Genomic DNA, 288,358 nt, shown 5'->3' with positions numbered 1-288,358 from the left:
AAGAGCTTTGCCAGCCCAGAGGTCTCTGCTCCAGGGCACAGCCATCACAGGTAGTAGCCATTGGAGCACCAGGCTGAGGAAAGAGCCCAGTGGGCTGGGGGACAGAACAAGAGTGCCCTGCAGCCAGCTTTTCCGAGCACCAACGACCATTCTCTCTTTATAGTGGCAACTCCAGCTGACCTGGGAAAGGAGGAAGAAACTCAGCAGGGGCTGTTCCTGAAACAGAGCCCACCTCTGTAGGAAAAGAAGAGAAAAGAGAGAAAATAGCTCCTGAACCACATGGACTGGGCTTCATGTCTCTCAGCATCTCTTCTAAGAGTTCTTTTATTTATTTGTTTGTTTTCCAAAGCCTATGCTCATATTTTACTTATAGAAGAATTAGTGGTGTGATTAACTCTATTTGCAGGTACCATTATATTTATTGCTTGTTTTACATCAAACCCAAGTTCATTCAATCCTGGTTCTTATTTATTTGAAGGAAAGAGGGTTTGAAATGTTCACCCATCATTATATGAATATTTTTGTGTTCAACACATGCCAGTCACTGTAATAGAGGCTGGGAGATTCCAGCAAATAAATAATGAGATCATTGTCAGCATAGGGGCATATAAGTGCACAGCTGTTTTTGTTAGTGTTTAAAAGAATGTCAGCTATTACTTAAATGGGTTCACAGTATGTAGCAACACCTGTCCTGTTGAAGCCTAGGGAACGGCGATGTTCTTAATAACCTTTGGACATTTTATGTCTTCTTTGTAAGGCACAATGCCTTGTCTAAGTGTTAACTATGCAATGTGTCTCTGTCTTTGAACAGAGAGGTTGCATTATTTATTGATGTTTTTACAAAGAGCATTACAATAAAGTGATTAAAAATAAGCAGTGTTTGTTTTATTTTCTGATGAAAAGCAAGGATGTGTTTAATGAGTAATCTGCTGATTTACATCAGTGTTTCTCAACTTCTTTGCTTTCCTCTTCTGGGCATTCAGTTTGCTCTACAGATAAATCAAGCTATGAGTCACGCCCCATTTCATCTGGTAATAGCTCACAATACTTGGCTTCCTTCCTTTATTTATTTACTTGCTTGTTTGTATTTACAAAAAAAAAAAAAAAAAGCTTTTTCAAACTGTGCGTTGCCCTCTGACATGAGTCACTGACACATATTGTGGTTTTATATATATATATATTCCTGGATTGCAATCCAAGCATCCTATGTGTGTGGGCTATAATCACTGCTTCCCAAGTCTGCATCAACTGGGAGCTCGAGTCAGGAGCTGGAGCTGAGTATTGAATCCAGGTACTTTGATATGGGACACCCTGCCCCTTAATATAATGGTCTTTCGGATTTTTAAAATATTTTTAAATTTTTGACAGGCAGAGTTAGACATTGAGAGAGAGAGAGAGAGAGAGAGAGAGAGAGAGAGAAAGGTGAGAGAAAGGTCTTCCTTCCATTGGTCCACCCCCAAATGGTCGCTATGGCTGGCACTGCGCTGATCCAAAGCCAGGAAACAGGCGCCTCCTCCTGGTCTCCCATGTGGGTGCAGGGCCCAAGCACTTGGGCCATCCTCCACTGCCTTCCTGGGCCACAGCAGAGAGCTGGACTGGAAGAGGAGCAACCAGGACAGAATCCAGCGCCCCAACCGGGACTAGAACCTGGGGTGTCGGTGCTGCAGGTGGAGGATTAACCTAGTGAGCCGCTGTGGCGCTAGCCAGTTTTTCGGATTTAACTGCATTAGTTCTATTCTCTCTACTGAAGTTTTTATGAAAATTTAGACTGTTTTTCCTGGTAAAACCCTCTGGGCAACCCAGTATTCAGTGTTGCCTTGGGAATGACAATGAAGAAAATGTATAAAGTATACATAAATAAGTAAATGCAAATCATTCTAGAAGCACCATAGAGCCGAACACTCATCCCCTAACTCTAAGTTAGAGTAAAGGACCCTGGAAAATGTTTGCTTGTTAGGAGGCCCCCAGGGTTACCCGGGGCCAAGCTTCACACCTAAGGCCAATCTTTACCCTCAAACATTGTCTGGAGCTTGCTGCACTGGCTACTTAGCTGTGGTCAGTAAGGAACATAGGACACAGCAAAGACAAAGGGGATGTTTTCATTCATAGAGTGGTTAGACAGGTTTCAAAGCTCAGACTGGTATTGGAGTCAATTCCAGCACTGTCACTGTGATCTTGGGAGAGTTTTCTTGATCTCAATCAAACCTCATCTCACATCCTGTAGAATGACAACAATAGCAGAGTGCACTTTCTGAAGTGTTCAGGGATTTAATGTTATTCATGGCTCTGGAAATCTGGTTCTTACTATTGATCCTCAAGCTAACTCCATGGACATCAGCTTGGTCTCAGGCTTAGATCAAGAGGATCTGTAAGCTGTTGTTCTGACACCTTGCAAATGCAAGGCAATTTCCCACTGAGTGTCTTATAGCTGGAAGCGGGACATGGGGGTGTGTGAGTTGGTGGTCGTGGAGTGAAGGAAATAGGAAAAGGATATTGTGTGACACATCACAACTTCAAAAGCCCATTAGCCAGCAACAGTGTTGACAACAGAGACCGAGATTTCCTGAATAGTGTTGCCAAAGATACCAGAGAAGGAGAGGGGGAAACACAGTTGGGTCTATTTTGTTGTCGTGGGTCCTTCTTGGTGGGTTGTCCTGAGATACCCTGTCAAGACTTGCAGAAGTAATGAAGAGACATCGGAAGAGGGCAGACCCACAACAGCAGCGTGGGTGGATCCAGAAAAAGAGATGATCATGCTTCTCTTTTCCCTGACTCCCTGGCACACGCCGAGGAGAGGAGAAGGACGTGTTCTGCTCTCATTGTGGAGGCCCATGGCAGATCTCCGCCACCCACCCTTGAGTTCAGCATGTTGCAGTGGGCCTCAGCTTCTCAACATAAGCTCCTCTACTCCTCTGCTTCTCTTCCTAAGGCTTTCTCCATCCCAGGGAGAGAGAGGGTGCCTGCCAGGTGGAGAAACTCTAGAAGTTTCTCTCTTCCTTTCTATATGTATGTTTACACAACTGTACTTCAAAAAGTTAGTGGAAAATGGAGTGAAATATAAGCTCATTTTAATGCAAAAAGTTTAAATTTCAGGTGTAGTTTTTTTTTAAAGATTTATTTTATTTATTTGAAAGTCAGAGTTACAGAGCAAGGCAGAGACAGAGAGAGGTCTTTCAACTGCTGGTTCACTGCCCAGATGGCCACAATGGCCGGAGCTACACCGATCCGAAGCCAGGAGCCAGGAGCTTCTTCCAGGTCTCCCACTTGGGTGCAGGGGCCCAAAGACTTGGGCCATCTTCTACTGCTTTCCCAGGCCATAGCAGAGAGCTGGATTGGAAGTGGAGTAGCCGGGACTAGAACCAGCACCCATATGGAATGCTGGTGGTTCAGGCCAGGGCTTTAACCTGCTGCAACACAGCGCCGGCCCCTATAGTTTTTTAATAATATGTGTTTCCCATGGACTTTTGAAGATCTTTGATATGCATGGATTTCAAAAACTATTTGCAACAAAATTAACTTATATTTTATTTCCATTTCGATATAGCTTCTTGAAGTACTCAGATATATAAAATAAAATAAGTCAATTTGAAATCAAATAAAGATTTATTTTTAACAAATAAAATATGTAAAAATTTCTCTTTCATTATATTTTTAGTTTTAAATTCTTGAGTATATTTATAACAGCTATTTTAAAATCCTAATCTATGAATTCTATAATTCTGCATTTTTTTAAGATTTGTTTCTTTGAAAGGCAGATGGACAGAGAGAAATGGAGAGACAGAGAGACAAAGAGGTTTTTACATTTGCTAATTCACTCTCCAAATGGCCACAAAGCCAGAACTGGACCAGGCTGAAGCCGGGATCCTGGAGCTCCAAACCTATCTCCCGGTTGGTGGCAGGGGACCAAGTACTTGGACAGTATTCTATTACTTTCCCAGGCACACTAGCAAGGAGCTGGATCAGAAAGAGAGAAGCCAGGACTTAAACCGATACTCTGATGTGGGATGCTGGTCTCCTACATGATGGCTTAACCTACAGTGCCATGAGGCTCATTCTCCAATTTCTATGTATGTATGTATGTATGTATTTACTTACTTACTTACTTACTTATTATTTGAGAAAAAGAGAGAGGATGCTTTCATCTGTTGGTTCACTCCCTAAATGCCTGCAAAGGCCAGGTCTAGACCTGGATGAAGCTGGGTCTTCCACATTAGTGGCAAGGGCCCAAGTATTTGAGTCATTACCTGCTGCAACCTAGAGTGCTCATTAGTAGGAAGCTGGAGTTGGGAGCTGAGTCAGGACTCATATCCAAGCACTGCATTTGGGATGTGGGCATTCTCACTGGCATCTTAACCACTTGGCCAAATACCTGTCCTCATTCTGCCATTTCTGAATCTATTTTATTGACTATTTTTTCCTTGTTATGGCTCATGCTATTCTACTACTTGGCAGGTATAGTAATTTTTGATTGAAAGTAGTAAATTTAGATGTTTACCTTGCTGAATGCCAAGGGTTTTTTTTTTTCTTTCTTTAGAGTTTAGGTTTCTGCTCTAACTAGACTGTCACCTTGATCTTCCTGCAGCTTGTTTTGAGTTTGTCAGGGTGGTCCAGTGGGTGTTCTTTGTTCTGAGGCATGTGCAGCTAAACTGTAAGACATGTCCCTTCTGTTCTTCTACTGAATCCTGAGTGCTCACATGTTCTCTGCACCCTGACAGGCCAGACCTTAAACATCTGCCGGCTCCATGTGAGGTCTGAGAACTGTTCAGCTCAGAAACCACTGGTAACTCTCTGATGTAGAGTGTTTCACTCTATGAAGTGTGACTTAACCTTATTCAAAGAGACCTAAGTGAACTTCAATGCGGATTTATGGGGTTCTGTTTTCCTGCACAGATCTCCCCTTTCTGCAACGATTCTATAACTTCTTTCTACCCAGGTTTCCCCGGATTCAAATCTGTGTCTCCTCAACTCAGCAAGACCACCAAGGTCAGCCTGGGATTCCCCTCCTTGCATAGTGATCCAAACTGCTCCAGCAGAAAGTGCAGGGTGATCATGGGCCTAACTTTGTTTATTTCCTTTTCTCAGGAATCCTAGTCCTTTTGATGCCTGTTGGCCAATGTATTTGTCTTAAGGACAACTGTTTCACATTTTTGTTGGGTTTTCTGCTTGTTTATGGAAGGAAAGTTGGCTATTCTGTTTTACTGCAAGGTGGCTGGATATGGAAGCCTTAGAGGGACAATTCTGAGGGACGTTTTACCTTGCCAGAGGCTCTCTGGCAAGGTCAATCCTAGTGGCCTGCAATGACATCTCATCTATTGTGTCTTAAAAAAATATATATTTTCTCTATTGATTACTTACCCTGCTTTTCTCTACTCCCTCATTTTGTGCTTTTATGGTCATCTCCAAGATAAACTTGTGCACATCTTGGACTCTACTTGGAAGATGGCATTATAGAGTATAATACTAGAGATATCTGAAGTAAGGCAGGGAAAGAGTGAACACTGATGGGAGAACATAGAGTATTGCTGAGTAGAAGTGAGCACTGTACCTCCCAAGGTGCTATGGTGAGCTTTTTCCTTTTGATTCTGCAGAAAATAAGAACCAATTTCAAATTCCAAGAAATTAGAGCTACTGTATTTACATTAGTGTTCTAAATCACCCAGGGAGCCAGGCATCAAGCTGTGATTTCTCTTCCTTGGCTGGACTTAACTTAAAACCTAGGAGCTTGACGCATAGGCCTTAAGGTCAAGGAAAGAGTCTCTTAAACCACAATCAGGCCCGTCTCTTCCCGGGGAGCAGACTGGCGTGCTGTGGATGCCACGTCCTCCACATTAAAAGTGATAAAGATATTAAGTGAAGAGCAGTTGGATTTGTTCCCATTGTTTTCAACAATTCTCTGATAAAAGAAACCAGATAGACTGGACAGGAAAAAAACAAGTCAAATATTAAGATTAAGGACTGGGCTCTTGGCAGCCAGGCAGGAGTTCCATTCAAAACCCGAGAGATCACACACACACACGTACACCCACACACAAATCATTCCTCTCATTCTATCTATGGGGCCGTAGAGGCTCAGACACCACTCGATAGTTACCAAATGATAGAACTATTTTATTGCAACACTGGGCCAGAACTCTGATTTCTGCTATTTAGTTCAAGACCATTTACATTAAACCACATTCTCATGATTGCTAAAGAGAATTCTTCCCTCGAATCTTGGCTTTTTAAAATTTGAAGAACCAGTCTCAGGGTACAAATTACTAATAGCCATGCGCACCAGGAACACCTGCAGAATACACTGAGGGGAATATTGTAGCTAAGCAATTTGAAATAAGAAACCTGTTCAGCAGCTTTATGTGGCCTGCTAAGTTACTCTATCAGTGACTTATCGTTTCCCCAAAATGTAGCACCTTGAAACAATCAGCATTTTATTCTGGCTCTGGATCACCAGGTTGGGCTGGGTGACATGACAACCTGGACGGGGCTAAGCTGAGTCATTTTCTTGCTCTTTTGTTTGCAGTACTAAAAAGAGCCAACCCTGCCAGCTCCTGGAGTTTGGACTGCTGGCCTCCAAAATTGTAAGGCAAAAGTTCCTGTTGCTTCAACCAACTCAGTCTGCAGCACTTTGATAGGGTAACACTAGGGAACTCATACAAAGGCTTTGATTTATTAGTGCCAAAACAAGTGGTCAGTATGGGATAATCGAAGTCACTGTTTCAGGAAAAAAAACAAAAACTAAAGCTCAGAGTTCACTGTTACTTAGTACAGCTTCTGGCCCATGGAACTGGCCACCTTCAAACCATGAGTAAACTGTAGTTTGCTATTCTGGACATGACAAAAGTTTATCATCTGAACTCCAATTTTTGCTAGCTTGTTTTTGCTCTAAGTATAGTTTCAACCTGGCAAATTCTATTAAAACCTCAATGGGATTATGCGAAATAGGTACAAAAGCCAAAAGCAAATATTTGCTGAGGAAAAATAATCTTAAATCACTTGAATTCCCTCCTTTGTGCAAACATGGCCTTTATATAAATGCATAGATGCTCACATGACTCATGTCTCTGTTACCACTAACTGCAATTGGCACTGAACCCATCCCTTCACAGTTATGCAGTTTCACTCCCAGGAAATAATACATTGATTTCTTTATTCAACAAGCCATTTCATTCTGCCTCATGCCTGCCAGTTAAAACAGAGTTTGGAAACCAAGCCTAGCTTCCTTATTGGCTCGTAAGGGGCAAGCACGCCACTCTATCAACTGTACCTTTCATTCTTCAATCAGGAGTGCAAATGCAAGAAGAGCAACCAAAAACCCTCAAGGTTATAGAGAGCACGTAGCAGTGTGCTGTACTGCTGATTCCACCATCTACACCAGGGTCAAGATCAAGGTCAGATATGGCTTCAGGGAGTTCACCAGCACCCTTCCTGCTAGCTGCCCTTGTCCTGGGCATCTTTGGTAAGCCAGCTGTGGCTTTCATCTTTTCTTTCGGGGCACCAGAAAATTTTAGCACAGATCCCACATCTAACAAGTTTATGTATGGCAGTAAGGAGAATGCAAAAACTGTATAATTTAACCCTGAAATGAGATATCTTTAGATGGTACACAAAGAATTTCTTGGTGACTCAAATGAAAACATGTGTTTAAGTTTCTGCAAACATCTGGCTGTATGAATCTGTGCTTTTCTTATTAGAGATGCTAGCAAAAGCATGACTGCAAAGAGGTTGGGGGCTTATTTTGGTGGGGTAAGGCAGATGGAAACTGCTGTTTTCATTTGATAAAGTTCACATGTTATCTCTATGTTTACAACTTTTCAAAGAAGGGAATCAAGTTGATTTTACCATTAAATGTGTTATCTCATTGATCATGAATGGTTTTAAGCAATGAATTACTGGTCTATTGCACCTACAAGTAAGTGTTCATTGATCATAATAACAGCATATGATTAGGGCTGAATGATAGTCTCCCTAAGTGTTTCTGTCAGTACTGAATTTGTGAGTCCAGTTGAGTATCTTACTGCACTAATTTCAGATTTCTAGTAAAGATTAGTACAATGTGGCTGTCTTTGTCCTCACTGAGGATTTTTCTATCCTTTTCTCATGCAGCTGATTCCTGTGAGTCTCAAGAATTGCGATGTCAGTGTATTCAGATATATTCCAACTTTATTTCTCCAAAATTGATTAAAAATGTTCAAGCGATACCTGCAGGTCCTTACTGCACCACAAAAGAAGTCATGTAAGTAGTGAGGGGGTATTGAAGACACCAGCACTGGGCTTGTCAAAGGCAATATGTGCTTACAAAATGTGCAAGACAGACCAGGGCTCCAGGACTTCTTCTTGCACAATATGGGAAGGAGCTTGTCAGTTTGTGTGCTCTTATGTCAGAAAATTTCATACATCCTTTGCAAAAAGAAAAAAAAAATTGTGTTTCAAAGGGAGACATACTGCATGAGATATTCTGAGTGGACTTGACTTTGAAGTCAGTTGACATGGACAACGAGCCGTGATACACAGTCCTTAGAAAGGATGTGTGGATAATTAATTATCTTCAAATCTCTCTAGTACACATTTGAGTATATGAGAAATGCAATATGGGCCAATGGCACTAGTGATCACTTCAGGGACATCAGCCAAAAAAAAAAAAAAAAGAAAAGAAAAGAAAAGAAAAAAAAAAACACAGAGCTTAGAGATAGTAGGGATCACTTTTAATCACTTTTAATGACTTAAAATAATCCTATTGATTATCTTTCAATGCTGTGGGTCAGCAGCCTGGGTGGTTGGGCTGAGTTCTTTGCTTGGGGCTTCAAAAAGCAAATCAAGGTGTCAGTTGAGTTGATGTCTCATCCGGAGGCTCCAGGGAGGAATCCACTTCCAGCCAGGGATCGATAGAATTCAGTTATTGGCAGTTATATGACTCAAGTCCCCAGATTCTTGCTGGGGTCATTGTCAAAGTTTAGAGAGTTCTGTCAGGGCTTTCCACATGGATCCTTCTATGTAAGTGGTGAATGATATGCTGTGCACTCAACCAATCTCACCGTTCAACTCTTACTTCCTCCTGTACCACAGATAACCTAGGATCAGGCATTTAACCTAGTAGTTAAGATACTCATGTCACCTGTCAGAATGCCTGGGTTCGATTCTCAGCTCTCGCTCCCAATTCCAGCTTCCTATCAGTGCAGACCCTGGTAGGCAACAGGTGATGGCTTGAGTAGCTGATTGTCTGCTACCAACAGGGAGATTTGGATTTAGTTTCCAGCTCCCGACTTCAGTTTTGGCCCAGCTCTAGCTATTGTGGACATTTGGGAAGTGAACCAGCAGATGGGATCATAGGAGAGTTTCCCTAGGAATAATTTGCTATGCTTAGGTTTGGACATCTTCAGTTTTGCTAGGCAATGCCAAATTGTGTTCCAGAGTAGTTGTACCAATTGACACTTCTTCCTGCATACATACCAGCCAGTACCTGCTGCTGTGAATCTCACGGGTATGTAGTAGTATCACATTGTTCTTTGAGTTTTCATTCTTGTATTAATAAAGTTAGATATGTTTTCATATGTTTGTTAGCATTTGTGTTCCTTATTTTGTGAATTCATATTCATTTCTTTGGCTCCTTTTCCTATTTAGATAGTATTTTTCCCCCATGGACTCACAGGTGCTCATTATGTATTCTGGATATAAATTATATTAATCCCAAGTCAGTTTTATGGATAGAAATGCTCATATTTCAGTTTGCGGCTCAATTTTTTATATTGATATAGTGTCTTCTGTGAACTTAGTGAAGTATAGTGTCTTCTGTGAAATATAGTTTAGCTGTATTTTAGTCTAGAAGTATACTCTTTTCTAGTGAGCACTTTTTGTATCTTATTTCAAAAAATACTTCATTCATTGAATTCAGAAAAATATTCTTCTACTTATCTTCTAAAGTTTTTATAGTTTTTTCCTTTATGTTAAATACCTGAATCTGTTTGGAATTGAATTTTGTATAGAATGTGGAATTACCCATTTCCACTTTATTTTTTCATTTGAGCCATAAATTGTTCCAGTACTGTTTATTCAAATATCATCATTTTCCCATTGATCTACAATGTAACCTCTTTAGTTTTTTGAACAAAGTATTTTATTCATTTAAAAGAAAGAGACGGAAAGAGAAATCTTCCATTGACTGGTTCACTTCCCAAACATCCACAACCGCCAGGGCTGGGCCAAGCAGAAGCAGGGAGCCTAAAAACTCCACCCAGGTCGCCCATGTGTGTGGCAGAAACCCAAGTATTTGTGCTATCATTGTTGCCTCCCAGGGCATGTCTTATCAGGAATCTGGACCAGGAAGCAGAGCTTGGACTGGAACTCAGGCACTCCAATCTGGAACATGGACATCTCAAGCAGCGGCCTAACTTCTGTATCAAGTGCCAGCCACTGCAATGCCACTTCTGCCATAAATTGGATTCCCCTATAAGTGGAGGCATAGTTCTGTTCTGCCACATTGATGAATCTGTCTATACCTATAGTTAGCCTTCATAATTAACATTTTATAATCATTCTTAGCATCTGGAATGGCAAATCCCTGCACCTTCTTCAGGAGTGGCTTGTCTCTTCTTAGATGTCTACTCTTCCTGTTAATCATATAAGCTTCTTATAGATTTGTACTAGGATAAATGATAATTTTTGAATGAAATTTCTTTAAAATTATAGATTAACTTTGGAATTATTGACATCTTTATGGTGTTTAGCTTTCCATTTCAAAAATAGAAACTAGCTCCCAATTTATTGAGGCTTTCTTTAATGTTCTTAAAGTTTTATACTTTTCTCCATAAGAAAAGTTTTATACTTTGCTCCATACATATTTTTATTATTCAAAAATGCTCTATTTCTAGTTACTTGTACTACTTATGCCATTATAAAAGACTTCTTTATAAAATCCTTTATAAAGTAACATCCCAGTTGCTATTTTTTAGAAGAAATCTTGTATGTGTTTTGTAGCCACAAATATTTCACTCGGGCCACATTATCTGGGAGAAATGGCAGTTTAATTTCCTCTTTTGCAAAGCTTATGCCTCGCATTTATCTTTGTAAATTTTGTACAGATGACTATGGTGACAGTATACCTCCTTTTCTTGTTTTTAAATTTTCACCATTATGCATAATGTTTTATAGCTATCCTTCATTGGGAATATGCTAAGAATTTATAGCTGTATTATTTCTTTTCATAATTTGATACTAAATTATGTCATCTTCCTAAACTCTGCGATGCACTCCTCTCACTCAGATTATGGTAAGATGGCCAAGTCTTGGTGCAATGGATTTCAGAGTGTTCCTGAAAACAGTGGTGGAGTTTGTGATTCTGTGGAGCAGCGTTGAAAGCTACAGAGTTAATTTTGATAAGCAATTTAGGTTCTCTGTGCTCAATAATTAGTAAGGATTTAATGAGATCCTAAAAGGTAATAGAAGTAACAGAAATCTAACAATGAAGAACAGACAATAGATGACTGACAATCTTTAGCCTGGAAGGTATGCCTATATATATTTCCCAGAGTCTAACGTTATAGCATGTATCCCTGAAGTCCAACATGTTTGCTGATTAGTTGAGACTTCAAAAGGATCTAAACAATGATATTCTTTAATTTATCTAAAAAATTGGTTTTGCCCAATGATATGACTGAAATTCATATTCTAATAATATGATTAATGTAGCTTGAAAAAATCTAAGTATGTATTTTAAGCATATATTAACATATCATTTCTATGCATTGGAAATTCTAATGAGTATATTTAATGTTTTATTAAATTGAGCATATCTGTTATTTTACCAAAATGCTCTTTTCTTTTCAGAGTCACATTGAAAGATGGGAGATTAATTTGTTTGGATCCTGAGGCTGAATGGGTGATGACGCTTATCAAAAACATTGTGGACAGGTACAAGTAAAGCCAATATGATACTCATATTCCCTCTTTTACTTTTAATGAAAGATATATATTTAGAAACAAAATGTATACAGACTGTGATTGCTACAAATAGGAATGAAATTACAACAAGATTAGAATAAGTCTATTCCAGAGACTCCAAGAGTATTCCCCAGTCATTAGCATTAGCATTAGCATTAGCATTAGCACCTGCTGGGAACTTGCTAGAAACACAGGTTTGCAGGTTTCCCCTCAGATGTACTGAACCAGGGACTCTGGGGATGAGTTCAAACACCTGTGTGGTAGCCACCCCTCAAACTGATCGTCATGCTCTCTCAACTTGGAGAACGATTATTTCACATTTTTAAAGAATGTTTATTTATCTGTTTGAGAGGTAGACAGAGAGAGCCCCATTGGCTGGTTCACTCCTCAAATGCCCACAATGATGGGGACTGGTCCAGACCAAATCTGGGAGCTGGGGACTCAATTTAGGCATCATGAGGGTGGCAAGAACTGAATTACTTGAGCTATCAGCACTGCCTCTGAGGGACTACATTAACAGGAATCTGGAGTTAGGAGCCAGAACTTGAGTCGGTGGTCAAGCCCAGGCACTCCAATCTGGTACTGAGTACCTTAACCACTAAACCAAAACCCCACCCTACACTTCCTATTTGAAATACTATTCAAGTTCCCTTGTGTTAAAAATATCCCCATTGAACACAAAAGTGACATAAGATGGCTTGATTGCTAGCCTCTCACTTCCGCAGAGAAACATGGTAGGCAAGAGATCCATTTGCTAAAAGATATTTTAAGTAAAATAGTCTTCCACTTTGAAAATAAAAATATCCAGCCAGCACCGCAACTCAATAGGCTAATCCTCCGCCTGCAGCGCTGGCACACCGGGTCTAGTCCCGGTCGGGGCGCCGGATTCTGTCCCGGTTGCCCCTCTTCCAGGCCAGCTCTCTGCTGTGGCCCGGGAGTGCAGTGGAGGATGGCCCAAGTGCTGGGCCCTGCACCCACATGGGAGACCAAGAGAAGCACCTGGCTCCTGGCTTTGGATCAGCGTGGTGCGCTGGCCGCGGCGGCCATTGGAAGGTGAACCAATGGCAAAGGAAGACCTTTCTCTCTGTCTCTCTCACTGTCCACTCTGCCTGTCCAAAAAAAAAATCCATTTATTTTGGGTACAGCATTTCTAGAAATGAAGTTCCAAATGAGATTTGTGATTTTAGTAGATGAAGAAAGGATGATGAACACAAGGAACAGTAATAGGAGTAATAGGAGTGTATTTGATTTAATCCCTGGAAACATATGTCTTCTGGATTTTCAAGACATAACACTTAGTAAAACCAGAGAGGCAGCAAATCAGAAAAAAACGCACACTGGATTTTTTCCTAACTGAAAAATGAGAAGGAAAAATTAAGGAGATTTAGAGCTTATGTTTCACCCATAGGTCACCTTTGTGGGAGAGCAGTGTAATGGGATAAGTGCTTGCGTTTTTAAGTCTCATAGCTGTGGTTTATTGCTCCAGCTGTAAATCATGTCATTCTGTATAATTCACATGACATTTCAGATTTACAGCTTTCCTTTGTTCTTTGCCTATTTTGGGAGAAGTGGAGATAATACACATAAAGTGCTGAGTTATGACTATTATCAATTTTCAACTCACCAAAAATGGATTTATTCTTTTTTTAAGATTTTTTTTTTTATCTGAAAGTCAGAGTTACAGAGGAGAGGCAGAAAGAGATCTTTCTCTACTCATTCACTCTCCAAATGACCACAATGGCCAGGGCTGGGCAAGGCCAAAGCCAGGAGCCAAGAGCTTTTTCTAGGATTCCCATATGGGTGCAAGGGTCCAAGGACTTGGGCCATCCTCAACTGCTTCTCCAGATATATTAGCAGGGAGCTGGATTGGATATGGAGCATCCAGGAAATGAACTGTTGCCCATATGAGATGCTGGTGTCACAGAAAGCAACTTAACCTACTATGCCACAACACTTGGATTTAGTTTTGAGTTTAGTTTTTGTTTTTTAAAAAGGAATCTTGGCTGGTGCCGCCGCTCCATAGGCTAATCCTCCGCCTAGCAGCGCCGGCACACCAGGTTCTAGTCCTGGTCAGGGTGCTGGATTCTGTCCCAGTTGCCCCTCTTCCAGGCCAGCTCTCTGCTGTGGCCAGGGAGTGCAGTGGAGGATGGCCCAAGTGCTTGGGCCCTGCACCCGCATGGGAGACCAGGAGAAGCACCTGGCTCCTGCCTTCAGATCAGTGCAGCGCGCCGGCCACAATGCACTGGCCGTAGCGGCCACTTGCGGGGTGAATCAACGGAAAAAGGAAGACCTGTCTCTCTGTCTCTCTCTCTCTCTCTCACTGTCCACTCTGCCTGTAAAAAAAAAAAAAAAAAAGGAATCTTACAGGTCGTATTGGGGAATTGGGGAATAAATGAGCAAATAAAGATCTCTCTCTCCTTCCCTCTCTCTTTCTCCCTCTGTAACTCTGCCTTTCAAATATATATATACACACATATATGTGTATATATATATACATATACATATACATATATGTGTATATATATATATATATATATATAAAACCACACACACAGGAGTTATTTTTTACAAGGGGGCTCCCTGTGGGTGGGTCTTCCAGTGTGCAGGTATTTACATGTCACTTTGCTTGTGTTGCAGAGCACCCAACTGATGGCCACACAAAGGACATCACATCCAGTGGGTAACAAGCACCCTTTGATAGCATGGTGAACAGGGACATCCTCCAGAGTGTTCTCTGGATGTGGCACCACTTTTGTGCTAATTTAGAACTAGAGTGAACTGCTTTCTCTACTCCTTCTGTAAACCTATACACTGTTTTTAGGTAGAGGGTTGGCCACTTGTGAGAGGATTAGTGGAAAGTGAGGTGATGGGTCTTTCATCACTGAGGATAAACCCCACACCTCTTACTGAAGTTGACAGGTTTCACTGCAGGCTCAACTCAATATCTTGCTGGATCCCACCCCCTCACTGCTGTATCCATCATCCTTCCTCACGATTCCAGCATATGATCTATCCACCGCATACTTTCAGATCGCATTTAATGACATTATATGACTTTTAAAAGTTAATTTATGGGGGCCAGTGTGGTGGCATAGCAGACTAAACTTCTGCCTGCCATTCCACCATCCCATATGAGTGCTTTGGTTCAAGTCCTGGTGGTTCCACTTCCAATCCAGCTCTGTGCCAGTGTGCCTGGGAAACTAGCAGAGGATAGCCCAAGTGCTTGGGCACCTGCCACACATGTGGGAAACTCAGAAGAAGCTCTTGGCTCCTGGTTTTGGCCTGACCCAGCCCCGGCAATATGGCATTTTGGGGAGTGAACCAGCAGATGGGAGATATCTCTTTCTCTCTCTGCCCCATTATGTCTCTGTAACTCTCTTTCAAATAAATAAAATAAATCCTTAAAAACTCATTTATCACCAGCATGGTTTCTTGACTACTCAGCATTTTGAGTTCCAAAGGCCTTAACATCCACCCCATTTTAGGCACCCCACACCCTTAGATCTCAATATAAATCAGGATTGCTTTATTCCCAGTGTTCAAAATTTAAAAATTTCTGGGGGCAGGCATGGTGACATAGTGGATAAAGCTGCCACCTACAATGCTGGCATCTCATATGGGAATCGGTTCATGTCCTGGATGTTCCACTTTCAACCCAGCTCCCAGCTAATGGCCTGAAAAAAGCAATGGAAGATGGACTAAGTGTTTGGGCCTCTGCCACTCATGTGGGAGGCCCTGATGAAGTTCCTGGCTCCTGATTTTAGTCTGCTCCAGCCCTGGCCACTGTAGCCATCTAGGGAGCAAACCAATAGATGGAAGATCTCTCTGTTTCTCCCTCTCTCTCTCTGTAGCACTAACTTTCAAGTAAGTAAATAAATCTTTAAAAAATAATTGAAATATTTATTTTAGAGGAATTTTAAACATTGTATAATCTAAAATAAAACTGTATTTAAGGAATAACTGTCATAACTTTTAAGAATTTGGTTTTTAAGGAAAGCAAACCTGATAGATAACACCAATTGAGAGTGTGAGTGATCCTGTCGCAAAAAAATGACCTAAATGAAAGATCTCTGTGAATGAAATCCTGGTGGAAAGAAGGGGCCATCAAAGAAGGAGGTACCTTTCTCTGAAGAGAGGAGAGAACTTCCACTTTGAATATGGCCTTGTCTAAATAAGGTCAGAGTTTATGAACTCAAGAGGCTTCCATAGCCTTGGCAGCTCATGACAAGAGCCTCAGGTGATTACTGACGTCATAAATAAGAATGTCAATTGTTAAATCAACAACAGGAGTCATTGTGCACTTGCTACTCATGTAGGCCCTCTGTCCTTAATGTGTTGTACTATGAGAATTAACGGTAAAACTAGTCTTCAAACAGTACTTTATACTTTGTGTGTATCTTTGTGGGTGCAAACTGTTAAAATCTTTACTTAGTATAGAGTTGATCTTCTGAATATAAAGATAACTAAAAATGAATCCTAATGAAGAATGGGATGGCAGAGGGAGTGGAGTGGGAGATGGGATGGTTTCTGGGTGGGAGGGTGGCTATGGGGGAAAGAACCACTATAATCCAAAAGTAGTACTTTTGAAATTTATATTTTTTAAATAAAAGTTTTCTATTAAAAAAAGAGAGAGTATGTGGGTGATCAAGTGAAGAAGCTGTGGATTTATGTAGGAGAAGGCAGGGAGGATCATCAAGACCATCCAGACCCAGAGAGGAGCATGAGGATGTGTTCCAGAAAGACGATGAGGAAAACAATGAGCTAAGCTTTTTCTCAAACATCTAACTTCTTCCTGCTAGAATTTCTGCATATATAAACACCATCAAATATTAAGTGACAAATTTTTTTGCCATTTCTAGAGAAAAAAAATGTGTTAACATATGAACAATGTTCCTTTGGAGACAAAATAAGGATGCTGTTTTAGAAAGGAACTGTCACAGGACTGGACCCCTAAGGACTTTCCTCTGACCTTCTCTGTGGACTTTCCTCTTTCTTCCAACCTGAAGTTTCTCTTTTTCTCTCTGGTTCTCTGATCCTGATGGCAAAGCATCCATAACTTGTTTACTTGCTTTCCCTAAGGTTCAATTTCCAGTTCCCTGCATAGAAGATCTTGCTGAAGAGAAGATCATATTGATCCAGGTATCTACACAGGTCTAACCAATTGTAGCCAAAAGACTGTGGTTACAGGGTGTGAGCAGGTTTATATGAGGAAGGAAACCTTTTTCAGAAAGTGATAATTTTTTTCACTATGCAAAGGGACTCCAAATATCCTATCACTACATATGTGTGTTCACACACACCAGAGCAGAAATCCAAAGGCAGATACATGGGAAATACATTTCCTTAGAGGAAACTATTGGTCTTTAGAGAGGAGATATGCTAATATTTAAGGGGAGTAGGCAAAAAAGAACAGACATTTGGCCTCTATGATTCTGAGCACGTAGCTGAATTTTATACTCAGTTGTAAATTTGAAAACTAGGCAAAACAAAACAAAACAGCAACATCCCTTCCAGAATTATTGAGAGGAAATAGTAACTTTTTTAAAAGAGCAGTTTTCCAACAGCATTGCCTTCTTCCTTTGAGTCTCCCTAACAAAGTCCTGATCACTTAAAAGGAGATAATAAAACTGAAGTTGCTTTGAAAATAAGCATGTAAAACCACAAAGTGTTGTTATTCTTATTAAAATTGACAAGTCACTTAATTAGTTCTTTGAAACCCATTTTATGGTGCCTGTTCACATTTTCTTTCCCACTATTTTATTTAGAACACATCACTAAAGTGCTGAAAGCAGGTGGAAAGTTTTATTGCTATATCATGACACAAATAATAATCATATTATCCTAACAATTATCTTTGAAATTAAAGTCCCTGAAAGAACTATCTCAAGACTATAAATACAGGACCAACAGTATTTTAGCATATAAAATTCCAAATTTCAAGAGAGAGGCATCTAGTTGATGATATGTGAGAGATGCACCTGCTCATGTCTCCCATGAACAGAAGAGTAGGAATACGCGATAGAACATGGTGCTCAGAGGCCCTCAGGCTGATGCAGGCCACTCCCAGAGTAGAGACAAGACAGCTCAATGGGGCCTCCCACGAACCCAGAGAGAACATTTAAGTGAAGAGTTGAATGAGTGTGGGACTTCGCGTTCCAGGAGAGGTGGGTTTATTTACTTTGGTTAACCTATGAAATAACCTAACTTTCCACATACTGAAAATCACCTAGAAATTCTGGGTATGAAAAACCCTCTCGAATGAAGAGCCTAATTCTCTGAAAGTGGAGAAAAACCCAGGATTCTTTCCCAGTCCCCTCAAAAGAGATGAATCAGAAAATAGAAGAGACGCTTCACAGGTAAATTGCTGTAGATTATACAGACTGAGGTGTTAAGGTCATATCTCAACTGGTCACTGGGATGTTGACATTTTAATTTCACATTAGAACACATGACTGGGTTATGGATCTTTGTAAGACAGAGTTGTTAGAAAGATGCTTGTGTAAAATCAGAACCTTCCAGGGGAACAGACCCAGTAAAAGGCACAGCGTTAGGATAAGGAAGCCTGTTTGCCTCAACATGGACAAGGGATGGGATGCAGAACAATTTCTCCCTTGAGAAGCATCTAGAAAGGATACGTCCATTGACAGCTCTCACATTCCATTATAACACACGTGTGGGCTCGCCTGGTAGCAGAAAGGGATTTAGAAAAATGCTGGGCAGAAATGAAATTGAAGCTGCCTAATAAGGCATGCCTTCAACACAAGCCCCAAGAAGTCTCAAAGATAAAGCTGTGCTGAAGATGAACTCATAGTCCAAAATTATGGAATTCTTAGAGAGACATCCACCCGAAACAAGAGTCAAAATCCACAACAGACAACATCCTTAAAATTGAAGCACTAAAATAAAAAAAAAATTATAAATATGTTTCAAATCCTTAGATATCAGTGAAGGAGATTTGGAAAGAAGATTGATAATAGGAGAAACAACAAGTTTTGGGGGAAAAAAGCAAAAGGAATGCCTAGAAATGAAAACACAATTTCCAACATGAAATCTGATAGAATGGCTTAAATGGCAGATTTGATTAAGCTGGAGAGGGAATTCCTTTGGAGGATCTGAGGAAATTAGGATGTAGCAGAGAGGGAAAAATATAGAATTGATTAAAAGAAATCAAGAGACTTCCAGATAGTATAAGAGTATCTAATCTATTTCCAAAAGGAATTCCAGACTATGAGGAGAGGGAGAATGGGTGAGAAGTAATATTTGAAAAGATGAGTGAGATTTTTGAGGACAGATGAAGCTCTCATATTCAGGAACCTCAAAAGATTCTAAAAATACAGAAAAATAGCATAAAATTTACAGTTACTGTACTGAGCCTACACATGGAAAATACAAACAAAAAAAAGCAAAAAGAAAGAAACAAAAAATATGAAAAAAATCAGAATGGGAACTGGTGTTTGGACCAGTTGTTACAATACCACTTGGGAGGCTCACATGCTATACTGGTGTGCCTGGGTTGACTCCTGGCTTTGTTCCCAATTCCAGCTTCTTGCTGCTGTGCAACCTGCAAGGCAGCAGGTGATGGGCCAAGTAACTGGCTTCCTTCCATCCATGTGGGAGACTTGGATCATGTTTCTGGCTTTGTCCTATCCCAGTCTTGGCCATGAAGGAATTTGAGGCATGAACCAATGAATGGGAGTTTTCTCTCTCTTTCTCTCGCTCTTGCTCTTTCTCTCTCTGCCATTCAAATAAATAAACAGAAAGATAAATGGATAAATAAAAATTTAATATGCAAAAAGACCTTAGAATAAGTGAGTATAGCCTACCATATAGCAAGAACTCTAGAAGAAAGATTCAAGGACTGGCTAAAACTGTTCCAGGCCTCTGAAAACCTGGCTTTCTCTAAATCAGATAGCTCTGGAAGAACCAGTTGTAGTAGAATGAACATCAAATTGCTTTGACTTACTGTGCAAGTCTGAAATGAAGAATCAAAGTCACCAAACTTAGCTTAAGTTAGTTGCAGATAAATGTGAGACCCTTTCTAAAGAACACTACTGAGAAAAACACCAGGGTTAGGGGTGCATTCTCTATTGATCACTTTGGCTAGTGACATTTTGCTTCCTTGTAAGTGCAGCACAAATCCTCTTTACCTTATGACCCACAAGTTTTCAGTTTTCCCCTGTGATTCTTCTGTACAGTTTCAAAGAGCACTTTCAACATGTAACCTGCTGGGTCCACTGAGAAAAGTACACCTTTCTTACTGCTCCTGCACCCACCCATCTTAATGTGCTAATGTGGGGGAAGAGCTAATAGTCTATAGTGAAAATGGTTTGAAACAGACAGACCCTAGTTCTACCATTTCGAAGCTACGTGATTGTGGGCAGGTAGCTTCTGGAATGTAGACTGCTGCAAAATGTCAACAGTGATACTTTGCTTGAAGCCATTTGAGACGAAGGAAATGAATGCATTTTACCAATCTATGCCCAGAAGTTGTATCCAGTTACTTAGTCTTTCTGGCAGTACAGTTCCATTCCTGGACTTGGAGCTTTTGTTCATACTATTGCCTCTACTCAGATCAGTTCCTCGTGCCCTAACTCCTTATCCTTGACCTCACCTAACATTTTGAGATCTGAAGAATAATCTCTGTGTAACACCAACTCCAGGAAGCTTTCCTATGCCTCTCAAGCCTGGGGTTATCAGCTCCTCATCTACGTAAGCTCCCCAAATCCCAACTGCTGCACATTTAACCTCATTTCACAGAAGAAGCTGTTGAACCAACACAAATTTAAATGACTTGGCAAAGATTACAAATCCAGTTAGAGCCACAGTGGAGGCAGGAAGCCAAGAATCCTGAAATTCACCCCTAAGTCTCCCCTCCACATCTGCTTCAGTTAGCAGGAAAAGCCCCACCCTGGCCACACCCAGCCTCCATAGAATGCCCAGACATGAAGTCTCCAGAGACCCTCTGTGTGCTTCTGGGTGTGATGTGCCTCTTCCAGGATGTGCTAATCAACCAGACATCTCAGACCTCTGCCTGCTGCTGCCTGCCAGCTCCAGCAGCCTCTCTTCATTGGGTCATCGTGGGTGTGGTCTTGGCCTGGGCGTCTGCCTGGCTCCTTCATTTTCTTTATGTGATTTTAATTTAGCCAGTTCTTTCCTTCCAGAACTCCTGTTCATGCAGGGATTTTTTTCTTACCCTGAGTCATATCCACTGTGTGTCACTGATGGAAAGGCTCAGCCCCATCCCTCACCCACTTTCAGAACACATGTTTCTACTTCACGATGCCCAACCCCATGGGCCAGAGAGCTCAGGGACCAGTTATTTTCCCCTAACACGTTTCTCCTCTGCTTTACTATTTTATTATTTTACAATTCTTCCCTGTACAACTCAAATCGCCTGACTCATCTCCCAGCCCCCAGCCTGTCCCAATTTCACTCCATCTCACTGACTGCAAAGTGACTGCTCTAAAATGCTCAACTCCCCACGTCACTCACTCTCTGGCTTAAGAGTCTTCAGTGAATCCCTCAGCTATGAGACAGGATGCTGTGGTCAGAACAACTGTCGGCCTCCAAAGCACAAGTCAAACCTAGGCGCCCAGGCAGTGGCATTAGGAAGTGGGGCTGTGGGGCCTGATTGTGACATGAGGCCAGAGCCTCCAGGCTCTAGTGCCCATGCTAAAGAAGCCCCAGGCTGCCTTGTCCCTTCCACCTCTGTGGAACAGAAAGCAGGAGCTAAGCAGGCACTGAATTGGTCTGTGTCTTGATCTCAGACTCCCCAGCGTCTTGAGCTGGAGTTTCTGCCGCTTTTAAGGTACCGGATTTATAGTAGTTTTTGTTGCAGCAGCCTGAATGGACAAAAGTACAGGTCAATAATTAAGAAGGTATATTAATCAGATCATTTATGCAAATTTTCTCTTGTTCTCAAGATTTGCCTCAAAACACACTGGACAGACCCAACTCTGACCCAGTCCTCCTGGAGTCATTCAAATTATTATACTCCTGGGGCCATCTTGTCAATAAAGACCCTAGTTCTGTCTCATGATTTTGTTCAATTTGCTGTTTCTTACCGAACATACCCCAGCGAATAGATACATGTGTTACATTTATTGAGAAAAGACATGTTTGCAGCAAAAAGTTAAACAATGTAAGAGGTTATACAGTGGTTTTGTTTTGTTTTGTTTTTAAGATTTTCCTCTCATCCCCAAATCCTCAGTTGTCTGCTTTCTATCCCTAGGAATAATGACTTTCATGAATTTTGGTGAGTATATATTTGTGGAAATGGTCTCTGCATATACAATCCTATTTGATGACACAAACAGGAGCATCGTTCATTTCAGCTCACTTATTTGCTTGTTTATTGTCCCAGCATATGGAGTGAGGGCAGAATGTTTTATTAAAGATATGTGCCAGTGGCCAGCATTGCGGCTTACTAGGCTAATCCTCCGCCTGCAGCACCAGCACATGGGGTTCTAGTCCCACTTGGGGTGCCGGATTCTGTCCCGGTTGCTCCTCTTCCAGTCCAGCTCTCTGCTGTGGCCCAGGAAGGCAGTGGAGGATGGCCCAAGTGCTTGGGCCCTGCACCCGCATGGGAGACCAGGAGGAAGCACCTGGCTCCTGGCTTCGGATGGGCGCAGCGCGCTGGCCGTAGCATCCACTTGCAGGGTGAACCAACAGAAGAAAGACCTTTCTCTCCTCTCTCTATCTCTCTCTCTTTCACTGTCTAACTCTGCCTGTAAAAAATTAAAAAAAAAATGTGTCATTGTGTATCTAATCCAGTGTAGTGGAATTTAGATATTTACAGAGTTTTAAAAATGAAAATTAATGCATCAGAGAATTATTTGCAACAAATTCACAGAATAAGAATTTCTGAGTCGGAGAACAAGTGTATTTTACATTTTAATTAATATTACCATGGCGTTTCCACAGGATATGTATGATTATACTCCCCCCATGAGTCCATGAAAATACTCGATGTCCTTTATTTCAAGTGTGTGTATTTGTATTTGTGTGGATACAAATGTGCCTGCCTGACAGTTTACAACTTTTCGTAAATTTTATTTCTTGCTCGGCTTATTCTTAAAACTTTTTTGTTGTAATTGTAATGATGGCTGAAAAATGGTTTGTCCAAAGCAGGAGTTGCCTTAGAAAGAACAAAGTGCAGCAAATAATTGAAAAGTGATAAATCAGGACATACAATTTGAGTCAAATGTAAATGGAGTTGTTGAAGAAACAGCTGCCCATGGCAATGCTGACACAATACTTCTGCACAGCCTATAGCTTTCCCTGCACAGCCAGGGAAACCTCATGAAGACAAACTTGCAGCCATCATTGAAAAAAGTGGTTGTGACAGAGGTGATGATGTTCCAGAAGAAGCAACACCCGCAAAAACTTGTTAAACTATGTTAAAATAGCTTCCGAGGCCGGCACTGTGGCTTAACAGGCTAATCCTCGGCCTTGCGGCGCCGGCACACTGGGTTCTAGTCCTGGTTGGGGCGCTGGATTCTATCCCGGTTGCCCCTCTTCCAGGCCAGCTCTCTGCTATGGCCCGGGAAGGCAGTGGAGGATGGCCCAAGTCCTTGGGCCCTGCACCTGCATGGGAGACCAGGAGAAGCACCTGGCTCCTGGCTTCGGATCAGCGAGATGCGCCGGCCGCAGCGGCCATTGGAAGGTGAACCAACGGCAAAAAGGAAGACCTTCCTCTCTGTCTCTCTCTCTCACTATCCACTCTGCCTGTCAAAAAAAAAAAAAAAAATAGCTTCTGAGAGGAGCCAGCACTGTGGCAAAATGGGTAAAACCGCCTCCTGCAGTGTCAGCATCCCATGTGGGTGCTGGTTCGACACCCTGCTGCTCAGCTTCCTATTCAACTCTCTGCTACACCCTGGGAAAGCATAGAAGATGGCCCAAGTCTTTGCGATCCTGCACCTGTGTGGTAAACCTGGGAGAAGCTCCTGGATTCTGGCTTCAGATAGGCCCAGTTCTAGGTATTGCAGCCATTTGGGGAGTGAACCAGCTGATGGAAGATCTCTCTCTCTCTCTCTCTCTCTCTCTCTCTGCCTCTGCCTTGTCTCTGCCTCTCTGTAACTCTGTCTTTCAAATAAATAATAAATAAATCTTTTAAAAAAACAGCTTCAGTGGTAGGCACTGTGGCATAGAGGGTAAAGCCACCGCATGCAGTGCCTGCATCCCACATAGGCACCGGTTCAAGTCCCGGCTGCTCCACTTCCAATCCAGCTCTCTGCTATGGCCTGGGAAAGCAGTGGAAGATGGCCCAAGTCCTTGGGACCCTGCACCTGCATGGGATACATGGAGGAATCTCCTGGTTCCTGGCTTTGGATTGGCACAACTCCGGCCATTGCGGCTAATTAGGGAGTGAACCAGCAGATATAAGACCTCTCTCTCTCTCTCCGCTTCTCCTTCTCTCTCTGTGTAACTCTGACTGTCAAATAAATAAATAAATCTTTAAAAAATAGCTTCAGAGATACTGCATAACAGAAAATGCAAAGTACAAAACATTAAATACTGATGCACATTTAGAAAGGAATCTGACAACTATCCATGGCAGAGAAAAATCCTAAATCCATAGCATAAAATACACAGTGAGAAGAAGGCAAACATTATTCAAAGGTTTCTTCATAAATTTTTTCAAGGAAATGAAACATTTTCATATTCAATGCTTATACTGTTCAAAATTATAGTATATTGAAAAAATTTTATCATTTTTTCATTTCCCTATGCAATTAACAATATGAGATATTTTGGTATTTTGACAACAATTTTAAAGGTTATGTAAAACTCATAATTTTTCCCATAATTATTAAGATAATTTGTATGAGTTCAGCTTGCACAGTTATGTTTGTGATCTTGCACTTCCATGCAAAGTGAAGACAGAGCAGCCTACATTAAATAAACATTATGGTACCACTTAAAGATTACTACCATATGACAGGTACTGAAAGTGAAAGTAACCAATTACTGATTAAGAAAATTTGAGAACAGAAACTCTACATCAAAAGCAACCTGACAATAATATTGGTAACAGACAAGATTCACTGTATGGTAGTTGTCTCTTAAAGCACTTTTTACATAAATTATTTACTATCATAATGATATTATTAAATAGTATTAATATTATCCCTACAAGCAGTGACATAACAGAATGAAGAGATTTAATAGTTTTGTCAAATGCAGTGAACAAAAACTAGTTTTTAAATTTAAGTTTGACCAATTTCTAAGTACATAGTCTATAAAAATAGAAAGTAAAATGTCGTGGATCAGGCCAGTTTGCAGCCTACTAGTCAGCAAAAGCTCCATTCAGTGTAATAAAAGGGCCTGAGATATTTTCATTTTTTCATGTATTTAAAAATTCAACAAATACATATTGAATACCTACCATTTGCCTGGGGAAAAAATGTGCCCTCTAAGAAAAGTTGTATTTTAATTACAAGTGTTCAGAAGACACTGACGCATGTTGATTGTTTTTTGAAGGTGGAATTAACGAAGATCTGATCTTCTGGAGTGTGTATCTCGGTGCGAAAGGTAGTCAATAACAAAATGAGAGTAAGGAACACAAACAAGTGGTCAAAGGAAATCGATGAGACGTTCCAGAAAGATTTTTCTGATGAAGAGAAATTTAAGCAGAAACCTGAACAAAATGAGGGAGCTTGTCCTGTGCGTGTCTGGTGGACGAACATTCCATGCAGATGGAAGAGCAAAAGCCAAGGTGCTGAAAGGAGACCGTGAGCAAAAAAATTCTAGGAAGGGTAAGGAAGGAAAAACTAAGAGTACAAAAAATGAAAGGAAAGGCTTGGAAATGAAGCTGAGGAGGTATCCAGTGACTAGAGCCCTGGAAAGCATTTGGGACTTTATTCTTACTGTGGTGGTGCTGAGGGGGAACGGGGATGCCACTCAAGGATTCGGAGTAGGAGAGTGAAAGATTTGGTTCCATTTTAAATTTCACCATGACAACAGTGTAGAGAATAGTGTTGGGGAGCAACATTGGAAGACAAGTGACAACTTTGGTGGCTATTATGGTCATTGTTAGACAGTCATGGTGGTGTGGACTGAAGGTTAACAGTAGGGGCATGGGAAGTATTGATGTATTCTGCAGAGAGCCAACAGGGCTTGCTCATGGATTTGATGTGGAGTATAAAGAAAAAGTGAAGAATTAAGATCTGCTACAGTGCTGGTCTGAACAATGGAATGATTGGTGGTGCTATTTACTGATCAGAGACTAGGTAGGTTTGTTTAGAGGATAATCTAGAGTTCTTTTTTATATGTGTGGGAGAGATTTGAAGTGCCTGTTTGGCATCCAAATAGCAATGCTGAGCAATCGCATTTGTGAGTCTGATGCTCAGAGAAAAGTGAAATACAGTCATGAGATTAGGTAAATTAGCCAGGTCTTGCTTGTAGATAAAGCAGAGAAGATGTCACAGGATGGGTTTGAGCACATTCTAGCATTTAGAGGTCAAAAGGTGAAGATGATCCACCAATAGAGACTAAAATAAAGCCCATTCTTTGGATTTAAGAACATAATGATACTCTCCACTCTACATTCCTTCTCTCCCTCACTCCCACCTTTTTCCTCCTTCTTTTCTTATTTTTCTTTTAATTTTTGCATGAGATACTTTCAAATGACCTTATAATCGCAAGCTTAGCTCATCACTAAATAGAGAATTCAACAAGTAGAAAACACACTGCTCTCAGTATAGGCCAGAGCTGCTCTATTTCAAATGAATGATAACCCTGGCTAAACAATGAATAATAAAATCTTTTAAAAAAAGAAAAAGAACAGAAAACATTTTGTGGCAAGAAAGAAGTGTCATATGGATAAAATTTTAAAGTGGAAATTATTTACTTAAATATTTACCCAGAACATTAATTTGAGAAAATCATAATGTTCTCTAAGTTTACTTGTCATTAATGGAAGAGCTTTAAAAATAGAGATAACACCTACAAATAAATTGTCATTTTGTAGTGCTACCAACTTACATGCACACACACACACATTCTCATTTCATGCATAGACATGGCTTCATTCTTACTGGCAGCAGAAAAAGTACAAGTAAACTCAACTTGATGATAATAGCTATTCATATACCACTCACCGCATTTTTCCAAATTAATTTGTGTTTCAAACTCCTAACAGTTTAGGAACATGTTATGTCTTAAAGTTTCAGATTTAGTATTCCTGAACTTACAACTTAGCATGAAATATGTTTAATAACTGGTTTGCACCAAATTCTGCTTCCTGTCTATTCAGATTCCTGGGTTCTGAACTCCCTTAAAACAGACTTCTATTAGACTGGGTATCAGATATGACTGATTAAGGTAAAATTTTTAAATTTGAAAGAAAGAATCTTTCATGCCATTTGAACTCTTTTTGTTCCCTCAAATCTTGGTTTAGTTTCTTTTTACATTTGTAGCTATTTATCTCTCAAGGTTTTTTTAAATATTGTTTTATTTATTTTGAAAGAGTTACAGAAAGAGAGGGAGAGGTTACAGAAAGAGAGGGAGAGACGGGGGTTGAGGGGAAGAGAGAGAGATCTTCCATCTGCCTGTTCACTCTCCCGGTGGCCACATTGGCCAGGGCTGGGGCAGACCAAACACAGGAGTCAGGAGCTTCTTCCAGGTCTCCCACATGGGTGCATAGGCCCAAACCCTTGGATCATCTTCTGCTACTTTTCCCGGGCCATTAGCAGAGAGCAGTCAGGATCCCAACCGGTGCCCATATGTAATGCTGGCATCACAGGCAGTGGCTTTACCCACTACAACACCTGCCCCAAAAGATTTCCTAAAAAATATTTATCTAACATTTACAGTTTTGGGGGGATGCAACTCCAAATAACCTAGCCTGCCATTTTTGGAACTCAGAAGTATCAATTGCATCTCCCCATGAAAAAAAATTCTACCCATGCTTTCAAAGCTCTGCTCACGCCTATGATATTTTTTCTGATTGCCATATGCATACATGAATTATTCATTATTCAGGACTACATATCACCTCTCTGACCCTCACTAAATATCTCAGATATTATCATGAGTGCACTCAGTCATTCTCTGTTTATATCAAGTAAGAGTCTTAATGGCAGACATCAAATCATTTTCCTCATTGATACTTTGCACAAGCAGGCAATTCAAATGTATTGAGTTAAAAAAGATTTTTTAAAATATTGCATGAGATCCAACTACTAAGTCAAATATCACTCAGTTATTTCCCATATTTCTCAATTGCAACAAGAATAGTCTTGAGCAATAAGAAAGTTCCCAAGTCTTTTCCCCTCACATTCCACTTAAGTCGCGTTTACATAAAATAATGTGAATAGCCCTGGCTTGATCTCCTTCTAACAAGACCCAGCTGCTGGTACATTCAATCACCACTTGTTCAACTTGTGATTATAAACATCTTTCATCAGTCCACTCCATAGAACTTAAGCCTCAGCTCAGTAGATGAGAAGGAATTTGGCTCCCAAGGAGCATAATTCTATACAGATGGCATTATGCTAGATACAAAATCCCAAACTGTATACCAATACATGGAACAATTGGAGAAGGAAGAAAATTATTTACATTGAACATGAAGCTCATGTTGCTTTAATTGCTTGTGTAGTTCAGATAAGAATTAATGTTGACCAGAAAATAGTTTAAAGTTTATAATCACATAAATCAGGTGACAAATCCTAGTCTCATTATTCATTACTACTCATTGACTTTAAGATAGTATAAATTGTAAGGCACACTATTATTTTAATACCATATGAAAGGGAAAAATCTGCTAATCTGTGTTTACTACCAGCAGTAGTAATCCATATTACATGTCAGATATGTTAAACTGTGGTCAACAGTTTAACAGTATATGTCTCAACATCTTTGAAGCTCTAAGTCCAGGAAACACATATATGTCAAAGTACTTTCTTCATATATTTTAGTTTCTTTGCTATATTATTTTTGTCTAGGGGAGTCAAAAATCTATAGCAGCAGAATGAGTCCCACTAGGTCAAGAATGTGACACCAAGCCCACTCACTGGGATCAGACAACAAGATGATGGTATGGGCTGCTCTATGGGTTCCACTGCTCAGAGAAGTATGAGCTTCATCTGTAAATCTGCTTCCTTACCCTCATGATGTATCTATCTCTGAAGAAGGAGGTACATTGTAAAATAACTCATCAGGTCCCTCTTCTTCCAAAGGGAAGATTGACTTATTTAGACTAATGAGTTTGTAATAATCAACCAAATTCCATAAAACAGAATCTCCCTCCTTACCTTTCACACAGAACCACATGCCCAGCAAAAGCAAATGATCTTCTCTGCTCTCTGCCAAGAGTGAAATTAACTTACCTCACAGGAAATATCTGAGTTTTTCCAACCCAGCTTGTGATTGAGTAGGTGTGTGTGCCCAATTCTAGTTCAATATTAATACTTCACTTACCCACAGTTATAAATAGCCACTAATAACTCTATTATTAATAAGAATGATACTTTGCTCTCTTAACTATTATATTTTCTTACCTAAATATGATTGAGTTTCAGAAAGGAGTAAGCAGTACTATTTGCAGGCTCCCTAAAAGAAAGACTGGTACTTTGGCTATGATGAAATGGCTGGCCTATGCCCCAAAACAGAAAGGCTGATAGAGGTAATCTGCTCATGATTGCACTGAGACATTCAATTCATCACGAACTCATCCTTCTCTCACCCTGCATAACACTGTCATGGTCACAGCCCCAGTCTCCTTCAGAGTGTTATTTCTTATCTTTCAAGAAGGACCACTCCTTTCTCCTCACTCTTCTCTGGCTTTTCTTGGTTTTCCCCCATCAGAAATGCTGCCCAGAGCTTTATCTATAACCTGGAATGCACTTGGCTGCCCTCTTTTTGCCATCAGTCATCAGGGAAGCAATCCAAGTACTTGATCCAAATCAACCAGAGAGCAAGCAGCCACTCTCTATTGGAATGACAGAAAATTATCCTGGAGGCCTGCATGCCAACTCGTGAACTCTATCAAATTAGAATCAGGAAGGGAGAGCGGCAAGATGGCGGAATAGGAAGGGAGCACACTGATTGTCCGGGAAGAGACAGTTTAATAAAAGTGGAGATACTGCAGGTTCAAGGAAGAGTAGGAGAAGAAACAGCAAAGGAAACTCTTCCAGAACTAGTGATTCACAGTGGACCTGCGTGGAGAGCGTAGGAGCCCAAGTTCGGGACTCCAGCAGCAGACTCAACACACCAGCGCTGGAACGCGAGGTGAGCCGAACCTCAATAGCCCGAGATGACAGCGGGAAAGCAGAAAGAGGAGACTATAGGGAATGAGGCTTGAAACTCCATGGGGAGAAGTTCACCAGGCTAACTAGAAGAGAGAGAAAAAAAAAAGTGACCGATACGGACACGAGTTTCTCTCTCTCCGCTCACCTCTCCAAGGCAAGCAAGAGAAAGAGCAGGTGCCATTTTGGACATACGTCATAAGCAGGGCGACCTCAGGTCTGCACCGGCCCTGAGCCTAGCAGAAAAACCTGACTCTGGGTGGGGTGAAATAACAGGAGGTTAGGATCTAACTTGGCAACCCAGTGGGAGACTGCAAGAGAATTTGAGCCCACACTGAGGACAGCAGAGATTCCCTGTGTGGTCCTTGGGAAAGAGCTTCCGATCTCTGGCTCCTGTGGGTATATCATTCACCTGCTAACTACATCCAATTCCATTAAGCTGTGTGGAATTACTTCCCTTTTGAATCAAAAAAAAAAAGAAAGAAAGAAAGAGAGAGAGATTTACCATGCCTAACCTGGGAGTGTCACCTTTGGCACAACCTCAACCCTGAGGAACCAAACAGAGCTCTCAGGCCACACTCATCTCAAGCCTCTAAGGCTCCACTGAAAGCAGACAGTCCACTTAATATAGAGCCATAGTATAACAAGAAAAAACACCACAGTGAAGAAACCAAATATCTCCAACATGCCAAACAACAAACGCAAAAACCAAGCTAACAAGAACAAGGAAGACACTATGACACCCCCAAATGAAAAAGACACCCCAATTCAAGATTATGAAGATGATGAGATAGAAGAAATGCAAGAAGCAGATCTCAAAAAAATGATAAGAACATTAAGAAGTTCTCAAAAACAAATTCTTGAACTACAGAAATCCTTAATGGACAGGATAGAAAATCTCTCTCATGAAAATGAAATATTAAGGAGGAATCAAAATGAAATGAAAAAATTAGTAGAGCAAGAAACTGTGATAGTGATGAGAAATCATAATGAAATGAAGAACTCAATAGATCAAATGACAAACACATTAGAGAGCCTTAAAAACAGAATGGGTGAAGCAGAAGAGAGAATATCAGACTTAGAAGACAGAGAACAGGAAAGGAAACAGTCAAATCAAAGAAAAGAAGAAGAAATCAGAAATCTAAAAAATATTGTCAGGAATCTACAGGATACTATTAAAAAACCTAATATTCGGGTTCTAGGAGTTCCTGAAGGCATGGAGAGGGAGAACGGATTAGGAGGCCTTTTCAGTGAGATACTAGCAGAAAATTCCCCAGGTTTGGAGAAGGACAGAGGCATCTTAGTACAGGAAGCTTATAGAACCCCTAATAAACATGATCAAAAGAGATCCTCACCACGACATGTTGTAATCAAACTCACCACAGTGAAACATAAAGAAAAGAGTCTAAAAGGTGCAAGAGAGAAACGTCAGATTACTCTCAGAGGATCTCCAATTAGACTCACAGCAGACTTCTCATCAGAAACCCTACAAGCTAGAAGGGAATGGCGAGATATAGCCCAGGTACTAAGAGAGAAAAACTGCCAGCCCAGAATATTATATCCTGCAAAGCTCTCATTTGTGAATGAAGGTGAAATTAAGACTTTTCATAGCAAACAGAAACTGAAAGAATTTGTTGCCACTCATCCTGCCCTGCAAAAGATGCTTAAAGATGTGTTACACACAGAAACACAGAAACATGGTCACCAATATGAAAGAAGGTAAAGGAAGGAAACCTCACAGCAAAAGATCACAGGAAGCTCAATTTCTCTTTAACATAGAATTAAAATCGGATTCTCTGTTAAAGCAATGTGTTAAAGTAATCTATTATGTTCTCTTGATGTCTGTTAAATTCTAATTGTTCAAAAGCAGCAGAATTTTTATTAAGAGCTATGGGTTATTTAAATATGTGCTTATTTTCAAAGCTTTTATGTTTGAAGCTAGATCAGAGAAATCATTAAACTCAATTTGATTCAAACTATGACTAACATATTCCTGAGAAACATCAGGCTTTAATTCAGTCAGAAGCAGTGACTGAGAGATTCTTCACTTCCTCACTCCTCAAAGAAATTTGATTTTGGTAAAGGACTAAGATTATTCTTAATTTAACTTTGCTAAACATTTAAAATCTGAAATTTTTTTCAATGGACAAAATAAACATCATACGTATTTAGAAGAAAATGGAAAGAAGAGAGCTAGTTAGTGACAGAGTAGGGTCTTGATCAGTGTTTTACAAGCAGATCTGTATGGGTATAACCTGGCGGCACATGGTCCTACCCACCATTCCCTGCCTTTTGTTTTATGCCCCAGGAGCTTCTCTGATATGGGGGCATTTGGAAGTGAGAAGAGTTGACCCCTTTGGTGCCACTGATGAATATTGCAGGATGAAATCAATTCTCTCCTTTCAATCCTAGGGCACATAATTCTGAGGCAAATCTACATGGGACCTTATCACCTAGAGGAAGTTATAAGTCCCATCCCCAAAGATCAGAGGAAGCATGAACTTCCCCAAAAGGGCAGAATAATATTTAGGACTATTGAATTTGGATCCATGCAGAAGAAGATGGCTAAACCAGTTTGTACTACATCTTTGCAAGAAAAAAATTGCTAGCCACAAATTAGAAAAACACAAAGCAGTTAAGAACTGAAAGTGTGTCTGTTCTCACTGAATTTAAATTATAACTAAGCAAATGTTAACCTAAGTCTGAATCTCCTTGCACTGACTTTAAAATATAATTTTGCAGTTGTTTAGAAGACTTAACAGTACTTTTAGAATGGAATCCCTTACAACATGCTAGATAGGCATAATAATTTGTGGTGATACAATTGTTTAGTGCAAACAACTTGTCTTACAAAGCTTTCATTCTTTTCCAATCAAGATGGCCAAACTATCAAATGATGATAAACTATGTTCCCAGAAAAATAAGATAATACATTTGCAATTCATTCCCAAAACAATGTTGGTGGGAATAATGATGAGGTCCAGATCAAAAATGGACTAATCATGCCAAATTGTTGTTTTTCTCGGAGGCTGAACATGTAGTGAAGTAGTCAGTCTTCTATGAACCTCCAAAGATAACATGTGAAGAAGTCCTAATCACACCGCTACCTTCAGTCATCCTTGGCTTAAGCATTAGGCCGTGAAAGAGTTGAAAAGGAATATGGACCAGTCTAGCAGTCTGGCAGCCAGCATCACTCAGGAAAAATATTTGGCTAGCTTCAAAGGCCACTTATTTTTCAGGAGACATATTTGGTTCACCTAGAAAAAGTATTTGAAGGATTTTATAAGGACCAGTTAGTATCATCTAGGAAGAAAAGGAGGAAACAGGTCTTGGTTGCTCAGTGTGAAGAGACTGATTACTTGAGAGTGACTTCTGTTGCCAATGACTAGTAGTCCTCAGAAGAGGAGAGACAGCAAATTCCCACTGTGATGGGTTTTGCCAAGTGGGTTCTACCTCTTACCACTAAAGCACGAATTCTGCTCATTCATTTTTGTCTTTCAAATATCATGTACTTACCTAAGCAAGCATCCTAGCAAAGAGTAATATAAATCAGATACTAATACAATCTGTGAAATCTTTTTTGTGCTCCTTACAAAATTCATGTCAATATCAGAATGGACATTTACAAATTCTCAGAAAAGAGTCATTTCTTTTACTAAAGACAACATTGAAAATTCTGTATGGTTAAACTGTTCCAATGGACTCTATCTGCAACTCAATCCATTGCTTTCCTTTAGCAATAGTAAATTGTATTCCCTCTGAAAGTTCAACATGTGTTATTGCATTGTGGGATGTTTCATACTTTTTGGATCAAGTAGGAAGGACCTGTAACTACTTAGTGTAAAAGCAAACATTCTACAATAATTTTGATAGCGTTTAGGTTTGAAGCTAGATCAGAGAAATCATTAAACTCAATTTGATTCAAACTATGACTAACATATTCCTGAGAAACATCAGGCTTTAATTCAGTCAGAAGCAGCGACTGAGAGATTCTTCACTTCCTTGCCCCTCAAAAAAATTTGATTTTGGTAAAAGACTAAGATTATTTCTTAATTTAACTTTGCTAAACATTTAAAATCTGAAATTTTTTTCAATGGACAAAATAAACATTATACGTATTTAGAAGAAAATGGAAAGAAGAGAGCTAGTTAGTGACAGAGTAGGGTCTTGATCAGTGTTTTACAAGCATAATCTAGGGATCCCTAGAAAGCTTCAAGACCCTTTCAGTGCACCTGTGAGGATAAAACATCTTTAAAACACTAAGATAGGGGCTGGTTATAAAAAATAACACCTTGGCCTGAGTACTGGCATCCCATATGGGCGCCCATTCGCGTCCCGCCTGCTCCACTTCTGATCCAGCTCTCTGCTGTGGCCTGGGAAAGCAGTAGACGATGGCCCAAGTCCTTGGGCCCCTGCACCTAGATGGGAGACCCAGAGGAGGCTCCTGGCTCCTGGCTCCTGGCTTTGGATTGGCGCAGCTCTGGACGTTGTGCCTATCGAGGAGTGAACCATCGGATGGAGGACCTCTTTCTCTCTCTCTGCCTCTCCTCTCTCTGTGTAACTCTGACTTTCAAATAAATAAATACATCATTAAAAAATTAAAACACTAAGATATTATTTGCATTTTTTGCCCTGACTCACCAAAACTGGATAGTAGAGTTGTGCAGAGTTCTGTAATGAGGAGTGATGTTAGCACTCTGATGGCAAATGTAATGTGTTGGGATTTTAAATTTTGTTTCAGTGTCTAGTAAAGAAAATGTCAATGATTATACCGAATACTTTTATAAAAACCTCTTTATGGGCTCTAAATAATTTTTGAGAGCTTAAATGTGTCTTGAGAGAGAAAAGTTTAAAAAAAACATTATCTAGAATTCTGTCCAGTGGAATTTATTGCCAGGATGGAAATGTTCTATAAATCACACTATCTCACAAAATGGCCACTAAAGGCATGTGATTTTGAGCACCTAAAATGTGACCAGTGCAAGGAGAAACTGGGAGCTGGGAGAGTGTTGCTTTTATTTAATGTTTTTAAAGATTTATTTTTATTTTTATTTGAAAGACATAGTTACAGAGCGAGAAGGACAGACAGAGAGAAATAGAGAGATCTTCCATCCACTGGTTCACTCCCCAAATGACCACAATGGCCAGGGCTGGTCCAGACAGAAGCCAGGAGCCAGGACTTGTTCCAGGTCTCCTACGTGGGTACAGAGGACCAAGCACTTGGGGCATCTTCCACTGCCTTCTCAGGTACATTAACAGGGAACTGGATTGAAAGTGGAGCAGCCAGGATAGGACTCAGTACCCATATGGGATGCTGGCAACGCAGGTGGCAGCCCCACCGCCTATGCTACAATGCCAGCCCTTGTTTTTATTTAACTTAAATGTAAAGGTAAATTGCCACTTAGGTCATGTCCACCACCTTAACCAGTGCAGACCCAGACCTTCAGTGCTCTGACTTCTAGTTTACTTGTTTCCCAATGTTTTGCACAAGTTTGTTTACAGTTAGGAAGAGAATTTTCTTTTGTTAGCTATTACATTCTTGGCTGGGTTTGTGTGGGGTGTGAGGGAGGTGTTTCAACCACAAACATGCATCAAAAGAATTATCATGCATAGTTCTGAAGTATGAATAAGTTCCAGATCAAACCCTTAACTCAAAAAAATACCCTTGTAATTACCAATTTGAGAATTATAGGGTCCAGAAGAATGCTGATCATGCCTCATCCCGAATTAACTTCATTGACTTTGGACAATGATTTTTAAATTATAAACCATGTTACAGGCCTTTGTTTCTGTTGCAGATATGTAGAGAAAAAACTTAAGTGCTGCAATGATGTTGGGAGGTTGTGCCTGTTCAGACATGTTGTCACTCAGCTGGCCTGCCTTAGTGTTGTCATCATTTACTATAATCTAGATCTCAATTGATAGAACTCGTATATTTCTCAGTTAGTAGAACTATGTGGATATTATGCTCCTGACTTTTGTTAACTATACTCCCATGATATATAGAAGCACAGAGGAAAGTCCCAACTTCAAAATATAAACTTTGAAATGTGTGACCTAGGCTAAATTACAGAACCTCTCTAATTATATTTTCTTATTAGTGATTTTTCCATATATTCTTGAGAGTATTAAATAAAAAATGCTTGTAAGACAGTGCAGTACAATTCCTGAAGTATTTAGTTAACAGTAGTTATTGCTATTCTTCTTATTATTATTACTTGTATTATCAGCTATGTTTACTTAGCATGTACTTATTGTTCCAGATAGTGTGTTTATGAATGTGAACAAGCAAATATAATCCTTGTCCTTATGCACATAGGGTTTCTGATCTAGTATGGGAGAGAGACAGTCACAAATATAAACAAGAGTTATAGATAATGCTGAGCTTTATTCAACAGCTAATGTCTCTCTGAATAAAGAATATTTAAGCTGAAACTTACAATCCCATTAGGGCTTACTTCTTGTAGAAATGTGTTTGGGAGTGCATTGATTGGAGTATTGCTTAGTAAATAGACCTTTCATTTAAACAACTAGGCAACATAGGAGTTTATTTCTCCATTATTTTCTATCATTTAAAACTTCTGTGTAAGTAGGCGGCTTCTATAAAGATAGCCAGGGACCCAAAGTAGAAGGTGGCTCTACCACCCAGTTCTGTGGCTTCTACAATTATTCCATCATCATTTCCAGTCAGAAGGGAGGAAAGGAAGATAGACATTTAGAAAGAACATTTTCGAACAGTTGACTTGAAAGTTGTACTTCACAGTGGCTCAGCTGGGTGTTCAGACATGCCACCCTTGAACTGGCCTGTCTTGGTGTTGTCATCATTCACTATGATCTGAATTTCAGATCACTGCACTCTTGTCTGAAAAGTGCATGCAATACAGAAGTTATACATTCATATATATGAGTATAATTCATCTATACAATATATAATTTTTATTTATTCTGAGAGTTAATTTAACTCAACAGTTAGATCTATTCTCCTCTCAAAGCTAAAAACATACACAATATATAATCAATCACCCTTAAAATCCTTGGTGCAGCAATGCTCATTGAATGTCAATCGCCTGCATTAAATGTCAGACCATGAGTATGGTCATTGACTTCAAGAGATTCATGGTCTTCTCCGGGTGAGAAAGGAATAACCATCACAGTATAATGCAAAATACAGTGAAATAGGTGACATTATGTAGATATAAATAAATTCAGAAAATAAGGGCTGTTTTACACACAGAGAACAAGGAAAGCTTTGTGGTAAGAGAACCATATGAGACAACATGAACATTGACTTGGAGTATAAAAGACAAATAAAAGTCTTTCAGTCAAGAGAAATCACAAATAGCTAAGTGTGCTTGACTAGTTTAGAGCTGGCAAATTATCTTGAAGACATGGAATCAATAGGAGGAGAAATGAAAATAGAATATGAAAAGAAAGCCAAATTGTGAAGACCTTTGAATGTCATTCAACATATATTTTAACACATATTTGAGTTTGTTTCATGAATAATGGGAAATTATTGCAGGTGCTTGGGGGAGTGGACAGGACTCTGAGTTTCAGGAAGAGAGTTCTGGTGGCAGCATATATGGTAAAAGGCAGTTGAGCTCAGTGAGCTCAGATGCATAATCTCTAGAGTGATTCCCATCACCCCTCTTGACTCCCGTGTGATATTGATGACTCAGGATTTACCCACTCTGTGCTTTATTTTCCCTGTAAAATAGGGATGATAATTTTCTCTGTAAAATAGGGATGATAATGATAGCCAAATCATAGGTTTGTTGTGTGGATTATATTAAATCATCATGTCAAGGGTGTAGAACAGAACATGTCATTCAAAAAGCATACAGATATATTTTTATATGCAAGAGTACTTTAAAAGTTCATGGAAAGTGGCTTAAAACAAGTTTATCTTGGAACAAAAATAGTTTTTAAAGTATGCATTTTTATAATACACATTTTCCATGACTGTTTTGGAGACTGCTCAGACATAAACACACACACACACACACACACCTGCCTTGTAGAAAAATTAAAACAAAGGAAGAAAATCTATCACTTGTGCTAAGCCAATAAACAACACTTGAGGGATAGTAGTGAGAGATCTGATGATCCAATTCCAGGTAAATTTCTTTAATCTAAGTCTCTTTTTCCTCCTCTATAAATTAGAAATAATAGTGGTACATATTTTACAGAGTCGTAAGGGACACAATTAGATATTGCATGCCTAGTACTCACAAAGCAGGAGTTGTCAGTTTATAATTTTTCAATTCTGAATTAACTCCTTGACTTTGCCATACAACTGACAGTGTAAAGAGTGCAACCTTTGCTATCAAGTAAAACTGAAATGAATTCTAGTTCTGCCATTTAAGGAAGAGAGAATTTGGGCTGTTTTCTAAATTAGAACACAGACAGTTACAATACTTACTGCCTTTAGAGGTTGCTGTGAAGATTACAGGAAATAATTTATATAAGGTAACTAAACTGGCACGTAGCAAATACATAGAAGTCTAACCCTCCATAGTTTCCTCTAACTCCCTCTAACACCCATTTGAGAGATGAAAACTCAGTTGAGATTTGTCCAGCCTCTCCAAGATTGGAGGGAAGCCTAGTTCCTTTGGAAACAGAAGACTAAACGCTGTTTTGAGTCATGAGTTGTGGGTTCAGAAAGAGAAGGGCAAAAGTAGAGCCAATCTAATCCAACCCTTCACTTGCTAGGTCTCTTGCCAACTAATGGCTAATCAAAATTAGCCACAGACTGCTAACGGGTGAGTGAGCCATGGTGCAATGTTATCAACTGGTGAAAACATGGAAGAGTAAGGAGAGAGGAATGGTCCATGAAGAGGGCAGCTGAAAGTTTAAAATATAAGAGATGACAATAACAAGTCTGAGCAGGTGATAATACATGTATTAATTTGGAAAGGGGGTTTTCATTGTTTACATGAAAACATACAGAAAAGGACCATGTAAGTTAATAAGCTTTATTTATACTGGGAGTCTCAACGATACAATAGTTAAGAAAGCTGGTTTAGGAATAGTGGTTGTTGAGTTCTAACCACAACCTTATCACTTGTGAGCTGATAGCACTGGGTGAATTATTTACAATTTCTCAGCCACCATTTCCTCAATAGTTCCTAAGACATTACATTAATGCAATGATTGAATAGATTATAATCCATACAAAGCATATAAAAGAAATTCTTGGCATAGAGTTATAAAATGTTGGCTATTGTAATTGCACTGTGAACTTTTAGCTGTCAACACAACACAAAACAATGAAACTGGAGGTAATTACATATCTTTTCTATCTACAGCAGATTCCAAGGCAAGCCAGGCATCTCCTGGCAGCGTGAATTCCTTATGTTTATTTCTTAAAGAATTTACATTAAATGACTCTCTGACTAGATTCCAGTATCTTTTCCAAATTCTTTTTAATTATATTTACCTCCTCAGCTTATAATAAGTGACATTTGTGTGTTTCTTAAGAAACTATTCTGAACGATTTGTATCCGGTGACTTGTTTCTCAAGTATCCTCAGACTTGGTCATCACTCAGCTTTTCTCAAGTTATTATTCAGTGATTACCACTTGTCAACTCATGTGGGAATTGCTGCCTCTCCTCCTTACTCTAATATAGATGATAACCTGTGAACAAACAAGCCCCTTTCCACCTTCTAGCTTTGAGATAGAATTCTCTTTCCCTGAAAAGTGGCCTCCCACCCTCTGCTTAACATTCACTATGCCCTTACTTCTTGGGTAGAGCTGTGCTGTGCACACTGGGTATGGTTTTCCTTTTCAGCATTTTAACGTTTAACCAAATAATCAAGTCTCCTATTGACAAAGATTCTTTGCTTGACCAAATGTTAGTCAGGCTTCTGAACCTCCTCTTAGGCCCTTCCTTATAAAATTTGGGTTTAGTAAAGATCCTTGCTAGGCACTTCAGCAAGTGTCTCACTGACCTCTCTGATACTCTTGCTTTCTGATACCAACTTGCTCATCCTCTACCAACTCACAATAATGTTTGATCACCTTGCTCATCCTTCATCATCTCCCAGTGATGTCCTATCACTTTGGTCTGTCTTCACAAAGAACCAAGTAAGATCACCTTAACTAGAATCTCCATATCCCTGGGATTTCCTTTAAGTAATTGTCCATCCATTGGGCCCCTACCCTGCTCCTTGACAATAAATTTTCACTAGTCCATGGTGTTTAGAGTTTAGCCCAATCTCTTTCTCTTCCTATAAAATCCCATTGCCAAATGTCACTGAGCAATTTTTTTCTTTAACAACATGCATGAACCAATTAGGAATAGAGTCCTGACAATTAGAAGAACAAGGAAGATAGTATTGTAAACACAGTGCATGCGCCCATCAGAGGAGCTATGATAGACATATATTGCTTTCTGGGAAGCTGAAGCCACTATAGCTGGGAAAGGGAGGGGACATCAAAGAAATATTTCTGTTGACCAGATGGCTGTTGGGCCAGACTATGACTGGGTGAAATACAGTTCTTGATTTATTGAAGTTCCTGTTTGCTACACAATGCACTTCCCTGTCTGGAAAAATGATAAATGGCCCTTTGCCTCCCACATACTTTACAGAGAGTGACTTAATCCTCCAAATAGCTGAACTACTAAATGCTAGATTATGTTAATAATAAACATCTTTTCTGACACATAAAAGTGTAAAAGGACTTGAGTTTACATTGTCTTACTTAATGATCATAACCATTCTATTTTCAAATGAGTAAAATAAAATTAATGGAAATTAAGCAAATTTTCCAAAACCATTAATTTATACCCCAACCATTACTGGTGCATTATTTCCATGTTCTCTCACTAAAACTTGTACTATACTCTGTTACCTCACATTTGAGATTAGAAAGAATGCAGGGGTGTGTGTGTGTGTGTGTGTGTGTTTTGGGGCTGGGGTTATTCCATGGAATTATCCCACCATTCAGAACATTATTTGTATGGGAAAAGCATTCCAAATATGAACAAGCTAACTTGGATATACAGTTTTAGAATATAACAGATTTATAAGTTAGAAATGTATGCTATATATGCAAAACATGAACCTAAAGTTTAATATTTTATTAACTTATTTTTCTATCAAGGAAAAAGTTACAGATTTCCTTTTAAGTATAATTTTTGATGCCTTGATTCTACAAACTCCTAAAGATACAGTAAGGTAGATTTACATTTCTCTTTTCTAAAAAAATAACAAATCTTATGTTAGAAGTGAAAGAAACCTATCAACAATAATATACTTCTTTGTTAAGCTACATAATGCATTAATTGCCAAAGAAATTTCTAATATTTCATTTAAAATTTGTGCTTACAATATGCTTTTCTTAGTCTATTTGGCTTTAACATCAAATATTTAAATACTTTACTCCATTCTACATGCTAGTTTTTCTTAGGTAAAGTTAAGATTTTGAGTGTAGAAAACCAAGTAATATTTGTTTCAGTTAATTCTTTTTTTAAGATTATTTATTTATTTATTTGAAAAGCAGAGTTACAGACAGAGAGTGAGGGACAGAGAGATAGGTCTTCCATATGCAGGTTCACTCCCTAAAATTACTGCAACAACCCGGCCTAGTCGATTTGAAGCGAAGAACCAGGAACTTCTGGGTCACCCATATGGGTGCAAGGGCCCAAGTACTTGGGCCATCTTTCATTGCTTTCTCTGGCCAGTAGCAGAGAGCTGGATCAGAAGAGGAACAGCTGGGATTCAAACCAGTGCCTACATGGGATGTTGTCACTGCGTGCGGAGGCTTAACCCACTGTGCCACAGGGCTGGTCCATGTTTCAGTTAATTCTTTTGTCTTGATTCTCTGTACCTTAAATATCCTATCATGTCTATTGTGTTCCCTAACCACTTGTGCCACAGCTAGGAGATTTCATTTGCTAAGAAGTTTCACTAATAATTAAATATAAGGTTTTTTTAAGATTTATTTAATTATTTGAAAGACATAGTTACAGAGAGAAGAAGAGATAGAAGGATAGAGAGAGGGGGGAAGGAGAGAGAATGAGAGAGAGAGAGAGAAAGAGAGCTTCCAACTGCTGGTTCACTCCCCAAATGGCTACAATGGCCAGGGTTGGGCCAGGTCAAAACCAGGAGCCAGAAACTTCATCTGGGTCTCCCATGTGTGGCAGGGGCTCAAGCACTTTTCAGGGCACATTGTCAAGGAACTGGATTGGAAGTGGAGGAGCCATGATGAATTGGTGCCCGTATGGAATGCAGACATCACATGTGGTGACTTACGGTGCTATGCCACAATGCTGGCCCCTAGAGATAATTTTTAAAAGTGTTTTTGAAAAGATTCTGTATTCCTTTTTCCCTGGTTCCAAAAATCTGTCAACATGTACTTGACAGAGTTAATTTTCATTTTCTTTTTGTAGAAAGCAGATGATTTAAGAGAGCTCAATTCTGCTTCCCTGATTCCTGTTTCCAGTGGTGTCATCTAAACATGAAGTGATCATGGATAATACTGTTGGTCTTTAATGGGCTTCTGAAGCTCCCAAAATTGTCTTTGCAACTCACTGAGCATTCCTACTCTTTGTTAGAAAATCAAGATTTATTTGCCGGCCAACTAACTTCTCTCAAAGTTATCTTCTGTTTACAATGAAGATATAGTACCAAGAATGCAATTGGAAAGTGGAGCTCCCTTCTTCACAGTGAATTTAAATGTCGAATTATAATCAGTGGTTGGCTGAAAAGCATCTGAGTCCTATTTATATCCAGGATCTTTGGTTCTTCTCAAGTCAAGTCTTTGACATATTTTGTGACCTGGGCCTAGGCATATTGTGTTATTCAAAGATTCCAAGTAAAAGCTGATCTCAGAGCCTACCAACAAGAAGCAGAGCAGCCAGGGGATGTGAGACACTCAACTGGACTTAAATAGGTTTGGATGGGGGTGGGGGAGATGGCATGAAGGAAGGAAAGGAGGGATGGAGGGAGGTAAAGAAAGGAAAAATTGAAGGATGGGAGGAAGGGAGAGAAGGAGGATGGATGGAAGAAAGGTAGGTAGGAAGGGAAGATGGAAGGAAGGGAGGGAGGATAGAAAGAAGGCAGTTGGAACAAGGGAAGGAGCTTTCAGCACTTAGAGAAGTTTGGAAAGCAAAATGTTTAGCTTGAACCAGGTGGTAGAAGCCAGGATCCAATAATATTGTGACGTAGAAGGAATGCAAGCGCCTGGAGGAGAAAGACTGGAAGGAAGCAAGAGGAGCCAGACTCTGGCTGAGGTTAGTGGCAGCACAGACAAAACCCTGCTTTGAGAAAGCACTAAACACCACAAAGCCTGCACTCCTTGAATGCAGAATGTTTGACTTGGGAGAAAACACGGTGCAAAATTGAAAACATTACACTAGCCTGTTAAACTAATACCAGCTGACTGCTATTTGGAGACTAATTTGTCCTTTATGTAATTAGAAATTAGGAACCCTTCTGGGAGTAAAAGCCACTACAGAAGAGTAAATAACGGATCAATAGGCAGAAAGAACAGAGACAATGTCTCAGGGGATGCAAAGCAAGCTGGGGCTCTCACATAACTTGGCACAGGAATTATACTTCTAGGTGTATCTTAGAAGATGAATAATTGCGTAAAAGATTTTAAACACAAATATGTTAGTGCAGTCTTTCTGTGGTAAAACATATGAGAGCAACTGAAAGTCCTAAAAAGCTGGATACAAGTGCTATATACCATAAAAAGGAAATCCTAACATTCAAACAATTTAAAATATTTTAAGTTATGCATAATGTAGTGAGTGAAAATATGAGCACTTTGTGCTGGTATAATATTGTCTCTGTGTGGAATAGTTTGAAACTACAGACTATGGCCACCTCTTAACAATGCAATTATGGGTGATATATATTTCCTCAATCATTTTACAGATTTTCTAAAGAGTATGGAAAGTAGTATAATGTAGAGCTGAACCAAAAAACAAAAAGGTCTGTTTGGCTGTCTGGCTTTGCATTTTTACTTTCTTTATGATCTTGTATATTTTGCTAGCTTTATGATCCTGATCCTCCACATTTTATTCAAATTCTTTAGGATTTAGTTTATTTGTGTAAACAGGATATTAGGAATACGTATGTCACAGGACTGCTCTAAAGATTAAATGAAATAATGTAAAATGCTTAGAACTGTGCTGACTGTAGTTAACCATTTGAAACATTTTAGTCAATCATTACTTCCATAAAATGAAGTATATGTGGGGGCCAGTGCCGTGGCGTAGTGGGTAAAGCCGAGGTTCAAGTCCCTGCAGCTTCGCTTCCGGTCCAGCTCTCTGCTATGGCCTGGGAAAGCAGTAGAAGATGGCCCAAGCCCTTGGGCTCCTATACCCATGTGGAAGACCCAAAAGAAACTCCTGTCTCGGATCAGCTCAGCTCCAGCCGTTGCGGCCATTTGGGGAGTGAACCAGTGGGTGGAAGACCTCTCTCTCTCTCTCCCTCTGCTTCTCTGTAACTCTGCCTTTCAAATAAAATAAATCTTTTAAATACACAGATAGGGGTGTTGTTGGTGAAGAGATCACAGTCTGGAGAGACTAGACTAAAATAAACAGATTGAAAAAATAGAGACTGGCCGGCGCCGTAGCTCAATAGGCTAATCCTCCGCCTTGCGGCGCCGGCACACCAGGTTCTAGTCCTGGTCGGGGCACCGGATTCTGTCCCCGTTGCTCCTCTTCCAGTCCAGCTCTCTGCTGCGGCCCAGGAAGGCAGTGGAGGATGGTCCAAGTCCTTGGGCCCTGCACCTGCATGGGAGACCAGAAGCACCTGGCTCCTGCCTTCAGATCAGCGCGATCATTAGAGGGTGAACCAACGGCAAAAGGAAGACCTTTCTCTGTCTCTCTCTCTCACTATCTACTCTGCCTGTCACAAAAAAAAAAAAAAAAAAAAAAAAAGACTAAAATAAATCTTTTAAAAAATTAAAGTATATGTGTTTTAGGTGTTCACATAAATGTTTATATAATGTTTATATTCTAAAGCAACAGAAACAAATACAACTATGCATTTAATAAGCTGTTCAGCATTGATAGAAACCCAGTGTAATCACATCGGTTTACTTTGAGGCAGGTGTGGGGGAAGAAACTGATGAAGGGCATATTAGGCAAGGAGATGAGAATAAGCACAGTCCGTGAAAAGCAAGCCTCTTCACCACAGCTTCATGTTTCCTCTTTCTTTATGGGTCACACTTGTTTAATTCTCTCCAGGTTGCTTAGTACTTTGGCATGAATTTAGATTATTAATTATGAATAGTAAGTGTCATAGGACACACCCAGACATGTGGAGTTTTCTGTAAACTATTGAATTTGCGAAGCAAAGTGCTCAATTGTGTTTTTTCCATTCGTTAAGGCCCACAAATTCATCTCCTCTACAGGCTGGCTGGAGAAAAGGAGGTATGTTAGGAAAGTGCATTGAATTGACTGTGTATGTGTTTCTGGTTCTCTACAAGTTAAAGTAGGTCTTTATCTCAGTGTATTTGCCCTACGGGGTAAGTCGCAGGAGAATCCCACAGAGAATAGAACTGGAGAACTAAGTAGTTTAACCCAAGTTTCCATAGTGATCTAAACTCTTGGGACTATGTGATTTAGTCAAAAAGTGCAGCATGAATTTTAGCTCTGGATTTGCTAGAGCTAACATTGGACAAATCAGTGAATTTCTGAATGTTAAACTTGCCAACTAGAAATCAGTCCTCTAGAGAGTGGGAGGATTCAATGAAATATTACTTGGGATAAAAGAGTGATGTATAGTAGGCATCCAATAAGGGGTGGCTGCTACTGCCTAACAAGTAAAGAACAAAGGGAAGAGGGTAGTTTTCCCAGTAATGACAAAGGCTGATAACAGCCAACAGCTAGTGTGTCAAGCTCTATTTTGAGCAATTTGTGTATAATAATGCAGTTACTTTTCTCAATAACCTTCAGAATTGGGGCAGGTTTATTTCCACAACTTCAGAAAGAAGGAAACTACTAAATGTGAAATTTAATTTGGAGTCATTTTGGAGTTCCTTGAAACCCTATTAGTATCCATGTTATAAATTGCCTTTCTTTTCTCTCTCTATACTATGATCTCTTCACCAACAAAACCCCTATCTGTGTATTCTCAGGTTTGCCTAATTTATATGCAATAAATTCATTCTAAAGAGAAACCCTCTGTCTTAGTGGATGTAGAAATTAGGAGCACACTAAATGGATAAAATCATTTCATTTAAAACTTATGTGACTACAAAGGAATGTATTGATTATATCTTTATTCTTTACAATACTTATTCTCACAAAGAAAGAGCAGTTTAATAGCAAGTATCAGGACCATCCAGTAGTTTTGTGTTGAGTATTAATACAGATTTTACACTGAGTATTTTGGATTTTGTTGCCACTTTTGGATCTCAGCTGCTGATTTAGTGTTTTTATAGCTTCCACTATGTCCCTTATGACCACAGAATCAACAACATAGTCCATACCTTTCATTTGGTTTTGCTCAAGGCTTCTGTCCACATAATAAATCTAATCAAATTCATAGAAAACCACTAAATAATAGAAACAATCATGGGAGGGCCACAGTTTGAGGAGTGTGATTAACAACCCACAAGCATGTCTAGAATCAAACACAGAGCAGTCAGTGCATATGCATACTAGGAAAGGTCCTCACATTAAGTTATTTTCTGCATTAGAAAATAAAAAAAAAAAACAAGTGTTTAAGAGTGCTTAAGGTCATTGTAAGAAATCTGTTTTAATCACACTAAGGCTCCTTTAAATGGCATTTCTAAACACAATTGCCTTAAGAGGAAGAGTCAGGGATTAAGTGACTCTTGTGCAATGTATTTTCTAATTATGTGAATATTTTTAAAAATGTCACCTTGACATAACTCTAAGCCATTTATATGTAAGTGATTTGTGGATTAAGGCATTTAACTTCTTGAGCTATCATTTTCTAGGCTTATAAGAATGCTTTGTTCAGAAAAATATGCCGATACTCAAGACAAATATTGAGTAATCAGAAAAGCCTATAATTTTATTTATACTTTTACTTGTCAGTAATATAAGATGACCTTCATTTAATGGTGCAACTACCTATGCTAATGGTTGCCAATAAGCATCTCATTTGAAATAACTATCCAATCTTGTTTAGGGAACAATTTTTATAGCTATTTGTAGAAACTAGCAATGTTTAGTTCTCTTTATTTTTTGCAAGACTGCTTTAGGAATCTAATATAACTGAAATAAACAGAAGTCAACATTTGTTATATTAGATTTCTGTACCATACTAGAAAGATGAGGATTAAGGAGACAGAGACTCCATAACATTTGTTACACATTACATGGTAAGATGCTCCATAAATAATGCATCATCTTCCCAAGGATATCAAAAGAAGAGGCTACTCAAGTAGGAACATTATTGATTATAGAACATCAACTTCGTATTCTAAGTTGAATTAGAATTAGTAAAATTTAAACATCTTTCTTGACCAAGACAATAAGAAAAGATGACAAAGGGAAATCAAGGTACTCTACACACTGCATTTTTGTATGTGTGTATGTGTATGTGTGTGTGCAATGATTATGATTTGTAGAAGATAGCTAGAAGGAATTCAAGTTCACTAATAAGGATATAAGTACTTAAAAAGACAATGTCTTCTAGAATAGGATTACTAGTTTCCTGACAGTCTAATGATAAATATCCATCTGCTAATAAATAAGGAGGAAAATGCAAAAAGAAAAGAAAAAGCCCTGCTACTGAAAGGTTGCACAAAGATAGATTCAAAACCTACTTTGGGAGGGAGGAGTCAACCTCTATTCTTGGGAGAAAAAATCATGTAGGATCTTAGCCAGATAGAAGTTTAAAAATAGGGGATATACTCTGCAAAGGCTTCTTTTTAAAGAATATTCATTAAGAATTTGATTTTTTAGGAAATTGAGTTTTCTAAAATGGATAACCTGTGGCATTCTGGGATTTTCAAAATATGGTATCAATTATAGTCTAGCAATGAGCAGATCATTTGTCAGGACTTCTGGGAGAAGAGCATGATTTTGTAGACAGAATTCTCAGGCACCACGGGTAGAATAAATGATAATGTGAAGAGTCAAGGCAAAAAGAATTTCCTCACAGAAGGACTCCATATGACTTCCTAGTTGCTGGTAGCTGTGGACCCTCACTCCTTCTTACTTCCTGAGATATGAGCATCCCTGCAATAGAAAATAGTAAGAGTTGGGGTAGGTGTCATAGATAAAAATGTATAGGTCATGTTTGAATGAGTACAGAACATTTATTAGCATTGGTTTAATCTCCAGCTAAAATATCAATAACAAAATTGTGGTGAAATGGGTACAAATTTCAGCCAACACTACAGGTATACCCAAAATGTATCTATTTTTCTGTGGCTCAGATCAATTCGTATTCTAAATCCTTTTCTACCAAGATGTCACACACATAATCATATTTGAGATTTGGTTCTTTTTCTAAGAGTTGTTTTTAATGCACACAAAACTGAAATTGGACGGTTCCCCTCTGAGCATCACTGTCACTTGCTCACTTGACAGCCAGGGTCACTACCCATGGGTGTGTCCATGTTCCCTATATGCCTGAGCTTTTTAAGTACAATGACTCTCCCAAAAAGCCAACAACAGGATCAAGAAGAGAGGCGTTATATTTATTCCATGTCTCTGTTCGGATGAAGAAATATTCAAGAGACCATCTGAGACTCGTCTGCCCAGACTTCTCTAGCAAACTTTTTATAGCAGATCCCACAAATACCTCAAGTTCCATCACTCCTTCAGCCGCCTTCTGGGAGAGAGACCATGGGGTACCTCTTTGTGGGATCCACTGGTATCTGTAATGTCATGATTCTCTCTTTCAGTTCACATCATTCCCAAAACAACAAAAACATTTCTCATCTCACAATAGGTTTTCTTAACCTCAGCACTACTGACATTCTAGGTCAGATATTTCTTTGTTATAGGGGACTGTCCTACATATTGTAAGATATTTAGCACCATCCTGCCCTTTACCAATGGCATCCTCCACTCGAAGTTGTATCTATCAACAATGACTCTGGACTTTGTCAAATGTCCCTTGGGGGAGAAAAATCACCCCAATTGAGAACCACTATTCTATAAAAAGTCCTCTTTTCAAACCTCACTCCTTTCAAATGTTTTGTTTGAGCTTGATCTTATACTATGGGCTCATCCTATTACATTGGGTCCAGAGCATGAAATTAGGAGAAAATGATGTATTTTTTAAGCACCCTTCCATAATAGCACCTCTTCTTGACATGTCACAATTCCATCCTTCTAAGTAGATACTGCATGACAATTCCACATGCTCTATCATTGTTTTCCTAGTTCCCATTTACAAGTGGGTGTGGAGCTAATAAGATATCCTTAGTATTGACAGGTAATAATCACAAAAAATTTTATAATCTTTTCTTCTGGAATTGAGTAGTTTAAAAAGTAAACATCACAATATATTTCAGAAATTTAAAACATCATAAAAAGTCATGTAATACACATATTCATATCCATCATCTTTAAGAACCACGCCTGCATGGAAGCCTAGATGCACCCTTGTTGACTGCATTCCAGATGTAGCCTCTGTTTCCATTTTGGTGATGAGATGAGCACAGTCACATTGCAGCTCTCCCTGCTGGCTACCATAGTGACCTGCAGGACTACACTATTATTCAACACTCGGGATTTGGCTATTTGCAGTAGAAATGTTCAAACTCAAGAATAGTTAGAAAGATTTAGGATAGTGATCTATGAGGCATTAAAAGTGAAAAATTTGCTCATATTCTGATAAGAGAATAACAATTCAAAATACCATTCAGAATAGCTCAATGTTTCTCTGAGACACAATTCAATCTCAGTCCCAAAAGCCAGTTCTTGCTTATAAATTCCCTCCTCGTTATTCCACCTGTCCCAGAGGAGGAGGAAAACATTTGAGATCAAGAGTTTTATGTTCAGGGGAAGGCTCTGTGGTGCAACAGGTTAAGCTTCACTTGAGAAGTTGGCATTCCCTACTGGAGTACGTGGTTCAAGTCATGGCTCCTCTGCTTCTCATCCAGTTTCCTGAGAATGAGCATAGGGAGTAGAGAATGATGGTCCAAGTGCTTGGTTTCTTGCCATGGAGTTCCTGGCTCCTGGCTTCAGCCTGACCCAGCCCCAAATATCTCTCTCTCTCTCTCTCTCTCTCTCTCTTTTTCTGTCACTCTGTCCATCAAAGAATTAAGCAAATATATATTTTTATAAAACTGTTCCAGTCACATAGCTTTTAATTCTCTCTATACTTTTCTCCTTTGCCATTGATTTCACACTGTACCAGTCACTTTGTTTTTTGTGATAATAATGAAAATAATAATAATGCCACATTGTGGTTTTCACCCAAGCTCTTATTACTGAAGAGAAATGTTATATAGCAGAATAATCACTATTAACACTCAATACCATAAGTATTTTTAATGAGAAATACTGTCAAAGGATAATTATCCAAGGATGCTTTTATCTGCTATCAGCAAAGTGATACAATTTCTGGAGACTAAATACATGGCTTTGCAATAATGTCACCCATAAAGTATTGGCCATGCAAAGATCAAATTGTTAACCAATGACTGCTTGGAGAGGGTGTTGAACTATGATCCAGAGAAAGAATGTAACACCATGAAATGAGAACATTTCTCCAGCTTGGACTCCAAGTAGGAACTGACATGTCCTGCTAATATTGCTCACATCATCACACATTACAGATAATACAGAGGCAGAGCCCCTCTCTCTCAAAGAGAACAGAGGGCTAGAGCTAGAGAAATTAATAACTATAAAATAACACAATAGTTTCCATGGTAGTAAGTGTCATGTAATATTTTGTAGATCATATTGATAGGATGTAAAAATTCTAAGGCTATGAAATAATAAAGACTCAATAACTGAGGTTTGGTTTCTTAATAAGTGTATAACCATAGAAAGGAATTATCAGACATTAATAATAGGAGCTCTGAAGTGGAAAATAAACCTTCCTACAGAGAGAGTGTGGTGCAGTTAGTGCGGACCATTGAGAAGGGGTCAGAGCCATCATGGATGGGGCTTTCCTTAGAATTCCTGATGAAGGGAAAGCACCATGTCCTCAGAGCAGGGCAGAAATTGGAACTGCAGAGAATTCACTGTACCCATGAGAGCTTTTTAATGTCAATAGGTATGGCAAGAACAAGCATTTTGTGAGTAACTATTCTCCATGTTTCTTCCTTCCTGCTCCATCTATGGCTGGAGTGAGATCACAGGAATTTTTCATACCTGTTGGAAGAGGGAGTACAGAGAGGTTTTCAAAGAGCTAAGAGTGAGCTTACTTTTCATTAAAAATATAGGAAAATTGTTTTTATTAGTAATTATTTCCAAGAAAAGTCAATTGAAACTCAGAAGCTAAAGGAAGGAATCAGTGAAATAACAGTAAGAGTTTAGCAAGCCAGAGTTAAGGGATTTTTTGTAAAATCTTTGGCATTAATAGGAGAGATTTGGGGCACTGGAGCATTAGGAGGGTTTCAGGAAAAATAACTGAATGAGGTAGATTTCTAGAAGTTTTGCTCTGACCCAAACCATATCATTCTTCTTGATGACATTGTGAACAGACTTTGGGAAGTATGAACATCACTTTCCAGCTGAAAGGGATGACACTGAGGGTCTTTGCTCTGTCCTCTAGGATGTGGAATTATACATTCAAACTACAGCCACTGTATGTGCCTGAGTACACACATGGGTCTGGGAAATAAGGTGTACACTAATGCTATCCTCTCTAAACACCATGCACAGACTGACTTACAAGATAATGTGTTTCCAGAACTCACAGTGCTAAGTCTTGATAACTCAAAGATTGTGCTTCCAAAGGGGAGAACCTAGGTACCAGAGCACATGTAAAGTATCTCAGAACCTAAAGCCACACTGCCACCTGGTGACTTTGGGCTCCTCATGGTCATGGACCAGAAGAGAAAAAAGTTACTATGAAAAAGAAAATTTTTTAAAGAATCATTTTATTTTATTTGAAAGACAGAGTTACAGAGAGAGGTTTACTCCCCAGATGGCTGAAACAGGCAGAGCTGGGCTGGTCCAAAGCCAGGAGCTTCTTCCGGGTCTCCCACACAAGTGCAGGGTCCCAAGGACTTGGGCCATCCTCTACTGCTTCCCCAGGCCATAACAGAGAGCTGGAATGGAGGAGGAGCAGCCGGGACTAGAACTGGCACCCATATGGGATGCCGGCACTACAAGCCAGGGCTTTAACCCGCTGCACCACAGCGCTGGCCCCCTGAAAAAAAATTTTTTTTAAAGTTACTATAGTAGTTGATGTACTTTGCCCTGATTGTCATGAGGAATTAGGGCCACTAAAATTGATGGGGACTTGTGATATTTCTATTCCATTTGGATATGGTAATGACAAAGTTCAGCAATGTGACCAGATAAAGGAAAGATAAGCAAAAGCTCAAAGCCCTTGGGCATAGAAGTGTAGATTGTCACAGCAGGTAAGCAAATTATGGCAGTTCAGTATGTAACTGAAGACTATGAAAATCTAGAATGGAAGTGAAGAAGGGAGATGATGACTACTGGTGATGGTATGGGTTACTGTGGTGGAATGAAAAGGCCATGCCAAGGTGGATGCTGGCAAGCGAGCGTCAGAGCCTGCCTGGCAACAGGCTGTGATTGGATGGCTTTGGAAACTGCCTGGCAACAGGCTGTGATTGGTTGGGGCATAGACCGCTCCTTGACCGGATTGGCTGGTCTTGGCTATATAAGATGTTGTACCAACTGAAATAAACGAGTTTTCGGGCTGCTTGCCTCAAGCCCGCTTTCACCCGACTCCCGGGGTCTATGTGGTGACTCTGCGCCTCTTGCCCCCACCACACTCCTCTCAGAAACGAATCCACTGCAACATTGTTGAGAAATCAACTGCAACAGGTTACAGTAGTGGTAACTGCATCTTGTTTCACTAAGTCTAAGAGACCAAGAAAACTCAGGCTGGAGTTCCTGTGAAGCTGACTACCAGGGACACACTATGGTATCCATTTTTGTTCTGCACATTGCACATCCAAGCTTGCCTCTCATTTCAGTGCCAAATGTAGCAGCCTAGATTCCCATACAACCTTAGATTCACCTTGCGTTGGTAGCTGCTCACCTCAAGCAAGAGTTTCTTTCTGCCTCACAGCCTTCCACAAAGTAGTGGCAGTCTGCTAGACTAGTGTGCAGGAATGGGGACTAGAGGGAGGCGGCAGTCAATGGAGCTGGCGAGAATCATCAGCCCCTGGACAAGGGAAACTGGTGGCTATACACTCTAGTGTGCAGGCAATACACTCTAGTGTGCAGGCATCCAAGACAAATAATTCCAGGAGGTATCCAAGTGCTCTGTGGAAGTCCCAGGATAGTAGAGATCCTGTTGCCCAGAGCAGTGACTCACTGAGACACACACTCCTTTTTCAGCTTTCCAGGCCTTTCTGTTTGACTTCTTCCATCTTGTACTTTGAGGTCCTGGATTCTCTCACAAATCAGCTACAAGAACCAAAGTCCTTAGTTCAGGTTCTAATTTTAGAAAATCCAAAATCATGGCAATTCTTTTAAAAAAGCAAATATCTTCTGTCCACAGAAACACGTGTCTCTCTGGGTGTTCTTCTTCCCTTTTGTAAGTGCCCATATTAAAGTTCTGCTGTTTGCATTTCTTTGGTCATTGGTTGGCTTCTTCTCTCTAACTTAGCTAGTTTTTCACACCCATGGGTTTTCACTGAATCGCAGGATGGTGCTAGGAGACGGAGGTCCTCAGTGTTCTGCCCCCAACATTCCTTGTTTTATGTTGCAGTAAATGAAGTTAAGACATCTCCATAATTACGGAATATGTTTAACACTTGCTCAAGAGGTTAGAGTTTTTATATTTTTTCTCAACTGTCCTGATCCCTTCACAGCTGCTGTGGTTAGTTGTGTTTGAATGTATTTGGCTATGAACTTAAACAATAAAGTGTGGTCTGCCTTTAAAAAACACTAGACACTGAGTCAGAGGCACTTGATTACCTTCTATGATTTTTTTGTGTTGGGAAACCTCCTCCTGTCTTCCTTGAGTGTTTCTCAATCTGCAGTGAAGCCACTGAGCATTATTTGGTGTCTCAGGTTAGAAGAGCGAAGTGAATGGCACCCGGGTTCCTCTGATATACTTACTTAGGAATGGTCCTAATCCCATTAGGACCATTGTGCTCATCATTTGAAGTGCCTCCATGAGTTGTCATATTTTGAACTGTGAATAATCCTCTATATTTTCATTTAATAGTTAGATGCCAATACAGGGAGAATAATCTGTTTCTACATGAGGGAGTCAAAATCATTTCTCAAAATACTAAATGTCACATTAACCCATCTCTTTCTGACCTTCATCTGCTCAAGTCAATCATTATGTTGCTTTCCAATTTTACAAGGGTATATTACTTTCAATAGAACAAGGTCTGAATCCAAAGGACATTCCCAGGAAAAGGAGAATGGCATGCACTGGTACACTGTTAGTTCAAAAGAACAACCTCTCCAGCATTGGACAGAGTGGAAAAATAAAGTTGAGGGATGAGAGAAGAAAAATGGGAGAAAAGGATTTCACATGTGTGCGTCCTGGTTTGCATGTGTGCTCTAAGATGTTGTTAAGAAGTGACCTGCAATAAAAGAGTGACCCCACTTATCTTCCTAATAGAGATTATTTTCAGGAAGGCGAAGTGGAGGCTCTGGATGGCAGGGCGTGGTCTTCAAGAAAGCAGCAACAATACTCTGGGCCCCCAAAGTGCAGGGATGAAGTAGAGGCTGACACCGTGCTCAATAGGCTAATCCTCCACCTGCGGCACCAGCACACCAGGTTCTAGTCCCGGTCAGGGCGCCGGATTCTGTCCTGGTTGCCCCTCTTCCAGGCCAGCTCTCTACTGTGGCCTGGGAAGGCAGTGGAGGATGGCCCAAGTGCTTGGGCTCTGCACCCACATGGGAGAGGGAGACCAGGAGAAGCACCTGGCTCCTGTCTTCTGATCAGCGCGGTGCGCTGGCCACAGCGCGCCGGCCGCAGCAGCCATTTGGGGGTGAACCAACGGAAAAGGAAGACCTTTCTCTCTGTCTCTCTCTCTCTCTCTCTCTCTCACTGTCCACTCTGCCTGTCAAAAAAAAAAAAAGAAGTTTAAAAAGTGACAAAAAATTGTATAACAATTGTTTGCATTGTTGACTGGTATCAATTTATGAAAATACTGCTCAATATGATGATTAAAATACTCCTCCTTATCAATTCGTCCTACTTTTCCTAGTCAAGTCTGGTACCCAATATGCAAAAAGACAGAAAGGGGTGAATTACAAGAAACTAGCAAGAAAGGTCTGTATATTCCAATGCACACATACACGTGAACTCCCCCTTCCACACACCCAAGTTTGTTTGAGCTTATTTCTCTCCTCTATCATTTGAAATTAGCAACATTTTTATGTTTCCTAACATTTCTCCTTTATAATTACTATGCAATATATAAAGAAACTGATCATGGAGAATAACGGAAATGAGACTGCTCCTTCAAAACTAACCTGCAGGGGTGAATTAATTTTGAGAAGGCTTTAAAAAAAAAAAGACTTATTTATTTACTTGAAGGCAGAGTTACACAGAGAGGGAAAGAGAGAGAAAGTTTGAGAGAGGGAGAAAGATCCATCCACTTGTTCACTTTCCAAATGACCACAATGGCCAGGGCTGGGCCAATCTGAAGCCTGTAATTCCATCCAAGTCTCCCACATGCGTGGCAGGGGCCCAAATATTTGGACCATCCTCTGCTGCTTTCCCAGAGGGCATTGGCAGGAAGCTGGATTGGAAGTGAAGCAGTGGGGATACAAGCAAGCACACATAGTGGATGACGACATTGCAGGCTGCTGCCTAACCTGCTACACCTCAATGCCAGCCCCAAGGGAGCCTTATGAAATATAGGCAAAATGCTTTATAACGTATTCACTAAACTGATTAACACGTGCCCTTAAAGTTAAATAGGACATTTAACCACCAATTCTTATACATTTTATTCCTTGGTATTTTTTAATTTCAAGCTTCATTGTCTGTATCCACACATCTGTTGCCTGGAATATTATGAGCCAACTTAGAAGTCATCCTCAACTCCTTTCTCACACACTCCCCATCCAATCCAATAGGAAATCCTAGAGGCTCTATTTCCGCTTGCACTGCCCCTCCCAGTCTGTTCACCATCTTCAGTCACCTGAATGATTAGAAGAGCCTCCCAACTGCTCCCCTGAAGCTTACCTGCATTTACTCTTAACATTCTTGCCACTGGGACCCTTTCAAAATATGTCAGACTGGAACTCTGATCTGTTCAGAACATACCCTCAGCTCCCTTCTGTCTCTGAGTTAATGCTCAAGTCCTTAGGAATGAGTGAAGGCCTTACATGCTGGGGTCTCCTATGCCTCCCTGACAACATTTACAACAGTGTAGGTACACCTCCTTGCTCGCTCACTGTAGCAAGCCTGGGTTTCTTCTTCTTCTTTAATCTCACAGCAATCATGCTTTCATGTCGGGACTATTTATTCTGCCTGGAATTTCCTGTGCTAAGTTCTTCGGTTCCTGCAGGTCTTTGCTCACATCTCCCATTCTCCTTGAGGATTACTCCTTGGGGCTGGCTCCAGTGTCCTGACCTGCCCTTCTCACATTCTGAGCATATAACTTACTTCTCTGCAAAAGAAGCCATTCCAGGCTCATAGCAAACTTTCCCTGCAGTTGCTCTTAAGTCTTTGTCATAGTATTGGGTATCTTATTGCTCAACATGTGGTTATTGCTGGCCACAAGGGAATAACATGGGAAAGGGGAGCACTACTGCCCGCCATTCATGTCTCCACTGACACCTGCTCAAGGCAGTAACTTCTCGATACCAGGGTTCATACTCCCAGGCAAACAGAATACGTAAACTTTCTTAGGACTCCAAATCCAGGCTTCCAACTGTTTCAGTAAATAGTTTATAGAATGAATTAAAAAATTAATATCTTGTGGTTTCCTGATATCTTGGGTTATGTTTTTTTCATATTTGAGGCCCCAGAGTTGAGTGTAGTTTCCAGTGTTTAGTAGAAGCTCAGTCAATATTTGATGAGAGAAGGGTCCTCTCACAAATTTACTAAAAATGCAAATAAAAAATACTGAATAATATAACATGCAGAAGTTGCATGGTAAATAGCAGGCATATTGCATGAGAAACCAAAGGAAAAGCTGAAGAAATTTCTTGAAATCTATTGGCTAGAAGACAAAAAACTTTTTTCATTAACTGCATTTTTCAACTTGCCTATTGGCAACAAAGTGGTTTAAAAATGGGAAAGCATCATTATGTTACAATTATTTACTCTCAAATTCTGACCACTTTTTATAAATTTAGTTTGACTCCTTATTGAGTCAAAACAAAGTGATTATTATGAAATCATGATTAAGTATTAAATTAAAGCCACAACACCAGCTGCTCAATTCTGAGCCTAAAGTCTAAAATCCGGGAATGAGGCTGAATATATTTATATTAAATTGATAAGTCCCATTGCTGTAATTTTATAAAAACTGATAGAGCACTATAAATTGCTGAGCTGATTTTGGAAGAAGCTATATTTCTCATTCAAAGAATAAATCAAAACTTAGGATTACAATTCACTTTGAGTGGAAGCAGAGGGACAGAAGTGTGGTTAAATACATTAGATGCCATCATAATAGTAAAAGCCTAGCTCTCGTGTTCACAGTACACATGCATTGCTCTTTTCATGATTCTTTGTTCTTCTTTGATGTTTCTTTTGAATATTAATTATCAAATAAAACAGTAGGTAGTCAAACATTTAGGAACTACTGATCTAGCATATCAAGCTTTTGATTTCTTTATCTCTTTAATACAAGTGACAAAAGTACTTATATGATAAAACTGCTGCTTATATTAAATTAAATAAGATGTAAAAATATACCAGAGTGGGGTGGCAGCACTGTGGTGCAGCTGGTTAAAGCCCTGGCCTGAAGCGCTGGCATCTCATATGGGCTCCAGTTCTAGTCCCAGCAGCTCCACTTCTGATCCAGCTCTCTGATGTGGCCTGGGAAAGCAGTGTAAGATGGCCCAAGTTGTTGGACCCCTGTACCCACATGGGAGACCTGGAAGAAGCTCCTGGTTGGCCATTGCAGCCAACTGGAGAGTGAACCAGTGGATGGAAGACCTCTCTCTTTGTCTCTGCCTCTCTCTGTAACTCTTTCAAATAAATACAATAAATCTTTATAAAAATATACTGTAGAGTTCCTGGTATAACTGTATATCATTAACTATGTATGTATTAGGTAGGTAGATTTACAATTATCCATTTATACTGGGTTTTGATCCAATTTTAAGTCTTTAAAAATATAATTTACCTTTTGTACATGGTAAAAGATCAGGTATGAAAGCTGTATTTGAGAGTTAGATACAATAAGTAGGAGAGGGAGGGGGAAGAAAGAGAGAGAGAGGTGGAGAGAGAGAGAGAGATTCTCTCCATTGGTTATGAACCCCAAATACCTGCAATGGCTAGGGTCAAGCCAGGCCAAAGCCTAGAACCAGCAACTTAATTTGGGTCTCCCATTTGGGTGACAGGTACCCAACCATGTAAACCATCACTACTGCCTCCCTAAGGTCTGCATTAGCAGGAAGCTGGAGTCAGAAGCCAGAGCTGGATATAGAACCCAGTTCTTCTAATGTGGACTGCAAAAGCTTAATCAGTGTCATGACAGTTACGGTCCCAAGACTATCTTAACACCTTATCTTGAAAAATTAGTGTTAAGCAGCTTTTTCTAATATTCAGAGAGAGTGTTAAGCACATGTTCTCCATCTAGTGTTACAAAAGATATCTAGGGGGCCTGCGCCACGGCTCAATAGACTAATCCTCCACCTGCAGCGCTGGCACCACTGATTCTAGTCCCAGTTGGGGCGCCAGTTCTGTCCCAGTTGCTCCTCTTCCAGTCCAGCTCTCTGCTGTGGCCCGGGAAGGCAATGGAGGATGGCCCAAGTCCTTGGACCCTGCACCCACATGGCAGACCAGGAGGAAGTACCTGGCTCCTGGCTTTGGATTGGCACAGTGCGCTGGCCACAACACACCAGCCGTAGCGGCCACTTGGGGGGTGAACCAATGGAAAAAGGAAGACTTTTCTCTCTGTCTCTCTCTCTCTCTCTCACTGTCTAACTCTGGCTGTCAAAAAAAAAAAAAAAAATATATATATATATATATATATATATATATATATATATATATATATATATATAGGGCCTGCATCTTCATTGCTAGTCATAACAACCCTTGCCACAAATTAATAGGCAATCAAATTTTAACAATTCTTACTAAACAACAAGCTAGGAATTCTGAGCATAATGTGAGTCATGTTTGATTACAAATTGTGCTTCATATACACTACAGTTAGACTGTTTAATTTCCGCCTTCTCATTTGCCAGACACGCTGGAAGACTTCTACAGATTACTAAATTCAAAGGTTTTCTTTTATATCTGCTCCTTTTGTTTGAGACGAAAATAAAAATATCTTGTAGAGTATGTGCAATCAGATAAAACCTCTTTCAACTACTTTTAAAAGTCTACGGAGTCACTCCGAAGTACAGTCTTTGAGGGACAAGCATTGATGGGCAGCGGGTTAAACCGTCAGCTGGGACACCTATAACCCATATCAGAGTTTCTAGAACAGAGTAAAACTTCTGCCTCTGCTTCTGAATAAAGCTTCCTGTTAATGCACCTGGGAGGAAGAATATGATGGCTCAAGGTCTGAGTTCCTGCAATCCATGTGGGAGACCCAGATGGAGTTTCTGGCTCCTGGCTTCTACCTAGCCCAGCCCTGGTTGTTGGACATTTGTTCTTCCAGTGGATGGAAGATCTCTCTCTTTCTCTCTCTGTTTCTCTGCCTCTCAAATAAATAAAGATGAATAAGTAAACATTTTAAACCATATATATACGTATATAATTTTAAAATTTTTGACTAAAATATATATACTCAGACCATACCCCTAAATTTGAGGCTGTGCAGCTCCTGGTTACCTCCTTCACTTTGCAGAAGTACAAATAAATAAACAGACTTGGAAGATTAATACACCATTTAGAGCTGGTATCTAACCTTAATTCAGAATCAATTAAGAAATATCAGTATGTTTATGTTTTGACCTTTCCATTGAAGATTAAATTAATTAGTTCTATTATTCTTTTATATTGTAAGTGGATGTAGTGACAATAATAAAAAGTAACAATAAATACTTTCCTTCTGCCAGGCAGTTGTTCACAACTGTACATGTTTTCTCATTTAATTTTCTCATTTAATTTCTCATTTAATTTAAGAAAAATTCATGAAGCACGTGCGATTATCCTAAAGTGACTTTTCCAAGCTGCAGTTCTACTAAGTTAAACTAGAACATCAAGCTTCTATATGGATTCTTTCATTATCTGCTCAAAAATCATCTAGCGCTTGCAACCAATTACCACATATCTCCTCTAGCATTGTATCAACTAGCCTAGAGAATTTTTCACTATCTAGAAAGAAATGTTTGAAGTTCCATCTTAGGACTTGAAGGATACTGAGATAAGGGGAAGAAATAATGAATTAGTTATGTTCTTATAATACTTTTAATCTGAGGCTTTCCAGACAGGCTTTTCATGATTTATAATCTATGCTATTTCTTTGTATTTTAGGTATAAGAAGAAAAAGACGACAGGATTCTGAAGTACTCAGATAAAGTTAAAAAACTAAATGACTGTGAATATAAAAGAGGATAAAGGGGGACTGGCACTGTGGCACAGTGGGTTAAAGCCCTGGCCTGAAGTTCTGGCATCCCATATGGGCACTGGTTCAAGTCCCAGCTGCTCCTCTCCCAATCCAACTCTCTGCTGTGGCCTGGGAAAGCAGTGGAAGATGGCCCAAGTCCTTGGGCCCCTGCACCCATATGCAAGACCCAGAAGAAGCTCCTGGTTCTTGACTTCGGATCAGCTCAGCTCTGGCCATTGTGGCCATTTGGGGAGTAAACCAACGGAAGGAAGACCTCTCTCTCTCTATCTCTCTCTCTCTCTCTCCACCTCTCTCTGTAATTCTGTCTTTCAAGTAAATAAAAATAAATCTTAAGAAAAAAAAAAGAGAGAGATAAAGTAAAGATTACAAATTTTTCTCCGCTTGCTTGGCCTATTCTCAGGCCATGTACTAATTGAAACACTTGGCATCAATAGGAGAATTTATTTACCTCTTTTATTGGAGAAGCCCTGAAGAATTATGCCTAGGTATGGTCAACAGCTTTCCTGCCCATAAGGATTGTTTTTCTCTCTTTTTCCAGCCAATGGAAACATGATTGTTAAGTAGGCCACCTACACATTGGATTTTTGTTAACACAGATTTTTGTTTAATGACGTCTTCCTGCTTAATTCATTTTCCATGAACATGGAGCTGTGAAGAATATGGATTTGGGGCCACCTTGTGACGAACTTAGAAAAATCCTGAAACTGAACCCTGAGACTTGAATTTCAAATCAATGCACGTACCATTTGATACAAATTCAAAGTTTCAAATTACATCTTATTAGTTGGTCCTGGATTGGATATTCCGTTTTTATCAAAGCAGAAAATACCAGAAAACTATGAAAAGCCTAGAAGAAAATCCTAAGAACTGATGATTTCATGAATAAACTCAATAGACTAGAAATAAAAAAGTTATAAACTTAAAACATTTCTCCATATACTGGTACCCCTATTGTCTTTAATCTCTTATATGCTATTATAACAAAATATCAAGGACTGAGTAATTTATAATAAACACATTTATTGCTAACAGCTCTAGAGAACAGGAAGTCCAAGACAGAAGGCATGACACCTGGTAACGCCTTCTTGCTGTTTCATAATGCAGTGGAAGGTATTGCATGGGTGAAATAGAAGGGGAAGGAAAGCAAATTCATAGTTTATAAGGACCCCATTCTTGTTTTTTTTAATCCAAATCAATTTGCAAACACCATTTTTATTTGGATTAAAAAGCTTTAGATGAACAAACATATGATACATACATGTTATAAGACTAATTACCACTTAAACCTCAGATGATGATGATACAGAAATTAGAATAAACCAAGTTTTAACCAGGTCTGAAAACCTTCAAGCTGAAAAGTCATTAACACCAATTTGGGGATTTTATACAAATAAGTGTCCCCCCAGCCCCCACTTCAGTTCTTCCTCATAGGAAGGGAAGGGTGGGTGAAAAAAAACAAAAACAAAGGCCTTTTAAATCAGTTGGCTGACAAAACAGACTACTTTAAACCTATAGGTTTTCCCGCATATGAACAAAATTCTCCACAGGAACTTACATTTTGAAAACATTTAGGCCATTATACTTTCTAAGCCACATTACTACAGTGCCTAAAACTCATGCAAAAAAGATGTATAGTTTACTTGTACTTTCTTAAGTCAGAACATTTTTTTTTCTTTTTTATAGACGGTGGCTGATCTCAAATCTTATATCCTAAATGTTAACTGGTATTCTCCAGGTTAGTATACAGAAACACATGATTCTAAGATAAATACATAGGTTTTTTTTTTTTTTAAACATTAATTTAGGGCCTGCCTACTAGTGCCCTGGGCCGGCTCTGCACTGTCTTATGGAATGCCCTGGCTGGACCCATGGTTCCGATGCACCTTGAGACACTGGCAAGGAGCCCAGAGTGCTCTGCTTTCTAATGCCCCATGTGGCCCACAGTGAAGAGTTTGTAGAGGCTGCCCAAAAAAGTCTCATCCAGACCTTAAAGTAAATGAATATTTATTATTATTTAAATAAATAAATGAATAACCATAAATAATAAATAAATGAAATAAATGAATGAAACAAATAAATAATTTAACCAAAATTAGATTTCAGGATCTTTGGTGTAATTCAAGGAAATAATGTCTAGAAATAAAAGAATCTTAGTCCATGATGATTCAATGGCCCAAATAACCAGGAACTGAAGACTTCTTTATCTGATTCAGTTTAACAATAAGGTACTGACATAACTACTGCAATATATTTTTAAAAATTTAAAATTGTTTAAAATACGTGATGCAAACTGAGATCCAGTGGTTGACTAAATGCAATTAAGCTACAAGGGTCACTTGTATCTAAAGTATCATCTAGATACAAGAGACTTTTTCCATCTTACACTCTTTCACCCTCATGATTTAGTAAGTATGGTAATTACACATTTGCGTATTGATTCATAGCAGTTTAAAAGGAAAAAATTATCCTTTGAGAGTCACTCTCTCAACTGAGAAACAGCAGTGGAAGCTCCACCACCATGGCAACCACCGTGTCACAATAAAGCAGGTTTCAAAACCATACCACCAAGCTACATAATTCCATGTTTTTCACTGCCTCCAAATGTTTATTCTAGGGCCATATAAGAGGGACAGGGTCACCAAACCCAAGTGTTTGGGATCTGTTATGGTATTTTTAGTGAGCGTTTTCTTAAATTATGATTCCCTTCTCTGTAATTCAAAAGCAGAAACGAAACTTAAAAAAAAATTTTAGAAAGCATTAAACTCTGGTTGACAATCAGAACCCTGAAGCTTACAAGAAAAAAAGGCCACATCTCATAAAGAGGAAATAAAACATAAAACATAGCTGCATATGCAGGCAATCTACCTTTTCATGATTATCCTTCTGGTACACCTCAGATCCAATAACACACTCTCTTCCCTAGATCAGGTTAAGTGTTAATGTTTAAATCACCTGCATGCACACCTCAATGCTTTCTTGCAGATCAATGTTTTTCAATGTAACAAATTTAAAATTTAAAATCATCTAACATGTATAGGCATAAACTGTAAATTCATTATAAACAGATCAAAAGTACCCTTAAACTTACCTGCCAGGCTATACATAATTCAGGGTGTGCAATGTTCTGCAAAAATCACTGACAGCAGCGATGTCTACCTCAGCACAAGAAAAAGTACTCTCTTCTAGCTGCACTAGCGGCACACAGACTCAGAGTACAGACACCAGCTTTCTGCAGTGGGCCTCAGAGATCATGGAGCAATTGTGCTGAAGGACCCCATTCCTGTGATGACTAACCTCCACCATTGTAATATTAATCCATTCATGATGGCAGAATCCTCATGACTTACTCTAAAAAGTTACACCACTCAATTCTATTGCATGAGGGATTGTTTCCAAAATATGAAATTTGGGGGACAAATTCAAACCATAGCACATTTGATATTTTTTTAAAGATTCATTTTATTTATCTGAAAGTCAGAACTACAGAGAGGAAGAGGAAGATATATATATATATATATATATATATATATAGAGAGAGAGAGAGAGAGAGAGAGAATCTTCCATCTGCTTGTTCACCCTCCAAGTTGGCTACAACAGCTGGGGCTGGGCCAACCTGAAGTCAAGAACCAGAAGCCTCATCTGGGTCTCCCACATGGGTGCAGGAGCCCAACCACTTGAGCCATCTTCTGCTGCTTTCCCAGATGTATTAGTAGGGAACTGGATCAGCAGTGGAGAACCAGGATGTTTAACCTGCTGTACCACAGCACTGGCCCCAGCACCTATGATTTTATTCTTGATCTCCGTTGTGTTAAAAAAGGTTTTCTGTGTTTGTGTATGAAAACAAAGGAACAGATATTATCCAAGTAAATTGCATGTTAGAATCAACCTTGAATCACGGATCCTAGAGTATTCCTTCAGGGATCTCAGATATATTCATTAATAGAAGCATAACTTTTCCCCTGGGTTGTATGATGCATTTCCTATCTCCAGGAATAGAACCTTGAGGTAGGACATGGAATTATACTGTCCAGGTACCCTTTCAGGGAAAAACTTGCTGTTATAGCTCAAGAGATTGGTCTTGTCCAGGGCCATGCCTGTGCTGGGGCAGCCTGGATCAGCTACTAAGTGAGGACAGAAAGGCTGGTCATTTCAGCACTAGGTGGAGCAAAGAGATTTGCTGTGGGTTGTCACTATCAGGTTTGCATCCTAACTGGACTATTCTCTGCTCAATCATGTGTCCTCCCCCTGCCTTCAATATAAATATATTTAACTCCAAATTCACTTCAGAATCTATTTCTTGAGAAACTAACCTGTGACATGATTTTCATTTTAAAACTTTTATTTATTTATTTTCATTTTATTTGGGTAGAGAGATGGAGAGAGAGACAGAGCGAGAGAGTGGTATCTTCCATCCACTTGTTCACTCCTTAACTGCCTGCAAGATCAAGGGCTGGGCCAGACTGAATTTGGGAGCCTGAAACTCAACCCAGGTACTCACATGGATGGCGGGGACCATCAACTACTGCCTCCCAGTGTGCGCACTAGCAGTAAGCTGGATTCAGAAGCAGAGCTGGGAAATGAGCCCAGATACTCTAATGTGGTATACAGGTGTCCCAAGCAGCATCCTAATCACTGTGCCAAAGGGCCACCACACACTTTTTTCTATACTGATCCAAATCCTATTCCAATGCTTTCAAATTTGCTCTCCCTTCTTGACAATATCTTAAGTAGGCTTGTTATAAGAAATTGTGTTGATAAAAGAAGATAGAAAACACATAATGGCAGAATATTCACAATGATCAATCTTTCATGGGCTTGGTTAATGTTTTGCATACAACTTAAAGGTTTAGGTTTCAAGAGAACAACTTAGAGTAAAGGTTTCAAGAGAAATATTACATACTAAAAACGCATGGAAAAATGAAATTAAAGGTTTATTGTGCGCCGGTGCCGCGGCTCACTAGGCTAATCCTCTGCCTGCGGTGCCAGCACCCCAGGGTTCTAGTCCCGGTCAGGGCGCCGGATTCTATCCCAGTTGCTCGACTTCCAGTCCAGCTCTCTGCTGTGGCCCAGGAAGGCAGTGGAGAATGGCCCAGGTCCTTGGGCCCTGCACCCACATGAGAGACCAGGAGGAAGCACCTGGCTCCTGGCCAGGTAGTGGCCATTTGGGGGGTGACCCAATGGAAGGAAGACCTTTCTCTCTGTTTCTCTCACTGTCTAACTCTGCCTGTCAAAAAAAAAAAAAAAGTTTATTGTGGTACCAAATAAATTTTGAAATCCATGCCTATAAAGGGTCATCAAGAAAGTTCACAGAAATACATATTATGAAAAAAACTCCACGTGGATTTCAAAAATTTTTTGCAGCAAAGTAAATGCGTCTTTTAATTCCATTTTTCAATGCACATCTTGAAAGGCTGTCATCAATAGGAATTGGAAGAATTTCTTCTGAGAAGTTTTAAGCAGGCAGCTAATGGTTGTTTTTTGTTGGAGAGAGGCCAAAAGCAATAGCAGGTACTTAACAAATTTTTTGACTTAAACTTTTCCTGCAGTCCTGAACATAATATCTAGAATTTTAATTGTATTTGCTTAAATTTTGTGTCTCATCAAAAACTCCAAATCTTGCTATGCTTCTAAAAATGGGTGTATAGTGGTTTTCAGGTTGTGGTAGTTTACTTGTTGTAAGTTACATTTGACTGGCAATTCTTTGCTACTTCTTCCCTTGAGTGATGGAACCTCATTTTCCCCTTCTTGAATCTTAGCAGACATTAGCGACTTGTGCCACAAGCGAGGTGGTCTGCTGCTCCAGGGTCAGATAGACTTGCAGACTCTGTCTCCATGATCACTCTCCCTGGGAGTCTGAGCAGATCAGCATTTGCTGAGAGACCTGAGGGACTATGTGGGAGGGAGAGATTAAAATTGTCTGAAGGCCAGTGCCGTGGCTCAGTAGGCTAATCCTGCAGCGCCGGCACCCTGGGTTCTAGCCCTGTTTGGGGTGCTGGATTCTGTCCCGGTTGCTCCTCTTGCAGTCCAGCTCTCTACTGTGACCTGGGAAGGCAGTGGAGGATGGCCCAAGTCCTGGGGTCCTGCACCCACGTGGGAGACCAGGAGGAAGCACCTGGCACCTGGCTCCTGGCTTCGGATGGGTACAATGCTCTGGCCATAGCGGCAATATGGGGGGATGAACCAGTGAAAGGAAGACCTTTCTCTCCATCTCTCTCTCTCTCTCTCTCACTAGCTCTGCTTGTCAAAAAAAAAATATTTGAAGAAACTTTTGAGGATGGTAGATATTCATGATATTGATTCTGGTGATGGCTTCATGGTAATATATAACAAAGCCTAACAAATTGTATGTTTTAAGCATGTAAAGTATATTTTATGTCTCAATAAGGCTAGAGGCATAAAGTTCCAACTTTATCAAGACATAAAATAGAGAATTAGAGTAGTATGCTCAAAGTTAGACTTTAAAGAAGCTATGCTCTATAAAAGGAAAACTCAACTGAAATTTCACAGAACAAGGCAGAGAAGCTAACCCAGCTGCTGTCCCATTGGACAGTGACACCATTGCATCATTCATCCCCAGACTCTTGGGAAGTGATTGATTGATTGCTGTTATGAGAGTGATTGCTGCTGATGCCGCGCTGAAAAGGGCTGCAACTGCTGCATCTGCCCCCTCCCACTGCCAGATGTCCCCTAGCTGCCCTAGATGAGTTTCACCACAGACCATCTTCTCATTAGGTTGCAACTTGCTAGGACTTCTGAGATAAGTCCAGAAGCATCTACTGAAATTATTGAAAATCACATTGAGCAAACAATGGTGGCATTCTCTCTCTTTCTGATTCCTGGTATTGTTAGCTCACAATCAAACACTGACTTCACAGCAAGATGAGCAGTTCATCAGTCTTACTGGACAAAAAAAAGTACAGGAACTCAGTCAATCATATTTTTCCCAGGATTCTTTTGCACTATGACAATTTGTAAGACATTCTAATGATAAGAGTCCATAATAATCAGCTGACCAGTGTTCTTTAATAGATGCTCCTAGACCACTGATCTCTAACAAGACAATCTTCTCAGGTTTAACTGTTATGATTAACTCAATGTTACTGTCTCATTTCCCTTATGCATACCCAGCATCCTTTTCCTGTAGAGCATATACCTTGACTCCAGCACAAAGTTTCCCTTCCAGTTTGCCCTTTGATGTTGCAGGTCCCAGAGATCCCCTAAATAAAAGCTGTTTGTTTCCAACTTGTATGGTTTTCTAAAATGATACCCAAAAGAGAAAAGGAGTAGGCAATACTTCCTTTATTTCCACACCTATATCGCCTATTGAAGTAATTTTTACTAGCCAGCTATGGCATTAATATTCCAAGACTTTAAAAGAAAAAAAACTTGGTCAATGTCCCATTTCCCCACCATAACTGTTAGATTCAGTTGACCAAATTAGTCAGGTTTATCTATTTTTTTGAATCCATAATTACTCAAGAAATTTTATTTTCTGCATAATATATATTGAAACTTAAAACAGAGATGTTGTTCTCTTAACTGGTTCATTTGTTTATTCCTTTAAATAATCATGGAACACTGACTGCATTATATGCCAGGCACTAGGTGGTCCTCCCAGGACCTGACATGATACAAAAATGAGATGTTGATCATGAAAGAGCTTTATAGTTGTATTTCTCCATATCCCAATATGGCAGAACTTGACCTTCCTTCCAACTTGCCTACTACCTGTGACCATGGACCTATTAGTTAGAGAGTAAACTTCAACAGAGTTCTTAAAATGTAATGGGCCTGGGGCTGGCATTATAGCTTAGCAGATAAAGCTGTTGCCTGCAGTGCTGGCATCCCATATGGGTGCCTGGCTGATCCACTTCCAATCCAGCTCTCTGCTATGGCCTGGGAGAACAGTGGAAGATGGCCCAAGTGCTTGGGCCCCTGCACCCGCATGGGAGACCCGAAAGAAGCTCCTGGCTCCTGGCTTCAGAACCACGCAGCTCCAGCCATTGCAGCCAATTGGGGAGTGAACCAGCGGATGGAAGACCTCTCTCTCCCTCTGCCTCTCCTTCTGTGTAACTCCGACTTTCAAATAAATAAATAAATCTTTAAAAAAAAAACGTAATGATCCTTAGAGGTTCTATTAAAATAGAGCTGTTTGATTCAACTTCAGAAATTCTCATTCTGTAGGTCTAGGGAGGATCTTGAATTTTCCCCTCTAACAAGATCTCAGATGATGCTGATATGAATGATCTGCTAACCACATTAGGAAACACTGAACTGCAGCTGCCCTGAATCTAGTTTGTCACTATTCGGTCCCAAGTATCTCTACCATTTAAAATTCTATGGCTCTGTCTTGACTAGCACTGATGGAGACTTTTCTCAGTATAAAAGTATAAATATATAAAGTATAAAAGTATAAATACTTTTCTCAGTGTTTTCTCAGAGAATGGTTTCTATGCAGATTGAATGACTTCATTCATGGTGATAATAATTGACAAATATCTCATTGGGCCTTTGATCTTTGCAAGGGAGTAAGGGTAGCTCAGCTCATGTGAACTGATCTGATGCATACAATCCCAAGTCTACTACCTGCTCTTCATGGTCATTTCAGTTCCTTCCCCAAGGCCTGAGCTAGGTTGACTTCAGGGATGACTTTTCAGTCCAGTTCTTCTTGTTTGGTAAGCCTCTAATATTGCATCTTCTTCCTTCTCCCAAATGCATCTTGTTAATATGAGTAGAAGGTGGTCTTGTGATATTATCAATCCAATTCAGTTTCCATCAAACATTTAGTGTAGCTTCTGTCACTTTCTACTTACTGTAAGTGACTGTTATTTGCCAAATTCTCCCTTTTTTTAACCTTCACTGCCTGCAGCAAAAACTTTCTGGCATCAGCAAATAGAGTTATGTCCTGCTCTTTGATAGATTTCAACATTCACATAAACATTTGTGCTCTCTTCTCCATATTTCCAAACACCTTTTCAATTAGCCCTCAAAAGAAAACAACCACAGATTTTCATAAATGATCTTCTCTTTTCAGTTTAGTGACTGACAAGAACTGTTATACTGACACAGGATGATTCAGTCACATTTCACAAATTTCTTCCCTGATTTTTGAAGCCACAACTATTGTGCTTGGTGCTTGAAAGTCTATCATAAGCATTATCTACCATGCAGTTGCAGGTTCTAGCTTCTAGATGAAGAATAACATAATCCTTTTAAAACTGTTCTGAATTTAAGTATTCGTAAGTGCTGACTTACAGATTAATCCTCAATGATCATCCTTCCTGTCACCTTTGATGCTTTCCCCAAATCCTCAAATACCTCTTTTGCATATATGCAGATGCTCTGTTGCAGGTAGAAAGTAATTTGGAAAGCTACTTGCTTGACGTCCAAAGTGATAAAATACATTTACAATTCCCTTATTTTGTATTAATGTTGACATCTAAACTTATATTGAGCCACATTAACTTAGAAGAGAACACCAACAATTAAAGTAGGTGATTCTAATCAGATGTTAATGGATAGTGCCTTGGCTTTATTTCAGACAGAAGAGTTTTTTAAGGTTTCTCTGCTCTTACAGAAGCATTGCTCTTCAGTGTGTGTAAACTTGTTAATATCTTTATTATTCATTGTTTTCTCATCCTTAAAAACAAAACACCAGTAATTTAAGAAGATAATAAAGGAACTATTTTTATGATTTTTTGAGAAATTGATATTCATTGAAGTTCACTGTGTTGTTCTACATTTTCAGTTATCTAAAAAAAAAAAAAAGCAAAATTGCTGTTGATGCTATTTTTCCTGTCACTGAGAAAAAGTTAATGGGATTCCATCAAATAAAACCCTCGAGCTGAATTTCTGAACCTTATCATACAACCTATTGGTTGTATAATATATGAAGTATTTTAATTGGGAAAAATCTTCAAATCTGCACTGCCTTCATACCTATTTTTGCTGCAAGTCCAGGCAGAACTCTCTTTATCAATGTGCTTCAGACTAAAAATAAAAAAAAAAAAGATTGTTTTAGATCCCCTCTGCCATTAAAATCCTGGTCCTTTGGTTAAGGGGCAAACTAAGATAATCTCAACAGTATTTCTTCACAATTTTCTGGGAACCTACTGAAATTGCCAAAAACCATGAGATCCAGGCACCACCATGAGAGTAACTCCCAGGGCACCTGAGATCAGATTAATAGAGTCAGCTGACACAAACTTGGAATTGCTTCACTCATGATAAATCTCATCCAAGCATAATGTTTATTTTAGAAACTTTTCCTACTGTGTCAGACTCTCCAGCTCTCCAGATTCTTTTTATAATCTGCTCTATCAAGTAAGTGATCCCTTTGCCCTGGAACTCAGACAAGCAGGTTACACAGGTAAAACTAAATGCCATGTTGAATTTCCTAAAGACATTTTTTTCCTTGCTTTCTGTTCACCATAGTGCACTCAGCAGCCAGATATTCCACAAAATACGCAAAAACAAAACACTTGAGCACCTTTGAAAGCCTGGGTTGGGCCAGATCTTGACACTGACTGCCATTCTCTAAGTGACTCTCATTGGCTATTTTAAACAGCTTTCTTTAGAAAAACTAATATTTGTAGTCTTAAAATCAACATTGACTATATGTAAGGCATTTTTTCCCTTCTGCTTGATTGTGCAATACATTCTGAGATACTATAACTCTATAAGATCTCATCAACAGAGAAATCTCTTTTAGAAAGAATTCATGATACATTTCACTATTTTACAGAGATGTCTTATACTGTTTAAAAAAAAAAAAAAAACTTTGATGTTGGTGGGGGAAAAAAAGTACAGAAGCCATGCAGTAAACACACAGTATTTGTTGTAGAGCAGGATTCAGGATGGTCTGAGGTCAGATAGGAAACGATTAATATCTGAGCCTTTGTCAACAGAACACTCAGTAAAGCACAGGGTAATCTGCTTCAATGATAACAGGTAACCTCAGCCAACTGTGGCCTCCAGTGGAATACAATGTAAATTATAAATGGATATAACACTGTATAGTGATATATAGATTTATCGATTTAAATAACATTGAGGCATAAAATATGCTACAGATCATATTCTGAATTTTAGTAACTAAATGCCTATGTCAATTCAAATATATTACATTTTACTTATAGTATAGTATAGTAGAACCTAAATAACTCATAATTTAATGCAAAGTAGGGCTGATTGATGCATTAGCATAGTAGACATGGTGTCTATGGCCCACAGCAGTTTTAGGCTATTGTGAAAATGCTTGAATTTATTTCAGATTCTCAAAGGGAAAAAAAATGAAAGTTTAGAGTAAAAGGAAGTATTATTTTTTTCTCATGGCAGGAAAAAGGCAAAATTGTAAGACCCACAAAAATCTTCTAAAATTCTGCATATAACAGGGGGAAAAAAGTTGAAGTCTTTAAAGTCACATAAAAAACAACGCTTAATTTTGAAATTATAAGTTGGGACGATAAAAAGGTAAAAGTGTGTGAGGCCCACAAAAGTCATTTTCCGATCCTGCCAATATAAATGAACACAATTAGAAAATTTTTGTTCTTAATAAGTGTGCATTTTGGATATCCTTGCTTTCTGAGAATCATAGTAAAGCAAAAGGAAACTTGATCAGAAAGTTGTGCCTACCTTCACACACGCTTCAGAAAGCCTGCACCTGCCAAGAGACTCCCAGAGCAGGGCCAGCTTGGAATCCAGTTACAGTGGATCATTGCTTTCAAGGTTCCTACTGTCCCTACACACAAGGACACCTGCTTGTCCCTGAGGACTTGTGCTGACCAGAGTGCTCCTAAGGCTTTTTATACTATTGCAACACTAAACATATGTGGGCCTTCATCCTGGACCGTGTTACTGGAAGTTACACACAATCCAACATTCCTTCCTGCACTTTGAACCTACCCTGACAGAAACACACGCTTCCAGTTAACAAATTTTCATCCAGTTTAAATTTTAGGCTGATTTAGTATAATAACTAATTTTTAAGTATATATATTTCTCAATTTAAATTTTTAAATTTTATTCTATAATTCATAATCATTTCATTATATTTGAAAATACATTAAAGTTACAGAACATTGAAAAAATATAAAGACTTCCAGAATACTATCACCCATTATATCCTAGTAATTCTCAAGAACAAGAAAATTCTTGGGGGATCAGTTTTGTGATGTACTAGGCTAACCTCTACCTGTGGCAACAGCATCCAAATGGGCAGCATCCAAGCTGCTCCACTTCTGATCCAGCTCTCTGCTTATGGGCTGGGAAAGCAGTGGAAGATGGCCCAACTACTTGGGCCCTGGCATCAAATGGGAGACCTGGAAGAAGCTCCTGACTTTGATTGGCCCACCTCTAGCCTTTGTGTCCATTTGGGGAGTGAACCAGAAGATGGAAGACATCTCTCTGTGTCTGTAACTCCACCTCTCAAATAAATAAATAAAATTCTCTTACTGAACTAGAGTACAGCTCTTGAAACTATGAAATTAATAGGTGTACAATACTATTATTTGATCTATAGTCTTCATTCAAATAATTACAATTATATCAATTATATTTTTACATAGATGATTGATTGAATGGGTGGATGCATGGAGAGACAGAGAGGTAGAGACAGATATAGAGACAGATAGAGAAAAAACTATTCCAGGTTGAAATACAAGATCATGTATTACATATATTTGTCATATCTCTTTAATCTCCTCTATTCTCCAATAGTTTTTAATATAAATTTGTTTGATATTTATGAATAGATTAATTTTTACAGCAATTACACCAAGGTGGTGGTGGGAAGCTCTCAGTACATGATGCCATAAAACTCCCTTGCACTTACATTAAGAATAAAGTATCATTTCTCATGAAATGGGTCATCAAAATTTCAGTTTATGTTCTAGAAAGAATAATTTATGGAGTGTATTAGTTTGCTAGGACTGCCATAGCAAAAGACCACAGTCTGGGCTGCATAGATAATAGAAATATATTTCCTCACAGTTCTGGGCTGAAAGATAAATTTGGCTTCTTCCAAGGGCTCTCTCCTTGTCTTGTGGATGACTGCCTCCTTGCTGTGTGCCTACATGTTTTCTCTATGTGTGAGCATCCCTGGTACCCCCTCATCTTCTTACAAGCAAAACAGCTCTATTAGATTAGGGTCTACCCATATGATCACATTCAGCTGTAAGTACCTCCAAACACAGTCACGTTGTAAGTGTATCAGGGGTTGAGATGGCCATGGATGAGTGTGTGCCGGACATAATTTGGTCTGTTACCACAAGTGAAACACCTTTGCTCTCCATAACCATCCCTGTTCATCTTGTTTTGTAAGAATAGCTTCAGTTCTCAGTATAATGGACTCTGTTGCAACTACTCCTGCAGTGGTTATATTTAGTAAGTACTTTATTCTGATATTTCCTCTTTTCCTAGAGCTCAATGCAGTAATGAGCAAGTGCTTACCAACACCTGTGTATATCCATGTGGCGGAAGAGGAGATGAGAGAGGTTGGAAACCCTATGTGCTTACTGGAGAAGTGGAGTAAATATTTATAAGTATTTCAGTCCTAATGTTTTAACTGCTTAAATTTTTGACATAAGCATTTGTGCATGTACTTAATAACATCATTTAATAAGATCAATGCTGTTAGTAACTTGGGAAGTACTTCTTCAGTGTGTCACGTGCCAAGCACTGTGGTAGGTGCTGTAAGTACAACAGTGACTAAGATATCTGCTCCTTTGCAGATCTTGCAGTCTGGTGTGAATAGGGAGAGGTAAGTACAAGTAGTAAGTAGTGTGTATAATACAGATAAATATAGGATCACAAGAGCACATGACAAGGATTCTCATCTGCCTTAGGGACTTGAGTTGGAAACAGAGAGCTGGAGTTGAACATGGAGATCTTATGGTGAAGTGGCACAGGAGAGAGAGGGAGGTGGTCTTTCTATGGAGAAAGTGGCACTTATCTCCACATGCTCTCTCTTCAGGAACCCTGGGCCCGTGGCATAGGCAGCTCCAGCGAGGGAAATCACTGCATGGACTTGCAGACCACTTACTGACTCTTCTGGGAAAGTCCATTCCCAAGTATTTGAATCTTCTAACAAGTCAATCACTGGCAGATATGTGGTACTACCCAATTTTGTCATCATCATTATTATTAATGTAATTATGAATATTGTGGTCCGTTCTCAGGGGTTTAGGGAAAAAAGCACCTGCCGCAGCAGTGAATGGTTGGTTTACCACAATGTTTTGTTCCAACACATTTGACTTTTCAACATGTACAACCAACCAAGGCATCAAGCACTCGGAGTTAGGGAAGCAGAAAGCTGGACTGGATGGCGACTCGGCAGAGCTGAGTAACCAGGCATGGATGTGACTTCACTTGGGCTGCCTCTGTCCAACAAATCAGATTCAAAGACTGCTGCTCTCCCATCGTGATCACTCACCTCCTGGACCTATCAGTACCCATAGCTAAACCAAGGGACAATCAGGAGGATGCAATTTAACTACTCTCTTGCCTCAGTTCATGACTACTACTTTCACCTACTTGGCAAGAAGTCTTCCAAAAGTTTATGAAACGTGTATCCCTTGGAAATGAAAATAGTCATGGATTTAAAAAAATATGTCAATATAAGCATCTTTTAAATGCCATTTTCCACAAGTTTTTTGAAGTCTCCTCATATGAAGAGCCCGGTGCACAAAACCATGATGCTTGTTTTTAAGCTGTTTCTGTAGAAATCAGGACTCTATCTTGCTTCCCATATACCTTTGAGTATATTTTCTTAATAGCTCTCAAATCTGTCTCCTTTCTGCAATTCTTCCTTCCTCCCATGTTTCCTTCTTCTGTTTCTTCCATGCCTCTTTTCTTCCTAACATTATTTATAGTTTCTTATTACAAATAGGATCCAGTTTGGGTGCAGAGTAGTTTAAAATAGCACAAAAAGGGTCTGCCTTCTCAGCATCCACAGGCTGTGACTTTTAAGATTCTCTGCGTTTATCTTCAACTCCATGTGTTGCTTGTCTGCTACAAAATTGATTTTCTACTACATATGCAGCATCTTGTCCTGCCTATTTTATCTTCTATGATGTCATAATTTTTAAATTCAGTCAATACTTCTACTCTTGATTTTCCTGTCCATATTTCTACTTCCATTTGCGTCTCTGAAGTCTTGCAACTTGTAACTTTAGTCCTTTTTGTTGTTGTTGTTATTATTTACTTCTTAGTGGAGTTCTTCCCTCTTCTTAGCCCAGCTGTGCTAAGGTCTCTAGTCCAGATCACCACAGAAATCTCCCAACTGATTTAACCTCCAGCATTCACTCACCTCTGTAACATGAACTTTCTACATTGCAAACTTAGCCATGTCATTCCCTAGTTATAACTTCAGGATTTACCTCCACACCATGGTTTCCAAGATAGAGAGGGGTTTTTTTTTAAGATTTATTTATTTATTTGAGAGGCAGAGTTACAGAAAAAGGAGAGAGAAACAGAGAGAAAGGCCTTCTATTCGCTGGCTTACTCTCCAAATGGCCACAATGGCCAGAGCTGGGCCAATCTAAAGCCAGGAGTTTCTTCTGGGTCTCCTATGTAGGTACAAGGGCCCAAGTGCTTGGATCATCTTTCCACTGCTTTCCCAGGCCATAAGCAGAGATGGATCAGAAGAGGAGCAACTGGGACATGAACTGATGCCTATATGGGATGCTGGCACTGCAGTTGAAGGCTTAACCTACTACACCACAGCGCCGGCCCCAGAATATAATTTATGCTCCTTGTATCAATATAGATTTCCCTCTATTCAGCCTTTTCTGACCTCTACAGCCTCCTCCCTAGCTCCATCAGTTCGTCCTTTCTTCCTCAGCTTCAATCTGAAAGTCATCTATCTCCGAGTCTTTGCCCATATTCTTCGCCCAGGCTACAACATCCTTCCCTTCCTTTGCATGACAAAATCTGTACTTCCTTAAAACTCAATTCAAGCAGTGCCACATTTCCTGAAAGTTCATTCTTGCAGCCTTCCCTTATGGGATATGATCTAAAGAACAGCTCCCCCACAGCCTAGGAACCTCCCTGTAGCTCATTATATCATTTCCTAAGTGCTATGTTTGCTTTTCACCCTTAGCAAAAAAAAAAAAAAAAAAATCAATCTGAATCCCACACATCTCACATAAAGTGAACACTGAAGAAAAATCTGCTGAAGAGTTAGACTTCCACAATCATTCGGCCCAGCAGCCAAGAGTTCCTGTGTCCAAAACCAACTTCCCTCTCTTGACTCCACGCTAACCTCAGCATGCTTGATACATGACTCATCGACTCCTGGACAATGTTCCTTGTTGACACAGCTATGAGGTCCTGTCCATTTGTGGAATTTCCCTAGGATTTCAGAATCTCCCCTTAAAATCCCTTTGACCAAGCATTTTCATTACAGATGACTCCAGAGAAAAAAAGAGTAATAGGATATTGTCACTTTGCTTTTTTAATATTTATTTATTTATTTGAAAGTCAGAGTTACACAGAGAGAGAAGTAGAGGCAGAGAGAGAGAGAGAATGAGAGAGAGAGAGAGGTCTTCCATCCGCTGGTTCCCTCCCCAGATGGCTGCAACTGCCAGAGCTTTGCCAATCCAAAGCCAGGAGCCAAGATCTTCCTCCAAGTCTCCCACATGGATGCAGGGGCCTAAGGACCTGGGCCATCCTCTACTGCCTTCCCAGGCCATAGCAGAGAGCTGGATCAGAAGTGGAGCAGCCAGATGTCTAACCAGCGCCCATATGGGATACTGGTTCTGCAGGCGGCAACTTTACCTGCTATGTCACAGTGCCGACCCTGACATTTTCACTTTGAGGATAAATCAGTTATTGCAAATATTGCCTACATGTGCTTGGCTTTAAGGAACTACAAAAGAGATCATCATGTGAGAGTTAGCTTATAAATCTAATGGAATAAAATTTAGCATACAAATTTTAATGTAGCAGATAATAGAGTGGTTTTGGTGGACCTCCATAATGGCAGAAAGAAAGCTATGTTACTAGCTCAAAGGCCTCATCAAACACAATGACATAGGTCTGATTCACCATTTTTAGCTATCAACACTTGTCACTGTGGTTACTAATATAAATATAATGATGAGCACTTCTACATAATTTAAGCAACAACACCCATAAGATAGATCAGAACTTCACTGCAGTCATAGATGAAATTGATTAATGTTTAGCTAGTTCGAAATTTTTCAAGACCTTGAGACAGGCCCTAGAAGTATGGTGCGTGTTTCTGTGGTCATATTTTGTTTTTTGCTGAAGTTGTAATTTTAATCAAATTGATTAGGATTGCTCTTTTTTTCTCACTCTCACTTCATTTCTTTATGCTTTTTGTATTAATTGAGTGACATCGGAATAGCTATAAAAGTTTTTGGAATCTCGCTAAGAGGAACTTGAGCTTATATAGATTTAGTAATATGTATTTTATTGATTCCTATTCATGTTATGAATGGCTCTGTACTAGCCATCCTGGTCTGAGAATAGCTTCTAGAAATACCCTTTTACTTACCATGCACAATCATCCAACTTCTAGATACAGAAGCCAGGTGTACTGGGGTACATACATCAGAATGATCCAGGTGAGGATGAAAGACACAGAGCTGGAAGCTATTCAGGGGAAATTCCTGCGATCATCAGAACAAAAAACCAGAAGCAGAGGATTCAGTTCACATCAATCCTAGACAAAACAAACAACAACAAAACCCACCTTCCATTTTAAAGACATACTCAGAAATGTAATATCTTTTAGTACAGATGCTTTAGACTTTTTCTTCTCTACTTGTCTGGAATGATCATGTTTGATTAGAATGTAGTAATGTGACATCGAATCTGTCAGAATTCCTGCTTGTGTACATCAAACTGTAGTAGCAAGACAATGGCTAACAGTGATTAAATCAAAATGTGTAGTTGCATGGTTTATGCATCCAGCTATCATAATAGCATGCTCTCTCTCTCTCGCTCTCTCTCTCTCTGCCTTTCTCCTCTCTCTTTTTTCAATGATTAAATGTAGTTTGGGCCTGGCATTGCGCAGCAGGTTAAGCTACTACCTATGATACCAGCATCCATTTTGGAGCAGAGGTTCAAGTCCTGGCTGCTCTGCTTCTGATCGTGCTCCCTGCTAATGTGCCTGGGAAGGCAACACATGACGGCCCAAGTATTTGGCCACCCACATAGGAGATCAGGACAGAGTTCCTGGCTTCTGCCTAGCCCAGCCCCAGCTGCTGTAGACAGTTAGGGAGAGAACCAGCAGATGGAAGATCTCTTTCTCTGTCTCTCCCTCTCTCTGCCTTTCACATAGATAAAATAAATATTTTTAAAAGTAATTTAAGCCAGTGCAGTGGCTCAATAGGTTAATGCCTGCGGTGCTGACACCCAGGGTTCTAGTCCCGGTCGGGGCGCCGGATTCTGTCCCGGTTGCTCCTCTTCCAGACCAGCTCTCTGCTGTGGCCCAGGAGTGCAGTGGAGGATGGCCCAGGTCCTTGGGCCCTGCACCCGCATGGGAGGCCAGGAGAAGCACCTGGCTCCTGGCTTCAGATCAGTGCAGTGCACTGGCCGCAGCACACCAACCACAGCGGCCATTGTGGGGTGAACCAATGGAAAAGAAAGACCTTTCTCTCTGTCTCTCTCTCTCTCACTGTCCACTCTGCCTGTCAAAAAAAAAGTAATTTAATGTTACCTCATAGCTTTAAAATCAAATAGTATTTTTTCTTTTCTTTAAATGTTACTTATTTACTCATTTGAGAGAAAGAAAGGAAAAAAAGAGAGAAAAATCTGGTACCTGCTGCTTCATTCCCCAAATGCCCATAATAGGAGCCAGGAACTCAGTCCACATCACCCATGTGGTTGGCAGGAATCCAACTACTTGAGCCATCACCAGGGCTTCTGAGATTCTGCACTGGCAGAAAAGTGGAATCAGGAGCCAGATGGAAAATCAAACCCAGTCACTTCTTTGTGGAACATCGGCTTCTTAACCGGTGTCTTAACCACTAGGCTATGTACCCTTCCAGAATGAATATTTCTTTCATAACACAAGTTTACACACACTGAAGAGCAATGCTTCTGTAAGAGCAGAGAAACCTTAAAAAACTCTTCTGTCTGAAATAAAACCAAGGCACTATTCATTAACATCTGATTAGAATCACCTATTTTTGGCCGGTGCCATGGCTTAACAGGCTAATCCTCTGCCTTGCGGTGCCTGTACACCGGGTTCTAGTCCCGGTTGGGGCGCCCGATTCTATCCCGGTTGCCCCTCTTCCAGTCCAACTCCCTGCTGTGGCCCAGGAAGGCAGAAGAGGATGGCCCAAGTGCTTGGGCCCTGCACCTGCATGGGAGACCAGGAGAAGCACCTGGCTCCTGGCTTCGGATCAGCACGATGTGCCAGCCGCAGCGGCCATTGGAGGGTGAACCAACGGCAAAAAGGAAAACATTTCTCTCTATCTCTCTCTCCCTCACTATCCACTCTGCCTGTCAAAAAAAAAAAATCACCTACTTTAATTGTTGGTGTTCTCTTCCAAGTTAATGTGGCTCAATATAAGCTTAGATGTCAACATTAATACAAAACAAGGGAATTGAATGGCCTGCATGATTTATGAGGATCTCATAGTTTTAGTAACAATGGAAGATATAAGATAACTAAGATATTTATTCTTCTTTTTTTCATTTGACAGAGTTAGTGAGAGAGAGAGACAGAAAGAAAGGTCTTCCTTCCACTGGTTCACCCCCCAAATGGCCGCTACAGCCAGCACGCTGCGCTGATCTGAAGCCAAGAGCCAGGTGCTTCTCCTGATCTCCCATGCGGGTGCAGGCACCCAAGCACTTGGGCCATCCTCCACTGCTTTCCTGGGCCACAGCAGAGAGCTGGACTGGAAGAGGAGCAACCGGGACAGAACTGGTGCCCCAATGGGGACTAGAACCCAGAGTACCGGCGCTGCAGGCGGAGGATTAGCCTAGTGAGCCACCGCACTGGCCTTAATTCTTTTTTTTTAAATGATTTATTTATTTGTTTATTTGAAAGGCAGAGTTAGAGAGGCAGAGACAGAGAGAATGGGGGGAAAGAGAGAGAAAGAGAGAGAGAGAGAGAAAGAGAGAGAGAGAAAGTCTTCCATCCGCTGGTTCACTCCCCAGATGGCCAAAATGGCCAGAGCTGTGCCGATCCAAAGCCAGGAGCCAGGAGTTTCTCTCAGGTCTCCCATGTAGGTGCAGGGGCCTAAGCACTTGGGTCATCTTCTATTGCTTTTCCCAGGCCATAACAGAGAGCTGGATAGGAAGTAGAGCAGCCAGGACTCAAACTGGTGCCCATGTGGGATGCAGGCACTGCAGTTGGCAGCTTTACCCATTACGCTACAGTGCTAGCCCCAATCTTTAGCTTCTTGATGTGACAAACATGACACAGGCAGTTATTTAGTAAAAACATTATTTTTCTGGGTTTTGTGTTGATGATATTTTTTCAGCTTTACAAATCTGTGATTTATTATGATTTCTTATTTAACATAAAAATTATGTTTGCACCTAACTATACATTCTAACCTGTATTCTTTCTTTTAAAGAGGTTCTATAATGATATGAGCTTCAGGCCCTACAAAACTTGCATCTGCTGAATTTATGGCTTTATTAAGTTTTCAAGAAGACATTGCCCTGTTGCTGCCTTCGATACACTGATCTTTGTCCCCTCACTGGAAGTCAGAAAACAACCAGACTCATTCCAGTGTTCCAGAGTGGGGTCTACAAAAGGATGTGGATCCTACCTTTGTGAGATACCATGTGACCCAGCTGCTTTCTCTCTATCTCCACTTCCTTGTGTGAAACAAAGCTGATAGAAGAAACCTAGAAAAGAGGAATGTAGAATTAGGGTACAAGTTTGAAAGTCATTTAGTCCAGGGTCTACCAGAGGCTATATATATGTAATAAATGTTATTATTATTAAAGTGTAACAGAATTCAATTATACTTTAAGTGAAAAAAAAATCATAATTTTTAAGAGACTTAGATCTACTTAAAGTGGTAGCCTAACATCAATCTCAAATCCACTGAGATGTTTATTGCAGTCTATTGTTTTCAAAGATAATTGTAATAAATAGTGTTAGACCAGGTGAATATTTGAAGAGGAATACTTTCAAAATGTCTCCCCTGCTCCCCTTGACCCCAAAGAAAAAATGACATCATTTGTTTCAGCAAAATTTGTGTTTTTCAAGTGTATCAGTCCATTCTCTGGCATTTTAACAAAATACCTGGAGCTGGGTAATTTAAAAAAAGAGAGAGAGATTCATTTGGTTCACAGTTTTGGAGGCTGAAAGTCCAAAAAGCATGGTGCTGGCTTGGGTGAGGGCTTTCCTTAGCTGTACCACTGTGTGCCAGAGGTCATCATGGTGGGGCTGCATGAGAGAGGGGATGTCACATGGTGATACAGGAAGCCAGACAAACTGGGGTCTTGTGAGAGCTACATTTGCCCAATTACTTAAAAATTTCCTACGAGGACCCATCTCTTATACATATCTATCACTCTCAATACATACCAATGGGGACCAAGCTTCCAACACACGAACCCTTGAGGACCACAATTAAAGCATTCACAAATCACAGCACCAGATTTGTAGAACAACATACAGCCAGGCATTTCCAGGGCACAAAAGTCATAGTATGGAATGCAAAGTGAAGGTCACACACAACTATACCCAACTAGGCCATCCTAAATGCATTCTTCCTCATTCTTACATTCTTTCTCTGTAGAATGTGTAAACTCTCAATCTTCAGAAATATCAACTAAAAACTCTTCCAATCTGCTAGAGCTAAGTTTATTAGATTTATTCAACAAGGAAAACAACGCCTTCATAATCTTAGTGTTTCAGAAAGAGCATGAGAGAGTCTAGGCTCAAAAGGTTTAAAACCACTCTATCAAGGCAGGAGACTGACTGGAATTAGGCAGAGTTACTGATGTTAACAGTTTAGGCAGACATGAGACCATGATGATTTTGACAAGAAACTCAATAAGCAAAGTGTGATCTGGTGACTGAGCTGTTATCCCAGATGAGCAAACTGACAGCTAGTAAACTGATTCACAAGAATTTCCTTTAGCAAATGTAAAGTCTTTTATTGGGTGACAGATTTTTCTTCAAAAGTTTTTTAATTACTTTTTTTTGAGAGGCAGAGAGAGAACGAGAGAATGAGAGAACGAGAGAGACAGAGAGAGAGAGACAGAGAGAGAGAGAGACAGAGAGAGAGGAGAGAAAGAGATGGTGCAGGCTGGGTTTGGGTCTAAAACAGGAGTCCAGAACTCAGTCCAGGAATTTCAGATGGGTGACAGGAACCCAACTTCTTGAACCATCACCTGCTGCCTCTCAAGGTCTGGAGTCAGGAGCCAGAGCCAGGAATCGAACCCAGATACACTGATGTCTTCACCACTAAGCTAAATGCCTACTCTCAGTTTTATTTTTATGTAAGAACTTTCCTGTATCGAAGAGTTAAATCATATTGAGACATGTAGTCTTAGTTCTCAAAAGAAAGCTCTAAGAACTAAGGAATCTGTAGCTTCAATTCTTACTCTAGTGTCTACATTAATTATTTTAAACTCCACAATTAGATTCATGGACATCCTTCAATTATCTTGGTGCTAGAACATGAGTATTTCACTGGAAATGTACACAGATTACTGAGGCAATGTTGTCTTCTTCCCTTCAGTTCTAAAATACACTGTCATGGGGTAGGGGTTTGGCTTAGCAATAAAGATGTCATTTAAGACACTCACAACCTCTATCAGGATTCGACTCCAGATTCTTGTTAATGCAGACTCCAGGAGGCAACAGGCAATGGCTCAAGTAGTTGGGTTTCTGACACTCAAGTGGGAGAACTGGGTGGAATTCCTGGCCTATGTCTTCATCCTGGCCCAACACCAGCCATTCTGGGCATTTGGGGAGTAAATCAGCAGATATGAGCTCTTCCTCTCTTTCTGCCTCTCAAATCAATCAATAAAAAAAAGACATTGTTCTCACATTTAATAAACAAAACACACCTTACTACAAGGTCATACAGTCTTCAGCTGTTAACTAGTTAAAAAATAAATAACTAAATAAATAAAAGTGTGTCTAGCATTGGGGCTGATTAGGAGCCAGTCACTGAGAATACTCACTTGGTGTCTACCAATGTCAATTTAGGGAATCAGAGAAAGTTTCACCAGCCCCAGGATGAGGTGGCAGGGAATACTCAGATCTATAATCTGAGGGGATAAAATTCTTCCTCTTCTAGAACTTCATTTCTACAGCCTTTGCTTGTGAGGAAAAAAAAAATTCTCCTTTGCATAAGAGTTTCCTGGATGGTGAAGTCCAGGAAAAATCTATGAGTGAAAGAAAAAGAGAAAACCAGTTAGGGTGGGAAATGTTCAAGAGATCCCAGCAGAAGACAATAAGGGTAGAAGACAAAGGCTAGACGAAGGGAGAGGAAATAGGGGAGTATTTCCAAGCAGAGCTATAAGTAGTATTGTGTTTGGATTGCTGCTCTCAAAAAGTGGGAAAGTAGGCCAAAATAGCCCAGATGTGGAGTATTGGCTGATTTCCACCATGTAAGAACTCTCACCATGGCCAAATTCATGCTACCAACACTTAATGACTGTCAGACAGAATTCTTGACAATTCATCAGTGGGCTCTTTAAAGCTAAGGTGAGCTGGCCCAAGTGTCATGGTAACAGCTGGCAAGAATGAGAAGCCTTAACATACTGAGAATGAGCTCCTACAGGACCCTGGGGATGTTAAATCTCCAATTAATTTTCCTGAGACTTTCTTTTGTTTTATTGAGATTGTCTACATGTTTTACTTAAGGGATTTTGTATATTCATATCCTGTTAGTCAAGTGCCAAGGTGTAGATGACAGGTTCTCTCTGCAGTATTCCCCAGCATCTCTTCAAGAAAGGATTATAGGGACACCACTTTCAGTTCTTAGCCTGCCCTGTGTCTTCACTCACTCTCATTCTGCATCTCCAGCCTTGGCCCTTTCTGTGAAAGGCATGCTCCTTGGCCCTAGTTTGCAGGAAAATTGGAAGTCAGACTCTAAAATGAGCTAGTGTCACTCATTGGATAGGACCAAAAAAAAAAAAGAAAGAAAGAAAAACAGGAAAACAGGAAACACCACAAACATATTTGCATAAATTTGTCATAAGGCTGCCATTTCAACAGAGGGGAAAACAGCATGATCTTGAGTCTGTGGCATCCTGTTGCTCCTTGCAGCCAAGTTCAGGCTGTTTCTCCACCTGCATCATTTCTGCTCCTCTTAATGGATGATAGACTGGCTACAAAAGACTGAGGCTATGAAGGATCATGTTCAGCATTGTCTTGCCATCAGGGAGCAGCCAGAATTGTGCAACAAAGTTTGGTTTGGCTAACAGTTCAGTTTCTTGGGTCACAAGGCTGACAATAGCTATAGCCCATGAAGCAGCACTTCCTGAATCAGTGCAAGTGAAGCAGCAGCTGTGGCTTAAGGCTCAGCACGGAAGTCATGTGTGACACAAACTTCTGACTGTCTCTAAAGTCTTCTTCTTGGGTGGGGATTCCTCCCTATTCCATTCAATTGCATTGGTTTCCGTGAACTCTGTAAATCTCAGACACTCAGGGGGATGTCCCAAGACATATGATGAACAGTGCCTGATATCCAGCCTTCTCCCTCTGACTATGAATGTCTCGAGCAAGAAATCTCAGTGACTGTTAACGCTTGAGCAATTTTTTGCCTCTTGGTGAAAAAAGGCAAGTTGACAAATGAATTTCCTGTTTGAAACTCCAAGACCTTGGAGTACTTCAATAAACTGAAGCGGCTAATTTTAATAATGAGAGAAACTTGCTTAAAATCAGATCAAATTAACTGTCTCAGAATAAGTGAGTAGCACACATCAGGTTTTAAACTACTATAGGCCTGCCTCCCATCAACACAAGTTGTCAAGAGCACTTTGAGGAACCACTAATCACAAGACAATAATTCTTAGTTGTTCCCAATGATACAATATTGGATTATGATATCAAGAATCGATTAGGAAAAAAAGAATTGATTAGGTTAAAAATAGCATTTTGTTGATTGGCAAAGAAATTATACTTGAAAGAAAAACAACCATTTAATATAAATGTGGCTTTCCCATCTTAGTATTCAAATGTTTTATCTACACTCTCTTTCATCGTTATTCCTGTTTAATGACAGAGGAAGCAATCACAGAAACTTTAAGGAACTCACTCAAAGACATACAACATGTAAGAGGCAGAGAAAATCTGAGGAATTTCCAACACCTGAGTCCCCTTACCTTATCGTACTGATCATAGAAGCAAATGACAGCAAGCACTTTATAGAGGCAACCCGGGTCTAGGAGGAACAATGGAGATTCTCTCATGGTCAAGGGACAAACAGAAGTGGAAAGAGTGGAGGAAATGAGTGCAAACACCCTGTGGCCGAAATGGTTATTGCATGGTTAGAGAAGGGTTGGTTATTCTGTATACATGGGATAATGTGAGAAGTGGGGCCCAGATATACTGGAGAGAGTATGGATAATTATTTCTCAAGGAGTATTGCCTCTTTCTATATTTTATCTTCATTGTTATATTTTGCTAAAATACAAGAATAAATATAATGATGTCACTAACCTATGTATAAACATTCAAGGTTTCTCTTTTGCTCACAGTGCAAGGTCCATATTTCTTACTATGGTACATGGTATGGTTTCCTATTCTGAGAAATGAATATAATTCAAGTGCATATTTCTTGGGTTACTTTAAGAAAGGTTTTATTCACACATGTACATATAACACAATATTAGTTCTCTTTTAGATACAAAAATGTACAAAATAGTATAGTATATTTTATTAGCTGATAATGATTATTAATAATTATAATTGTTATGTAAGTATTAGTGCTATCTTTGTGCCATCATAAACAATCTTGTGGATTGAGTAAGACATTTAGCAAAGATATTTAGAGAAATATAAAAAATGCTGAAATTGAAATACAAGTACTTCAACTGATCTTTTTGAAGAATTAACAAACTAGTAAGTTGGGTGCCAATTGTAAGCTATTACGATTTTGCTCTTTCATTTCTTTCTTTCTTGTGCCAAACACAAACAACATTCATAGTTGGATATAATGAGGAGGTGTGGTCCAACTGACCAATGGATCAAAGCAAATTTTGCTAAATCAATCATGTTAACCTTTTCCCTCTGCTGAGAATACTCTTCAGCTGCCACCCTTATCAGGAAGTGCACGGAAGCTGGCCCTCCTGCCGGGAAAGCACAGGTTGTACAGCAATTTACTGTAGCTCCCTGTTGTGAAAACTTTCAGGGGAGTGATGAAATTAGAATGGAATGTGCTTCAAACTTTTTTTTTTCCTGACTGGAAACTCTTAGCAAATAAAATCTACAAACTAGGAATTTATTATAGAGTCACAGCCTTTATCAAAATAACAAAATCACTGAAGGGATTTTTTTTTTGTTCCTTAAAGTTCTTTTTCTGCATCTTGTGCATGAAGTTTTTAATGCTGTGTAGTTGTGCATGTGTATGAGATACAGAAATGTCACAAAATAATACCAACATTTCTTTGAAAATCCATTATTTTGTTATTCCATTATTTTTTCCCGAAGAAACCTTTTATTTAAGGAATACAAACTTTATGCATTTCATAAGTAAAACTTTAGGAACTTAGTGATTCTTCCCACCATATCCAGCCTCCCACCCACACTCCCACCCCTCTTCCTCCCTCTCCTATTACCAGTCCCATTCTCCACTAAATCTATTCATTTTTAATTAACTTTATACACATAAGATCAACTCTTTACAAAGTAAGGATTTCAATAATTTGCACACACACATAAAAACTGTTCAACAGTCGAGACAAGGGATGTTCATATCTTCCACTTAATACATTAAAATGAAATAAATCTTTGAGAACAAATTTTTTTAGTTAACTCTCATAACACAACTCTCTGAGGACAGAGGCAGAGGTCCTGCATGGGGAGTTAGTGCACAGTGACTCCTTTTGTTAATTTAGCAATTAACATTCTTATGTATGATGTCAGTGATCTCTTAACATGAGCTGCCTAGGTTATGGAAGGCTTTTGAATCCACAAACTCTGTCAGTTTTTAGACAAGGCCATAAGCAAAGTGGAAGTTCTCTCCTCCCTTCAGAGAAAAGTGCATCTTTCTTTGATAGCCACTTCTTTCCACTGGGGTCTCACCCACAGAGATCCTTCATGTAGGACATTTTTTGCCACAGTGTCTTGGCTTTCCATGTTCTCATGAACTTTTCAGCCAAACCAGAATGCTTTAGGGGCTGATTCTGAGTTAAGAGTGCTACTTAAAGTGATTGTCATTTTATGAGTCTGCTGTGCAGACTGCTTCCCATGTTGGAACATTCTCTCCTTTTTAATTCTACCTATTATTATTACCAGACACTTAATCCTATTTATATGATAATCCTATTTATATGATCACTTTAACACTTAATCCTATCCCTATGGTCACTTTAACACTTAAGAAGATATTTTTACCACCCAGCTTAAAGTGATTAGGGGTCCCATGGCAAGTTTTTAAACTGTACCCTTAGAAGTAAGTCCATAGGAATTTGTGCAGAACTATACAGCTTTACAGTTACAAACTTCATACACTTCATAATTACAACTTTAGGAACAATGTGATTCCATTATATCTTAATGCTATATTCTATTGTATTTTATTTTATTTCATTGTATTATAGTTCATTATATTGCATTTTATTTTTTCATGATTTTTAAAATACAACTCACAAAGTTGATTTTCTGATCCACAAGTGTATCATAAATTACAGTTTGAAATTATTACTCTAGTCCCTTGAACCAAATTTGACACCACATGATGGAGTCTACTTTCTCACTCGTGCCTCCAAGACATTTTGACAGCCAGTAGAGGTAACATACTTAGACCAATCAGATCTTTCACACTCCCTGTCCATCATTTGCCTTCAGTCTGAATATCAGATCCTGAACTAGTCAGGGCCTCTAAGAAATTTATACAGTAAAATGTTTGGCATTGAGGTGACACAATAAGCAGGAGGATGTCTTAGTCCATTTTTAATAACTATAACAATGCTACAGATTAAGTAAAATTTACCTGCTTGTTTCTCATTCTTCTAGAAGTTGGGAAGCAGAAGAGCAAGGTGCTGGCATCTGGCAAAGCCTTCTGGTTGTGTCACAACATGCCAGAAGACCAGACAAGCATGGGAAAACAGAAAAAACCAGAACACACTCTTCCTTCTATCAGAAGCCCACCCTTGGGAAAACTAACCAACTCCTGGAAGAACTGCATTGGTCCTTTCACTGGGGCATTCTTCCCACCTCTCAGCACTGTTAAGTGGCAATTAAGTCTCAACATGAGTGTCGGAAGGGACATTCAAACCATACCAAGGAGTACCTGGGATGCTGAGACTCTGGGTCTGCTAGTTGTCACTGCTACATTTCTGTGTGTTCCTAGTACAAACTGGACTGAAGACTTTTAAAAACGCATTGTTTTCTAGAAAATCTAAAACAAATCCTAAAATATACTCCATAGATTTAATTAAGATTCTTTTACCCAATCTCTTCTTCCCTTCTCATTTATTTCCTAATCTAACAGAATACTGGCTTTCAGGCAATGAGCCTCTTTCTTAATTTTAAAAAATACTTTAGATACATAGCACTCCCATCCACTGATTTACTTCCCAAATGGTTCCAAGGGGGCAGAGCTGGGCTGGAGACAAAGTAGGTGACAGGAATATAATCCAGATCTCCCACATAGGTGGCATGAACAGAACTACTGTTGCTCCTGTTCCCCAGGATCTGCATTAGCAGGAAGCTGGAGTCAGGAGCTGGAGCTAGAAATCAAACCCAGGTGAGTAATGCAGGCCTCTTAACAGCTGGACTAAATGCCTGCCTCAAAAGAATGGGCTTCTGGGTCACTCTCAGATTTGACTTTAACTCCACCTATAAGATCCTATACTCTAGTTCCCTTCTGTATAAAAACCTTGTAACATTCTTGAAAGAACTGAAATGACATGAAAAACTGAGACACTACATCTGATCCAAAATTGGAACCTAATAAATAAATATCATCTACCTTCCCTTAGTACTTTACGCCCAGACCACATATTTCAAGTAGCAGTTGACATTTCTGAGCTACCAAGCAACCCACCAAAGAATGACAAACAGGAAGAAATTTTCTTCAGCAGCACCGCAACCCAAGGCTAGGGTGCTACAACTAATAACAAAATTTTTATTTAAAAAATCAAATAAAAAGGTTGCAAAATTTGTGAAGCAGTAGTACATAACTCTCAAGTATTCGAAGTGTTAAGTATTCAAAGGCTATGTTAATTCTTTCTTTAATGGAAAAAAAGAAGAATAAATAAAGTAGGTAACCATGCGGATTATTTACTTCTTCACAGGTCCAGACACAGCAAAGGGGATTGCACAACACTCCAGTTTTCTGTGGGTGGCAGCAAAATGTGAAAGCAAAGGAGTCACTAAATTTGAATAGCTAGGTCCCTCAAGGGTTAATTCCGAACAGAATTGGCTCTTCTGTCTTCTATTCTGTAATTACAAAGCACCATGCCCAACCCCCATCAGATCTAACTCTGAAATCTGTTGTAATTATTTATCTTTCTAATCTGTTCCTCTAAAGGAGTAAACTTTATGCTGCTAGTGTATCTAGACTCTAAGTAAACGCCAACCCACGTAGATGCCAGAAAGTGTTTTCAAATGTTAACCGGAGGGAGGAAAGCCATGTGGTTAATGGGAAAGTTTTTGGTAAGAACAAATGAGAAAGTGTTTTCCATTGTGGAATGGGAAAAGTAATCCAATTAATTAAGAATTAATTAAAGGGTTAGTGTTTGACCTAGCATTTATGCACATATCCTCTATTGGAGAGCCTGAGAAACTCTAGTTCTTGACTCTAGCTTTCTACTAGTGTAGACCATGAGAGGTAGTGGTAATGGCTCAAGTGCTTGGATTCCTGTCACCTGCATGGGAGGCCTGGATTGTGTGCCCAGCTTCTGTGTAATTCTTCTTGAGAGTCCTACACATTCCCTTGAGTCACAGGGTAAGATGTCCCACCTCTATGCCCCCACATACCCATGGATTATTCTCTCATGGGACTTAACAGGCTGCCTCATAATTTTGATTTATACATCTGCCTCTCCAGTTAGACTGAAGGTTTGGTGGTAGTAGAATTCATCTTGCAACTTTTTATGTTCCTAGTACCTAACTCGATTCCAAACAAACAAGTGTTAATTTAATAATGAATACAGAAAGGAAGGAAAAGAAGGATTTAATGAAGAAATCAATCTTTGTTAAATAACATTAGCAACAACATGAAAAATGGAAGGTTCTAGTCATGACATTTTCACCATGAGGGATGGAAACACATGCTCCATTTGGCTTAATAAGATCATAGCTACTATAAAATAATGACAGCTAATGAGTCAGGTCATACAAAGGGCATGCACAAGCTCTAACAATGTCTCCAGTAATTCTTAGTCTCTGTACGCCAGGATGCTTTTTGCTGTGCAAGCTCTATTCTTAGAAAGGCTCTCACCAAGCATGTCAAACTTCCAGACTTGCATCTTGCCATTTTAACAATCCCAGCAAGAAGCAACAGCCTCCAATTCCCCTTACTCTGGCACAACTGCCATTGTCCCTGATTTGGTCACTCTGAATTTATTTGAATTAATCTAACTCATGTTGGTCTGACTGACAGCAAGGGCAGGAAGGAGGGCCCAACACTGCCTCGGATCACAAGCTTTCCCTCTAAAGCTTCCAAGCTGAGTCTTTTCACCTTAACACATGGACTGATATGGGCAGAGATGAAGATATCTAATGGAAATTGGGATTTTAAGAAGAAAGTGGGAGGAAAGCTTTAAGAAGAAAGTGCTAAACAGGTATGAATTAGAGATTGGATATGGGAGAAATTAAACATTGTCTTAGAAATTGTAAGGGGAGATTAATGCTGATATTCTGTTGGTGAGGAGGGTGGCAGATCTTGCAATCTAGTGACATATTCAGACATTTTCATTCTCCTGCTGGAAAGCACAGCCATGGTACAACAAATCACAGCTGTTAGGAAATGGGGTGGGAAGGGTACAAGTTATGTCAGTAAAGTCCTCTGAGTAGCTCATGGTAAAGCTTAGGCACACCTCTCTTTCTGGCTGCCTGGTTAGCAATATGAGCGCTCAGCAGAAACAGAAAGTCATACGACTTAGATAGCCAGGATGTGGTCAAAACATCACAGGATAGAATAGAATTCAGTACCCTGGGCTTCCATTTTACTGACAACTCCATTGGCTTGGTGATTGCATGAGTTTGCAACTTATTGAAGTAGCATTCAGTACATATCAAAACAAGAAGGAATTTGCTTATTGTAGTAGACTTTAGAGATTGGTGCTATTAAAAATTCCTAAAACTTAGTATGAGGCTGTGACGAATTAAATCATGATAAATGGCATATTTTTTAAAGATTTATTTATTTGAAAGGCAAAGTTACAGAGAGGTAGAGGCAGAGAGAGAGAGAGAGAGAGAGAGAGAGAGAGATGTCTTCCATCCTCTGGTTCACTCCTCAAATGGCTGCAATGGTTGGAGCTGGGCTGATCCAAACCCAGGGTCCAGGAGCTTCTTCCGGATCTCCCATGGGCCATCTTCTACTGCTTTCCCAGGCCACAGCAGAGAGCTGGATCAGAAGTGGAGCAGCTGAGACTCGAACTGGTGCCCATATGGGATGCTGGCACTGCAGGCAGTGGCTTTACCCACTGTGCTACAGCACCAGCCCCAACAAGTGGTGTATTGAGAAAGCAGAAGAGCCTTTCTATTTCATTAGTGCAAATGATTTTTATTAAACATGTTTCAGGAGTCACACAGATAATTCTACACATCATAGACGGATTCTTCACACGTCTCATCCCTTTGGCAGGCACTATGGATTAACTGAAATTATTCTGCTCTTCTGAAGTACTCATGTCACTGCTTTGGGCTGGGTCTGGAAAACACTTCAGCTAAAATTTCCTGCTGTTCTTTAGTTTCAAGCAATAGATGAAAAGTGAGTCAACCACAGCTCTTAATGACCAAAACAGAAACACAGTCATTTCTCAAATCTTCTCCAATAAACTGTTTGGAGAAAATGTATTCCTATTTCATATAAGGTATAAAAATGTAAAAGAAAAAATATTTGAAAATATAAGATTCTTCATGAATATGAGGCAATTTCAAGAAGTTCATGGAAAATGGATATAAACAATAAATTTATTTTGTTGCCAAAACTCTGAAACCCACACGTAATACAAATTTTGCATAAACTCTTAGAAGACACTTTGGGCTGGCACCATGGCTCACTTGGCTAATCCTCCGCCTGCAGCACCGGCACCCAGGGTTCTAGTCCCGGTTGCTCCTCTTCCAGTCCAACTCTCTGCTGTGGCCCTGGAAGGCAGAGGAGGATGGCCCAAGTGCTTAGGCCCTTGCACCCGCATGGGAAACCGGGAGGAAGTACCCGGCTCCTGGCTTCGGATCAGCGCAGCGCCGGCCGTAGCAGGCCATTAGGGGGGTGAACCAACGGAAGGAAGATCTTTCTCTCTGTCTCTCTCTCACTGTCTATAACTGTCTCTCTCTGTCTCTCTCTCTCTCACTGTCTAATTCTGCCTGGCAAAAAAATTTAAAAAAAAAAAAAAAGAAGACACTTTGTACAAGTGCACCCACCCCTCCTTTCAAATTTTGTGATGCTGAATGTTTAAATAATAAATTTATGTTTCTTTAAAAGTTTTTTTTGCTGCTTATAAAAGGACTCACCATTGAATATTTCTATGTGGGAAGTGTCTTCCAGTTTGCTATAACAAAATATGATAGACCAAAGCCTTAAGCAACATTTATTCCAGTGATTTAGAGGCCAAATCCAAGATCTAGTTGCTGGTAGATGTGTCAGCTCAGGGCAACCTTCCTAGTTTGCAAATGGCCACCTGCTGGCTGTATCCTCACATTGAACAGAGAGAGAGAGAGAGATTATGAATGAGTCTGAGCAGTCTCTGTGTCTTAGAAGGGCTCTAATCGCATTGTGAGTACCCCATCATCATGACCACATCTAAACCTGAGTAGTCATCTTCCAAAGACCCCACCTCCTAACACCATTACTTTGTGGGTTAGAGCTTCAAGGTAGGGATTTCAGGGAGGACGCAAATGTTCAGACCATAATGGGTAGCATGTAAAACACTATTTCCACTTTGTTTATTTCACTAATGTTTATATAATACTTAATATATACTGACGTTGTACAAATATTAACACACTGAATACCAGCAACTCTTTAAGGTAGACACAATTATTATTAATTTTCTTATTCAGATGAGAAATAGGAGCAGAGATTTCAGCCCCCACCACCAGGTCAGGCTATGTCTGCAGCTCCGCTTGCAGGCAACACCCTGTTGCCCAGGTAGACCTATTTCTACCTTCAACAGGTTAGTAGGTAAAAGAGCATAACCGGCTATCTTTTCTGTCCTCAGACAGGAAAGGTGATCCTCCTGAACCCAGAACCCTCATGGCCTCCCATACAACCAAAGGATGAGACTCCTGGAATTACCACTCTTTGCGAAGTCACAGAGCACTGCATTCTAAAATATACACTGAAAACCCGTGGCAGTGCCCTGTGACCCAACCTGGTCTTTGTCTCTGCAGCAGAGAAAGGACGCTCATCGTGATTATCTTTCACACCAGAAAATACCAGACAAAAGATAGTAGTTTTTACCTGTTGATGACTGCATTGACTTAAAGCGGGCATTGAAAAACTTCAGAGATGAGTGGAATTTGGAAGACTCTAGTTAAAGAGAGGAGGGAGGAGAGAGAGAGAGAGAGAGAAGAGAGGTTGTTGATCCCCGACTCCAATCACAACTCAAGTGTTTTTTGCAGAACAGTAACTCTGCTGCAACAACGCAAGGGCCCGAATCGCCGGCTCCCGCCTGCACAGAGGTCACTGGCGCAGGCCCGCTAGCTGCCCTGATTCCAGCGGCCGGTCAGTCACCCCCCGCAGGGATTGGAGGAAGACAACTTGGATCCTAGAGTCCCAGGGTCAGGGCCAATTACGCAGGAGGGCGGGGCCTGCGCTTTGGTACCGCGCCCGGGGATCCACCAGGAGCTCCGGGAATTCCCGGGGCCCGGGGGCTCCCGCTTTTCCCGCCCCGAACGGGCATAAAAGGGGTTCTCCGATCTCAGCAAGCCACAGAGCCCAGACGGCCACACCAGCCACAGCTGACTCGCTCCAGATCCCGCCGCCGCCACCACCTGCCACCGAGTCCCATGGCCCGCACCGCGCTCCCCGCCGCGCCCCGCGCTCCCCGGCTCCTGCGGACCGCGCTGCTGCTGCTGCTGCTGGTGGTGGCCGCCAGCCGGCGCGCAGCAGGTGAGTGTCGGGCCCTCCACCCCGGGCCGGGCGGGTTCTGGGCTGGGGCGCGCGTCCCGCACAGCCCCGCTCACCGCGTCTCCGCTCCCCGCAGGGGCGCCCGCGCTCACCGAGCTGCGCTGCCAGTGTCTGCAGACCGCGCAGGGCATTCACCTCAAGAGCATCCAGAGCGTGAAAGTGATGTCGCCAGGCCCGCACTGCGCCCAGACCGAAGTCATGTAAGTCCCACCCCGGCCCGCTGTGCGCCTCCGCGCCGCGCCGCCGCAGCCCGCACCTGCTCCGGCCTGACCCCAGGCTCACGCGGGTCCTCCCCTCTCTCTGCAGAGCCACGCTCAAGTCCGGGCAGGAAGCTTGTCTCAACCCCGCCGCCCCCATGGTGAAGAAACTCCTGCAGAAGATGCTCAGCAAGTGAGTGGGGGGCTCCGGGACCCGCGGCTGCAGGCCCTGCTCCCACCCCGGGCACCCCTGAAATTGCAATGCAATTTGCCATGGCTACCATGGGCCTGCTCCGGTGCCGGAAGTGAATTTTTAGTGCATGGCACCCTCCATTGGTGTGAGTGAGGGTCGGTTCCTCACAGATGAAGCAGATTTGGCCGTTGGTGCTAATATGCCTTCTTCCTAGTAAGGAAAGCCTCGTGGCCTCCCGGACTGAAAAGTGAAAGCTCTAGATTTTGGCCTACGTGTCTTAGCCTTGCGAAGCGCAGGGACTTTGCAGTGACAGCCCCCTGAGTCCAGGCTAGGATCCCTGTGGACATTATTTAATCGCTCTCCGTTTCAGAAAAATAAGGCAAATGATGATCCTTTATAGGGCAGCGTGCATGGCTGAAGTGAGGTCAGGCTTGTAAATCTGTAACTCCAAGTGGAGCTTTGTCCATTTCCAAACAGTCATGTACTTGAGGGCCCAGCCTGATTTTTTCCTTATAAAAGCACCCAGATGCTCAGGTTCTTGGCTATGCTGGGCAGTGAGCACAGCCAGACACAGCAGGCAAGAATCTGCAGGCAAAACCCGCTCAGTCTCAAGGGGCCACCGTGAAAGAGCAGCTTTGGCTTTCGTTAGCGCCTCTAACACTAACCTCTTTCTTCACAGGGGCAGCAGCAACTAACCCAGGCAGAAGGAAGAAGCTGATGGGTGGTAGCTGGTGCAGGGTGGTCCTCTCCCTTAACAGACCTGGAAATGAAAAGAGAGCAGCTGATTTTCTGAAGACACGTGGAAAAGGGCTTAGAGTGTTTGATTACTTTGTATGAGAGTTCTATTTATTTATTATGTATTTATTTATTTCCTAAAGTTTGTATTTTAATATTTCACACGTTGATATTTGAAGATATGAATGTGTTTCAGCAAACATAACTCTGTCCTAATTGTTGTTCACTTTGAAGTTGTTGGGTTTTGGATCTTAGGAAACTAATATATTTATGGGGAGGCGATTGAGTGTCAGCCACTGTGACGGGATGAGTGGAGTTGGGCATCGGAGCAATTAGTGAGATCATTGCTGGGAGAAGGGACTGTGTGTGTAGAGCTATTTTTGTACTTTTTGAAGAGAATGTCAGTTATTTATTGAAACTGTCTCATGTTATGTACTCAACATTTTTATGTTGATGCTTCCCTTGGACATTCTGTGTCTTACTTGTAGGGCATAATGCCTTGTTTAATGTTCATTGTACAATGAACAGAGGGGTCACAATTATTTTTACAAATGACATGAAAAATAAAAGTTTTACAAAAAATAATATGCTTACATTTTGTTTTGTTCTTCTTGCCCTTCAGTGTCTGTTGGGTGCCCACATGTTATCCAGAGAGACTGTTGGTTAGAGCTAACTGTGTGCTCGTGTTCCCTTATGTTTCTCTTACTCAAGGAAGAACAGTTGATGCTTTTTGAAAGCACACACTACCCTGATGACCACCTTGATAAATTTTTTGGTTTTGTATAAACTATCTTTTTTTCACACAAATTTACTATTCGAAATTAGTGATTTACAAATGCTTGAACTGTTATAAACATTTTAATAAGGAATTCTGTAAATGTTTTTGGTAAAGTAGTTTTTCAAATAATTAGGTACTTTCCCTTTTAAGGAACTACAGGGATAAATACATACTGTAAAGTAAGATATATGCAAAAGTAACACAGAGATAACAAAAAGATAAGGAGATAAGTGGATTGAGAATATAACATGTTCTTCAATTGCTAGAGGAAGTATTAAGTTAAAGACAATTGCAGTGTCACAAGAACATAATTTTTAGGGCAAGCACTAAAACAAAAATTCCAAAACTTTGGACTTAAAAACCTGAGGAGATAAAATGGAATAAAAGAGATACTTGAATAATATAAAAAGAGACAGAGATGAAGGAAGAAATTAATACAACAATAAATGGGACAGGAGGAGAGACAAAGATCTTGGCTCCTGGCTTCAATCTGGCCCAGCCCCTGCCATTGCAGCCATCTGGGGAGTGAACCAGCACATGGAAAATCTGTCTCTCTCTTTTTCTCTCTCTCTTCTCCCTCCCACCTTGTAATTCTTTCAAATAAATATAAATCTTCACAAAAAGAGAGACAAACTTTAAATATTAGCATCCAGATAGCTTGAAATTAAAATTAAAAGAATTGGAAGTGTAATATCATACAAAACAAAAGAGAAGAAACTTGACATAAATATATTAATTGCTTATTAATCACTATGATTGTGTTATTAATACACAGTATTAACATAAATTTAATGATTGCTTCAATAATTAAGGTCTAATTTATGTTAGGCATTAACAAAGGAAGTAGTTTAGAGTAAGATTGTTGATTCCAAATTAAAAAATAGAGCAATTCTAAACTAGACGAAACAATCTTAAGGTTTATGAACTTAATATATTATCAAAATATATAAACCAAAATGGAGTAACCAAAAATAAAGCAATCGACTGATCTGTAACCGTATTAAAGGTTCTAACAGATCCCTTCAATACTTAATAGGCAAAACAGTAAAAAATCAGTGATAGTAAAGAAGAATTAAATGACATAATCAACTAACGTGACCTCAATGATAGATAAGGATTTTTCAACAAGTAAGTGCAAAAATCACACTTGTTTATACTGCACACAGGAGATATTTTCTAAAAAGGGCCATAAAGAATTTATCGCCGGCGCCGTGGCTTAACAGGCTAATCCTCTGCCTTGCGGCGCCGGCACACCAGGTTCTAGTCCCGGTTGGGGCGCCGGATTCTATCCCGGTTGCTCCTCTTCCAGTCCAGCTCTCTGCTATGGCCCAGGAAGGCAGTGGAGGATGGCCCAAGTGCTTGGGCCCTGCACCTGCATGGGAGACCAGGAGAAGCAGCACCTGGCTCCTGGCTTCAGATCAGCGCGATGTGCCAGCCGCAGTGCGCCGGCCGCAGCGGCCATTAGAGGGTGAACCAACCGCAAAAAGGAAGACCTTTCTCTCTGTCTCTCTCTCTCTCTCTCACTATCCACTCTGTCTGTTTAAAAAAAAAAAAAGAATTTATCAGCACTTTTAAAAATGTTGCAATGTTATACAGAAGACTTTTCCTAATTATCATTTTTCTGGCTGAAATACAGATCCGTCACACCCTCCATGTGACATGTTTGCTGATCTTCAGCTTTCCTAAATTTCACTTCACATTATCACAGTTTGTCATGCTGTTTTAATGTCCATTATGACCTTCTGGTGTGATAAAAATATTTCCATTAGATGTTGCCTCACTTCCTACATTTTTTGAGAACTTCTTTCGTAACTTTGGCTTTCTTGTCTTTCTTGAATCACAATATATGAGGTGTCTACAAAATAGTCATTGAAAATTCACACTATCTTTTAACTGCATTTTTCAAGAACTTTTTGAAGACTCCCTTGAAGACTATAATATAATTTCATTACTCAATACTATTTCTGCAAAAGCTTTAGAAAATAATCTTAAAAAAATTAGGGGGGACGGTGCTGGAGGAGTAGGTTAAGCCTCAGCCTGTGCGACAGCAAACCAAAGGGGTATGGGGTTGAGTGTCAGCTGCTCCACTTGCAATCCAGCTCCCAACTAATGGCCTGGGAAGATGGTCCAAATCCTTAAGCCCCTGCAGCCATGTAGGAGAACTGGAAGAAGATCCTGGCTCCTGGCTTCAGGTCAGCCCAGCTCCAGCTGTTGCAGCCATTTGTGGAGTGAACTAGTGAATGGAAGACCTCTTTCCCTCTGTCTCTCCCTCTCTCTGTAGCTCTACCCCTCAATGAAAATTGACACATGATCCTTTAGGGGACAAATCACATACAGAGCATAGTCAGTATCAAAGCTTTTCAAGTTTGCAGTTTTGGTTTTATCCACTGTGCAGTTCACCTTTTGCAAAAATGGTCACAGCCCTTCTTTGTATGTTGTATGTGTCTAACACAGGTCTTTTAATTTAACAGCCACCATCCCATGATTTTCTGCATATACCATGAACCTGTAGGTTACCCCAGTCTTCCTCCCCTCTCCATGTTAATAAATAGTTAATAAAGGTCACAATGCACCTGCGCACAAGGTTCAGCGGAAACAACTGAGATGCATGTAGGACTTCCTAGCAGAAGTAGCATCCAAGCTGACTGACAAGCAGAATCCTACAGGTACATGGCCTCTAATGTTGGGGCTTTGCTGCCCTCTCCTACTTCAATCCTCCCCTTTCCCTGATCCCAAGGTGAACTCCAGGTACATGAAGTCACTTGAGGCTCCTAGCACTTCCACCTCTTTCTCTCTTTCTTTCTCTCTCTCTCTCTCTTCTCTCTCTCTGGAATGTTTTCCATCACTCAGTGTTGCCCCGTTTACTTGGAAAGCAAGCAAGTAAGTGATTGCCTCTTCCAGGAAAATTCTCTGACATCTCCAACAAATCCATGTCCTCCCCTCATTCCTAACACCTTGGTCAGAGTCTATCATGATGTTACCAAGCTTTCCTAAAGCTTCAATGTGCACCTTCATCTCTCCTGTTGCATTGAGAGTTGCGGGCGGCAGAGCCTGTTTTAATTCTGTCTTTTTTTTTTTTGACAGGCAGAGTGGACAGTGAGAGAGAGACAGAGAGAAAGGTCTTCCTTTTGCCGTTGGTTCACCCTCCAATGGCCGCCGCGGTAGGCGCGCTGCGGCCGGCGCACCGCGCTGATCCGATGGCAGGAGCCAGGTGCTTCTCCTGGTCTCCCATGGGGTGCAGGGCCCAAGGACTTGGGCCATCCTCCACTGCACTCCCTGGCCACTGCAGAGAGCTGGCCTGGAAGAGGTGCAACCGGGACAGGATCGGTGCCCCGACCGGGATTAGAACCCAGTGTGCTGGTGCCGCTAGGCGGAGGATTAGCCTAGTGAGCCGCGGCGCCGGCTAATTCTCTGTCTTAATCCTCTGTCACACATGCTGGGAAGATGATCAATGAAAATGCAGAAACAAATGAAGAAAGGAATTTAATTCAGTTTAAAATTCCCATCCAGTAGAAAGATAATTGCTGCAGTAATTGGAGCCACTAAGAAAAATTCAACTTGAATATGCTTAATGAAAAGGGAAAGATTTTATTGCCCTATAATAATACAGACTGAAGAATAGATGAGCTACAGCTGGACACTGGAGTTCACATTTTCTCCTCAGTGACATCACTAATGTCTCACTGCTTGTTTCTGAGCTGACTTCATTTCAGGCAGACTCTTCTCAAGCATCTGCAAACCGTGGCTTCTGTCCTACCAGGTATATAACCCCACTGGAAACAAAGGTTTGTTTTTCCAACCATTTCCTGACAAAAACAATTCCAGGGAATTTTCCTAATGGGCAGATTCAGGTCACTTGGCCTCCCCTGAGCCCATCAGGGTGGCTGTGGACCAGTCCCAGACTGGCCAATACCATTTTGGGTTGGCAGCTCAATCATGGAGCCTCAGAGGATGGTCAGTCTAGCTCAACCAATCACATGGAGGGAAGGAGACATGGATTCCAGATAAAAACCATGGATCTTTTTATCAAAAGAAGGGAAAAGAGACTCAATGCTGGCAGCAATAGCAAATGTGCTAGAGAATGGTCCACAGAGTGATACTATAGCCAATGAAATGCTGTGAAGAAGCAAATGGGTCCAGTGACCTAATGTCACATTCAAACTTCCCCTACCATTCTCCCTTCAGAGGTGGAGTCACTCTACTAGAGGCAGTGATTGACACACAATAGGCTTGGCAGTTGTGATGGTTTGATTCCTCAAGGCAAGCCTGGACCAACTTGTACTGTACTGTCTGCCTTCCTTGAGGCTCCAGTCATGCTTGGGAAGCAGCAGATTTTAAAGGCATATTAGAGTCAATAAAACCTTATGAGACAATTAGTATTTGTATGGTAGCTTAGAATGCAATTATGGTCTTGTTTTACTGATGACACTATTCCTTTCAGATTGGAGATTGCATGAATTTAAATTTGAGCATACAGGCCTGTCACTCAGCTTATAAGTTGAGTAATGAGCTGAGAATAGAGCTTATTATACCAAAATTGGGTTATTTTGATTTTATTTTTTTCTGAGAAGTAAATATGGATCTATTAGGAATTAAATCCTGATAATTGATGTAACTGAAAAGGAAGAAAACTTCAATATTTCATTTTGTAAACAACTGATTTTATTGTGTCATTATTAGGCAAATAGTTACAGATCATCCCACAAATACATGAGTACTTCAAAAAGTTCATGGAAAGTTGAATTAAAAAATAAATAATTGTGGTGGGGCAGGAGTTTGGTGCAGTGGCTACGGCACCCCTCGGGATACCTGCATCCATGTCAGAGTACTGGTTGGAGTCCCAGCTTCTCCATTTCCCATCTGGTATCCTAGTAAGGCATCTTGTGAAGCAGCAGATGATGGCTCAAGTGCTTGCATCCCTGCCACCCATGTGGGAGACCCTAGTGGGGTTCCTGTCTCCGTGGCTTCAACCTGGCCCAGCCCTAGCTGCTGAGAGTATTAGATGAACTGATGAAAGATCTCTCTGTGTCTGATTCTCTGCCTCTCTCTTTCCCTCAGTCTTCCTATATTTCAAATAAAATGGATATAAGTTAAATAAACTTTTTAAATGACAACTTCACAACATAAATTTTGTAAAGATTTACTTATTTATTTGAGAGGCAGAATTACAGACAGAGAGAGGGAGAGACAGAGAGAAGTTTTCCAACTGCTCATTCACTCCCCAGATTGCCACAATGACCGGAGCTGGGCTGATTAGAAGTCAGGAGTCAGGAACTTCTTCTAGGTCTCCCATGTTGATGCAGGGGCCCAAGCACTTGGGCATCTTCCACTGCTTTCCCAAGCCATTAGCAGGGAGCTGGACTGCAAGTGGAGAAGCTAGGAATGGATCAGGCACTCATATAGGATGCTGGTGTCACAGGCAGAGACTTAACCTAGTACACCACAGCACCAGTACTAAAAATAAATTTATTTTAGCACAAAAAAATGTTAAAGGCAGCATAATTTCTTTATTTTATGTATTTTGTATGAACTTTTTAAAAAAGATTTATTTATTTGAAAGTCAGAGTTACACAGAGAGAAGGAGAGACAGAGAGAGAGACGTCTTTCATCTACTAATTCACTCCCCAACTGATGGTAACGGCTAGAGCTGCACCGATCCAAAACCAGGAGCCAGGAGCTTCTTCTGGGTCTCTCACGCAGGTGCAGGGGCCAAAGCACTTAGGCTATCTTCTAATGCTTTCCAAGGCCACAGTAGAGAGATGGATCAGAAGTGGAGCAGCCAGAACTTGAACTGGCACCCATAAGGGATGCCGGCATTGCAGGCAGTGGCTTTACCTGCTATGCCACAGGGCTGGCCCCAAGATTAAAGTTTTGATCAAACAGTGTTTTCCTTTCTGGTCATCAGGACACCACACAGTAATCTCTGTATTGTTGAGAAGGAGTTTGAGTTCTAGCTTTCCTGAAACTCTGAAGCTGTGTTTAAGAATCGTCAGCTCCAGGTTGATATAGAACCATAGTGTTTCCCAAGGGGATTGTGACAAGGAGAGCGAAGACCTCCACAGAAGAAAGTGTGTCTCCCTGACCATAAGCTCTCAAGGCCAAGTCCACAAACACGTGCCCATAGCTTCCCCAGGCCAGTCCTGCAATCAGTTCACAGAGGGCTCTCTCCCTACGGTGCCTGGGAGTCTACTTGGGTGAGATCCCCAAGAGTCTGAGAAATGTTTTCTGAAAACAACTCCTTGGTATCCTTCCATTCTTCAAATCTTTCTCATGGCTTCCACATTTGCAGAGGGTGCTGAAGCATTAGTGGGAATCAAGGCAGTGACGTGGAACCGTCACGGTTGCTGGTGCATTCTTCATGGCCTCCTTTCTACATGCATCCTTTTTTAAAAGTATTTATTTATTTGAAAGAGTTACAGTGAGAGAGAGAAAAAGAGAGAGAGAGAGAGATGTCTTCCATTCGCTTGTCCACTCCCCAAATGGCCGCAAACGCTGGCAGAAGTCAGAAGCTTCTTTTGGGTCTCCCACATCAGTTCAGGGCCCCAAGCACTTGGGCCATCGGCTGTTGCTTTTCCCAGGCCATTAGCAGGGAGCTGGAGGGAAAGTGGAGTATCTGGGACATGAACCGGTGTCCACATGGGATGGCGGAGAGGCAGGCAGTGGCTTCACCCTCCACCCCACAGTGCCACCCCCTTGTATGAACTTTTTGAAGAACCCCCATGTGAGGCTCTTCTTAAAATGTTTCCTGCTTTTGTCTTTCACTGCTGTAAATGTACTGATGCTTGTTCATTCTGTTCACTTTGAGTTTTCTTAGGCCAATGCTTTGGAACAGATCCACCATTGCAGCAAATATTTTCTGTTCTCTTAAGTTGTAAGGAAAATAAAAGTCCAGAGTGCCTGTTACCGAAGGCAAAATATGTTAGTTATTAAAAGTTGATAAAGTACCAGGGTCAGCAGATAATTGTGATCCTTATCTCCACCAATGAGAGCCAAATAAAATGCCTTTCTCTCCTTCCAGGAAGCTGCCAGGCTGTGGTCATTTCTATTAATCCTATTTTGGAGGGGAAGTACATTGACGTGGAAAAGCAGATAGATAAATATACATTTTTATTAAATTAAGTGCATCATTGTCATGCCACAAGAGGAAATTGTTGCTATTAATGAAGTAAAACAAAGGAGACTTCTGAGTAGCCTGTTGCTTTTAAGCTTTGGGAAAAGTAAAGTTGAACCATAAAAATGACAAACATTAAAAACAAATAAACAACTCTCCTGACATTATCATCCACTTACTTCAGAAGAATTTTTTTGTTTAATGTATAGTGAATAAAGCTTCGTTGCTTGGAGCTCAAATTTTAAATTCCTTTTTTTTTTTTTCTTAATTTTTTTTTTTTACAGGAAGAGTGGATAGTGAGAGAGAGAGAGACAGAGAGAAAGGTCTTCCTTTTTGCCGTTGGTTCACCCTCCAATGGCCGCTGCAGCCAGCGCATCTGGCTGATCCGAAGCCAGGAGCCAGGTGCTTCTCCTGGTCTCCCATGGGGGTGCAGGGCCCAAGGACTTGGGCCATCCTCCACTGCCTTCCCGGGCCATAGCAGAGAGCTGGCCTGGAAGAGAGGCAACCGGGAAAGAATCCGGCGCCCCAACCGGGACTAGAACCCGGTGTGCCGGCGCCGCAAGGCGGAGGATTAGCCTGTTAAGCCACGGCGCCGGCCTCAAATTTTAAATTTCATTAAATTTCCTGACTTCAGGGTAAATGTAATGTGGAGAAAAAAACTAGTAATTACTTCATGAGCCAGATGAAAAAATTAAATGGGTTTTGTACACAAGAGTACTTCAGAAAGTTCATAGAAAGTAGAATTTAAAAAGATATTTTTTGCAAAAAAAAAATAGAAATTCAGGCATAGTTTCTTCATAATAGGCATTTTCTGCAAACTATTTTTAAGCAATTTAAAATTTTTTTGAGAGGCAGATATACAATCAACGAGAGCTCCCATTCACTGATTCACCCTCAAAATGCTCCTGGTAGTAGAGGTGGGTCAGCCCCAGAGCGAGAAGCCACGAACACATCTAGGTCTCCAACATCAGTGGCAGGAATCCAATTACTTCATCCATCACCACTGCATCTCAGGGTCACGTTGTCAGGAAGCTGGAGTTTGGAACTAGAGCTGAGAATGGAAACTGAACACTCCAATACATGACGCAGGTGGCCTAATCACTAGGCTAAACACTTGCTCCCTGCCACAGACTTTTGAAGTAATTTGGATATATGTAAGGACTTGGAACATAGCCTGTTATAACAAAGTGTTATTTGTAATAACGTTTTACATTTACTCAGCATCTTAACACATGCAGAATGTGCTGAATTATAGAGATGTTGAAAGAAAAAAAAATGCAAAGATCTGCTGAAGTTTGCTCCTTGGGCTAAAGATTAAAAAGCTTAATGGACAATCTCTTCATCTATTCTGCTCTTTTTAATTTTTCTACATTAGCAAGTATTCCTCTATAATCAGAAAAATCAAACTGCATTAACTTTTAAAGAATAGCTATTAAATTTCTTAACAATTGATGATTTTGAGAAAATGCGGTATTTCCCACTAAGAATCCCAGACAAAAATGGGGATGGCAAGAGTAATACTAACACTAATTTTCAATTAGTTATGAGTCATAGATTTATAACTGTAGATCATCTTTCATTTTCTACTCCTTTTAAGAAAATGAAATCTTATTTTTTAATTTAAAAATTTCAGGGCTGGCATTGTGGGGCTGTTGGCATCCCCTACCAAAGCACCAGTTCAAGTCCTAGCTGTTCCACTTCCAATCCACCTCCCTGCTAATGTGTCTGGGCAAGCAGCAGAAGAGCAGAAGATTGCCCAAGTACTTGGGCCCCTGCCAACCATGGGGAAGACCTGGATGGAGTTCTGGCTTCAGTCTGGCCTAGCCCTGGATGTTAGTCATTTGGAGAGTGAACTAGAAGTTGAGTTGGAGGATCTCCCCCCCACCCCCGCCTTTCAAATAAATAAAATGAATCTTTACATTTTTTTTTTTAATTTTATTTATGTGAGGGACAGGGTACAGGGTCCAAGCTGGTCCATGCCCAAAACGGAACTCAATCCTGGTCTCCCATGCAGGTGGCAAGAACCTGATCATTTGAGTCCTCATTGCTGCCTGCCAGGGTCCACGTTAGCAGGAACTGAAATCAGGAATCAGAGCCAGGGATGGAACTCGGGCAGTCTGATTGGAGATGGGGCACTTTAACACCAGGTTAAACTCACATTCCTAATCTTCCTTTAAATCTTCCACTTATTTTTGCAGGGATGTACTGATGATCACCAAAGAAAAATGTAATTCAGAAACTAATCATTTATAAATATTGTCCAATAAATGATATGGGATTTTTTTTAAAGATTTATTTATTTATTTACTTATTTGAAAGTCAGAGTTACACAGAGAGATGAGAAGCAAAGAGAGAGAGAGAGAGGTCTTCTAACTACTGGTTCTCTCCCCAACTGGCCACAATGGCCTGAGCTGTGCCAATTCAAAGCCAGGAGCCAGGAGACTCCTCCAGGTCTCACACATGGGTGCAGAGGCCCAAGGACTTGGGCCATCTTCTGTTGCTTTCCCAGGGCATAGCAGGGAGCTAGGTCAGAAGTAGAGCAGCTGGGAGTCGAACTGGTGCCCCTATGGGACGCTGGCACTGCAAGTGGCAGCTTTACCCACTCGTCACAGTGCCAGCCCAGGATATTTCTTTTTATTCACATTTAGTGGTTGAAATGACTACAACTAGACTAGGGAGGTAGCCCAAGAATTAAACTCTACAACAAAACTCATTCCAGGTTTCGCATTAAAAACAAAAATAGAAAAATTTTATATGGGAGGCTTATTTTTCCTGTTTATGGGAATTTTTATTCCCAGGCAAATTTTGGCTTAGGGGCCATAAAAAGAGAAAATTATATTTATTTAACATAATCACAGCGTTTGCTACATTGTAGTGCTCTGCAAATGTTAGCACATTCACCATAACAGCCATTTAGGGATGAAGCATAGCATTGTGTCTCCATTTCACAACCCAGACAGGGAAAATGTCATTTACAACTGGAAAGGAAGAGACCAGGGTCTGGGTCAGATCTCTGGCCTGGGGCAGAGACCTGCCCTGCACTTCTCTGACAGCAGTACGGGGCCAACCTCACGCGCCTTCGCACTGGTTTCCCCACGCCTCTGACAGATTCGCACCCAACCTCCCTCCCTGGAACCCAGAGAGGACAGTGACACTGACGGTGAAGGATGGGCTCCTGAAAGACAAGGGCGTGGTTTCACAATTTAACTGTCTGATTAGAAATCAGTAGAGACAAAATATGTCGACTGACGGTCTCTCCGGGGAGGCAGTCAAACCTCGGTAGGCAGAGAAGTCCTTACAACACGGACGAGAAATGAGATTTGTATCCACAAAACCAGCCAGCAGAGGAGATCCGTGAGCCCGCATTCGCCATGCAGAACGTGTTTCACAGCCACACGTCGTTGGCTGCCAGCGAGCAAGGGGTCAGCTCTCGCGTGCCGGGCCTGCCCTGGCTTGCACAAAACTAGGAGCTGCGGACCGGCGAGCCGCACGTGCCGCTCTGGTCTCGCAGTTCCAGGACGACCCCGTGCCTCCTTCGCCTGCTCATCAAAGCCTCCAGGCACCAAAAGTGCCCTCCCCCGCTCCCCGTAGCCCGGATTTCCTCGAGTTTTGGAAGTTCCAGAGTTTCGCAGAGGAAGGAAGCAGTGTAGGGTTAGAACATTCTGTCCTAAATTCAACGCAGGAGGAAACATTTGACACTGGTCCTCCCCTGCCGCCTGTGGAGAAATGTGACACCTAGGGTGATGATTAGCCGTGCGTGTTATGTACCGGGAACAAAGCAAGCTTTCTTTTGTGCATTCTGAGATGACGGAGCACTTAACAGTGTGTGGACGCAGACATAAATCAATTCTTCCAGCACTGGAGAGTTATGCTTTTGTCACAGCTGGGAAAGAGGGTCTCCCATCACGCCTCAATTCCTCCAACACAAACACCTGACGCACTCCAAACTGCCTTCTGGGTGTGTGTGGGGGGGGTGTCACTGGGCGCTCAGGTCCCCCCCTGCGGGGGCCACTCACGCACCTAGGAATGGGGAGCTGAATACCTGGACCCCAGGACCCCAGGGTCCGGGGTGGTTACGCTGGAGGTCTAGGCGGACGGCCCGGCTGCGTCCCTCCAGCTGCAGCCCGGGGCGGGGTCTGCGCTTCGCTTCCGCGCCCGGGGATCCACCAGGAGCTCCTGGAATTTCCCTGGCCCGGGGGCTCCGGCTTTTCCCGCCCCGAACGGGCATAAAAGGGGTTCTCCGATCTCAGTGAGCCACAGAGCCCAGACGGCCACACCAGCCACAGCTGACTCGCTCCAGATCCCGCCGCCGCCGCCACCACCTGCCGCCGAGTCCCATGGCCCCCGCCGCGCTCCCCGCCGCGCCCCGCGCTCCCCGGCTCCTGCGGACCGCGCTGCTGCTGCTGCTGCTGCTGCTGGTGGCCGCCAGCCGGCGCGCAGCAGGTGAGTGTCGGGCCCTCCACCCCGGGCCGGGCGGGTTCTGGGCTGGGGCGCGCGTCCCGCACAGCCCCGCACACCGCGTCTCCGCTCCCCGCAGGGGCGCCCGCGCTCACCGAGCTGCGCTGCCAGTGTCTGCAGACCGCGCAGGGCATTCACCTCAAGAGCATCCAGAGCGTGAAAGTGATGTCGCCGGGCCCACACTGCGCCCAGACCGAAGTCATGTAAGTCCCACCCCGGCCCACTGTGCGCCTCCGCGCCGCGCCGCCGCAGCCCGCACCTGCTCCGGCCTGACCCCAGGCTCACGCGGGTCCTCCCCTCTCTCTGCAGAGCCGCGCTCAAGTCCGGGCAGGAAGCTTGTCTCGACCCCGCCGCCCCCATGGTGAAGAAACTCCTGCAGAAGATGCTCAGCAAGTAAGTGGGGGGGCTCCGGGACCCGCGGCTGCAGGCCCTGCTCCCACCCCGGGGACCCCTGAAAATGCTGTCAGGACAGGGCAGGGGGCAGCTCAGGACCGAGAGTATCACTCCTTTCACGGTGAAATTTGCCACCAGGACCACGGCTGTGCTCTGCGGCCACAGGATGTTCCTAGTGCTTTGCACTCCATATCCAAAAGAGCCAGGGTCACTTCCTAAAAGATTAAATAGACTGGGCCAATGACGTTAAAAGGCCCCCTGCCCATTAAGGAGCAGTGTCAAACCGCTGTTCTTTCTGGGCTTCAGACCCGAAAAGTGGAACTCCTGGTTGTAGGTAAGGGGACTTCTAGGTGTTTCCAGTGAAGAGCAGGGACTTTGGATTTTTTTAATTTGAAACTCAGAGTTACACACACACACACACACGCACACACAGAGAGAGAGAGAGAGAGAGAGAGAGAGAGAGAGAGAGAGAGAGATCTTCCATCCGCTGGTTCACTCCCCAGTGGCCGAAAGGGCCGGAGCTGCATCCATCCGAACCAGGAGCCAGGAGCTTCTTCCGGGTCTTCCATGTGGGTGCAGGGGCCAAAGGACTTGTGCCACCTTCTACTGCTTTCCTAACCCATAGCAGAGAGCTGGATAGGAAGTGGAGCAGCCGGGACTCGAACCGGCTCCCATAGGGAATGCTGGCGCTGCAGGCGGTGTCCTTTTCCGCTATATCACTGCGCTGGCCCCAAGAGCACGGACTTTGTAGGGGGACTCCGCTTGAGTTTAGGTGTGGCTCCACCTATGGGTATCCCAGGTGTCAATAAAATGTTTTGCTAGGAGCTTTGCTCCCACAGCTTAAGGGGGATCGTGCATATACATTTTTAACCACGTGTTGTTTCTGCTGATTGAGGCTGATAATACTGTTGTAACCACAGGCTCCTGGAGATAGGTGTTTTGTGTTATACAGGGCAGTGGTGGTACAGGTTACTAGCCACCTGGTGTCAGGTTAGGGAACTACTGCTTTGGAACACCGGAGCATGTCAGACATTCAGGCAGGAGAGGAGGGCTGTGCCATCAATTTCTTGAGTACCTACTAACAGTACCCTTTTCTCATCACAGAAGCAACACCAGCTGACCTAGAGAGAAGCAGGAAGCTTATCCCGTATTGAACCCGGGGACATCCTAAAAGGAATCAGTGACAGAAGTGAAACAGAGCGCTCCTGGGCACAGTGGCATTGGACTTAATGTTTGACTGTTTGTTATGACTGTTGCACTATTTATTGACATATGTATTTATTTATTTTTCAAAGCTTATATTAATGATTATGATATTTAAAGATATGAATGTGTTTGGTAGTTCACTGTATTGTTATTTTAAAATACCATATTTTCTGTTAAATCAAGTAGTAGAGTCTGGACTATTTAGTTTGAATATTATGAGTTTTAATGCCAATAACTATGTTAGAAGCTGGGGACAAACTGTGACTCCTCCAAAGATACACAGGGACCATCGGATCACTGTTCAGGCAGGGGAATGGGTGTGCAATCTGTTTTTGTAACTATTGAGAAGAATATCAGCTGTTATTTATTACAAGATTTTCACAGTATGTGGCCAACATTTCTGATGTTGAAATTTTTTAAGAACTACAGTGTTCTTTTTATCCATTGGACATTTTATGTCTTCTTTGTAAGGCACAATGCCTTGGTTAGCATTAATCATGCAATGCTTCTTGGTGTCTCGGAATAAAGTTGTTTATTTATGGATGTATTTTTACTAATAACATGAAAATAAAGCTTTAACAAAAGTGCCAGGCCTAGGTTTGTCTTATACTTCTCAACCTTTTGTTTCTCCAGTGGCAAAGTTGTTGGGAATCTATAATGGGCCATGAGTCTTTTTAACAGGTACCATAAGCTGGCATGTCCCTTGGATCTTACTTGCTCTCTCTTTTTCAAGGTCTATGCAGCCTCCCGCCTTAAGAATCCCTGTTTTTCATAAGGTATTTTTCTTTTCCACTTTAAGCAACCTATTATTCAATTCTAGAGCTTTAAACATCTGTAAATTTTTAAAAGACTGCTCATTTAAATAATTTTGTTAAACAGTTTTTCAAACAATCATGCATTTTTCCTTCGTAATAAAGATGGGAATTAAATTGTAGTTGTCTTTTGCCTCAGAGCCCAAACACTGGGAGCAATAGGGGAAAAGCAGAAAACATACTGGTAAGGGTTTCGTCTTCTATGCTCAATGGAGAGTCAGCACTCACTACATCCAGTGCTGTCTCAGTGCTTCCCTGGTGTGGTAATGGTTTCAATGCTTTCTAAGCCTGTGCATCTGCACTTCTGTGACCTGGAAACAACAGGAGCACACCCAAGCTTCACCAGAGAAACCCAGGCTGTCATTGCAGGAAGGCAGACAGCTGAGTCATGTGGAAAAGAATGCCCTGCAAGCTTAGAAGGGAGGGAGATTTGTGCACTCACTGAGGGGATGGGAGTGAGGGGCAGAGTTTGTGCATAGCTGTTGTGGCCATTTAGGGAGTGAACCAGTGGATGGAAGACCTTTCTCTCTGTCACTCTTTATCTCTGTCTGTAACTCTACCTCTTAAATAAATTGTAAAAAGTCTTTAAGATAGAAAACCTCCTTGGATGAATCAATGTTCTTATAGAAAGTCCTTTCCCCTTCACAGACCCAGAAAAGTAAATTCCTTGCCCTTTGTCTTGTTAGTTGCTCTCATCCTGAAGGACAATAAAACATCTCTAATCATCCCCTAAGGGTCTGAAGCTTACATCCAAAGTAAGCCCCAGGGTGCTGGGGACTCTAGGGCCCCATGGCTTTATGTTATACATCAAGGTGAACAAGCCACAGCATTTAGAACACCCAAAGGACCTAAAAATGGACTGTCTGGCTTTTGAGAGATTTATTCACACCCCAAAGGATTGGAGCTAGGAATCCACTCAGGAGGTCTCCACAGAAGCTCTCTTAGGATGGTGTGGCACAGCTTTCTCCCTCCCCTTTTCAAGCAGAAAAAAAAAAAATTGGCTTTCCTCATTTTTGGCCTATGGGGTACCTGGCTCCTGGAGACCACAAGAAATGAGGTTCTCATTGCATAACCTAAGAAGTAAGGCAGAAGGCACATTCATTGACCTGGAGCTATTTAGTAACAAATACGTCTCTCATCCAGAACACCTCATGAGTGCACTCAGGAGAATTTTTTGAAGTTTATCTATTTTTAAATTTATATAAGGGAGAGAAAAAGAGAGAGAGAGAGAGAGAGAGAGAGAGAGAGAGAAGGAGAGGGAGAGGGGGGAGAGAGAGAGAGAGAGAGAGAGAGAGAGATCTGCCATCCACTGGTTCACTCCGCACAAAGTTGGACCAATCTGAAGCCAGGAATCCAGAACTCAACTGGAGTCTCTCATGTGAGTGGCAGGGACCTAAGTACTGGAGCCATCATCTGCTGCCTTCTAGGCTGTGCACTAGCAGAAAAGTGGAATCAGAAGGCAGTGGGACTCAAACCAAGACACTCTTGTAAGGAATGTGGGCCGTGCAAGCAAAGCTTAAGAAACTACACCACAATGTCTGCTCCCAGAGTAAGCTCTTAAATATAAATATTAAAATTCCAACACAGACCTTACTAACTTGTGTGTGAAAAGAAGGATGCAGGTGACACAGTTTTTATGAAGAATTAAATGGATCTTGCATCCCAAGTCTAACATTTCTGTGTGACTCCGAGGTCAATTTTTTAAATATAAATGTTATTCACTCTTTTCTTGAAAGGATACAATAATCCTACTCTTAGGGCCATCACTGTGGCATAGTAGGTTAAGTTGCTACCTGACACACATGGCTTCCCATATGGGTACCCATTCATGCCCCAATTTCTCCATTTCCTATCCAGCTCCCTGAGAAAAGCATTGGAAGATGACTCAAATGTTTGTGTGTCTGTCACCCACATGGGAGACCCAGATGAAGCTCCTGGATTCTGGCTTCAGCCTTGCCCAACCCTGGCATTTGTGGCCATCTGAAGAGTGGACTAGGAGATGGAAGATCCTTCACTGTGTCTCTTCTCCTCTCTCTGTAACTCTTTCAAATAAATAAATAAATTTTCAAAAATAAAAACAAAAATCCTACTCTTGTTTTGTAGTTGTTCTTAGGATTATGTGTTAAGATTTGAGTAAAATCTCCATTTAAAAGATACAGATTGGCTGAATGGATTAAAAATAAGTCCCATCTATTTGCTGACTACAAGAAACACATCTCACCAACACAGACTGAAACTGAAAGAATGAAAAAAATATCCCATGCTATCAGAAACCAAAAAAGAGCTGGCGTTGCCATCCTAATATCAGAAAAAAAAAAAGACTTTAACATAAAAACTGTTAAAAAAGACAAAGAAGGGCACTTTGTAATGATTAAAGGGTCAATTCAATAGGAAAATGTGACTATTATAAACATACATACACCTAATTACAGGGCACCTGGCTATTTAAGAGAAATGTTAATGGATCTCAAGAGAGACATAGACTCCAATACAATAGTAATTGGGAACTTCAATACCCCAGTTTCAGCAGTGGACAGATCAACCAGACAGAAAATCAGCAAGGAAACAACAGAGTTAATCAACACTATAGATAAAATGGACCTAACAGGTATCTACAGAACTTTTCATCCCATGTGGCAGAATACACATTCATCTCATCAGTGCATGGAACTTTCTCTAGGATAGACCATATGCTAGGCCATAAGGCAATTTTCAGCAAATTCAAAAAAATTGAAATAATACCATGTATCGCATGGGACTATAATTTAATAAAGCTGGAAATAAACAACTTAAGAATCTCTAGATCATATGAAAATACATGGAGACTGAACAACATGTTCCTGAATGAACAGTGGGTCATAGAAAAAATCAAAATAGAAATAAAAAAAAATTTCTGGAAACAAATGAAGACAATAACATATCATATCAAAACCTATGAGATAAAACAAACATCGTGTTAAGAGGCAATCTTATAACAATCAGTTCCTTCATCAAGATATCACAAAGGTATCAAATAAATGTACTATCAATGCATCTCACAAACCTAGAAAAACAAAACCTAAAATTAGTTGGAGGAAAGAAATAATTAAAATTAGAGAAGAAATAAACAAACAAAAAACATTATGAAATATTAATGTAATGAAGAGCTGTTCTTTTGACAAAATTAACAAAACTGATAAAACACTGGTGCAACTAACCAAAAAGAAAAAAAGAGGGGAAAGACCCAAATCAATAAAATTCGAGATGAAAAAAGAAATGTAACAACAGATACCACAGAAATAAGAGGAATCATCAGGAATTACTACAAAGAGCTGTATGCCAACAAAATGGGAAACCTAGAAGAAATGGATAGATTCCTAGACACATACAATCTACCAAAATTGAGTCATTAAAACAAAGAAGACCTAAACATACCCATAACCAAGATGCAAATTGAATCTGTAATAAAGACCCTAACAACAGAGAAAAGCTCAGGACAGGATGGCTTCACTGTGGAATTCTGCCAAACAATTAAAGAAAAACTAATTCCAATTCTTCTCAAGCTATTCAAAACAATTGAAAGGGACCGAAACCTCTTAAACTCCTTGTGTGAAGCCTACTTCACCTTAATTCCTAAACCAGAAAAAGATGCAACAGAGAAAAAGAACTATATACCAATATCCCTAATGAACAGAGATGCAAAAATGCTCAACAAAGCATTAGTTAATTGAATCCAAAAACACATCAGAAAGATCATTCACCCAGACCAAGTGCAATTTATCCCTGGTATTCAGGGATGATTCAATATTGGCAAATCAACCAATGTGACACATCACATTAACAAACTGAAGAATAAAAATCATATGGTTATCTCAATAGATGCCTAGAAAGTTGTTTTTGATTTGATAAAGTACAACATCATTTTATTTGATAAAGTACAACATCATTTAATGATGAAAACCTTAAGAAAATTTGATATAGAAGGAACATTCCTCAATACAATCAAGGCAATCTATTAAAAACCCAAGAAAAGTGTCCTATTGAACAGGGTAAAGCTGAAAACTTTCTTCCCCAAGATCTGGAACCAGACAAGGATGCCCACTCTCAGTATTGATATTCAATATGTTCCTGGAAATTTTAACCAGAGCCATTAGGTAAGAAAAAGAAATCAAAGGAATACAAATTGAAAGGAGGAAAACAAATTCTCCCTACTTAAAGATGACATGATCCTTTATATAAGGTTTCCAAAAAACTCAATTGAGAGACTATTGGAACTCATAAAAGAGTTTGGTGAAGTGGTAGGATATAAAATCAACATAGAAAATCAATAGTGTTTGTATGTACAGACAATGTCATGGCTGAGAAAGAACTTTTAAGATTAGTCTCATTAACAATAGCTCAAAAAAGAATCAAATATCTTGGAATAAAGTTAACCAAGGATGTCAAAGATCTCCACGATGAAAATTATAAAACATGAAAGAAAGAAATAGAAGACATTAAAAGTGGAAAAATCTTTCATGCTCATGGATTGGAAGAATCAACATCATTAAAATGTCCATACTACCAAAACCAATTTATATATTTAGTGAGATCACAATCAAAATATCAATGGCACTCTTTGCAGATAAAAAAAAATGATGCTAGAATTCATATGGAAACACAAGAGATCCTGAATAGCTAAAGCAATCTGATGCAACAAAAACAAAGCTGGGGCATTACAATACCAGATTTCAACACATACTACAAGGTAGTTATAATCAAAACATCCTGGTACAGGCACAAAAACAGATGTGTAGACCAATGAAACAGAATATAAACTCCAGAAATCAATGCATGCATCTACAATCAGTGTGTCTTTGACAAAGGAGCTAAAATCAATTCCTGGAGTGAGGACAGTCTCTTTAACAAATAGCGCTGGGGAAACTGGATCTTCACTTGCAGAAATATGAAGCATGACCTCTACCTTACACCTCATACAGAAATCCACTCAAAATGGATCAAAGACCTAAATCTATAACCCAACATCATCAAATTATTAGAGAACATTGGGGAAACCCTTCAAGACATCGGTATAGGCAGACTTCTTGGAAAAGATTCCAGAAGCACAGGAAATCAAAGCCAAATTGACAAATAGGATTACATCAAGCTGAGAAGCTTCTGCACTTCAAAAGAAACACTCAGCAAAGTGAAGAGGCTACTGACAGAATGGGAAACAATATTTGCAAATCATGTAACTGATAAAGGGTTACTATCCAGAATCTATAAAGAGCTCAAGAAATTCAACAACTACAAAAGAAACAATTGAGTTAAGAAATGGGCAAAGGACTTGAATAGGCATTTTTCAAAAGAGGAATTTAAAATGGCCAAAAAACATTTGAAAAAATGCTCAGGATCACTAGCTTCAGGGAAATGCAAATCAAAACCACAATTTTGTTTCACCTCACTCCAGTTATAATGGCCCACATACAGAAATCAACAAACAACAAATACTGGCAACTGTGTGGGGAAAAAGGTACCTTGGTCCACTGTTGATGGAAATGTAAACTGGTGCACCACTATGGAGGACGGTATGGAGATACCTCAGAAATCTGAATGTAGGCCTACCATATGATCCAGCCATACCACTCCAAGGAAATTTACCTAAACCAAAAGAAATCAGTGTATGAAAGATTTATTTGTAATCCCATGTTTGTTGCAGCACAATTCACAAAAGCTAAGACATGGAATCAATCCAGATGTCTATCAACTGATGACTGGATAAAAGTGTATATATACACTATGAAGTACTACTCAGCTGTAAAAAAAAAAAAATGACATCCTGTCTTTTGCAACAAGATGATCACAACTAGAAACCATTATACTTAGTGAAATAAGCCAGCCCCTGATCTGAGATAATAACTAATAGAATACCTAAAATATAATGTGTTGGAGTGAAATAGACATTTTGACAATCAGTGATTATTTATAGCCCTGGTTTCTTCCATTGAAAAACAGTATTTTTTTCTGTTTTGTTTTCTGTTCAAATTATTTGTTGAGCTCTTTTACTTATGGTAGGGTTAAATATATGATCATTAAGTGTACTGAAAAAAGATCATTGTAAAAATTAAGTATGGGAATGGGAGGGGGAGGGAAGGTTGGAGCATGGGTGGGAAGGAGTTAATAAGTTAAATAAATGCAGACTTGAGTATTTTCTCCAGACTAGTACCGGAAAGCTTCAAAAAAAGTAAAAAAAGATGTATTACATAATTGAATTTTGTCCCACCGGTGCAAGTTAAAGTCTGCTCTGAGGGCTGCAAAACATACAAGTCCACAGAGTTGCTTTGGGAATATGTTTCCTGGCTTTAATCCCAAGTTCTTGCCCCCGTGTGAGATAAGAATTCAAAGCAGAGGCATAAATAATGGGCTAAAATGAGAGTAAGATTACAGTCAAGCTTAAGTACATGTAATCCCATGAGGAGAAAAACTCCCTCTCAGAGGGTCAGAGAGCTGCCTACAAGGAGAGAGCACAGAGAAGAAAAGAAAAGCAAGGCTAGAAAGAGTGGACCAAGGGCACAAAAGGCACAAAAGGGCTGCTCCCTTGTCCCACAGTCCCTGTTAGGGGGCTAGGAATGGTACCTAACTGGGCATACAGACAAGGTGGAATTTGGATGCAGTTCAGTGTGAGTTTTTCTTGGAACTTCATGGCATCTCCTCTTTCCCAGTCCCAGATGAGACTAGGAGCGTCATGGGAAAGTTGGACTACTGGATTGACACGTAAGGAGGTGGAATTACAGAGCAGGACTCCGGGACAGAAATTGTAGGCAAACCCTCCAGTTGGTTTACTCCCATTTAACTTCCCTGCCTATTCTCCCACATCAGAATTGCCTGAGTCAGTCTTCTTACAGAGCTATCTAAATACCACACAAGGAAGAGAACCAAGGTTTTTGAGCATTCTTCCTAGGTACTGAGCAAATTATGACATGACACCTCCAAGAGGCCTGTGTGTGCGCACACTGTGAAACCATAATTTCCCTGTGTTTCCCATGGTCTTCCCAAACCTTTCACTACAACCACTGCAGTATGAACTAAATGAAAATTGTGGACATTGTAGCCAAATATACTTGGGGAAAAATCTCTACCCTTTTTGCAACTATGCAAAATGACTTACCTACTGAGTATCAGTTTTCTCAACTATAAAATGAACACGATCCTGTGGGGTTGTTGTGAGGTTTCAAGATAATAAAACAAAAGTGTGTGCAGTAGTACTCACACAAAGCAGTCCTCTGCAGATCTCTGTTTCTGATGACACAGTTTATGGCATCTAGGTCACAAGAGACTATTATGGGGGATATAGAGAATATGATGTGATTTATAGCTTTGCATTTACAACTCCTCAAAGCAGCTGGAAATTCATGGTAATATAACAGGTTATTAAAAAAAAGCCAAGTGTCTGATATTCACTACAAATTAAGTCTATTATCAATTTCTTTGGGTAAAGGGTCTCAAACAGAGGCCCCTTTTGGAAGTGAAAATTCCTGAACACCTAACCATAATCTCTGGCAAATTTCATAACTGTCATTAAATCCTAACTTAAACTGAACATAAAAACGATTCCTTCACTTTGGATATTTTAATCTTAATGTTTGTACATTTGTTTCTTTATCGTCGTCATAGTAGCTACACTGATAAGATAGCTGGATCTCCCTCACTTTGTGCACAGAGGATCAAGACTTATGGAGATTATGATTGTGCCTGACGAGCCTTTCTGATTCATTGTTGGGTTTTTGCTTGGCATAAAGACCAGGAGCTAGCCAGCGCCATGATTCAACAGGCTAATCCTCTGCTTGCGGCGCCGGCACACTGGGTTCTAGCCTCTGTTGGGGCGCTGGATTCTGTCCCAGTTGCCCCTCTTCCAGGCCAGCTCTCTGCTGTGGCCCAGGATGCTGTGGAGGATGGCCCAAGTGCTTGGGCCCTGAACCCACATGGGAGACCAGGAGGAAGCACCTGGTTCCTGGCTTCAGATCAGCACAGTGTGATGGCGCAGCGTGTCGGCCGCAGCAGCCACTTGGAGAGTGAACCAATGGTAAAGAAAGACCTTTCTCTCTGTCTCTCTCTCACTGTGCACTCTGCCTGTCAAAAAATAAAAATAAAAAAAAAAGGACCAGGAGCTCAGCAACCAGTGGAATGTTACAGTTATTCAATCTTAATGTGTGTTGAGACTTTTCCCTATTATGCTATTTCCTTTCACAAAGCTGTGCTTCTTCTCTGAATGCTGAAATTTTGTTCACCTTTTAAGATGTCACTCAGTAGTATCTTCCCCTATGAAGGCAGATGAGACACTGATTTCTGAGTCTGTGTAAAGTGGTACAATGTCAACAATTCTGTTAATTGCTTAAAGAATTTGACTTACTGGTGCAGAAAAAGGTGTTAAATGTGCTAAAGCAAGGTCATTTAACAAGACAATGAAGAAAATTTGGATCATAACTAATTTTTCTGTAATTTAGTTTTGATAACTTAAAAGCTTAATGTACTACTCCTGATCAAATAAGATTTATTTATTTGGGACTCCATTTTCCTGATAGATTATCAGTAGATAGTAGATTCCATTAAGGTCTTGAACAAGATCATGCAAGTGGCTATTAGAAACTAAAGTAATTAAAGCATACTAGTTTCCTACTTTTTTTTAAATTTATTAAACTTTTATTTAATGAGTATAAATTTCCAAAGTACAGCTTATGGGTTACAATGGCTCCCCCCCTCCCATAACTTCCCTCCTACTTTGTATCAACATGGTTTTTAAGAAGACACAAAGAATTTCTCATGACAACATTCTTCTAATCATCACTAACTACAAATGTCATTGGATACTTCAAAATTGCATAGTTCAACCCCAGGAAACACTAAACAAAAAGTTCATAGCTGTGTTAACAGATTTATTACATTCTTCACTCCCCATTCAACTTCCTTATTTACTTGTACTTGATAAGCTTCTTTCATTCTTCAACATGGAGGAAAGACAATAGAAATTACTCTTAAGACTGAAGGCCACAAAGTATACTGTCATGTTGAATTCACCAAAGTCTGAAATAAGTCAGGCCTGTTGAAACCTCACATTCTTCTTCAGTAAACCCTTACAAAGTTTATCTTTCTTTTTTACCTAATGGAGCAACCCATAAAAGGTAAAACAAAATCTAGAGAGATTATTTTTTTGGCTTGAAGCAAAGCAAAAAATAACAAAGTACCAAAAATTAAATCAGGACAGCATGTATGTTGTCAATTACCAAAGAAAAATGTGTAGAAACAAAAAAAAATCTGAAATAATGACTGTAAGGCCTGGAAGAGGGGCAACCGGGACAGAATATGGCACACCAACTGGGACTAGAACCCGGGGTGCCGGCACCACAGGCGGAGGATTAGCCTATTGAGCTGTGGCACCAGCCTCAGTGGTGCTTTTTGAAATTAATGTTCTATAATATAACTTTTTACTCTATGGCTAATCTCAAAATCACAAAATCTTCTGTATCATATTTTAAGAATTAGATAATTTTGTCTTATATATTTAGAACTTCAATCTACTCAGAATTGATTTTCCCCTATAATATGAGGTAGAAATCCAATTTTATTTTTCACAAATGGGCAGCAAATTGTTGCAATACCATGCATCAGAGTCTGTCATTTTCCTATCTCTGCCATAAATTGAGATTCTGTATTGGTGATGTTTGTTTCTGGATTATGTTTTCCCTTCAACTGTCAATACTGTCAATGTTATATCTAAATAAGTTAGGTCCTGAATTAACTACTATAGCCTTGTGAAAATTCTTGACAACAGGAAAGGCAGGATTCTCAATATTATTTTTTCTTCTTTAGCAGTACCTTAGGTCTTCTTAGTTCACATACACCTTAGAATCAGCTTATCAATATGGGAATTTCCTTAAGATTTACTTATGTATTTGAAAGGCAGACTGAGAGAGAGAGAGAAAGAGAGAGAGAGACAGAGAGAGAGAGAGAGAGAGAGAGAGAGAGAGAGAGAGAGAGAAAGGGAGAGCAACTGCCGGTTTACTCCCCCAAATAGCTGCAATACCCAGGTCCAGGCCTGGCCAAAGCCAGGAATCTGGAACTCAAACCATGTCTCTCATATGCGTGACATTGATCCAAGTACTTTGACCATTATCTGCTGCCCCCCACAGTACATATCAGCAAGAAGCTGGAATTGGAAGCAGAGATAGGATTCAAATCCAGGTATTCTGATATGGGATGCAGGCATTCCAAGCAGCATCCTAACTCCTGTGCCAAACATCCACTAATACATGACTTTCGAATGCAAATACATTGAATTTTTAGGTCAACTTGAGGAGAAATAATCGATGCATCTCTAAAACTTGGCATCATTTCATGAAGCTGCTATGGCCCATAATTTGAAATCTTTAAATAGCATTTAAAATTCTAGTCTTGTGTGTTATTTGTTAAACTTGCTTCTAGAGTTTTCTGTATCTGGATGGTATTTGTGTCTTTTTTAAAAGAAAATTTTTATTTATTTTCATTTTATTTGAATGTGGGGGGATGAAGAGAGAGAGATTTTCTATTCACTAGTTCATTCCCGAAATACCCACAACAGTCAGAACCAAGAACAGGCCTAAGCCAGGAGCCAGGAGCTTCATTGAGGTATCCCACATGGGTGGCAGCGACCCAAGTACTCGATTTTTAATTAATTAATTTATTTATTTATTTATTTTACTTTTTGACAGGCAGAGTGGACAGTGAGAGAGAGAGACAGAGAGAAAGGTCTTCCTTTTGCCGTTGGTTCACCCTCCAATCGCCACCGCGGCTGGCGCGCTGCGGCCGGTGCACTGCGCTGTTCCGAAGGCAGGAGCCAGTTGCTTATCCTGGTCTCCCATGGGGTGCAGGGCCCAACCACTGGGCCATCCTCCACTGCACTCCCGGGCCACAGCAGAGAGCTGGCCTGGAGGAGGGGCAACCGGGACAGAATCTGGTGCCTCGACCGGGACTAGAACCCGGTGTGCTGGTGCCGCTAGGCGGAGGATTAGCCTGTTGAGCTACTGCGCCGGCAGTACTCGATCTTTTATCTGCTGCCTCGAAGGTTGTACATTAGCAGGAAACTGGATGCAAAGCAGAAGTGCTAGAACTTCAAGCAGGCACTTTAATTTGGGATGTGAGTGTCCCAAGCAGCAACTTAACCACTGTACCAAACACCCATCCTAGGTTTTATGATATTTGTATCTTATATTCATATCCATTAGCCTTCTAATAGTGTAGGTATAAATTATTTTACTTTTTCTATATAAACAATTATGATATCTGTTACTAATGGTAGTTTTGTTCTCCATGCATTATGAATTTTATATCTTTTTCTAGCTTTACTGTACTGATTAGAATCTTCAACACATGTTTGAATTAAAGTGTTGATAGCAGCCACTCTTAGCCACTTCCTCAAAAAAATCTCCAAAGCATTTCACCACTGAGTATAATATTTATTATATGCATTTTATAGCTTTTATGAAATTAAGGCAATTACTTGCTATCAATAATTTCTTGGGTTTCTTTTTAAATCATAAATTAATATTGGGTTATATATTGAACTCCTGGAGCTTCACTCCAGATCAAATGATAAGACGGTCACATTCATACTTAATGAATGTCCTAGGAATCATCAAGATTTGGTTGAAAATTTCAGAGTTAATTTAAATGAGAACAGAAACAGAAACACAGAACAAAATTTCTTTTTTTTTCCTCCTTTGGAGGAAATTCTTTATCTCCGATGTAGTGTTGCCAGAAATTTAAGTCCAAGCATAGTCAGCAAATTGTTGGGTGGTAATGGGATAGTGAGGAAAGACCCTTAGACAGGGATTGAGGTGCAAGTGTATACTTGGGAAGTGAACAGAAATAATACTGAGATGGGAACACCACAAACAAAAGGTGAACTGATAAAAAGCCAGCTACCCTGCCACCGTGGGCCTGGGATCCTGTAGCAGGTTCTGTTGGAAGAAGTGCTGGGTGATGCCCTTCATGGCTGCCAAAGACAGCAAGCCTTATCTTCAGGAATCCTGTCAAATGACAGGCAGAAAAATAAACATAATTCTACCCCTTAACACCTCACAGAAAAGCATCAGCACACAACGGACAGAGAGATCTTAACAATGGTCAGTGCTCTAGGGAAGAGGGATGAACGAACCAGTTCATCTAGTCTCTGTATGAATTAAAACAGAATTCACTCAGTATGAAACTACTGATCTGGAGTTTTTGGAAAACAAGTGAAATTACTACGGATTTTCAGAGCTCACCTTCTATTTAGTGAGCAATAAGCAAGTTTACAATAGAGAGCTGATCACAAAAATTTTGCTATGTGTTAGTCACAAATCCTATTTCAAGATGTTCTCTATATTTCTAGAGAACTAGAATAAAAACAGGATTAATTTTTTGAACATTGGTTTACTTGACTAAGTTTAGCTTCCCTATATATTTTTTTTGTGTGGCCTGATTCTATAAGAGTACTCCAAAGAGTTCCTACAAAATTGGAATTAAAATTGTTTATTTTGGTGCAAAATTTTTAAAATTCATATGTAATTTTCTCATAATAAACATTTTCCATGAACTTTCTGAAGGTGAATCTCAATTCAACAGGTTTGTTTTTTTTGTTGTTGTTTTTTTTGTTTTTTTTTTTTTTGATAGGCAGTGTGGGCAGTGAGAGAGAGACAGAGAAAGGTCTTCCTTTTCTGTTGGTTCACCCCCCAAATGGCCGCTCAGGCCGGTGCGCTGCGGCCGGTGCACCGCGCTGATCCGAAGCCAGGAGCTAGGTGCTTCCTCCTGGTCTCCCATGCGGGTGCAGGGACCAAGCACTTGGGCCATCCTCCACTGCACTCCTGGGCCACAGCAGAGAACTGGCCTGGAAGAGGGGCAACGGGGACAGAATCCGGCGCCCCGACCGGGACTAGAACCCGGTATGTCGGTGCCGCAAGCGGAGGATTAGCCTATTGAGCCGCGGTGCTGGCATAGTTCAACAGTTTTTCACCATGAATTTTAAAAAGTGAGCTCAAGAGAACAAGCACTTATGTTACCTCCTGATGCCCTAAGAAGTTTTATTTCTGTATTGTCCTTAGCAATATTCATTTGTGTGATGCTGAAGGGAGGCTGCATAGTAGTTAAAATGCTTTGTGCAGACAAGCTCAGTTCACAGGTCAGACCCTTGTTAGCTAGATGAGCAGCAGTAAGTTGCTGAATTGCTTATAATTTAGTTTTACTCATTTCTTCCTTATGAAACCCTTATCAAACTACTGCCTGCTTCCCTGAAATGACCATTCTCTGTGTTAGCTCAGTAACTTAACATGTGTTGCATCTCCCCAATTTTTAGTCTGTTCACCTGGTTAATTTTTACTTATAATCCCTTTATCTAAGAGACATTCCCCGACCCTGTGAGTATTAATTAGCTACTAAAGTATTCTGATAACCATCATTTCATTTTTAATAGGATTTGCTAGTGAAAGGAAATGAGCAAAGAGAAAATTAAGTGACTTGCTCAAGGTTATGAAACCTGTCAATAGCAGAGCCAGGGACAAGTGCCAGGATTGTTATCTGTATTTTCTTCCTTTATTTCCACTTCAGTTAGCAGTACCCAGCCCCACCCTGGTTGCACCCAGCCTCTGTGGAATGCCAAGACACGAAATCTCAAGAAAGAGCCCCTCTGTGTGTTTCTGGGTGGAGTGCATTTCTTCCCCAGGACACATTAATCAGGTCACAGACTTCCTGACTGCTGCTCCCTGCCAGCTCTGCTAGGCTGCTTTCTCTGAATCATCAGGGATATGCTCTTTCTTCTTCCTGCCAAAGCTAACACATAACCACTCTAATTCAGTTAGCTCCTCCTGGAGTTCACACGGGGAGCCCACTGTTCCTCTCTTTATCGCTTTGCTTTATACCCAATTCACCCACCTGCCTAAGCCAAGGACCTAGATTTCATCATGGACTGACTAAGCCTTTTCCTCTCCTCTGCATTCAGGGGCCTTGTCAAACACTTTTTCTTTCTTTTTTTTTTTTCTTCAAAGATTTATTTATTTGAAGAGAGAGAGAGAGTGAGAGAGAGAGAGATAGAGAGAGATCTTCCATCTATTCACTCCCCAGATGGTTACAACAGCTAGGGCTGGGATAGACTGAAACCAAGAGCCAGGAGCTTCCTCCAGGTCTTCCATATGGGTAGCAGGGGCCCAAGGACTTGGACCATCCTTCACTGCTTTCCCAGGTACATCAGCAGGGAGCTGGATCGGAAGTAGAGCAGCTAGGACTGGAACCGGTGCCCATGTGGGATGCTGGTGTTGCAAGCCATGGCTTAACCTTCTATACGACAATGCCAGCCCCAGGTACTATTTCTATATCTATTTGAACAACTATTATTTTTTCTTGTTTAGTCTTTTTTCTTGGTGAATTACACTGGATGACTGTGGAGTGTTGAACCAGATTTACATTCCCCCAAATAATATATTTGGTCGTGATATATTATACTTTTAATATATTGCAATATTTAGTTTGCTTTTTTGATGATTTTTGTGACTTATGTTGTTGAGGGATATTGGTCTGTGGTTTTCTTCTTAGAAATGATTGTATTGTGTATAGAGAGACAGAGATTTTTCTGTCCACGGGTTCACTTCTTAAAGGCCTGCAGCATTCCATACTGGGGTGCCTGGGTTTTAGTCTTCTTTCTGCTCTCCATTCCTGCTTCCTGCCAAAGTGCACCCCAGAAGGCAGCAGGTTGTGCCTCAAGTACTTGGGTTCCTGCCACTCAGTGCAGATTGAGTTCTCCACTCCTGGTTTCAGTTTGGCCAAATTCCTGTCGATGCAGGCATTTGTGGAATGAACCAGAAGATGGGAGCTCTGTTTACCTGTCTGTCTGTCTCTCTTGTTCTCTTACTTTGTCTTTCCAATAAATAAATTAAAAAATAACAAAACATTTGCCACTAACTTTGGCTTTCTAAAAAAATTTTAGGTGTGAAAAATAACATAATTAATACTTTCCATCGTAATCATTTTAAATGTCTGGTCATGTTTCATAGTGTTACGTATACTCACTTTGCTTTGCAATCAGTCTCCAGAACTCTTTTCATCCCACAAAACAGAAACTCTGCACCCGTTAAACAACAGCCCCCCATTTCCTACTCTCACAAGCCCCTGGCAACCACTATTTTACTTTCAACCTATATGGATTTGTTTACTGTAGTGGAATCACATAGCATTTGTTTTTGTGAGTGATAGCTGACTTATCTCATTTAGCATAATGTCCTCAAGTTTCATTCATGTTGTGCCAGAATTTCTTTCCATTCTAGAGTTAAAGAAAATTCCATTGCAAGTAGCCTTTGACTATAGTATAAATTAAAAATATACTATCTCGGCTGGCACCGTGGCTCAATAGGCTCATCCTTCACCTGCAGCACCGGCACACCGGGTTCTAGTCCCAGTTGGGGTGCCAGATTCTGTCCCGGTTGCCCCTCCTCCAGGCCAGTTCTCTGCTGTGGCCCAGGAGTGCAGTGGAGGATGGCCCAAGTGCTTGGTCCCTGCACCCGCATGGGAGACCAGGAGAAACACCTGGTTCCTGGCTTCGGATCAGAGCGATGCACAGGCTGCAGTGCGCCGGCCGTGGCGGCCATTGGAGGGTGAACCAACAGTAAAGGAAGACCTTTCTCCCTGTCTCTCTCTCTCTCTCACTGTCCACTCTGCCTGTCAAAAAAAATATATATATACTCTCGAAAATGAAAGAAGGAAAGAAAGAAGGAAAGATGGAGGAAGCGAAGGAGGGAGGAAGGGAAGTTTAATTATATTCTTAGAATTCTATCTACGAACTACATTGATACTACTCTTTGTATTAATATATTAACATGAGAATTAATAAGAATGGTATTGTAGTGACTATCATGCATTTGCTGTGGTCCCGAAAATCTAATGTACCAATAAATTCATTAAAAATAATGAAGTCAATATCTAGGTCACAAGCAAAATAATTCCATTGCAAGTAAGTACCATATTTTGTTCAGCTACTCATCAGTTAATAGACACTGGTGTTGCTACCATCTTTTGGCTATTGTGAATAATGCTGTTATGAACATGGATATACACAAGCCTCTTTGAGATCTTTCTTTCATTTCCTTTGGGTACATACCTACAAGTGGAATTTCTGGATCATAAAATAGATATGTTTTAAAATTTTTGAGTAACTATTATGCTGTTTTCAATAGCAACTGCAACATTTTATATTACCACTAACAGAACCCTAAAAAGGCTCCAATATCTTCATATCTTCCCAACACTGATAATTTTTTAATAGTAGACATTCTACTGGATGTGAAGTGGTATCACGTCATGGTCTAGATTTGTGTTTCCATAATGTTTAATCATGTTGAGCATCTTTTTACATGCTTGTTGGCCATTCATGTATCTTTTTGGAGAAATGTCTATTAAAGTCTTCTGCAAATTATTTTTTAAGATTTTATTTATTTATTTGAGAGGTAGAGTTACAGATAGTGAGAGGGAGAGACAGAGAGAAAGGTCTTCCTTCCATTGGTTCACTCTCCAAATGGCCACAATGGCCGAAACTGCGCCGATCTGAAGCCAGGAGCCAGGTACTTCTTCCTGGTCTCCCACTTGGGCGCAGGGGACCAAGCACTTGTACCATCTTCTACTGCTTTCCCAGGCCATAGCAGAGAGCTGGATTGGAAGAAGAGCAGCCGGGACTAGAACTGGCGCCCATATGGGATGCCAGAGCCGCAGGCAGAGGATTAACCCACTGCGCCATGGCACTGCTTAATTGGGATTTTGTTTTTCTGTTTTGGAGCTATAGGAGTTTTAAAATATATATATATATATATATATATATATATATATATATATATTCTGGATACTAACTCCTTATCAAACACTTGATTCACAAATATTGTTTTCAATTGTGTTGTTTGTCTTTTTCACTCATTGTGTCTTATGCTCTGTAGATATTTTAAATTTTGATGTCATTCAATTTTTCTATTTTTTTACTCTTGTTGCTTGTGCTTTTGATGTCATATCCAAAAAATCATTGCAGACCATTGTCATGAAGCTTTTCACCTATGTATACTTCTAAGAGTTATATTGTTTAGCTCTTACATTTAGTTCTTTGATCCATTTTGAGTTGATTTTCATCTATGGTATAAAATAATGGTCCAGCTTCACCCTTTTATATAGTTATCCAGTTTTCCTAATATGGTCTGTTGAAAAGAATGTCATTTCTCCATTGGATGGCCTTGACAGCATGCCAATAATCATTTAACCATAAAGTTTTGTTTCTGGCCTCTCTGTTGTATGCCTTTGACCTATATGTTTGACTTTATGAAAGTGCTACTGTGTTTTGACCATTGTATCTTTGTGATAATTCAAATAAGAAAGCATGAGTTTCCTTAATATTCTGTATGAATTTTAGCAAAGTATTATTGACTTTCAAAATTGTATGTGCACATAGCTTATGACTCTATAAATCTACATCCAGAGAAACTTTTGATTAGTGTTCCAAGAGTCATATTCAAAGCATTTTTATGTTTCCTGTCAGGAAAAACTGAAAGAATTATTGGGCTAACTTGTTTACATTTAGATGGATTCCTGTGCCTTCCTCCTACCTACTCTGTTCTGCATTCCAGAAGACTGTATTTCCAGGTTCTTTTGCTTTCTGGTTTCCAGGTAGGTTGGACAAATGAAAACACTAACAAAATATTGGAGCAGGGTAGAGAGTACAGTGTATATCTTCCCTTATATTTTGCTGTGTACCGCTCACTGGTACACAGCAAAAGTGTGAAATATCAGCTCCTTGTTTAGCTTCTCTCTCTTTTTTAATAAAGATTTATTTGTGTATTTATTTTAAAAGCAAATAGGGGGTGGGGAGAGAGAAAAGAGAAAGAGAATATCTACTGGTTCACTCCGCAGAGGATATCTACTTGGTCATTCCTCAATATCCAAATCTGAGCTGGAACCAGAGCCAATTTCTGGGAACTCAACTCAGGTCTCCCATGTGAAGTGCAGGAACCCATTTACTTGAGCCATTACCACAGCCTCCAAGGGTCTTTATTGGTGCAAAGCTGGAGTTGATCTTCAAACCCAGATATTCTGAAGAGGGAAGTGGGCATCCTGTCTTAATCATGAGGGTGAACACCTGCTCCTTGGTGGTTTCTGACTTCAGTGTTAACTGTTCACATTCTGATAATCACTTTGAAACATTTTGTTATACTATGATTATTATATAATGACAGTTAACCTATTAACTCAATGGAGCTTATTAAATTAGATGTCTCAAACAATGTCATGGGCACTATGAATGGAAACATATATCTCTGTGGCATAAAATGCATTGCTCTTTTTATGGTAATGCAAAAGTTTTCATTGGAATACTTGAAATAATCATGAGAGAAGATTTTCTTAATGCTACTCTTGTGAGTAGCTTTTTTAAATCATCTTTTTATAATCATTGATTCAATTCAAGTGAATTCAATATTTGTAAAGCATGTATTAGAGCACAATGAGGATAAAAATATCAATGTTACCCTTCAGTTACCTGTCTGGTGGACAACACTGAATAATAAATTTTTGGAAGATTTATTTATTTATTTGAAAGGCAGAGTTACAGAGGGAGAGAGAAAGACAGAGAGAAAGATCTTTCATTTGCTGGTTCAGTCCCCAAATGACTGCAACAGCTGGGGCTGGGCCCATCCGAAGCCAGGAGCCAGGAGCTTCTTCTGGTCTCCTACATGGGTGCAGGGGCCCAATGGCTTGGGTCATCTTCCACTGCTTTTTCAGGTCATTAACAGGGGACTGGATCAGAAGTGGAGTAGCCAGGACTTGAACCGGTGCCGATATGGAATGCGGTGCTGCAGACAGCAGCTTAACAGTGCCACAGTGCCAGCCCCAAATAATAAATTGTAATAAAGTCTACCTTTAAAGAATCTCTCCCAGTACAGATTTTAAGAGAGAACTACCCTGGTTGAACAGACTCAAAAAATAGACTTAATGTTTGAAATTTTAAATTTCATGAAAAATTTAGAAGATAGTACCAAAAGTTCACATATACCAACCACCTAGTTTCTTCTCTTATTACCATCTTACATTATATAATAAATAAACCAATACTAGTAACTAAAACTCATACTTTATTCAGATTTTCTTAGTTTTTACATAGTATCCTATTTCTGTTCCAGGATCCAATCCAGGAGATCCCAATACTTACATATACATTGTGGGTGTCCTTGGTTTCCTTTTGGATATAACAATTTCTCAGACTGTTCCTTGCCTATGATTAGCCTGAAGGTTTTGATAAGTACTGTGCTTAAGTCAATTGTCAGGTACCTCTCTACTGAGATATGTTTAATTGTTTTCCCTCGTGATTAGACTGGTGCTATGGGTTTTTGGAAGATTACAGAGGTAAAATACAGTTCTTTTTTGTTGTTGTTGTCGATTCATTTTATTTATTTGAAGAGCAGAAGTAGAGAGAGAGAATGGAAGAGAGAGAAAGAGAGGTCCCACATCTGCTGGTTCATTCCCCAAATGTTAACCATGGCCAGACTGAGGCCTAAGCCAGGAGCAAGGAACTCAATCCAGGTCTGCTAGTGGGTGTCAGGGACCCAGCTACTTGAGCCATCACCACTGCCTTTCAGGGTTTGTATTAGCAGGAAGTTGGAGTCAGGAGTAAAGCCGAGTATGGAACCCAGATACTCCAATAAAGGATGTAGGTGTTTTAACTAGCATATTAAATGCTGCCCCAAATGTCTATCTCAGCTTGCTTATTTGCATTGATTAATTATATATATAATCATATATATATTTATTTATTTATACATCACCTATTAATTATATATATAATCATATATATATATGATATTTCTTTATTTATCCATCACCTATTGAAGAGTATCTTGGTTCTTGGAGAATATGAGTAGAGATATTATAAACATTCACATGGAGGTTTATCTGTAGCCGTAAGTTCTCTGCTCAGTATCGTTGCTCAGTATCGGATAGCATGGTTGAAATATTTAGCTCTGTAAGAAACTGACAAACTGTCATCCAAAGTGACCGAATCATTCTGAATTTTCACCCATTAGTGAGATCTTTTGTTGCTGCCCATCTTTGTCAGCATTTGGTATTATCAGAGTTTTGGACTTAAAATATTCTAATGGGAATGGACCAGTATCTCATTGTTATTTTAATCTGCATTTCTTTAGTGGTAGATGATGTTGCACTTTTTTTTCATACGCTTTTTGGTAGATATCTGTTTAAATAATTTGCCTACTTTCAACTCCTGTTGTTAATGAATTTTAAGAGTTCTTTGTATATTTTGGCTACAAATCCTTTACCAGAAACGTGTTTGTTTTCTCCTGGTCTATGAGTTGTCTTTTCATTCTCATAACACTGTCTTTTAGACAGTAATTTTTTTAAGGATTGCGACATAGATGTTGTATCTAAAATCTCACCACCAAACCCAAGTTCATTTAGGTTTTCTAGCCTCCTTCTTTGAGTCAAACTGACTTCCGTCAGCCAGACCAGAGTGAGATGTTCGTTCTTACTGCTGCTATTTTTTTTAAGAGCAGATTTTCTGACAGAGTTTGATGTTAGAAGACAGGGTTTCTCAGTGACAGCGCAGCTGCAGCCTGAGGTGTGGAAGACGGTGCTGTCCCGTTCCCGGTGCAGCTGGGACCACGTCCTTTTTGTCTGCTTTAATTTGCACGATGAATGGACGGCCTGATGGTTCATTTTCTGAGGGAGCAGATGCTTTGCTTTCTCACACAAACGCACCGCACCACACAGGGCGCCTGGGCTAAATCACGACCCTGACTCAGGAAACCACGGGGACGCCAGCCTTTCCCTCCACAAGCAGAGATGATGAAGCAGAGCCGCAGAGAGCGTCCGGGCCTTCCTCAGTCGCGTCCCCTTCCTTCTCCAAGCCTCACATCTTTGCTTCTCTCTCTGGCTCCCAAGGCCGCACAAAAGGCGTGGGAAACAAAGAACCTATGGCATCTTTCCTGCTCGCAGTCAAGTGCAGCAGAAGCAGGGCAGAAGCTCTGGTTCTGGAGGAAGGTGGGCGTGTTGCGTGGATTGCTTAGTTAAAACGTCTTCCGCGCGCTTTCGCAGGTGGACGGTGGGCGGCAGAGCCGCGGGGCCACACAGGCGCTCTCCACAGCCGCGCGCCTTTCCTCACTACTGCCGGCCCCGCCCCGTGACGGCCCGCCCTCGGCGCCTGGCCCCGCCCCCACGGCCCAGCATCCTCTCGGCGCCTCCCCGCCACGGTCCCCGCTCCCTCCTGCCGCGCGAGGGCGGAGTCGAGCCTGCTGTGAGGACCGGAGCGAGCGGCGGGAGGAGGAGCCCGGGGGCTGGGGCTCCGCTGCCATGGCGCTGCCGGCCCGCGGCCTCTTGCTGCTCGGCGGCCGCCTGGGCCGCGTGCCGGTGGGGGCCCGGGGACAGGCCGGGCCCGCGTGCCGGGGCTTTCGGAGCAGCGGCGTGAGGTAGGGGTGAGCAGCCGGGGTGGCTGGGGCAGCGGCGTCCTCTCGGGAGGCCGCGGGCTCGTGGGCAGCGGCGCGGCGGGGCTGGACGAGGCCTGCCCACTTTGGCCGTGAACGTGGGCCCGAGGGTCGCATCCGCCTCGTCCCAGGGGCACAGCGACGTGCGCGGCTCGGGGCTCCCGCGCCGGAAGGTTCCGCTTCTGCCGCAGGTGCAGCTGAGTGATTTAGGAAGACACTTGAGGCGCTGGGAAACACGTGGTGTGTTTGGTCAGACCCTTGGTTTTGTTTTGAATATTGGCGTTTCGATGAGTAGGCGTTGTCCAGATGGCTTGCTAGTGGCTGAGTTTCTGAATCCTTTTGTTAATGGTTTTGCCAAGGTCCACCTCTTAAAATTCCAGGCGGTTTCACAAAATTAAGACATTCGCCCCGATTCCTCAGTCTTTTTCTGTAAGCTCCCCAAAGCGATGGGCCTGAGGGTCACTGCGTCTCTTTGGGCTCGGTTGCTGGCAAGCGCTTTGCAAATACGGGAGGTACAGCTGCAATCCATCTGCACTGTGTTGCCCGGGAACGCTTCATCCTTCCGACGTGTACTTTGTCTCCGTAGTAAAACCCAACCGAGAAGATAAAAATATGTTGGCTTGCCCCAGACCCAATGAGTTTAGAAGTACGTGTTTTCAAACATTAAGGGCTGCAGGTAGTGGACTTTTAGTGCTTGTTCTTCGTAGTCAGACTCCTTTTACTCCTTTGTTTGTGCCCCAGGTGCCTAGACAGTACCTGGAAAAAAGGAATCAGTAACAAGTAAACGCAGATGCTGCTAATTTAATTCTCCCAGTCAGCTCCCCGTTGTGTACAGATGGATCTTCATCGTGAGTGACTGAATTGAAGCATTCCTTCCAGTGACTAGGGCTTCACCAGGATATGTGAGAAGTCACAGTGCTTCAGAGTTAGGGTTGAGTAAGCTGTAGTGGTGTCTGTAAGAATTTTCCACTTGGTTTGAAACTACTTAGGAAAAGCGAATTCCACAGAAATCTATTTGTATTGCAGAATTGAGGGGGTGGTCTACTGTTGTAAATCTCAATTGTTTATTGAGGCTATTATTTTTTGTTTCAGTTGTTTTTGGGCTTCTTTCCTGAACAAGGATAACCTTTTTTCAAATTGTACAAGTTGATTAATTGCCCTTCATCAGTCTGATGTAAACAGCTCCGTCTCTCCATCCTCTCCATGATCTGCATATGTTGACTAAGAATCACAAGCAATAGTTAGAAAACAAGTATTTGGCTGTAGCCACATGCTTTATATACAGAAACACATACACACATGCCCACTCATGAAAAAATTCAAGTTATTTTTCATAGGATGATAAGAAGTATTACTTTGAGCCTGACTGCTTTCAGTCTTATTTGATGCAGATTATAACCATAGAAGTAATTTTTACAGTTTTTTTTTTTTTTTTTTTTTTTAAATCAAGCTAGGAAAGGTGGTGGTCTTGACATTCTCTTGGCATTAAATGCCATGTTGGAAGGCAAAGCTGCTGTAACACTGAGAAACAGCTGTGGACTGGTGGGTCTATGATGGGGAGGAATTCCGACAGTGTGTTGATGCTTATTGGTGTCTCTTTTCTCTTCTAGGACCAGCAGAGAGAAGAGATTCCATCTTCCAGAGGTCTCCACTGTCTGCCTCCCCACTTGTCCCCATCCTCAGCCAGCTTTTTTTTTTTTTTTTTTAATATGTGGGGACACACTAGTTGTCTAGTTCTTCATAGTGAATGTGGTTTAAATCTGGTGTCGTTACTGTTGACATAAGATTTGAACCTTTGTGTTATTCTTCCTGAAAGTTGTTTCTGAGTTTGATAAACTTTTCCCCAGTGATATTGACTATTTTAAATTTGCAATTTCGTTATCAGCAGTTTTTTAGTTGTCTAGAGCCTTAGATGAAAAAATACTTTTGATTATTGTTTCAAGTTTTTTGACTAATTAAGACAAATAATAATGGAATATATTAAATAGTTTTTTAGTGAATTTTTTTGAATCAGTAATGGAATTTGGAAGTTATGATTTTCCGTTCTGTGTAAAGAGTTTACAAATTATGATGTCTTGGGTGTGAAAGTCACATGAGTTTTGGGCCTGGTGCTTTTCAGTGTATGGAGCCTGGCAGTAACATATTCCACCTATCCCATTTGTAAGGGGAGGTTACAGATCTTGTCCATTGATACCATGCTCAGTGTGGAATTGCAGCTATCCTGCAATACTGGGACTTCCCCAAACCCTGCTTTAGATGATCCTACCTAATTACATATTTTTGGTAACTACATGCATATTACAAGCACTTTTTTCCATTTTTATCCTGGTGCAAAGTGAGTCTTGAAATCATTAATTTAATAGATTCTCTTTTCCTCCCCTGCTATTATTATTTGAATTTGTAAAAATTTTCATGTGCCAGCCTGCAGCTTTTTATGGAAGTTTAACTTTTCTTTAGATTTCGCTGTTGATGGTCTTATAATTTTTGCAATTCGACCTGTCCATAGCTTTATAATTTTAATGGCTAGGGTTTTTTTCCCCCAGATTACATTTTTGGAACTAAGTAAAAGACACTTTGTCAGCTTTAAATATTCATGTTTTTTAGAATAGTTAAGTTTAACAATAAATATTCTTCAAACTATCCTCTTTAGTACTTACTCAGTATTAGTATCTCTGTAGTAAAGACCTTTTTATCCTTTTGTGAAGCTTGAAGGACCCAGATTCCAGTTAGGATCATTGCTAAAGCTAATTTCCTGTAAATTGATTACTTCCAAGATACAGATGTAAAGAGTAGCAGAGGCACTTTCTTAAAAATCACACATCACACTGTTCTCTTGGCTAATGTGATAATGCTTTCTTATCTTAATGCTATACTTACTTTAATCAGAGTGATATATAATAGCTACCTGGCTGTGATTTTGATTGCTAAACAGTTATTGTGTTATTTTACTTTTAGAAACTAAATGTGTCATCATTTGCTGTTTCCTATCTTAGTTTTATTTTCTGTGTCCCAGCTGTTCAGAAATGGTGTATTCTAATGTAATGTCTCCAAAATCAAGTTTTCTGATTAAAATGGATCAGTAGATTCTTAGAAGAAACTAATATTAATCTCAGATCTTGTTAGTCAGTCATAGGCTTAGTAATAATTTAGCAGTTTATTTAATGACCCTAATTTTGCTCTTCAAATGCTTTGAAGTTGTAGTTTTTTCATGCTAATACTCTGATGGGATGATAAAAAAGTAGAAGATAACTCTAGAACATCAGATAATTTTTCATGGTCATGTACTCTGAAGATTTTAAACTAGTTTGGCTTACAGATGATTGCGTTGTGGAAGGGAGTTTAAAGAGATTAAGAGCTTGGGTGAAATTTCAACTGTAATAGGGTAAGGTAAATTAAATGATTAGTAACAAATGATATTTGCTGTTAAGGAGTGCAATTTGGACCTAAGAAAACATTATCTACAAGGTATAAACCTTTGTGGTTAGACTAGAATATAATTTAAATTTAGTAGTAGTGCCAAAGGAGAGCTCAGGGCTTAACCAGCTCCTCCAGTTAACATTTCAAAATATTTTCTGTGTTGCTATTACTAACATTTTAATGATGGTCATATTATGTTAAAACAACTGGATATGACTTACCTAATCATCTTGTTATTTTCCAATGTCTAGTTCTTAGAAAATCTGAAATAATCTCTCATGTGCTTGTCAACATCATACTACCCAGGTTTGTTTCATTTAATGATCTGTACTCCAGTAGATTTCAGCAGTTACACCCATTAAAAAAAGGTATGCCTAGAACTCAAACGTTGTCTGAAGATTCACAATTCTAATGTGAAGACATATACATAGTTTAAAGTAGAATGCCCCCCTTTTTTTATTCACCTTGCAATCACTGTCATCTTGCTTTTAAGTAATCAATTATATTATTTAAAAATAAGTTCTTATTGAAATCTAAGGAGTCCTTATATTAAACAGTTGGATGGTTGATTTTTTTTTTTTTTTTTACAGATAATCCATTTACTTTCTTCTTAGTTTGAGATTTCTTTATCTGAAAGGTGTGGTTAGAGAGGGACAGAGAGAAAGAGATCTTCCATCAGCTGGTTCACTCCCGAAATGGCTACAATGGCTGAAGTGAGTAGACCAGAACTCCATCTGGATCTCCCACATGGATAGCAGCAGTACAAATAATTGGCCAACAAAGATAGTATGTTTATAATTGTCACAACTGAAAGATGTAGACAGTTACTATTTCCATTTAATAGACTGGGAAAATGAGATTTAAACAACTTTTCCCAAGATAATACAGTAAATAAATTAGTAAGACAAGGTTTGCGCTTGCAGTCATCTCATTTCTCTGCTCTACCAATAATTTGTAGTTGAACTATCTCACTGCTGCCTTTTCCTCATATGAAAATACTTATTAAATCTCATAGAACTTCTGTGAATCAAGAAAGCTAATCTTGCATGTATGTCTCTAAAATTATTTTGTCATGGTCTCTTTCTTTCTTTCTTTTTTTTTTTTTTTTTTTAATTTGACAGGCAGAGTTAGAGAGAGAGAAAGGTTTTCCTTCCATTGGTTCACCCTCAAAATGGCTGCTACGGCCGGCGCTGTGCTAATCCAAAGCCAGGAGCCAGGTGCCTCCTCCCGGTCTCCCATGCGGGTGCAGGGGCCCAAGCACTTGGGCCATCCTCCACTGCCTTCCTGGGCCACAGCAGAGAGCTGGCCTGGAAGAGGAGCAACTGGGACCAAAACCCAGTGCCCATATGGAATGCCAGTGCCGCAGGCGTAGGATTAACCAAGTGAGCCACGGCGCCAGCCCCTGTCATGGTCTCTTAATGTAAGATGTTCTTTTTTTTTCTTTTACTTTTTGACAGAGTGGACAGTGAGAGAGAGAGAGAGAAAGGTCTTCCTTTTGCCGTTGGTTCCCAAGGCAGGAGCCAGTTGCTTATCCTGGTCTCCCATACGGGTGCAGGACCCAACCACTTGGGCCATCCTCCACTGCACTCCCTGGCCACAACAGAGAGCTGGCCTGGAAGAGGGGCAACTGGGACAGAATCCGGCGCCCCGACTGGGACTAGAACCCTGTGTGCCGGCGCCGCTAGGCGGAGGATTAGCCTGTTGAGCCACGGCGCCAGCCCCTGTCATGGTCTCTTAATGCAAGATGTTCTTGACCTAGGATTTCATGAAGAGAATTCAGGAGATCCATAAACTTGAAGAAGTCATTGATTTCTAATAAATTTATAATTTCCTAACATTATAAAAATTGAAAATAAGACAGTAACATTATTATTACTTGTGATATGGCTAGTAAAAGCACAGTTTTCTTTTTAAAGATTTATTTATTTATTTTAAAGAGTTACACAGAAAGAGAAACAGAGGCAGAGAGAGGTCTTTCATCCACTGGTTCACTCCCCAGTTGGCTGCAATGGCCGGAGCTGGGGCAATCTGAAGCCAGAAGCCGGGAGCTTTCTCTAGGTCTTCCCATGTGGGTGCAGGGGGCCAATGACTTAGACCATCTTTCACTGCTTTCCCAGGCTGTAGCAGAGAGCTGGATCAGAAGTGCAACAATTGGTACTTGAACCAGCACTGGCTTTATCCACTATGCCACAGCACTGGCCCCCACAAATATTTTGTCACAGAATTAATGCAGATACCTCAAATATATGCACTCATCACTATTTTGGTACAGTGTTCCAGTAATATTTAGGGTTCAGTACTTCTGTGATTTCAGATATTTCCGAGGGTGTTGGAAATATCTCCTGAGGATAAAGGGGACTAATATAGATGTATTAGTTTACTCAACTCAGTAGTTATCAGCTATTGTTTCTCTCTCTTTAAATATTTATTTATTTGAGAGGTAGAGTTACAGACAGAGAGGGAGAGACAGAAAGGTCTTCCATCTGCTGGGTCACTTCCCAAATGGCTGCAACAGCCTTAGATGAGCTGATCTGACGCCAGGAGCTCTGTCCTGGTCTCCCAGGTGGTACAGGGGCCCAAGCACTTGGGCCATCTTCCACTGCTTTCCCAGGCCGTAGCAGTAAGCTGGGATCAGAAGAGGAGCAGCCAGGACTCAAACCGACACCTATATGGGATACCGGCATTGCAGATGGAACACCACAGTGCTGGCCCCAGTTTCTCTTTTATACCTAACACAGTGTCAGAAAGTTCCAGGGAGTTCTGTGGCCAGTCTTTCTTAACAAGTTTGAGTCCATTTGTGTTCTGTGACAAATTTTGTTAATGAAGATTTTCTCAAGACAAATCAGTTCAACTTCTAGAGGCAAAAGTGAATGAATTTTAGGTTAGAATTAAATGTTTTCATCAAAAGTAACCATAAAATGTGAAAAGTCATGCCACATTCCTGTGATATTTGTCTCTCAGAACTGATGTCAAAGTAGCATTGAAAACGTGTAAAGAGGAGCAAGGTCAGCAGGATGGTAGGATAGGACTTTCCACCCCTTGTCCCCTTGGAAGTTCATCAGTATGAACAACTGTCCATGCGTGATAATACCTTTGTAAGAGCTAAGGGATGTAAGTGAGGAAATGAAGTGCTAGACTATTGCACAGAAGTAAGAAAAGATGGAGAGGATGGGAAGGGTGGTTTCACATTACTTGTGTGACCTCTTCCCTGCTCTGGTAGCACAGCTCAAAAGTATCTTCATGCTAGCGCTGTGGCATAGTAGGTTAACGTCGTGGCTTGAAGCGCCAGCATCCCATATGGGCGCCGGTTTGAGACCCGGCTGCTGCACTTCCGATCCAGATCTGCTATGGCCTGGGGAAGCAGCACAAGATGGCCTACGTGTTTGGCCCACGTTCTTGGCCCCCTGCACCTGCATGGGAGACCTGGAGGAGGCTCCTGGCTGCAGATCAGTGCAATCCTGGCCGTTGTGGCCAGTTGGGGAGTGAACCATCAGATGGGGGACCTCTCTCTCTCTGTCTCTCCTCTCTGCTGTGTACCTCTGACTTTCAAATAAATAAATTTTTTTAAAGTATCTTCATGTTCTTCACGGGAAAGGAGACTGAAGAAAGCACTTCACTTCAGACTCTAGTAGCAGGTGTGCTCCAGTGAACCTTGTGGCCTCTGCAGCTCCATGCCCTAGGTTGGCCTCTGCAGATTCACTCTTCAGTTCATTCTGTGTTCAAAGCTGGCCCACATGGTTCTAGGCCCTATACTGTCTACCATCCCCAGGCATAATCCAGGCCCCAGAAACTGGCTGTCTCCTATAGTCCAAGAGTTCCGTCTATCGTCTAATATCATTGGGGCCACTGCAGCCCCAAACTCCAAGCCAGTACCAGCAGAACCACCCTTTAGGCTCACTTCAGTGCCAGGTATCATGGAACCAAGCATTAGTTGATTGGACCCATAGAGATTGATACAAGCTCCACTGGACTCTGGTGGCAGGCTTTATCCTTTTGACTCAGGTTCCAGACCAGCCTCTACTATCCTGGAACTGAAGCATGCTCCTATGGACCCAACTTCCAGGCTCACCCTGGAGCTAAAGAACTCACTAATGGAACTGAAAATATTCATAGATATTCTTAATAGCAGACACTTCAAGCAGAAGAAAGAAGGAATGAGCTTAAAGACTGGTCATTTGAATTTACTTAGTGGAACAAAAAGAAAAGGCAAAAGCATGTGGTGCATAAAGAACATCATCAAGTGAACCAATATGAGTTTTCAGTATCTCAGAGCAGAGAGAAGGAGAAGAATGCTTACTTAACAAGACAGGTTTGGTGTAGTGTTTGGTGTAGTGAAGACACCTCTTGGTACACTGCATCTTATATTGGAGTGCCTGATTTCAAGACCTGGCTCCAGTCCCCATCTAACTTCTTGATAATTACACGTGCTCTGGGGTAGCAGGTATTAGCCCAATTCATTGTGTTGCTACCTTGTATGGGAGACCTGCTCCTGACTTTTGCCTTTCCTAGCCCCAGCTGGTATGGCCATTTAGAAAGTTAACCAACAGATGAGAGACTTCGTTGTCTGATATGGCAAGTAGACATCCCAGGTGGCAGCCTAACTTTTGCCAAACTCCCACCTGTAGACTCGCCTTATATTTCACACAAAAAACCTGAATCTTAAGGCTTTAAACCATAGAATTTCTAGAAGAAAGTGTAGGGGAACATATCCTTCACCTTGATCTAGGCAAAGATTCTTGGATATGACCCACACAACATAGGAAACTAAAGCAAAATAGACAAATGGGATTGCATCAAACTGAAAAACTTACGAACAGCCAAAGAAAACAGTTATCAGAGGTAAGAGACAACCTACAGAATGGAAGAAAATATTTTGAAGTTGTACATCTAGCAATATTCAGAATATATAAGGAATTCAAACAACTCAGTAGCAAAAAACAAAAGCAGTTTAAAAATCAGCAGTAGATGTGAACAGATATTTCTCAAAAGAAGATAGAAATGGGTACCTGAAAAAGTTTTCAACATCACTAATCATCAGGGGAATGCAAATCAAAACCTCAATGAGATATCACCTCACTATAGTAAGATTGGCTGTTACAAAAAGATATAGCAAGTGTTGGCAAGGATGTAGAGAAAAGGAAACCCTTGGACACTAGTGGTGGGGATGTAAATTAGTACAGCCTTTCTGGAAAACACTTGGAGATTCCTCACAAAACTTTAAAAATAAGAGCTGCCATATGATCCAGCAATTCCATTCCTGGAATTGATGTATACACATCCAAAGAAAATGAAATCCATTTGTTGATGAGATATTTGTATTCTCATATTTATTGCAGTGCCATTCACAGTAGTCAAGAATTAACATGAATGGATAAAGAAAATGGGTACATATACATGATAGAATATTACACAATTCAAAAGGATTGAATCTTGTTATTTGCAGCAATGTAGATGAAACTAGAGATCATTATGTTAAGAGAAATAAGTCAAGCACAGAAAGACAATACCACATGATCTCACTCAAATGTAGAGTCTTAAAAATATAGGTGATCTTGTATAAGGTAAAAGCAATGGTGGTAACCAGAGGCTAGGAAGGTAAGAGGAGAGAAAGGAAAAAGAAAAGGCTGATTATTAAATACCAGGTTCTTTTCTCAAAAATAGAAGATAGGCTTTGGGAAGTGTTCACTATGGAAACATGTTGAATGTTTGAAAGGATAAAAATACATATTCTAATTGATATATAATGTACACATGTAATGAGATCACATATTACCCCTTAAATATATATTTGTTTTTGATGTGTTGAATATGTTAACTCACTTCATTTAATTATTTCACTATATATCCATATATATGTATTAGAGTGTCATTTTATCCCATGAATACAGATAATTTTTATTCACCAATTACACCTTAACGAGCTGGGAGAAAAGTGAATACTGAACTAAAATATAACTCCTGAAAAGTGACTACAAGATTATTACTAAATATTAACTTCCAAATAAATACCAAAATCAGATGTAGATAAGTGGTCAAAAGAGATAAATTGGCATAAGATACAAGGACTTCAAATGGCCAGTAACCCTCTAAGAGGTCCAGACACTAGTAATTAGGGAAACGTATATCAAAACCACAATGAAATGGCATTTAGCTAATTAATGAAAGTTTAAAAGTTTGACAGTATCAAAAAGTAGATCAGCATAGAGTCTAGTGAAAAATAGAGTCATTTCAATAAGAAGGTAAGATACTATGAAGGTAGGAAGAGGATGCTGTGAAACCTTATAGCCAAGACAGTTCCCTCAGGTTTTAGCTGTCAGGAAGCAGTTTCCAGAGTATTTTCCAAGCTGAAACTTGCATGGTATATGAGACAGACTTGGTAGGAAGTTGGGGAGGTGAGAAAGAGAAAGAAATATTTCTGACAAAGATAATAGTATCTGTGAAGGCCCAGAAGTCAGACCATAGCACTGTTGATGAACGAAAATATTGCTGGTATGTATTGTGGGGCATGTGAGCAGAGTGTTCTTTAGCAATCTGGCTACGAAAGTTCATGTAGAGGCCTGCAAGCCACAGAAAATTTAGACTTTCATTTAAACTCACTTTTCCTAATTTCTCAGGTCATAATTTTGGAGTCATTGTTGATTTTACAGTAATTCAAATCCTATACCGAATGTCAATAAATCTCAAAAACACTACCCTCAAAACAGACTTTTGAAAAAAGATTGATTTGTTTATTTAAAAGAGTTAGAGGGAGAGGGAGAGAGGGGGAGAGAGAATGTCTTCTGTCTACCGGTTCACTCCCCCTAATGGCTGCAATGACCAATGCTTGGCCAGGCTGAAGCCAGGAGCCAGGTGCTTCATCTGGATTTCCCACATGGGTGGCGGGCCTCAAACACGGGTCATCTGCTGTCGTTCCCATGGCTTTAGCAGGCAGCTGGTTTGGAAATGGAAAAGCCAGAAAAAAAAAAAAAAAAAAAAAAAACAGTGCCCATATGGAATGCTGGTGTCACAGGCAGTGGCTTTACCTGCTCTGCCTTGTGCCAGTCCCACAAAGCAGCATCATCCTAATTGACACCTTCACTGCCAGTGACTTGCCAAAGTTACCATTATCTCTTGCTTGAATACCACACTAGCCTCTGAGCTGAAATCCCCTTGCTCCCCAGAACTCTATCCTCCATATTTTCACCAATTATTACTTTTACAATGAAAGTCGGGTCATGCCATACTTGTCAGCACCTCCCAGAGGTTTCTCCTTTTACTCATAGTAAAAGTTAGCATCCCCTTGAAGGCCTATAGGGCCTTATTTGGTCTGGTGACTACTTTTCTGTCTTCATATCTTGTCCTGGTCCCTTGTTCTTTCCAGCACTGCAGTCACTGGTCTCCTTGCCATCACTCAAATGTACCAGACCACTCCTGCCTAAAGGCCTTAGTCCTTGCTGTATACTTCTGTTGGCCTGGAATTCTTTTCTCTTAAAAAATTCACACTTACTTGCTCCTTTTACTTCTGCTCTGATGTCAACTGACTTAACAGAAAAAATGACATGTTAACCAACCTATATAAAATAATTCTATACCTGAGATGTTTCCTTTCTCTTCAATGTCATATATTAAATATTTACTTATAAAAGCAATTTGTTTATGTTTTCAACTAATTGTAATTTTCATGAAACTGGGCAATTTTTTTTTTTCATAGAGGTGGAGTAGTGAGATTACAAAGAGGCACTGGGAAAGTTTTGGGGATGATGGGTATGTGCATTTTCTGTATTGTTGTGATGGTTTCCCAGGCATATGTATCTATTAAAAATTTCACAGAATTGTGTACTTTCAGTATATACAGTTTATTATGTCATTTAAATTCCCATTACGAAATAAAGCAGTGGAGCAAGGTTGTCAAGATCCATTCTTGTGTTGAACCGAAGAAGTGGTTTTCAAATACGTGGCCTTGTACAAGAGCCTCCTGTGGAAAATTGTTAGGCAGGTTTCCAAGCTTTAGCCCCTAGAGAGCCTGAATCATGTATAGTTATGTACCTACACACTATAGAATCTAGGAGTATAACAAGTTCAACAATCTTCCCAGGAAATTTTGTTGTATGTACACATAAACCATACTTGGCAATCCCTTCTTTGCCAAAGATTGTTTACATCTGAATTGCATGAGCCTGGATGAGTGCCATTGTTCCCTGGTGCCAGGCTGAAATGAAATATTCTTGATTGGGTTCTATATATAAGTACAGAAACCTGTTGGAAAGGGCAGTTGAGTTACCTGGAAGGGACAGCAGCAAGTTTGCATTTAGACTTTTTTTTTTTTTTGACAGACAGTGAGAGAGACAGAGAGAAAGGTCTTCCTTTTCCGTTGGTTCACCCCCCAATGGCTGCTGCTGCCAGTGCACCGTGCTGATCTGAAGCCAGGAGCCAGGTGCTTCTCCTGGTCTCCCATGCAGGTGCAGGGCCCAAGGACATGGGCCATCCTCCACTGCACTCCCAGGCCACAGCAGAGAGCTGGACAGGAAGAGGAGTGACTGGGACAGAATCCAGCGCCCCAACTGGGACTAGAACCTGGTGTGCTGGTGCTGCAGGTGAAGGATTAGCCTATTGAGCCACGGCGCCAGCCCTGCATTTAGACTTGACTGATATGCATAGTGCCTGCTCCAATTAGAAAATAAAAAGTTTACAGCTACTGGAAAGAATTAATGTGCTTTAAGGACTGCCTTTCCAGCCTTTTGTCTTCTGCTTTGTCCTTGTGTTCTTCTTCACAATAATTGACCTACAATCGGTGTTCTGTGTAAACATGTGGTACATATGCTTTCACCAACCCCTTCAGTAGGGAAAGGACAGGGCAGCAGGCAGCAGCAGCCATCTTCTATTTTTATTAGGTACTTTAGCAAAAATAAATATGCATTAAGAGCAACATAATTCACTGCTTCTAAGTTTGACATCAGAGAGAGCAGAAAAGCCTTCCTAAATGGTATATTTTTAGTAGCTTCCCAGGGTTAGATTGTGTCTTCTATCAAAGTATAGCACTTCTTATCTACTTAAGTTTGTATAAACTGCTAGGAATTATTCTGTGTAAAAGAAAAATTTTTTGAAGATTTATTTATTTGAAAGGCAAAGTTACAGAGAGACAGAGGCAGAGACAGAGAGAGAAATCTTCCATCCGCTGTTTCACTCCCCAAATGGCTGCAATGGCTGGCTGGAGCTTCACCAATCCAAAGCTAGGAGCTGGGAGCTTCTTCCAGGTCTCCCAAACAGGTGCAGGGGCCCACACACTTGGGCCATCTTCTAATGCTTTGCCAGGCCATAGCAGAGAACTGGATTGGAAATGGAGCTGCCAGGCCTTGAACCTGTATCCATATGGGATCTGGCACTGCAGGCAGCAGCTTTACCACAGCGCTGGCCCCTAAACTTTTTAAAATTAGATATGTTGCTGTAGTTTGGGGGAGCAACTGAATCATTTGTTTACTGAGCAATTCCCTGCTACAATCAATGACAAACATGGCAAGACTGGTAATTGTTGTCATGGAATTGATCTGGGGTTCTGAATTGAAACTTTTTCTTGACTTAAAGACTTAGTATAGGCCGGCGCCACAGCTCAATGGCTAATCCTCTGCCTGTGGCGCTGGCACTCTGGGTTCTAGTCCGGTTGGGGCGCCAGTTCTGTCTTGGTTGCTCCTCTTCCAGTCCAGCTCTCTGCTGTGGCCGGGGAAGGCAGTGGAGGATGGCCCAAGTGCTTGGGCCTTACACCCGCATGGGAGACCAGGAGAAAACACCTGGCACCTGGCTTTGGATCGGCGCAGCACCGGCCATAGCAGCCATTTGGGGGGTGAACCAACAGAAGGAAGACCTTTCTCTCTGTCTCTCTCTCTCACTGTCTAACTCTGCCTGTCAAAAAGAAAAAAAAAAAAAAAGAGTTAGTATGGAGTTTGTCACTTCAGCGTCTCATATAGGATATACTCACGAAGAGCAAACTGATTTACCCTTAGGGTTACAATTCTGTGAGGACCATATAAGAGTAGATACAATAAGGATCACAGCTTTGAAGATGACTGCTAGCTTTGACTTGGCTATGTTGATCTCCCTCTTCAGAAAAACATCAGTGCTTTTAATATGGCTAGTATTGTAATATCGATTGTGAATAGTGTGATAATTTAAAAAGATATGTATGAGTATATGAGTGCATATAGAGATGGTGATCAACTGCTATAACAATACTTATCAAACAGAAATTCTCTTCTCATAGTTCTGAATACTGGGAATTATAAGATCAAGGCACCAGCAAATTCAGTGTGATTGAGGGCCTGATTGGTTCACTGTTGACCATCTTCTTCTGTGTCTTCATGTGGTAGAGGAGATACTCTCTGGAGTATCTCATATAAGAGCATTAATCCCACTTGTGAAGGCTGCATCCCCTGACCTAATCACCTCCCAAAGGTGCCACCTTCTGATACCATAACACATGAATTTTGGGGAAAGGAGGGGCTGGAGCATTCTTTCTATAGTGGATAGATTGTAATATAGAGATAAACAAAGTTGAGATCCTTCAGAAAATTAGGACTACATTTATGAACCTGAAGGGTGAGTGTCAAATATAGTTGGAAAAATCAAATTTGGGATACTCACTTGAAGAATCATAGATGTTTTGTCTTGTGCCTTAATTTATGCAGGTGAATGTTCCTAATGCTCTCTTTAGTATTAACTTTGTTGTTTATTTTCCATAGACATGAAGCTGTTATTATCTCAGGAACTGAAATGGCAAAACAAATCCAGAAAGAAATACGGCAAGATGTGGAATCCTGGGTTGCCCTTGGAAACCGAAGACCTCACCTCAGTATCATTTTAGTGGGGAATAACCCAGCAAGCCATACGTACGTCAGAAATAAGATAAGAGCTGCTTCTGCTGTAGGTAGGTATTCATTTTAGTTGTAAGTGTTACTAAATTTATGTTTTTACATAAAAATGTGATTATGGTAGTCATGAAGTAATAATGATCAAATAAGTGCTATTCAAATTATATATTATTTCTCATGTTATGAGGTATTATTCAATGACCAAAGATTGTTAATTTCTTAGTATTTTTCTCCAGATTTCTTCTAGAATCAATTCAATGTGATTTCCTATCCAGTGATAAGATGTGAGAAGAATATATTACATTGAAAGGGCCTGTTTTTATTACATCTATTTTAGTCAAATAATAAATCTGGCTAGTTTATTTGCTGAAATTGGCCTAATAGTGGTGGTAGTAGAGGTATCTTTTGGATATTCAAATCTATAACTGTAGCTTATCTCAAATTAGTTCAAATTGTCAAGTAGGGTGCTGGGCCAAAGAATGCACGTGAGGCACAAAAGACACCTGTGCTAGTGGAGAAATCCTTCTGATGGTACATGGGTCATCACCTCCACAGAATGGTCTTTCTTTCCAGTGTGACAGAAGCATGGACACTGTGTAAGACACCTGTAATGTAAAACCACATCCTGACTAGCCAGGTAACTTTTTCTCTTTTTATTTTTCTTCCAGGTATCTGTAGTGAGCTCATTCTAAAACCTAAGGATGTTTCTCAAGAAGAACTTTTGGATATAACTGATCAATTGAACATGGACCCAAGAGTCAGTGGTATATTAGTTCAGTTACCACTGCCAGGTACCTGATGCTCTTCTGTGTCTCTCTTTTGGTCAGGAAAAAGGGCATCTTAAACATTGTATCATGACACTGCCAGAAATATATAAAATATGTTCAGAAGGGGATTAGCATTATACTAGTAGTGGGCTTAGTAGGTGTTGGGTTTTTTTAATGCTTTATATTGACAGTGATGAAAAACTGAAAAATCTTTAGTCCTCATCAATAAATATACCCCTTACTTTGTATAGTAGTGCAAGCTAAATCCACAGAAAATCGACTTAATAATCAATGGAGAAATATTTTTTCTGTGGCATTTAGCAGTTGTTGTCAAAGCATTAAAACTTTCCTACAGGCCAGCACCGTGGCTCACTTGGCTAATCCTCCACCTGCAGCACCGGTACCCCGGTTTCTAGTCCCAATTGGGGCGCTGGTTCTGTCCCAGTTGCTCCTCTTCCAGTGCAGCTCTCTGCTGTGGCCCGGGAGGGCAGTGGAGGATGGCCTAAGTGCTTGGGTCCTGCACCCGCATGGGAGACCAGGAGAAAGCACCTGGCTCCTGGCTTCGGATAGGCGCAGCACACCAGCCACAGCGGACATTTGGGGGGTGAACCAATGGAAAGGAAGACCTTTCTCTCTCTCCCGCTCTCTCTCACTGTCTAACTCTGCCTGTCAAAAAACAAAACAAAACAAAACAACAACTTTCCTACAATGTATAACATACAATATGGAACAAGCTTCTCTTCCATCCCTTGGAAGATTGAATTATCGGACTGTTTTCTGTCTCTGAATCATTCTCCAACATTTTGCTCTTTGTACTTTCAATGTCACAACCTAATCTGACAGTTCCTTTATTGTGAAATTTTATGCACATGTCACTTCCTCTGGGGCATTGTCTTCCTTTTTATCACCATTCCTTTCCTTGGTGATGTGGATCATTTTCTCTGCTTAGCTATCTCTCTCCAGGGATGGAGTGTCAACATTCCTCAGTCAGTTCTTGTTGCACAACTCCATTTACATTCAACTCTAATCTGTTAAAGTGACTTTATCTTATTTTATATGTTTATCAGGCTTTTTAAAAACGTGGTTCTTACCTTCACTTCATTTTGGCCTCATTTCCTCTGTATTTGTTTTGCTGTCATTGTTTTTGAGTCTTCTCATATGCAGTTTACTGCCAGCATTGTCACATTTTGTTTCTTTAATATATTTTCATCTCTGTAGACTAATCCCCTCTGTTGAGTGTCTACTTGTGTAAAATGTCATGTGGGTTTATCTGCCTGGGAGATGTGGGTATAGCACACTAAGCTATCTGTGTTTAGACTGAATAACAAGCGTGCAGTGACCAATCATTGATGGTCTTTGAGAGAGGTAGTATGAGTGGTCACTGATCATCATGCTCCTCTGTTAGTTACATGGTGACTTGTGGACCGAGGAGCCAACAGTTCTTATTTAACTATTCACTGTTAACACAGCATGGTAGCTGACGTATGAACTGTGTGGTTGGAGGACTGGTGTTATTTGACTAAATTGTGATTTTGAAATTCATGCATATTTGACCTGTGCAAAGCTAGGACTGCCAGTATAGTGTAGGTTATAGTAGTTTTATGCAGTTTTGAGTTCTGTAAGGTTTGGTCAGTGAAACTTACAGGACATGCAGAAAATAAAGCTGTATAAGGCTATTTTCAGGCTTCTTTATTTGATATTTAAATTTTTTATTTGATAATATGACTTAATGTCTTACTATATGTTATAGCTTTTTTGCCTTTATATTTGAAAAATTCATTTTCCTACAGTGTAGCTGCACTAAAAGAACCCCAATAATTTGGAAAGGATCTTAGAAGTTATCAAGGTTTCCTCTGAGAAAAATGTTCTGACAAACAATACAATAGAATCATCATGTTAAAATCAGTAGTGATATATCACCTAGTTCTAAGACTAGAAAAATAATTCAACATATGCAGCACTCTTATTTCATTTCACAGGAAAGTCAGGTCTAGAGAAGATCAAGAGCTTATGATCTGTCCAAAAATTTAACAGTATTTGGCAATTGTTTGGCTCATGCAAAAATCATCTCCTTTTTTGATACTGTATTTTCCCAACAATCTTAGTTTTCTCTTTTGGAAATTTCTCCCACTTACATTTTTATGACATTCAAACTGTTATATAAAACATGTCACAATATTAATTCTTAAAATGTCCATACTATCCTAAATGATCTAAGGATTCACTATAATTCCACTCCCAATTCTAATGGTATTTTCCCAGAAATAGGAAAAACAATCCTAAAATTCATATGGAACCATAAAAGACTATGAATAGCTAAAGCAAAAACTGAGCAAAAAGAACAAAGAAGTGTAATACTATTCCAAAATCTACTTAAAACTATAGAAACTAAAACAGCATGGTACCAACACAAATCGACATATAGAAAAATGGAATAGAATAGAGTACCCAGGAATAAGCCCATGCGCTTAAGGTCAACTGATATTCGACAAAGGTGCCAAGAACACATGGGGAAAGGACAATTTTGTCAATGATGCTGATGGCAAAACTGGATATCTGCATGTAGAAGACTGAAATTAGACTTTTTTCTCACTCCACAAAAATAATCAGCTCAAAATGGATGAAAGACTTACATGCAGACCTACAAACTACTAGTTGGGCAAAAATCAGGGGAAAACCTTGGGAAAAAATGGGGAAAACCTTGGTTTGGAAAACCTGCAAAGAATTTTTAGGTATAATCCCAAAAGAACTGGCAACAAAAAACAAAAATAGACAAATGAATCAAACTAAAAAGCTTATGTGCAGTAACACTCAACTGAATGAAGGGACAACCTGCAGAATGTGAGAAAACATTTGCAAAGTATGCATCTGATGAGAGATTAATATCTAAAATGTATAAGGAACTCAAACAGCTCAATAGCTAGAAAACAAATAACCTGACTAAAAACGGGCAGAAAACTGAAAAAATATTTCTCAAAAGAAGACCTGTAAATGGCCAGCAAGTATATAAAAAAAAATGCTGAACAATTCTAATCACTAGAGTATAGCAAATTAAAACCACAATGAGATATCATATCATATCTGTTATGGTGAAAATATTCAAGGATGTGAAAGATAACAAATGCTGGCATGAGTGTGGAGAAAAAGGATCCTTATACATTGTTGTTTTATAGCCATTATGGAAAAAATATGGAGGTTCTTCAGATTTTAAATAGAATTTCCATATGATTTGTCTAGAAATTCCACTTCTGGGTATATATCCAAAAGAAATGTAACCAATATATTGAAGAAATGTCTGTAGTCATGTTCATTGCAGCATACTCTCAATATCCAAGATAGTGAATCAACTTAACTGCCCAAGAATAAATGAATAAAGAAAATATGGTCTGTATGCACAATGGCTTACTGTTCAGCTTTTAAAAAGAGTGAAATTCTGTCAGTTATGCCAACATTGATAAACCTGGAATACATTATGCTAAGTGTAATAAGCCAGATACAGAAAGACTAGTATCACTTACATGCAGAATGTTAAAAAGTCAAGTTCATAGAGACCTAGAGCATAATGATGGCTACCAGGGCCTGGGGACTTGTGGATGGCAAGGATTGTGAGATCACTGGTCAAAGGGTACAAAATTTCAGTTAGCATTACTTAAGTTCTGAGATCTATTATATAACATGATGACTCTAGTTAATACATATTGTGAAGTTACTTGAAAATTGCTAATAAAGTATATTTTAAATGTTCTCACTACATAAAAATATTTTATATGCTGTTAATTAGCTTGGTAGCCATCCTATAATGTATATTTATATATCAAAACATCATTTACAACACAAAGATATAATTTTTGTCAGTAAAAATATTAAAAATGTTTTAACTATTTTAATATTAATTTTAAAAATATTAATTTAAACTATATTCTATGTAATATGTCATATATTTATAACTACATTAGATTTAGTTTGCTTTAAAATCAAATTTATATCTGTGTGATGAGAAACATTTCTCATTTGATGAATGTGTTAGCAATTTGCCACCAGATGGCAGTGGTGCTCTATTTGTCCTAAAGACTAACTTGCTTGAATCCTGCATTCATTTCTGAGGGAGAAGGGATCATCGTAAAAGCAAATAACTGAATGTTCTGAGAAAGGATAGTTTGCTATCTAACCAAAAAGCCAATTATATACAAAATCATAGTGGCTTACATTTATTACATTAAGCATTTATTATGCCAGGCACATTATATTTATTAACATATTAAATCAATGCAGTGATCATTGTGCAGTAATCCTGTGTCATTGTGTATATTTTCCTGATGAGAAATTTGAGCCACAGAGACATTAAATGACTTGTACTTTAGTAGCAAAGTTGCAAGGTAATGGAGCTGGGATTTGGGTCTGGCCGGACTGGCCTCCTGTGCCAATCCTATTGACCATTGTGCTAGCACCCTCACCCACATTGTATCAGTGTTAGCCAGTGAGTAATGTGTGCTTACTATGTGGTAGGTACTCCTTAATATGGAATGCTTTGTTTAACCTTCAAAATGCCCTTATGTGGTCAGAATTGTCTTCTTCATTTTATAGATAAAGAGACAGATACAGGGAGCTTAAATGAATTGTTCAATATTACCTGGTAGTAAATGGTAGAGCCAAGACCCAAACCCAGGCTGTCTCATTCCAGAGCTTGCCTTTTAAATACTCCATTTTATTCATGTATTTTTTATTTGTCTGAAAAGCAGAAAATCAGACATAGACAGATGGACACAGATCTCCCATCCACTGCTTCACTCCCCAAATGCCCATAACAGCTGGCCTGGGCCAGGCCAGGAGCCAGGAATTAAATGGGAATCTCCAATGTGGGTGGTGTGGGTGGCAGGAACCCAGTGACCTAAGTCGTTACCCCTGCCTGCCAGGATGCACATTAGCAGGAAGTTAAAATCTGAAGGGGAGTTAGGACTGGAAATGCCAGCACTCTGATAGAGGGTTCAGATGTCCAAAGCAGCATCAAACTCCCACCCCAGAATCTAGCTTTTTACCTTCAGTTTTGGTTTTATTCCCTTTGAGAATAGGAGTGAACTTGAGACTTTGAAATGTGATGATTTTGAACAGCCCTTGTCTTGACTGTTGAGGAACAGTGTTTTTGTCAGTTTTTTTTAATACTATTTATTGAACTCTTTACTTAGTGTAGGGTTAATCTTATGAGTATAAAGTTAAATGAAAATAGACCTTTGTAAACAAATGAGACTAGGAGAGGGGGGAGGAAGAAAGGTAGAAGCATGGGCAGGAGGGAGGTAGGGTGGAAAGTATCACTATGTTCCTGAATCTCTACATGTAAAAACATGAAACTTGCATACTTCAAATACAATTTAAAAAAAGAATAACAAACAGCATTAGCTAGAAGAGAAAATTTTACAAAAAGATATAACATGAGCACATTTGTTTCAAACATTCACCTACAAGTTGCTAGTGCATATAACTAGCTCCTCCCTCAGAATTCAGTGATATCCTATGTGATCTCCCTGCTTCCACACTTGTAGCTTATGCTTTTTATGGTTTTACAGTCATCAACTGTGCTATTTCTTTTTATTAACAACTTCTTTTGGGAAGGTTCAAAAATGATAGCAGTGAGTGAGGTTGAAGACAGCTACTAAATATAGTATTTCTCCTAAAGTAGCTGATGTTTTATTTTGGTAATTGTACAGTAATATGTTCTTGTGAGCAGAAGATACCATTCAGATATGTGTATTTATTGTCTCTCACTTTTTTTAAAAAGGATTGATTTATTTATTTGAAAGTCAGAGTTATACAGAGAGAGCAGAGGCAGAGAGAGAGAGGTCTTCCATCTGATGGTTCACTCCCCAAATGGCCGCAACAGCCGGAGCTGCACTGATCCAAAGCCAGGAGTCAGGAACTTCTTCCTGGTCTCCCACGTGGGTGCAAGGGCCCAAGGACTTGGGCAATCTTCCACTGCTTTCCCAGACCATAGCAGAGAGCTGGATGGAAGTGGAGCAGCCGGGTCTCGAACCAGCGCCGTATGGGATGCCGGTGCCTCAGGCCAGGGTGTTCACTTGCTGCGCCACAGTGTCAGCCCCCTCCCTCTCACTTAACTTTGATGAGTCATTTTTCTCAGTGTAAAATAGGATTGAAAATTGACATTTTATCTAATTTATTTTGGAACATATAGTTTGTTGATTAATAGAGTTGATTAAAGTAGAAAATAATACAGTGCATGTGTACCTTAACACGTGGTATAACATAATGCATGTAAATACTCATTTTTATACAGGTCTAAAGATTTTCTTTTTTTTTGGAACCCACTGGTTAGAATTATGTATCATCTTATGACATTGATAATATGTCCGCATCACTGTAATTTTCAGTTTGAATGAAATTCATCTAGAGATTTTAAATGTCTCCCAACTTTTTTTTTCTTTGACAGGCAGAGTTAGACAGTGAGAGAGAAAGAGAGAGAAAGGTCCTCCTTCCGTTGGTTCACCCCCCAAATGGCTGCTACGGCTGGCGCACTGCACCAATCCAAAACCAGGAGCCAGGTGCTTCCTCCTGGTCTCCCATGCGGGTGCAGGACCCAAGGACTTGGGCCATCCTCCACTGCCTTCCTGGGCCACAGCAGAGAGCTGGACTGGAAGAGGAGCAACCGGGACAGAATCCGGCGCCCCAACCGGGACTAGCACCCAGGGTACCGGTGCCACAGGTGGAGGATTAGCCAAATGAGCTGCGGTGCCAGCCGTCTCCCAACTTTTGTAACTGTTTTGTTCTTAATTCTATTACTAATTCTTTCTCATTCCGAAGAGTCTTTTCAAAATATTCTACTTCGAAATAACATAGAAATAGCAACTGTTTTCTTTTCATACCTAGATGTCATTTGTTTATATCATTTTTACTTAATTTATATGATTTACTATCAAAAAATTGCAAATACATATTGAGAGGTAGAAAAAAATTATCTCTTCATTATCATGAGCTCAAGTGATAGGATCAGGAGTGCTTTACTAACTATTCCTGTATATGTTCAACAAGCCTAGGCATCAGCCTGCATGTTTTACAAAAGAAATGGAACTTCTTAGTCATTTTGATAGATTGACTATGTAGAGGACATATCTTATAGCATTGTTATGATGGACAAATGAAACAATAAGCAAATGAAGAAATTAAATGATTCTAGTCAATTATACCTCTATTTTCTAGAATTTGATTAATAAATCCCACTTCCATATTGTTCCTTGATTAGAAATAGGAGTTTATTTTTCACAATTAGGACAATGTCTTGAATAAAGGAAATTCCAAATTAGAATTATAATTCTAATATTGGAGGTTAAGTTTGCATAAGGATTAAACAGAACATTCAGACACTTTCCTTGCATCTCATTTGGGTAGAAAGCAAAGGAATGAGATAGAACTCTGTCCTATTTAATGGTACAGGGCCTATCACAGACTACATCCCTATATATGTTTAGAGGATGTGCAGCTTTGGTCAGAGTTGGAAATACTAATATGTAATTGTGTGTCTGTAGTCACACAGCCAAGCTGTTTATCCTGCAGCTGGTCTCAAAACTAGGGTGAAATATAAACTATCAAATGTAGATGCTTCCCTACCCCTGTCTTGCCTGTGTGTAGGTTCTGTTGATATCAATAATGATCATTTTGTCAAGATGAGAAATACGTCTGTTTTTTTATGTTTAATCTTTGTTTTTCAAGTGACCACTGTGTTGGCTTTTAGCTTTTATTGAGTTACATGTGTTAAACTGATACCCCACTAAAAGTTAGGTCTTTTGTGGAGTATGTATGTGTGGAAGTTGAAGAAAATTAGAATGAAAATCATTGACATCCTTTTTAAACTGAAGTAATGAAAAGTAAGTTATATTATTCACAAGCTTAAATTGCACTGGAATTTTGCTATAAATAAATTCATGGTATAGTATGAGATTTGATGCATAGTATATTTAGTTTAAGAGGATTTAAAGGATATGAATTGAGCACACAGATCACCCTTTCATATGCTGATTTTGTTTCATTTAGGTAAATTCCTAAGAGTGAGATGGCTGGGCTATATGGTAGGTCTGCATTTAGATTTCTGAGGTATATGTTTACTGTCTTCCACAGATGCTGGACTAGTTTACATTCCCACAAACATTGTATTAGTGTGCCTCCCCTCCACCCCACTTTCTCACCAGCATTTGTTATTTTTGATTTCTGTATGAAAGCCATTCTAACTGGGGTGAGGTGAAACCTCTTCATGGTTTTGATTTGAATTTTCCTGATGGCTGATAATCCGTAGCATTTTTTCATGTAACTGTAGGCCATTTGGATTTCCTCTTTTTAAAAATGTCTGTTGAAGTACTTTGCCTTTTTCTTCACTGGATTATTTGCTTTGGTGTTGTTTAGTTTCTTGAGCTCTTTATATATTCTGGATATTAATCCTTTATCACTTGCCTAGTTTGCAAATATGTTCTACCATTCTGTCAATTGCCTCTTCACTTTGCACTTTCTGCACTTTTGTAGTGCAGAAGCTTCTCGATTTGATGTAATCCCCTTTGTCAATTTTGGTTTTGATTGCCTGTGCTTCTTGATCCTATCCAAGAAGGCTTTGTGTATGCCAATGTCTTGCAGGGTTTCCCCAGTGTTCTCTAATAATTTGATGGTATAAGCTTGCAGATTTAGGTTTTTGATCCATTTTAAGTGGATTTTTGTTTAAGGTGTTAGATAGGGGGTCTTGCTTCATACTTCGGCATGCAGAAATCTAGTTTTCCCAGTACTCTCTGTTGAAGAGACTGTCCTTGTTCCAGAGATTGACTTTAGCTCCTTTGTCAAAGGTAAGCTGGTTGTAGATGTGTAGATCGATTTCTGGAGTTTCTATTCTGTTCCACTGGTGTGTGTGTATGTGTGTGTGTGGGTGTGTGGGGGTGTGTGTGTATATATATATATATATATATATATATATATATATATAGCCAGTATCAGGCTATTTTGATTATAACTGTCCTGTAGTATGTCTTGAAATCTGGTATTGTGATGCCTTGGCTTTGTTTTTGATGTGTAAGCTTGCTTTAGCTATTCAGGGTCTCTTGTGTTTCCATATGAATTTCACCATGGTTTTTTAATAGATCTGAGAATATTGTGATTGGTATTTTGATTGGGATTGCAATGAATCTGTAAATTGCTTTTGGTAGCAAATATATGAAATTAACCCAGGTGCCCAGCAACTGAACACTGGATAAAGAAATTATAGTGTATGTACAGCATGGAATACTACACAAATTAAAAAAAATGATATCCTGTCATTTGCAATAAAATCAATGCAACTGGAAAACTTGATACTTAGTGAAATAAGTCAGTCCCAACAAGACAAATACCAAATGTTCTCCCTGATCTGTGGGGTTTTTAGAGTACCAAAAATGTAATATATTGGAGTGAAACTTACATTTTGAGCAGGAAAGAGTTAATGAATGCATTACATAGTTGTTATTATCAAGGTCATAACTTTTGTTTTGAGTGACAAATTTAGGCCTAATTTGTTATGTAAATTAATTAATTATATTATGTTTGGACCTATATTGTGATTGTGTCAAAGCCATGAATTATAATTAATCTGATTTTTCCATTTGAAGTTCATTCAAGGAAAAAAGAGCAGGTTTCAAAAGACAATATTTTGTTACAAATCCTTTCCTATAGGATTTGGGTATTTACATAGAAATAAGGACATCCTGACAATGTCATTTATCTACACTTGAAAACATATTTCTCATAGGAATCCTTTTACCAAAGAATGTATAAGTTAGAGGAAGAAAAATGGAAAACAATTCAATTCTTTGCATAAGGAGTATATTAACCATTTGATTGTTTTTTCCTAATGTTAATAGTCTGTGGTGGAAGCTGAGTGTATTACCTGGTTAATTTACACATTATTGGAATTGATTGCTCTCTAGCCACTTATGTCTTCCCATATATATCCAAATGGAAACCATCCCAAGAGATTTTTTTTATTTGCTGAAATGTGTAGAATTCTGTTTTTGAGCTGTCACTCGTATCACACACTTGTATCAGCTAAATTAAGATGATTTACTTCTCAAAATATCTCCAAATTTAGGAATTTTTGAATGGCATTAGTTATTTTATTTTTCATCTTTATTTCCTTAACAATTATATTGAGAATATTCAGTTGAAATGCTTGCAAAGGATTTATCAAAATCAAAAGGCCCTTTAAAAATTAATTGGTTTTTATAGAAATACATTTAAAAGATGTTACTTCATAGCTCTACATACCCTTGTCATTCATTTCCTTGGTCAATATATATATTTACCCAGAATCCAATTTGTATATTCATTTAAATCTGTGCTAGGAATGGGATTGTTAGAAAACAATTTGAGGCACAGGTGCCTAGTGCAGTGGTTAGGTTGCACTTGGGACACCTGCATCCTATATTGCAGTGCTAGGGTCTGAATCCCTGCTCTGCTTCTCATTCTGGCTTCCTGCTAATACACACCCTGGTAGGCAGCAGGTGATGGGGGGCTCCAGTGATTGTGCCTCAATTGCCCATGTGGGAGACTGGGAAGTTCCCAGCTTCTGCCCAAACCCAGATATTGTGGGCATTTGGATAGTGAACCAGCAGATCAGGGAGATTCTGTCTCTTTCTTTCTGCTCAGGAAATAAAAAAGTTGAAGAAACCATTTGAAACTAAATCACTGTCCTTGAGGAGTTTGCAAACAAGATCACCAAAATGCAGCATCTCTCTCTCTCTCTCTCTCTTTTTCTGTGTATTTAAAAGAAGCTTATTAGAATAGACATGCTCACTCATCTGAGTTTTCTTCCATGGAAGATACACCTTTTCCAGTTTAGTACTTTATATTTGCCAGAAGTTACTATGTATATCTTCCAGGAAACCAAAGACTTAATCAAAAAAGGTATCTTCAACACTGCTTCTGAAGAATAAGAGAATTTAGAATTTCCTTATACTCTTCAGCTGACTGCAGAGAATCATATAGAGCAAAGATAGCCCTATTAACTTTCCTTTTTTAATAGCCTGTGAAGTAAGGCTGTCTTGGGACATCCTGGGCAATAGTCTGTGGCTGCAGGAGAGGGAGGTTTGAGAAGGGTGGAGAGCCAGAACTGCCCACCGTGGCAAGGAGAATCCCTCCCTCTTCAGCACAGGCTCTACTGTGATTTGGAGGAGGAGGAGCTTGGTGAGGTTAGAGTCTCTTTCCATTCCTTGTTCTCTTCTCACTCCTGATGATGAAACAATTCTTAAATGATATTGGGCAAATAGTAGACAGCTGATACATATTTTCTCTCAAAACTTTGATGTAGAATCCAGAGGATGTAATTTAAATATTGGTGTGAGAACAGTGAACCCAATTCCCAGAAGTATCCTCGCATTTACTTCTAGAAAAAAGTATTGTATTAAAAGACTATAGCTAAATAGTTTAAATGATATTTATTTTATTATAATGTAAATTCTATGGGACAAGAATTTTGTCTGCCTGGCTCACTTATATTTCCTAAACTACTACTGGGCATTTGTTGGATACTTGGTAAATACTTGTTGAGTGAACAAATTAATGAATTTTCAAGGGGCTTCATACATACATCCAGGCTGTGTACTTTAACCCATTAGCATAAATCTTTGCCAGGGATCTTTAATTTTTCAAGTTCTAAAATGAAGAAATGAATGAAAAACAACAAACCTTTTTTTTACCTTGAATTTCTATTAGAAAACTAAATACTGCCACATATTCAATAATACAGATATAGATATCAACACAGCAAGATTTTAACGAATCTTGAATTTGGTTTTTATGTTTTCAGATGTTTTAAATAATACTTTAAAATTATCAGAGAATATAGATATATATCTGTGCATGTATGTGTGTGCCTTAGCCTGTTCTTCTAATTGCTCCCACATTTCTTACATTTTGTCTCCATTTCTTCACCTGTAAATTAAAGGTAATATTCATAGTAACCATTTATTCAATAAGTATTTATTGAGTGTGTGTGTGTTCCAAGCACTTTACTTAGTGTTAGGGATACTTTAGTGAAAAAAAGTGACGTAAGTTTCTGTATTTATAAAGAAGTAAGGGAGACAAGCAATAATAAATAAATATAACAGCTATTCTGTTTATTAGAAGTTGATACGCTATGGGAAAAAAGAAAATGTAGATTGTAAGATGACCCAAGATGATGGGGAACAGGTTGTATTTTTGCATCCCTCTTCCAATATTTTATAATGAAAAATTTTAAATATACAGAAAAAAAATTTTTTTTGACAGGCAGAGTGGACAGTGAGAGTGAGAGAGAGAGAAAGGTCTTCCTTCTTGCCGTTGATTGACCCTCCAATGGCCGCTGCGGCCGGTGCATCGTGCTGATCCAAAGCCAGGAGCCAGGCGCTTCTCCCGGTCTCCCATGCAGGTGCAGGGCCCAAGGACTTGGGCCATCCTCCACTGCCTTCCCGGGCCATAGCAGAGAGCTGGCCTGGAAGAGGGGCAACCAGGATAGAATCCGGTGCCCCGACCGGGACTAGAACCTGGTGTGCCGGCACCGCAAGGCGGAGGATTAACCTGTTAAGCCACGGCGCCGGCCAATATACAGAAAAATTTAAAGAATGGTATAGTGAATACTCATATGACCTCAATCTAGATTCTATAGTTATAACATTTTTCTATTTTTGCTTTGTTATAAATCTATCCATCTTTTCATCTATCATTACCCTTATTTTTGAAGCATTGAAAGATAGGAACACTTAATGAACTTCTAAAACTTCAGTGTGCATATCATTAACTATAGTTTAATCTTTGTATTGTTTTGGGAAATTTATTTGATTTGAAATATACACAATCCATATGTTTTGAAAAATGTTAACTCCCATGTAGCCTAAACCTCCATCAAAATATGAAACATTTTAATAAGATGAGTTTCCCTAGGTCCCTTGCTTGCAGTTCCTATTTGTACCTTTTCAACTCACCTTTAGGTAAACACTGTTCTGAGTTTATGTGTGTTTTTCCCATTTGAATATTTCCTTTGCTGATTATGTGTTTAGCCCATTTTAAACAATTAAGTTGTCTATCTTTTAATGGTTGAGCTTTAAGTGTTCCTTGTATATCTGAGTAAAAGTTCTTTTTCAGATATAAGTTTTGCTAATATATTCTTCTCAGTTTTTGATTTATATTAATTTGATTTATATCAATTTTTCTTTTATTTCATTTTATATTAATTTTAATAATTTAATATTATACATAAAAGTCTAAGAACATAATTATACCCCCTTCCTCCCTTTTTCCCATCCTCCTTCTTTATACTTTTCTGTCTTCTTTTTTTGGTATTTGAGATAACATTTTAAATTTAGATTACAATAAAAAGGCTTAATACTTCACTGAATAAGAAGTTTAGTAAAAAGCAAAATAGTTTAGTGGGAATATACACAATGGCTATAAACAATAATTGAATGGAAAAATGACCGTTTCACCCGTATACAGGGTTTTTGGTCAATTATTCCTAATTTCTTTCAATTAAATAGAACCAATGAAAATGTAACATTAAATATTTACTGTGTGGTTACAAGATAATGGTTCATTTATATTTTAAGCCGTTTCCTCTCAACAGTTTATGCAGAGGAATAATTTTATGCAGAGTGTAATGTGAATAATTACACATAACATTTTTGTACTTTGTTGCTAGAGATCAGGGAAAATACATGGTATTTGTCTTTTGGGGCTGGCTGATTTCACTAAGTATAATGGCTTCTGGTTACATCCATTTTGTTGTGAAAGAAAATTTCATTCTTTTTTATGGCTGAGTAATAATCCATAGTGTATTTATACTGCATTTCCTTTATCCAGTCATCAGTTGTTGGGCATGTGGGTTGATTCCATATCTTAGCTATTTTTGAATTGAGCTGCAGTAAACATGAGGGTACAGATAACTCATATGCTGATTTCATTTCCTTTGGGTAAATTCCCAGGAGTGGGATTGCTGAGTCATATGGCAGATGTAGTTTCAGATTTCTGGGGAACCTGCATACTGTCTTCCACAATGGCTGTATTAGTTTGCATTCTCACCAACAGTGGTTTGGGGGATCTTTTTCCCCACATCCTCGCCAGCATTTATTGTTTTATATTTCTGTATGAGAGCCAATCTAACTGGGGTGAGGTGAGATTTCACTGTGGTTTTTATTTGCATATCCCTGATGGCTAGTAATCCTGAGCATTTTTTCATTTGTCTATTGACCATTAGAATTTCATCTTCTGGGGCTGTGGCATGGTGGGTAAAGCCACTGCCTGCAGTGCCAGCATCCCATATGGAAGCCAGTTTGAGTCCCGGCTGCTCCACTTCTGATCCAACTCTCTGCTATGACCTGGGAAAGCAGTAGAAGATGGCCCAAGTGGTTTGGCCCCTGCAGCAGTGTAGGAGACCCAGAAAAAGCTCCTGGCTCCTGGCATCAGATGGGCTCAGCTCTGGCCATCATGGCCATTTGGAGAATGAACCAGCAGATGGAAGACTTCTCCCTCTCTTTCTGTATCTGCCTCTCTGTAACTCTCTGCCTTTCAAATAATAAACAAATAAATCTTTAAAAACAATTTCATCTTTTGAAAAATGCCTGTTTTCCTATTTTTTTTGTTAGTTGTGCCAATGGCTTAACAATTTTACTTTTTTCCAAAAAACAGCTCTTAATTTCACTGATCTTTTGTATTTTTTGTTGCAATTTTTCTCCTACTAATATTGGATTTGGTTTGTTGTTTTTCTATGTCCTTGAGATGTATTGGCAGCCCATTAATTTAGTACCTTTCCAGTTTCTTCATGCAGGCACCAATTGCTATAAACTTCCTTCTTAACCCTGCTTTTGCTGTATCCCATAAGTTTTGATATGATGTGTTGTCTTCATAGGCTTTCAGAAATTTTTTTACTTCTCTTGATTTCTTCTATGACCCACTGTTCATTCAGGAGCATGCTGTTCAGTGTCCATGTATTTGCATTGTGTTCTAGACATTCTTGAGTTGTTGATTTCCAGCTTCAATCCATTGTGGGCAGAGAAGATACATGATATGATTTGGATATTTTTGAATTTTTTGAGACTTGCTTTGTGGCCTAGCATCTGGTCTATCCTAGATTCCTTAAGCAAGTAAGACTGTAAATTTCTATCTACATTCCAGCTGTCCTGTGGCTAGAGTGGCCTCCAAAATGGAAAGATTCTTCTGTGGCACTCCTTTTGTTCCAATATCCATTCTCCTCCAAATATGTCTGCTTTTGGTGATTCTCCATTATTTCTTTAAAGTTTTGCAATTATTTTCTGTGAGAAATTTGGTCTAATATGAACTATTTCACTATTATTAGAAATGGAATCTACGTTTTAAAATAGTATGGCCAAAATAGTGAGACGATTACTGAGAATGTAACATTTGAGAAGACAGTTGGAAGAAGGCCAGGATGTAGCCAAGGTTACAGGATCTTTTGGGGGAAAGCCGTCTAGAGAGAAGGAAAGGTATAGCCAAGATAGGAAAATGCCTCATGTTTTTGACAAGAAGACCCATATGATGCTAAAAGATTTAGAGAAAAGTAACCAGTGGTGAGAACAGATGGATAGCTAGTATTTGGGGCTGTGCTGATCATGTAGGGCCTTGTTCATGTTGAAGGATAATGATGTTGCAAGGTTTTGAGAAGAGTGGTATGATCAGGCATGCATTTTAAAAGACCCCTTGTGTAACTCTGTTGCTGTTTTATGAATATATGAATACAATTGTAGATGTAGAGAACTAATTAGGAGGCTCTTTTGATAATTCATAGGAGGGATGCCGTGACTTTGATGTGCTAGGTTTATTGGGAAGAAAGAGCCAAAGGATTTTAGAAATAGATTGGTTTTAGGGTATGAGAGAAAGGGAAGTATTTAGGATAGTTCCAATTGTTTTTTTTTTGTTTTGATTTTATAAGCTGAGAGTGATGGAATTGCCATTAACTGAAAGGATGAAGGTTATAGGTGAGTCAGTTTAATAAGATCTATGTCTTATAAGGCTCACATGTGTGACAGAGATAATTAAAGACCTAACATGATCAACTAACTGAACAAACGTGTTAAGCATTTTTTAAAGCAGTTCTATGCAGAAGAGAAAATAATTATCATTTCATTTTGAGATGAAGGAACATGGCATTTGATTATCATATTGAAGAATGAATAAAATATTTTTTTAAAAAAGCAGCAAAAGGGAATTAGTGGAAAAATTGAAAAATTGTCATGAACAATAGCAATGCAAAACTTAGTGGCAAGGGCTTAGGGAAGGGTTAACAATCTGGTGTGGCTAGAGTGGAGAGTGTGATGATGATGGTTGGAAGAGGGCTAGAGTACTCACAGAAGACACTGTAGGAAGTGATATAATCATGTTAACAACACATTATTTATATGCTTATGAGCTTGTGCCTTTCCAACAAATATGGAGGGAATAGAAGAAGGTACCTTGAAATAGTAATTTTGGGATAGGTGTTGTAGCAAAATGCCACTGGGATGATCACATCCCATATGCAAGTTGCTGGTTTGAGTCCTGGCTACATTTCTTCTGGCCCAGTTTCCTGCTAAAGCACCTGAGAAAGCAACAGATAATGACCCGAGTACTTGAGTCCCTGCTACCCATGTGGGAGACCGGTTGGCATCCCTGGCTTCTAACTTATACATGGCTTAGTCCTGGATGTTGTGGGCATTTGGGAAATGAACTTGCTGATGGAAGATGTCTCCCCTCCCCTCCCCTCCTCTCCTCTCGTCTCCTCTCCTCTTTCTCTGTAATTCTCCCCTCCAAATAATAAATAAATATTTAGGGAAAAAACACCAGTAATGTAAAAGTCTTCAGGTAGAAAATCATAACTTTTTAAAATTATTTTTCTTCATTGTTTTAAGGCAATGAAATATATTATAAATCAATCACAAAATGCACATTCAGCATAGTAGTTCTACTCTACAATGTCTAAAGTTGTTCTCTGAACTATTTTCTTATAGTACTGTAATTTTAATTTGACGACTTCCCCCTCTAGTGTGATTAAATGATTTATTATAATCTTAAATAGAAGAATAAAAACAGAGAAAGTGAATAATGCCAGTTTTCAGATTCATTTGGATAGCATATTAACTGGTTCATTGTTGGCAGTGTATTTATTCTATGAATCAAAATATTTTAGAACCATTGTGGGAAAGTTGACGCTTCCCAGACTCACGGTTATCCTTTCTCAAGTACACCAAGGGGAAGAGTTCAGGAGACTTAGTAGCAGTCAGTCAAAAGCAGGAAATGTATTTATTTCTCACTTGATCTTAGCCAAAAGGCCGAGAAGCGATAAATGTATTTATTTCTCTTACCCATATAACAAAAGGAAGTAATATTAGCTGTAAAAAAATTTTTTTGCAAGTACTTAAACATTTGTTACTAATCTAGAAATAATGTTTTCTTTGGAGGTCTAAAAGAAACACATTCCTTGGGATATTTTAGGGTTAGCAAGTGTCTAATTAGGACTTTGGATGGCAAAATTTATTTGATTTAAATTTTAAAATGGCATTTAAAAGGGTTAATTTTTGTTTTAGTATGTATATGCTACAGAGGGAAAAACTGGTTATGGATGGAAAGATATGGATAGGTTTGAATTCTAGATCCTCCTCTTAGTAGTTTGGGATTGGCTGAATCTCAAACTCTTTGAGTTTCATCTTCACAATGGGAATGACAGTATTTCTTCTACTTTAGTCCCTGGTAGATATGAAGATCAAAGTAGAAATTGAAATGAAGGTAACCTGGCCAACTGAAAGCACTATTGAAATGTAAGAAATACTGGTTCAAATTATTGTTATGTGCTGTACATGACATAATAAAAGGTAGATTTTTCCAAGCAAAGGATGTATGTGAGATTTAATCCACTGCTGAGATAACATAGTTACATAAAAATGATATATGAATTTACTTTTCTTGATTTTTAAGATCTTAGCATTTTTTATCTACATGTGTGAGACATTTCTCTATAGGCTAAATAGACTTAGTTTTTATGAATCCTCTGTGTCATACTTTTATATATGCACACATCTGTCTTTTAAACTATTAGCATGTAAGTAGAGTAAGACAAAATTGTTCCAAAATGGGAATCTGAGTTATGATCTGAATTGAACCATAAGAAGTACGCAAGAAGACAGGTTTCTAGTCACCAGTCTCTAGTTCTGATTCCCTAAATTTTCAGTGCTTACCTTTCTTCTCAAGTATTTCTTTTCTTTTTCTTTCTTTTTTTTTTTTTTTAAAGATTTATTTGTTTATTTGATAGAGTTACACACAGAGAGAAGGAGAGGCAGGCACAGAGAGAGAGAGAGGTCTTCCATCCACTGGTTCACTCCCCAACTGGCCGCAATGGCCAGAGCTGCACCTATCCTAAGCCAGGAGCTTCTTCTGGGTCTCCCACGCAGGTGGAGGGTCCCAAGGACTTTGGCTATCTCCTAGTGCTTTCCCGGGCCATAGCAGAGAGCTGGATTGGAAATGGTGCTGCCAGGGCTCAAACCGGCGCTCATATGGGATGCTGGCACTGCAGGCAGCGGCTTTACCAGCTACACCATAGCACCGGTCCCTCCTGTATTTCATCTGGTGTACAAAATGAATGTTTTGTGACAATGTCAAGGTTGTTTGCAGTGAATGGGACAGCACAGACCAGCAGGTAGCGAAATTCAATTTAGCTCAATCTTATTGATCAGAAGAGGGTTCTTAAAACTTAAAAGAGCCCTTGCTGAGTTCTTTCATCAATAGTTCAGTCCCTACATATCTGTTAGTTAATTTGGAGGTTAGGAATGAACCAATCTGAGTTCCAGATCAACAGACGGAGGCTTCAATATAGTTGTTTTTCTTTTTGTTTCAAATGCTTTCTTTTCATCATGAAAAATACCCTCTTCTGCAGGAGTATATGTGATTACAAATGACTCAGCATCATCATCACCACTATCATCATCTCCAGATTTTAAAAAATAAAATAAAAAAAACACTATTTTTGTCTTTAAATAGTAAATTGGACACGTAATTTTTAAAAAGTCTTGATAGACTCTATAAAATAATCTTCTAACTTTAGAGAAAACAGATGGAGGTTTACCCTGCTAGAACAGCATAGAATGAACAAAATATTTGAACATGGAAAACTATGAATTAGAGAGAGATTCAAAACCCAATTTCTGATTGAATCTGATTCAAATGGCCAAGTCTGTATATTTAAAGGACATTAGTAGTCTAATATAAAATTGATCTATCTAAAGAAAGATGACAGAAGTTATTTTTAGAATACAAAATATATGATACAAGGCATAGATCTTTGAAAACAACTTGAACTTGGGTTTTCATGATGTTTTAAAAAAAACATGTATAAATGGCATCCATTGTATAACAGGCAAAGTAAGTTTTCTGTAGCAAATATACTTTTATTTCATAATATTAGGCACATGGACTTAGGGTAGGCTAAGCTGCATGGAGTAGTAAGAATTGATTTTGTATTTTTATACTTTTTAAAACAAGATTATTGGAAGTGGAGCAGCCAGGACTTGAACTGGCATCCATATGGGATGCCAGCACTGCAAGCAGCGCCTTTACCTGGTACACCCCAGTACTGGTCCCTCTACACTTATTTTTTAAAATGAAATGATTCACATCATGCATCTGATTTGATTTGTTCATTACTCAGATCATGTTCCTTTCCTTATTTCATGGAGCAAATTGTGGTGATATTTTGGATTTCAGTGGGATAATACTTTAGGAAAAGTGTATGTATGTACTTTATGTTTACTTTTTCATTATGTTATTTAAGAAGTAACCAGGGTCCAGCGCCGTGGCTCACTAGGCTAATCCTCCGCCTTGCGGCGCCAGCACACCAGGTTCTAGTCCCAGTCGGGGCACCAGATTCTGTCCCAGTTGCTCCTTTTCCAGGCCAGCTCCTCTGCTATAGCTCGGGAGTGCAGTGGAGGATGGCCCAAGTCCTTGGGTCCTGCACCCGGATGGGAGACCAGGAGAAGCACCTGGCTCCTGGCTTTGTATCAGCATGATGCGGCGGCCGCAGCGCGCCGGCTGCAGTGGCCATTGGAGGGTGAACCAATGGAAAAGGAAGACCTTTCTCTCTCTCTCTCTCACTCTCACTGTCCACTCTGCCTGTCAAAAAAGAAGAAGAAGCAACCAGGAACTAATTATGCTATCAAAAATTTTAACATTTAACAAAGCCCTTTTATCCTGAAATGCTCAAAGAATTTAAAAGAAATCTATTAGTATCATGTCATATATCAAAGAGAAGTGAATTTAAACTGTTTAGGTATGGAAAATTACTGAGGCAAAGATATAACACTTGGCTGCACCATGCTCTTACTGGTATTGTTTTGTTTCATACTTTTTTTCTGTTTTCACCATTCTAGCAACTTCTGGCCCTGCTATAGCATGCACTCTACCATCAATTAACTAGACATTTGTCAACAGCATTTTGACCTACTATTTTTGTGACCAGAAAAGAAAAGTGTAATGATTTTTCATCTTCGTGGAGCTGAATTCTAAGTGATCTGACAGTAGATCCTCAATTTCATTTTCTAGGTTTCCAAATAAATAATTTGAAAATGAGACTAATTTTATTTACTTTTCAGATCACGTGGATGAGCGAACAATATGCAATGGAATTGCCCCAGAAAAAGATGTTGATGGATTTCATATTATCAACATTGGAAGACTATGCCTTGATCAGCATTCTCTCATTCCTGCCACTGCCAGTGCTGTGTGGGAAATAATAAAAAGAACAGGTAGGTAATTTGTGGTGTGCAGGATTTGAGTACTGGGTGCTGACCTAAGCATGTATTCATTGCCTCAGACCTAGAGAGTAATAGAAAACAATAACTAAGCAACTTCAGTCTGTAAAAAGTTATATAAGTTAAAGAATATTCAAAAATATTTTAGAAAGGAGAAAACATATACCAAGTTACAGGAACTGCAGTCACAACTTATATCTCTCTCTACTTTTAAACCATAGACTTTGTGTATTTTGATGGAAATCCCTCCACAGTGAATTATGTTTTTCATTACCTTTGATAGAAGGGTACTGATCCCATGTCAACTTTCTTATTGACAGATTTTTTTCATAAACATTTAATTTAAAAAAATTACCCTTAAGCTGTGCTAGATACAATGATGCCCTCACAGACTCCTGAGATTATAAAAGTTTTTAACTGTAACCTTAACTGACTCTGAATTCCCTTCTATATTGATGATTTTCCAGCTTCCACCACTGTCATTTCCATTTCTGGCCACACTTTCTCCTTTCTAAATATACTGCTTTCTAACCAAGAGAAAATTTCCAGGGGAAAGCAGATTCTAGAATAATACTCTTAGAATGTTAGTACTTAGAAAAACCTGAATTCTAATGCTTTCATCTATTTACAAGGAAATTGAAAAGGAGAGAATATTCCAACATGGGAAACAGTCCACATAGCAGACTCATAGAATGAAAATCATTCTAATTAACACTCTGACCTCAGAATTATATCTTAAGTTTTTCTGGTCTGGCTGAAAAGCCCGTGAGAGCATTTCAGGCATGGAAAGCCAAGACACTGGCAAAAAATGTTCTACATGAAGGATCTCTGTGAGTGAGACCTCAGCAGAAAGAAGTGGCCATCCAAGAAGGATATACTTTTCTCTAAAGGGAGGAGAGAACTTCCACTATGCTTATGGCCTTGTCCAAATACTGATGGAGTTTGTTGACTCAAAAGGTTTCCATAGCCTAGGCAGCTCATGTCAAGAGCCTCAGGTGGTCAGTGATGTCATATATAAGGGTGTTAATTATTAAATTAACAGCAGGAGTCACTGTGCACTAACTCCCCATGCAGGACCTCTGTCCTCAGTGAGTTATATTATGAGAGTTAACTGTAAAACTAGTTCTCAAATAGTTTGTATGTGTGTGTGTGTAAATTGTTAAAATCTTTACTTAGTATAGAGTTGGTCTTCTGTGTACAAAGTTAATTGAAAATGAATCTTAGTGGAGAATGGAACTGGCAAGGGGAGAGGGAGAAGGAGGAGGGGTAGGGTATGGGTGGGAGGGCAGGTACAGTGGGAAGTTAACTATATTCCTAAAGTTGTACTTATGAAATTTGTATTCCTTAAAAAATAAATTAAAAAGAAAGAAGAAGAAATTGAGCCCCAGAGAAGTGGTCTGTAGTTTAGTTACTAGCTTTATCTTTCATGTCCAAATATGTCTGTAAGTTATTTGTGGTTCTTTCCCACAAAGTACATGAGTTTTATGAAAAACACTTTTCCCCTACTTCATTTTATCTTAGCTTTGCACAAAGTTTGATTGCCAGTTAAGCTTGATGTTGTACTTTGCTTATTTTATAATTAGCAGCTAATACATTTTAAGGCTGTATTAGCTAACTCTTGATATGAATCTCAATGTTTAAAAGTACTTTCTTGACAACTTGAGAATGTTTGTGGCTTTTAAATGAGGATACAATCATAGAGAAAGAGACAAATCTAAGAAGCATGAAAAGAAATATTTATAAATAATGTATGTGGGCACATCAAGGATAAACCACATAATGAGCCACATTTAATTAGAATTTTTTAAAGAATGTTTCAGTAGGACGTTCAAATGTTCAATTTGCTGCTTGTTATTGATTCTGCATTTAAATCATACTCTATATTTTAAGGAATTGAAACATTTGGGAAAAATGTGCTTGTGGCTGGAAGATCAAAGAACGTAGGGATGCCCATTGCCATGCTTTTGCACACTGATGGAGAGCACGAGCGCCCAGGAGGTAGGTAGGACTGTATCCTGTCATCACGTAGAGACTGTTGAGGCTTAATAGATCTGTGGGTTTATGCAGCAATGTCTCATTTAATGATGTGAGAGCCTTGAAAGTGAATGAAGGAAATACTGAAAATGTTTGTGGTAGTCCCTTTGTTCCTATTTTTTTTCTTTTGGCTCCATAAATAGTTTCTATAAATTGTTAACAATATAGACATTAAGAAATGTGAGAAACCACCCAATACATAAAAATCACATGCCCAGAAAGTAGAAAACAAAACATAAAAACTTGGAGTGTCGGATGTAGAATTCCTAAAACGGCAAGGTCTTACTACTTTAGAGGTCAGCTGGGTAGTTCACTTCACAGACAAGGAAGCTGAGGCTTAGAGTTAACTGACTATCTAGATTAGACAACCAGTCATTGAACTGTGAGCAGAAGTGACACCCTATGTCAATAAGAAAACTCAGACAAATATGATGGTGTTTGTCATTGTGTGGCCACATTATGCAAGTGCCTGTCATCTCAATGTTGTTCCAAGACCTTGCTTTCTACAGTTGCCTAATAGCTGAAATGATGTTGATATGTGATTTGGAGATGGAATGAAAAGGGGACATTGCTCATGGTGGCCTGAGCCAGTGCCATTTTCAAAGGGTATGAGGTTAACTCAAATCACCCTTGTCTGCTAAATTCTGCATCTTTTTCTTATATGAGTAAAAGACCAAATTAATGTTCTCAGTAGAAGTAATTATTGATCCAAATATGTGTTCTGAGATTTTTACTCCTTCTTTTATTGCTTATTTCTCCCAATATTTGTTTTTCCTTTAATCTTAGTACTTAGCTGGTTTCTTTAATTCCAAGGAAGAGGGGGCATATTTAATTGCTCTCTAATATTTAATAAGAAAGATAGATACCTACATGCTAACATACAACAAACACCACTCCTTATTTCAGATTTTTCAAAATACTTGTTTTAGGATCTTGGATGGCTTAATGCATATTAATATTTTTATAGAAATTCCTATGAAAAATAAACATAATAATAACATATAAAATGATTAATAATGTGCTTTGAAGATTCTTTTCCCTATCAAGGAAACCCAACAGGCCAATACACCCCAAATGGCATTGGTTTTTGATGTGGAAAGTCAGGGCTTCAGTGGACACAGAAGTCAGCTTCTGAAGAGCCCTGGCAGCTCTGCCAGCCAATAGGTGGGTCACTGGAAATGGAACTGCCCTGGGGTCGAAGGACGCCCAGGTCAGAGCTACAGACCCTGTTGTCTCTAAGCTGAAAAAGCCCTTTACTTGGCCAAGCTTCCAAAGTAACCACTGCTGTTGAGGGGACTGCAAAGTAGAGTCAGTAACATTGCAGCAAGAACTGTAAATTTCGTTTTACAGATGCCACCTGCCTTCTCTTCAGGCCAGCTCTCCTCCCAGGACAGCTGGATAATGGAAGTCAACAGGGTGCCTTCCATAAGGAGGTTCACACCACTCTTGTTTGCCTTTTCCAGCATCCCATGTGTAGAGATAGATCTGGGTCTCCTAACTGGCCAGGCCTTAGTGCCCAACTAGTTATTATCAAGCCCCTATGTTAGTTTTTATTTTTCTCTCAGTGGTTGGGTCCTCTAATAATGACTCTGTCCTTTGTTTTAGACCCTTATGTATTTAATGTGCTTGTTAGATTTATGTCCTGCAGACTTGAAACAGTGAAATTCTTGATGGCCATGCACATGAAGCCTCAGATGCGAGCAGTTTCTTCAAGCCAGCACTGTGTTTCCTTCATGAGGCCACTTCCTGCTGGAACCTTGTCTTGACAGCCTTTCTCTATTCTGCTCCTACCCAGCTTGAATAAGCCAGAGCAGTCATTGTCCCATACTCCCTAACAGAAGTTAGGGTCCATTCTTCTGGGGGAGGGAATATGGGAGTCAGAAGGGTTAATAGGCAGTCTGGCTGTTTCTGGTGAAAATTGAAGGTGCAAAATGCTTGCTTCCCCAAAAAGTTATCTTTAGCAAGGTGGAAAGTACCTGCTCTACTGAGAGCTTCCAATTTTATCATGAGAATAGAAAGGGAGTGGCGATTCCATCCTTCAGAGCTCTCACAGTTTACTGTAAAAACAAGTTACCTATCCCACCCCTAGGCAAATAAGATTACAGATCAGGTCTTTTGATAGGTTTTGTCCTTGCCTTGTAACTGAATGTCAAACTGATTGTCAAGTTCTTTTCTTTCCCAAAATTGTGCTTCAAAACCCCACTAACACCAACCCCTTCAGATTATGCCTCTCTTGGAGCCCCCCTGCTGGCCATTCTGCCAAGAGGTCTCTGACTTAAATAAATCTTGCTTTATTTTTCTATTAAAGGAAATGAACTTTAACTCTTTCAGAGGATGTGTCCAGAGACAGTGGAGCTAGGAGCCAGGTGCTGACTGTGTGGTTGGCAGGATAAGCCTGGAGTCAGATCCCTCTATCCCCAAGCCCGGTATCTTGGGCAAGTCATTTAGTCTGTGTAGGCTGCTGTTTTCTTCTTCTGTAAACTGAAAATAAAATTAATAATCCCCTTGACATAGTTAAACAAGATGTGAATGTAAAAAGCATGAATTATAGTGACTGACACACAGTAAGTTAAATAAGCTGTTGGTAAATGGATCTGTGGCCACTACTATTATTTCCATTATTATACTTACATTAATAACCTGTGGGCATGCTGACCATAAAGTGTAGAGTAATATGACCTGAAGTTAATGATGTAATTTTTATCTTTATTTGAAAATGTGTTTTCTTTTTCTGGTGGGCTTTATATTTGCAGTTTTTATGTAATATCTGGGTTTTTTTGTAATGTGAATAAATCAGAATTTATAAAAATTTATACAATATTTGATTAGAAATGTGACATCATCATTTTCCAAATAGTACTTTAAAATGGACTTTTTCTTTTGGATATCAATGTATTATGTGCTCACTTCATGATAAATTTCAATTTTGAATTATTTATAAAATACCTGTCAAAAATTAACACTTTATGTAATTTGAAACTAGATAATGTGTGTCATAAAAGACATTACTCTTTTATCATATATATCTCATAAAACTATATTTATTTATTTATTTATTTATTGGACAGGCAGAGTGGACAGTGAGAGAGAGAGAGAGACAGAGAGAAAGGTCTTCCTTTTGCCATTGGTTCACCCTCCAATGGCCGCTGCGGCCAGCGTTGCACTGAGCCGAAGGCAGGAGTCAGGTGCTTATCCTGGTCTCCCATGGGGTGCAGGGCCCAAGCACTTGGAATATCCTCCACTGCACTCCCGGGCCATAGCAGAGAGCTGGCCTGGAAGAGGGGCAACTGGGACAGAATCCAGCACCCCGACCGGGACTAGAACCTGGTGTGTCGGTGCTGCAAGGCGGAGGATTAGCCTGTTGAGCCATGGCGCCGGCCAAAACTATATTTATGTATATAGTCTATGCATATATACATAGTAAAAACATTAAAGCAAACATGAAAAAGATAAGCACAAGTTGATGCTAGCAATGACATCTTTGGAAAGAATGATATGGTAAAAATATATTAGTTTGGGGCTGGTGCTATGCTATAGCAAGTTAGGCATCCCATATGGGTGCTGGTTTGAGTCCTGGCTGTTCCACTTCTGATGCAATTCCCTGCTAATGTGTCTGAGAAAGCAGTGGAGGGTAGCCCCAGTGCTTGGGACTCCACACCCACATGGGAGACTTGGAAAAAACTCCTGGCTCCTGGCTTTGTTCTGGCCTAGCCCTAGCCATTGTAGCCATTTGAGGAGTTAACCAGCAGGTGGAAGATCTCTTTCTCTGTCTCTCTCATTCTTTCTCCCTGTAACTCTGCCTTTCAAATAAATAAAATAAATCTTTAAAGATATGTATATATGTTTAAAAATATTTTATACTTTGTGGTATAAGATATTCTCACTTGAGTACGTGTTAAAACATGAATAAAAGCAGAATGAGTTATGAGACTGGCTGCTTACTAGCCATAGTAAAATTATTTTATTTTTCTGGTACTAGGTGCCGTTATAATTACAGTAGCTAAAAGGTAATGAGTTATACTAAAAATTATTTTGGGAGGTTTGTAATATGGATGTTGTTTAGTCTAATGCATAAGTGATAGGAATGTGGTGACATATATTATTAATATAATGAATCGTTGAGAGCTGCTTACTGAAGATTTGGAGTCTGTGGGAAAGTTAATATTTCAAACGCCCGTGTCTGTTGAAGCAGTAATTATGTGCAGTGACTCCATGCACATTGCTAGCTAATGGAGATAATGAAGGAGGATTAACTTGGCCAGTTCACGTCTATAGAACTTGTGCTAATGACACTCAGTGCTGAGCATTCAGCTCACACTCTGTATTTCTTTGCCAGAAGAGATTCAGAACCCTAATGATTCATTTTTGTCTGAAAGCCAAAGATAATTGCACTAGGAGAAAAAATAGCCATACTATAATTTAGCGTGATTAATATGTGTCTACCCATGGCTGGGTGATGGTTTTGATGTGAAGGACAGGGCTTCTAGCTGTTTTGTGAGGAAGAGTGCCTTTTATTCTTGAACAGCTTGAAACAGTCATAGTAAGAATGTACTACAGTAAAGGAATCAGTGACATTCAACACAATCAAGAAGCAAGGAAGCAGATGATCTCCTGCTAAGGACAGCCCCACACAGAAGGCTTTGGAAAGGACATGGCATTTAAATAAATAAATAACTGTATAGTTTACAGTTTACAGTGTGAGAGTTGGTTCTTGTCCTCCCAGAGCAAGGTGTCTGGTAATTATTGTAAGTGGGGGTGTCAAGGGATATGGTAAATAAGTTTTAGTCATTTAAATTGAAATAATTCAATGGCACAAAGTAATGACTAGCACCCCTAGGCAAACAACCTATTTACATAGGAGAGCACATAGATAATTGAGGTGATATAAAGAGGTTTATATGGAAAATCTCTTGGTATGATAGCACACTAATTTGGATGTTTGAGATCACATAGATCAGTGTATATGCTTTTGTCTTCCTTGTATTTAGTAACCTGCCCAGTTTCACCTTTTTCGCAATGAAAAGCAAATACCATTGGCTTTAGCACCATGTCTTTATTTTTAGCTTTTCCATGAGGAAGAGAGAAACTCCAATTTCTCTACAATAGTGTTTTTCCTTTAGGATAATGGAGTGCCATAATGGCCAAGGACTATGGTTACCCTGCATAGTCTTATTCTTATGTAGTCAATCCCATCTAAACAGTTTCCCCTAAAAGGCTACAGCCTGGGGTCATGTGCTCTTTGTTTAAGCTAGAATGTTGTGGCACCAAAGCAGCAGCAATGATACTGGCATGTTTTTAAAGAGTGTTTTGAAAGGTCAGCAGCCTGCTGATTTTGTTTAGAGTCCTTTGGGCCTGGTGATGTTCTTGATTTCATCTAGGCAACATTCATCCAGTCCTTACTCTCTGTGAGGCACTGTTGGATGCAGCAGTGAAAATGACTCAGTCCTCTGTCTTTGGGATTTGACCATCTGCATCTTCAGGATTCAGCCTTGGCAGGTAGGCTGCACAAGAACCGTGTTGACATTTGGCTTTCACATTCAAGCAGCAATGTTCTCTAGCCCTGGGAAATTGTCTTCAAGGAGCTTCCTGAGTGGAAAATAACAAGAGTTTCCACCACATCAATCTCCTTTCTCTGTGAGAATTGACTCCAGTTGTGAAAATGAGCATTTTTGCCAGCCTGGGAGCATTATCTCCAAGGTACAAGACATAGTAATGCAGCAGTGGATGCTTGAGGGAATGTAACGTGATGTGAGTGGAATGTATGATTAAGCTCAGCCTGGTGGCAGGTTGGGCCAGGCTCTCTTAGGTTTCAAAGAGAAGAGTCAAACAGAAATGCCTCAGAATGCAGGAGCCATGCAAAGGGGTCACATCCCTAGGGCCAAGACTCATAGTTTTATTGGTGGCATGGTGAAGTGGGGTGTTGGCTACCTCTGTGGAAGCAACCATTTCCAAACCGTAGGGAGGGGGATGGCAGACCTTTATGGTCACTGGTTTTCCCATCCCACTACTTCCAGGTGAGGAGTACTCTTGAGGAGATATGGGGGATATTCTACTTGGGGCTGCTTCCCTGTTAATTAGACTTTACTGAATCACAACTTTGAATTTGGGTAGTGGAAGTCAGTAGGAAAGAACAAATGCTTGCTTTAGTCTCATATTCTAAATTGAATAACCAGAGCATTGCATCATTTTCCATGTTTCTTAAATTCTGCCAACTAGAATCTGGGAAGCACTCTACTTGGAAGATATGGGCTTTCATCGGACAACAAGGACTGTCCTATAACACTGTTGAATGTAACACTACACCTTATTTAAAATATAAATAAAGTGAAGTCCAAATCTTTCTTTTCATCTTTCATTGTCTCTCTTTTCATAGCCTCAGCATGGTGGGCATTTGTACTAGGCATTCCTTCTCTCCAGTCTGGAAGCCTATTGACAGTACCACTCATAAGAATATTGTGTTCTACTCCAATCTGCCTTGTCAGCCATTGCTTCTGCCATTTTCTCTCTGTGCCTTTGGCCAAGGCTGCACAGAACTTCCCACCATTCCCAGGCACATGGTCTCTTCCATTCCTCCTTGCCCTTATATGTCCTGTCCCCTCTGCATGCAATGCCATTTTCTATCACTCACCTCCTTCCTATCTCCCACTCTTTCCAGATGCAACTCAAATCTCACTTTTGTAGCTCTATATGTTACCCTCACAATACTAGTCCTATTGCATGTTAGTTATCTATGCATCCCCCTTCCTACCCACCAATAGTAACTGTGGACCTCTTAGTAACAAATACTGTCCTAGACATTTTGTATCTCTGAAGTTTTCATAGAGGGCCTAGCGTGTAATAATGCATTCAGTCAGTCAGTCACTGAAAGTTCATGCCGTGCCTCCTGTATGCTGAGTGCTGTGCCAGTATTGTGGAAAACAAGGCCGCAGGCCTAGGGTCTAAATTAGTGCATTGTCAGTTAGTAAATAAATCTCTGTATGACAGGAAGGAGGGTGGGAAGTCATTAGTGACCCAGCATACACCAGTTCCTTCATATCTAAAATTCTGTGCATTTATATAAAAGGGTAACTTAAACTCCCCCTTCCTGTGAGAGTTACTTTGTGTTCAGTAGAGGAGGAGGCAACCTCCTGACCATCAGGAATGGGAGCGGAACCCTCAGGACACTTGGAGGAAGAGAGGAAGATTATGTCAGTGGAAGTCATTGATAAAGGTGACACTGTTGCTCCAGTAAAACACTGAGTATCCATCTTTTTGTTGAGACATTTTTTAAAATCTCTCTTGAGCTGCTGACTTCTAATGTTGTCTTTTTACCAGAGGGGTGATTTCTGTGTCATCAAACATGAAGAATACATTGGTAGATAAACCAGATATTGTCCTGTCCTCCTGAGCTTACACTCTAGTAGGAAAGATTTAATTCAATAATTGGGTATAAATTATTTAATAATTGTAATTGTGCAAAGAACATCAAAGGAGAAGCAGAGCTTTCTGCTTTACAGTTTTAGGAATAAATTATATATATATATAATTTTTTTTTTTTGACAGGCAGAGTGGACAGTGAGAGAGAGAGAGAGAGACAGAGAGAAAGGTCTTCCTTTTGCCATTGGTTCACCCTCCAATGGCCGCCGCGGTAGCGCGCTGCAGCCGGCGCACCGCGCTGTTCCGATGGCAGGAGCCAGGTGCTTATCCTGGTCTCCCAAGGGGTGCAGGGCCCAAGCACCTGGGCCATCCTCCACTGCACTCCCTGGCCACAGCAGATAATTATAATTATATAAATATAATTATAAAAGTACAAAATATATAAATAAATATAATATATATATAACTCTATATGAATATTGTACCCTTTTCTCTCGGTCTGCCTTCTCTTCCTAATGTAATGAGATATTTACCCTGTCTTCTTTCTGTTCCTATTCATTACCTAAAGGTAAAAATATCTGATTTACAGGCACGTAGCAATATGTAAAACACAATGAAAATGAGAAATAGTGAAGAAAAGGAAGAAGGAAGGGCTGGAGATAAAATGGAGCCAAAGATAAACTTCTACTAAAAATAAGCATATTAGTGAATCTTCATAGATATATTCTCTCTGTCAAGCACACTGTTTTTTTTTTTTTTTATATTGTTACAGAATACGTGTTTGGTGGATTCATTTAATTGAGTCTAAATTATACTTGCTATAGTTAGGCCACTAGTTTTACCCTGGGGGATGATTATCAGGTGGAAAATGACTAGTTATCAAGTTAAATGTCTTTAATATTAAAAACAAACATATAATCAGGAAAAGTGAAATTTTTTATATCGAGATTGAAAAGTAATTTCTGAGTGTCTTCATAAACAAAAAAACTATACAAAGGATCAAGTAATATTCATGACATGTTCTTTAAGTTAATAAACTTGCCATTTAATAAAAAAGGTGTGTATAATTGAAAGGCAGGGAGGGAGAGGGACACACACTCACACAGGAAGGGAGAGAGAGAGAGACAGAAACAGAGAGAGATCTTCCATCTGCTAGTTCACTTTTCAAATGGCTTCAACAATGGGCCAGGCTGAAACCAGCAGCCAGGTTTCCCACATGTGTGGCAAGGGACTGAATACTTGGGCCATTATCTGCTGCTTTCTCAGGCACATTAGCAGGGGGCTGGGACTTGAAATGGTACTCTGATATGGGATGCCAGTGTTGCTAGCTGCAGTTTAACCTGTTATACCACAACACCAGGCCCACATGGTGGTGTTAGCAGGTAGCCTGATCAGAAGTGGGGCTCCCCTGGGCAGCCCCTTACATACAGTCCTTTTTGTGGTGGTGTTTTACTTCATCATTTGTATTGCTCCTGGTGGAATGAGCTGGATTTTGCTGCATCTGGGTGGTGAGGAAAGATGCTGAGCAACCTTCTGGCTCCTCCTAGACCATCTGCAGTCAGGTGGTTTCCTGTTGAATGGCTCCTCCAAGTCTGTCTTCATATTACCTCAAACTCTAAACTGTCCTGAGCCTAAGAGGGCTCTTCTTTCTGTGTTCCTATTCTCTCTGTTACCATGAAGAAAGATGTGTTTTTGCAAGTTAGGATGTACCTGTCACCTCCAGGTCACACAGCTTTGCAGTCATTCTCAGAGGTTTGCCGCTGACCATCTTGTCATTCTCTGTGTTTGCTGCCTTTTTCTCTGTGTGGTATCTATTCACTTCTTTCGGTAACTCTTACTACTCTGGGAAATATGTTTTGTGGTTTTTCTAAATATGGAGACTGTGCAGTTTTTGTTGTTGGTGGTGTTAACTATGCACCTTTTGCACATCATCTGGGAGAAGAGAAAGATACTGCCCTTCTCTTGACTGCTCCTTTTCTCCACCTCACCCTTTCTCTTCTTCCTCGGCTCACACATTGGGAACCCTCAGGCTGCTCATCTCTCTTAACTATTATTCCATTAATGTTTTTACATGAAAATATCCTGTTATATCCTAGGACTTCTTCATTTTGTAAACACATAACTTTAAAATTGGTACATTTTCCACTACTATGCTTTTAGCTTAGAATGTTCTTTCCTTCCTTCCTTTTTTTTTTTTTTTTAAGATTTATTTATTTGAAAGAGTTACAGAAAGAGGTAGAGACAGAGAAAGAGGTCTTCCATCCGCTGGTTTACTCCCCAGATGGCCGCAATGGCCAGAGCTGCGCCAACCCGAAGCCAGGAGCCAGGAGCTTCTTTCGGGTCTCCCACATGGGTGCAGGGGCCCAAGGACTTGGGCCATCCTCTACTGCTTTCCCAGGCCATAGCAAAGAACTGGACTGGAAGAGGAGCAGCCGGGACTAGAACTGGTGCCCATATGGGATGCCAGTGTTTCAGGCCAGGTCGTCAACCTGCTGCACCACAGCGCTGGTCCCTCCTTTCTTGATTTTATTTTTGCTCATGCTTTAAGATCTAAAGACTATGCCTCCTCCAGGAACCATTCCTTGATACCTCTTCATGGCAGAATTAATCTTTTACCTGTGCTTCCACAGTTTATTGTCCCATCAAATGAACTTGTGGTTCTTAAACTAACAAGTCTCCCCTACACTAGTGTGTGCTAACCAGTAAAAAGGGAATTTTCTTTTTTTTTTTTTAAAGATTTATTTTATTTATTTGAAGGACAGAGTTACAGGGAGAGGTAGAGACAGAGAGAGAGGTCTTCCATCCTCTGGTTCACTCCCCAAATAGCTGCAATGGTGGGAGCTGCGCCGATCTGAAGCCAGGGGCCAGAAGCTTCTTCCGGGTCTCCCATACAGGAACAGGAGCCCAAGGACTTGGGCTATTTTCTACTGCTATCCCAGGCCATAGCAGAGAGCTGGATCAGAAGAGGAGCAGCCAGGACTAGAACTGACGCCTATACAGGATGCCGGTGCTTCAGGCCAGGGCTTTAACCCACTGCACCACAGCACCAGCCCCAGGGAATTTTCAAATGCTGCTTTTCTAGAACTTTGCTTCCCTTCATTTGGCCTCATGTGATTTCCTTACTCACTCAATAAAGGGTACAGTATTTTGAGTAATCTCAACTTCTATATGAAGCTTTCGCTCTCAAAATGATTTAATCATACAAAAGCAATTCTTCTACACTTGGGAAGTAACTGAAATGCCTCTAGATGTTTATAACATTTGAAAAAGCTAGTAATCATTGATGGGCATTCTTCTGCATTCCAGGTGATGCAACGGTGACGATAGCTCACAGATATACCCCCAAAGAACAATTGAAGATCCACTCTCAGCTGGCAGATGTTATCATAGTAGCTGCTGGTAAGTCCTTAGTTGACTGTTATTTTGTGTGTGTGTGGGGGGGGGTTGTAAAAAGCAGAGTAATTTGTGCCCTGATTGCTGACATGCTTGAAAGAACATTTTCTTGAGAGAGTTATGTATAGATATGATTAACTTGTGTCAACTAGTGTGGGCCAATAATTGTAGCTATGGGAAAAAATAAACAGAACTTCCGGAATTTCAAATTGTATTAATCAAAGTAGAATGTCTCAGAGAGGGGACGAGATAGACAACCATTATGCTGTACTAGCCACTAGACTACAAGGCAAAAGTTAATGAATTACACCCTGTCCAAAGGATGATAATGTTTCCAACAAGGATGGCATACAATGTTTGATCTAATGAGCTGAAGTTGTTCACTCTGGAAAAAAGAAAGTACAAATTAAAGAAGATGCAGTAGGTTTTTTCTGTAACATAAGAAAAAAAAAAGCCTCAAACCTATCCTTTGTAATAAGAATTGTCTCAAAGGTACCAGTTCTTGAGATAGTAAGTTCCCTATTATGTCAGTGATTAGAAGATAGATAAAATGTGAAATAATGTGCAGTATTACTTGTTAGTTTTTACTAACAGTTATTCCATTTTAGATGACAAAAAAAAATCCTATGCCCTCTTTTAACATTATTAAATTATTTTAATAAAGTAAGAGTGACTAAAAGCACATGTAAGGAATTGTAAGTATTTGGAGCATATATTCTATGGGGAAGGTGTTACATTTCTTCTTTACTCCCTACCACTTAGACCATTGTAGAGTGCACTCATGTATTGAGAACAGAGTTGAGCTCATTGAGTTGTAATATTTCCTTCAGTTCTGAGATTTTGTTATTCTATATACTTAACAGATTTTTGTTATATATTTAAAGAGTGACAGAGAAAGAGAGATACAGATAGAGATCCTCCATCTGCTGGTTCACTCCCCAAGTGACTGAAATGATTGGGTCTGGGCCAGTTTGAAGCCAGGAGCCAGGAACTCCATCCTGGTCTCCTAAGCACTTGGACTATCTTCCACTGCTTTTCCAGGTGCATTAGCAGGGAGCTGGATTGGAAGCGAGCAAACGGGACTTGAACTGGTGCTACAGTATGGGATTTTGGTGTCATAGGCTGTGGCTTACCCTGCTTTACCACAATGCTGACATCAATTATTCTAAATTTTAATGTGTGAAAGAAAGATTTGTGAAATATATGCATGTATCTTTAATGCTTATTATAAAACAAAGGTTGAATTTATTTGAATTTATTTGTGTTGTCCTGCAGGGTAAGTTGACAAGAAAGATGGTTCAGAATATAGAAAGGTTTAGAGTATAAAGGGGTTGTGGGGTTGTATTTAGATAATTCACTTATGGATATGTGAGAGTTTATTATATCATTCTGATCTTAGTTAAACATGAATACTTTTTTTTAATTTAAAAGAGTTGCAGAGAGAGAGAGAGAAAGAGGTCTTCCATCTGGTGGTTCACTCCCCAGGTGACTGCAATTGCCAGAGCTGAACTGATCAAAGCTACGAGCCAGGAACTTCTTCCAGGTCTCTCACGGGGCCCAAAGTCTTGGGCTATCTTCTACTGCTTTCCCAGGCCATAGCAGAGAGCTGGATCAGAAGTGGAGCAGCCAGGACTTGAACTGGTGCCCTTATGGGATGCCGGCACCACAGGCTGGGGCTTTAACCCACTACACCACAGCACAAGCCCCAACATGAATACTTTTGAAAAGCGGAGAGACTATTAAATTCACCCATTCCTTCATAAAGCATGGGACTCTTACTATGCAGCAAGAGCTTTCAATTGAATGCATATAGTAGTGCATAAAAGTGACAAAATTCCTGCTCTGCAGAACTTATATTTTAGTGGGAGAGACAGTTAGTTGTGAATAAACAATTAACACAACATCATGTCAGGTGATGATAACTGTAATAATGGAGTTGATTGAAGGAACAGTGTGTGTGTTGGGGGGTGGCTCCTTTAGCTTGAACAGTGAAGATCTTTCTTAGGACATGACCTTTTGAGTAGGGTCCTTGTCTGATCTTTCTTCATTTACCCACCAGTTCCCATCTCCTCCCTTCCAAGTCCTGTTCTGTCCAGCTGTGTTTCTCTGCCACCAGTTTCCAGCAAGGTTTGGCACCAGTTTGAGATTGGAGGGACAGGGAGGAGATATTTCTACTTTACTCCCTTTGCACTTCCTCCTGTGTGAATGGCGCCTACCAGGGAACCTCTCTCCCGTAGAGCACTCTCGCTGTGCTGCAGTGACATCCTTTCCTCGTGCCTTAGGCGTGGTAGAAGCTTCTTCCTGTTCCTAATAAGTGCCTTAACTGTTGTTGCTTTTCTCTTAACCCCAACATATGCTGTGAGAGTTCCTTTACATATGTCTCTTCATATAATGGTCAGAGGCGGATTCTGTTTCCTACTAGGATCCTGACAGATGCAGATTTGTATGAAGTGAAGGATCAAATCAAAGTAATACCTGGGGGAAGAACATTCCAAACAGAGGGAGCAGCAAATACAAAAGTCCTTAGGGAGGTGCATGGTTGGCATGTTCCACATCACAGATATTTGAGAGTTTTTATTATTCTGATTTTATTAAACATTAATAAATTATAAGGAAATTGGTAAGAAATACTATTGAGAAGGTGGCCAGTACTAGCTCCTGTGGGAAATTAAGGACATTGCAATAACTTTTTAATTTTTACATTTAATTTCATTTCATTTGAAAGACAGAGAGAGAGAGAGAGAGAGAGGGAAATAGAAAGAACAGGGAGTTCTTCCATACTCTGGTTCATTCCCCAAATGCTCACATTGTCCAGGCTGGGCCAGGCTGAAGCTGGAAGGTGGGAACTCAGGATGGATCTCCCAAGTGGTTGGCAAGGACCCAATTACTTGAGCCATCGTCTTTTTCCTCCCAGGGAACACATTAGGAAGAAACTGGAATTAGAAGCAGAGCTGGGACCAGAAAATAGGCACTTTATTATGGAATGCAGGTTTCCCAAGCAGTATCTTAATTATTGCATCTATATCCAGACCTATAGTGAGGAGTTTGATATAAACCACCAGTGAATGAGAGCAGGAGCTGAACATGGTTTATCTTATGTTGTAAAAGTACACTGAGATGATGTCAAGGAGAACTGACTCTTAAAGGGGGAGTAAAAAACAGGAGTTACTGCAATTTTATTGAGTAAATCTCAGTTTTTCCATAATTTGTTTTGTTTTCAAACATACAGAATGATTCTGTCTTTTCTCTTCAATGCAGACAATTACTAATATTGTTGCTGTATCCAACACTTTACTGAGAACCTTTTTTTTTTTTTTGACAGGCAGAGTTAGACAGTAAGAGAGACAGAGAGAAAGGTCTTCTTTTCCGTTGGTTCACCCCCCAAATGGCCACTACAGCCAGCGCGCTACGGCCTGCACGCTGTGCCAATCCGAAGCCAGGAGCCGGGTGCTTCCTCCTGGTCTCCCATGCGGGTGCAGGGCCCAAGCACTTGGGCCATCCTCCGCTGCCTTCCCGGGCCACAGCAGAGAGCTGGACTGGAAGAGGAGCAACTGGGAGAGAATCCAGCACCCCAACCAGGACTAGAACCCCGGGGTGCCGGTGCCACAGGTGGAGGATTAGCCTAGTGAGCCGCAGCACCGGCTGAGAACCTTTTTAATATGGCCTATCAATTAGCTATCATTGAAGACTTTGAGATGAAATTAATTTTGGTGGAGAGAAGAATGATAATTTAATTAGTTTCAACCAGATTTAATTCAATTTTTTGTTCTTATACAGGCTGTATTCTGGGACTCAGATTATAACTATGGTAACTCCCTATAGAATAAAAATAGAAATAGTCCCTTTCTCAGAAGTCATTAGTGAGCTTGTACAGCTAATTATAACTGAGCAATCATATTCAGGTGGTATCGATGCAAATCTTTGAACTGGATTGACTGAATGAAGTAAGCAATATGTAGAAAAGTAATAAACTTTTTCAAACTACAAATCTACATTAGGTGGAATACTGCTACAGCAACATAGGCATTCGTTGGATACAAATATTATAATGACTTCCTTTTACAAATTTGTATTTATATACAAGACTTGGAATTGGCGAGTGGAGAGGAATTTGAACACTCATAGTCTTCCATTTCTACCATTAGATAAAAGGAAATTTAGGTTATCTTTAAAAACTATTATTCAACCTTAATGTTGACAATTTGTGAAAAATATTTCAGTTACTCTTAGTTCCCATTTGTCAATTATATTAGATGAATATTTTCTTTTGGTGGAAAAGACTCTCTCAGCATGCATTCATGGTCATATTTTGTGTTTATTATCATGAGAAATGGCAAATGAGTTATCCTGATGCTCTTGAGTGAACCACTGATATTATTTCATGACTAAATCAAGCCTTATGTCACAAGTCATGGTGCCAGTACTGCCATCATTCTCAAGCTTCTTCCATAATGCACAAGTAAGAACTGAGTTCAAAGTATTAAGAAAGAAGGCAGGAAAATAAAAAAGCAAAATAAAGAGAGGTAAGGAAAAGTAAGACTGAAACCTAGAAAAATTAACAAAATAAAAGACAAGAGATACTCAGGCTCCCAAGTATGGTTAACAGTATTCAACTCTACCACAGCCATCCCATTGAGGGTATGCTCATACCACCAGAGGGCGCCATTCAGGGGAGCAGCTCTTTGAAATACAGACCAATTGACCACACAGGGACCTCATGGAAAAACATTCTGAGCAGACAATGGGAATAGACTCCTGTTGGTTCCTTGTGACCCACTTTAATGCCTCTCGCTGGATACCAAAGTCTGCTGAATGCTGGAAGACAGCCTGTGTGTAGCCCTGTAATCATCTTGGTCAGTGGGAAATTCCAGGGAAAAAAATTTGAAGATTTATAAGAACAACCACAGATTTCTACATTTCCACTTCATTGATAATCATCTGGAGCATAGTAGGGTAAAACATGTAGATATCAGTAAGTAACATTTAAATTACAGAGAAAATATAAGTTTATGTAGAAAAGAAATTCTATATAGCCCAACAATAGGGATCAAGTATTGCCAAAGTGACCACATCAGGCATTGTGTGTGGGAAACAAACAAATGCAATTAGCAGTGGGTATTAAAAAAGGAGATAGTGATCTAATGGCAGAGGTAGCTGGAACAGGGAGGGCTGGATCACTGTCATGACTAGAATGTCAGCATATATGGAAACAGTCCCATCTAGGAGAAGTCAGGAAGAGAAGGAGGAGCAGTGCATGATGTGTCAGAAAGATTGATAATGTCTGAGAGATGACAGTAAAGAATGTGGTGATGAAATGCTGAAAAGAACTTGCAGAAGAAAAAAGTAAAAGAAGAAATCATTGTTTAATGACCCTGAGGCATGAATGCTATTAGCTTATGTTAATATTAATCTCACCCCTCCAGTTTCTCATGGTACTGATTGTGTAGGCTCACCCATGTATCACTTACCTTTTAAAAACCTCCCCCAAATCAGGATTCAAACCCAGTTAGAAATTCTGATCTGAAAATCAGACCCTGTGAAATGGTACAATTAGAAGTAAGAGGTTTCAAGTTCCTACTCAAAACTACCTCTTTGAGTTGCCAGAGAAAATTATTTTGCTACTAGGGAACTTTAATGTACCATAGTTATAACACTTAATACCTGTTTATAATTATCTGTCATGTTCAGTAGACTTACAGCAGTGACAGACCTAAAGACCTAGTATCTTTTTTATTTTTATTTTTTGGCCTAGTAGATAAGTGCTTAGAAAAATATCTGACACATAGTAGGTACTAATAATATGTGCTACATTGATAGGGAAATTATGAGTGGAACAAGGACTTCTTCAAATTAATACAAATTTAGCTGATATATTTGGTATCATTATTCTAGTTATTGGTTGATTTACATGCACAGCATTATTTTGGGGGAACTGCTGAGCATTGCTAGTTTGTCAGTGGAACTCAGGTGCTAAAACACATAAATGTGAGATATTTGTGCAGAAAAGAGTAGTTCACATCAATAATTGAATGGATGAACTGATTTGAGGATAAGAGTGAAGAAAGGCTAAAGAAGCTGTTATCCATGTGGAAAGCTCAGCAAGAAGAGTATTAAACAGTTGACTGGAAAGGAGTGGATTAGGGGAGCCTCAGTTGGCTTTGTATAAGGTTAATGGCAAAGAAGAGAAAGCCAGTCACAATAGGAAACTGGGGGACATCCTAAGTTTATAAAAGATCTAACATTCTTCGTTATCCAGGGATCATAGGCAAGGGATTTACAGACATTGCCCAAGGGACCTCCACCCACCTGAGTAAACTCAGTGCTGAAGACAAGCTGCTGAGTCAGTGCCAGCTGCATGTTAACCCCTGGATACTGTGCCACAGTGCTGAATGAAGGCTGCACTTTGTCCACTAAGCCATCCCCTCTAGCACAATGAGTGAACATTTACCGTAGTAACTCCAGCATCTCTCTTGCAACACTTTTAATGACAGACACTATAATACAAAACAGGATAAATGGGTAATTCAGTACAGTAATTTGGGATATCCACACTTACTTGTCACAAAATACAAAAGTGACCAACTAACTTCCTTTCACCACTTCCCCTAAGGTATTGCCAAGTGCTGTATACACTCCCATCAGACTTCACCCTAGCCTCTCAGTAGACTTTTTCCTGTAGTAGATTTCTTCCTTCTTTGAACAGAGTTAGTAATTTTTAAAATGCCAGGATACTGGGAAGTTTTGAGGGTGGGACATGGAAACAGGCCACTCCTCTGTGTAGCCCAAGCAGCCTGGGAGTGGGGCTTACTCACTTACAGCCCTGGGTGCTTCCTCAGTGGATGCCAGCACATTTCATGGCCTCACTAATCCCATTGTTCTTCCCATATCCTATGTATCCTTCTCCAGCTTGTCCCCTTTAGCTAGCCTCTGGTTCTTCTCTTGGAGTCCCTTCTTAAGTTTGTCATTTACTTCATGCTTTTCAATTATTTTAATGATATAGAGGAGTGTGAATGCACAGGTTGGATAAAGCAGGAATTCCAGGATTTAAATTCCAGCTTTATCACTTGATAATTGTATAAGTATGGTCAAGTCATCCCTTCTCTCTGAACCTCAGTCCTCTCATCGAGAGGTTGTGCAGAACAACTTTTCACATTGTGTTGTTAAGACACCTATTGCACGTTAAGAGCATAGCTAAATGCCTAGCAATAGTCAATACTCAAGAAACATTATGTACTAATATGATTATATATTAGTCATCATTGGGCAATTCCATATTAATATTTAATGATATATTTAATATAATAATTTAGAAATACTAAAGCAGGCAATTATTATTTTTAATTTTATTTATTTGAGAGAAACATAAGGGAGGGATATATATAAATAAAGCTGGGAGCTAGGAATTCAATCCAGGTCTTGAACATAAGTGGCAGGGACCCAATGACCATGACTGCTGCCTTAGGTATTGGTCCCAGGTACATAGGATATGTGTGTTCTACCTAGAGTCATCATTGATGCCTGCCTGGGTCTTCATTAGCAAGAAGCTGAAATTAGGAATTAGGCCAGGTATCCAACCCAGTCACTCTGATAAGAGAGGTAGGCATTCTGATGGTTACATCAAACTGCACCAAATGCTTGCCCTACACCCTTGATTATCAAATTACATCTCAGTGTAACTAAAGGAATATACTTCTTGGTTACTTTTAGCAGTAACATAGTATCAGAGTTGACTGATCATCATTAACACAAGTGAGTTAATCTAAGAAGAGATTTAAACATAATAGATCAATTTTTAAAAAACGATTTTTACTTAAGATTTATGATTTACCAGGATATCAGCCTTTGTCCAAAGCCATAGATTCTCTTGTTCTCTGGATGAATCCTGTAGAGCTTCTCCGTCTTTGGAAACCACCTTACTCTGAGAGGGTTAGAGAAGGTTGAGTCATTTAAGTAAAGAGGTTTTTTGTTTTTTGTTTTTGTTTTTTTTTTTCCTCTGAGTAGTATCCCCCTCCCCCTTTCTACTACCTTTTCCATCCCAGCCCATTCTAGTGGCCACAGCCCATACCCAGAGCCCAAGTTACCAAGTGGGCAAAGCTTTGCTGACCTACAGTGAACCTTGTCCAGTGTGTGAGAGGGCAGCTTTTTCCTGGTGTCAGTGACACTCCTAGAAAACACGAATAATAGAGATGATGGGAAAGAACCCATTATCTCTGCCAAAGAAAACCATGGTTAAGAATTCGGTGTTTGACCTTCCACTATTTTATATTTCTATGTAAATTCAAATATATAAATACTTCTTTCATGCTGTGTATAGTATTTGTATTTTCAGTTCCACACTGTGTACCTGTTTCTTCATGAAATGCTTTATTTTAAAACATGACTTTTGATGACTCCATAGTACTCTAGCCTATGGATATACTACAGTTTATTTTCAGTTCTTGAATGTAGGATATTTAGATGACTCCCAGTTTTTTTTTTTCGTTATGAATAATGCAGTAAATAACTGAACATCTTTCTAAACACCTAAGATTACTTGCAAAAAAGACCCAAGATATTTAGCACATTGGTCTTAAATTTCTTATTTGCTTATTAATGGTTCTTTATTTTGTGAAAAACACATGTGACATTGGCATACAGCAAAGGCTACATACATGTACATAATAGTAAGGTGTATTTCACGGCTTACATTTGTTGTCAAACAGCTTTAACATATACATAAACTATACATGTGTATCATGGGCAACCAATTCTACAGACCTGATACTAACACATTGTGTAGTTTCGGGATACACAGGATGTGGAATCTGTAGCATAAGCAGAAGGTGACCTGGATACAAGGCAGGGTATTAAAGCTGAAGAAGCATGGTCATCAAAATAAAAAGGATCTGGGAGTTGGCATTTGGAGCACTGATTTATCCTGCTTTGGATACCCCTGTCTGACAATGGAGTGCCTGGGTTTGAGTCCCAGCTTCACTCCCAATCCCATCTTTCTACTAAGGCACATCCTGGGAGGAAGCAGGTGATGGCTCAAGTAGTTGGGTCCTTGCCATTTATGTGGGAGACCTGAATTGAGTTCCCACTTACCAATGTGGGCATTGCCGGAGTGAACCTGTGGATGGGAACTTCTGTTTATCTTCCTGCTTTTCAAACAAAATAAATAAATACATTTTTAAAAAGTAAAGAGGATTTGGTTTCAATTTCTATCTTAATTTTTTTTACTTTTATTTAATAAATATAAATTTCGAAAGTACAACTTTTGGATTGTAGTGGCTTTTCCCCCCATAACCTCCCTCCCACCCACAACCATCCCATCTCCTGCTCCCTCTCCTATCTGAATCTTCATGAAGATTCATTTTCAATTATATTTATATACAAAAGATCAACTTAGTATATACTAAGTAAATATTTCAACAGATTGCACCCACACAGATACACAAAATATACAGTACTGTTTGTGTACTAGTTTTACCGTTAATTCGCATAGTATAACACATTTAGGACAGAGATCTTACACGGGGAGTAAGTGCACAGTGACTCCTGTTGTTGATTTAACAATTGACACTCTTATTTATGATGTCAGTAATCACCTGAGGCTCTTGTCATGAGCTGCCAAGGCTATGGAAGCCACTTCCTGCGTTCACAAACTCCGACCTTATTTAGACAAGGCCATAATCAAAGTGGACGTTCTCTCTTCCCTTCAGAGAAAGGTACCTCCTTCTTTGATGGCCTGTTCTTTCCACTGGGATCTCACAAAGATGTTTCATTTAGGTCATTTTTTTTTCCACAGTGTCCTGGCTTTCCATGCCTGAGAAACTCTCATGGGCTTTTTAGCCAGATCTGAATGCCTTAAGGGCTGATTCTGAGGCCAAACTGCTGATTAGGACATCTGCCATTCTATGAGTCTGCTATGTATCCTGCTTCCCATGTTGGATCCTTCTCTCCTTTTTAATTCTATCAGTTATTATTAGCAGACACTAGTCTTGTTTATGTGATCCCTTTGACACTTAATCCTATCATTATGATCTATTATGAACTTAAACTTATCACTTTGACTAGAAAGATGGCATTGGTACATGCTTAATTTTAAAAATGACATGTGCCTCTATGGACCAAGTTTTCAACTCAGTGTAAAATAGAGATAGTAATATAAGCATTACAAGCTTTTGTAACATTTAATTGTGCACATGATACCAACTAAATGATTATAGTTTCCATTCCTTTTAGACTGCTATTTTGTTGGGACTCTATGCCTAAAAGGGCATTTGTTTTCAGTGAATATAAACACAAATTTATAATCAAGCACCAAACTAACAAACTTCTGCATAGCCAAGAAAAACAATTAGCAGAATGAAAAGACAATTAGGAGAATGGGAGAAAATATTTGCAAATTATGCACCTGATAAAGTATTAGTATCAGAATTTATAAGAAGCTCAAGGGATTCAACAACTACAAAACAAATAATCTAGTTGAAAATGGTCAAGGGATCCAAAAGAAGAAATACAAATGGCCATCAAATATATGAAAAAATGCCCAGTAGGGAATTGCAAATGAAAATAAAAATAAGGTGAAATCTCATCCCATCTCATTAGAATGGCTGTTATCAGTCAGAAAATAGCAGATTCTATTTTATTATAATTTTATTATAAAAACAATATATTTTGGGATGTATGGAAAAGGGAACCCTAGTACACTGTTGATGAGAATGCAAATGAATACAATTGCTATGGAAAATAGCATAGAGATTCTTTAAAAACTTAAAAATAGATCTGCTGTATTAACTAGCTACCCAACTAATGAGAATATTTCCAAAGATAATGAAGTAAGTTTATGAAAGAGATACCTGAACTCCCATGTTTATTGCAGTTTAATTCACAATAGCAAAGATATGGAACCAACCTAGATGTCCATCAGTGGATGACTGGAGAAAGAAAATGTGTTGTATAAACACAACATAATATTACTCAGCCATAAAAAAAAAGAAATCCTAATATTTGCAATAAAATGGCTGGAACTGGAAATAATAAGCTGAGTGAAACAAGCCAGACAAAGACAAATACCACATTTTCTCATAGTATAAAAATGTCATATTATTTTATATCTAAATATTTATAAATGTCTTCACTGAAATATACCTCCTACATAAAAGTATCCCCTTCTTTCCTCATTTTATTGGGATCATTTTCATGAATCCAAAGTCCATGATATTAATATATCCACTTTTCTGTCAAGAAAAATAGTATGTATGTATTATATATATATAGTGTAACATTTAGATATGAAGTAAATAGGGCAAATGTGATGCATTGTTAAATCTATTTGTGCTCAATGAGCTCTTATTTGTACTTTTCTGTATTCAAATATTTTAGAATAAACTTAAAAAGGCAAAAAAAGTGAGAAGGTAGAATGGGAATTAGAATACAAAGACTTAGGACTTTGGAGACTGAGTGTATTGTGTTATGGCTAGTGAGCAAGGGCAGGTGGAATGTAAGCAAGGTTTGGGAGAGGTGAAGCTGTGTGGTGGGAGATGAGTTCAATTTTAACTTCCTGGGTTTGAGACGTTTGTGGTATATTTAGATGAAGAAGTCTGGTGGAGTGTTGAGAGATGTGAATTTGGGGTTCGGGAAAGAGCTATAATCTGGAGTGAAAGTTGAGAAGTCATTTCCATCAGTGGTAGAGATCACAGAGACATGGATAAAACTGTTTAGTTTTAGTCTGTATTTCATGGATTGAACGATCTTATTCTAATATTCAATTATGTTAGAATTATGTTAGGTTGTTAGTTGATTGAAGAGGTTCTATAATATTGCCTCTGTATATTCAGTGCCAATGGCCTATTCTTGCTTCAGCAAACATAATATTTTTTTCTGAAGCTTTGTTTTTTTTTCATGCCTGTTTCCTTATAATCAAAACCTTTATCATCTTTGAAAGTATGTTTGAGTGATATGAGAAAATGTCTGATAAACCAAAATACCATATGGTAAAAGAGAAAATGTGTCCTAAAAATAGGATGAGTGACTTAACTTATAAATGTTGAATCTTTTACATGCATAAGCTTAAGCTTCATTAACAAATGTTCTAATTGCCTAAGTTTTCTGCTTATGCTTACATTTTCAGTCTGCAAGGTGGGTTTTTTGTGACTGTGTAATGCATTTATCTGAGCTCTGTTGATCCTTTATATGTCTTGGCAGGTTTGTCCAGTTGACCTGCTTTACCCAGCCTTAATTCTCACAGCCTATTGTATCTTCCCAGTATTATTTTCCCATCGCAGAGAGCCTGGCTTTATAACCAGGTATTTCCCATTATTTAGGTATTTCAGTGCTTTCTAAAGCAGGAAGAAATTGTTCTATCAATCTTCTACAGCTTGACTGATTCCAGAGGTTGGGTTGCCTTATTTTTCTTCACACATCTATTAACTTACTCATGCTATACATGAAATTTCTCCTCTTTATATAAATAGATAAAAACATTAGTAAAAAAATGAAGGAGATTTACTTTGTAGAAGACTGTCTCTGTTATCTGGAAGACTATAAAATTGTGAGTCAAAAAAAAATGTCATATTCATCTTGTGGTCGCTGGCATAATGTTTAGTGCATAACAGTTATTAAATATGTGTAAGTTGTTTGTAGTAATCTATACAAAATAAAATGAATTGTTGAAAACCACCAAAAATGAATCAGTTTAATGCAGTGAATAAAAGAACACTAGCTTTAGGTTCCAGAGTGTAATGGTTAGTTAGCATTCTAGACTAGAGAGAAAAAAAGAAGTCTTCCATCCGCTGGTTCACACTCCCCAGATGGCCACAATGACTGGAGCTGCACTGATCCGAAGCCAGGAGCCAGGAACTTCCTCCAGTTCTCTCACAGGGGTGCAGGGGCCCAAGGACTTGGGCCATCTTCCACTGCTTTCCCAGGCCATAGCAGAGAGCTGGATGGGAAGTGGAGCAACCAGGACTTGAACCGGAGCCCATATGGGATGCTGGCACTACAGGTGGAGGCTTTACCTACTACGCCACAGCGCCAGCCCCAAAAAGCTCTACTTGCTATCAATGTGCTCTGCAGTTTTTCCTGGTTATCCAGTCTACATCCTGTGGTTGCACCATGTCTGTTTATTCTTCTACACCTGTGCTCTCCACTCAGCTTTCCTAAGGCTCCCTCTGGTCAAGGCAGTTAGTGGCATGCCACAGTCTGTATGCTTGTTTGGGTTCCAGACTCTGTCTTCCTCTTAGTAAATGATTATCTCAGTATTAAAAATAGTATATATTCTGTTTCAAATCCATATCTAACAATGGTGCCTGAAGCAATTGTAGTTTTCCTGGTATACCAGTGAGTCATTGAAAATCTGCTTTTAGGTTTTTATGCCCATTTTGGATATTTTCTTTGAACATTGTCTTTCACTTCAACAAGTAACTAGACTACACTGAAGATTAGCAAATTTTTCCTACCATACTTTCAGTGGATCTGTGTTTTCCTAGGTTTATTAATGTTTTAATAGACTTTACTTCGCATGAGGCTATATTAAGTTTTGGTTTATATTGAAAATGAATCTTGATGTGAATGGGATGAAAGAGGGAGTGGGAGATGGGATGGTTGTGGCTGGGAGGGAGGTTAAGGGAAGAAAAAGCCGCTATAATCCAAAAGTTGTACTTTGGAAATTTATATTTATTAAATAAAAGTTTAAAAAAAGTTTTGGTTTATAATTGTAAAATAGCTGATTAGTAATGTCCATGTAAGGCATAAACTATGCTTTAATGTTATGTAAATTTAAATATATCATGCTAATATAGAGTGACAGGGATGCCATTATTTGAAGCAAAAAAAGTCTTCCCTCAAGGATGATATTAGGAATTTTGAAATGTAACAAAATAATAAAAGAAGGAGGATGAAAATACAAAGGACCTAAGGGAGCAATGTGATATGTAGGGAGCACTAAGAGTCACAATGGGCAGCAGTGAAGTGACTCTCACCATGCTGTGACCTCCCATGGCTATCAGTGTGTCTTTATGGTTATCTTTATTGTACTTAATGAAAAGCCTTGTTTGCCCGTTGCTGAATGAACAAATCCCATCTCTCAATGTCAGTTTCTCATCTTGATTTAAGCTTTTTTCCTAGGTGAGGGGGGTCCTCATAGAGGCAGGTGATCTCTTCAGGACCCATGAAGCCTTAAGTCCCCTTTAATGCCTTGTTTGGACTGTTCTCCTTCATGAAGGCTTAATATGGCATTGCATCAGCATCATTGACTCAGAGCTTACACCTGCAGGGTTCAAAGGTAAGTAGAGAGGAGGCAGAGAAACAACTGGGAATGATGACTATTCAGTGAAAGAACTAGAAAATACTATTGCTTTACTTTCTAGTGTGGGTAGGAATGTGAGCCCTTCTGCAGTGAAGTCATCATTCCTGTGGTATTTTCAGTGCATGTGGTATTGCTGAATGTCTCTTCCAGACATGTGCTAACAGGCAGGAAGTGAAATGGTTGCATTGGATCTATAATAAGTCATTATTGCTTATGACTTTGCAGTAGCATCTATCTACACATGGAATTGAGCCAGGGAAATTAGAAATTTTTTTAAAAGTCGGGACCACGTTGTCACACATTAATGCTTTCATAATAATCTGTAGTGTTTGAAATATGCTGTGGAGAATCCAGATGTGCATCTGGCCACCTGCTTGAGGTGTGGCCATGGTTCTGAAAGAGAGCAGAGTGGAGGAATCATTGTGGCAGGTGCCTGCTGTGCCTCCTCTGGCCACTTTCTACAAAAGCAATTTCTTTTTACCCATCTATGCAGTCAGAAAATATTTTCTAGCTCCGACCCTTCATCTTCTACCCTAGTGCATTTCCTCCAAATAGATTTCTGGCTTGGTTAATTAAGAATTGCATATTTAAACACTTGTCCTTGTTACAAAACCCAAAAATTACTGACTGCTATGCACAAGTGTGACCTTTGCATCTGTGGTTGGAACAAGTTCCAATAAATCATAGTTCTCTGAGTGTGCAGTTTTCAGGTAAACCTTAGTATTCTGATATGTGCCCTATAAATCAAGATAACAACTAATATTAATGATCAGATATTACATTGTAAAGGCAAGTGCATTGCAATAATGTTTCCTTTGAACTTCTATTATGTGTGTTTCATAATTCATACTTATATTCATTCTAAAGATAAGAAAGTTATATACACACATATCACATACATATGTACATACAAAAAAGAACACATTACAATAAATAACCTTCCCGGGGAGTTGGCCAGGGGTTTTCCTAAAAATAATGTAGCATACCATGTCACAATGAGTCAGAATTTCTATGTTCATACAATGAACGACATGAGTTCTTTTAGGTGACTAAGATATAAATCCTAAACTTCTTTTGAATAAACATTTGAAAGTGTTTCACCCTCATCTACTTTATGATAAATTTATCAGATTGAAAAGAACTCAGAAATGGTGTGAGTTTACTGTGGCCATGGATTTGATAATAAATTTAAATAAATTTATTCAGATTCCAATGAGTAGATTTTTAAAATTTGTTTAAAAATTTATGGACAGACCTTATGTTAGTTCCCAAATTACTACATTTAGGAATTTATCCCAGAGAGAATATAATGATGTTACAAAGATAATATCAAGGATATCCATCACAAGTTTATTTTTCAAAGACTTATTTATTTATTTGAAAGGCAGAGTTATAGAAAGAGAGGACAGACAGAGAGATCTTCCATCTGCTGGTTCACTCTCCAAATGACTGCAACAGCCAGGGCTGGGCGAGGCCAAAGCCAGAGCTAGGAGCTTCTTCCAGGTCTTCTTCCAGATCTCCCACATGGGTGCAGAGGCCCAAGCATTTGGGTTGTCTTCTGCTGCTTTCCCAGACACATTATCAGGGAGCTGGATTGGAAATGGAGTAACTGGGACTCGGACCGGCACCCATGTGGGATGCTGGTGCTGCAGGCTGCGGCTTTAACCCACTGAGCCACTACACTGGCCTCACAGATTTATTTTTAGTAGTAAAAAGTGGGAACAGGGCTGGGTGTTTGACCTTACAGTTACAATGCTGGTTGTGGAGTTAGCACTGTGATGCTGGCATCCTATATGAGCACTAGTTCAAGTACGACTGTTCTACTTCTGATCCAGCTCCCTGCTAACGTGGCTGGGAAAGCATCACAAGTGTGTGGACCTCTGTCACACACATGGGAAACCTGGGTGGAGCTCCAGGCTCCTGGCTTCAGTCTGGCCCAGCCCTGGCTATTGCAGGCATTTGGAGTGTGAACCAGTAAATAGAAAATCTCTCTCTCTCTCTTTCTGTCTCTCCTTCTCTCTCTGTAACTTTGTCTTTGAAAGAAAGGAGAGAAGAGAGGAGAGGAGGGGAGAGAAGAAGAGGAGCGAGGGGAAGAAGGGAGGAGAGGGGAGGAAAAGAGAAGAGAATAGATGCTGTTTGTGATTTCCACATCCATATTGGAATATATAGGTTTGATGCCTGCCACTGCTCCTGACCCCACCTTCTTTCTAATGCAGATCATTAGAGGCAGTGGTAATGCTTCAACCACTTGGGTTCCTGCAACCCACATAGAGACCTACACTGAGTTCCTAGCTCCTGATTCCACCTCAGCACAGCCCCTGCTGCTGTAGACATTTAGGGAGTGCTTGTTCTTTCTCTTTCCCTCTCTTTCCCTTCCCCTCCCTCCCCCTCCCTTCCCCTCCCTTCCCCTCACTCTCCCTCACTCTCCTTCCCACTCTCTCTAACCCTGTCTCCCTCCTTCTCTTTTCTCTAAATAAACTTATAAAAAAATTAAGTGGAAACAATCTAAACATCCAGTTAACTATATTCACTTACTATGCTATATAAAAACACCAGAGCTTATAACATTTCTCTTATGTAAGTATATTTTTATACCTAGTAATCAATTTCTTTCTATGCATCCTCCAACCAATATCCTTCCCAACCTTTGGTAACCCCTATTATGTTCTCAACTTCTGTGAAATAAACTTTTTTAGCACCTACATATTATTGAGACCATGCATGCTTTATTTCACTTAACCTAATGTCCTCCAATTCCATTCATGTTGCTGTGACAGAATTTCATTATTTTTATGACAATATTCCATCATGTAGATATATCACATTTTCTTTATCCATACATCTATCAATGAACAACAGTTTATTAAATATCTGAACTATTGTGAATGTTGCTGTAATAAACATGGTGGATAAGTATCTCTTTGATATCTTGTTTCACTTACTTTGGATATATACATAGCATTGGGATATCTATATCATACAGTAGTTCCCTTGTTAGTTTTTTCAGGAAACTCCATACTGTTTTTTATAGTGATTATGCTAAATTATGTGCTAACCAACAGTGTATAGGAAGTCCTATTTCACTGCATCCTCACCAGTGTTTGTGACTTTTTGTGTTTTTGATAACTATTCTATGTAGGATGAGGTGATATCACATTCTGGTTTTGATTTACTTCCCCTGATAACTAGTGATATTGAACATTTTTTTCAGGTACTTGGCCATTTGTATATACTCTTGTGAAACATCTAGTTCATTTGCCCATTTTAAATAGGATTTGTCTAACTTCCATGTATGTTTTTGTTTATTAGTTTCTTGTCCATTTATAAAGATTTTCTCAACTCAGTATCATCTCTTCACTCTGTTGATAGATTTGTTTGCTGTACAGAAGTTTCTCAATTTGATATAATCTTATTTATCCATTTTTGCCTGTGCTTTTTGGCTGTTATCCAAAAAAATTTATTACCTGTACTAGTATCATGCAGTGTTTCTCCTGTGTGTTCCTCTAGTAGTTTTATACTTTCAAGTATTCACCTATATCTTTGCTCTATTTTGAGCTTTTTTTTTTTTTGTATATGGTAAGAGATATGTTTCTAGTTTCATTTTCTGCATATGGGCAGTCAGTATTCCCAGAGCTATTTATTGAAGACATTGTCCTTTCACCTTTCTTAAAAAATCAACAGCCTTTGTATACACAGGCAATACCATGGCTGAGAAAGAACTTCTAAGATCAATCCCATTCACAATAGCCACAAAAACAATCAAATACCTTGGAATAAACTTAACCAAGGACGTTAAAGATCTCTACAATGAGAATTACAAAATCTTAAAGAAAGAAATAGGATACCAAAAAATAGAAAAACCTTCCATTATCAGGGATTGGAAGAATCAATATCATCAAAATGTCTATTCTCCCAAGAGCAATTTATACATTCAATGCGATACCAATCAGAATACCAAAGGCATTCTTCTTAGTTCTAGAAAAAAGAAGCAGAAATTCATATGGAGACACAGGAGACCTCAAATAGCTAAGCAATCTTGTACAACAAAAACAAAGCCAGAGGCATCACAATACCAGATTTCAGGACATACTACAGGGCAGTTGTTATCAAAACAGCATGGTACTGGTACAGAAACAGATGGATAGACCAATGGAACAGAATAGAAACACCAGAAATCAATCCAAACATCTACAGCCAACTTATATTTGATCAAGGATCTAAAACCAATCCTTGGAGTAAGGACAGTCTATTCAATAAATGGTGCTGGGAAAATTGGATTTCCACATGCAGAAGCATGAAGCAAGACCCCTACCTTTCACCTTACACAAAAATTCACTCAACATGGATTAAAGACTTAAATCTATGACCCGACACCATCAAATTATTAGAGAGCATTGGAGAAACCCTGCAAGATATAGGTACAGGCAAAGACTTCTTGGAAGGGACACTGGAAGCACAGGCAGTCAAAGCCAAAATTAACATTTGGGATTGCATCACATTGAGAAGTTTCTGTACTTCAAAAGAAACAGTCAGGAGAGTGAAGAGGCAACCGACAGAATGGGAAAAAATATTTTCAAACTATGCTACAGATGAAGGATTAAAAACCAGAATCTACAAAGAGATCAAGAAACTCCATAACATCAGGGCGGAGCCAAGATGGCGGATAGTGAGGACGTGTGCCGTAGTTTGGGAAAATAAAGTTTCATAAAAGTGGAATTACTGTAGCCTCAGGAAAAGATTCAAGAAAAAAACTGCAAAGGAAACGCTTCCGGATCTAGTGGATGTGACACAGAGGACCTACAGGGAGCCCACCGCGTGGAAACCCAATCGTGGGAGACGAGCCGCAGAATCTCGCCAGCATGGGAATGAACGGAAGGTAAGACAAAGGCATCAGAAACCCGAGACATTGGGGGGGAAAAGCAGAGGCCTCTCTATTCACTCACCAAGCAAAACAAAGAGCAGGCGCCATTTTACATATGTAAAGCACCGCCAAGGAGTTCACAAACTCAGTAACTTTGGAACTTTGGTGAAACTTGAGAACACATTGAGGGCTGCATAAACTCTTTGTGTGGTCCCAGGGGTAGATCAAACGAATACTCACAGAGGCCAGATTTCAACTACACTCAATTCCACTCACCTGTGCAGAATTACTTCCCAACTGAGTCAAAAAAAAAAAAAAAAGGAGAGAGCAATCCAGCAAGGAGCAAGGTAGAGAACAATCTGGGTGAGTCGCTTTTTGCACAGCCTTAAACCTGAAGAATCAAGCGGAGCTCTCTGGCCACACCCATCACAGCCTCTAAGGATCCATCAAAGCAGACAGCCCACTTAGAGGCATAGTATAACGAGAAAAAAACACCACAGCCAAAAAAAAAAAAAAAACCATAAATTATCTCCAACATGCCAAACAACAAACGTAGAAACCGAGGTAACAAGAGCAAGGAAGACACTATGATACCCCCAAATGAAAAAGACACCCCAATCCAAGATTATGAAGATGAAGAGATAGAGGAAATGCAAGAAGCAGATCTCAAAAAATTGATAAGAACATTAAGAAGTTCTCAAAAACAAATTCTTGAACTACAGAAATCCTTAATGGACAAGATAGAAAATCTCTCTCGTGAAAATGAAATATTAAGGAGGAATCAAAATGAAATGAAACAACTTATAGAACATGAAACTGTGATAGTGACAAAAAACCACAATGAAATGAAGAACTCAATAGATCAAATGACAAACACATTAGAGAGCCTTAAAAACAGAATGGGTGAAGCAGAAGAGAGAATATCGGAATTAGAAGACAGAGCACAGGAAAGGAAACAGTCAAATCAAAGAAAAGAAGAAGAAATCAGAAATCTAAAAAATACTGTCAGGAATCTACAGGATACTATTAAAAAACCCAACATTCGGGTTCTAGGAGTTCCTGAAGGCATGGAGAGGGAGAAAGGATTAGAAGGCCTTTTTAGTGAGATACTAGCAGAAAATTTCCCAGGTTTCGAGAAGGACAGAGACATCTTAGTACAGGAAGCTCATAGAACCCCTAATAAACATGATCAAAAGAGATCCTCACTACAACACTTCGTAATCAAACTCACCACAGTGAAACACAAAGAAAAGATCCTAAAATGTGCAGGAGAGAAACGCCAGATTACTCTCAGAGGATCTCCAATTAGACTCACAGCTGACTTCTCATCAGAAACCCTACAAGATAGGAGAGAATGGCGAGATAGGGCCAGGGACTAAGAGAGAAAAACTGCCAGCCCAGAATATTATATCCTGCAAAGCTCTCATTTGTGAATGAAGGTGAAATAAAGACCTTTCACAGCAAACAGAAACTGAAAGAATTTGTCGCCACTCATCCAGCCCTGCAAAAGATGCTTAAAGATGTGTTACATACAGAAACACAGAAACACAGTAACCAATATGAAAGAAGATAAGGAAAGAAACCTCACAGCAAAAGATCACAGGAGTCTCAAACCATATATTAGAAAAAATCTTTGGCAAATGACAGGGCAAAGTTACTCCTTCTCTATAGTCTCATTGAATGTTAATGGCTTGAACTGTCCAGTTAAAAGACACCGATTGGCTGATTGGGTTAAGGAACAAAACCCATCTTTTTGCTGCTTACAAGAAACTCATCTTTCCAACAATGATGCATACAGACTGAAAGTGAAAGGCTGGAAAAAGATATACCATGCCAACAGAAATGAAAAAAGAGCGGGCGTAGACATCTTAATATTGGACAACATAAACTTTACCACAAAAACTGTTAGGAGAGACAAAGAGGGGCACTATTTAATGATTAAGGGATCCATTCAACAGGAAGATATAACGATTATCAATGTATATGCACCTAATTACACGGCACCAGCTTATTTAAAAGACTTGTTAAGGGACTTAAAGGGAGACTTAGACCCCAATACAATAGTACTGGGGGACTTCAATACTCCACTCTCAGAAATAGACAGATCAACAGGACAGAAGGTCAATAAGGAGACAGTAGATTTAAACGACACTATAGCCCAAATGGATCTAACAGATATCTACAGAACTTCTCATACTACACATAAAGCATTTACATACCTCTCAGCAGTACATGGAACCTTCTCTAGGATTGACCACATACTAGGCCATAAAGCAAGTCTCAGCAAATTCAAAAGAATTAGAAACATACCATGCAGCTTCTCAGACCACAAAGGAATGAAATTGGAAATTAGCAACTCGGGAATCCCTAGAGCACGTGCAAACACATGGAGATTGAACAACATGCTCCTGAATGAACACTGGGTCATAGAAGAAATTAAAAGAGAAATCAAAAATTTTCTGGAAGTAAATGAGGATAACAGCACAACATACCAAAACCTATGGGATACAACAAAAGCAGTGTTAAGAGGAAAGTTTATATCAATAGGTGCCTACATCAAGAAATTGGAAAGGCACCAAATAGATGAGCTTTCAAGTCATCTCAAGGATCTAGAAAATCTGCAGCAAACCAAACTCAAAACTAGTAGGAGAAGAGAAATAATTAAAATCAGAGAAGAAATCAACAGGATTGAATAAAAAAAATTACAAAAAATCAGCCAAACGAGGAGCTGGTTTTTTGAAAAAATAAACAAAATTGACACCCCATTGGCCCAACTAACTAAAAAAAGAAGAGAAAACCCAAATAAATAAAATCAGAGATGAAAAAGGAAACGTAACAACAGACACCACAGAAATAAAAAGAATCATCAGAAATTACTACAAGGACTTGTATGCCAGCAAACAGGGAAAATCTATCAGAAATGGACAGATTCCTGGACACATACAACCTACCTAAATTGAGCCAGGAAGACATAGAAAACCTAAACAGACCAATAACTCAGTCAGAAAATGAAACAGTAATAAAGGCCCTCCCAACAAAGAAAAGCCCAGGACCAGATGGATTCACCTCTGAATTCTAAGAGACATTTAAAGAAGAACTAACTCCAGTTCTTCTCAAACTATTCAAAACAATGAAAAAAGAGGGAATCCTCCCAAATTCTTTCTATGAAGACAGCATGACCTTAATTCCTAAGCTGGAAAAAGATGCAGCATTGAAAGAGAATTACAGACCAATATCCCTGATGAACATAGATGCAAAAATCCTCAATAAAATTCTGGCCAATAGAATGCAACAACACATTAGAAAGATCATCCACCCAGACCAAATGAGATTTATCCCTGGTATGCAGGGATGGTTCAATGTTCGCCAAACAATCAATGTAATACACCACATTAACAGACTGCAGAAGAAAAACCATATGATTCTCTCAGTAGACGCAGAGAAAGCATTTGATAAAATACAACACCCTTTCATGATGAAAACTCTAAGCAAACTGGGTATGGAAGGAACATTCCTCAATACAATCAAAGCAATTTATGAAAAACCCACAGCCAACATCCTATTGAATGGGGAAAAGTTGGAAGCATTTCCGCTGAGATCTGGTACCAGACAGGGATGCCCACTCTCACCACTGCTATTCAATATAGTTCTGGAAGTTTTAGCCAGAGCTATTAGGCAAGAAAAAGAAATTAAAGGGATACAAATTGGGAAGGAAGAACTCAAACTATCCCTCTTTCAGATGATATGATTCTGTATTTAGGGGACCCAAAGAACTCTACTAAGAGACTACCGGAACTCATCGAACAGTTTGGCAAAGTAGCAGGATTTAAAATCAATGCACAAAAATCAACAGCCTTTGTATACACAGGCAATGCCACGGCTGAGGAAGAACTTCTAAGATCAATCCCATTCACAATAGCTACAAAAACAATCAAATACCTTGGAATAAACTTAACCAAGGACGTTAAAGATCTCTATAATGAAAATTACAAAACCTTAAAGAAAGAAATAGAAGGGGATACCAAAAAATGGAGAAATCTTCCATGCTCATGGATTGGAAGAATCAATATCATCAAAATGTCTATTCTCCCAAAAGCAATTTATACATTCAATGCAATACCAATCAAGATACTGAAGACCTTCTTCTCAGATCTGGGAAAAATGATGCTGAAATTCATATGGAGACACAGAAGACCTCGAATAGCTAAGCAATCTTGTACAACAAAAACAAAGCCAGAGGCATCACAATACCAGATTTCAGGACATACTACAGGGCAGTTGTTATCAAAACAGCATGGTACTGGTACAGAAACAGATGGATAGACCAATGGAACAGAATAGAAACACCAGAAATCAATCCAAACATCTACAGCCAACTTATATTTGATCAAAGATCCAAAACCGATTCCTGGAGCAAGGACAGTCTATTCAATAAATGGTGCTGGGAAAATTGGATTTCCACGTGCAGAAGCGTGAAGCAAGACCCCTACCTTTCACCATACACAAAAATTCACTCAACATGGATTAAAGACTTAAATCTATGACCCGACACCATCAAATTATTAGAGAGCATTGGAGAAACACTGCAAGATATAGGTACTGGCAAAGACTTCTTTCAAAATACCCCAGAAGCACAGGCAGTCAAAACCAAAATTAACATTTGGGATTGCATCACATTGAGAAGTTTCTGTACTTCAAAAGAAACAGTCAGGAAAGTGAAGAGGCAACCGACAGAATGGGAAAAAATATTTGCAAACTATGCTACAGATAAAGGGTTGATAACCAGAATCTACAAAGAAATCAAGAAACTCCACAACAACAAAACAAACAACCCACTTAAGGGCCAAGGACCTCAATAGACATTTTTCAAAAGAGGAAATCCAAATGGCCAACAAACACATGAAAAAATGTTCAAGATCACTAGCAATCAGGGAAATGCAAATCAAAACTACAATGAGGTTCCACCTCACCCCGGTGAGAATGGCTCACATTCAGAAATCTACCAACAATAGATGCTGGAGAGGATGTGGGGAAAAAGGGACACTCACCCACTGTTGTTGGGAATGCAAACTGGTAAAGCCACTATGGAAGTCAGTCTGGAGATTCCTCAGAAACCTGAACATAACCCTACCATTCAACCCAGCCATCCCACTCCTTGGAATTTACCCAAAGGAAATTAAATTGGCAAACAAAAAAGTGGTCTGCACCGCTGATGTTTATTGCAGCTCAATTCACAATAGCTAAGACCTGGAACCAACCCAAATGCCCATCAACAGTAGACTGGATAAAGAAATTATGGGACATGTACTCTATAGAATACTATACAGCAGTCAAAAACAATGAAACCCGGTCATTTGCAACAAGATGGAGCAATCTGGAAAACATTATGCTGAGTGAATTAAGCCAGTCCCAAAGAGACAAATATCATTTGTTTTCCCTGATTGGTGACAACTAACTGAGTACCAAAGGGGAAACCTGTTGAAGTGAAATGGACACTATAAGAAACAATGACCTGATCAGCTCTTGTCCTGACTGTTGATGTACAATGTAATACTTATCCTTTTTAGTATTTTGTTGTTGTTGTTGTTCTAGTACTAGTGGTTGAACTCTGTAATTAACACACAATTATTCTTAGGTGTTTAAATTTTAACTGAAAAGTGATCCCTGTTAAATATAAGAGTGGGAATAAGAGAGGGAGGAGAGGTACAATTTGGGACATGCTCATTCAGACTTGCCCCAAATGGTGGAGTTAGAAATGTGCCAATACTACAATTCCAATACAATCCCATCAAGGTGGCATGCACCAATGCCATCTCACTAGTCCAAGTGATCAATTTCAGTTCACAATTGATCACACTGATAGGTCTAAGAGTCAAAGGGATCACACAAACAAGACTAGTGTCTGCTAATACTAACTGATAGAATCAAAAGTAAAAAAATGATCCAACATGGGAAGCGGGATACACAGCAGACTCATAGAATGGCAGATGTCCTAAACAACACTGTGGCCTCAGAATCAGCCCTTAAGGCATTCGGATCTGGCTGAAGAGCCCATGAAAGTATTATAGGCATGGAAAGCCAAGACACTCTGGCAAAAAATAAAAAATAAAAAAATAAAAAAATAAAAAAAGACCTAAATGAAAGATCTCTGTGAGTGAGATCCCAGTGGAAAGAACGGGGCCATCAAAGAAGGAGGTACCTTTCTCTGAAGGGAGGAGAGAACTTCCACTTTGACCCTATCGTAATAAGATCAAAGTCAGCAAACCCTAAAGGCTTCCATAGCCTCAGCAACTCATGACTAGAGCCTAGGGAGATTACTGACGCCATAAACAAGAGTGTCAAATTGTTAAATCAACAACAGGAGTCACTGTGTACTTATGTCTCATGTGGGATCTGTCCTTAATGTGTTTCTAATGTGAAGTGATGCTATAACTAGTACTAAAATAGTATTTTTACACTTTGTGTTTCTGTGTGGGTGCAAACTGATGAAATCTTTACTTAGTATATGCTGAATCGGTTTTCTGTATATAAAGATAATTGAAAAAACCTGGTGTTAAATTGGAAATGGCATAGAAAATTAATCAATTTTTTAAAAATATTATGTAGGATCTCTGTCCTTAATGTGCTGTACACTGTTATTTAATGCTATAACTAGTACTCCAACAGTATTTTTCACTTTGTGTTGCTATGTGGAGGCAAACTGTTGAAATGTTTACTTAATATATACTAAACTGATCTTCGGTATATAAAGAGAATTGAAAATGAACCTTGATGTGAATGGAAGGGGAGAGGGAGCAGGAAAGGGGAGGGTTGTGGGTGGGAGGGAATTTATGGAGGGGGAAGCCATTGTAATCCATAAGCTGTGTTTTGGAAATTTATATTCATTAAATAAAAGTTAAAAAAATAAATAAAAAAAGAAAAAAATAAAGAATAAAAGCAAAAAAAATCCAAACATAGAATTATTTAAGTATTATCATTGATTTCTAATTTCATATAATTATGGTTAGAAAGATATTATTATTTCAATGACAAAATTGTTAGGAAGTTTTTGTTTCCTAATGTGGTACATCCTGAAGAATGTTTCATGTGCACTTAGAATCTGAATTATGCTAATCTTATTTAGCCTTTCTATTTAGATGATCTACTTATTGTCTATAATAAGGCACAGAAGTCCTCTATTACTACTGTATTAAAATCTATTTCTCAATTTAATTTTCAATATTTACTTTATGCTTATGCATTCTGATGTTGGGTGCATATATAATTATAATAGTAGTATCTCCTGAATGAGTTGATCCCCTTCTTGTGAAACCTTTTTATGAAAGAATCCTTTTTTGTCCCCTGACTTAAAGTTGATTTTGTCTTGTATAAATATTCCTGCTCCATTTTGGTTAGCATTTTCATGAAATATCTGTTTTTAATTCTTTTATTCTTAGTCTCTCTGTGTTCTTAAAGCTAATGTGAATCTCTTGTGGGCAGAATATGGTATATTTTTGTTATCCTTCATCTTATGTCTTTTATTAGAATATTTTTAAAAAAATTATTAATATAAGGAGAGTGGATTTTATACATTCCATAGGTGCAGTTCTAAGAAGACAATAACACATCCCTCACTCTCCTATGCACCCCAACTCCCCTTCCCCCTCCTCTCTCTTCATCAGTTTTTGCAAAGACATGATTTATATCCACTGTAAATTTACAGGCTTAATTCTCCACTAATCATAATATTTAAGAAGTGAAAAGTACAAAGACCTCTGTTTCAAAGGAGTGTAAACCAGGGCTAAAAATGACAATCATGTTCAAAAAGACCATTTCTTTCCTACACTACATTTTTTGGTACTCTATATTAACTGTACATATCAAAGAAAGCATACCATATTTGTCTTTTTTATACTGACTTATTTCATTAAGCCTAATGGTTTCCAATTGCCTCCATTTCTGATGCAAAAGACAAGACTTCATTCTTTTTTATGACTGAGTAGTATTCCATAGTGTATATATACCACACTTCTTTATCTAGTCATCAGTTGATGGACATCTGGGTTGATTTCATATCTTAGCTATTGTGAATTGAGTGCAATCAACATGGGAGGTACAGATAACTCATAGGCTGATATCATTTCATTTGGGTAAATTTCCAGAGGTGGGATGGCTAGATCTCATAGTAGATCTATTTTCAGATTTCTGAGGAATCTCCACAACTATCTTCCATAATAGTTATACTAGTTTACATTCCCACCAACAGTGGATTAGGGTACCTTATTCCCCATGTACTCACCAGTATTTATATTGTTTTTAGATTTTGGATGATCACCATTCTAACTGGGGTGAGGAGACATCTCATTATGGTTTTTATTTGCATTTCTCTGATGACTAGTGATTCTGAGCATTTTTCATGTGTCTGTTGGCCAGTTGTGTTTCATCCTTTGAAAATTGCCTGCCTAAGTCCTTTGTCCATTTCTTAATTGGACTGTTTGGTTTGTCATTGTTGAGTTTTTTGAGCTCTTTATAGATCTGAATATTAACACTTTATCATAGTTCGCAAATATTTTCTCCAATTTTGTAGGTTGCTTCTTTACTTTGTTCAGTGTTTACAGTGCACTAGCTTCTTAGCTTGATATAATCCCTTCTGTCTATTTTTGTCTTTATTACCTGTGCTTCTGGTGTTTTTACAAGAAGTTTGCCTATGCCAATGTTTTGCAATGATTTCTCTAGTAATTTGATGGTATCATGTTCCATATTTAGATTTTTGATCCACTTCGAGTTGACTGCTGTATAAGGTATAAAGTAATGATCTTGTTCCATACATCTGCACATGTAGATACAATTTTCCTGGCATCATTTGTTGCAGAAACTGTCCTTTCTCGAGGGATTTATTTTAGCTCCTTTGTTTAATATTAGTTGGTTGTAGATGCATCAATTAATTTCTGGAGTTTCTGTTATGTTCCATTGGTCTACATGTACCAAATTATTTTGATTATAGCTGCCCTGTAGTATGTCTTGAAGTCTGGCATTGTGATGCTTCCAGCTTTTTTGTTGTTGCTTAAAACTACCTTAACTATTTGTGCTCCCTTGTGTTTCCATATGAAATTTAGCATCATTTTTTCTAGATCTGAAAAGAATATTGTTGGTAATTTGATTGGGATTACATTGAATCTGTAAGTTGCTTTTGGTAGTAAGGACATTTTGATGATATTAATTATTCAAATACATGAACATGAAAGATTTTTCCATTTTTTTCTGTCTTCTATTTCCTTCTTAAATGATTTGTAATTTTCATTGTAGAGATCCTTGACCTGCATAAATTTATTTCAAAGTGCTTGTTTTTTGTAGTAATTATAAATGCGACTGATCTTACAAATTCTTTTTCAGCAATGGCCTTGTCTGAGTATGCAAAGGCTACTGATTTTGATGTGTAAATTATATATCCTGAACTTTCCCAAATTCCCTTAGGAGTTTCAATAATCTCTTAGTGGAGTCTTTTGATTCCCCTACGTATAGAATCATGCCATCTGCAAACAGGAGTAATTTGACTTCCTCCTTTCCAATTCGTATCCCTTTGATTTCTTTTTCTTGCCTAATAGCTCTGGCTAAATCTTCCAGAACTGTATTGAATAGCAATGGTGAAAGTGGGCATCCTTGTCTGGTTGCAGACCTTAGTGGAAATGCTTCCAACTTTTTTTCAGTCAATATGACGCAGGTAGTTGGTTTGTTATATTTCCTTGATTGTGTAGAGGAATGTTCCTTCTATATAAAATTTGCTTAAATTTTTCATCATGAAAAGATGTTGTATTTTATCAAATGTATTCTCTGAATCTATTGAGATAATTATACAGGTTTTATTCTTTAACTTATTAATATGATGATCACATTTATTGATTTGTGTATGTCGAGACATCCTTGCATACCAGGGATAAATCCCACTGGGTTCAGGTGAATGATCTTTCTTTCCAATTTCTTGGTGTAGGCACCCATTGCTATATAATTCCCTCTTAACTCTGTGTTTGTTATATTCCGTAAGTTTTGAAATGTGTGTTGTCATCTTTAATTTTAAGGACTTTTTCATTTCTCTTTTGATTTCTCCAATACCCACTGTTCATTCAGTAACATATTGTGCAGTATCCATGTGTTCATATATTTTCTAGACTTTCTTAAGTAGCTAATTTCCAGCTTCATTCCACTGTGGTCAGAAAGGATACATGGTATGGTTTGCATTTTCTTGAATTTGCTGAGATTTGCTTTATGTCTTAGCATACGGTCTATCCTGGAGAACATTCCATGCAATGATCAGAAGAATGTGTATTCTGCAACTGTGGGATGAAAGGTTCCGTAGATATCAATTAGGTCCATTTGGTCTATAGTGTAGATTAGGTCTGTTATTTCTTTGTTGATTTTCGGTTTAATTGATCTGTCTTTGAAAAAACTGGGGTGTTGAAGTCTCCCATTATTATTGTATTGTAGTCTCTTCCTCCCTTTTGATCCATTAACATCTGTTTTAAATAGTCTGGCATTGGGTGCAAATACATTTATGATAGTCACATCTTTCTGCTGAATCGATCCATTAATTATTACATAATGCCCTTCTTTGTCTCTTTCTTTAAAAAAGATTTATTTATTTTTAATTTAAAGGCAGATTTACAGAGAGGCAGAGGCAGAAAGAGAGAGGGAGTGAGAGAGAGAAAGAGAGAGAGGTGTCTTCCATCCACTGGCCCATTCCCCAGTTGGCTGCAATGGCTGGAGCTGTGCTGATCCAAAGCTAGGAGCTGGGAACTTCATCCCAGTCTCCCTCACAGGTGCAGGGGCCCAAGGACTTGAGCCATCTTCTACTGCTTTCCCAGGCCATAGCAGAGAGCTGGATTGGAAGAGGAGCAGCCGGAAATAGAACTGGCAAACATATGGAATGCCGGTACTGCAGGCAATGGCTTTACATGCTACGCCACAGCGCCAGCCCCACGCTATTCTTTCACTTTCTGTCTGTGTATATCTTTGTTGGTGAGGTATGTTTCTTGTAAACAGCAAATAGATGGCCTTGTTTCAATCCATTCAGCCAGTCTGTATCTTTTAATTGGAGAATTTGGGTCATTTACATTCGAGGTTATTATTATTAAGTAATGACTTGATTCATAAATATTCCTATTGTTTGCTTTGGATTTCCTTTGTAATATGACTGGAGATTTTCTGCCTTCACATTCTTTCACATTCTCTGTTTTTGTGCATAGTACATCCTTAAGAATCATTTGTAAGGCTGGATAAGTACTGACAAAATTCTTTCAATTTCTGTTTATTTTGAAAGATCTTTATTTTACCTTAAATTATAGATGAGAGTTTTCTGCGTACAGTATTATGGGTTGATTTTTTTTTTCTATTAAGACTTGGACTATGTCTCCCCATTCTCTCATAGCTTGTAAGCTTTCTGAGGAGAAATCAGCTGTTATTCTAATTGGGGATCCTCTGAAGGTAATCTGGCATTTCTCTCATGCACATTTTAGAATCTTTTATGTTTTACTGTTGAAAATTTGAGTATAATGTATTGTGGTGAAGCTCTTTTCTGATCATATCTATTTGGAGTTCTATGTGCTTCCTGTATTCCTGTACTTGCATGGCCTTTTCTTTGTCCAAATTGGGGGAGTTTTCTGCTATTATTTTACTGAATAGGCCTTTTAATTCATTCTCTCTTTCCACACCTTCAGGTACACCTGAGATACATAAGTTGGGTTGTTTGATAATATCCCATAAATTCCCAACACTGTTTTCACCATTTTTCATTTTTTCCAATTTGTTTTTTGTTTTTTTTTGTTTTTGGTTTTGGGTTTTTTTGGCCTGGCTGAGAAATTTCTAAGGATTTGTCTTCTAGCACAGATATTATTTCTTCTGCCCCACCAAATCTGTTGTTGAGGCTTTCCACTGTATCTTATTTGACATATTGAATTCCTCATTTCTAATATTTCAGTTTGATTTCTCTTCAATATCTCCATGTCTCTGCAAAATCTTTCATTCATATCACATATGGATTTCTTTATCTCATTAATTTGTTTCTCTGTATTTGAGTAATCTAATGTTCATTTGAATTCATTTTCAGGCATTTCATCAACTTCTTCATCTTCACGTTCTAATATTGAAGTGTTGTTTTGTTCATTTCAGAAAGTATTATTGTCTTCCTAGTTCTTGTTTCTTATATTTCTGCATTTGTTTTTAGGCACTTGTGAAAACACTTGCTTGGCTTTCTCCTCAGATGGCTTTTATCTTTGGACTATGCCTCCCTAGCCAGTGGAATTGAGGCCTTGTAGTCAGAGGTCTATACTAATTTTTAAGAGGTACTTTGAAGTACATCATGGGAACAAGTTAAGAAAACTTTTCCAAATAGGGACATCTGACTATATCACAGTCAGTGTGGAATTTCAATAGGCTTGGCAGACTTAAAGAAACTAAAAAGAGGCTGAGATGGTTAGAATATAGGACGTATGTTGGGGCCAGTGACTGAAGATGAAGATGGAGCTTGAGACAGATACCAAATTATACATTTTTTTTTTTTTTACATCACGCACTTAGGAGAAGCAAATGGCTGATCTACTTTTAAGTGATCACATTACAGTTGAGACACATCTTGTTCCAGAGACTTGGTTTCTTCATCGCAGATACCAGAAACAGCAAGTTTTACATCACACTGAATTCTTGAGAAAACCGTGTCTGGGTGGAGCCAATGACAGCAGTCTGTGAGATAGGCTTAATCACGCCACGTATCTGCTATTAGAGGAAAGACGAGTCTGAGCAGATTTTAGTGTTCATCACCCTGATCAGACTGTATTCCAGGCTCCCACGGAGTCCACTGCAGGTGGCGGAGAGGGAGAAGCCATAAGTAATGAAGCTACTAACCCTCAAATTCTGTAGTATGTTGTTGCTCATTTAAGAGAGAATGCTTTCCCCCATTTTGCAACAGAATTCCATGCAGCTGGACCCGAGGGCATCAGCCTATTTAGGGTGGAGGATGCAGTTGAGAGACTGGGTGGCTGTGATCTTAGCAGAAATAATGGAAGCTTATCTCAACACCATATATGGATGTGAGTTATGGGGAACTAGTGATGATGGGGTTCAAGGAAGAGAAGAGAATGCATATGGCAACTAACAAGCCCCTAATCCACCTTAGGACCACCCACAAACCTCCACCTCTGAAAGATTCCAGGACATCAACACCACCACACTTAGATCACGCCTCCAATTCCAGCCTTTAGGGAATATACTCAAACCACGTCATAACCATATCAGAGACACATTCATCTAAATAGGAGAACCACCAAAGAAAGAATCCCATGGGCATCACCAAGGCTATTGCTCTGTAGGATTTAAGTTGGTGAAGAGGGATTAATTGAGAGAGTAATTGAATGCAGTGCAGTAAGAACCTGTTAGGCATTTTGAGATAATGAGTAAATCCTCAGACTTCTGGCAAAAAAAGATCAAGATTCTCCTTGTGGGACAAGTGTATGTTTCTTTGGTAGTAAGGAGGAAAGAGCTTCCAAGAAAAGAGAGAACTTCACTGTTTCTCTCATTCATGTCTTGTAAGGTAATTGGCTTGGCACTGTAGGGTTGCAGGAAAGGAACAAAAAGGTGAAACAGTTGTAGGTGTTTGAGGCAAGGGGAGAGAGCACAGCTACAAGGATTATTCAAGACAGGAAGGCAAAGGTAGAAGTCTAGGACTCCACGGGAACAGACTGAGGTGCCCTTATCTCCTTCCTTTATATTCTTGTCCAATCTTTAGTGTTGACAATTCTATGACTTCTTTGTTATAGTTTTATATATATATATATATGCATGTGTGTATGTATAATTATATTCATATTCATATACATTTATATGTATGTATTCGGAAATTAATTTGAAAGTCAAAATTCCCCTTTATTTTCATACTCCTAAGTCTTTCAGTTTCCCATCTTCCTTTTATAAGCTTTTTTGAGATATACATAAACTCACATACTATACAAGTCATTTAATTTAATGAATATTTAATTTTCATTTTTCTTCCGAGAAAAGTCATTTATTTTAACATGTTTGGTACGTGATAGTCATCTCTGTTTCATTTACCACTCCCTTGCTTCTCTATATTAAAAGGTTAACAGCCTCAAAGACAATATGAACAGCAGGCAGAATATCATCACAGACTATAAATGAGTCATCTCTTTTTAAAAAGATTTATTTATTTATTTATTTATTTTGAAAGAGTTACAGAGAGAGAGAGAGGGAGAGACAGAGGGTCACCATGGCCAGCCCTGGTTTCAGGGGCTCAAACATTTGGGCCATCTTCCACAGCTTTTCCCAGGCCATGAGCATGGAGTTGGATCAGAAGTGGAGCAGCCAGGACATGAATCAGCACCCACATGGGATACTAGCCTTGCAGGCAGTGGCTTAACCAGCTACACCAAAATGCCAGACCCAAATGAGTCCTCTAAGGTTGTTTTCTGTTGTTGTTTGTTGTTTTTTTAATTTGGAAGAGGGTGTTAGCAAGATGGCAGAGTAGAGGTACCTAGCATTCCCTCCTTCACTGTAACAAATGAAAAACAAACACTATGCTACTAGTATAGGGATGACACTAGAGTGCAGTGGGGATATGACAATGACATCACAGAGCACACAGACTAGGATGGCCTTACAAAGCTGAGAACAACACACACAATACCTACCATCTTGTCCCCCCAGTTCAGATCAACTGAACCAAAAGGAACATCACATGGCAAAGAAAGGGTAAGTAGGAGGCTCCCAGAAATCCTCACTAATGCCATGGATGGGAGTTTACTGCTTAAGAAAGCTCAAGCCCAATTTGAGGGGCTGCTGCAATACTCACATTGCTGCATTACCCTGGTGAAAGGTCCCAACACATACAGTGGCCCCACACCCAGATTCCTGCTACACAGTACCACCTTGAGAACCCAACAAATCAAGATCCTGCAAAGCAGCAGAGTTCCTGCACCCACAGGCAATGGTCATCTGGATTCCTAGAAACCAGGTGAATGGTGATATCCATTCTCCTGTGTACCAGGAAAGCCACCAGGCAATGTGAATGAGTAATTTTGGTCCCAGAAACTCTGGGAAACAGGTGGGCAACCAACTATTCCCACCATCACAAGGTTTGCAAACCAGCTGAGCAACCCAGCCCATCTTTCTGCATCCCTGAAAGTTAACAGGTGGAACTGTCCACCTTCCTGGGGCCTTAGTAATCAGCTAGGTGGTTCCACTTACTGACTAAATTCCTAGGAAGTAGTTAGGCTCATTCAGAGCTATTTAATGTGCCAGGGCCCACACAGTCCTTAGACACAGATAGGCACCCTGCTTGGGCCACTGATGCTGCCCAATCAGTATGTGGCACTCAGACTCTGGTAAGTTTCCTGCCCTCACAGCTGGGAGTGCACTGCCACACCCATCAGTGCCCACCAACACACTTCTGCCCCTGCACAGACATAAGAGTCTGATGGGCATCCTGCCTCTTCTGTTGTGTCACCTATACATCACCTGTAACTAAATGGCCCCACCACCACACATCCTGGCAAAAGTGCAGGTGACATACATCTGAAAACACATGTGTCACAACAGAGCTGCCAGACAACTTGCCTCTCCTAAGGAGGTTGCATGCCATCTCACAGATAAATCCATAACCTCCTGTAACCTAAGGCACTGAGAGACCTGCAGGCATTGCCAACATTGATTGCTGCAGAAGAAGCTTCAAAGAAATCACACTAATGCATCCACCTGGAACAAAAGCCAACCTAGCCTACACAACCAACACTGCAGAACACATCACCAGGATACAGTATCTTACAATGAAAGCCACACTTTAAAAATAATAAAGACAACAGATTCATCAGGTGTGCAGATATTAACATGGGGACAAATGAAGCATGAAAAAGAAGGCAATATGAAACCTCTAAAATGAACACACAAAAGTTCTCTAGGAACAAATTTTAAGGAAAAGCATAACTCTGATGAATTCTCTGACAAATACTTTAAAACAATTATTTTAAGCAAGCAAACTCAAAGAGATACAAGGGAATAAAAACAGAAAATGCAACAAAATTAGAAAAGCAAGTCATTATATGAATGATGAATTAAGCAGAGTACCATAGAATAATTCCAAATAGACAACTTAAGGAACTAGAAGAGCAAAAGCAAATCTAATCTCAAATTAGTGGCAATAAATAAATGAAGATTGATCATAAATGAATTATATAGTGACTGAAAAGACTAAAAATATTAATGAAACTAAGAGGTAGCTTTTTGAAAACATGAAAAGTTGACAAATCTTTAGGTAGGTGAATCAAGAAAGAAGAATCAATAAATAAAATAAAAAATACAAAAGAGACATTACAATTGGTACCATAAAAATACAAAGGCCCATTAGAGACCATTTTGAACAGTTACATGCCAACCAATTTAAAACCTTAGAAGAAATTCTAGAAAAATGTAGCCTATCAAAAAATTGGACCATAAGGATATAGGAAACTAACAGATCAGTAATGAGTAACAAAATGGAATGAGTAATAAAATGTATCCTGATAAAGAAAAGTCTAAGGGAGGATATTTGGCACAGTGGTTACAACACTGTTTAGCATGCTTACATCCCATATTGGGTACCTGGGTTCAAGTCCTAGATCCATATTTGAATCCAGTCTTCTTGTAATGCACACTCTTGTAAGCAGCATGATTTGGACCAAGTAGCTGGTTCCTGAGACCCATGTGAGAGATGAAATTCCCAACTCCCATCTTCATCCTGGCTGAATCTTGACTACTGCAGGCATTTGGAGAGTTAACAGCACTTGGCGGAGCTCTCTCTATTTCTGTTTGTCTCTTTTTCTCTCTTTCAAACAAAATAAGTAAATACAATATTAAAAAGAAGTATAGGTCGGCACCGTGGCTCACTAGGCTAATCCTCCACCTATGGCGTCAGTACTCTGGGTTCTAGTCCTGGTTGGGGTGCTGGTTCTGTCCCAGTTGCTCCTCTTCCAGTCCAGCTCTCTGCTGTGGCCTGGGAAGGCAGTGGAGGATGGCCCAAGTGCTTGTGTCCTGCACCCACATGGAAGACCAGGAGGAAGCACATGGCTCCTGGCTTCGGATCGGCGCTCCGTGCCAGCTGTAGCAGCCATCTGGGGGGTGAACCAACGGAAGGAAGACCTTTCTCTCTGTCTCTATCTCTCACTGTCTAACTCTGCCTGTCAAAAAAAATAAAATAAAATAAAGAAGTATAGAGAATATGGTTTTACTGCTGAATTTCATTAAACAATAGGCAAAATTTTTATATATTTATTTATTTTAAAGACAGAAATAGAGAAAGAATGCTCATCTGCTCATTCACTCCCCAGATGCTAAAAATGACTAGGGGAGAACCAGGCTGCATCCAAAAGACAGGAACACAATTCAGGTTCCTATTTGAGTGGCAGGGACTCAATTACCTGAACCAGCCCCTGCTGTCTCCCAGGAAGGAAACTAGAATCAAAATAAGAGCCAGGACTTGGACCCAGGCACTCTGATAAGATTTGAGCATCTCGACCAGTGGCTTAGCAATTGTGACAAATACTTGCCCCTCAACAATTTTTTTATTTTGCAATATGTGTTTTTTAACTTTTATTTAACAAATATAAATTTCCAAAGTACAGCTTATGGATTACAATGACTCCCCCCCCCCCCAAAGCTTCCCTCCCACCCGCAACCCTCCCATCTCAAGCTCCCTCTTCCGTTACATTCACATCAAGATTCATTTTCAATTCTCTTTATATACAGAAGATCAATTTAGCATATATTTAAAGATTTCAACAGTTTGCACCCACACAGAAACACAAAGTGTAAAGTACTGTTTGAGTACTAGTTATAGCATTAATTCACAATGTATGACACATTAAGGACAGAGATCCTACATTAGGAGTAAGTACACAGTGACTCCTGTTGTTGACTTAATAATTTGACACTCTTGTTTATGGCATCAGTAATCAGCCTAGGCTCTTGTCGTGAGTTGCCAAGGCTATGGAAGCCTCTTTAGTTTGTCAATTTCGATCTTATTTAGACAAGGTCATAGTCAAAGTGGAAGTTCTCTCCTCCCTTCAGAGAAAGGTACCTCCTGCTTTGATGGCCCATTGTTTCCACCGCGATCTCACTCGCAGAGATCTTTTAGATTTAATTTTTTTTTTTTTGCCAGAGTGTCTTGGCTTTCCATGCCTATAATACTCTCATGGGCTCCTCAGCCAGATCCGAATGCCTTAAGGGCTGATTCTGAGGCCAGAGTGCTGTTTAGGACATCTGCCATTCTATGAGTCTGCTGTGTATCCCGCATCCCATGTTGGATTGTTCTCTCCCTTTATGATTCTATCAGTTATTATTAGCAGACACTAGTCTTGTTTGTGTGATCCCTTTGACTCTGAATCCTATCATTATGATCTATTGTGAACTGAAATTGATCACTTGGACTAGTGAGATGGCATTGGTACATGCCACCTTGATGGGATTGTATTGGAATCCCCTGGCACGTTTCTAACTCTACCATTTGGGGCAAGTTAGATTGAGCATATCCTATATTATACATCTCCTCCCTCTCTTATTCCCACTCTTATATTTTACAGGGATCACTAGTCAGTTAAATTTAAACACCTAAGAACAATTGTGTGTTAATTACAGAGTTCAACCAATAGTATTAAGTAGAACAAAAAAATACTAAAAGGGATAAAGTATTAAATTGTACATCAACAGTCCAGACAAGGGCTGATCAAGTCACTGTTTCTCATAGTGTCCATTTCACTTCCACAGGTTTCCCCTTTGGTACTCAGTTAGTTGTCACCAATCAGGGAGAACATATGATATTTGTCTCTTTGGGACTGGCTTAATTCACTCAGCATAATGTTTTCCAGATTCCTCCATCTTGTTGCAAATGACTGGGTTTCATTGTTTTTGACTGCTGTATAGTATTCTATAGAGTACATGTCCCATAATTTCTTTATCCAGTCTACTGTTGATGGGCATTTGGGTTGGTTCCAGGTCTTAGCTATTGTGAATTGAGCTGCAATAAACATCAGCGGTGCAGACCACTTTTTTGTTTGCCAATTTAATTTCCTTTGGGTAAATTCCAAGGAGTGGGATGGCTGGGTTGTATGGTAGGGTTATGTTCAGGTTTCTGAGGAATCTCCAGACTGACTTCCATAGTGGCTTTACCAGTTTGCATTCCCACCAACAGTGGGTTAGTGTCCCTTTTTCCCCACATCCTCTCCAGCATCTGTTGTTGGTAGATTTCTGTATGTGAGCCATTCTAACCGGAGTGAGGTGAAATTTCATTGTGGTTTTGATTTGCATTTCCCTGATTGCTAGTGATCTTGAACATTTTTTCATGTGCCTGTTGGCCATTTGGATTTCCTCTTTTGAAAAATGTCTATTGAGGTCCTTGGCCCATCTCTTAAGTGGGTTGTTTGTTTTGATGTTATGGAGTTTCTTTTTTATTATTATTATTAAACTTTTATTTAATGAATATAAATTTCCAAAGTACAGCTTATGGGTTACAATGGCTTCCCCTCCCAAAACTTCCCTCCCACCCACAACCCTCCCCTTTCCCACTCCCTCTCCCCTTCCATTCACATCAAGATTCATTTTCAATTCTCTTTATATACAGAAGATCAGTTTAGTATATATTAGGTAACAATTTCAACAGTTTGCCCCCATATAGCAACACAAAGTGAAAAAAATACTGTTGGAGTACTAGTTATAGCATTAAATAACAGTGTACAGCACGTTAAAGACAGAGATCCTATATAATATTTTTTTTAAAAATTAATTTTCTATGCCATTTCCAATTAACACCAGGTTTTTTTTTATTTTCAATGATCTTTATATACAGAAGATCGATTCAGTATATAATTAGTAAAGATCTCATCAGTTTGTACCCACGCAGAAACACAAAGTGTAAAAATACTGTTTCAGTGCTAGTTATAGCATCACTTCACATTAGACAACACATTAAGGACAGATCCCACATGGGATGTAAGTACACAGTGACTTCTGTTGCTGACTTAACAATTTGACACTCCTGTTCATGGCGTCAGTAATCTCCCTAGGCTCTAGTTATGAGTTGCCAGGGCTATGGAAGCCTTTAGAGTTCGCTGACTTTGATCTTATTCCGATAGGGTCATAGTCAAAGTGGAAGTTCTCTCCTCCCTTCAGAGAAAGGTACCTCCTTCTTTGATGGCCCCGTTCTTTCCACTGGGATCTCACTCACAGAGATCTTTCATTTAGGTCTTCTTCTTCTTTTTTTTTTCTTTTCCATGGTATCTTGGCTTTCCATGCCTAAAATACTCTCATGGGCTCTTCAGCCAGATCCGAATGCCTTAAGGGCTGATTCTGAGGCCAGAGTGTTGTTTAGGACGTCTGCCATTCTATGAGTCTGCTGTGTATCCCACTTCCCACGTTGGATCATTCTCTCCCTTTTTGATTCTATCAGTTAGTATTAGCAGACACTTGTCTTGTTTGTGTGATCCCTATGATTCTTTGACCTATCAGAGCCATCGAATGTGAACTGAAATTGATCACTTGGACTAGTGAGATGGCATTGGTACATGCCACCTTGATAGGGTTGTATTGGAATCCCCTGGCACATTTCTAACTCCACCATTTGGGGCAAGTACGATTAAGCATGTCTCAAATTGTACATCTTCTCCCTCTCTTTTTCCACTCTTAAATTTAACAGGGATCACTTTTCAGTTAAAATTTAAACACCTAAGAATAATTGTGTGTTCATTACAGAGTTCAACCACTAGTACTAGAACAACAACAACAACAAATACTAAAAAGGATAAAGTATTACATTGTACATCTAGAGTCAGGACAAGAGCTTATCAGGTCATTGTTTCTTATAGTGTCCATTTCACTTCCACAGGTTTCCCCTTTGGTGCTCAGTTGTCACCAATCAGGGAAAACAAATGAAATTTGTCTCTTTGGGACTGGCTTAATTCACTCAGCATAATGTTTTCCAGATTCCTCCATCTTGTTGCAAATGACTGGGTTTCATTGTTCCTTACTGCTGTATAGTATTCTATGGAGTACATGTCCCATAATTTCTTTATCCAGTCTACAGTTGATGGGCATTTGGGTTGGTTCCAGGTCTTAGCTATTGTGAATTGAGCTGCAATAAACATCAGCGGTGCAGACCACTTTTTTGTTTGCCAATTTAATTTCCTTTGGGTAAATTCCAAGGAGTGGGATGGCTGGGTTGTATGGTAGGGTTATGTTCAGGTTTCTGAGGAATCTCCAGACTGACTTCCATAGTGGCTTTACCAGTTTGCATTCCCACCAACAGTGGGTTAGTGTCCCTTTTTCCCCACATCCTCTCCAGCATCTGTTGTTGGTAGATTTCTGAATGTGAGCCATGCTAACCGGAGTGAGGTGAAATCTCATTGTGGTTTTGATTTGCATTTCTCTGATTGCTAGTGATCTTGAACATTTTTTCATGTGCCTGTTGGCCATTTGGATTTCCTCTTTTGAAAAATGTCTATTGAGGTCCTTGGCCCATCTCTTAAGTGGGTTGTTTGTTTTGTTGTTGTGGATTTTCTTGATTTCTTTGTAGATTCTGGTTATCAACCCTTTATCTGTAGCATAGTTTGCAAATATTTTTTCCCATTCTGTCGTTTGCCTCTTCACTTTCCTGACTGTTTCTTTTGAAGTACAGAAACTTCTCAATTTGATGCAATCCCAAATGTTAATTTTGGTTTTGACTGCCTGTGCTCCTGAGATATTTTCCAAGAAGTCTTTGCCTGTACCTATATCTTGCAGTGTTTCTCCAATGCTCTCTAATAATTTGATGGTGTCGGGTCATAGATTTAAGTCTTTAATCCATGTTGAGTGAATTTTTGTGTATGGTGAAAGGTAGGGGTCTTGCTTCATGCTTCTGCACGTGGAAATCCAATTTTCCCAGCACCATTTATTGAATGGACTGTCCTTATTCCAGGGATTAGTTTTGGATCTTTGATCAAATATAAGTTGGCTGTAGATGTTTGGATTGATTTCTGGTGTTTCTATTCTGTTCCATTGGTCTATCCATCTGTTTCTGTACCAGTACCATGCTGTTTTGATAACAACTGCCCTGTAGTATGTCCTGAAATCTGGTATTGTGATGCCTCCGGCTTTGTTTTTGTTGTACAAGATTGCTTTAGCTATTCGAGGTTCCGGTCTCCATATGAATTTCAGCATCATTTTTCCCAGATCTGAGAAGAAGGTCTTCGGTATCTTGATTGGTATTGCATTGAATGTATAAATTGCTTTTGGGAGAATAGACATTTTGATGATATTGATTCTTCCAATCCATGAGCATGGAAGATTTCTCCATTTTTTGGTATCCCCTTCTATTTCTTTCTTTAAGGTTTTGTAATTTTCATTATAGAGATCTTTAACGTCCTTGGTTAAGTTTATTCCAAGGTATTTGATTGTTTTTGTAGCTATTGTGAATGGGATTGATCTTAGAAGTTCTTCCTCAGCCGTGGCATTGCCTGTGTATACAAAGGCTGTTGATTTTTGTGCATTGATTTTAAATCCTGCTACTTTGCCAAACTGTTCGATGAGTTCCGGTAGTCTCTTAGTAGAGTTCTTTGGGTCCCCTAAATACAGAATCATATCATCTGAAAGAGGGATAGTTTGAGTTCTTCCTTCCCAATTTGTATCCCTTTAATTTCTTTTTCTTGCCTAATAGCTCTGGCTAAAACTTCCAGAACTATATTGAATAGCAGTGGTGAGAGTGGGCATCCCTGTCTGGTACCAGATCTCAGCGGAAATGCTTCCAACTTTTCCCCATTCAATAGGATGTTGGCTGTGGGTTTTTCATAAATTGCTTTGATTGTATTGAGGAATGTTCCTTCCATACCCAGTTTGCTTAGAGTTTTCATCATGAAAGGGTGTTGTATTTTATCAAATGCTTTCTCTGCGTCTACTGAGAGAATCATATGGTTTTTCTTCTGCAGTCTGTTAATGTGGTGTATTACATTGATTGTTTGGCGAACATTGAACCATCCCTGCATACCAGGGATAAATCTCATTTGGTCTGGGTGGATGATCTTTCTAATGTGTTGTTGCATTCTATTGGCCAGAATTTTATTGAGGATTTTTGCATCTATGTTCATCAGGGATATTGGTCTGTAATTCTCTTTCAATGCTGCATCTTTTTCCAGCTTAGGAATTAAGGTCATGCTGTCTTCATAGAAAGAATTTGGGAGGATTCCCTCTTTTTTCATTGTTTTGAATAGTTTGAGAAGAACTGGAGTTAGTTCTTCTTTAAATGTCTCTTAGAATTCAGAGGTGAATCCATCTGGTCCTGGGCTTTTCTTTGTTGGGAGGGCCTTTATTACTGTTTCATTTTCTGACTGAGTTATTGGTCTGTTTAGGTTTTCTATGTCTTCCTGGCTCAATTTAGGTAGGTTGTATGTGTCCAGGAATCTGTCCATTTCTGATAGATTTTCCCTGTTTGCTGGCATACAAGTCCTTGTAGTAATTTCTGATGATTCTTTTTATTTCTGTGGTGTCTGTTGTTACGTTTCCTTTTTCATCTCTGATTTTATTTATTTGGGTTTTCTCTTCTTTTTTTAGTTAGTTGGGCCAATGGGGTGTCAATTTTGTTTATTTTTTCAAAAAACCAGCTCCTCGTTTGGCTGATTTTTTGTAATTTTTTTTATTCAATCCTGTTGATTTCTTCTCTGATTTTAATTATTTCTCTTCTCCTACTAGTTTTGAGTTTGGTTTGCTGCAGATTTTCTAGATCCTTGAGATGACTTGAAAGCTCATCTATTTGGTGCCTTTCCAATTTCTTGATGTAGGCACCTATTGATATAAACTTTCCTCTTAACACTGCTTTTGTTGTATCCCATAGGTTTTGGTATGTTGTGCTGTTATCCTCATTTACTTCCAGAAAATTTTTGATTTCTCTTTTAATTTCTTCTATGACCCAGTGTTCATTCAGGAGCATGTTGTTCAATCTCCATGTGTTTGCACGTGCTCTAGGGATTCCCGAGTTGCTAATTTCCAATTTCATTCCTTTGTGGTCTGAGAAGCTGCATGGTATGTTTCTAATTCTTTTGAATTTGCTGAGACTTGCTTTATGGCCTAGTATGTGGTCAATCCTAGAGAAGGTTCCATGTACTGCTGAGAGGTATGTAAATGCTTTATGTGTAGTATGAGAAGTTCTGTAGATATCTGTTAGATCCATTTGGGCTATAGTGTCGTTTAAATCTACTGTCTCCTTATTGACCTTCTGTCCTGTTGATCTGTCTATTTCTGAGAGTGGAGTATTGAAGTCCCCCAGTACTATTGTATTTTGGTCTCAGTCTCCCTTTAAGTCCCTTAACAAATCTTTTAAATAAGCTGGTGCCATGTAATTAGGTGCATATACATTGATAATCGTTATATCTTCCTGTTGAATGGATCTCTTAATCATTATATAGTGCCCCTCCTTGTCTCTCCTAACAGTTTTTATCTTAAAGTTTATGTTGTCCAATATTAAGATGTCTACGCCCGCTCTTATTTCATTTCTGTTGGCATGGTATACCTTTTTCCAGCCTTTCACTTTCAGTCTGTATGCATCATTGTTGGAAAGATGTGTTTCTTGTAAGCAGCAAAAAGATGGGTTTTGTTCCTTAACCCAATCAGCCAATCGGTGTCTTTTAACTGGACAGTTCAGGCCATTAACGTTCAATGTGACCATTGAGAAGGAGTAACTTTGCCCTGCCATTTGCCAAAGATATTTTCTAATATATGCTTTGAGACTCCTGTGATCTTTTGCTGTGAGGTTTCCTTCCTTTACCTTCTTTCATATTGGTGACCGTGTTTCTGTATGTAACACATCTTTAAGCATCTTTTGCAAGGCTGGACGAGTGGCGACAAATTCTTTCAGTTTCTGTTTGCTGTGAAAGGTCTTTATTTCACCTTCATTCACAAATGAGAGCTTTGCAGGATATAATATTCTGGGATGGCAATTTTTCTCTCTTAGTACCTGGGCTATATCTCGCCATTCTCTCCTAGCTTGTAGGGTTTCTGATGAGAAGTCAGCTGTAAGTCTAATTGGAGATCCTCTGAGAGTAATCTGATGTTTCTCTCCTGCACATTTTAGGATCTTTTCTTTGTGTTTCACTGTGGTGAGTTTGATTACAACGTGTCGTAGTGAGGATCTCTTTTGGTCATGTTTATTAGGGTTTCTATGAGCTTCCTGTACTAAGATGTCTCTGTCCTTCTCCAAACCTGGGAAATTTTCTGCTAGTATCTCACTAAAAAGGCCTTCTAATCCTTTCTCCCTCTCCATGCCTTCAGGAACTCCTAGAACCCGAATGTTTGGTTTTTTGATAGTATCCTCTAGATTCCCAACAATATTTTTTAGATTTCTAATTTTCTCTTCTTTTCTTTGGTTTGACTGTTTCCTTTCCTGTGCTCTGTCTTCTAATTCCGATATTCTCTCTTCTGCTTCACCCATTCTGTTTTTAAGGCTCTCTAATGTGTTTGTCATTTGATCTATTGAGTTCTTCATTTCATTGTGGTTTTTTGTCACTATCACAGTTTCATGTTCTATAAGTTGTTTCATTTCATTTTGATTCCTCCTTAATATTTCATTTTCACGAGAGAGATTTTCTATCTTGTCCATTAAGGATTTCTGTAGTTCAAGAATTTGTTTCTGGAAACTTCTTAATGTTCTTATCAATTTTTTGAGATCCGCTTCTTGCATTTCCTCTATCTCTTCATCTTCATAATCTTGGATTGGGGTGTCTTATTCATTTGGGGGCATCATAGTGTCTTCCTTGCTCTTGTTACCTTGGTTTCTGTGTTTGTTGTTCAGCATATTTGAGATATTCTTTGGTTTCTTTGCTGTGGTGTTTTTTTCTCGTTATACTATGCCTCTAGATTAAGTGGGCTGTCTGCTTTGATGGATCCTTAGAGGCTATGATGGGTGTGGCCCGAGAGCTCTGTTTGATTCTTCAGGGTTAAGGGTGTGCTTAAGGTGACTCACCCAGATTTTTCTCTCCCTTGCTTACTCTTTTTTTTTTTTCTTTTTCTTTTTTTTTTTTTTTTTTTTTGACTCAGTTGGGAAGTAATTCCGCACAGCTTAGTGGAATTGAGGGCAGTTGAAATCCTGCCTCTGTGGGTATTCATTTGATCTACCCCTGGGAGCACACAAAGAGTTTATGCAGCCCTCAGTGTGTTCTCAAATTTCTCCACAGTCTCTCTCCGGGTTGCCAAGGTTACGGAGTTTGTGTACTCGGTGAGTTGTCTCGCCCCTCCTCGGATATTCACAGTCTCAGATCGTTAACTCCACCTACTTTCACTGGATTCTAACCTCCTGTTATTTCTCCCGACCAGAGTCAAGTTTTTCTGCTTGGCTACTTGAGGTTGCCGCTTTACATATGTAAAATGGCTCCTGCTCTTTGTCTTGTTCGGCTTTGAAAGGTGAGTGGAGAGAGAGGCTGGTGTCTGTGCCGGTTCCCCTTATTAATTCGTTTTTTTTCTCTCCTCCAGTCAGCCTGATGAACTTTCCCCAGGGGGGCCTCAGGCCTCGTTCTGCCTTTCCTCGCCAATGTCTCAGGTTTCTGAGGTTTTTGTCTTACCTCCCCTTCCAATGCTGGAGCACAGATTCTGCAGCTCGGCTCCTTCAGTTGGGCTTCCATGCGGTGGGCGACCTTGCTCTCCCCGTAGGTCCTCTGTGTCACATCCACTATATCTGGAAGCGTTTCCTCTGCAGTTTTTTTCTTGAGTCTTTTCCTGAGGCTACAGTAACTCCACTTTTATTAAACTGTCTTTCCCAGACTATTAGTGCGCACCCTCACTATCCGCCATCTTCGGATATGTTTTGTCACCACCAAAATTTGTGTTGAGGATTGGTACCCAGTGTAACAGTGTTGAGAGGTGGTAGATCCTTTAAGAAGCATTTGGGGTCATGAGGGATTCCCGTTCCCATATTTTATATGTGCTTGTGTGTCCTTCTGCTTTTCCATACATGGTGTAGAATGAGGACCTTTATAGAAGCCAGATGCCAATGACATACAGCTAAAATTCCAGAAACCTTTTCTTTATATCAGACCTTGTTTCCTTAAATGTTATTCAGTATTGGGTGTTCTGTTATAGCAAAATGAAACAGCTGAGACAGCTGTGAAATTTGAACAATATACTTCTCAATAGGAAACGAGTCAAAGAAGAAATCATCAAGTAAATAAAAATATATCTGGAAACAAAAAACAATGGAAACATCATACCAAAACATGTGATACAGCAACAGCAATTCTAAGAGTGAAGTTAATTTTCCTACAGATCTAGATTGAGAAAAAAGAAAGTTTGCTAATATACAGTAAGACTTTATATATCAAGGAACTAGAAAAATTGATCACACTAAAACCAAGAGTTAGCAGAAGAAAGGAAATAACAAAACTTAGAGCAGAAATAAATGAACTAGAGAAATAACAACAATAGAGGAAAAATCAATTAAACTAGGAGCTGGTTTTTGAAAAGATAAGCAAAATCAAGAAATCTTTAGCTAGACTAAGAAAAAGAGAAGACTTACAAGCATAGATGAAAAAGCAGATGTTAGAACTGATGCCATAGAAATATGATGAGTAATTATATACCAACTAATTGGATAACCTAGAAGAAATGGATAAATTCCTAAAAACATGGAACCTACTAAGAGTGAATCATGAAGAAATAGAAAATCTGAGCAGAACAATGAGTAGAAGGATTCAGTCTGTAATCAAAAATCTCACACAAAAAAGTCTAGGACCTAATAACTTCACTGGTGAATTCCGACGATCATTTGAAAAATAACTGGTGTTTATCATTCCCATAGTCTTCCTAAAAGTTGAAGAAGAAAGAATACTTCTGAACTCATTTTGCAAAGAAGAAAAGACAGCATTGCTCGGATACCTAAGCCAAATGAAGACACTACAAAAAAAAAAAAAAAAAAAAGTGCAGACCAATATCCCTGATGAACTTGGTGCCAAACCCTCAACATAAAAGTACAATCAAACCAAGTTCAACTAACATATTAAAAGGATTGTATAGGCTAGTGTTGTGGTGCAGCCAGTTAAACTATAGCACTTGAGTCACCAGCATCCCATATCCCAGTGCATGTTCTAGTCCTGGCTATACTGCTGCCAGTCCAGCTCTCTGCTAAAATGCCTAGGAAGGAACATATGATGGCTTGAGTATCTGGGTCACTGCCATCCACACAGGACAACCCAGCGGGTCATGGAGTCATCTTGGCTGAGCCCTGGCTGTTGAGGGCACTTGGGAAGTCTGTCTCTGCCTCTTTCTCTGTGTGTTGTTTAGCTTTCAGATAAACAAATCCTTTCTTAAAAAAGGATGATACATGTTGAACAAATGGAATTTATACCTGGGATTCATGGCTCAATATAAATCAGTTAATGTAATTTACCACATTCATGGAATGAAGGATAAAAACCAACCACAATCATTACAATGGATGCAGATTTTGACATAATTTAATCTTTTCATGATAAAGCCTGTAAACAAATTGTAGAAGGAATCTACCTCAATATAATAAAATTCATATACTACAACCCCTCAGCATGCTCAATGGTGAAAACTTGAAAGCTTTTCCACTAAGATAGTAATTAAGATAAGAATACTAAATTTCATTATTTCTGTTCGAAAGAGTACTGAAAGTCCTAACTGTGACAGTTAGGCCAGGAAAATAAAAAATAAAAAAAACTTATCTAAACTGAAAGGGTAAAGAGAAAATATCTCTGCTTTTAGTTGACATGATCAGATGACATGATATGGGAAACACTAGAGACTCCATCAAACAACTTTTTAAACTTATAAATCAATATAGTAAAGTTATAGAATACAACAAAATACAAAAGATAAAGTTGTGTTTCTATACACTGACAAAGATCTATCCGAAAAAGAAATTTAAAAAATAATCCCATTTAACAAAATAAATTTAACCAAGGTGCTGAAGTATCAGTATACTGAAAATTATAAAACACTGAAGATATATATAAATGGAAAGATATCTGTAATTCATGGATTGTAAGAATTCATTTTGATAAATGTCTGTAATACCCAAAGCAATCTACAGATTCAATGCAACTTCTATTAAAGTTCCAGTAGTCAGCTTTGCAAACAGAATAAACAATTACAAAAATCATATGGAGCCATGAATGACCCTGAGCATTCAACATAATTTTGAGCAAGAAGAACAAAGCTGGAAATATTACAATAACTGATTTCAAATAAATTATGAAATCAGCTTAATAAAAATAATTTGTTGAAAGCATGAAAGAGGACATATATTTGAGGGGAACAGAAAAGATATTCCTGAAATAAATCTACACACATTCAATAGATTTTTGACTAAAAAAAAAAAAAACGTGATGGGAAAAATGATAGTCTCTTTAATAAATTGTGTTTATCCATATACCTAAAATTGAAATCAGACTCATATTACATCATATTTATTAAAATAAAATGGATTAAAGTGCTGAATATAAGACTGAAATTGTAAACTTCCAGAAAAAAACTTAGTAGAACAACTTCTAAGCATTGATTTGGACAAAAACTTTTTAATAGGATCTCATATCACAAGCAAAAAAGCAATAGTAAATAATGATATTGCATCAGACTAGCTAAAGTGTTAAAGTGAAGATAGAATCCACAGACTGAGAGAAAATATTTACAGATCATGCAATTGATAAAATGTTAATATCCAGAATAAATAAGGAACTTTAAAAAGTCAATAGGAATAAAACCAATAACATAATTAAAATATGGGCAAAGGACCTGAATAGACATTTCTCAATAGGGGATACAAATGGGCAACAGGTTCATGAAAAAACACACAACATCCCTAATAATCATGGAAATGAGAATGAAAACCACAATAAAGCATTTTTATTTTTCACTTACTAAATGTTTTATTTAGTGGAACATGAAACCTTCTACTATAATGTAAATTTAAAATGTTATCTCAAAAATTAAGGAAAGAAAAGAAGAAATAAAAGGAAAGAAAGAAGGAAAGATAAAGAAAAATAAGAAAAAAGAGAAGAAAAGGACAAAGGAAAGAAAGAGGGAAGGAGAGAGAAGAAAGACGGAAGAGAAAGAGGAAAGAAGAGAGGGAGGAAGAGAAGTATCATATTTTTAGAATTGTATTTATGAACTACTTTGACTCTGTTCTTTTTTTGTTCATATCACATTAACTTGAAAATTGATTAAGAAAAAAAGATATCCTATCACATCTGTTAAGATGTCTATTATGAAAAATATACCAAAAATCACAAGTATTAGCAAGGGTGTGGAGAACAGAGGACCCTTCAGCACTGTTGGTGTGAAGGCAAATTGGTAATGCCATCACTGAAAACAGTATAGACTCCCTCAAAAACTTAAAAACAGAACCACCATATGATGTAGCAATCAACTTCTTGGTATATAGCCAAAGAAATTGAAATCAAGATTTTGAAGAGCTATTTGCCTTCCCATGCTTATTGCGGCATGATTAGCAATAGCCAAGATATGGAATTGACCTAAGCACCCATCAATAGATGAACAGATAAAGAAAATTAATTGAATTGTGGGTGTATATATACACATACATTATATATGTATATTTTTCATGAAATCTATTTAGCCTTTTTACAATTCATGCTATAAACTATGAAGTATCTGACACTATGAATATTATAGAAAGTGATATAAAATTCATCATTGAAAATGAAGTTCACTTTGTGGACATAACATGAACATAAACATCAGTGTAATATCCTTATTAAGTTAAAACCTATGGACAGCAAGAAACTTCTAGAATATGGTGTAATAAACGTTTAGCCTTCTCACCAGTAAAACAACAATAATTGCTTGAAAATATTTTTATTAAAATCATTTCAAAGCTATGAAAACCCTCTTAGTGTTGGAATAAAAGGTTTCTACCACATGAGTACCTCAGCAAAAAGATTTAAATCTAATTGAATCAGAGATTAAAACTATACATTCCCACAATGAATTATAAGAAAAACTAGAGTGCTCAATTGACAATTAGAGAAACCTAAAATCTGGGTGTGATACCAGTAGAAGCAGATAGGCTAGAAACTTACCAAAGAGATCAGCGAAAAATAGTTAAGGAGAACTCTCCCAGAACTATTATTATCCCATGTTGACTGCATGTATGGCCAAGGCTGTTTTCCCTCTTTGGAAGGACATCAGAAACTTCACACTATAGGAAAAATAGATTTTACTGGAATAATGCATCCCTGTCACTAAACAAACAAACAAGTAAACAACAAGAATCCCATGGATGTGGATCAGTATCCACAATTGCTAAATTGTCTAATATGTTCAATTTTCATCAACAAATTGAAATATGCAAAGAAAAAGAAATGCATGAGATTCATAAAATAAGGGACTATTCAGGCAACAAATGCCTGTCAGAGGGCTTACACATGAAACTTAGTAAACAAAGACATCAAAGCAGCTACTTTAAATGGAAAGAAAACTCTGGTTACATAAATAAAGGAAGTAATATTAATGTAATCAAATATACACTATCAACAAAGATATAAATTATTAAGGAGAACCAAATGGAAATTGTGAATTTTAAAAGTAAAATAATTAAAATGAAAAAAATTTATTAAAAGGACTCAGCAGTAGATTTGAGCTATTAGAGGAATCAGTGAACCTGAAAAAATTGATATAGATTATACCATCTGACAAGAAAAATCACTTGTCAAATACAATGGAACTGTGATGGTATTGACAGCTGATTTCTCATAAAAAAATAGAGGTTAAAAGACAAGAAGTTGGGGCCAGTGCTGTGGTATAGTAGGTTAATCCTTCACCTGTGGCACCAGCATCCCATATGGGCACTGGTTCTAGTCCCGGCTGTTTCTCTTCCAATCCAGCTCTCTGTTATGTACTGGGAAAGCAGTAGAAGATGGCCCAGGTGCTTGGGCCCCTGCACCTGCATGCGAGGCCTGGAAGAAGCTCCTGGCTCTTGGCTTTGGATCAGTGCATCACTGGCTATTGCAACCATTTGGGGAGTGAACCAGCAGAAGGAAGACCTTTTGTCTTTCCCTCTCACTATTGGTGACTCTACCTCTCAAATAAATAAGTAAAATCTTAAAAAGAAAAGACATGAGTTGGTATTTTCACAGTGCTTAAATAAAATCCGTCAAGCCAGAATTGTATCTCCTACAACTATCTCTCAAAAATGAATGTTTAATAAAAAAGCATTTCCATATAACAAAAACTAAAGACATGAATTATGAGCAGCCCTGCCATATATAATGTGAAAGAAACTTCTTGGTGAAAGTGCATAAGCACAGACAGTAATTAAAATACACATGCACAAAACACAAAGAGCACTAACAAAGGTAATTATGTGAGTAAGTTTAAAATATAATTATGTATTTCTTTCTTTTTTTCTTCAAATAAAATTACACATAAAATACATATACATAATTATTTTGGGGGCATATAACTATAGAAATGTAATATATTTGATAAAAATACACAAAGGAGGCAGTGAGTAAAATGCTATAATGTGGTAAATAAGTGACATCAGAAGGTAAGTTGAACCCACAGGAACCAGTAAGTAAAAACAAAATATGATAATAATTGTTCTCATCTCTTCTCCCAGATATTCTAAAAGATATAAATTATGTTAAATTTATGACAATATAGTGTCAGATTTACATAATAAAGAAATAACGTGTATTAACATTAATGTAACAAAAAGGGAGGAGGACGTAGAACTAGATAGGGCCAACATTTGTATATGTCATTGTAATTAATATAAAGCTGAAATTAGTTCTTTTTTTAAGATTTATTTTTGTTTATTTGAAAGGCAGAGTTACAGAGAAAGAGAGAGAGAGAGAATCTTCCATCCCCTGGTTCACTTCCCAAATGGCTACAATTCAGGGGCTATGCAGGCCGAAGCCAGTAGCCAGGAATTTCTTCTTGGTCTCCCACATAGGTGCAATGGCTCAAGTACATGGGCCATTTTCTGCTCCTTTCCCACATGCATTAGCAGGTAGCTTGATCAGAAGTGGACCAACCAGGTCTTGAACTGGTGTTGCTGTGGGATGCCAGCTTTGCAGGTGATGGCCCCTGAAATTAATTCTAATGAATTAATATTGATACTGCTAGCCTTAGAGCAGCCACTAAGTAATTAACTCAAAAGTAAAGGGAAAAATAATTAAAGAATTTAAACACCTATGCTCAAAAAGTAAACTAAATCAGTAAAGAAGAAACAGAGGAAGAAAACACACAAACAGCGTAAAATAGACATAAATTCAACATTATCAATATAACACTACATATGAATTGATTAAACAATTCAGTTAAAAAGTATAGATTGTCAGACTTAGATGTAAAACAATAAGTCTACCTGTCTCTCATCTCCAGGAGAAACACTTCAGATGCAAATATATACAAATGTGTTAAAAAGTAAAAACGTCCAAAAGGATTCATCATGTAAGCAGCAACTGTGAGAAAATAGAACTGGTTATACCAGTAGAAAAAATATGATTTAAAATTTTTTAGAAGTTACTGGTGATAAAAAGGGACATTTTATATTCCTAAAGGAGTAGTTCATCTGGAAGATATAAAAGTTATAATCATTTATGAACCAAAAAAACCACAAGTTCAAAATGAAATTGTGGAAAAATGGACAATTCTGTAATGATATTTGGAGCTCTCAATAATGGATAGAACTAAGAGAAAGATCAACAAGAAAATAGTAGATTTGAACAACACTAACTACAACAAAAGGCCATTTTTAGAACACTCTATTATACAATGATAGTATACACTCTTCCCAAACATGCATGGAAAATTCTATAGGATCAGCTATATACTGGGCAACACAAAAAGCCTAAATAAATTTTAAAAGATTGAGATCATACAAAGCATATTCTCTAATCATAATAGAATTAACTTAGAAAGCAATAATAAAAGAAATTTGGGAAATTTGTAAAAGTAAGGAAATTCAACAATATACACTTAAATAATAATTTGGACAAAAAAAACAAGGACTGAGGCTGAAGGACACAGAATTCTGAAGAACGCAGGAGGTGCCATGTTCCTCACAGGGCAGGCAGTGGAGTGGGAAGCACCGTGGGCAGTCTCTGCAAAACAGAAAATGATCCATTGCCTGGAGATGGAGGCTGGGAACCACTCTTGGCTGAGCATTCACTACAGGGGTACGGCTTTGCTTCAGCGTGCTGCACTGAGGCCTTCAAGGCCTTGAAGGCAGCCTGCGCTTCCAAGTTACCACACCCCTATAAACCAGCTCGATCATCTCAGTGTCACCAAGAAATGATCGTAACCCTGAGCCTTGCCCTTAGATTCTATAGATCATGGAACTGTCTGGTCTTTCTTTGGTCATGGTACTAAAAATCTGTAGCTTCTATTAAAAACACTAGGCTTTGTATTGCAGCACAGTGATCTGTGTATGAAAAATCTGGGGCTCGGAACTCCCTTATTACTGTCCAATTCTGTTTCTTTACTTTTTAATCTGACAGGAAGCTACCCTGCATTTCCTGAGTCAGAGATAAGATCAAATGTATTTTGTAGGAAAGTTCAATAAAGTTGGCAACCTGAAAGAAAGGAAGGGAGGAAGAAAGAAAGAACAAACATTGGAAAGTAGCAAATATTTTAAGTTCAATGAAAATGAAAAAGCAACAGACCTTTTGAATATATTTATAGCAGAGTTTAGATGGATATTTATATCTTCAATTGCTTTACTAAAAAGAAGATACCTAATCAATAGCTTACACTTCCAACCTGAAACATTACATGAGATATGCCTAAAACAAGGAAAATGGAGAAAATAGTAAAGATTACACAGCAGAGATTAATGTAATATTTTAATAAATAATACCAAATATATTTCAAACTAGAAAAAAATATAAGCCCATAGATTTAAGAAGTTCACTAAGTCTCAAGGATAAGAAGTCTAAAGAAAATTACACCAAGATATGTTGTAATTAATCTGATGAAAACCTATAACTGTAGGGAACCAGACCGGAGGAACCGTGCCCCTAAGATGGCGCCGACTCCCTGCTTCCGGGTTCTTCCTCATCTCAGGGAGTTCCCGCTCTTGCTCGCTCCTTCCCGCCTTAGATTTCCCGCTCTAGCTCGCTCCTTCCCGCCTTGCCACGAGATTGTCCTATCCCCGCGCTTCTAGCCTATCACCTGATTTGTGACGTGTATTGTGCATATAAACCCTTGCTACGCGGGTGTAAGGGAAGTTCCTGCCCAGAAGAGATCGAAGCTGGATCTCCTGCTTGCCGAGCAATAAAGGAACCCCGTGCAAAGTGTTCGGTCTCTGTCTCTTGCTGGACGAGGACGGCGCCGAGCAGCTGGTGGCCCGTACGGGGAGCTTCCTCTACGTTGCCCGGTAAGTAGAAGGTAAGCGAGGTCAGTCTTACCGTCTGGGCCCCGCGAGTGAGGTATATCTCGTGGTTGGAGGGTGGACGCACCCTAAGATAGCGGACGTGTTTCCCCGCTTTAAACTGAAAGAATAGCAGACTTGTTTCCCCGCTTTAAACTGAAAGAATAGCAGACGTGTTTCCCCGCTTTAAACTGAAAGAATAGCAGACTTGTTTCCCCGCTTTAAACTGAAAGAATAGCAGACTTGTTTCCCCGCTTTAAACTGAAAGAATAGCAGACTTGTTCCCCCGCTTTAAACTGAAAGAATAGCAGACTTGTTCCCCCGCTTTAAACTGAAAATAAGATAGCGGACGTGTCTTCCCGCTTTAAACTGAAAATGGGAAATTCATCTAGCCATTCAATGTTGCTTAATCCGTTAAAAGCATTATTGCGTAGCAAAGGGATTAAGGTTTCTAAGACCACACTTGTCGGGTTCCTTGGAAGTGTTGATTTCTTTGCGCCGTGGCTCACCCACGAGGGCCAAATAACTCTTGAGTCTTGGGAGAAATTAGGAAAGGATCTCCGGCGCACAGTTAACGATCCCCAGGAACCCGATATCGACCCCGTTGTTCTCCCCTTATGGGAACTACTGCGGGCGTGCCTCCAAGAGGAGAGGTCGGTGGGAGCGGACCGCCCGACTCTTACGGCGGTTCGCGAGGCTCTCGAGGAAGTTCGTTCTCAGAGCTCGGACGGCGCCCGGGACCTCATACAATTTAAGGACACGGGATGCCAGACTTCCTCACTGGCCTCAGGCTCCGAATGTGGCTCCGCCTCCTCTGAGTCTGAGGGGGAAGGGGACGGCGATCCTAAATCCCCGCCTCCTACGTATGCGCAGCTGCGGCAAAAGTTAAAAGATGCCTGTTTACGCCCTCTAGTGCCTACGGCTCCTCCTATCGATGTCGTGCCCGCCCATCAGATTAAAGACGCAGCGCCTCCTACTGGCGGTCATGTAGGCGTGCCTCAGCCCCATCTAACACCCGTGCCGCCATGGCCATTAAACGTCCCAAATGTGCCACCTTTTTCAGGCAGACAGTTTCATCAACAAGCCTGGAAACAGTTGCGAACTGGCGCTCCCGCTGCCCCCGCTCAGGCTTACCCTGTTTTGGCTTTGGGCACGCGAGAGGCCCGGCACGAACCATTGGACATGACAGTATTAAAACAACTTAAGGCTGCGGTCCATGACTATGGACCCACAGCCCCATTCACATTGTCACTCCTTGAATCAGTCGGCCAGTCCATTTTAACACCTAGCGACTGGACCCAATTGGCTCGGGCCTGTTTAAGTCCAGGCGGCTTTCTTTTGTGGCAATCTATGAATACAGAGTGCTGTCATGACCAGGCAGATGAAAATGCTGAGGACGGCCACCCTACGTGGAATGCTGATATGCTTTTAGGGCGTGGACCTTATCAGGCTGACCAGACCCAATTCCCTAGACAAGTATACAGGCAAATTTCCAACTGTGCCCAACGTGCGTGGAGGCAGGCGTCCAATCCAAGTGACTCAGCTAGCCACCTCACCAAGATCGTTCAGGGCACGGCCGAACCCTTCGCTGATTTTGTCGCTCGCATACTTGAGGCTGCGTCGCGTATTTTCCCTTCCGAGGTTGACGTTCAGCCACTGGTCAAACAAATTATTTTTGAGCAGGCTAATAAAGAGTGCAAAAACATTCTTCGACAATATAGACATAAATCTCTGGACTCCTGGTTAAAATACTGCAGAGATACCGGTGGGCCACTTACTAATGCGGGCCTAGCTGCGATGCTGGCAAAAGTCAAAGAAAACAGTCCAAAATCTAAATCGACCCGACCCCCCATATCTTCAGGACTTTGCTTCCAATGTCATCAACCGGGTCACAGAAAACGCGATTGCCCCAATCTCAGCCATGGGTATTCCACGGCACAGCCTTCAGGCATAGAGCCTTGTCGCCGTTGCCGCAAGGGCCCTCATAGGGCAGAGGTATGCCGTTCTGCTTTCGATATCGATGGCAACCCACTTACAGGTAGCGCCCAGGGGCCAAAAAACGGCCAGAGGGGGCTCCCCAACCCAGCGAGGAGCCCCCAAAATCAAATCTACTCTCAGGTTCCACCTCCCGTGTCTGCGCTACACCCAGTGCACCCTCAGCCCGTGCCACTCACGGGTCCGCAGGCCTGGACCTCCGCGCCACCTCCCCTCTCCTCTTAACTCCGGAGATGGGGGTACAATTAGTGGAGAGCGACTGCTCCGGTCCTCTGCCCCCGGATTCGGTTGGATTAGTGTTGGGTCGGTCCTCCGCCGCCCTCCGAGGGCTAGCTGTGATCCCCGGGGTAGTTGACTCTGATTTCACTGGTAAAGTAAAGATCATGGTTCAGGCCCCTCAGGGACCTTTAGTAATCAATCCTGGAGACCGTATCGCACAAATGTTATTACTGCCCAGTCTTCACTCTTTAATCCCAGCTAAAAACCACGTTCGCGGCGCTGGTAACTTTGGGTCCTCTGGCATTAATTTTACCGGCTTACATATGCTTTTAAATGAACGTCCCACTTTAGTGTTGCAGATTAATGGCAAGGACATTAAGGGACTTTTAGACACAGGAGCCGACAAATCCATTATAGCAACAAAGGACTGGCCTAGTACATGGCCTACAAATGTGGCGGAACAAACCTTGCAAGGACTTGGTTTTGCTCATTTCCCAAAAATCAGTGCAGCCTTGTTGTCATGGCAGGATAGCGAGGGTCATAGAGGACAGTTTTCTCCATTCATTTTACCTCTACCCATTTCCCTTTGGGGGAGAGACGTCCTGGCCGAAATGGATGTTGCTTTGGTCACCACTTCCCCTGCAGTACGATCTATGCTACAAAATATGGGTTACGTCCCAGGCAAGGGACTCGGTGTCCAGCTCCAGGGCCACCCTTCCCCCATTGAGCCAAAACAAAGACCAAGTAAAGTTGGCCTGGGTTTTTCCTAGGGGTCACTGTTTCGCCTCCTAAACCAGTGGAGCCTTTACCCATCTCGTGGCTAACGGACGTACCCGTCTGGGTTCCACAGTGGCCCCTATCTCAGGAGAAACTGGAGGCAGTCAACACTCTGGTCTTGGAGCAGGTCAACGCTGGTCATTTGATCCCATCCACCTCTCCATGGAATACGCCTATTTTTGCCATCCGCAAAAAATTAGGTCAATGGAGACTCTTACATGATCTTAGGGCAGTCAACGCACAGATGCAGCCTATGGGCCCTGTGCAACGTGGTCTTCCTCTGCTTTCGGCACTTCCCAACCAATGGCCTGTTATTGTAATAGATCTTAAGGATTGTTTCTTTTCCATTCCATTGGACAAAAAGGATACCCCACGTTTTGCTTTTACTGTCCCCACCCAGAACCAGGAACAACCGGACAAGCGTTGGGAGTGGACAGTCTTGCCTCAGGGTATGACTAATAGCCCCACCATGTGTCAAGTCTATGTAGCCCAAGTACTAAAACCTCTTAGAGACCGATATTCCGACTGCAGGTGCCTACATTATATGGACGACCTACTGTGTGCAGCCCCCACAGCAGAGAGGCTCCTGGCCTTATACAGTACACTCCAACAAGTGCTGGAAGGGGCAGGGCTGCATATTGCACCTAATAAGGTGCAATTGTCGTCTGTAGTTTCTTATCTTGGGGCTATAGTCGCCCCTACTCAAATTAGACCTCAAAAAATTCAAATAAAAATCAATGCTATCTCCACTCTAAATGACTTACAAAAACTTTTAGGGGATATCAATTGGATTAGGCACTACCTTAACATTCCTAATGCTGCATTGCAGCCCCTCTTTAATATACTTAAAGGAGACCCGGATCTTGCTTCCCCCCGAACCTTCACCTCTGAGGCCAAACAAGCACTGTCAATTGTCAACGATGCCCTTAGTAAAGCTGCCCTAAAACGTTGGGACCCTGCGGGAGACCTTACTCTTTGGGTCCTCGACACCCTTAAACAGCCCACCGCGGTCCTATGGCAGGATGGGCCTCTCCTCTGGATCCATCCCTCAATGTCATCTACTAGATCTATTAGTTACTATCCCGTGGCAGTGGCGGAGATAACTCTCCTAGCCATTCAGAGGGCTATCCAACATTTTGGACGCGAACCATCCACCATTGTTGTCCCCTATTCCATGGAACAGGTACGTGTGCTAATCGCTTGTACTGATGCTTGGGCGGTTTTAGTCTGCTCCACTTCCGCAACTATTACAAACAGAACACCCTCTGATCCTTTGCTAACCTTTGTTCAGTCTCACCCAGTTATTTTTCCAAAGTCCACATCCCAAAAGCCCTTACAGGGAGCCCCAGTAGTGTATACCGACGGTTCTAAAACAGGAGTCGGTGCATATGTTGTTTCAGGATCTGTGCCAAAAACATTCCAATTCGCTACTAACTCCCCCCAGGTAACTGAACTTCTTATAGTTAACCAAGTCTTCTCTGATTTCCCCGGACCTGTCAATATTGTGTCTGATTCACGCTATGTGGTTAATTCTGTGTCTATCCTTGAGGCCGCAGGACTAGTCAATTCTTCATCCTCCGTAGCGACAGTTTTCCTCACCCTGCAAAAATCTATTTGGAATCGGTCTGCTCCTTTCTTTATTACTCATATTAGAGCTCATTCTTCCTTACCTGGACCCATGACCACAGGCAATGCTATAGCTGATCAAGCCACACGCCCCATTTGGATACTCCAATTTTCTTCCCCAGAAGAGCAGGCTATCCAGTTTCATTCAGAGTTCCATGTAAACGCAAAAACCCTTGCCGCCAAATTCGGTCTTTCTCGTGCTGCCGCTCGCGATATTGTTCGCCATTGTGCCGCATGCCCTACTTTAACCCCTGTGCCTTCGGTGGGGGTTAATCCCCGAGGATTACTACCAGGACATATCTGGCAGATGGATGTCACCCACATATCCGAGTTTGGGACCTTAAAGTATGTTCATGTGTCAGTTGACACCTGTTCCCAAGTAATTTTTGCTTCTCTGGAGACGGGTGAGCGTACCACCCATGTCATTAATCACTGCCTTGCTGCATGGGCAGCCTGGGGCAAACCAAAAACTTTAAAAACAGATAATGGTCCTGCATACACAAGTAAATCATTCCAAGATTTCTGCACCCGTATGCAGGTACAACATAAAACTGGAATCCCTTATAACCCTCAGGGACAGGCCATAATTGAAAGGGCTCATCGAACCCTCAAGGCTTTTCTCTTAAAACAAAAGGAGGGAATTGCCACGGGCAAAACCCCTCGAATGCGCCTCTCCCTTGCACTGTTTACTATAAACTTTTTGAATTTGACAGATCATTCTATGTCCCCCGCTGAGAGACACATGTTAAAGGAGCCATCTTCACGAGGCTATGTCCGTTGGAAAGATGTCCTCACGGGAAAGTGGTACGGCCCGGATCCGGTATTATGCTGGAACCGAGGCGCGGTCTGTGTCTTCCCACAGGAATCTGGAAGAGAACCTCTCTGGATACCGGAAAGATTGGTCAGAAAAACAGCCCCGCCGCCACAAGATACACCTCTATCACCTACGGACGACATCTCCCCCGAGATAACCGAGATTACCACGCTCTCACAGGACGACAAATTGCAACAAAACAACGAGACGTGAGATGCACCCCTTCCGCTTCTTCATACTGGCAGCGGCTTTGCTCCCTGGCTCTTATGCGGGCTTTAACTCCAACCCCACTGCTTTACTGCAGAACGTAGGCAACCCTTGCGACTGCAAGGGGGGGACCAGCAACACCGTACTGCAGCGTACTCACATCGCCACAGCTGATTGTGGGGACAAAACTGCATATCTGCCCCTCCAGGGGATCCCCGGCCTACCACGCGGCTACATATGTGTGCCCAAACCCCGCGTTTCTGATCCCCATAGCAAAAACCACTCCTGTCCTTGCTTGACCTTTCAAGAATCCATGCACAGCTCTTGCGATTCCTCATACTTCCAATGCACTTCTGGCGGTCAGTCGTACTATGCCACCCAGTTACAAAGTACTCGCAGGTCCTCTAGTCCTGACCATTTGCCACAGGTAGTCCATTCATCCCCCTACCTCTCAGCCCCCTGTGTTGGTACGCCTGGACAGTGGGCGTGCTGGCGCACTACGGCACCCGTGCATATCTCTGATGGCGGAGGCCCACAGGACCAGCTCCGCCACCAACAGCTAACAAAGCGATTAAAACCCTCGTCCCCCCATCCCTACTCACGCCTCACATATGGACAATGCCTCCATCAGGCACACACCTTCCTCGAGTTGTCTTGTTCCCCCTCTCATTCATTGGGCTGTATCACCCATCCCTGACGGGGAGCGAAAACTGGGTATGCGAGACCAAAGGTACTGCAGCAGGAGTCCACCCGGGGGTTCCGGGGGTCCTGGGAGAGCATATGCATATGCATGCAGGTTCAATTCCCAGCCTGCCCCAGCAAAAGGGAATAAAAACTGATCCCTAACGGAGACATCAGGGGTTGTGGCCAGGCCCTTGAAGTTCCGTAACTAACGGATCACAAGCACGCTGGGTATGCACCTCTACTCTCTGCCTAGTAAATATTCTCCCGGCCCTCATGAGCCAGGGCCGTCGGGGATGTGATTTGTGCAAAAACAAAAGGAGGGAGATGTAGGGAACCAGACCGGAGGAACCGTGCCCCTAAGATGGCGCCGACTCCCTGCTTCCGGGTTCTTCCTCATCTCAGGGAGTTCCCGCTCTTGCTCGCTCCTTCCCGCCTTAGATTTCCCGCTCTAGCTCGCTCCTTCCCGCCTTGCCACGAGATTGTCCTATCCCCGCGCTTCTAGCCTATCACCTGATTTGTGACGTGTATTGTGCATATAAACCCTTGCTACGCGGGTGTAAGGGAAGTTCCTGCCCAGAAGAGATCGAAGCTGGATCTCCTGCTTGCCGAGCAATAAAGGAACCCCGTGCAAAGTGTTCGGTCTCTGTCTCTTGCTGGACGAGGACGGCGCCGAGCATATAACAAACAAAAATCTTAGAGCCACCTAGAAAAAATATGCCACACACAGAAGGAAAAAATTAAGAATAGCAACGAATTTATCATTAACTACAATTCAAATGAGCATACAATAAGAGAATATTTTTAAAGCTGGAGAGAAAAATAAGAGATCAAAACAACTATGGTCACTCTAGAATTATATATCAGTGAAAAAACATCCTCTCAAAGTGAAAGTAAAATAAAGATGTTTTGTCAAGTACCAAAGTTAGAATCATTCATCATGAGAAGAACTACAATAAAAACATGTTGAACGATGTCCTGGTGCAATGCAAATGAATAGAACAGAATAGAATAAAAATGGAAACTACATTGGCAAATATTTAAGATTTTTTCCTAATTATTTATATCCTTTTAAAAGATAATTTATTGCCGGCACCATGGCTCAATAGGCTAATCCTCCTCCTGCGGCGCCGGCACACCGGGTTCTAGTCCCGGTTGGGGAGCCGGATCCTTCCCTGGTTGCCCCTCTTCCAGGCCAGCTCTCTGCTATGGCCCGGGAGTGCAGTGGAGGATGGCCCAAGTCCTTGGGCCCTGCAACCGCATGGGAGACCAGGATAAGCACCTGGCTCCTGCCATCGGATCAGCGTGGTGCGCCGGCCGCAGCGCGCCTACCGCAACGGCCATTGGAGGGTGAACCAACGGCAAAAGGAAGACCTTTCTCTCTGTCTCTCTCTCTCACTGTCCACTCTGCCTGTCAAAAAAAAAAAAAAAAAGAGATAATTTATTATTCTTATTTTAACTAAAAGTACAATTATTTTAAAAATAAATAATCAAATTTATAAAAGCAGAGCATAGAATGGTGTTTGCCGGCCGGCGCCGCTGCTCACTAGGCTAATCCTCCGCCTTGCAGCGCCAGCACACTGGGTTCTAGTCCCGGTCGGGACGCCGATCCTGTCCCGGTTGCCCCTCTTCCAGGCCAGCTCTCTGCTGTGGCCAGGGAGTGCAGTGGAGGATGGCTTAAGTGCTTGGGCCCTGCACCCCATGGGAGACCAGGAGAAGCACCTGGCTCCTGCCATCGGATCAGCGCGGTGCGCGGGCCGCAGCGCGCCAGCCACAGCGGCCATTGGAGGGTGAACCAACGGCAAAGGAAGACCTTTCTCTCTGTCTCTCTCTCTCTCACTGTCCACTCTGCCTGTCAAAAAAAAAAAAAAAAAAAAAAAAAAGAATGGTGTTTGCCAGTGGCTGGGAGAGGGGAAATGGGGTGGGCACTACTGAATGGTACAAAGTTTCAGTTACACCTTATGGATGAGTCCCAGAGATCTACAGCATAGCACAGTGCCTCCAGCTAACATTGCTGTGTTGCTTAGATAAAAATTTGCTAAAAGGATGGATATTATGTTAAGTATTCTATCCCCGAAAATAAATAAAATAAAATGAAACCAAATTAAAAAGATGGCAGCAGGAAATTTGTTAGAAGAAGGGTTAGTTTGTGGCATTGGTTGTGGAGATGATTTCATGAGCATATACTTACTCTAAACTCATCAAATTGTTTACATTAGATCTGTACACCTCAGTAAGTAGTTTGAAAAATTTAATCCACAGGGCTGGCACTGTGGTGCAGTGGGTTAATGCCCTGGCCTGAAGGGCTGGCATCCTATTTAGGCGCCAGTTTGAGTCCCAGCTGCTCCTCTTCCAATCCAGCTCTCTACTGTAGCCTGGGAAAGCAGTAAAAGATGGCCCAAGTCCTTGGGCCCCTGCATCCACGTGGGAGACCTGGAAGAAGCTCCTGGCTCCTGGCTTCGGATCAGCGCAGCTCCGGCCCCTGCAGCCAACTGGGGAGTGAACCATCAGATGGAAGACCTCTCTCTTTCTCTCTGCCTCTCCTCTCTCTGTGTAGCTCTGACTTTCAAATAAATAAATAAATCTTTAAAAAGAAAAAGAAAAATGTAATCCAAACTTAATGTAAAATATTAAAAGGATAGCACACCATGATCAGATGATTTATCCCAGGAATCCAGAATCAGTCTAACATTTGAAAATCAATCCTTTTAATTTATCATATTGACAAATTAAACAAAAAAATTTAGATCTTAATTTTCTCAGAGGCTGACATTTAGTAATGTCACTTGGGATACCCACATTTCATACTGGAGTACGCAAGTTCAAGTCCTGGCTTCACTTTTTATTAAGATATATTTATTTATTAGTAGGAAAGGCAGGGAGAGAAGGAAAGACAGAGACAGACACATGTGTGTGTGTCTGTGCACACACACAGAGAGAGGGAGAGGGAAAGGGAGAAATCTTCCATCTGCTTGTTATCTCATCAAATGGCCACAGCAGCCAGGTTTGGGGCAGGTTGAAGCCAGGAGCCAGAAACTCCAGAGTGGTCTCCCACATGGATGACAGAGGCCCAAACAATTGATCTATCCTCCACTGCCTTCCCAGGCACATTAGCAGGAAGCTGGAATGGAAGCACAGCAGCTAGGACTTGAACCAGCTCTCTGATAGGGAATGCCAACATTGCAAATGGCAGCTTACCCTGCTGCACTACAACACCAGCCCCCAACTCCACTTTTATTTATTTGGAATGAAGAGTTAGTGGCCGGCGCCACGGCTCAATAGGCTAATCCTCCTCCTGTGGCGCTGGCACTCCGGGTTCTAGTCCCGGTTGGGGTGCCAGATTCTGTCCCGGTTGCCCCTCTTCCAGGCCAGCTCTCTGCTGTGGCCCGGGAGTGCAGTGGAGGATGGCCCAAGTGCTTGGGCCCTGCACCCCATGGGAGACCAGGAGAAGCACCTGGCTCCTGCCATCGGATTACCACGATGCGTCTGCCGCAGTGCGCCAGCCGTGGTGGCCATTGGAGGGTGAACCAACGGCAAAGGAAGTCCTTTCTCTCTGTCTCTCTCTCTCACTGTCCACTCTACCTGTCAAAAAAAAAAAAAATGAAATGAAGAGTTATACAGAGAGAGAAGGAGAGGCAGAGAGAGAGAGAGAAAGATCTTCCATCCACTCCTTAATTGGCCACAACAGCCAGAGCTGTACCGATCAGAAGCCAGGGGCCAGGAGTTTCTGCTGGATCTCCCATGTGGGTGCAGGAGCCCAAGGACTTGAGCCATCTTGTACTGCTTTCCCAGGCCATAGCAGAGAGCTGGATCGGAAGTGGAGCAGCTGTGACACGAATTGGTGCCCATATGGGATTCCAGCACTTCAGGCAGTGACTTTACCTGCTACACCACAGTGCTGGCCCTCCAATTCCACTTCTGATTCCAGCACTGTGGCACAGCGGGTAAAGCCGCCGCCTGCAGTGCTGGCATCCTATGTGGGCGCCAGTTCAATTCCTGGTTGCTCCACTTCCAGATCAGCACAACTCCGGCCGTTGAGGCCAATTGGAGAGTGAACCAGCAGATGGAAGACCTCTCTCCCTGCCTCTCCTTCTCTTTCTGTGTAACTCTGAATTTCAAATAAATAAATCTTTAAAAAAAAAACAGTGGAATTTCTATGTTAGTTTAGTAAATTTTCAGAATATATGATTAATAGAATAACATAATCATGAATACCTGTGTATTTACACCTCCAACCCAATAGCAAGAGCATTCCCAGTAACTTAGATCCAAGATGTGCTTCTCCCTCATTCCTTCTCCATGTTCTAAAGACATCTCAATGTTTGATATATATTTCATGTGTACATAATATAGATAAAAGAATGAGAAAATTAAAGATTAGAATACACAGCCATGTAGTAAGAGGAACAGATTGAGGATTAAGTTGAAGCAGTGCTTTATCTATATCTGTAATTCTGATAGTTAATTTTTTTTTTTATTTGACAGGCAGAGTTAGACAATGAGAGAGAGACAGAGAGAATGGTCTTCCTTCCATTGGTTCACTCCCCAAATGGCCGCCATGGCCCATGGTGCGCCGATCCGAAGCCAGGAGCCAGGTGCTTCCTCCTGGTCTCCCATGTGGGAGCAGGGGCCCCAGCCCTTGGGCCATCCTCCACTGCCTTCCCGGGCCACAGCAAAGAGCTGGACTGGAAGAGGAGCAACCGGGACTAGAACCCGGTGACCATATGGGATGCCAGTGCTGCAGGCAGAGGGTTAACCAAATGAGCCATGGCGCTGGCCCCTGATAGTTTAAATGACAGTGAATTTATGCCTCAGTTGTATAAACTTAGAAAAAAAAACTTGGAGAAATATGTCAAAGTATTTAATATTGGTTGAATTTGAGTAGGGGTAACTTAGATAGATGTCTTTTTCTCTCTTTGCCTACTTTATATTGTTTATATTCCTCTCCATGTATTTTTCTGTGTTATTTAATTTTTCAGAAAGGAAAAGGAAATGACAATATGAATAAGATGTACATGATATGAAAGAGTATTAAGAAACCTTTCTCACTATTATGTGTGGAGATGTTAGAGATGCGATGAAAAATAAATTCACTGCATATGTGTAATATAATTGATGGAGTACATATAAATTTCTTACCAATGCCTTTTAAGTGTTTCAGTTATAATCATTTTTAAGAAGTATATTTTTACTTGGTACTATTGCGGTAGAACCAACATTGACAATACCCAGTGGTTTAAATGACAGTCATTATAACTCATAAATCCATGTTTTGGCAGAGGATTGACACACTGGACTGGGCTCAGCTTATCTCAGATTGATTCATTCATATGTTTATACGCCAAATGGCTTACTCATCAGTCTGCAAGTCTGATAGAAGCTCTGCTCTGATCTAGACGTGTGAGATGTTCAATAGCTCTTCCAAATGTGTGCTTACTCTATTTGTACTCTTGTCTTCTCTCAGGTTACATGTAAGTATCAAGACAGTGTGGGGACATTTAGTTCTCGCTGTTTTGATTCAGAATTCTCACCCAGTAAAGTAACCATCATTCATTGGGTTCTTGGCCAACTAGTTATGTGTTCATCTTCAAAAGAGCCCCTCATTTCTGTCTACCTGGGCCTCTTGCAACGAATTGCTTTAATCTCTCCACAAATTCCATGTCACTTTTGGGCATACAGGAAACTGTTACTATCTAAGGTATCTGCCTAATCCTCCACCTGAGGCACCGGCATCCCATGTGGGCACTGGTTCCAGTCCCAGCTGCTGCTCTTCCAATCCAGCTCTCTGCTGTGGCCTGGGAAAGCAGTGAAAGATGGCTCAAGTCCTTGGGCCCCTGCACTTGCATGGGAGACTGGAAAGAAGCACCTGGCTCCAGGCTTCGGATGGGTGCAGCTCCAACCATTGTGACCATTGTGGCCATTTGGGGAGTGAACCAATGAAAGGAAGACTTTTTTCTCGCCGGCGCCGCGGCTCACTAGGCTAATTCTCCACCTGTGGCACCGGCACCCCAGGTTCTAGTCCCAGTCAGGGCACCGGATTCTGTCCCGGTTCCTCCTCTTCCAGGCCAGCTCTCTGCTATGGCCCGGGAGTGCAGTGAGGGATGGCCCAAGTCCTTGGGCCCTGCAACCACATGGGAGACCAGGATAAGCACCTGGCTCCGGGCTTCGGATCAGCGCAGTGCGTCAGCCACAGCGCACCGGCCGCAGTGGCCATTGCAGGGTGAACCAACAGCAAAGGAAGACCTTTCTCTCTGTCTCTCTCACTGTCCATTCTGCCTGTCCAAAAAAAAAAAAAAAAAAAAAAAGGAAGACTTTTTTTTCTCTATCTCTCTGTCTCACTGTCTGTAACTCTACCTCTCAAATAAATAAATAAAATCTTTAAAAAATAGTTATTGTTTCCTAAGTATCAGGCCTCATTTGAATATATTATGTATACTATGTGGCTTTCAGGAGCTACACCTTTAAAATAGAGATATTAGTTTTCTACCTGGACTCTCAAAAACCTGAGGGACTTCTTGCACATTAAGAGCTGCCCTAACCCCTTCTGTTTCTACCTAGTGAGTCTTTCCTTTTTTGATTATTTTACTTCCTGATCTTGGTAACCAGTTTTGTTATCAAGAAAGAGTTAAAAGTGCTTTAAATCCATTCAATTTGACTTTAATATTCTGTGCATAAAATGGCCACTGGTAAAATATGTCTGTGCACACATCTGGATGCCACAATTCCTTTGACATTTCAGAAGAATGGTTCAGGGTAGAAACTGATGTAACTACTCTAGAGGGATCTGTGAAATTCTAAATACAAGAGTATTCTGTAGCTTCTGGTGATCAAGCATGGCACAGAGTAGGACCCTGCTGGCCCTTACAGCCATAAGAACCCAGCACTGTGCTGGAACCCCAAGGAGAAGCAGCTTTGAGAGAATTCAGGTATTGTGTTAGGCAAGAACATTGCTCTCATAACAGGTTCATATCCATATATAATAGGAATCAGAGAAGTGAGTAGGAAAAAAATAAGATATTCTCTGTGATCAATGCCAATGTCACAGTGTTTTGTGAATATGATTTGACTTCAAAAGGTTCATGGAAAAATGGAAATAAAGAGTAAATTTATGTTATTACTATAAATTTATTTTTTATTATTTATGTAGCTTTAAAAATTCTATGTATAGTTATTTCATAATAACATTTTCCATGAACTTTATGAAGACTCTCATAGTTTTTGAGGACTCCTAGACATAACATGAGGATGACCCTTGGAAGAAGAAATTCTTACTCCTAAATTATTTAGGGTGAGTTTAAACAACATATGTCTGTTTCCAAAGCAAATATTGCTGAAAAAAGTTTTTCTAATCTAAAAAGAAATTTATACATTCATACAAACCCCATTGTAATTACTTCTGTTATTATATAATAGGATAGCTTTCAGCTAATCCTATTCAGTAATCCACCTGAATAAGCATTTCTGTGGTGCCACTTTTATATCTGAAGTGGAGTTCTGGTTTTGTTCCCAGACTCATCTGTGACTCATCATTGTGAAACTAAGAAATCATTTAGCCTCTCAGCACCTCAAAATCTCTCTTCTGTGAATGAGGATAATGGGTAAACCTTCTCTTGCTTCACTGAATTATTATGAAGTTTAATTAGGTAATGTTTGCACAGCCCTTTGAACTCTACTAATTAAAATGATGTATAAATACTGTGCTACCTTTATCAGGATGCCTTGACTGAGCTGTTTCATACAGACTTAAAGATGACAATGATAGAAGGATCCATAGGGGAAGGACTAATTCTTTTTAAATTTCATGTGAACACAGTTCTGAGACTGTCAACTTGGTTTATGAAAACACCCAGCTGAAGCTCTAATTGGCTCTAAGGATATAGCTTCACACTTGTTCAAGAGGTAATGATTATAACTTCATATTAAGGGAAACTTAGTTCCTAGGATGAAAAGAGTACCCTGGGTGCTGTAGGCATTACTATAATTTTCAAAATGTTAAATTTTTTATATATTTTGTCAAGACAATATTGCCCCTTTTATATGATGACATAGTAGATTTGTCATATTTCTTATTTCTAATAAGAAAGGTCTAACCTAGGAAGTGGTATAATTCTGTAGAGAGCTTCCATTGGTTAGTCTACTTATAAATCTAAGAGATATATCACCTAGAACAGAGAAATTTTAGATAAATCAGAAATAGACTGTTTCCTGATGAGAATATTTCACCCTAATATAATTATTCCAATTATATTTTAAATTCTGCATTAATAAGAGACATTTTCTCCTGTCAGAAATAAATTTATAGATTGACTAATTAGCTTGGGAAAAGAAAAGCACAACAAACTTATCTCCATAAACTTCCCTGGGGCTTTACTATATAATTATACTTGTAAACTTAAATTTTTGTGATAATAAGTATGTAACAATTCGATTTCCTATGTTACCGAATGACATACTCAAGTTAATGTGTTTCATTGGAAACTTAGACAACAAATGTGAGTTTTGAAAACTGCTCATCTTTAAAGTATGAGTTTGCAACAGCAATTTTTTTGTAAAATGTAATAACTAGTTTATTATACTTGTAATATTTGTTACCTATGTGCCTTAGGGTTATATTTTCTGATAGACAGATAGACATAAAAGTACTTGAAATTGTTAGAAACTTCAAATTCAGAACGTGATTCATATCTTCTGAAATACAAGCTCTGCCTCAAATTTTCATCCACATAAGAATAGAAATATAATGGAATTTCACATTACTTAGATCTTGGTTGAGGACATGTGAAAAGCATGAGGTTGCCTTCATAAACTCCTAGGGAACAATAGCTAAAGATATATTGTTGCTACTTCCAAAAGAATGCAGATAAAAGAGATCTAAAGAGATGATAAGGCAAACAAACTACAGATCTAAGACTGTAAAATATATGGCCTCAAGGGGACACAAAGATAAAACAGAATTGAGTTTGTTACTGCAGGGGATAAAGCTGTAAGATCTTGAGTGAATCTATATCCCCATCCACGGGGGTTTTTAAATAAAAAGATGAATGTTTTATGAATCAGTTCATTCTCCATTAGTTTTAGGCTGTTGCTTTGGTTTAAAGTTTATGTAGGTTTAGATAGATTTTTAAAGAGGTCAGTGTGAACCTGGATGGATTCAGCTCCAGTAATCATATCTGTATCAATGAAGCTATACCTGCAAAATCTCTGGCACCTCCTTGGGCTCTTCAATTTGGGCTAGATTTGGACACGAAGGTATTGGTAAGTCTAGTGTCCAAATTAGCTGTGACTGCATTAAGAATAGGAAGTTCTCAAGGATTTTAAGAAAAATATCATCAGTATATTGTTTCAGAATATAAAATTGTCAGGTTTGATACCACGGAGGAAAAACACCGTACTTCTGTTCTAGGCTGGGAAGCAGGGAGAGACGGGGGCTTAATCACAAACACCCACCAGCTGTGTACTTTGTTTACTCCAAGGAAGATGTTGAATCTGAAGAGCAGGCTTTAGACCCACATAAATCAAGACTGTTGTTTAATATCATGAGACATTGAGACATTTCTCCATGTGAATTTAAGGGTAATATGAAAAATAGGACATTTTATTTTTCATAAAAACACTTCCATTTTCACATTCTTTCCCATTAGGTGTTTTTTTCCTCCCTCAATGTTCTTTCATTTTATCTGCAGATTTTTTTACTAAGTAACTCTTTGTTTTTATGAGTGGGAAAATCTTACTGTTTTAGGCGATCAACTTCTCCTGAGTGTTCTTTTATTTTTTTATTTATTTTGTTTTAGTTGTTTTGCTTTTGCTAAGACTCTTTCAGAGTGCCCAACCGGAGAATGGAGGTCTGGCAATTCTTTTCCATTCTGGTTTTTCTTGTGTTTTAAGTCATGTATTCTTGGCTTAAGGTTGTTTACAAAAGGTGAGCAGAGAATTAGAGCTTCATCTGCATCAGAATTTTTTCTAAGTGCTTTCAAAAGGCATTAAATAGACCATCCTGAATTCCCAGGGATTGATCTTTTGTTTTGACTTATAGGATTGTATCAAAGTCCAATCTCTATATTGGGATAGCTTCCAAAGGACATCAAATTGTCCATTGATGTGTAAATACCTGCTTTGGAGGTAGAGGTCTTAAGATTCTACATTCTGTACATTCTTTTGCATCTGATCATAAGAACTAACAAGTACAGATTTGGGAGCTCTGGTCTATGCTGTCTTAAACTGTTCCTAATTTCTTTGGAACTTCTATTGTAGCATGTCTCTGGGAAAATTTTAACAGTGGCTTTCAGCCCAGAATAAGGCTTAAACCTTAAGGTTGACAACAAGGGTTTTTATCAATTCTGAGGAAGGTATAACCTTATGATGTAATTGTGTATCAGGGGCTTCTGGGACAGGAATGAGTCAGAGGAAGATGGAGAAACATAGGCTAGGAGAAGAGCAAGGATAGGGTGAAGACCACAAGCTTTATATTGTGATTATGAGGAATCTAAACAGAGATAAAGCTCTGCCAAACAATTTTGGAATCTGAACACCTTTCTCTTCAAACTCATTGAAAGATGCAAACTATTGAATATTTGGAATTTTGTTCTAAAGGTGTCTCTCAGATGAACACTTTTGTTCCAAAGATATTCTTGGAAAATGGCTATTATAATTTTAAATGCTCCTTAGTGAAATCATGCCATTTAAAAAGATAATCAGTGTAACAATTTGGGTTGTGAGGTAAACTCATGTGAGATGCAGGAGTCTGTATCAGTGGAGAGTGGTCTTAGGTTTAGACTGACAACCAGTAAGGTGAAAGGGCTGCTCCTGGCCCTCCTGTATCAGCTGCCATGGTCTCCTGGCTGGGCTACTGCCAGCTGCCAGCCTGACTCATTTGCATTTCCCCATAGACAGTAAGGTTTAGAGGGATTTCAGAGACAAAACAAGACTGAGAAAACTGCTCACAACATTTTTGCTAAGTGACCTGAGGCCAAGTTTTTCTTTCCAAAGAGGTTTTTAAAGTTCAGCAGAACCTTCTGACCCCCTCTGTTCATAGAGTCAGTTTTATTTGACTTGCACCTCTTCCTTTCCTGTCTTACCTTACAAAGGTGCAACAAAAATTACAGGAGCAGAGAAAACTAGTGTTTATTAATAACAAAAGTGATTTCTGCCAAGGATAAAAAAATTTCCATATCTGATCAAATAATCAAAGGACAAACTTCAGTTAGAAGAAACCAGAATTCTGACTCAATTTGGGGCTAACTCATTACCCTAGGTAGGGAGACCCACAGCTCCCAGTCCCAGTAGGAGTTCTCAAGGGACTAAGGAGACAATCATGGTTTCTGAGTTGAGGTTTTGGATCACAACCTAGAGATCTTGATCAGATCTTCATGTATCCAAGATTGTCAAATGCTAGCTCCCCCAAAATATCACCCAAACAACCCATTAATACGATAAATCTGAGTTTATGGTACTGAGGAATGAGTAAGAACTACCTTGCTAGAGCCTTGGCAGCAGTAGTAAGCTGGAGACAGCTCCATGTAGCCTGCAAGGTTGGTTCTGAGCATCCGCTCCCAAGTCCATCTTCAGTGATATCATGTAAAGAGCTTGAAGTCTGTCATGGATGGTTTATACCACATATGTCATATAAAATTCTGCAAATCACAAATCATTCCCCAAACCACCCCACCAAGAGCCAGTTTTCCTTGGTAATAATATTCCTAGAAATATGGAGGCAAAGTTATAAGTTAAAGTCTTTTAACATGGGGGCTTAAGATTGGATAAAGACAATAAAATAAAATTTAGGATTGGAGAAGAATTTGCAGGCAGAAGGCTTTGAAGTGCATGTCTCAAAGAGTCTTAGAGGATAAACAGCTGTTTGATACTATCTACTGAAATATCAAATGATTTGATGTCCATTGAATGATATTTTCAGTATGTTTCTGAGAATTACTTTCAGCTTTTATCTTTCTGATCAAGAGTTTCCTGGAATAATGAAGACATGTTGATGAAGACATAGAATAGTAAAGCCATGTTATTGTATACAATAAGCTATGGGGATGTGGGTGGTTTCAGTTCTCACATATATTGCTTGAAACTTCAAAGAATATAAGAATTGAGGGCAGATGGATTTCAATCAGTACCCATGAATATCTATTTTTTAAAAATATCTATTTATTTGAAAGACAGAGAATCAGACACAGAGGGAGAGATAGTCTATCCTCTTGTTCACTCCCACAATGACTGCAATAGCCAGAGCTAAATCAGGCCAAAGCTAACAGACAAGAACTGTGTCTGAATCTCTCATATATGTATCAGGGACTCAAGCACTGAGGACCTTAGCAGGAAGCAGGACCAGAAGTAGTACAACTGGGACTCTGAACTAGCACTCCAATATACCATGTGGCACTGCAAGTGGCAATCCCAATACTTTCATCTTTAAAAAAATACCCTGTAGCCATATTCAATATATATTTTCTTTTTCTATTGGAGGACAAGAAACAGGATTTTCTAGCTATCTTTAGAGCAATACACAGTTTTATGTTAGAATTGAAGAAAAAAAGGAGAAAATTCTATATCAAGGATAGCCAAACACGGAAATATGCATTATATAACTAAGGAACCTACCAGATAGCCACATCTATATCAGTGCTGACAATTTGTCTATAGCCTTTAATCTTACTATCACTAAAAAAAAAACCACACATTTGCATGGATTTAAAATTTCTTGCACCAAAATAAATTTGTACTTTAATTCTATTTTCCATGAACTTTTTTAAATACTAGCATATGTCGTAAGGTGACATTTAAGCTGTCTGGAATGATTAAATGGATTGTTCAAGTACCAGAATAAGGCCTCTGACAACACAACAGATAGGCTTTTCCTCCAAAGGATGTAGAATTCGAAAGTGAGAAAATTCAACCAGAAGCATTATGGTAAAGATGCACTAGGTTGATCCTCCAAGTGTGCCGCCGGCATCCCATATGGGCGCTGGTTCTGATCTTGGTTGTTCCTCTTCTGGTCCGGCTCTCTGCTATGGCCTGGGATGGCAGTGGAGGATGGCCCAAGTGCTTGGGCCCCTGCACCTGTGTGGGAGACCTGGGAGAGGCACCTGACTCCTGGCTTTGGATCAGTGCAACTCTGGCTGTTGCAGCCATTTGGGGAGTGAACCAACGGAGGGAGGACCCTTCTCTCTGTTTCTCTCTCTCACTTAATGTAACTCTACCTGTCAAATAAATAAATAAAATCTTTTTTAAAAAATAGAGTCTTAGTTCCTCCTGTTGAATCTGAGTGGACTCTGCCACTGCTTGAGTGAGATTATGACAGAGGTGACATGCTATATTCTGGGTCCCAGCCTGAAGAAAAAGCCAGCTTCTCCTTCCTGTCCCTGGGAACACTCCAGTTCACAGCCTTGGCTGAGCTACCAGCCAGTGCGTACATCAAATGCAGCCATGGGAATGAGTGTTTTGGATACTCAGCCTTGTGATGTCTTAAGATGACTCTAGCCTGGGGAATAGGACTTATGATTGTCCTCATCCATGCGACTCCCCTCCTTCCTTCTTGCTGCCTCCCATTTCCAAGTTGCTTTTGCTTCACTTCTTTTCACCTCAGCAGGCACCTGGTTCATGTGCATCAGCTTCTTGTGCTCTTTCTACCACATGAAGTACAGGAGGCTTCTGTAGCAACATTAGCCATTTACACCCTTGTTATACTCAAGAAATAGTTTAAGTGTTGTTCAGAGTGTTTCACTACTCTGTTTTGTTTCAGGTATTCCCAAGTTGATTACATCTGATATGGTTAAAGAAGGTGCTGCTGTAATTGATGTGGGTATCAACTATGTCCATGACCCAGTGACAGGGAAGACAAGAGTAGTTGGAGATGTGGACTTTGAAGGTAATTTCCTTGGCTAAGTGAAGGGAAAAAAAGATTCTGCCTTATATGCTTTGCTAGTAGAGAGGTCAACTTTCTATTTGATGGAGTTATTATTATTAATCATCACCTCTTTGATCATACTTATTTCCTTTCTTTACCTGCACTTTCCCTTCTAGTTGCTGATATTTGATTTCAAGGCCTAGTTTCTTGTTAGTGAAGTTTTTAAGAAATGAGTTATCTGGCCTCATATAGACCGAGGTATTTTGATTTTTTTAAAGTGTCATCTTACTCTACACTTAGCCATCTATGCTGTGTACTCAGCCATTAACTCTTAGAGGCAGAAGGTGTCCCCAGTGTGTTTTTTATCCCTGACTATATTTCATATGTAAACAATTATATTAATAATTAAAGCTGACATTCTTCACTTGTGGTTTAAAGAGGATGAAGAAGAGCAGTGATGTTAGAATTTCTGTGGCCAATAAAAGACACAAAGTACCCAATGGGTATTAGTGGGGAAAAAAATGAATTCTAACACAGTGACTTCTCTCTACTGATAAGAAAACCTAAATCCAAGACGTGTATGCTTCTAGATGCCTGGCCCCTAGCCCAATTTTATTTCCAATATCTTATCAGTGCTTACCTGCATCTAGGCTTTCAGTGTAGCCTAGATGTCTCACATGTATAGGAAAGCAGGAACATAGTAAAGTAAGTGGAGACATTGTCAAAGTAGAAATATTTTTTAAGATTCATTTATTTATTTGAAAGGTAAAGCCATAGAGAGAGAAGAATATAGAGATAGAGAGAGATAGAGATAGAGATAGAGAGATAGAGATAGAGAGAGAGAGAGAGAGAGAGAAAGAGAGAGGAATCACCCATCTGCTAGCTCACTTCCCAAATGGCCACAAAGGCAAGGGCTGGGCCAAGAACCTGGCCAAGAACCAGATTTCCCATGTGGATGGCCAGAGCCCAAGTACTTGGGCCACATCATTTGCTACTTTCTCAGGCGCATTAGCAGGGAGCTGGATTGGAAGTGGATAGCCATAGGAACTCGTCTCCATATGGGCTGCTGGTGTCACAGGCAGCAGCTTAACTGTGCTATAATGTCAACCTAGGATTAGAGATACTTAATGTGTAAGACTAATCATTCTGGCAACAAAAAAGCAAAACCATATCAAGAACTTCACTATCATGTGCTCATATAGACAAACTAAAAGGAACAGATAATAAATTTCTAATATAATCCTGATTTTAGATTTTTATTTGAAACCTGTCATCAGTTAATACTCTACCTAAATCCTGGCGTGGTGCTGAATGAAACTAAAACTGCAAACAGCCTGAAGTGTACCTGGGGTTTTAGTTTAGTATATGTGAGACTCTGGAGTGCATTAGCGACATGATTCAGGTAAGTGATTTGAACCTGGTGCTAAAAGAGAAGAAAAACCATCTGTATAGTAAGGACACATTCATGTGGGTAATCATGCATTATAGGGATAGGGTGGAGAGTATGAGTGAAGTGGAGCTGGATCTTACTACAGCATACACACTGACCTCCCGGGCCCTTTCTGTAAGGTCTCTGACAGAATGGTACTCCAGTATAGCAGGGATGGCTGGCCACATGAACATGTGTATTTTCATGGATACTTAAGTGTATGCATGCATGTGTGTGTCTGTGTGTGCATGTGTGGTATGTACAAGATGAAATTCTAAAGAAATGACCTCATTTCCTCATTTCTTCTTGCATGCATGTTCGTTCAGTCACTCAAGTAAGATAGCAATAATTTGCTTGAATTTCTGAACTCACAATAGACAAGATACATTTCATATTTAAAAAAAACTTTATCTGTTATTTTTTGCACCATCATTCTGTTTCTTGATTACATTATAGTTACTGTGTGTTTATTGCATAATCTCCACACACTTATGATGCAACCAGATGGTACTGGCAGCAAAAGATAACCAGTTTGCAGCAGGAAAAGCAGGGATATTTGCAATTCACAACCTATTTTTAAGTAATCCCTAACTCTTTTTTCTTGTGACTTATTTATCAGAAATGCAGAGTTATATTCCCCAAATGGTGGAGTTAGAAATGTGCCAGGGGATTCCAATACAATCCCATCAAGGTGGCATGTACCAGTGCCATCTTACTAGTCCAAGTGATCAATTTCAGTTCACAATTGATCATACTGATAGGTCTAATAGTCAAAGGGATCTCACAAACAAGACTAGTGTCTGCTAATACTAACTGATAGAATCAAAAAGGGAGAGAATAATCCAACATGGGAAGCGGGATACACAGCAGACTCATAGAATGACAGATGTCCTAAACAGCACTCTGGCCTCAGAATCAGCCCTTAAGGCAATTGGATCTGGCTGAAGAGCCCATGAGGGTATTTTAGGCATGGAAAGCTAAGACACTCTGGGAAAATAAAAAAAAAAAAAAGACCTAAATGAAAGATCTCTGTGAGTGAGATCCCAGTGGAAAGAACGTACCATCAAAGAAGGAGGTACCTTTCTCTGAATGGAGGAGAGAACTTCCACTATGACCTTGTCGAAATAAGATCAAAGTCAGCGAGCTTAGGGGGCTTCCATGGTCTTGGCAACTCATGACTAGAGCCTGGGGAGATTGCTGACGCCATAAACAAGAGTGTCAATTTGTTAAGTCAACAACAGGAGTCACTGTGTACTTACTCCTCATGTAGAATCTCTGTCCTTAATGTGTTGTTCAATGTGAATTAATGCTATAACTAGTACTGAAACAGTATTTTACACTTTATTTTCTGTGTGGGTGCAAACTGATGAAATCTTTACTTAATATATACTAAATTGATCTTCTGTATATAAAGATAATTAAAAATGAATCTTGATGTGAATGGAATGGGAGAGGGAGCAGGAGATGGGAAGGTTGAGAGTGGGAGGGAAGTTATGGGGGGGGGAGCCATTGTAATCCATAAACTGTACTTTGGAAATTTATATTTACTGAACGGGCCATCAAAGAAGGAGGTACCTTTCTCTGAATGGAGGAGAGAACTTCCACTTTGGAAATTTATATCTACTAAATAAAAGTTTAAAGAAGTCAAAAAAGAGTTAAATACTCATAAATGCATTGTAAGTTAAAAATATAGTGAGTTAAAAAATATATAATGAGTCAATAAAATATTTAACAAAAAAAGAAATTTATATTTACTAAATAAATGTTTAAAAAAATAAATGCAGAGTTATAGAGAGAAGGAAAGATACACACACACACACACACACAGAGAGAGAGAGAGAGAGAGAGAAAGAGAGAGATTGAGATTCTATCCATTGCAACAGCCAGGGCTGGGCCAGGCTGAAGCCAGGAACCAGGAGCTTCTTCCAGGTCTTCCGTGTTGGTGCATGAACCCAAGGACTTGGGCCATCTTCTGCTGTTTTTCCAGGTACATTAGCAGGGAGCTGGATTGGTAGTGGAGCAGCCAGGACTCAAACTGGCACCCATGTCGGGTACTTGCACTGCAGGCTGTGACTTTAACCCAATGTGTCACAGCACGGGCACCAGCTCAAACTTGACTGTGTTTGGGGAATGAGCTTACCCAGAATTTTCTCTTATAAATCTTAGATTATTTCCCATACTTTCTTATTTTTAAATTTTGTTTTACTCATAAAGTTATTCTTTTTTAAAAAATATTTAATTTATCTGAAAGGCAGAGTGAGAGAGAGGGGGAGAGAAATTCCGTCTTCTGGTTTACTTCCCAGATAGTCAACAATGGCCCGAGCTGGGTCAGGCTGAAGCCAGGAGCCCTGAGCTCCATCTGGGTCTCCTGCATAGGTAGCAGGCGCCCAAGTACTTGGGCCATCTTCTACTGCCTTCCTAGGCACATTAACAGGGAGCTAGATGATAAGCAGAACAGCCAAGATTAAACCAGTACTCCTGTTGGATTCCAGTATTGCAGGTGGCACCTTAGCTTACTGTGCCTTGACACCAACTGCCATGAAAGTATTCTGAAAGCACTTTATTTTTTTTATCTTTTATTTAATGAATATAAACTTCCAAAGTACACTTATGGATTACTATGCCCCCCCCCATAACTTCCATCCCACCCGCAACCCTCCCCTTTCCCGCTCGCTCTCCCCTTCCATTCACATCAAGATTCATTTTCAATTCTCTTTATATACAGAAAATCAGTTTAGTATATATAAAGATTTCAACAGTTTGCCCCCACATAGCAACACAAAGTGAAAAAATACTGTTGGAGTACTAGTTATAGCATTAAATAACAGTGTACAGCACATTAATGACAGAGATTCACTCAACATAGATTAAAGACTTAAATCTACGACCCGAAACCATCATATTAGAGAGCATTGGAGAAACCCTGCAAGATATAGGCACAGGCAAAGACTTCTTGGAAAAGACCTTGGAGGCGCAGGCAGTCAAAACCAAAACTAACATTTGGGATTGCATCAAATTGAGAAGTTTCTCTACTTCAAAAGAAACAGTCAGGAAAGTGAAAAGGCAACCAACAGAATGGGAAAAAATATTTGCAAACTATGCTACAGATAAAGGGTTGATAACCAGAATCTACAAAGAAATCAAGAAAATCCACAACAACAGAACATACAACCCACTTAGAGATGGGCCAAGAACCTCAATAGACATTTTTCAAAAGAGGAAATCCAAATGGCCAACAGACACATGAAAAAATGTTCAAGATCACTAGCAATCAGAGAAATGCAAATCAAAACCACAATGAGGTTCCACCTCACCCCGGTTAGAATGGCTCACATTCAGAAATCTACCAACAATAGATGCTGGAGAGGATGTGGGGAAAAAGGGACACTCACCCACTGTTGGTGGGAATGCAAACTGGTTAAGCCACTATGGAAGTCAGTCTGGAGATTCCTCAGAAACCTGAGTATAACCCTACCATTCAACCCAGCCATCCCACTCCTTGGAATTTACCCAAAGGAAATTAAATTGGCAAACAAAAAATCCATCTGCACATTAATGTTTATTGCAGCTCAATTCACAGTAGCTAAGACCTGGAATCAACCCAAATGCCCATCAACAGTAGACTGGATAAAGAAATTATGGGACATGTACTCTATAGAATACTATACAGCAGTCAAAAACAATGAAACCCGGTCATTTGCAACAAGATGGAGCAATCTGGAAAACATTATGCTGAGTGAATTAAGCCAGTCCCAAAGAGACAAATATCATTTGTTTTCCCTGATCGGTGACAACTAACTGAGCACCAAAGGGGAAACCTGTGGAAGTGAAATGGACACTATGAGAAACAGTGACTTGATCAGCTCTTGTGCTGACTGTTGATGTACAATGTAATACTTTATCCCTTTTAGTATTTTTTTGTTCTAGTACTAGTGATTGAACTCTGTAATGAACACACAATTATTCTTAGGTGTTTAAATTTTAACTGAAAAGTGATCCCTGTTAAATATAAGAATGAGAAAAAGAGAGGGAGAAGATGTACAATTTGAGACATGCTTAATCGGACTTGCCCCAAATGGTGGAGTTAGAAATGTGCCAGGGGATTCCAATACAACCCTATCAAGGTGGCATGTACCAATGCCATCTCACTAGTCCATGTGATCACTTTCAGTTCACAATTGATCACACTGATAGGTCTAAGAGTCAAAGGGATCACACAAACAAGACAAGTGTCTGCTAATACTAACTGATAGAATCAAAAAGGGAGAGAACGATCCAACATGGGAAGGGGGAGACACAGCAGACTCATAGAATGATAGATGTCCTAAATAGCACTCTGGCCTCAGAATCAGCCCTTAAGGCATTCGCATCTGGCTGAAGAGCCCATGAGAGTATTGTAGGCATGGAAAGCCAAGACACTCTGGAAAAAAAAAAAAAAAAAAGAAGACCTAAATGAAGGATCTCAGCGAGTGTGATCCCAGTGGAAAGAAAGGGGCATTCAAGGTAAGAGGTATCTTTCTCTGAAGGGAGGAGAGAACTTCCACTTTGACTATGACCCTGTCAGAATAAGATCGAAGTCAGCGAACCCTAAAGGCTTCCATAGCCTCGGCAACTCATGACTAGGGCCTAGGGAGATTACTGATGCCATAAACAAGAGTGTTAAATTGTTAAATCAACATCAAGAGTCACTGTGTACTTATGTCCCATGTGGGATCTGTCCTTAATGGGTTGTCCAATGTGCAGTGATGCTATAACTAGTACTGAAACAGTATTTTTACACTTTGTGTTTATGTGTGGGTGCAAACTGAAAGCACTTTAAAACAGCCTTTCTCTATGGCTGTGTATGCTTAATGGCACATAAAGATGTACATTTTGGGTTGCAGACTGCCCTACCTGGCAATATTTATTAAATCACATTGTGGGTCTTCTTTGCAAGTATATATCAAAATTCTAAAAGGAAATGGCACAGAAAAAAAAATATAAGAGGAACAGGAAAGAACACTGGACTGGGAGGCGGATGAGGTTATTTTGTACCTAGACCTTTGCTGGATACCTTCCTGGCCATCTGCATTATCAGTTACACAATAGCGATTGCAATAGTGCCCCCTTATGGTTTCAGTTGCCTGTGTTCAACCACAACATTGAATCATCCCACATCCCTACAAGAAGGCTTAGTGCAGTCTATAAGGTATTTTGAGAGAAAACACATTCATATAATTTTATTATAATGTTTATATTTTGTTATCAGTTATTCTTAATACCTTTTTGTACCTACTTTATAAATTAAACTATTGTAGGTATGTATGTAAAGGGGAAAGAAAGGCATAGTTTATTTGGATGCAGTGTTATCTGCAGTTTTGGGCCTCCACTGGGGGTCTTGAAATGTATTCCCCATGAATAATAGGCATAACTGTGTATCAGTGTCTCTGTCAATTCTAATATTTTGTACATCTAGAAATTCAACAGAGTGCTACCAAATGATCATGTGAAAATACAGAAACTGGGTCAGTGCTGTGGCATAGGGTTTTAAGCTACCACCTGTGATTCTGGAATCTCATGTGGATGCTGGCTCGAGTCCTGGCTGATCTGCTTCTGATCCAGCTCCCTGCTACTGTGCCTACAAGGGCATTGGAAGATGGCCCAAGTCCTTGGGTTCCTGCACCAATGTGGGAGACCAGGGTGAAACTACTGGCTACTGGCTTTGGCTGGCACAGCCTTGGTCATTAAGACCATTTGGGAAGTGAACCAGTGGATATAAGATCTCTCTTTCTGTCTCTTCCTCTCTCTCCCTCTCCCTTTAACTCTGCCTTTTAAATAAATGAATTAATGAATGAATAAATATTTTTTAAAAATAAAAAAAAATCCTGGCTGCCCCACTTTCAATCCAGCTCCCTACTTATGTACCTCTAAAAGCAGCACAAGATGATCCAATGCACCCATGGATCCTTGTACCCATGTGGGAGACCTGGTTGAAGTTCCTGGCTCCTGGCCCTGGCCATTGTAGTCATTTTGAGAGTGAACCAGCAGATAGAAGATTCTCTCTCTCTCTCTCTCTCTCTCTCCCTCCCTCCCCCCTTTTTTCTCTCCCCATGTCTCCCTCCTTCTCTATAAGTCTACCTTTCAAATAAATAAATTTAAAAAAACATAGAAACCCTTGGAAGGAAGGCCAGTGTTTTCTCATCATATCATAAAATATGCCCATGCAATCGCAAGTATTTCTCTTGCTACCCTGCTGGTTCTTGGAGCCAGAGCACTTGTGACAACCTGGTTTTGGTAAAGAAGCCCTTGCCAGTGAGGCCATGACTCAGCCACCTATAGTAGTAGGCAGGAGATAGGTTTTGACATGTTGTTCTGCAGGTTGTTCATCAGGACTTCACCTGAGGTGAGAGATGTTCTCCCAACCGAGAGGGAGGAACTTTAATTTGGGTTATGCTGCAAAACTCACAGGAAGCATTGGCTGCAAATTGCCACAGAGAAAGGATGGTGCTTTGTGAGTATCGGTGAAAGTTTCACTGAGCTATATAGTATAGCATCCAAGATAAACATAATGGATGTAGGTAAAATCAAATGTTAAGTAAATTGTCCTTGCTGAAATCTTGGCTCATTAATAAAAGAAACTGGGTGAGCCATTTAGATTGCATTGATGGGAAAGACTTAGCACTGTATGTTGTGAGTAAAGTGGTTTTGATGAAAAGCGGAAGTGACACTGGCAGCAAACTTCCCTGGAAAGGAGTTCTCAGAGATATTTCATGACACTGAAAGGCCTAAGGTTAGAACATTGGAAGCTGATGCAAACCTAGGAAGAAATCTGATAATTTGCCAAGGCCTAGAAAATATGCTTGCTCTTAATCATAAGTTCTATGACCAGACAAGCCAAGCACCATGTATTCTTGAGGAAATTTTTACCAAAGAATAAAACACTTTAATTCTCAATGTTTTCAATTATGGTGTACTGAATAAATATCAGCTCACCATTTTTAGCTCCCTGTACATTTATTAACCACAGTAAGACTTTTTGTTTGGCTAAAGTTTTTTAAAGCTCATAGAACAAACATAATTTCTCACATTGATTATCATTTTTAAAGACTTATTTGTTTGAAAGGCAGAGTTATAGAAAGAGAGGCAGAGACAGAGAGAAACAGATAGATTTCCTATTTGCTGGTTCAGTCTCCAAATATCCACAACAGCTGGGACTGGGCTAGGCAGAAGCCAGGAGCCTGGAACTCTACCCAGGTCTCACATGTGGATGCAGGAGCCCAAGAACTTGAGCCATCCTCCTTTGCTTCCCCAGGAGCATTAGCAGGAAGCTGAATCAGAAATGGAGCAGCTGGGACTAGAACCAGTGCTCATATGGGGTGCTGGTGTCACAGGAGACGGCTTAACCTGAGCCACAAACTCACCCTCATCCCTGTTGATTTTAATATTTCTTTTCTCTGTTTCAACTGTCATTAAAAAATTATTTCTTAATTTGAAAGGCGGAGTTCAGAGACAGGACAGACAGGGAGAGATCTTCCATTCACTGGTTCACTCCAGATTTGTCACCTTGGCTAGGCTGGGCCAGGCCCTTGCAAGAAGTTCCATCCTACTCTCCTACAAGGATAACAGGGGCCCACACACCTAAGTCATCTTCCGCTGCTTTCTCAGGCACATTATCAGGGAACTAGATTGGAAATAAAGCAATCAGGACTTGAACCAGCACCCATATGTGATGTGAGCATAGCAAGCAATGGCTTAACCCACTGCAGCACAACATGGGCCTCTCAACTGTCATTTTTATGGTCACACTGCTCTGAAATACTGAGTACTGCCTATGTTTATCTTTTGTCTAATAAAATTTCATGAAATTAATGGTTTTGTAGTTTAAATTCATATCCCATGCCATAACCACCTCCACTACATGATTGTTCAATTGTGTCTGATCATAATTAGTGTGTCTAAGAATTGTGTCTTGTTACTAATATCATACTGTAAATAACTGATTTAAAAAATTAGATTTTTCTACATAGTTATTTAGCAAAGGGGACATACCCTTCACCTACAATTTTTTAAGCCATTTTCTGTTTTACATTTACAAGAAACTCCATACATTTCTGACAAAGCAGGCTGTATTCTCAATAGGTAGAAATAGGTGGTTATGTGGTAGAATGGTGAATAACAGCCTAGAAGGCAATCTGTGATCCCCGGTGCAGAAGCTCCTCATGACCCTGCTTTTACAACAGAGGGTTAAAAACAGGTCACCAGATGGGCTTGGTCAGCGGAACCATCTAATTAGTGACTTCCCCTGCTGTACTTCAGTTATCCCAGCTCATGTTGGTGAACTCTCAGACCTCATTAATACTGCATAGGTAACACACAGATGTTTCCATGATCTCTTGGAGCTTTAATAGCTTTGCTTCTGTTTTATGATGCATTCTGCAGGGATGGCTATGTAATAAAAAGAACTGGAATGTCTGCTCCTTGCCTGCATCTCTTCTCCCTGTCTTCCAACTCTGACCACACCTCACCACTCATTGGCCTGTACCCGAACAAGGAATATCATGGTGTGAGTAGAACTGGTGGAAAGGAAGCAAAGGGATAAGAAGGAAGAACAGTAATATAGGCATTTTTCTCAAAGTCAAAATAGGTAAGGTTAATATCTAACAGGAACTTTCTTCTCTTTGTTGCTTTAAAATTATAAAATAGTAAGCATCCTGTATCAGAGTAGCAGTCACTTGAATCCAGCTTTCCACTAATACACCTCAGAGGCAGAGGATGATGGCCCGAATACTTGGGCCCCTGCCACCCATGTGAGAATCTCAGTTGGAGTTCTTGGCTCCTGGCTTCAGATTGGTTTAGCTGTGGTTATTAGGGGCATTTGGGGAATGAACTAGCAGATGGAAGATTCTCAATCTCTCTCTCTCTCTCTCTCTATCTCTATCTCTATCTCTATCTCTCTGATATCTTTCTTGTTCTCTCGCTTTTTCTCTCTGACACGTTGCTTTTCAAATAAATATGTAAATAAATCTTTAAAAAGTTAAGAGGAAGATGTGATGGCACAGTAATTTAAATCAACCCTTGAGATGCCTGCATCCTACATCAGAATGCTGATTGGAATCCTGACTACTCCACATTTCTGATCCAGCTTCCTGCTAATGTGCCTGAGAGGCAGCAGATGATGGGCCAAGAATGTGGGTTCCTGCCACGCTAATGGGAGATCTGGATTTTGATCTGACCCAGCCCTGGCTGTGGCAGGCAACTGGGGAGTTAACCAGTGGATGGATGATCTCTTGTCTTGTCTCTCCCTCTTTCTCTGTCACTCTGCTTTTCAAAAGAATGAATGAATGAATAAGTATTTTTTTCTAAAGAAATACAGATATAATAATGAATAAATATGCATATACCTATTAAAATATGAGTGTTTAGTGTTGCAAAAATAAAGCAAGAAAAAGGGGGAATAAAGAATGATAGGGTGGAGTTGCTTAGAGGGAAGCCCAGGAAGGCTCACTGCTAACCTGAAATGAAGAACAGCGCCATGTGGGAATATGAGGAAATAGTGTTTCAGGCAAATGGAGCAGCAAAGGCAGAGATCTTGGTGTTTTTGAAGATTTGCAGGGAGGCGTTGTTATTGGACATAGTAAATAAAGGTGAGAAAGTAGGGCAAAAGTCAAATAAGTAGGAGCAGGAGTGTCACTTCGTATGAAGTATGGAAAGGAATTTGGATTTTAGTCTAAGTGCAATAAACAGCCATTAATGAATTTGAGACAAAGAAGTGACATTTTTTTCTGATTTAATAGGGTCTTTAATAGGCTACTGAATAACCTACACACTGTAGAAGACTAAAGGTTTAAATAGGGGTACCTTATATAAGACTATTGTAATTATCCAAATAAGAAATGCTGGGGTGTGGACCCAAGTGGTAATGGGTGAAAATGTTCACAGGTGGTTAGATGGTAGATATAATTTAAAAGGAGACTTGTAATGATCAGTTTAATGATATGACAAAAAGAGAAGAATCAAATATGACTCTAAGGGTTTGGGAATAAACAAGAGTGGAGATGCCAGTTCTAGAATCCTTTTGAGATGAATCTTAGGGACAATGAATTTCACCCAAGTAGGTATACTTGGTAGAGAATAGACAGAAGAGAAGAAGGGGACTCTTTCAAGGGGGAAGAAACAGATCAAAAGCAGGGAGGAAGAATTACAAAGGTTCTTATGTACTCAATAGTAGGCCCAACAAGGTTTGTAGTGGGAAGGGAAGAAGTAGGAGTGGGGAACCTGTTTTCTCCCAAGGATCATGCCAGTTGGGTATTCATTATATCAACCGAGGGCCATACAAAATTATTAACTTAAAAATTGTCCTGGGGCTGGCACTGTGGCACAGCAGGTTAAGCTGCTGTCTGAAGCACTGGCATCCCATATGAGTGCTGGTTTGAATCCTGACTGCTTCAGTTCCAATCCAGCTCCCTGCTAATGCACCTGGGAAACCAGTGGAGGATGGCCCAAGAGCTTGGGCCCTTGCATCTAGGTAGGAGAGAAAAAGCTCCTGGTTCCTGGCTTCAGCCTGACCCAGCCCTGGCTATTGTGGCCAGCTGGGGAGTGAGTGAACCAGTGGATGAAAGATCTCTCTCTCTGTCTCTCCCTTTCTCTCTGTAATTCTTTCAAACAAGTAAATAAATAAATCCTTAAAAATTTTGTCCTGCTATAGGTTTATTGAATTTTGAGTCCCACCTGTGTCCTGGCAGGGCCTGACCAAATGATTTCATTGGCTTTATACAGCCTATGGGCCAGACATTCCCCTACACCAATCACGAATGTGCCCCAAATAGTTGCAGACTTGTCTTGCATTTTTCAGAAGATTTTCTAGTGGGCAAAAATCTCTCTCACAAAGGGGACCCTATAGACTTCCAGTTGTTCAGAATTGTTCCTCAAAATTCCAACCCATCAGTCAACATGAGAACATAAGAGAATCAGTAATTCCATGTAAGTCTAGTATCCGTCTTCTAAGAAACTACAGTAGATGGGACAAAAAACTCAGGAGTGCTTTTTATTCAGTTTTCATCTATGCTGTCTCTTCCTGTAATGCTCTACATTTGAAGCCTCAACCTAGTCTTTTTATATTGTGTCCAATCTGTTATGAAAGACTGCTTTGGAGTCCAACTGACTTAGGTTTGAATCCTAGCTCTGTTACTTAAACCAATTACGATCTTAGGTAAATCACTTCACCTCTCTGAGACTCGATTTTATCATCTGAAAAACTGAGATAATACCTATCTTATAAAGTTGTTGTGAAGATGAAATGAAATAATCACCTTACATGAGCTAATTAATGTGTGTAGATTGCTGAGCATAATACCTGGCAGAAAACAATGTGTGTGTGCACATTATTCACCCTTTCTCCCCATCCCTACTGCACTACTAACCCAGAAGTGTATACCATCACTCTTCAATTACAGACATGTTCCTCATTACTTTTCTGGCCTCAGCTCTTGTCTGGTCCTATTTTTTACCCAACTATCATTTGAATTAACTTTAATGATTATCCATGCTTTTTGCATCTTCTCCAAACAACCATAGATGGTTTCATCTACTTTATTCATTTTTCTGTTAATCCTATACTGCCTTGTACTTTTATATAGTTGTTCTCCTTCAAATCTTCCAGCCCTGTAAGGGAAATTTCTTATACATTTCTTTTGAATCTCCATCCCACACCAAGTCTCAGCATTTTTAGTATTCATTTGTATGAATATCTCTATACTAAAAATATTTAGTATCACTCTTATTTTATAGAAGTAATTCCCTGGCCGGCGCCGTGGCTTAACAGGCTAATCCTCCGCTTGCGGCGCCGGCACACTGGGTTCTAGTCCCGGTCGGGGCACCGATCCTGTCCCGGTTGCACCTCTTCCAGGCCAGCTCTCTGCTGTGGCCAGGGAGTGCAGTGGAGGATGGCCCAAGTTCCTGGGCCCTGCACCCCATGGGAGACCAGGAGAAGCACCTGGCTCCTGCCATCGGAACAGCGCAGTGCGCTGGCCGCAGCGCGCCTACCGCGGCGGCCATTGGAGGGTGAACCAATGGCAAAAAGGAAGACCTTTCTCTCTGTCTCCCTCTACTGTCCACTCTGCCTGTCAAAAAAAAAAAAAAAAAAAAAAAAAGAAGTAATTCCCTAAAATTGCTTTCATGAGAACACAAGCTCTGACTCAAGGTAGCAGCAAACACAATATTCATCTACAACAGCCTACATCCATTAATAATACATCCATTGATTCATTCATTGATTTAGTCAGCATGTACTCATTGAGTGCTAGTTCATATTAGGCATCAACATAATAGATAAAGTCCATATTTTTCTAGATTATATAAGCCTCTAAACTACAGTAAGCCACTTTTGGAAGTGACTTGGGCACTGCTTATCCTCCCATATATTCTAAAGCACTGGAAAGTAAAAACATATTACTTATTTTCAAGGAAACAAGATTGTTAAAAACTGTACTAGGGCCAGCACCGTGGCTCACTTGGTTAATCCTCTGCCTGTGGCGCCAGCACCCTGGGTTCTAGTCCTGGTTGGGGTACCAGGTACTAGTCCCAGTTGCTCCTCTTCCAGTCCAGCTCTCTGCTGTGGCCCGGGAGGGCAGTGGAGGATGGCCCAAGTGCTTGGGTCCCTGCAACCACATGGGAGACCGGGAGGAAGCACCCGGCTCCTGGCTTTGTATTGGTGCACAGCACTGGCCGTGGCGGCCATTAGGGGAGTGAACCAATGGAAAAAGGGAGACCTTTCTGTCTCTCTCTCACAGTCTATAACTCTCTCCCTGTCTTTCTCTCACACTGTCTTACTCTGTCAAAAATTTTTTTAAAAAATTAAAAACTGTATCAGTTTTTCAGAATAGTTAATCCATGATACTGTAAAAAACCAAATAACAATGACTGCCTATCCACTCAATTTTTCGTGTTAATGGTTGATCAATTTGACTCAAAATATCAGCCTTTTTGTTATAGATGATTTATAAGACAGCCCAGAAGTCTCATTTTAATATAATAGAAGACCTAATACTTTAACCCAGAGGTAATTATTTTGAAAAAGTTGATGAAGATTGCAAAAGCCTCTCTGGAAAAGATCCTAATACTGTGGTCCTAGTACTTACACAGAACACTTCATAAAACCACTGGGACCGGCTGGCGCTGCGGCTCAATAGGCTAATCCTCCGCCTTGCAGCGCCGGCACACCGGGTTCTAGTCCCGGTCGGGGCACCGATCCTGTCCCGGTTGCCCCTCTTCCAGGCCAGCTCTCTGCTGTGGCCAGGGAGTGCAGTGGAGGATGGCCCAAGTCCTTGGGCTCTGCACCCCATGGGAGACCAGGAGAAGCACCTGGCTCCTGCCATCGGATCAGCGCGGTGCGCCGGCCGCAGCGCGCCTACCGCGGCGGCCATTGGAGGTTGAACAAGGCAAAAGGAAGACGTTTCTCTCTGTCTCTCTCTCTACTGTCCACTCTGCCTGTCAAAAATAAAAATAAAAATAAAAAAACCACTGGGACCAATGATGGCTACCATGCAGTCCCTCTGCTCACCAAGCTAGTTGTCTCTGTTGTTACAACAATTACAATATGGACAAGATGGTCATGGTGAAGTATATGTCTTTAACATCAACTTTCTGAGATATTCTACCCAGTAGCATGCATTTGCCTTTGAATGATCTACCTCCATAGAGAACACCTAGAGTTGGCACATAAGAAAATACATTCACAGAGGAAGGAGGGAAGTGTCTGATGCCTCTGCAAATTTTCATCTTTTTTTGTACTACAATGAGATTTTTTGCAGTTGTTTTTCAGTGCCTCATTTAAAAAAGATTATTTATTATTTATTGGAAGACTGTCTCTCACACACACACACACACACACACTCAGTGGGCAGAGAAGATCTTTCTTCCACTGGTTTACTCCCAGATACCCACAACAGCTGAGGCTGGACCAAGTGGAAACAGGAGCCAGGAATTCCATCCAAGTCCCCCATGTGTATGGCAGAAACCTATGTACTTGGGTCATCATCTGCTGCCCTTCCAGGTGTATTAGCAGGAAGCTGAATGGGAAGCAGAGGAGCCAGAAGTGGAATTGCCACTTCAATGTGAGATTCTGGTGTCTAAGAAGTGGCTTACCTCTTTGTACTGCCACACCTGCCCAGTGACTCATATTAAAATATAGATATTTATGGGAGGCAGTTTTATCTCTTCTTATGTTGGGTTGATTATGGAAGACTACTGAGAACAAGACTCTACCAAGAGATTTGGAGGATTCGCCAAACAGCCTTTCTAGTTTACAGATTTGCTACTCTGATAGGAATTGTCAGCAGCATAAGGGAAACTAATTAGGGAGGGAAGACAAAGGATTGGGAAGGATGACAGGAGTAGATAAAGGTTTTTTTTTTTTAAAAATACATTATGAAAGGGAATAAAATTTTATAGTCATTTTCCTGTTTCACAATAGAGTTACCAGAATTATCACAGCAGAAATATTGCCTACCAAAGTGGAAATTGGCAATGGTGGCTGACACCATCAAAAGTCAGAAAGAAGCCGTCTCTGAGAGATCACGGGCAGAGTTTACAAAAAGCAATTTGAAACTTTGATCAGGGGGCCGGTGCTGTGGCATAGCGGGTAAAGCTGCTGCCTGAAGTACTGGCATCCCATATGCATGCCAGTTCAAGTCCCAGCTGCTCCACTTCCAATCCAGCTCTCTGCTATGGCCTGGGAAAGCGGTGGAAGATAACCCAAGTTCTTGGGCCCCAGCACCCACATGGGAGACCCGGAAGAAGCTCCTAGCTCCTGGCTTCAGATCAGCGCAGCTCCAGCCGTTGTGGCCAATTGGGGAGTGAACCAGTGGATGGAAGACCTCTCTCTCTCAGCCTCTCTTTCTCTCTTTCAAATAAATAAATAAATCTTTTAAAAAAATTTTTTAAAAAAGAAACTTTGATCAGGTGATTGATTTGCTATCTGACCTCATGCAGTGAGGTCTAATTGGCATGAGAGTTTTTGTTTTTAGATATTCACATTTATGATGCAGTTAGCCAGTTATTTATTGGATTTAAAATAAAGGTAACAGAGTCCAGGATCTGCTCTGTAGCTTAAGCTGCTGACTGAAATGCCAGCATCCCATGTGGGCACCAGTTCCAGTCCTGGCTGCTCTACCTCTTATCCAACTCCCTGCTCGAGCACCTGGTAAAGCAGTGGAAGATGGCCCAATGTGGGAGACCTGGATGAAGTTACAGGCTTTTAGCTTTGGCATGGCCCAGCCCCAGCCATTGTGGCCATTTGGGGAGTGAACCAGCAGGTGGAAGATCTCTTTCTCTCTCCTTCTCTCTCTCTCTCTCTCTCTCTCTCTCTCTCTCTGTGTGTGTGTGTGTGTGTGACTCTGCCTTTCAAATAAATAAATCTTTAAAAATAGAATAAAAGCAACAACAACAACAAAAACTGAGCCACCCTACAGATTCCAGTTGCAAAGGAAGTACTTCAGAGAAGTCCTTGTAAATACAGTTCACTGTCTGATAAAGTCACCACAATGGCATAGACATGTAAATGGGAGTCTTATTCTCATCTACCCCATGAGTACAACAGTCCTCTCTGCCCTACTACAGTCCACAGGAAGCTGCGATAATGAGCATCTTGAGATAGAATGTGTAGAAAACTTGGGGCAACCTCAGCAGTCAGACAACCAGACACAAATTTAGAGGAAGTGTAGTAAATTGTCTCTGGATATTCTGGCCCCTTGCAACTGTCAAGAGTTCACTTATTCAGAAACAGTTTGCTCTCTCTGGTTCATCATGCTTTTGAGTGTCATTTTTATGTCAACCACATGAGGAAGTGGAATATTTTCTGTGTTACCTCCTGAGCCAGACAATTTTCCAGTCCTACACCATTCAGGTTTTTCTGGTTGTTATTCCTGTACTTCATTTTCCTCAAGCTTGTCTCCCCTTCATTATAGTGCATATGTCTGAGAGGCTATGCACTTAGAAGCATGGGAAAGTCCTCCAAACATTTAATTTAGACAATTACATATGTACGCTGGCAGCTGTAATTCACAAGAGAGAAGCAAGACTTTTATATTCTGCTGCCTTGTCCCAGTTACACGATTATCCTTCTTCCTTTTAGGGGAGGTGGTTGTCACATTTGTTAGAAATTACTTTTTGCATGGTTGGAAATCTGACATGGACCACAGGGTACTTCTTTAAAAGTGACAGAGAATCTGACAAGATAGAAAGAAAAATGGAACAGCCTTTTAAAAAACTTTCTGTCCAAAAAATAGGTTTATAGGACACAGAATATTCTTTACCTTTGCCGGAATATGCAGTTTCCAAAGTATAGTAGCAAAATTAATTCTGTTTGCATATGTCTGAAAATCACTACTGGGGATCTGTGAAGTAATATATAATGTACTGAAGTCAGAACATTATCTATCAAGGAATTAGAGAGCATTAAAAAGCATTTTAGATGAGACTTTGGATTATTAAAGGGCCAGGCCCTGGGAACCTGGAAATATAAGTTTGCAGAGGAAGCCATGACACAGAACACATAAACAGAGTACCCTGTTAGGAAGCATGGATTGCCAAAAGCTTAATGGTCATGCATTTTTTAAATTTTTTTTTAGGATTTACTTATTTATTTGAAAGAGTTAGAGAGAGAGAGAGAGAATCTTCTATCTGATTCATTCCCCAAATGGTCTCACCCAAAGCCAGGAACCAGGAGCTTCCTCTGGGTTTCCCACATGGGTAGCAGGGGCCCAACAGTTGGATCATCTTCCATTGCTTTCCCCATGCTGTTAGCAGGGAGCTGGATCAGAAGTGCATCACCTATACACAAACTTGCACTCCTATGGGTTGCCAGTGTCACAGGTGGTGGGTTAACCCACTACGTCACAACACAGGCTGCTCTTTTATTCTTACTTAGGTTGTTAAAAGTCATTTTAACGTCCCTGAGGTTACTGCTAGCATCCTTCACAAGTGATCTGTCCATATCATGTGACCATATGTCATCTTTGGGTTGGGGGGACATACACATATATTGGACCCCTACTTTCTTCCACCATCCCTATCATTGCCTCAAAGGTTAAATGTGACATAAGTTTTGCTCCACACCTATTGATCTTATCTTGATATTGAAAAATAGTTATCTGTAGGTAGAAATATTATAAATGATATGAAGCTAAGCCTGTTCTTCCTTTTTGAAATCTGTAGATAATAGCAGAAAAAAAATAGTCCCCCATATAAGAGGTCTTCAAACAGTTTGGAAACCTGAAATTGAAAGATAAATTTATTTTTGTGGTAAAAATTCTTGAAATCCATGCAAAGTTTTTTCATAATACACAGTTTCCATGAACTTTGTAAGACTCTGTTTACGGTGGGGTAAAGGGAACGTAAAGAATGGATATGCATTCCAGTCTGGAAGAGGATTTCTCAGGTAATAATTTATTGATTTGCAAGAATCTGAAACTGAAATGTGAGATGAAAGTTATTTAGTAGTATATATATTTTTTCCCTAAAATTCTGTACCTTACAAAACTAGCCGTTCCTTAATATGTAAACAGTCAAATTCTTTTGCAGAAGCCTTTCTTAAAATCTGATTCACCTTGAACACAGTAACCCCAGCTAAATGACCTACACCCTCCCCTCAGAGTCATTCAGCCTGGGACCACCACATTCCTAGCTTCATGTCTTTCTTCTCCCTGTGTTCATCATATGATTTTGTCATAATGAACTTCTTTAAGCACCTCCATTACATCCGATTTCATTGTCAAGTCTGAACAACCTTTTGCTTTTATTCTTCCCTCTCTATAGTGCTTTTTCTCTCCCTTCCCTGCCCCTACCATCCCCAGACATCCATCAGGTATTGGAGCTTTTCTGTAACTTTATGAATCATTCACTGACGCCCATACATGATTTCTGTTCCTTGTCTGATGCTCCTACAATAACTTGAATTCATTCTTAACACATTATACTTGATGTTATTTTTGTAGTTCTCCTCTTTTCCCTACCTTAGGTGATAAGCACTTCTTTAGAAAAATGTACCACATAAGACAGTAAATTTCTGGGACTGGCATTGTGGTATAGCAGGTTCAGCCACCACCTGTAATGCCACATCCCATATGGGAACTGGTTTCAAGGCCTGACTGTGCCACTTCTAGTCCAACTGCTTGTTAATGCACCTGGGAAAGCAGCAGAGGATGATCTAGGTACTTGGGCCCTTGCATCCATCTGGGAGACCCGCATGAAGCTCCTGGCTCCTGGCTTTAGCCTGGCCCAGCCAAGGTTGTTACAGCCATTTGGGGGTGAACCAGCAGATGAATGATCTCTCGATCTCTCGATCTCTCTCTCTCTCTCTCTCTCCCTCCCTCCCTCTCTCTTTCTGTCTCTGTCTCATTTTGTCTCTCCTTCTATCTCTGTAACTCTGCCTTTCTAAGAAATAAATCTTTTTTTTTAAAAGACAGGTTCCCAATTTAATTTTATGCTGCTGCAAAATACATTTTTCCTCAAAGATTAAAATACTTTGACTATTGGTCTTAGCAAAATATCTATGAGGCTGTACCTGGACTGAGCACTACCTACTTCTTTCGTGCTATCACATACAACTACTCCTCTTTATTCTTACATGTTACTTTACTAACTTTCTTGCTGTGTTCCCAAGAGTAAAAGCAGCTTCCTCTCTCTACCTTCTCCAAAAAGAACACACTGTGTTGTTCATCTTTCTGTATCACCTGGAAAAGTTTGGCATAGATTTGCCACATATACTCAGAATCAGTTAAGTCCTCCAAATGTATCCACAGTGCAGTAGACATTTCATTTGTAGAATACATTATAACCATAGCTAAATTATTATTTAGATAATTATATCTCGCTAACTACAATAACTATGTTTGCCTTGCTCAAGAAACATTTGTTGTGAATCTATCTGGGCCAGTTTGTTGCATGTGTGGGAACAGTGAATAATCAAGTATAGGGCTAGGAAGTGATGCAAGGCACAGATGTTGGGCCAGATTTTAAAACGTCTTTATTGCCATGACAAAGGATTTATATTTTATCCTAGAGACATTGAAGATCCATAAAATGTTTGAAAGCTGAAATGATCCAATCTGTGTTTTAAAGGATGAATCTGGCAGCAGGTTGGATGGCTTCTATAGTAGAGTAGGAGCTGAGAGACTACTATAAATTATAAAATAAAGAAGGTCACACATGTCTTCTGTTCCTGTTTGCCTATCCCCTTTGCAATGAGACTCTGCCAATCTTCCTAACCCAAGGCTTTGAATTTGGACTTGATCATGTGACTCTCTTTGGCCAATGGGACATTAGCAGCAGTGAAGCAGAAGAATGAAAAGCATCTGTACACTGGGTTTTCTGGACTTGACTGGGAACCTAAGGCCACCACTGTACAATGTAGCCTCACTGAAGCAGTGAATTTCAACCAGTCTTTAAACACCCTCCACCCTGTTTACCTGTGGAACACTCCTTCCCCACCCTTAGAAACATCTCTTACTTCAGACAGTGATTCACGTGGTGCATTTCAGAGCCTTGCAGTGGAGGAGGCATAGGCAGTTTGTCTTCATTGTTCAGTAGGTTCCAACAGTCACATACTCTGTGATTGCAAATTGCAGTATACAAATCTCATAAATCAGTGAATGAACAGTTAACTCAGCCTAGCCTCTAGAGAGGAAGTGGTATTTATGTCGTATCTGAGAAGGAAGAGTAAATTTTCATAGATGGAGAAGTAAGGGAAGAGCATCTCTTCACCGAGAATAAATAGTACACATAAATGCACAGGCTCTCTAACATTCTAAATCATGCTAGTGGGGCAGGCATTTGCTATAGTGGTTAGAATGCCACCATCCTATGTGGAAGTGCCTGGGTTTGAGTCCTGGCTCAGATGCCAATACCAGCTTCTGCGAATGCACACACAGGAGGCAGCAGTGGATGGCTTAGATATTTGAGTTTGAATCCCTGCCACCTATAGGGAAGATCTATACTGAGTTCTAGATTCCTGGTTTGGCCCTGGTCTAGTTCTGGCTGTTGTGAGCATTAGAGAGTAAAGCAGCAGATGGGAAATCTCTGTCTCCATGTCTGTCTGTCACACTGTTTCACAGTAAATAAAATTAAATGAGACAAAATTTAAGAAGTACAGGCCGGCGCCACAGCTCACTTGGCTAATCCTCCACCTGCGGCGCCGGCCCCCCGGGTTCTAGTCCTGGTTGGGACGCCAGATTCTGTCCCAGTTGCTCCTCTTCCAGTCCAGCTCTCTGCTGTGGCCCAGGAGGGCAATGGAGGATGGCCCAGGTGCTTAGACCCTGCACCCACATGGGAGACTGGGAGGAAGCACCTGGCTCCTGGCTTTGGATCAGCGCAGCGCACAGGCCATAGCAGCCATTTGGGGGGTGAACCAATGGAAGGAAGACCTTTCTCTCTGTCTCTCTCTCTCACTGTCTAACTCTGCCTGTCAAAAAAATAAAAATAAATAAATAAATAAATAAATAAATAAAAATTTTTAAGTATATAAATCATTCTGGCAATGCCATAGCTCTTTCAGAGAAATCTATGAAATTTATTTCACAGGGTTTAAAGTTCTCAGAGAGGTCATTCAAATAAGTTCTCATGATAAGTATTACTTTTCCTCAAAATATTTTTTATTTTCAGGAACTCATTTTAAACATTACCAAGTCATTTCCACCTAAGTTTCATCTCCCAGAGCAAGTTTCACCCAGACAATAGTATTTGATGATTGTTTTATTTTCCTTGGTTGTTAGTTTCAGTAACTCTAAAATCATGGTGACTATGAAATCGAACTTAACCCTGATTTTGCCATATATGTTCATTAGTCTCTTGTGAAAGCACTGATATCAATCAAAAGTTATTACCTGACTCTCAAATATGTATAATTTTTGGTTACTTCCCCTGCACACTCCCTTAACATACTCCCCACACAGTAAAGTCTCAGATGGAAATTACTCCTTCAACCTACTCCCCACTGAATCTCAGAGAAAGAAGTCACTGCCCCATCATGCTTCCATATTTCTCCTCACTGGGGCATGTATAACATCTGTTCCCAATAAAAAATTGGATTAATCTTTAAAAGCTTCATCTTTCCAAGCAGGTGCAAACCTTGTCTGCCCTAAGGGAAAGCCCAGCCAATGAGAAATTATTCTGGTGATATAACGCTTGTTAACTTTTTCAGACATGGTTGGGCAAGATGCTTTTCAAGCATCAAACATGAATTGATTTTAACTCTTTCTCATGTGACTAATTTTGTCTCATAAGTCTCCTCTAGCACTTAATAAACACACTGCTTAGGATAACCTTGAAATAATTATGCGAAATCAATAGAAGAGAGAACTTTTCTTAGGCGCTGATATCTGTACCCACTGGCATTAATTTCCCACCTTTCTTGAGAAATCACATTCTTCCACTTCCTGATCTTCATGTAAGTAGTCAAAGAATTAACCAGCAGATGAGTATGAATTTCCTTCTCAGGCATGGATTCTCCTGAAAATCATTTCAAAAGGAATAGACTTAATATTTTTTCTTAATCAAATTCATCATTGTCTTCCTTTTATGACCAAATGAAAACTTCACCTTCACATCTACCTACTTTATTTCAAAGATAAGTAAATTGAAACAAGTTTTTGAATAATGAGGTGTGTTCACAGTAATATTGTTATCTTTTGCCCAGTGAGTCATTTACAGGGCTTCATTGATGCCACTAAATGCTTACTCATGTCTAGAGACGCTCTAGCCCAGATCACAGGAAGGCCCATTACCCATCGCGTAGTCTAATTCTGTGAAAAGCAGTGGAAAAGGGTGAATATATGTTGGTGTCAACCATAAAGTGTGCAAAAATGCAGATACTGAGCTACACGTTTCCAGCAGGTGTTATTTCATACAACAGCTCACTCAATTCCACCTTCTCCCACACAAACCTCACTTTTTTCAGCAAAAGAATGGGATGATAAGCATGTTGTATAGAGCCTAGGGAGATTACTGACGCCATGAACAGAAGTGTCAAATTGTTAAATCAGCAACAGGAGTCACTGTGTACTTACACCCCATGTGGGATCTGTCCCTAATGTGTCGTCTAAAGCCAAGTGATGCTATGACTGGTACTGAAACGGTATTTTTATACTTTGCGTTTCTGTGTGGGCGCAGACTGATGAGGTCTTTGCTAATTATATACTAAAGTGATCTTCTGTATATAAAGAGAATTGGAAATGAAAAAAAAAAAAAACAACCTGGTGTTAAAATGGAAATGGCATAGAAAATTAATTAATTTGAAAAAAAAAATTCTGTAGGATCTCTGTCTTTAATGTGCTGTACATTGCTATTTAATGCTATAATTAGTAATCCAATGGTAGTTTTTTCACTTGATGTTGCTATATGGGCAAAAAGTTGAAATCTTTACCTAATATATACTAAACTGATCTTCTGTATACAAAGAGAATTGAAAATGAATCTTTACATGAATGGAAGGGGAAAGGGAGCGGGAAAGGGGAGGGTTGCGGGCGGGAGGGAAGTTATGGGAGGGGGGAAGCCATTGTAACCCATAAGCTATACTTTGGAAATTTATATTCATTAAATAAAAGTTTAATTAAAAAAAAAATAAGCATGTTGTAAAAACATAATTTGGAAGAGAGGATCACAATACCTGAGTGGACCAGTGGTTTATCTTGTCTGATATCCAGGAACAAAGCAACTTGATCCCCCAAATGGCCACAATAGCTGGAGCTGGGCTGCTCCAAAGCCGGGAGCCAGGAGCTTCCTCCGGGTCTGCCACGCCAGGGCAGGGGCCCAAGCTCTACTACTTTCCCAGGCCACAGCAGAGAGCTGAATCAGAAAAAGAGCTGCCAGGACGAGAACTGGTGCCCATATTGGCATGCTGGCGCTGCAGGCAGAGGATTAACCTACTGCACCACAGTGCTGGCCCCGATATTGGTGAGTTTTTGAGAAAAATATAGACAAGTGACATTTTGTTCACTTTTATGGGATAATTAGGAATTCCTTCTTTGGATAGGGTGGGAGTATCCCAGGTAGAAGGAACAGCTAGAGCAAAGAAGGAAAGCCAGCTACTTATGGGATGGTGTCTGAGCCAGCCCAGTGTTCCTGCAGCATAGAGGACATTGGATGGAAGTACTGCAATGTACTGCAATGGAAATGGTCTGCTTCAAGGATCGAGAGACACTCTACAAAATGAAAATATTCTCTTCTGAACCATAATATTTTTGTCTTTTCTTGGTGACTTAGCATTAGAAGATTCATGACACAAATAAGCTGGACTTCCTTTTTTTTTTTTTTTTTTGAGTGTGTGATGTATTCAAGACTACTTGGAATTTTATTAAAGTAAAATAAGACTATTCCTTTATTTTTCTTATAATTTTAAAAAAATTATTCCAATGGACTATACCACCTCAAACAAGATACATTTCATAAACCATCTTTAAAGGGGGCAATGCAAACTGTAAAGAAAAAATAATATTTAAGAAGTAGAAAGCCTGGGCAGGTGTTTGACATTCTGGTTAAGATGTTGCTTAGGACATCTGCATCTCATATTGCAGGGCCAGGGTTTGAGTCCTGGCTCCACTTCTGATTTCATCTGCCTGCTAATGCTCACCCTGGAAGGCAACAAAGAGATCATGGCCCAAGTGATTGGGTCCCTGCCATCCATGTGGGAGACCCAGCATGAGTTTCTGGCTTCTGGCTTCAGCCTGACTCAGCCCTGCCTTTTGAGTGCATTTGAGGAGTGAACAAAAATCTCTCTGTCCCTGTTTCTCTGAAATAAGTAAATAAATAAATATTTTTAAAAAGAAGTGCATATGAACAAATTTTTAAAAGGCAATACATCTAAGTAACATGGTTAATAATGTCATATTGTACATTTAAAAATATTATCCATTCTTACTTTGTTCTAAAAGAGCTCATCTGGAAACACTTCATTGTCCTTATTCACACAGGGAGGCACTAAAAGCCATCAAGTGAATGAATGCACAGAGCATTTCCCTTGACTGTTGTGGGTGTGAACCTTCTTAAATAAAACCTTCTTAAATAACACTTGCTGAAAGTTGTCTGCTATTTGCTTTGAGTATATTCACTTATCAAGACATCTTAATACTTTTGAACAGGACTATGTTTATATATGTGTTCAGTAATTCAAATATATTTAATGGTTTCTATCAGCTCACAATGGAATGCATTATATACAACATACTTGGTAATTCTGTCATAACAAAAATAATTCAACTTAATGATATGGGCTAAACTTTTTATATTCCAGCCCCGTTGTGATCAATATCATGTATTTTAGAAGTAGTTAACTGGGATTACAAGTAATTGGGTCAATCATGAGTGGTAGCTCTCCATCAGGTAAAACTAAGTGAGCTGCATGAGCTTATAAACTGGGTTCTACTGTGTTCTTTCCCTTCACCTTAGATACCGTATGCAGATGTGGTTGTCTAAGCATCGTGTGTGTGTGTGTGTGTGTGTGTGTTGTAGCCTACTTCATTTTAAAAATGATTTGAGGCTGTTAGTTATATGCATAATGCACAATTCCACTCATTTGTCATGCTAAAGTATATGAAATTCTCAGAAAAATTTAAAAATAGATTATACTTTCTGTGTCCTCTGTCAGCTGTTCAGAAGCAAGCCGGCTTCATCACTCCAGTGCCAGGCGGCGTGGGACCCATGACCGTGGCCATGCTACTGAAGAACACCCTTCTGGCAGCTAAGAGAGTCCTGTACTAGACACAGGGGTGAGCCAGGCACGTGGCAGTCATGTTGATTTGTTTGACAAGGGGCAAACTTTTATATTTTACTACAAAAGTATTTATTTCTACATTGTATTTATTTTTTCATGAATAAAATCATCGTGGATCAGATGATTCACCCTTTACACATTTCTTGCTTACAGATTGTGAGTTTTAGGGAAAAAATCAAATCCCAAAGATAATTTGAGTAACAATTACTTATTTTGTGGAAATTTGTTCATAATATTAAAATAACAAAGGGCTCATAGTAAACAAATATATTTTATGTAATTAATATCACACTCACTTTGTTTTCAAGAAATATTTTGTCAGTCTCATTAGACGCCCATGTAAAATGGAATTTGGATTTTGCCATAACCACATTCACTTTCTAATACATTTTATGTTCTATGTCACATGCTGAAAAAGAGCTTATTTGCTAAAAGAAAGTGGATGTTGGGGCTAAAATCTTGATATCAGATATACCCCAAATATATCCTGTGAGGTCATACTAATGAAAAATTATGTTCCTAAATAAGGAAAGAAAAATATTCAAAGAAGGACTAAAAATGTAGTGTTACTTAGAAAAGTACTGATTATGTCACGTCATGAATGATTGTGTCCCATGGTACAAATATATGAAGAATGTATTAGGTTTATATGTCCTTTCTTTCTTTTCTAAAAAATATGGGCAGTGCCTTCACTGAATAATCATGGACAAGCTCAAAATTAAGTAAATACGTAAAACAAAACCAAGCAGGCCGGGCTCAATAGGCTAATCCTCCTCCTGCGGCGCCAACACCCTGGGTTCTAGTCCCAGTCGGGGAGCCGGATTCTGTCCCAGTTGCTCTTCTTCCAGGCCAGCTCTCTGCTGTGGCCCTGGAAGGCAGTGGAGGACGGCCCAAGTGCTTGGGCCCTGCACCCTCCTGGGAGACCAGGAGAGGCACCTGGCTCCTGGCTTCGGATCAGCGTGGTGCGCTGGCCGCAGTGCACCAGCCACAGCGGCTACTGCGGGGTGAGCCAACGGAAAAGGAAGACCTTTCTCTCTGTCTCTCTTTCACTGTCCAATCTGCCTGTAAAAACAAAACAAAACAAAACAAAACCAAGCGTATATTTTATAACAAATATCAGATAAAATATGGTATGAGTGAGGCTATCATTAAAGAGTAGTAACTGTTATTTTTGTTTACTAATTCAGAAATCCAACAGGAAAATGTACTTTCACTGTGCCAAAATGAAACATTTAGGCTACAGCTAAGTCTAATGCTTTGTTGCCCACAGTTCTTCTGTTATGACATTTGCTTCTCAAAGGAAATACAATGTTTTGAGCATAATGTAAATTAGGAAATACATGTGAATGTTAGTTGAAGGTTGCTTTGACACTGCTAGAGCCACATAACTGGTGTTTCCATGCCCAAATCCCAGTATGTTTATGTACCAGTAATGATTCTTACCCAATGTATGTCTTTACCTGTACATTCTTGATCACTTGTGTGGAAATACACTAGATGTTTATAATTAATAACATTTCAACTACATAATAAAAGCAATTTGAGGAAGAATGTATTCTTTTTTTATGATGGCTCTGAGTTTATTTGTTTATATATTTGTTACTCATTTCTTTAATGTAAGAAAATATTCTGGGAATGGCACTGTGGTGTAGCAGGTAAAGCCACTGCCTGCAGTGCTGGCATCCCATATGGGCACCGCTTCGAGTCCTACCTGATCCACTTCTGATTCAGCTTTCTGCTATGGCCTGGGAAAGCAGTAGAAGATAGCCCAAGTCTTTTGGTCCCTGCACCCACATTGGAGACCTGGAAGAAGCTCCTGGCTCCCGGCTTCGGATCAGTGCAGCTCTGGCCATTGCAACCACTTGGAGATAAACCAGCAGATGGAAGACCTCTCTCTCTCTCTCTCTCTTCCTCTCCCTCTCCCTCTCTCTCAATCTGAGTCTCAAATAAATAAATAAATCTTTTTTTAAAAAAAGAAAATATTCCATTGTATATTCATTCCTTAGTCAGTCTAGACAAATCTTTCTCTGACAACACTGACAGAAATTTAAATTCAAAGCTCCCAAGCAAACATTTCAGAGAAGACCTCATTAATTTTTAAAGTCCCTAACTCCCAAACAAACAAAATGATTGCAAAGGGCTAATTTGAGTCCTGGATATTCTAGTTCCAATCTAGCTTTGTGTTAATGTACCTGGAAGAGCAATTGTGTGAGACCTGGGTGGATTTCCTGGTTTCTGGCTTTGGCCTGGCCCAACCTGGATGTTGCCATCATTTGGGGTTGAGCCAACATATGCTAGATTGATCTCTCTCTCTTCTCCCACATCCTTATCTCTCTTTCACCCTGCCTTTCAAGTTAATAAATATACCTTTAAGAATAGAGTTTAGTGGTTAATATATGCTCATGGCTCCTAAATTTTACTCGAAATGAATTCCTATCCTCTTGACAGTACCTCAGGACTCTTATTTACATATTATGTCATCACCTCACACTCAACATGTCTTAAACTGAACATATTATCTCTGCTCCAAAAGCAAACAAACCCCTCTTTACACCTTCCTTATGTTGACAGATGAGGACATCTTCTTGCCTCTGACTACAATTCCCATAACTTACAGAATACAACATAAATTCTGATTTACTAAGGATTCCTGTAATCTATTTTTGCATATTTATCCAGCTGTATTTCCACCACTGTACAACTCAAGTTTCCCATTTCAGTCTGACTGTCACCCTTGCTTTCATACATACATGTTAAGCTCATTCTGACTTCCATAAATTTGTATTATTGGTTAATTCCCATTAGTTCATCAGTGTCATCTTAACAGATACTTGGCAGATACAGACAGAGCAGGAGCAAATCTGTCTGCAACACCTGTCCAATGCCACCATATAACTCTTTTATAGAATCCAACATCTATAGAGTCAGGATATGAATGAATGAACTTTATCTTTTATATGATGACAAAGATGCCTAGTTCACTAAAGTTTAATTAGGTTACTCTAAATTTTCTCTTTTTTAAAAAATACCTACTTGTATTTTTAAGGCAGAGAGAGAGAAAGAAACAGAGATACACAGAAATATTCCAAATATAGATTTATTCTGCAAAGGCCTGAAACAGTCGGAGTTTAGCCAGGCTGAAGCTAGGAGCCCAAAACTTGATCTGGGTCCTGTATGTGGGTGAAAGAGACCTAAGTACTTGAGCTATCATTTGCTGCTCCTAAGGATACACATTAGCAGGAAGCTGGATCAGAAGCACATCTAGGGGCTGGCGCTGTGGTGCAGCAGGTTAAAGCCCTGGTCTGAAGGGCCAGCATCTTATTTAGGTGCCAGTTCTAGTCCAGGCTGTTCCTGTTCCAATCCAGCTCTCTGCTATGGCCTGGGAAAGCAGTTGAAGATGGCCGAAGTGCTTGGGCCCCTGCACCCACATGGGAGACCTGGAAGAAGTTCCTGGTTTTTGGCTTCAGATCAGTGCAGCTCCGGCTGTTGTGGCCATCTGGGGAGTGAACAAGCGGAGGGAAGACCTTTCTCTCTGTCTCTACCTCTCTATGTAACTCTGTCTTTCAAATAAATAAAATATATCTTAAAAGAAAAAAAAGCACATCTATGCACTCCCAGTATGGGATATCGGCATTGCAATTGGCATCTTCACTATGGCATCTAATGCCAGCCCATGAACCCACTTCTTGATTGGGCCTTGACCTTGATCCACTAAGCCCAGTTTTAACAAAGAGTCATGTAAGTCCATTGATGGAGAATTTGTCCCATGGTATCTGGTTGAACTTCCCATCTCCTCTTAATGTCTAATGGGTTGCTGTTATCAAGATTCCTGATAAAGCAGGTTAGCAAGGATCTCCCCTAGCTGTGACATCTAACCAAATTCTTAGTAATTTTCCATCAACTGACCCCAGCTGTATTGTATCTCTACTGTATTACAATAGTCTTTTAAAAATATGTATGTATGTATGTATGTATGAATTTTCTTGAAAGGCAGAGAGAGAGAGAGAGAGAGGGAGAGAGAGAGATTTTCCATTCACTGGTTCACTACCCAAATGGCTGCAACAGCTAGGGCTGGGTAGACGAAAGCCAGTAGCCAGAAACTCCCATTTGGATCTTCCACATGGTACTTGGCAGCCTTCACAGACACATTGGCAGGAAGTTGGACCAGAAGCACAGCAACCCAGACTAAAACCAGCACTCTGATATGGGATGCTGCTGTCCCAAGTGGCAGCCTAACCTGTTGCACAACTCCAGCCCTAACCACCTAACTTTCTTGATGATCACCATATACTCCCTGTTTACACTCATTCAATAGTAATGGTGATCTTAATTGAGTACTTATTATGTGATAAATGTTCTCTCTATTTGTATCTTTCTCTCTGTGTCCTCATCTTTACTTCTATTGACTGTCTCCATTTGATAAATGAGGAAATTGACCCCCTTGGTTATGAAAAAGCCTAAGCTATGACCAAATGGATAGTAAAGGTAGAATCTACATTCAAACCAAGACCTGTTGGCATGATGTGAGTCAGAGCCCACTCTCCTCACTGTTTCGGTGCTCAGCATCATCTGGTATTCCTACTGTTATCACTACATGTTTATTATTTTCTTGATTCAGTTCAAATGAATTTGTCCATAAAAATGGCATGAGAGTTTGACTAAGCCCCAAATTTTCTGTATATACAAATTGATAGCATTTATCACTATCTACCCAGTATTGTAGTTACGTAAGTACATTTCCCTCGCCCTCTTTAGTTCTTTGAGGTCAGCATCCATGTATGATTTGCCCATTTCTTACAGAGGAAGAAGGAAAGAAGGAAGGATCAAGGAAAGAAGGAATGAAGGGTGGGGAGGGAGAGAAGGGAGTGGAGGGAAGGGATACAGATTTCACTGATTATTTACTGTATGTTAAGCAATGGATTTACTTGAAGACTACTGAAGAAAAAGTCAAGATGTGTGTGAAAAACTGTAGAATCAAAAGTAGATACTAACTACAGTTAACAGTTATTACAAAGGCAATCATTGTACTTCTGTGTCTCAGTCTTAGAAATATTTGATGTGTTGGGGCCAGTGTTGTGGCATAAGGGTAAAGCTGCCACCTTCAGTGCCAGCATCCCACATGGGTGCCGGTTCAAGTCCTAATTGCTCCACTTCTGATCCAGCTCTCTGCTGTGGCCTGGGAAAGAAGTAGAAGATGGCCCAAGTCCCTGGGCCCCTGCACCTACATGTGAGACCTGGAAGAAGCTCTAGGCTCCTGGATTCAGATCGTCCCAGCTCCAGCTATTGTGGCCATTTGGGTAGTGAACCAGCGGGTGGAAGACTGACCTCTCTCTCTCTCTCTGCCTTTCAAATAAATAAATAAATATTTTTAAAAGAAATATAGAAATATTTGATGTGAGTCATAACATCTCCTTTCAGAAAGAGTAGAAGGAGTTGTGATAGTTTATTTAATCTTTTGTAAATGAGTTCTAAAACTCTCAAAATTGGTGCAAAGTAAATTATTTGACTTGTAATTAAAATTCCATTTCCTTGAAAAAATATTATGTAGAAATTCGTTTAATAGTAAAGTTAAAAAATACCTATGGAAGTAGAAATAAAAAAATGTAGGGACATTTAACGTGAGCAAAGTACTATCTATTTGCTTAACTTGAAAATGATGACTCCATGGTAAGTGATTGCCCAAGTTATAATGAGTTCAGCAAGCTCATTCTTGTGTAGTATCTTTAAAGCCAAATTCCTATTTGAATACTGAAAGGGATCCTTTCTGATAAATCTAATTTGCTGGGTGGACATGATGAAAATGATAACCTATCTTGACGTGAGCAGGTTTTCAAGGTACAGAAAATATGAGAAATTGAAATCCCAGATAGAACAACACAACACCTTGGCAAAACATATTTATCAATTATTTATACTGATTTGGAACAAGTGAAAGTTTATAGGAAGCCCCTATATCCAGAAAATGTAACAGCAGTAGTTACATAATTTGGCTTTTAAAATGGCAATTTAGTAATCCTTACTAGATTCACATTTAGAAAAATTTGAATATTGGATTAAGTTTAAAACTTTTTTCATTAGATGGCCCCAAACTCAGTATCATCATAATTTTATGTTAATGGAGAATTTTAATATTGCCATTTTTAATATATTATTAATACAAATACA

General features: G+C 39.9%; 5 protein-coding genes and 1 long non-coding RNA gene across 20 annotated transcripts in view; 5 read left to right on the top strand and 1 right to left on the bottom strand.

Annotated features, from left to right (window-relative positions):
• The window catches only part of LOC133765101 (permeability factor 2), a 111,717-nt gene extending 1,278 nt beyond the window's left edge, over nt 1-110,439 (top strand). Inside the window, exon 4 of one of the 3 annotated variants that reach the window (XM_062198692.1) lies at nt 110,349-110,439. In XM_062198692.1, coding sequence (XP_062054676.1) covers nt 110,349-110,364 — 16 coding nt within the window. In that variant the 3' untranslated portion in view covers nt 110,365-110,439. Of the gene's footprint in view, nt 1-163; nt 857-96,448; nt 97,090-110,348 lie in introns of those variants that run through there. The other 2 variants (XM_062198690.1, XM_062198691.1) reach the window with 2 other exon arrangements.
• On the top strand, nt 7,180-15,756 carry LOC133765676 (C-X-C motif chemokine 15-like). The gene is made up of 4 exons (XM_062199217.1): nt 7,180-7,453; nt 8,101-8,230; nt 11,818-11,901; nt 14,569-15,756. The coding sequence occupies exons 1-4, from the start codon at nt 7,393-7,395 to the stop codon at nt 14,579-14,581; spliced, it is 288 nt and encodes a 95-aa protein (XP_062055201.1). The 5' UTR covers nt 7,180-7,392; the 3' UTR covers nt 14,582-15,756.
• On the bottom strand, nt 22,050-94,923 carry LOC133765102 (uncharacterized). 2 transcript variants are annotated; one of them, XR_009866573.1, is made up of 5 exons: nt 94,711-94,923; nt 81,715-81,793; nt 78,480-78,594; nt 48,281-48,359; nt 22,050-22,658 (listed from the first exon to the last, which is right to left on the bottom strand). It is a non-coding gene; the product is annotated as an uncharacterized LOC133765102 (long non-coding RNA). The 2 variants fall into 2 exon arrangements; XR_009866574.1 differs by lacking the exons at nt 22,050-22,658; nt 48,281-48,359 and adding an exon at nt 52,191-52,458.
• On the top strand, nt 95,175-97,089 carry LOC133765100 (permeability factor 2-like). Its single transcript, XM_062198689.1, has 4 exons — nt 95,175-95,361; nt 95,456-95,579; nt 95,686-95,769; nt 96,449-97,089. Exons 1-4 carry the CDS (start codon nt 95,259-95,261, stop codon nt 96,462-96,464), a joined length of 327 nt encoding a protein of 108 aa, XP_062054673.1. The 5' UTR covers nt 95,175-95,258; the 3' UTR covers nt 96,465-97,089.
• On the top strand, nt 108,648-110,439 carry LOC133765099 (permeability factor 2-like). Its single transcript, XM_062198688.1, has 4 exons — nt 108,648-108,836; nt 108,931-109,054; nt 109,161-109,244; nt 110,349-110,439. The coding sequence occupies exons 1-4, from the start codon at nt 108,731-108,733 to the stop codon at nt 110,362-110,364; spliced, it is 330 nt and encodes a 109-aa protein (XP_062054672.1). The 5' UTR covers nt 108,648-108,730; the 3' UTR covers nt 110,365-110,439.
• Nucleotides 110,440-125,418: 14,979 nt separating this feature from the next.
• MTHFD2L (methylenetetrahydrofolate dehydrogenase (NADP+ dependent) 2 like) lies at nt 125,419-283,736 on the top strand. Of its 12 annotated transcripts, XM_062198677.1 has the most exons (9): nt 136,755-136,871; nt 143,849-143,901; nt 146,871-147,055; nt 147,668-147,790; nt 168,385-168,537; nt 170,434-170,541; nt 181,240-181,332; nt 255,921-256,046; nt 282,068-283,736. In XM_062198677.1, the coding sequence occupies exons 1-9, from the start codon at nt 136,854-136,856 to the stop codon at nt 282,178-282,180; spliced, it is 972 nt and encodes a 323-aa protein (XP_062054661.1). In that variant the 5' UTR covers nt 136,755-136,853; the 3' UTR covers nt 282,181-283,736. The 12 variants fall into 12 exon arrangements, with proteins under 12 accessions (XP_062054668.1, XP_062054659.1, XP_062054662.1 ...); XM_062198684.1 differs by lacking the exons at nt 136,755-136,871; nt 143,849-143,901 and adding an exon at nt 125,419-125,586; XM_062198675.1 differs by lacking the exons at nt 136,755-136,871; nt 143,849-143,901 and adding an exon at nt 132,581-132,726.
• Nucleotides 283,737-288,358: the final 4,622 nt, after the last annotated feature.

The sequence above is a fragment of the Lepus europaeus genome, chromosome 8 (assembly GCF_033115175.1).
Source record: "Lepus europaeus isolate LE1 chromosome 8, mLepTim1.pri, whole genome shotgun sequence".
Lineage (NCBI taxonomy): Eukaryota > Metazoa > Chordata > Mammalia > Lagomorpha > Leporidae > Lepus > Lepus europaeus.
This window is presented reverse-complemented; position numbering and strand designations above follow the sequence as displayed.

What these genes read in the sequence shown, in the direction of transcription:
- LOC133765100 (XM_062198689.1), top strand. Translation starts at nt 95,259, where the DNA reads ATGGCCCGCACCGCGCTCCCCGCCGCGCCCCGCGCTCCCCGGCTCCTG. An exon ending in CGCCAGCCGGCGCGCAGCAG is followed by an intron (nt 95,362 to 95,455) that starts GTGAGTGTCGGG and finishes CGCTCCCCGCAG; the next exon opens with GGGCGCCCGCGCTCACCGAG. An exon ending in TGCGCCCAGACCGAAGTCAT is followed by an intron (nt 95,580 to 95,685) that starts GTAAGTCCCACC and finishes CTCTCTCTGCAG; the next exon opens with AGCCACGCTCAAGTCCGGGC.
- MTHFD2L (XM_062198675.1), top strand. Translation starts at nt 132,611, where the DNA reads ATGGCGCTGCCGGCCCGCGGCCTCTTGCTGCTCGGCGGCCGCCTGGGC. An exon ending in TTTCGGAGCAGCGGCGTGAG is followed by an intron (nt 132,727 to 146,870) that starts GTAGGGGTGAGC and finishes TATTTTCCATAG; the next exon opens with ACATGAAGCTGTTATTATCT. An exon ending in AGAGCACGAGCGCCCAGGAG is followed by an intron (nt 170,542 to 181,239) that starts GTAGGTAGGACT and finishes TCTGCATTCCAG; the next exon opens with GTGATGCAACGGTGACGATA.
- LOC133765676 (XM_062199217.1), top strand. Translation starts at nt 7,393, where the DNA reads ATGGCTTCAGGGAGTTCACCAGCACCCTTCCTGCTAGCTGCCCTTGTC. An exon ending in CCTTGTCCTGGGCATCTTTG is followed by an intron (nt 7,454 to 8,100) that starts GTAAGCCAGCTG and finishes TTTCTCATGCAG; the next exon opens with CTGATTCCTGTGAGTCTCAA. An exon ending in TGCACCACAAAAGAAGTCAT is followed by an intron (nt 8,231 to 11,817) that starts GTAAGTAGTGAG and finishes TTTTCTTTTCAG; the next exon opens with AGTCACATTGAAAGATGGGA.
- LOC133765099 (XM_062198688.1), top strand. Translation starts at nt 108,731, where the DNA reads ATGGCCCCCGCCGCGCTCCCCGCCGCGCCCCGCGCTCCCCGGCTCCTG. An exon ending in CGCCAGCCGGCGCGCAGCAG is followed by an intron (nt 108,837 to 108,930) that starts GTGAGTGTCGGG and finishes CGCTCCCCGCAG; the next exon opens with GGGCGCCCGCGCTCACCGAG. An exon ending in TGCGCCCAGACCGAAGTCAT is followed by an intron (nt 109,055 to 109,160) that starts GTAAGTCCCACC and finishes CTCTCTCTGCAG; the next exon opens with AGCCGCGCTCAAGTCCGGGC.